Source organism: Parambassis ranga, chromosome 4, assembly GCF_900634625.1.
Source record: "Parambassis ranga chromosome 4, fParRan2.1, whole genome shotgun sequence".
Lineage (NCBI taxonomy): Eukaryota > Metazoa > Chordata > Actinopteri > Ambassidae > Parambassis > Parambassis ranga.
In genome coordinates this window covers 2,953,921-3,242,278 of record NC_041025.1, presented here as the reverse complement: position 1 = coordinate 3,242,278, position 288,358 = coordinate 2,953,921, and the positions used below count along the sequence as shown (strand labels likewise).

The 288,358-nt window shown below is 40.0% G+C and overlaps 1 protein-coding gene across 7 annotated transcripts; it reads right to left on the bottom strand.

Annotated features, from left to right (window-relative positions):
* Positions 1-56,289: 56,289 nt before the first annotated feature.
* Positions 56,290-268,371, bottom strand: nlgn1 (neuroligin 1). 7 transcript variants are annotated; one of them, XM_028403401.1, is made up of 13 exons: positions 267,836-267,960; positions 267,608-267,614; positions 264,800-264,824; positions 228,312-228,331; positions 217,061-217,064; positions 196,119-196,271; positions 64,381-64,566; positions 62,670-62,936; positions 62,216-62,577; positions 60,728-60,888; positions 58,334-58,490; positions 57,210-57,287; positions 56,290-56,892 (listed from the first exon to the last, which is right to left on the bottom strand). In XM_028403401.1, the coding sequence occupies exons 1-13, from the start codon at positions 267,943-267,945 to the stop codon at positions 56,290-56,292; spliced, it is 2,133 nt and encodes a 710-aa protein (XP_028259202.1). In that variant the 5' UTR covers positions 267,946-267,960. The 7 variants fall into 7 exon arrangements, with proteins under 7 accessions (XP_028259202.1, XP_028259200.1, XP_028259201.1 ...); XM_028403399.1 differs by lacking the exons at positions 217,061-217,064; positions 228,312-228,331; positions 264,800-264,824; positions 267,608-267,614 and adding exons at positions 204,231-204,290; positions 235,847-235,859; positions 263,006-263,019; positions 263,504-263,530 and having other exon boundaries at positions 267,840-267,960; XM_028403400.1 differs by lacking the exons at positions 217,061-217,064; positions 228,312-228,331; positions 264,800-264,824; positions 267,608-267,614 and adding exons at positions 239,509-239,524; positions 254,960-254,988; positions 265,060-265,064.
* Between the last annotated feature and the right edge of the window lie 19,987 nt (positions 268,372-288,358).

The window sequence follows — 288,358 nt, the reverse complement described above, 5'->3', positions numbered from 1 at the left end:
ATATAAAGATAAAGATAAATCTGCAAACATGTCAACAATTCTGTGTGTTTCTGTCAGTACTGGGTGCTGTGTGTACATTAATGAGGAAAAAATGAACTTAAATGATTTTAGCAAATGCAATATAACAGAGAGTGAAACATTTAAGGGGGTCTGAACACTTTCTGTACCCAGTGTACAATTTTTGACAGGCTGCCACACAGCCATGGAATGGCGTTGAGGCCATGAAAAATAGGATGGGGTTAAAGTCATTTTTGAACCTCCAGGATAGTTACCTACCAACATGTGCTCTCCTGATACTGTAAATGAGTGTAAACTAGAAGCAGGTCACTTCTGTCATGTGGCAGTTTACATTTCTTCAACTTACACATGCAATGAATGCGATAAAAAAATATTTCAACACCTAGACTTAGGAGGAAGTTTCTGATAGAGGCTTAAATACTGGTTTGATCTACTCCTTTTTACTGTACTGACAGCAGACAAACAATCCTATAACACTTTGCCACCACTCACCCTTAACACCCTAGAAACCATGGAAAGCCATTTAGTCATGATTAAATAAACCAATAAATACATGAATAAATAAAAACAGAAATAAATACTATTTGGCAATAAATAAATAAGCACATATTTATTTATTGCTTTATTTCCAGTCCTAATATACAAATGAGTGGGCAGGGCTTTTTTGTTGCAGCCACCTTGTTGTCCAAGTCCAACAGCAGCATTAGCTAACCAGCTGTGATGGTTTTGACCAACTACCAGGTTAAAAAGAATAAGCGGGAACGACTGTGTACTTCTAAGCTCTGTCTCTTAAGCGCCAAGTGGTTTGTTAGCTAACAGAGCGAAAACAAAACTGCTCCTGTTAGCTGTAATGCTACTGTTGGTAGTGATTACTGTGTCCGTCGCGGCTACCTTTACTTTGTCTTGCCCTCTAAGAAGAGGCGGTGAGCCAACCGCCCCCTAATTGTGGCACCAGCCCATCATGAGTGAATAAATAAGGAAATGAATAAATAAATAAATAAACATGGAAATATAAATAAGCATGTATTTTTTTCAAGCGGCAACCTTCGGGGCTCAAAGTGGAAGCCCATGCGGAAGTGTCAAAACTTGTAATTCACGCTGCAACAGCTGGGGGTTGGCTCCAAAAGAGAGTAATTTCCCATAGACTCCCATGTTAAAATGGCCGATTTCACAGCAGAAAAGAACATGTTTACGGCCTGGTACAAAAAATCGCTGTGGTCTCAGATGATAGGTTGTCTTCTAGTGTCAGTTGTAGGGGGGGTGAATTTTTTTACAACTCACTCGTTTCAATTGTATTCGGACTTAAAATTACGCCTAATTATGGGCGTTGCCGCTTGAGTGACAGACAGTTGACGTATCACAGCGTGAGTTTCCTGCTTCCACGATCGCCCGCCCCCCTAAACCCCGCTCGTGCCCCCCCTCTTTGTCCATATTCGGAGTTTTAGTTGACGTGACGCTGCCAACATGGCGGCGGTCATCACGTCCCGGAACCTCCCACTGAGACTCAAAACGGCTCTTCAGAAACAAACGGGTGACGTCACGGAGGCTCTGTCCATAGTTTTTACTGTCAATGATTTTTTTACTGCCAGCTTTCGATAAGAAATAACTCAAACAAAACATAAAGATCCAAAATGCTGCACACCCCCTTGTCTCTGCACCAGCTAACAGAAAGGACACATGAATCAGAAGAGTCAAGGTCATGAAAAAATGAAAATATAAATGCCAGCTAATGTGGGCAGCAACAACAAAATGCTGGTTCACGGTTATAACCCCATCACATCCTGTTACATAAACACACATATGCATAGAGTATAGGTCACAGATATGCACACTGATTCAAAGTAAGTTTGCAGAATTCATATGCTGTCAACACATGCAAATGTTTCCAAACAGGGGCTATAATGAATGAATGTGATCTAATATGGTTTGACAACATAAAAAAAAATATATATATTCTAAACTAGTTGGTCTCCACAGTGTTAATAAATGTACAGTGGAACATCTATAATTAACATGGATTTTACAGTGTGTAAAGACGCTGGACAACTACATACTGACGAAGAACACATGCCATCTGTCACATTCAAGAAAACAGAAGGGAGCCTAAATTTAAATTCAGTCTAAACAGCTTCAATGTGTTTGAATGACATGAATATTAAACTCTCATAATTTTAAATCCAGTGCCAACAATCACTGCCAATGTACGGGGTCGCAAGATTACATTTAAAAAAAAAAACATTTTCACTATTATAAAGAAATATGACGTCACATCAATGTGTCAAGTGTAACTGTAACTAAAAAGCCTCCTGGGCATCAAGTTTAATTCAACCAAGACCACATCCACACAGGAGGGCCAAACAGTGAGGTGCATGGGGGAATGGTTTGACACTCCCATCTGACTCGAGCCTAATGGGGCGGCAGGGTCATGCTGTTTAATGGCAGTTAGCTAGCTGAGTGACAGCGCAGCACCAGGCCAGGGGCTCAGCTGTCACGGATCGCAGGTGTGCTGCTGAGTTATGTGTCATTGTTGGATGCGATAAGGTCGACGAGAGACTAGGTAGAAAAGGGAGAAATTGATAGAAAAGGATAAAGGGGGAAAAAAAAAAAAAAAAGAGGAGGGAGAGAGACAGAAGAGAGCACAGAGTGTTGAGGATAACGTGGACAAATACAAGTAAAACCCCAAGAACTAGGAGGACCATGGGTAAGTGAAAAAAGGCGAGTATGACAAAGTGACACTGGCAGCCTGCATACTGTTGATCCCACCTGCATGACTTGCCCTTGTGTGCAATTTAAGTGGAAAATGTCAGCGGCAATTATAATGCAAAGGTAACCTTTTGTGGGGGAGATTATTGCATTGATATGGTGCGGCTTGTCATACATGGCAACAAAGAATGCCTTCTTGACAATTCTCAGTAATTGTGAGGGAAATCACTTTGCCTAGGCAACCTGTCCTCTACACATTACACAGAAAGGCCTTCAGCATCAGGGAGCCTGTAGTTGGTACAACGATAAAACTACACTAATGCACTTGTTTTTCTTCATCATGCCGCCTCTGGTGGACGAACTATGCAACTTCAACACCCATCATTTTGCTTATGTAAAACTTTATATTTATCACGGTAATACAGCTGATACCGATAGATAGGCAAACAGCTCATATCAGATGATAAACTGGCCTGGCCAATATTAGGTTGAGCTCTAGTATTCATTATACCTATATTCATTCCCCCACAACATCACACAGATGGGTGGAGGGATGATGATCTCCCATAATGCAACAAAACATCTCTTTTTTCATGATGGCAGTCCACTAGCATTTGTCGCTTCTAGGTCCCACTTGAACTCCGTGACAGGACATTGACTTTCTGTGCCATATCCACGCTTACATTAAGCTCAAACACCCTCTAGTATTAAAAGCTGTGGAATGTCCCACATTATGCAACATGCAACATTAACCTCACATCGACAACAAAAAAACCCTTAGTTTGATGGAGGGCAATAATAAAATTTGATATACCTGCTGTTAACATTCACTATACTAGTATGTGTAAATGTGACAAATCTCATTATATGTCCACACTGTGTCAAGAAATGTATCTACTCTTATAGCTCCTTTATTCCAGATAGTGCTGTGCCACACAGTCAAACTGTTGCCTTAAGCAAAGACATCATCTCACTGCTATAAGAAACACTGTATGATCAGTGGTAAATGGTTCTCTATGGCAAAGTCTGCCCCTTGAGCTCCATTAATCAGAGGTCGGTGGGGGTTTCAAAGGTCCAGCTTAAATCTGATGGTGACAGTGTTTAGAGCACCTGAAAGCATTACTAAGACACAGAAACCATTTAAAACTGTAGGCACTGTAGAATGAATTTTGTGCTGCACTGTAGAATTTGTAACCCTTTGTGTCTTACAGGTGTTTTTTACTCAATGTTTTTTACTTATTGCTTTCACAATAGGCTTTTATAACTTTGAATGGTCTTTCAATTCTGAGTCAAAATTCATACTAAAGAGTTTGTTGTCTCTACAACAATTAATGGTAAGTCATTATTGGGAATTTCTCCCCCAGCTGGAGCTGTTAATAAATATGCAAGAAATCAAAAGAAAATATCAGCCAAAACACTGAAATTCATATGCCGTAATCACCAGCTACTGTCTATTGTGAAAGATGAAAGCTTCACACAACTCATGTCCTACTTGGAATGACACTGCACTCTGCCAGAGTTTAAATATATCACTGGAGTATGCATGCTGCATTTATGCCAGTTCATACACTGGCATCAAACAGAGCAATCTGTCATCTGCCCCAAATATCCTGATTAGCACCCTTAGTCAACAAAATATAGAAGTAAGACAGTCGTCAAAGACTTCAATGTGCAACTAATATAAAATATGTGGCCGTCAGTAAGTTGCCAAGGAGCAATCTAAAACCCATCGAGGTCATGTGTTAAGATGAAAATATAAGGGGGAAAAAATGTCATTATGAATCAGACAAGACATTAGTTATGTAGACACAGAGTGCCTTTGAAACATATGGATGCTGGTCACTGCATTGATAAGAAGCACTAAGACTAAAGTGCAGGATCAGGTCATAAAACGCCCTCTCAGAGCACACACATGTAGCACTTCATCAAAAACAAGCATAAAATTAGATCAATCCATATGCTGAATATCAATTCATATTCTTCCCTAGCTCATTAGCAAAAATTCCCCCCATGTTTTTCAGAACTTATCTAACATCAGTTTATTCTATTTATTTCTGCATAGAGATCACTGATGACAGGGCAAACAAACCCAGAGACCATGTAAAAAGTCTAAAAGCTATTTAAAGGTATTTTCTAATCGTATGTATTCAGTGTGCAGTATAGGCTGAAGTGTTCTTTAAAGTCAAATAACAGGCCATGATTGCTTGTGTGTGTAGCCTAAGTGGTGCGCTGGAGCAAGTAATGGGAGACAGTGATTGGAGAAATAGATGACTCCTCAAAAGTCACCTTGAGTGAATAGAACTCATCACTCACATGCCACACAAACACACACACACACACAAGCATCTAAGTGCAAACTGACCAAGGTCTTTGTCAACACTAAGGACACAGAGCATGTTGTACTGTACTGACATTCATCAGCCATGTCTTCTGCCAAGTCTGCCTGCAGCATTGCTACAGATGACACTACTGGCAATGACGTAGCGTGTGCTGCAGCTTCAGCTCTAACTTACGGGATATGCGATCCACACATTTTTTAGGCAATTTACTGTAGGTGTTAGCATCAGAAAGGGTGCGATTTTACAAATTCACATTATTTGTGATCACACTGCATGGCATGTGTTTCCAATTATTCCTGTCCATTAGGCACACATTATGGATTTATTTAACAAAAAAAATCTTTAAAGCAGCTCTGTGTTTTCAGAAAATGGTGAGTATGTGTAAATGAACAGTGCTTCGCCTCCCAACATGCAGCCTTCTTCAATCAATTTAATTTACCAAAATGGGGCTTTGAGCCACTTCTTAGAATACACATAGCACTTCCACAAATGTGCATGCTTTTTAAAGACTTGAGTTCTTGTTGTCAAACTTTTAAGTACACTTATGTTGCAGTCCAGAGTTCCTGGGCAGGGACACCTAGTGGAGCTGCTGTCTGCAGCCGCAACAGTCTTTTAAATAAAGTTGCACAACGATTTGTAACAATTACATTAGTGTTTATTTAGCAATTTTACTTTTTGATGTCGAGTTGCCACTGCATTTTTGCAGAATAACCTTATGCACACCGATAGATCTCACAACAGCCCATCCCAGCTTGTACAAAGCAGCACTCGGAGTATGTGCAAGACTTGGTGACAGTCACACTGAGACAACATCCTGCTGCATAGACATGAACAACACAGTGTCTTTTTCTGTTAGTTACAAAGATACAAACCCGAGCTTTGTATCATGCAGCACAGTTTGCAGAACAAGTGATCAAGGACACAAATGACCATGAAGAACATGTTCTTTAGGGTGCCCCTTATTCTTTGACCCACATCTACTACATCTTGTCCAAACCATATTACCTCTGAGAACTAATCAGCTTTTCAAAGTTTCAAAGCTAAAATTTAACCCTATGCTGCTTCAATAAAACCTTCAACAGTTAAAGAATGCGTTTGTGTTGACAACTCATAGTTACTAAGTTTGGACTACAGAAAGTCCTCGACTTGCTACTATGTGGCAAATAACCTCTATAAACCACATTAAGGCCATAGCAGAACTTCCTAGCAACCTTTCCTAACAACAGCTTGAACTTCTCCCTTTCAAAAATGAAGCAACTATGCCGTTCTGCTTATACTCAGCACCAGGGTTTAGTTCTAAGTTATTCATCCTCATTGCCTAATGGAAGGTCTGCCACAGACAGCACAACAGGTGTCCCACTCAAACACACACAGTTTTTGTATAAGAAACCTGCTGGCTGCGGTCCACCGATTCCTCAGTGAGCGACATGCATCATTAACTGCTTTTAAATGCAGAGGCGTCCTGCCTTTAGGATCTTCTAACAGGCTGCCTGTCTCCCCCTTCTTGCAACATCCCACCCACTACACACACACTCTTTAAAGTGTTACTAAAGAGGCTTAACAGCCCATTCCAAAAAGCCTGCATGGGGCATTTGTACTCCATAAAAAAAAACGCTACAAGCTACAAATGGTACTTCACCGAGTGCCCTTATGGAGCATACACCAGTTGCTGTACTGAGACGGGTAAGGGCAGCAGCAGGTGAGTAAAGTGTTTTCTCTACAGCACACTTGTTTTCTGATAATTGTTCAAAAAAGATGTGAGAACTGTTACAAGTGGCTAAAATCACAGGGTCTAGTAACTGCTTATGCAGGGTTTCATACAGTATATATGCATACCCTCAAGTGTTAAACAAGAGTTGAGGACATGGGTATGTACAGAAGTGGTGTGTAGTGTCCAGAGCTTTCCTTTGAAGCGGCTGCATTCAGGCTGATGGAAGGTAATCCTTAATGAAAAAGACGCCTCGCGTGGTGATTTTAGACATCAAAACAAGCGTTTGGCTGAATCAGCATGGCTAAGGGAGCTGTGAGCTGATGGATCTTTGTAGGATGTCATTAAAACATCACACGATAACGCACGGCTGACAATCGAGTTTTAAAGCGGCAGCGTTTGATGTCAGTACGGTGCTGCAGCATGGTGAGAGCGAGTGGGATATATTTATAGGTCTGAGTAAATATAGTGAGGCATATACAGTCGTACCTCGCTTGCCTTGCATGTGTGTAGATTGTACTGTTGGTGCCATGTAGCTGAGTGAAAGCTCTGTAACGGCACTGGAATTCAGTCCAAACGATTTAGCGCACTTAAAGTGTTTAGAAGACTGTTAGATACCGTTATTAACGACAAAACAGGCGATATTGTAAGACACATCCTAAAATGGCTTCACAATTCACAGCAATGGATTGCACAGTAAAATTATTTGCTGCGATCAAAAAGACTTAGGTGATTATTTGTTATTTCGTAAACCAACAAAATGTAAAGTCTGTGCTTGGATTGTAAATATAAAATTTTATATTTGCGCAATCAATCTATGAGACGGTGCGTTTATTTTAACGAAATATTCTGCCATATTCCGTAATATTCCGCGAAACATTTTTACAATCCATGTATTAAAATAAGTCACGAGAGCTTAAATTACATTTATGCTTTTGGTCATAATGATGGTAAATTGTTATTATTCACATATAAGAGAAATACGCAGCGTGTAAATAAAATAAACTATAAACGAAATAATAAGCGCCACCATAAAACATTGCAAATAAAATATCCAAATTCACTACAAAGCACGACAAAACAAAGCAACATCTCCTTTTAAAATCAAAAGAGAAAATATTCACAGCAAACATACGCGATCGAAAAGGTGTAGTGTGTCTTTAATTCCTTGCCTTTGTGGTGGCAGCAGCAATAGTGAGGGCATCCCAGGCGAACCACAAAGCCAAGGGTTAAAGACGATACCACGCTGACTCTCCCTAAAAGACATGCCACGCCATTTTACCAGCTCTTTATTTCCCCGTCATAGCAAACCAGCTCCAACTTCCTGCTTGCTCAAATGCCATTCAAGGACAAGGATGAGAGAAGCGGGGGAAAAAAAAACAAAAAAAAACAGGAGGAATCAGTGTTTCAGCAACATTAAGGGAAGGTCATTGTCTGCGAGCTTACCCTGGGAGAGAAGCAGAGGGCCTGAACCTGCCAGAACCTATCCGCGGCAACCGGGAGCTGGACCTGCAAGAGACCAGAACAACAAAGACAGTTTGTGACAAAGCTGAGGCGCCGCAGTTCGAGAGGAGTGAAATCAAATGTGACATTTTTCATTTATTTGTAAATGCCTCCTTGGCGGCACACTCACTCGAAACGACAGTTGGGCTCTTACCAAGTTAAAGGGAGCTGATGGTAGAATAGAGGGATCCTGACAGAGGTTGTAATGAGATGCCGCATTAGGGCCGCTCTCTCATCCACTCTCCCCTCTCTCGCCCAGGAGCACGCCCTTCACTTCCAATCTACCACCCCGACCATTTGGAAACGGTTAACCCTATGAAAAACTACACTAACCCTCTTTGGGTGCTCTGATAAAACATTCTTTGTGGGTTTATTTTGTCAGAGATGCCTTTGATGCTACAAATGCCTTGAGCAGAAGGATTTTAGAGCATTTAGAGCCTTGGAAAGGTTATTCACGATATACATCACCTGGCCAAAAAAATATGAACAGCAGCACTGTCTGTGCATTTTCCCAAGTCCTGGAGTTGGGTATAAGTGCATAGATCTACCTTTTCTTCATATTTAAATGGGGGTCAAGCTCTACAGAAAAAAAAAAATTGTATTTTTTTTCCCCAAGATTAAACCAATCTTTTTTGACCTTCTCAATTGTAACAAAAAGATAATCATCTTCTAAAATGTTTAGGTTGTTTTATCTGTAGACTCTTTCTCCATTAATTGTGACATGCAAATGTAACCAGACATGTTTGTTTGTATTACTCCAAACCAACAGCAGATCTGATATGTAATGTGATCTTAAAATCGGCTGACTATGTTCCTGTTTCCAGACTAACAGTTCCAAACTTCCATTCATTGACTAATTGTTGAAGCTTCTGAGCATATAATAAGGATTTAGATGGTATTCTTGTGCTTGTTGGCTGCCTGTTGTGGCAACATGGCAGTAGTATGGCAGTTTGGTGAAGAAAAACCTGTCTGTCCTGACCTCACCATGCCTTAGACTTTACAAATGCAGAAAAATGGAGACCAGCAAACATATATGGTCACACTATTGTCCACATAATGTTTACACAGAGCTTTTAAAATAAATAAATAAGTTTACTGTCATGTAAAGTACAAACTGAGTTGATCCACTACTACACCTCCATCATCTCCGATTAGAAGTAACTAGAAAAATACAGACTGGACTACTAGAGGCTGGATGTGAACACACTAGTACTAGCATTACTGTATGCTGCAAAAAAAAAAAAAACTTATTGAGTCCTGCTGAATGGTCAAGAACCTTTAGTATCATTTCAGTGAGGACAAAGATGCAGTCGTCTCTATGCTCCTACATTTGTGCATTTTCCAAGTTCCAAAATGATTGTGCAGGTATAATTTCTATATTACAAATGAACCCAGTTAATGCTGACACTGCTTTCTGACTTGTAGGCGTGAGGTTAGATCAAGCAGCAGCTGCCAGAGAGGGCTGAGAAATGAAACCTATGTAGAAGTGCCAAAGCTGCAGGTCCCTGTGCTGGCTCCAAAAGTGAGTCAGTCATAGTAAACCGCTTGGTTAGAATGTACATCTAACTTTTTAAAACAGCAAAAATAAACATCCTTACTGCCTTGGACAGAACACATTTTTTGTTGGTAGTAACTGGGGAGGCTATACGAATGCCAAAAAGGTGATGGCCAGAGTCACCATAAGGGACTTAAAACAGCTCTGTATATACCCATACTCATACCCAAACTCAGTAGGCATATACTATCTAGTACAACGTGATATTGCCAGCATTCAACTTCTGCAAATATCCCTGCAACACAATACAGAGAGGTCAGAGGCAAGATGTCATAGAAGTTCGTCATATCCTGGGGGTGGAATGTCATTTTGAGCTACATTTATGACAGCTGTTCGAAAATAGTTTCATCTCCTATATGTGATTTAAATCTGATTACTTTTCCCTCTTCTCAAAAACATGTTTACATGCACATCATATTTGGATTAATGTATATTGTGTTAAGGCAATGCACTGAATGAGCCGTTTACATGTACTGCAGCTAAAGGAATATTCTGATTAAAATGCTGACCCGCATATTTTAAATATACCAGTTGTGTACATTAGTGGTGCTAGCAGTGTCATAATGTAGGTAGTTCGAAGAATGGGAAAACACCGTAGTGAGATTAAGGCGTTAACACCCTGTAATAATACAACTACTCTACATCCTATTCTTGAGTACACTCAGAATATGACCTCATTCAGGCTATTCAGTATGGCTGTGTATGTTAAGGTCAGTGACATTGATGATGCCTCTTTTTGAACATGTGGGTTAAAAACCAGCTTCAACTACAGCTAAACTTAAACTACTGCTGGCACCTTGACGCAAGATGTGTTTTAATCTTGCAGTTCAACTGAGGGATCACAGTACTTCAATAAATGATTACAAATGCAGCTTAGAGTCAGATTGGAAGACATACGTTTTTTTTGGCCTCTGTACATCACCACTTTGACTTTGAGATAAAATGTTCAAGATGTGAGCAAAGTCAGACTTTCTTTTCTTTTGTGCAAGCACCATTGCGTTAACCAGTCAGCAACTATAGTCAATTTTTACACACACACTTTTTTGATGGTTCATCTACTATGGAAAAAATGACTGACAAGCAGTTGCATGGCCCAGTGTAGCGTGTTCCCTCATTACTCCATGATTAACCAAGCAGATAAAAGTGGTTTTGAGTGTTACAGCTAAAATATAGTCTATGCCAGTGAAGAGGCAATCATTAGACCATCAAAGACAATACAACAGTCTAGAACATTTTTAAAAGCAAGGAATAGCACTGGCCTGGCCTGGACTGGCAAGCCCAGCAACAGCAAAAGGCCTGGAAGACCATGGACAAGACATCTAAGACAACTAAAGTAGATGTCTAAAATATCCAGCTAAGTCACACTTAGCACACACAGGAGGAGGGTGTCATTGCCAATGTGTACAGTCAGTGATGGCTTTATGAATGTAAATACAGAGGCTTCACAACAAGGTGCAAACCACCGATCATAGTCAAAAAGACAAAGGCCAGAATAGACTATGGCAGACAACAGCTACAAATAAGAGTCTTTGGACTGATGAAACCAAGATGAACTTACCACAATGATGGCAAGAGACAAGTATGAAGAAAGAGGAACAGTATATGATCCATAGCACGTAGAGAAGATTGAAACAGCCTTGTTTCAATCTTCTCTACGTATGATGACCTAGATGACTGAGAATCTTCATCAACATCCATAGCACGGTACATCTTCAGACATTGTCAGACATAGTGAAGGCAGTGTTATGGCATGGGCATGTATGTCTGCCAAAGTAACAGGGTCACTGTTGTTTGTTGATGGTGGTATTGATGATAAGCAATTTCCCCCTGGGATCAAAAAAATAAATAAAGTATTTCTGATTCTGAAAACCAGGAGTGTATAGATCTATATACTCTGCTCAGACTCAGCCAAATGCCACAAAACATGCAACTACGTGGCTTCATATTGCAGGTGGACAATGAACAAAAACATGCAACAACAACTACCAAAGAGTTTCTAAAGGCAAAAAACTGGAACAGTCCTTACTGTCTAAGTCAGTCACCTGATCTCAGCCCAATAGACCTGCTGTTCACTTCATTAAAGAATGCAGGCCGCACCCCTTGATTTAAAGCATAATTGCTTGACTTACTCACATCTTTAGTTTTGTTTGTTAGTGTGTGTGTGTGTGTGTTTTTATTTCAAATTTTAAGTAGGGGTCAAAAGCCAAACCTGTCATTGTTCCGATATTTATGAATCCATCTAAGTTATACATACCAAAAATATAAAATCCATTATCACTAAAACTGATTGGAGTACCATTAAAAGTAATGATTGAGTCATAATTGCCCCTCCAAAAACTGGGTCAAGCCAGAACGAGGTCTCAGCAGAGGAGCTTGCAAGGAAAATGAACTACTACCCTGTACAAGGATGTGTACTGCCCTCTAAACTGTCCTCACAGATTGAGAGTGTGTGCTATATATTGGGCAGTGAGTTATGTACTTCATTAAGCTGGAGTAATTTCCCTCCTAGATATCACGTCGCCTTCAAGCCTCTCAGTAATCCATCCCAGCAGCCATCAGCTAAATTTAGCTCTGCTGAGCACAATGCCACACCTTGTCATAACAATGTAGGTAAAGGTGTCTGGCTGAGGCCACCCAGTACAAGGCGTCATTAAAATAGCAAAGGATTCTTGCCTATATTTAAGTAGTGTTACTGCCATGGATAAAATCTGTGGATTTTCAGTGGCAGCTAATTCATCATCCTTACTTATTTAACTTATTCCTTAATAATTCTACTGCAGTAATTAGATTCATCATCAGCATGAGTCCAAGTCTCAGCAGGATAATCCACACCAGAAGATATGCTGTGTAAATTTAAATTATATTAGGCCTTCACTGAACAGCAGAAAAGTTCATTTAACATAATTTAATTATGTAAAGACACAGTGTTGATGTGTTAGTGTTAATTTTATACATAATGACAATCAGGGCTTTGACTTCTCCAGGGTGTAAAAAGTGTAGGCACCATGTTTTAGTTTCCATGATTGTTAGTTTGGTTGGTAGTATTCCACATTCTGTTTTTGTATGTCTAGGGTTATTTCTATAATTTTGGTTTATTCATTGTTTATTTTGCCTTTGACTTTGTTGAATTTCCTGTTCACTTCCTTCTGTTTGATCCCTCCTTTGTCTGTATGCATCTGTGGGCATCTTCCCTGTGATTTTCCCATGTCATTGTTAAAGCATTTTGCCACTGTTCATTCGCTTTGTTCCAGATGTGTTTCTGTACCTTTTATTTGTACATTGTTATATTAAGTTGCTCTTTTAGCTTTTGTTAGTTTTCACTTTTTGGATTTTTATGTAGCTCACCTTCTGTTGGCCAAGTATTTTCTGCTTGTCTGGTTCCTACAACCACAACATCAGTTGACTTGTGTCTAGGGCTGGGCGGTATACAGGGTCGCACCGAGAACCGGTGTTTGTTTATGTCATCAGTGGCGGTTTTGGGCACGGGGGAACCGGGCAGTTGCTCGGGGCGGCATCACACAGGGAGCAGCACGAGCAGTTGGAAAAGAAAAAAATATCTGCATAATCATAAGTGGTTTTTATATTATATTATCAATCATATCAATGTTCGGAGAATTGGCAAATTAGCGCCCCCTGCAGCTGCAGGCGCCCCTGCTTGCTGAGAAAGTGCCGTACACAGAAGCTGTGAGAGGAGGGGAGGGGGCGCAGGGGACAGTTCACCTCTGGGTCTCCCAAATGGAACAGACAAGGAGTGAAGGAGGATGATCACTCTGTCCTGTCCGTCACTGCGTGTTTGTGTATAGTAACGGCTCTTACCGTTAATACAAGATCATCAAACAACACACGAGTTTCTGGGTAATGTCAACAAACCGTACAGACAACAGTGCTTCAACAATAATGCAGTAATCTGGCTCGTTGGTTAGCTAATTACCTACTGTCTGCTAACATAAGTCTGTCCATCGCTCAGAGGGGGTCTTGCCCGGGGAGTAATTCAATGTAGAACCGCCACTGTGTGTTACGATATGAATTTTTCCATATACCGGCAACACCGGTTTAAATAGTCTAAAATTTCTGGAACTCAGCTTGGTGGTAAATTGTTTCACAGGGGACATTTTTCATTGCTGCACTGCTGCAAACGCATGAAGCAGAGCACAGGTATTAGTAGAGTTGCTGGTGAAAATGGACAGGGGAAGTTCTGAACCGCAAATGTGTGTGTCTCTCACATCAGCGCTCATTGTGCGCACACACAAGCAGGTTTTGAAGATGTGATGAACAGTGGCAGAAGTGTGCTTCTTCATATGTGACTCAAGGCAGCTGAGCAAATACTTTTGGTAATATAGTGTACATGTTTACCTGAACTGCTGCCTCTGCCATTGATTAGGAGTGAAACAGCTTCAAAACCTGTATGTGTGTGCACACACTACGTGCACTGCAGTGAGAGAGGAGTTGTACACATGATTTTTAAAACAATAAAAATAATTGTTCATTAACTGACGTTAATGAGGTAAATAACGTCCGTAACAAGGAAAAAACATCAAATCGTGTTACTTAATATTAATAACCCCAGCCCTATTGTATTACACATACCGTATTTTCTGGACTATAACCCCAGATTTACACCAGACGTGAAAGCGTAGTGTAACTGCAGCGCCAACCGCTGTGAAACGCTTCCATTACAGCGAGTGATACGCGTCAGTTCTATTGCGGATATGCGTCGCGCCCAACGCGCGTCTATCTGCAACTACATCGAGCAGACAGGAAGTCAAGCACCAGAATAAAAAAGTTTCCGGTGGATTTTCAAAATAAAACGCTGTCAGACTGAACTCTCACTGATTTAACATCGCTACCGGCAGAGAAACAGCCACAGCCATGTACGAGGAGAGATTCCCTTTGAAAAGTAGAGAACGGCATTTTATATGATAGAACATGCAGCAGCTGTTCTCAGAGTAGAAGGTGAGCAGCTGCCCTGTGTGTTGAGGGAGTAAACTAAGTTTTCAGTAACTGCTCTGCCCAGCCTGACACATAGAGAGGACATTAATCATCAGATAAACAGGCAGATTACTACGTGAATTTTGTGAATCTCATGATAGTGTGGAGGCAGCACTACGCTTCTGAAATGCTCCTGGTGTAAACTGATGCGGCCCTGCAGCCGCTCCACTTAAGAGCAATTCAAGAGGCAACGTTAAGCAAAAAAAGTGATTTACACTGGCCCGCTGTTGTGACTTATAGTCCGGTGCAACTTATCTATGGTTTTTTCTTCTTCATCACGCATTTTTTTGGCTGGTGCCACATATACTTCAGTGTGACCTATAGTCCGGAAAATACTGCTAGTTTAATCTGCCATCTGCAGTTTCCAAAATTCCCTTCCTTTATTTGTAGTAGGGGCTTACAAAAGTATTCTTCAGAAAAACCTTCAGCAGAGATGAGGACTCCAGTCTGTGACTTAGATGAAGTCACACTTTAGTCGCACATAGTGTAGTTTAAGATTTGGCTACATCTTCAAAAAAGGTATTTTTTTTACTTTTAGCATATTTTACCAGGTGCATTAACATTAAGTAAATTCACATTTTTGTCCAGTTTTCTTTTATATCTTGTCAATAGAACAACAGCCAATAGAACAAGCAAAGGCTGTATTCTATTGGTTTTGGCATGCCAAGTGTAGGTGACCGCAACCTGCAGTAACCCAATTCAGTGTTGTGACATGACCATGGCAAGCATCCCATTATTAGAAAAACAATAAAAGAAAACATCTTGATTAAGATGTGCTTTAACTGTGAGTTACCAAACATGTCATTGTACCTTAATAATACTCTGCACTGACAGTTTTCTCCCAGCTCCTGTAACCTCCAGACCTGGCAGGCAGCAAACAATTTTCAAAATGGCAGTACACTATGTAATGTGGCAGCCAGCGTTGGCTCACAGATGACCTGGTTTTGTCTCACATTTCAATACAGTACACTACAAAGTATACACAATGAGACACAGACTAAGCACATGTGGAGTGTGTCTGTAAAAGGAGGAATATAAACTTCTCACTCTCTTTGTTATGTAGTGAAAGGGAAGTACCAGCTAACCAATTTTCAAAATGGCAACTGAGCTTCATTTAAGACCACAATACATTACACATCTACAAAAGTGTTCTTTTTATACTATGATAACATACTGTTATTTGTAGACATATTCATATCTGATATTTACTGCTTTAATTTAATACTGGTACTGTGTACACAATTAAATACATTTTGAACACAGTACCACTTCTAAATGAAGCTGAAACATAACTACCATAGCAAAAAAAAAAAAAAAAAGATATAATGTAGCATAAGAATTAGCATTTAAACTTACATTCACTGTTGGTGCGTCTATTGAAATGAGTGATGAGATAATCCTCTGAAAGGTACGAGGTTGTAAAATATCTGTAGTTTAGTGGACACTGGTGACTCTGTCGCAGCCACTGAATACCCAGCGTGCACTGCAGCCGGTGTTTTCACTTGGAGCCTAATTGTCCTTCTTCCTCAGGACTGTGTGGCTGAGCGCAGCCTGTCCTTGATTGACAGGTGCTTGCACCTGCTGCTGTCCTAACACTGTGCCAATGCACAGCATATACTGATGAACAGGACTGAAAGCATTAAGCCAGCCTTACTGTATCACATTACTGTTTTCAGTTACTGTGAGCTTTTATTTAGCTACTCAAACATGTCTTGAGGAAAGGAAATCAATATGGACAGTAATTTTTTTTCCATAACTCCACAGGTGACACAGACTTTCGGGGGAAAAAAATCATGCTACGCCTATTTTTGATTTTTGCAACCTCACCATACCAAACCATACTACTCTGACAGTAGAAACCCAGCATGTAATTAATGTAGCCGTCAATTTGGTAAAAGACAGCTTCCTTAGCTGCATTGAGAACTGCAGTTTTGTTTTTTGTTTTGTTTTTAAGGAATCTTCTTATTCAAACTGTTTATTTCGGGTAATGTTTTCAGTTAGATAAGAACAATTCATCATATGAGGTGTGCTCACCGACCATTGTGAAGTCCAACAACAACAACACTATATTTTTTTATAGGTTCAAACTTGTAAACCCAGACCTAACCTAATAACTGGCTTCAGGAAGTGGTTAAATGTTTTTTTTTCCTTGTATTACAATAAAACAAATGCAATCTGCAAAATCTATCCATGAAAATCTGCAAAGGTCGCCTATAAAAAATAACACAATACTGACTCCAGTCATCCATATGTTGACATGAATTATCACTGAGTGTCATGTATGTGCCCTTAATATTCCAACATGTGATACTCATTGCTTGCAAATATCAAAGGTCATTGATATTTGAACTCTTCAACTTTAAGCATTAACTGGTCGAGAGTTCCGGTGGGGAAGAGACAAGATGGCTGCATAAGCTTGAGCTCCCGATAGCAAGTTAGAATTTGGGCCCCTAAATTCACTAAGTGTCGAGCAATTCATAGTCTTTTTGATCTGGTATGAGTAGGGGAGTAAAAACTAGAAGTCAAACGAAACGTGGCACACAAGAAGACAAGAAATCACGGGAGATGGAGGACACGCGTGCTAAAGACAACCCTGAGGGAAACATGTGCTCGGTGCTTCAAAGTATAAGCAAGGAAATACGCGACTTTAGGACTGAACACAAAATGGATTTACACACTCTCAAAGAAGAACTTAAGGAAGATATGAAGAAAGAACTCAAAGAGCTCAAGCAGGACATCTACCAAAAACTATCTGCTAACTCCGCTCGGATCCAGGCTAATGAGACCAGGCTAAATGAAGCAGAAGAACGGATCAACGAGACTGAGTTGGCTAACATGGCTATGAAGGAGGCGCTCATTAAGTCCATGGAAAGACAGAAGACAATGCAGGTAAAGTTAACAGACATGGAGGGGCGGTCTAGGCGAAATAACATACGCATCTATGGTGTACCAGAAGGGAAAGAAGGAAACTCCGTGTCTGACTTTGTGGAGCAACTTCTAAAAAGTGAACTCGCACTGACAGCGGACATTAACCTGCAGATTCAGCGCGCTCACAGGGCTTTAGCTCGTAAACCAGAGCCAAACCAGCCACCCAGATCTATAGTGGTAAACTTTCTGGAGTTTAATACCAAAGAGGCGGTATTGAAAAAAGCCTGGGGAAAGAAAATAATGATTGAAGGGAGACGCCTGTCATTTGATCATGATTACGCTGCAGAGGTTGTTCAGAAGCGCAAGGCGTACACGGGGATAAAGAGGGTCCTGAAAGAGAAAGGAATACGTTTCCAGACCCCGCTGGACAGGATGCGCATCCACTGGGACACGGGGACACGTACTTATGAGAGCGCACGAGACGCAGCTCAGGAGTTAAGGAAGAGAGGCTACACAGTGGAAACGCCAGGCGGCTCGGTGGATACGAGCTGGGAGATGGAGCAGCTTCTTCAAGCCCCTACATGGCAGAGAGCCGAGGAGAGGAGCACAGGAGATGCCGCGCGCCGCGCGAAGGAAAGGTTGCAGGAGTTCGAGCGAACCCCCTCTAACTAACCCCCTGTCACGTATGTAAAACTTGGTTGGCCCGTCAACAAAACCAGCTGTAAGAAGTTAATGTTTGAATGACTGGTTTATCATCTCTGCCCGTGATGCGAGCCTTTAACTACCCGCGTGTCACTCCTAGAACTATTTTAAATAGATTTTAGTGCTGAGGGATATCCTTTTTTAGGAGAAGGTTTGGCAGGGAACTTATTTTATTTATTTGTACTCGTATTTATTTATATTTTTTTCTTCTTACTATTATTAACATTATTATTATTATCATTATATTTTTCTTTACGCTGGTATAAGGGGCCAAACATAGGTAAGATCAATGCTAAAGACTTCATTTGGAATACAACATACTTGCTATCAGATGACGTTGGACTGCTAGGATGTGTGAAATGGCGTGTTTCACCTCTAGTGTGGGGCCCTCCTGGAGGAGGATTTCCCCTCTGCCTACCAACGGGGACTTAGGGTGGCAACGAATCACCCTAACTTGGGAACTACCTGTTTTTTCTGTTTTTTTTCTGTCTTTGTTCATTCTTGTTAGCACATGTTGTCCAGATGTTCAGATCTGTGCAGTTTTAAGTTGTCTGGAGGTTGAAGAATGTAAACTAAAAATGGATCCTTTAAATGCCATTTAATAGCATAAAATTGGTGTCACTCAATGTGAATGGGATGAATAACCCCGTTAAGAGGAGCAAGGTCCTGGCTAAATTGAAAAAAGAAAAGGCTCAAGTATTGTTTTTACAAGAAACTCACTTATCTCAACTAGAACATGAAAAGCTGAAACGCTTTGGTTATAGGAATACATTTTACAGCAGTTACAAACCGAGTCAGAAGAGGGGAGTGGCAATCCTTATCGCAAATGCAGTTCAATTTGAATGTTTAAAAGAGGTTAGGGACAATGAAGGGAGGTATATACTAATGAAAGGAAAGCTAGAAAACAGAATGGTCACGATGGTCAATGTTTATGCTCCTCCGGAGAGCACTAAACGTTTTTTCAAAACTCTGTTTGACACTATTGCCCTAGAATCTGAAGGTATTTTGATATGTGGAGGGGATTACAATGTGGTCATGAATCATAACTTGGATACAACAAGCTCCAAAAGAAGCAAAAAGCATCTGACCAAGTTTATTAATACAACAACCAGGGAAATGGGACTAATAGATGTGTGGAGAGAGCTTCACCCACTAGAAAGGGACTACACACACTATTCAGTACCTCACTCTGTCTACTCTAGAATTGACTACTTTTTAATTAATACAAGTGAAATCCACAGGGTCACAGAATGTAAAATTGGAGCGGCAGATGTATCTGACCACAGTGGGATCAACTTAACAATACACTTGAATAATAGAAAAATAAATACTGTATGGAGGCTAAATATAGGCATCTTGAACAATAAGGCACATGTGGAACAGATCAGAGGAGAAATGAAAAGATATATGGCAGAGAATGATAATGGGGAAGTAAACCCAGCGATTCTGTGGGATGGCATGAAGGCAGTCATTCGGGGGAAGTTAATAGCCTTGACAGCATCACAAAAAAAGGCCAGACTATCTGCTTACAAACACAAAGTAATACAACTGCAAGAACTGGAAATGACACATAAAAATACAGAAAATCGCTCTGTATTACAGCAAATACAGAAGGTAAGGGAAGAAATAAATGAGATACTCCGGACGGATATAGAAAAGCGGGCGAGATTTGTAAAACAAACATATTATGAATCAGGCCCAAAAGCAACTAGGCTTTTAGCTAGACGCCTGCGGAAACAACAGGCTGCTAATACAATTCATAAGATAAGAAACCCTCAAACAAACCAACTAGCACATGACCCAGAGGAAATACAAAGAATATTTGAAAAATACTACAAGCAACTTTATTCTAAACCATTATCAGCTGATGAAAAGACAATAAGGGGCTTTCTTGATAAACTTGACCTGCCATCTATTGGTACGATACAGAATGGTACTATTACGTCACAATTCACATGTACGGAGTTAGAAGCTGCAATCAGTAGATTGAAGACTGGCAAATCACCAGGTAGCGATGGGTACCCTTCGGAATGGTATAAGGCTTTCCAGAAGGAGCTAACACCTTTGCTTCTGTCCTGTTTTAATTGGACTCTTAGGGAGGGAGGGGCTCCTCCATCATGGAAGGAAGCAATTATTACCGTTATACCTAAAGAAGGCAAAGATAAGGAAGACTGCAAAAATTACAGACCAATTTCCCTTTTAAATGTTGACTACAAACTATTTACATCAATTATTTGCAAGAGACTTGAAGCCCTAATACCAGATTTGATTGATGAGGACCAGACTGGCTTCATTAAAGGACGCCAAACTCATGATAATATTAGGAGAACACTCCATATTCTAGATAGTGCCCAAAAAAGTGGTATAAGTACAATTCTGGTTAGTTTGGATGCAGAAAAAGCATTTGATAGTGTTAGTTGGTTATTCTTGTGCGAGGTATTAAAGAGATTTGGCTTCAATGAAAAGGTTATTCAGTGTATTAAAACTATTTATCATGAGCCCACAGCTAGAATTAGAGTTAACGGAAGCCTGACCAATGCGATTCACTTGGAGAGGGGGACAAGACAAGGTTGTTGTCTGTCTCCCACTCTTTTCGCTTTGTATGTCGAGCCTTTAGCACAGGCAATAAGGCAGAGTGAGGAGCTGCAGGGTGTCACCGTGGGGGGGACTGAACATATCATCGGTCTATTTGCGGATGACGTCATTATTTTTCTTGAACAACCAGATGTGTGTTTTCCTTACCTAATGTCTCTTCTAGAAAAGTTTGAATATTACTCGGGATATAAATTGAACATATCAAAAACACAAATTCTCTCTTTGAATTATTCTCCATCCCAGCGAATAAAAGAAGCATATAATTTGAAATGGAACTCTAAAACAATGAAGTATCTTGGTGTAACTCTAAGTAAAACACTCCCTGACATGTTTGAAAACAATTATAGTGAGATTGAGAAACGCATCCAAAAAGATATTGATAGATGGTCCACCCTTCCATTAGATCTCAGTGATAGAATACAGACAGTTAAAATGAATATTTTACCCAAATTGTTATATTTATTTCAAGCTCTTCCAATTAATATCCCACAAAACAAATTTATTGCTTGGGACAAGATGATTTCTAGATTCATTTGGAGCAGTAAAAAACCAAGAATAAAATATACAACACTTCAATTACCTAAGAACAAGGGGGGACTGGCATTGCCTAACCTCACAGAATATTTTTACGCAGCTCAACTTAGATATTTGGCCTGTTGGTGTAGACCTGACTACAAGTCTAAATGGAAAGACATGGAAAGGGAAATACAATGCAACCAAGTCCAGATATTGGTGGGGGATAAACATTTGATAGCTGCTTTGAAATATGATATGGATCCAATAGTAGCGTTTACACTTGAAATATGGGGTACTGTAGTGAGGAAATACAAACTTAAGAGAGACATATGCATTCTGAAGTGGTTCGCGTATGATTCAAAGTTTATGCCAGGGATATATGATCCAGCATTCAAAGAATGGGCCACAAAAGGTATGACAGCATTGTGCACAGTTTCGGAGGATGGAGAGTTTCTAAGTTTCCAAGATATAAAGACAAGGTACAGCCTTGAAAATAAAGACTTCTATCGATACTTGCAGTTGAGAAACTATTACATGAAAGAGATCAGGTCAAATGAAACTATAAATAAGGTGATTAAAGTTATAATTGACTCATATAAGCAGAGGGGGTCTCGGCCCACCTCTGCTTTCTATCAAGCTTTGAGGGAAAGCAGGAAAGAAACAACACTTTATATCAAAGCAAAATGGGAGGCAGAATTAAAAATCCAATTTAACGAGGAGGAGTGGTACCACATGTGTGAGACACAGTCTACATCAACAAATTCATTAATATGGAGAGAGTTCTGCTGGAAAAATCTAACTCGTTATTTCATCACACCAAAGATAAAATCTAGGCAACTGGCTATACAGCAAGGCTGTTGGAGACTATGTGGAAGTAAGGAGGCGGATCACGCACACATCTTCTGGACTTGCACAAAAATTGCAATATACTGGCAAGACATTAACACAGTTGTTAAAAACATCTTGGGATATGAGATTCCAAATACTTGCCAAGTAATGTATCTTGGAAATATTGACAAGGTTGTAATGAAAGAAGATCTGTACCTGACTAAAGTACTGCTCGCAGCAAGTAAGAAAGGCATCACAAGAAACTGGCTCAATGTGAACACTCCAAAACAGGTGCAGTGGTTGGAAATTATCCAGGAAATCTGTGTTATGGAAAAACTGACATACTTGTTGAGACTTAAAGAGAGTGTATTTGAAAAGCGCTGGGAGAAATGGAATATTTATATGAGATCGGACACCAATTGATCAAACCTGACTGCTACAGTGGACTAAAAGGTAAACCACCTCCAGACAACTTATCAATGTTACTATTGTTACTGTATTTTTATTTTTTTTTTTTTCTTTTCTTTCTTTCCCTCTTGTTTATTGTAATGTACCAAACACTTGTGAAAACGCAATAAAAATTTAAGTTAAAAAAAAAAAAAAAAAAGCATTAACTGGTCACTCAATCAGCTGACTGTAAAATCTACATTACACTCCCCTCCCCGTAAAGTGGCTGTCCATCAAGATCTTAGTACTTCTAGGCAATGTGCCAATTAGGACATTAGCATATTATCCTCCACTGAAATTACACCTATGTCAACATCCGAAAGAAGCATTTATTTGACAAAACACTAACAGGTAGAACTAGACCAGCTGTCTCAGTCACAGCAGTCAAAGCAGCAGACAGCTGGAGTAAGTGGACAAATGAAGAGACATGCACACAACGTGCCTTTGCCATTACAAATTAAATACATATTTGTACATTGAAGCTGCAACTTGAGACATTACTGGAGCTTGACATCATGAGATTATGGATGAAGTGAAAGATGCTTTACAAAATGTTGCCTCAGGCTTGGTCACACCATGCTATTAATGCATGAGAGAAATTGCCCCAGTGCTGCAAGAAAAGACTCTTAAAACCTGTGTTAGCATTTTAGCCCCTCCACAACCCTTGCCCAGAAAGATTTTTTTTGGAATATTTTTTTTTTTTTTTTTGGTTAATGCCCGAAATAAAGTCTATGGTTAACACAAGCTGAAAGTGAATGCTCCTTTGTCTTATAAAGTTAACAGTCGCTAACAAGAGAGTATATGAGACTACAAAGGGTGCTACTCTCAAACATTACAGCATCAAGCAGTTCAAGCAAATGACGTTACACTGATGCTAAATTCCTGCGACTGCAGTGCTTTTTCGCTTATACCTTCTTTTTTACTTCTGGTGATTATGTTTTATTTGCATTCATTTGTTAAGATTACCATAAACTGTCTTTGTCATGGAGCCGATTTCCTGCAACAATCCAAAGTCGATGAAAAACCCTTTTTACCGAGGGAATCAGTGTGGTGGTAATGCCCAGCTTTGGCCTTCAAAAACACACATTCAAAACAAAGAAGCTAGCAGGAAATTTTAAAGCAGTAGCAATCCAGCATTATATGATAGCTACGCTAATGGTAGCATGCGCTACACAAAAGTAAAAATTTCACATCAGATTATATAAGCTTACTACCTTAAACTCGGGGATCTCAGCAGCTGAGCAGCAGCGTGGCTCTTCAGTCTGTGAAACTGATAACCTCACTCAGCAGCCAAAACGGGAGGCAGAGAGCTGCATGCAGGGTCAGTCCCGTATTACACCTGATGTCATCTTTAATGTGCCAAACATTGGAGTCATCTCCACAGTAGAAGTCTACCACTTTATACCAGCATGAAAAACTGATTTTAATATTTTAAATTTACCACCTTACATCTCTTCCTTTTTTACGTCACTGTGGGCTGAAATAAGATAAATAGATAGATAGATAAACTAAAACAGAAATTACTGTGATCATTTTTAAACTAGGAAAAGCATTAGAACATGTTTTTTTAAGTGGCTCTAAGTGTTGCCATTTTTTCAACAGTTTTAACAAACACTGCCTGTTTCACACAACTATGTACATCAGTCCTATAAAGATATACAGATATCACTATGGGCCGTAGTCATAGCTATTATCTAAACTGTCACACCACCCTTTCTACCTCTTTAAAGCAGTAGTTTTTCTTTTGCAGACAAACCTGTGCAGGGCACAGGCACAGGTGAAGAACTACCACACTACAATTTTTTTATACTGCTATATTTTTCAATTGTTTTATGGATAGCAAATGCAGAATAAATGTTACATTGTTTGCTCATTTTTTTTATAATGTTTTGTGCAAGACAGCAGTTCACAGACCATTTAAAAATACCAAATCTGGCATTCACTGCCATTTCCAATATCTCTTCCTAGTATTGGTAATCATTCTGCTATCAAGCTCGGTTGGAGAAAATTTGTTTTTATTCATTTTTTTCAAGATAGCTAAATGACAGCATACCTGCTGAATCTGCAGATCTGTTGGAACTGTTAGTAGTGCAGGAGACAATAATGTATGGATACTAGATGGAAAATATTGATTTAATAAATAGTTTTTTGTCACACTTGTTTATTTGCTATGTCACTGTTACTCCTCTATAAAATGTACACGCTGCATGCCTGTGCATTACAAACACTGTCAACAGTAAATGCCGCTTGAATTACAAACTCATGCCTCATCAAGCTGAATTACATCAGGATGCTATTTCCGTCTTTAGATCTTGCACACCTACCCTTTACTGAAGCTTACATTACGGCATCCCAGCTCAATTAAGCTTTCACCTTAATTATCGTGCCGGTTCATCTTCACTTAGGAAAACGTAGGTTCAATTTCCCAGCAGGCTTAACTAAGAGGGAGTGACCTTGTCTGACATAATGTTAAATGGACCTGCAATAATGTTTTTGTGGGCATGTAAGAGGGGAAAAAGGGCTGGCTGTTAAAAGTCCACCATTTTCACATTTCTCCATGTCATTGATGCCTGACAGGCTGTAATTTTCATTCTCTCAGTCCAGCGGAGCCTACTGAGCTGGAGATTATGGAGATGACGGTTTGGATTTTTAAGAGCCCTCTTCATCCCGTTTTAAATCTCTATAACGTCTGGACATAAATAAAAACAGATGCCTTTTATAAAACAAGCAGGCAGGGGAGCCGAATAACACTGTGCTTGAGTGATCCCACATTTATTACTGTCGCCATCCAGAGAACATTTCCTCTAGTCAATGTCAATCTACATGTCGATGGAAACCCTGTTTGACTAATGGCTCCAGCAGAGCCTGGGTTGAAAATGTGGAGTAGAACATTAATTTTCTAATTTCCCTGTCACTGTCAATTTTGTCATTCATTCTGTCAATAATACTGTATTGTTCGTGTGCAAAGGCCATTTAAGATTTTGCCCGTGTTAACTGATTATCGGCAAAAGAACAAACGCTGTTAATGTGGAAGAAAGCTTTAATTAAAACTCCACAATCAGCTAATCGGTACTGGAGCCTCAGATTACTTTTGTTTGGCGGAGGTGTGTGTGACCTGCTCTTCTTGGATAATGGGGGAGGGTCAAACTGTAGAAGCGTGTAAGTAATCACGCCTGCATTAAATGAAGCACAGGGTTTGAATCATTTCCTTGTCTCTTCGGATGAGGATCTCTTCAACTCAAGACAAAGTCAAAGAGTTTTCACCGACCTCCTCCAGGCAAGGTTACATCATTACTGTCTCACCAGTACTAAAAGAGCTGACTTTCAGCTCACAGGCTACAAACTAGAGCCATCATTTTTGTTGCTGGCCAAGCCCTTTCTCTGAGCATTCTTACCCACAAGTCTAGGTTGTATTGTAAATGCAGGTGGCATCACGTAGTCAGCATTACATTTTTTGTCAACATACTCTAAAGGAAACAGCAAAATCTATGTTGAGTGGATACCAAGAGGTAAACAAGAATAAACAAGTACAAATACATCTACAACAATATAATGTCTACAAGTAGTTAGGTGGTAGGCACTGATGAAGTCTTGATGTAACTTTACTGTCATTGCAGAATAGTCCAGGAAATTATCTTTTTTAACAGAAAGTAGGAATGCCCCGATCAAGTTTTGTTGCCCTCAAGCCAGAGTCATTTGATTTTAATTATCTGCCTACAAAGGCGCATGGCAGGTCACTCATTGCACTCATTTGTGCCATCTTGGTTGTGCAAGTGTGTGTGTGCCATTTGCACTGACTGCTTATCGCAGCCGCATCAACTGCACCTTTCCACGGGTACCATACTTCGACAAACTGCCTGAAACCCTTTGCCTTATAAATTACTTCCCTCTCGTGTCATTAAGGGCAAAAATGTCCACTTCCCAAAAAACTGCTATGTGGCCCCTTAATAGGAAGACAATGTCTCCTATGTTCTTCAATTTGAGATTGATACCCCTGCTCTACACTGTTCAAAGTGACAATTTGGTCACAATAGGGATCTAGCCTCATCAAATAAATGACATTGGTGAAAGCCAGTGCTTTATCTCTTGTATAAACTGAGAACCAGCATTTGTCCAAAATGTTGGTTTACATGTTGTCCAAACATATGAAATCAGTCTAAGAGGGTATATCAAGTAGGACAAAAATGGAGGAATTGGCTAAACAGATCAAAGCTATTTGGTATTAAAGCACTTTAACATGGAGGTCTAACTTGCTGTACCTAATCCTATTAACTTAACAATTCCTCAAAGCTGTTTGTGGTAGCCTGCTAATATAGGACCTGAAGTAGAGCTGCGGTTTATACGCTGTGTACCTGCACACTACAGCTCTCTTGTTGTTCTGAAAGAATAAAGCAACACAGGAAAAGGGCTATCTCTTTCTCATTTAGGGTCATGACTTCAATGTAAATCATAGGCCCTTTAATTGCCATGACAAGCTACTTCCTTCCACAATCAATAACACCAACATCTCTCATTAATTTAGAAGAGTTAGAATATTTATGCTTTCCTGAAATATAGAATAGCAATCCATTAAAAAATTGACTATTCTAAGATAGCAGCCCGGTTAATGGGACCATCCAAACTGTAACCATAAATTAGGCAAGCAGCAAAACAGAATCTAAATGACTTGTGTATACTACATCCAATAAGCCAATAATTTCTGCCCACTGTTCCCTTTGTCTTATTGATACACTACATTGGTCCATAAACAGGATAAAGGTCAGGGTGTTACATTTGGCATTGACTGGCTTTTTACACTAATGGACATCAATGGAGCCAGTGTTCCTCTTTAAATGGCAAAACAATTTAATGATCTGTAATAAAAACTATAACGATCATAACAAAGGGGAGAGTCTGCTGTAATGAGAGCTGTCCACATACTGAAGAAAGGAGAAAAACTGCATATAATGATTCACTGCTCTACAAATGAAGAAAAGGTTTTAATCAGGGCACGTTAACCTGCTGTCTGAACTGTGGGCCACTCCATATTTATCCAAAAACTGCAGCATCACAGTAAACGCACAGGCATAAAACATGAAATAAATGATTTATATGACCTCTAAAATTTGGGCTTTGACCTGGGTGCCAGCAATGATGGCCAGTAGCATTACTACCGTAGTTGAATTAAGTTTCTGTAGTGGGATTATACTTCAGGATAAAAGTTTGCACTCATTTCTATTGGGACTAGGGTTGGGCGGTATCCAAATTTTGATACCCTCCACATTTTACCCCGGTATACGTAAATACCGTGCGCTGCCGTGCAATCTTTTTCAGTAATATATTTTTTATTGAAGCTGTTAAAAACGCATATAGCGAACTGACTTTTTTTAAATTTCATGCTGGCAGCACACCGCGTTATTAAACTGGTATGAGCCAGTCCCGATGCGTTTTGGTTTTTACAATTGTATCATGTTAAGAGCGCAGCCCTGTGCAGTATTTATATTAAAAGTTACACATGATAATACTTGTCCGGTAAACTGAAAACCAGCCGGTCATGTTTTCCGCTGCCAAGTTTTTCTACTGGAAACAATAAAAATTATAAATGTAGGCTCAGATGGCGGCACCAAACTGTTGGCTTGTGCCTACACAGTTCAGAAACTTAGTATTTATAAGAGAATATCTACAGAGTAAATATGGATAAACAGATACATTGGATAAATGTATGTTTTAAATGGAAATTATAACATCAACCCTTATCAATGTGCAGGTGTGAGAAAGTCCTAGCCTATTTCGCAATGTGAGCAGAGCTCAATGGTCACAAAGATAGGAGCCTGGGTGCCTTCTCTTTTCACGATGGCTAGGTGTGGACTCTCCCAGAAGCAATATGCAATGCTGGGCAGCTGTTCTACTAAGCTCAGTGTATGCAGTGATGTAAGGTTAAGCAGTCCTAACACCAGCTGGTGTGCTGAGGTTGTAGGCAGATGTACAACCTATTGAATCTTCAGTTGTCGGTTGACGTGGGAAAACAAAACTTGTCCTAACAAATATATAATATATATATTTTAAAAACATAAAAGACACTTAAAGAGGTAGAGCTGTAATCGTGCCTTAAAAGTTAGGCCCGACCCAGCCCGAGTCTGACATTTTGATTGACAGCAAACCTGTTTACAGCCCAACATTATTCAAATGTGCGTACACACACAGCTCTATTGTGTCAATGACATGCATGTGTAACATGTTTTAACATAACTTATTCATGAAGTTGGAACACAGAAATAAAATAAGTCCTCTGTAACATCTCATCTAATCAAAACTCATTTCATCACGCAACCCAGAGCGCAAGCCCGAGCCCGGCAAAGCCACAGAGTGAATGAGTGCAAACTGTGCATACCGGAATGGAGTGCAGATTCAAAACTGAATCTAAACTGTTACTTTGATGGTGGCCTTTCTGAAGAATGTTCATTATCAGGATTGTGAGTTTATGACCTTTTTCAAAATCACATTGTCTCTTTTGAAGTAGGTGGAATGTAGCAGTGGAAGTATGCTAGATTTTTGAGTAGCATGGTGGTAGCATCACTGTCCTTCATTAAAAAGGCTTACAGTACAAAAGAGGACACAAGTGTTCACATTAAGAACCTGAAATTCAATGCTGCTATTCAACAGTAGCAATACATTATTGTATTAAAGGTAGGGTAGGAGATTTCATTCTGATGCACTTTTTGTTAAATTAGTGTAACTTCTCTTTACAATCCGATAACAACCGATTAATTTGGCAGTTTCGCTTTAAAACGAAGAATATTAAACATCTGTGGAAGCTATAAAACGCTAAAAACATCAGCCAATCCTATGAGGCGCCCCTGCACATATAGTTGGCTGGTTGTCACTCTCTTCCTGCTCTGTGCGCACCAGAGAGGTACGTGCATGATGGCCGAAGTCACAGACTGGTTGGGAGGCGTGGCTTCGGGTGAGCTCCAAGAGAACAGGGCGTGTGTTTACTTTCAAAATCTGGCTGACTCTCACTGAGTTTTCAAAATCTCCTACCCTACCTTTAAAATGTTACACTAGCAGCATCATAGAGGGCAAGAAAATACATGATCTCAAGTTTATCCAACTGGTTAATTCAGTACCTGCAGATTTCAAAGTGTAGCTGGAAGTTTTTCATTTACCAGGCTGCAGCTGCTACAGTGATTACATGAAAGTAGACTTTGTTCGATCATTATTTCCCTCACACTAAAACAGACCTAAAAAGTATGACCGGTGACCCAGCTTAGCATTTGTGTTCTGGAATTTATTTAATAATTACTGTGTGGGAGAAAGACACGCTCCACACGCTTTTGTCCCTCTCTGCTGCACAGCTGCTAATCAATACTGCAGCAACACCTCACGTGTGTGAATAGGCTTTCTCTAAATGCTGCAGCTGCAATGCTCAATACAGGGACATACTGTCTAGCAGTAGAAAAACTAATCTAAAGTTGACAAATGAATGACAAAATAAGATGCCTGTAAATTATTAGTTGGATTTGTCATACAAAATAGATTTCACCTTGTGTGTTCCAGAAGTTACTACATATAATACATAACCCAATGCGTGGCGGGCTGCAGACACAAACGAAAAGAAAACGAACTCCACCTTTATGTCCGGTGCCGTTTCTGCCGGCAGCAGCGGCGCGCCTTCTAAGCCTGTGTGTGTGTGCGCACGACATGTGTCGCAGTGGAAGGGCCGTGTGTATACGAATGTACTATAATGCTACGAGCACGTACGCGCCCACCTCTCTGAACATTACCTGCTCGTTATACTCAGGTTCGCTGCTGTTTCTGCCGTCAGCAGCTCTGAGGACTGACTGTTGAATAATATTTAAAAGAATTACATTAGTTTTCTTTTTAACCTATTTGAAATAAAACTTTATTTTGTTCTGTAATTGTTATTTAAATTTTCATGTTTATTGAAAACTAATACTGAGTGCACGTTATCATTGTTTTGTTGTTTGCCTTTAAAATCTACTGATAATTTTTGAGAAGTGACTACCTTAAGGCTACCTTAAGTCATTTACACGGAAACATGCAAATTAGTGTCAATGTAAAAACAAATCGTGATAAAATCGAGATCGTGATTTTATCATTAAATTAATAATTAAATTATTAAATTTTTGCCATATCGCCCACCCCTACTTTAAAGTTGTCATTAGATGTGCAGGTGTATATTTAACCTATAGCAGCTCCAGAAAGTGTATGGTTGAATCCTGCTTCCTGCACACACTCTGCAAAAACCCTGATGACCGACTCCACCCACCGTTACAACACCACGTCACTCTCTTACTAGCACCAAGGTGCCACCACATATTGCTACCTGGTCTGTGGGAAACACTGAATCTCATTTCCTCACTACTATCTCTAACAGTTGCACATGTCAATTAGCAACCGAGTAGCAACAACAAACATTTTAAAATAGTGGCAGCCGATGCAACACAACTGAAATTATCAAAGTCTGACAGCATGTCACCATGACAAGGGTGGAAGGAAGAGTTTGCTAGGCTTGGGAGCTTAAAAAAGCAGCTGTTGGGTTATATAAAGTCTATAGTACATATTCAGGTTCGCTCCTGTATATCTTTGTATATCTTTATCTGATCTGTGGGGTCACTTCAGTGAGATAGTTAGCTTGTTATTTAGCTATCCAGCTATCCTGCAACATCCTCCCTGTCAGATCAGCCTCTGCAGCCAGAATGTCTGCAGAGAAAGCTTCACAGAGACCATGTGGAGAGGCTGACTTCCATACGTTTGAACTGAAAGCTGCGACTGACTGACATATAGCCTTATATAATTCAAACTTGGCAAAGACACTGCAGACATGGCATGTACGGTTGGACTTAAGACACACCATGTTGATAAAGATTATCAGTCGGTGACCGATAATTACGGTCACATTACGGTGACAGCGCATTATCTCACCGACACCTGGGAGATGAAGGCAGCCTGCCACTACAGGTAAATATTATTTAATAATTTCCATGCTGTTAAAAAGGGTTAAACTTCGTGCCTTCGTCTTTAACATATTTGTAAAATAAACTAAACTTGCATTCACTCTGAACTCAAACATGAACGGCAGTCTGGCTGTGATTTTATCCGTAGGTGCCGATGATGACACAGCAGACAGAGAAGTGGACAAAAAAACAGAAGAACACCATGAATAAAAAAACTCAACTCGAAAGTGATTTTGACGAACTGTTTGGACCTCATTACACCAGTAAAAACGTAAGGACTGACAGCACCTGTCCAGAGGAGGTAGAGAAATATTACCAGGTAACCTGCATCTCCACAACCAGCAACCCTCTGCAGTGGTGGGCGCGCAAGGAGAAGCTTTTCCTCCGTCTCGCAAAGCTGGCCAGAACCTACCTGGCTATCCCAGCTACCAGCACCCGAAGTGAGAGAGTTTTCTCCTTGGCTGGGAACACGATTACCCGTCAGAGAGCAACTTTACACCCAGCTCAGGTGGATGCCCTTGTTTTCTTGAAAAAAATAAAGAGATTATTAAAGAGGAGGACTTTGACATGCGCAAATAACTGTTTGTAGCTCACTGGAAAATGTTTTTTTTTCTTACACTTTCCTTATGGCGTTGCACTGTGGTGAGTAGGCTAAGTTTTACATTTTTGTTTACAACATAATCTATATTTTCTGTTAACCTGACGATTTTGTAATGTATGTGTTATTTCAATAATTACATCTGTAAACTTAATGTAACCTGTGGACATTTATGTTTATTGGTATCAATTTTTTATCCGTTGTTGATCTTGTATTTCAAACAGTCTGAGGCACATTCAGAGGTTTTGAACCACCACAATGACCACCACTGGCAGCATCGGTGGCGCATAGATTTAAAAAAAAAAAACTTCTTGCGAATATTCGACTATTCGTCGACTTTTGGTAAGAATTTGCTGAATATTAAAATTCAGTATTCGTGAATGCCCTACTTGCTATACTGTTTTTTTGTTTTTTATAATCAAAAGCAAGTGAAGTCCTCCTTCCCTCTAGTGAATAAAGCTTTTTAGAGAGCTTGTTAATTCAGTTTACATGCTGAATCTCCACTTTTTTTTACAGGCTGAGCCAGCTATAATTTGAGGAAAAAGCTGAGGCCTTAGAGGTATAGGACAAGAAATACAATAATATCCAAAAAAAAAAACAAGCACTGGCACAGAAAGACTCTATACAGCACCATGGTGGCCACTTGGGTCAGTAGGAAAAAGTATATCATATTTCATATAGTACACACTATAATCGATGAAAGACTGAATAATCTTTCTCTCTGTAGAACATTGAACTCTAAATAGTTTGAAATGGATTTATAAGTCTTTCCAGATTGTTTTTTTGGGGCATTTGCTTATGTACAGATTTTGAACATGACTGCAAAAAAAGGTTTTGAGCTGTGACACTATTGAACTAACTTGCTGCTAAGTGAATGAGGTTGTTGAAAGCAGTGAGAAATAAACAAGGGGCATTAGCTTAGAGCCACTGTACTAAACGAAACAAGACTATTTTGAGGCTTTAATGTCACGGTCTATCTAAGAGCTACAATGAAATTACACAGGGATCATGGTATAACACCACTATGAACGCCGCATCTTCAGGTCACCTCTGTTAGTTTCCAAAGTGCAAAATGGGCCATAACTACTGCAGAGTGGTCAATTTGATGCCATGACTACCTTTACCAATAGCAAAGCAGTGTCACAAAATGGCTCACCTTTCATTCACCGTATCTTTCAAAGAGCAATGTGCCACTGTCTGATAGAAGAAAAACAATGTGTACAACAAAAATGTCCCCATCCTTCAGATGTGGGTGGACTACTGAGTCCTATCCAGAGCTTTTGTGCTATGCCACTGCATCTAAGCCCCACACCAGAGGGAAAAACAATCCATCTCTCTCCATTGCCTTTGTATGACATGAAAGTGCCTGCTCATTATTTTGATGTACTAGGAAAAGAGACTGAAAAATGTCTAAAAGCTGCTGTGCGTTGGGTGACAATGCCAACAGGACACAGATCCCACGACAAAGTTTTTATAAGTTGCTGAAATATAACACTGAGGCTGCACTGACAACATAAAAATGCTAAACAATGGATGTGCATGTCCTGCAACACAGGGTGCCAGTCCTGCACACTTTACATCCCACCTTCCGAAACATTTAGGAGTTCGGGGCCATAACTTAATATGGTTCTTCTTGTATTTTGCGAAACGAGATAAAAATGATTAGAATCAGTAAACTGCTTAAAGCTCAATGTGCACTACTTACTCGGAATTTACACCAGAAGTGTTACAGAAGCCCTGCAGAGCGGCACATTTTTATTGCATCTCTGGAGCGACATCAATCCCCACCAGATGTGTTTTTCTGAAGTGTTTCTGAAGCTTTTTTGAAGCGTAGTGTATCCTGCAGGATCCACAAACTGATGTAGTAATCTGCCTGTTCACCGGACGGTTAGTGTCCTCTCTGCATGTATCAGGCTGGATAACAGAGCACGTTACTGAAACCTCTGTTTACTCCATCAACACACATACACACAAAGCACCTACGTGTCTAGTGTAAATACTCTGTGTGTGGAAAATAGAAGCGTATCACTGCAGTTTCCGGGTGATTCCGTAACACTTCCTGTGTAAATCTGGGGGTCACTGTTTGTCTGAGTACAGTATGTCGTAAAAACTAGTTGTGGTACAATGAACAGAAAGATAACTGGTTAAAAATGATTTGAAGAATTAGAAGTGGTTGCTATGCCATGCTAAAACAGGGTTTGCACCTTGGGTATGGCGATTCACAATTTGCATTTTTTGCAACTTTGCTTTCATTAAAAGGGTTGAACGGTTGAAAATAATACCAGTGCATTACTTGTAGACTGGAAAATAACGGCAAATGTTTACTGAAATTACACACCAAGACTTTCAGCTGTTTGGAGGGAGAGGCTGCGTAGACATAGTGCGGCACAGTGGTGGAGGCTCTCAGGTGATTGTTGATCAAATTATGAATATTATGTCATGTCATAATTATGTCATCAACTACGGCATTGGCCAGACATTAAAAACACTCAAAACTATGAGTGCAAAGAAACGGAATTAGTGATAAAGTAAGCTCTAAAAAATTCTATAAATTTGGATCAAAAATAAAAAGAACTTTATGGTGAAAAATAAGTTAAGAAGAGATTGGCATGGAGCCACACAGTTAATGAAAATAGAGGAAGCGCAGGACAAAAAAACAAATTAAGAAGAAAACTAAGAATAAAGAAAATGCGCTGTTAAATTTTACTGGTGATAAAAACTTAATAGGCAACCCATGGAACCAATGCCCCTGAGACTTTTATCGATTACCTGGTTAATCTGTAGCTCGAGGAAACAAAAAGGTCTAAACATTCTGTTGCTGGTGGTAAGAGCGTCACAAGTGTTAATTATCATTATAAATCATACAGTGTAGAAAACTGTTAAAAAACTATCGACTCCCTTCTCCACATCTTCTCATCATCGCCTGTGTTTCACCCGACCTGCACTAACCCACATCTATCACAAGTCTGTTTCAATTCAATAATTTCATTGGAAAGATTTAGAGAGCATTTGTTTGCGGCAGGAGGCACCAACTCCTCATTTTCATTCCACTTCTCACTCTGCGGGTCGCTTCAGAGCAAGCTATCCGGTTTTCTGTTGTGATTGACAGCTCCCAGACACCTTGCAATGACTCCTCTGCCTCTGTCATGTTCCGTCTCTTTCTCTGACTTCTCTCCTCTTCCCTTTGATGCTCTTTGTCTTTCTAGCATACATGTATGCCTTTCCTTAACCTCCCCAGGGACCTGGCTATCCCTTAGCCCTTAGAAACTAAAGTGAGTGCACGCAATAAAAAGCTGGCTGGATGGGAAAATAAATATATAATATCTGTTTCTCTTTATTCTTCCTCCTCCTTCAGGTTTGCTGCAAAGGCATCAGAGACACACAGCTGAAGCACCCCGCTGATTGACAGCTCCAAAGCCTATTATGTCAACTTTTCGTAAGCCATCACATCTTGTGACCTTCTGTCTTGAGACAGAAATGTACTGAAAGCATCAGGCGTCCACATTTTCAAAAGCACCGACTGTTTATGAGTGGCCAAGAGCCTTGAAGCTTTGCTTGGACATTGGTTTAATTCAAAAGTGTTAAAACTGAAGTGTGTCTATGTTTGTATGGGATCTGACTATCTCTGTTCTGCTGTTCAAGTTTGATACATGAAATAATTGCTTAATCAAAAGAGACGAGCACAAGCAGCATAGTGAAAAAGTTAGCGCCACGTCTTTGTTTTGCAACATTTTATAAAGTACTGCTGAACAAAATCCAATGCACCACTCTGTTTAGATTGTGATGACAATTAACGTGGTGATTGAATCCATCTGAATAGTTTTAGACTGTGAAAGCAAAGACGGGGAAATTAATTGAAAATCCTGCAGCTTCTTATTGATATATGCCAAGTGGGTACATTTAAAATGATTTAAACTCAATCTAAATATCAAAGAACAATAATAAACATGTTACAACTATTATTATTTTTTATTTTGATATGTGAGAAAATGAATTAACATGTTTTCATCTTCATTAAGTTTTATGCTCACTCTGAGCTTTGCCTCAGAAACACTACTGAGAATACTCCACTACTGAGCATCCTCCCCGACCTGATCTGGCCCGTCAAAGTTTGCGGATCAACAATGGTGAAAAAATTGCAGCATGCCCAGGTTAAAGCTATTTGGCCAAGCTTAGCTAGCATGCTCCGTTATCATTCACAAAACAGCAACTCATCTCCGATCTGGTCGCTAAATTCTGGCCTTAATCTTGCATGTTAATGTGCTCATTTTGAATCCAAAATCAAAAGCTTATCAGTTCAGTGGAGCTATATACAATTGGCCGGGTAAACTTGGCTAGCTTGCGCACAAATGCTATTCCACTGTGATCTTCTACTACCTTAATTTTTTAGAAGTAATACAGTGAAGGGAGAAGGGTAGGAACCTCAAAACCACACTTTAGTTTACTTGTTTTGCTTTGTTTGGGGTGAAAAAATTCTGTATCATTTAAAACAGGGACAATCAATATTTCAGCAGATTGAGATTTGACATTTATTAATGTCATAAAAAAGTCCTGAACTTCATCTCCTGCAGGGAAAGAATGCGGGTTTACGCCACCAAAACAAACATTTTTTCGCATCTACAATTTTTTTTCCCTGTGTATAAACTGAATTAGATGATAAACTGCAGAATGACTGCAGTGACTATGCAGCAATAAACTGCTACTTTTTGCCTCATGCATCAGCCTCAGTGCCACATCGTCTCTCAACTCTATCATGCATTTCTGCGACACTCCTTTCAGCTGCTTTCCTGATCACATCTTTTTACTCTCCTCCATGAGGACTTCCTCTCCCTTTCTGTCTTTCTGCATCCCAGCCATCGTTACCATCTTCTCCCTTCGCCTTTCCCTCTTGGGTGACCTGTGAGTCAGAGCTGAAAAAGATATTGTGTACCTTTTCAATCCGGTCCTTTGGGAGGATGTGTGTGATGCTGACACCGGATGACGGACGATGATGCCTGGACACCCCGCACCTGAGAAGCGATGGGGCACCATCTGGATAAAGCACGATGATAGTATAAATGCTCAGTCCTTTAAACATACAATCACATCACTTGTACTTGAATTAAAATAAAGATTTAAATCCCACCATATGGTTTACTGCCTTTTGTTTATTTTGAAGTTAAACCAAACCCACCTTAATGTTAGTTAGTCCTGCATCCTAACATTAAACTACACACACACATTTATTTCCTCATACTTACGTTTGGTTAAGAATATTTTGTAGTATATTCTGGCAACAGTGAGCTTTTCATACACTGACTTTTTAAGCCTGGGCAAGACTCTAACAAAAGGCACACATGGTGACTTTCAGACATTCAATTTCCTGCACTGTGCAGTTACAAGAACCTACAAATAATCAAAACAAGTTACTTTAACTTTAGGCATGGTGACCGGTCACACCTGTAGCAATACCAGTACCCAACAGTACAACTTTTCATTACTTTACAGTATTGAAAAACAAAATTAAATGTCAAATTCTGTGTTAAACATTACACATCATAGATAGAAGCCATACTCTTCAAACCCAAGCTTATCCAGCAGGTTAGTTATTTACCTTTCATTTCAATGAAACGTGGATCTTTTACTTTACGTTTTATCACCCATTCACCTGACTGCATGTAGCAACTACTACAGTGAACATATGATTTGTCTCTTCCGACTGTGCTGGACTGTTAGTATAATTTGTGACTTCTCTTACCATTATATTTTAGAATTTATTTGTTTATTATTTAGGGGTGGGACGGTTCAGGAAAAAAAATCAGAACCGTTCGGTACACGTGTTTCGGTTGAGGGCGCGTTTTCTGTTCGGTTCTGGACATGCGCATCAAGTAATACAGAGAGGCGTTTTTACCACAGCATGGAGACGAGTGTTGGCAACTTGGCGTCTCTCTCGCCACATTTGGCGGCTTTCCAAACCCTTTATTTTACTGACGTGAAATCATTCTGCAGTCAGGCTACTGTCCTCGACAAGCAGCGACCGTGAGCTCCTCCCCCGCATCAACGCACTCACAGCCGATCACTCTCACTGTAGCTTCACGCAGCAGGTTCAGCTGCAGCAGAGCAGACACCCACACCACTCTGCGTCCAATCGTGCGCAAAGCTGCCGAACGTCCCGTCAGTACTTAAAGAGCGGGATGTAAATAGCATATTTCAATGGCATGTGTATTTTATGCTCATCTGGTATTTCCAGAGTGTTAAAAGTAGAAAAAACCTCAATAATGTGAACCGAACCGAACCGAAAACCGTGACCTCAGAACCGTGATACAAACCGAACCCCTATTATTATTACAATTTGGGAGAATGACCACACCAGCCTCAACCCGCTCACTACCCTCTGTTCTCTTTCTCTGCTCCACACAGCCACTAATCAATAAAACAGTAACATCTCACAGGAGTGGATAACTTTTTAATTAATTTTAATTAATTAATTTTAATTTGTTAACTCTGTTGCTGAGTGTTTGCTCCCTTTATTAAGATAATTATGAAAAAAAAAATTCTAAGTGAACCGTTTAAGGGTTGAGTTTAGAACCAAAACTGCATGGTGGCCTGGAAAGGTTTAAAGTTTACCAGGTTTATCTAATGTGAAATAAACTATAAAATGTTTTTTTCCTTTTCAATTTAACTGTTTCTACCCTATTTTTGAACCTTGTTCATGCAACCATACTTTGCACAATTGAGCATGTGTATATCCAATTCTTTACACCTCAAAAAAACACAAAATGTTAGCTGCAAAGACACACACCTACTTCTTTTAACTTGTGACGGCCCTAAACAGAAACTCTATCCAACAAAAAACATGGCTCATGCTGAATTAGCATGCTTTATTATTATTAGCATAGCAAAAGTCACAGCTAGATGTACTGCTACCAAGTATGTACCGTGGATCATGTTACAACTCCACTGTCACTGCACCAGCACACTGAAGGCAATGTACAGTATCACTGATATTATTTCATTATTACCATTTACAAACATTTGATTCACCCCTAGCCTAGGCACCTTCCACCCACTTCAGTTCCCCTCACACCCAATGGCCAATGTCTAGATTTGCATAGAGTTCTGCCGGTATCAGAAAGTGCCAATATGGGCACAGCCTGAGACTACACTGAGCTTCAAAACCACTCCTCAGAAAATCTATGAGGGACAGAGGGTTTGTCCATCTTTATGCAGTCTATTAACTTGACTCACTCGAACTCAAAAATGTCAAATGTCTTTATACTTAATTTGATTGTCCCCACTGGGACAGTGGGAAAATCACCTGTTATAGAGAGGGTGAGGAGGGAAGATGAAGGCAATATTATGTTTTAAAAACGTAAGAATACATGGCCGGACAATCTCTCCAGGGAGACAATGATAATAATGCAGACTCCAGACCAAGAATATTGATATATACCTGACTGCACACACTTTGATAAAATGTAAGCAGCAGATAAAGATCTTGCTATATGTATTCAGGTTTGATTACTTAGCCTTGGTCAGTTAAACTACTTTTGGGCACTTGAACTTTCTTGTTGAACCTTTTTGTGGATTTCAATTAAAAACACCTTCTAAACTGTTCTGCCAGATGATGAATGAAAATGATGATCTGCCTCTGAAAAGGCTGACTTGTCATAAATGTTGAATATATATGGAGCAGCGGGTTAAAAAAATGACCTTGGTGCTGCAGAACCAGAGAAGAGTCAGGAAACATTAAAAACAGTAAAATAAGGCAGTGAAACTTAGAACAGCCACAATTCTTAGGCATGCTGCCTTCTACATTTGTTGCAGCTGATCAGAGACATGAGGTACAGCCTGACTGAATGGCCAATTTGGATCACTACAGGCTGTGATCCAAAGAGTTTGGGTAATAATACAAATGCTTTCAATTAGGGTTGGGCGGTATCCAAATTTTGACACCGTCAAACGGCCTCCACATTTTACCCCGGTGTACGTGAATAAACTGAACTAAACTGAAGATTCAACCACACAAGGCATCAAATGTGTATGTGTGTAAATGTGTTTAATATTTGATCCTTATCTTCTATAGAAGTACATTGCATTTTTTTTATTGACGGTATTAAAAATGATACCGTCGCTACCTGTGCACCTTAATACCGCCCAACCCTACTTTCGATAAATAATCTACCAATGTTATGTTAGTTCTGCTAAGAAAGCCTGCCCTGTCACAGGAGCATGCACAGCTAAAGCAGGACTAATGCAAAGAGCTGATAGTGGCATTAGATTTCTCCAGCTGTATATTAATCGAGATAACCTTCAAGGTACTGCCTCCTCTGCTTCAGATAAAATGTAAATTCCAAATGGTGCAAACAGGCCATCCGATTTGTGCTTCTCCAAAAATGAGGTAAGGATATGGATGGAGATGTGTTTTATTACCCTTCTTTCCCCGAAAACAATTTGTTAAAATCTGACTGAAGGTAGGGTAGGAGATTTTAAAAGTCAGTGAGTCAGCTCACCCCGAAGCCACGCCTCCCAATCACATGGACGCGCATTACCTGAAGACGAGCTGCGGTCTGTTACTTCGGCCATCATGCACGTGCTCTGCGCGTACCTCTCTGGTGCGCGCAGAGCAGGAAGAGAGCAGCCAATCAGACAACACTCCACGCAGGGTAGTCCCAGAGGATTGGCTGATGTTTTTAGTGTTTTATAGCTTCCACACAGGATTAATATTCTTCGTTTTAATGCAAAACTGCCGAACTAATTGGTTGCTATCGGATTGTAAAGAGGAGTTACACTAATTTAACAAAAAGTGCATCAGAATAAAAATCTCCTACCTGTAAGTAACTTAAAACGTTCATAGTGTATAAATACATTGTGAACCGTTTAAATTAATAATTAAAATATACACACACAGAGGGGCCTAATTCAAAATAATTACATTAAAAGCTGAGTACTCACACAGAAGAGTGAACATCCAAGTGTAAATCAATTTACCTCCAGGCTGCAGCGCAGCTAACCGATGCTGCTAAAGTCCCTTAACATCGATGAACGTCACTTCTGAAGATCTACATTCGTCCATGGCTGTCAGAGAAGAGCGTTGCCAGACTTTTTCCCGGTCCAGTTTGTTGCTCCGGTTTGCCTTCGGCGGCTAGCTAACCCTGTTAGCATGAGGGCTACTACTAAGCGTACAACTTTCACCACCGTCCTTTGGGCAGACATGCGCACACACACACACGTATCTGTTCTGTAGTCCGACACACAACAGCGTGTAAAAATGGCTTTATCCACATTCACATCTTTCTTCTCTGTCAGGTTCCTCTAAACTTCACGTAGATGCACATGCGGCTCTGCTCGCTCACCTTCACCTTGCTCGACCACCTGCTCCCGCCCCCGAACCAATCACAATACAGGAAGGGTGACATGACGCCATGAAAAGCCAATCATTGCTAATAAAATCGTGCCAAGTTAGATGCGCTCTTAAACGCCTGCCCACTCGGTGCATTACAAACAAGGTTGTATTAAACAGCCAACAGGAATTGTATTGACCATAAATTTGGGAGGAATGGACAGAAGATAAACGTTATTAAAGGATGTATGTGTATGTGGGGCACGGTAACCTGTCCCAAGGCTGTTTATTCTCATATATTGCTGCAAATAATATATTCCCACACAATATAATAAACTCCACAGGTATGAGCTGATTGTGCATTAAAAAAGATCCCTCCCTGCATCATTCAGGTTGCTGCCAGTATAGACATGCCATGCAGCTTCTAACAGCCTACTGTTGTTGGTGCAGAGCCTGGCTGTCAGATTTGTTAAATTAGCTTTACTATGGACAGTTCCAACTTTCTTCACTTCCAGTGAGACAACGGGAACAGGCCTGCTGCCAGATCTCATTAAGCTCAAAGATATTCAGACGGACAGGCTGGGAGAAGCATCAGATCCTCTCAGATTTAATTTGTTTAGTTCAATCACGGCATGCTGATCGCTTGTAGACATAGGATGAAACGCATGAGAAATGCTTCATTCGTTTGTGTTGACAGCAACTCGCTCTTAACTCCAACAATATGGGTCTGCGGTTGTACAGCAGGGTGAGATCAGATAAAATAAAATAAAAGGAAATGTGATAATGGATCTCAGTTAGCCTGCATTTAAATATGTTAATAATCGCTGGGCATTTTCCTGTTATAACTAAAGATAGTCTCAGCGATGATGTTACCTGCATAATAGGCCCAATTTTCAGATTTCAAGTAGTATCTGAAACGCACTGAACAGCTGTTATTTGTAATCCAAAAATGTTTGATCATTAAACTTGCAAACAGAGCTCCGATCAAGTCTATTGTGTGTGTGTGTTTTTCTTCTCCTTTGTCTGTAAAAGAAGCTCTTTGAGGAAAAAAAAGGCTGGGCCTTGAACAAGAGAGAGACAGTACGTTGATTATAATTGCCTTACCTGAGGGTAGCATCCAGTGGACCAAACTCAAACGATGCAGAAATGCTGCAAATCCCAATTAAATTGAACACAGACTATGAACAAAGCTTTTTTTGCTGCATGTGTTGTCAGGAACAGAACAAAAGAGTGATTAAAAGCGCTTGTTAAGGGGGAAAGTGTGACTTGCCTGCCTCAAAGCAGAGCAAATTTTGGATATCTAATAAGTGGCTTGGGAATTTCAGTTAATCATGTCACAGTTTTAATCTTCCCGTCTGAAATAATACAGCAGAAATTAGTTTGCCGTAATGTAGTTCAGCTAACTTTACTGCCTTGTTGATTGGCGGGAGGTCTGGAAATTGTGACCAGACACAGCCTAAAGACTCACAGCAATCATAAAGCAGCATCATTTAAGCAGCTTTTAAATACAGAGCAGAGATAGAATACTAGAACAGGCCAGCTGACGAGACAAAGAAAGTAATATCTGATTCAGATGCATTCTGGCCACGTTAATTTGTACATAAAGGTCAGTTGACTTGTAACTATACAAACTACAAACAACAGGCAGACTCTATGGAGTCTTTAGAAGTTGCTGCACACAGAAAAAGGACGAAACCGTATTTTCTGCACCATAAGGCGCACCGTATTATAAGGGGCATGCTAAAATATATGGTCTACAAAACAAAGGAAACAAAACAGTGAGTTGAGTTGAACCTTATTCTACTATTTAACAATACTCTCACATTTTTTTTATCATTATGGTGGCGTAACTCGCCCGGCGCTGCCTCCCAGTTTTTGTAAAGGTGTGTTCACCGTCTCTGGCTTTACTTTGAAAGCCCTGTTTACACCAGTGTCCAGCAGTTGGAGTCATTATTTTTTCAGAGTAGCGGTGAGATAGGTGCGCATGGAGTCGCAGATCAACAGGTACGGTGGGTGATGCGTGGAAAAAAAACCCCAAAAAAACCTCTACGTCCCTTTGTCAGCGGGAACAGACGATTTTAGAGAAAATTTAAGGCTCTTAGGTGTGCCTTATAGTGCGGAATATTACGCATATATATATGGTATATTAAAGCCATATATTAGAAGCTTTGTCTCCCCCTTCTGGCAGTGAGAGAATTAATGACAAATGTGCTTCTGAGGGTCAGTGTGCCAAGGCATGCAACCAAACTTGGATTATGTATAAGCCACTTACCAACTTAACTTGGGTTTTTGATGAAACAGAAAAACTGCTGACAGTAAAAACTATGGAGAGAGCTTGCGTGACACCACCTGTTTTCTTCTGAAGAGCCGTTTTGAGGCTCGTGGGAGGCTCCGGGACACTCTGCCATGTTGGCAGCGTCACAGTCCACCAAAACTCCAACCACCTGTCACTCAAAGTGGCAACACCTATAATTATGCATAATTTTAAATCTGAATATAATTAAAACGAGTGAGTTATAAAAAATGCACCCCCCCCATACAGTTGACACTAGAAGAGAACTTATCATTTGAGACCAGAGTGTTTTTTTTTGTACTAGGCTGTAAACATGTTCATTTCTGCTGTGAAGTCGGCTATTTTAACGTGGGAGTCTATGGGAAAACACTTCCGCATGGGCTTCAAGTCTGAGCCCCGAAGGTTGCTGCTTGAGAAAATCACTAGGTAGCTTAGCTTGCTAAGACATATTAGAGAGATAGAAGAGAGGTGAATGTGGGTAGACATGACATCTGTTCAGTTATTTTTTTTAAATTACATTTCATTTTATTTTAATTTCTTTTTTCTTTATTTTCTTTCTTTTTCTTATTTTATCCAAAGGCTCTACAATACTGCACTGTTGGAAATTAAAAGTTAGCATGCAGCATGCTGGGGAATAACCATTGTTATCTTTGAAAGGAAAAAGTGAACTGCTATTTCTCACTATTGACCATTACTACTAGTATTTCGGCAGGCCATGACTGGTCCACTGAAAAAAAAGCCTTATATTACCACCCACCCATACACATTGTTTACTTTTTCCACACGTCATCTTCAGCTTTACACAATCAAGTGATGTTCAGCACTATAGGTGCAACATGATGTAACTGTCCTATTTGTGAAACACTGCTTAGCTACAGAGCAATTACCCCAACTGTTTGCAACAATGGCCCTGGGACAGCGGCGGCACAGCTAGATCAAACAGTTGTGCTAAATTGAAGAGCGGGTTATCAGACCAGGCAGGAGTGTTTGATGTGCAGAGATGAGATGCATTATTATGGTAAATAAGCCACCCCTTATCAAGCTATTCCTACAGGGCCCTCCAGCTGAGCGGCCCACAGTGTTGAGTGCCCTTGGTCAGACAAATACATGTATGCACGCACACACACACACACACACATACACATGCATGGTAGCTGCAACAGAGAGCATAAACACATGCTCTGTTGATCCTTTACACTTTACTCCAAACAGCCGCCTGCTCTCCAAATGTCAGTCAGTCTCTGGCATAATTTGTTTCTAATCATTGGCAAAGAGCGGGAAAATGTCAGCGTTTTCCAAGGAGGATGAATTCCGATTGATTTCCAATTAGTACTAAAACAAAATGCCAGTCGTTCTTTTTTTATGTGTGTGTGTGTGTGTGAGTACTTGTTAAGATCAGAGGACGCATAAAGCAGTGCTGCAACCCCAAGGTACAAAAAACAGACCCTAAGGTCCTTCAGCAAAGAACCACTTCTCTGAGTTTTTACAGCAACATGGTTAATGTGTAGCACTCAACTCATCACTGCTGGAAATATAATATTAAAATATTATCATAAAATATTGAACAATACAGAATGATATAGGGACCTTCATTTGCATTACAGGAAGCAACATGTAAACAAAATAAGAACATAGACATTAAAGATTAAAAGAGTGTTATGTGAAATTAGAGCAATACAATATAATGAATAAATCAAGGAGCAAATTAGACTCTTTATTTATGCGTTATTGTTGATCTCAATCTTGCATAATGATGATGTACATCAGTAACACAGAGAAAGATTGCTCTGTTTTACCGAATACTGTCTGTTGACTTCATCCTTCTCTCACATCACTGTGGATACAAATTTGGTCCAGTCTTTCCAGATTGATGTGCAGCAACAGTTGCTTCTCTAACACCATTGTTTATGTCTTTCCCTCTTGTCATTGTGTTAGCACACGCCTGAACCAAACTGCCAAAACGTCTACTTTTATAAAGGTCTGTACACCTGCTGATGATCAAGTCAGGACTGATCATCAGCAGCACCTGCTGCAGCTCAATCTTTAATTAATAATCTTACAGATTTCCCTTATCATTTACAGTCTTCACACATGTATAATGTCATCATGGGTAGAAAGTCCCAAACAAAGAAACACCTTGTTGTGTTTGACGTTCTTTTTTCTTTGTTTTGTTGTTGTAAATCCAATGCTGCGTCTTCTAAAACTTCACACAGTATTCTGCGCCAGGTATGTGTTCATATCTGGATACAAACAGGAGCCTGACTGACAGTAGAAAATTGGTTGCTTCCAAATTGCATCAGAGTTTTCTTTGCAAGGAATCAACCTGACCTTCTTCAGGTTATGACATACAACATGTGTATGTCTCTGCAAATTGCAGTGTTGCATTATTTTGTTGTGTTTCTCCCTTTGAATATGCTGCAGGTGTGTGTGTGTGCCAAGCTCTTGCAGCCAAATTCAGAGTGAGCCCTGGACTAAATCTATCTGTAAGTAATATTTTAACAATAACATCTCTCTCTTTTCACTGTTCATAATTTAAATGTCACGAGCTGGCTCAAAAGCATTGAGTTACATGTAAAAAAAAGGCTAGGAAGCAATTTTAAAAAAACATAACACGAAAGAAGAGTAAATACACACTGAGATGTAAAAATCTGTAAAATATTTAGTGACCGTGAACAAGGTGGTGTTACGCAAAATAGTGAATAGTTTGCAAAATACCCCCACCCCCCCCAAGAAAAAAAAAAACAATTTAAACCGAACCAAACTCTCATGAAAGAGTGTATGACACAGTGTTCTGACAGGAGAAGCACCATTAACATAAAGGGTCCACATACTAGGGTGGTCTCATTTAAGAGCCTTTGCTCCTCCTGTTCCTCCTTGCACAAAGGAGGAGGTAGCGGTTCCTGTTGCTGGGCTGTTGCCCTCCTACGGCCCCCTCCATGTCTCCTGGTGTACTGGCCTGTCTCCTGGTATCTCCTCCATGCTCTGGACACTGTGCTGACAGACACAGCAAACCTTCTCGCCACAGCTCTCATTGATGTACCATCCTGGATGAGCTGCACTACCTGAGCAGCTTGTGTGGGTTGTAGACACCGCCTCATGCTACCTCTAGGGCTGAGAGCACTGACAAAATGCAAAAGTGATCAAACATCAGGCAGAAAGGATGAGAGCAGAGAAATGGTCTGTGGTCTGCACCTGCAGAACCTCTCCTTTATAGGGCTGTCTTGATAACTGCCTCTCATTTCCACCTGTTGTCTGTTCCATTTGCACAACAGCAGCTGAAACTGATTCACAATCAGTGTTGATCCTAACTGGACAGGCTGATCTCACAGAAGTATGACTGACTTCTAAATAAAAATCCAACAACATGTTTTTATAGCTAAATGTGTTTAAAATGTAAGTTTGTTGTAACCCTTACTTCTACTAACCAACCAAGTGTCCATCCATCCATCCAGCAGTCTAAGCAGGGAAACCCAGACCCCTCTCTCCCTGGCCACCTCCTTCAGCTCCCCTGGAGCATCCTCCCAGGGCATGCAAACCAGATGTTAAACCACTTCAACCGGCCCCTTTCAACATGGAGTAGCAGCGACTCTACAATGACTTCCTCACGTACGACCGAGCTTCTGAACCAGTCTCTAAGGAAGAGACCAGCCCCTCCTGCAGAGGAATTTCAGCCGCTTGTATTTGTGATATCATTCTTCCGGTCACTACCCATAGCTCATGGCCATAGATTAGGGTCGAAACTTAGACTGACCTATAAGAGTCTTGCCATTTGGCTCAGCTTTGTCTGAGCAGATTGACCTGTCAAGTCAATATTCCGCTCCCTTTTTTCCGTCGCTTGTGAACAAGACCCCAATAAACCTAAAACCTCTACTTGATTCACAGGAGGAGCTCAGGTATCAGGAGTTCTGGAGTTCTTGTGGGTCCATCACCCAGAGGAGGGGGCATAGGTGCATAGCATTTTGGGTGGCTGCCAAAGGTGGGGTCCCTGTTATTCCTACCCCCCGGCAAAAATTGGTTCTTAGGGCAAGGAATGTATCTAACCAAGAGTCCTAGTCTTTAATCTAATTTAAATGTAAACCTAACCACGTTTTTCTAAATAAACTATTACAATTTGTATTTATGTGTATAGCCAACCAAATTCTACACATAAATGTAATCACATTTTTATATCAGAACAATTTTATATATAGAGTCAAAGCTGAAACGAGTGACAAGACCCCTTATGGAGAAAAATGACCCATCACCTGTAGGTACCTCTGCCCCTTTTTACTGACCATGCAGTGCCCTTCAGATGACCTTTGGTGACTTTTTTATAGGCAAGTACCACCAGACCCAGTGAATGTCCTACCAGTGAGGTCATATATGAGATGCTGACCATTCCTCCATCATGTGATAAGAATGGTGAGAGAGCAGCATAATGCAAAATGCAACACAATTCAGTTTTCCTGAAACGATACGAAATGCATGTGAAAAGAACAGCAGAAAACGTAAATATTATTTTCGAGCCGTATGTTTCTTTTTTTAGTGTGTAGCCTCCCCGTAAACAGCAAGGTGTAATTTGACAGCCATTTTTTTTTGCCCCCTCTTAATATGCATGCTGCTGACGACAAACGTTGTTCAGCTCTCAGTCACAGAAAACAAATTTAATCTAGCCACCACTAAATTGCCGGGGTAATTACTTGTTTGTGAGACTTGACGTGTTCTTCTCCGATTAAATTAGTCAACTTAGCAACAGCCACAGATATAAATAAAGACTCGGGAGAGGAAAGAAAAAAAAAACATATCAGCATATTAAAATCATTTATTGTGCTCCAGAAGAGTAATTACTATTTAACCAGAAAGAAAGACAAGTGACAAATAATCTACAATACAAATACCAGACCTGCTCGCATAGTCCCCCAACCCCACCCCCAAACCCCTTTTGTTTCAAGGAACAAATCCACCTGTAGTTTCCAGACTGCTCGCGAAAAAAAAAAAAAAAACCTCTCATGAATCTGAGGTTTGGTTGTTGATGTTTCTGCTGCGATTTTTGAGGTCAGAAAAATGGCACGTTGCGTTACATTCATTCGCAGTGCTCATACCTCCCTCTTCCCGTACAACACAGGCTGACCGTCGATCGGGACAGATTTACATGGGAACAAAAGTGAAGCATCCCACCCTCCCCACCCTCTCCTATAGAACAGGGTTTCAGTCCCAAGAACTGTGTGGATTTATTATTCATCCTGCTTAGACTGGCTCTTGAAAAAAACATACTGGTGTCAAAAGAAACGAATGAAAGAATGCTACCTGGATCATTTCTCCTCCTCGAGTGAGTGACGGACATACATTTGTATGAAAAGAGGGTGACGCTGGATGGGAGTCATTCTGTACTCTGGGACGGGCTATTATCTGCTGTTCAAGATGTGTTCTAAATGAGTACCATTACAAACCGAATTCAAGTCTTATTCAGGACAAGCCAGGCGTCATATGACACACACACACACACACACACAACGGTATTAAAAAACGAAATTGAAATCAGGTACAGTATTGAAGTAAACACTACATCAGTTATTAACAATGGATGCATGCTGTACCCGGTCAATGTCAACATGACCACAAAATCTTGAGGAAATAGTTCATGACACAGAGACAGAAAAGTTTTTTTATGGTACACTGATCTTTAACAAAATGTATATCCAGAAAAGATCCCTGTAAAACTACCACGGCATATAAACAGTATAAAAGCTGCCATTAAATTTGAGCTTCTTTTCATATTTTATTTGCTCATTTAACTACCCAGTCTGGTTTTATTGGCATTAGTTCTTAGTTTAAAAGGCCTAATGTTTCCTCTGTCAGTGTGGGACTGGCTCTGCTTTTAAAAGAATTTCAGCCTGCAGTGGAGAGGTGTAGTGCCTCGTGAGGGTGTAAAATGCTGAACCTTTTTTTTTTTTTTTTTTTTCAAAATTGAAAACCATAACAACTTTATCTAGATTTTGCAATTTACTCTAGCAAGATTTTTTTTTTCAAAATGGTAGACTTCTGGTTAGTTTTCTGAGTATACCTATGAGACTTTTTTCCTCATCTCAATAAGATATGTGTGTATTGAATTTCATGTAGATCAAACAGGGAACCATTTTTTATACTAGGTGGCGCTGCTGACGTGTTTGGCCATGCCCATTTTTGGCAACAGTCAGATATGATAAAATTTTCATGGGGTTGAATTTTGGGTTGAGTTTTGGGACGAGTTTGCTGAGTTTTTGAACATATTCAGGGCCATTTTTTAGGAATAATAATAACCTTTTCGCAAATTAGGAATGGCAACACCTCTGATCTGCTTTCACTTTTTAATTTTCTGTCTAACATAAGGTCAGCCCTTTAACATCTGAAGAATAGTGAGATGAAGCTCTGCACTTACAGCAGCCCATTCTCTGCAGGAGAAGAGAAAACGATACTACCAGGCCACTGAGTGATCAATCTGGTGCCCATCTAGGTGTTGATGTGTGCGACTTGTTGCCATGGTAGCTAAAAATAGTGGAGAGAGATTAAACACAAGTGAATTGAGAGTAAAATCAAGGAATGCTTGATGGATGGATTGTTGGTGCACACCACACATCTGACCAACGCATTGTCCTATTGTGTATACAGGGTTAAACTATCCCTCAGTCACACACCACTCATAAACTGTTGTTAGCCCTAGTCTGTTAAAATCCTAGCCCTTACAGGAAGAAGTGTGAACTACACTAGCATTAAACGTTCTGCATGGAGTTTATAACCACTAGAGGTGCTGCTGAGTTACTTCAGGATGATATATTTTCCAGCCTCTTGTGACGACAAACATGAGCATGCACAAGATAAAGAGCATTGAGGATTATAGACAGTTAGGATCTAACTAATGCAAACAAAGAAGAAAAAACATGATAATATACATAAAATAAATCTTTGCCAATGTTTCATGAGGTAGCAAATGAGGTGAGTAAATGAATCTTTATTATAGAGCTGACATGTATGCACTGACTTATTGACACAAAGCTAATGAATGCTAACAGTAAAAATGTCAGTCCACAGGCTCAAAAGGGTTCAAGTGTAACCTCACCACTGGTTTTAAGGATATAACTCAGATAACTGAACACTTATACTAGATGTCCATACGTCCAAATACCCAATAGAGCTGACTCAACTCAGCCCATCACTATGAAGTGACCACCCACCCGATAAGACCGAACATTCTTTTCTTTGTTTTATTTAATTCCATGTAGCTGCACTTTCCTTTTTTCCACTATCAGTTTTAAAGATGCTATAATGTAGCATAGCATGCATATTAATGAGTGTGTTAAGAGGGCTACTGCGCTGTAACTTTGCTAATCTGTTATGCCATTAATCAAATCACACGCTATCTGTCAGGCGCTTCAGTCTCATTATGACTGTGTCTCCTCTCTCTGTGGTCAGTGAGACTCCCCCCCCCTCACATTATCTTCATCATGAGAGATGCAGCAGCTAGCCAGCACTTCAATCAGTCATGCTAAGGTCTTTGCTTTAGCTGACTCCTAATTTGTGCAGCTAGCTGGAGATTTAATCTATCTTGCAACACTTCTTCTCTTTTTTTCTTTCCTTGTGGAACTTTTTGGTGATACACTGCCATTAGCGCTCTATATCTGTACAGCCAGCACTTTCTTTTTTCGAAGATGTGAAGGTCACCACTTGCTTTTATTTTTCAAAAGTTGCTGTTTTCTTCACTAATGACACTATTTCAGTTTGCTTTTCCACACTCACTTGTTAAAAATGTTAAATCTATTTAATGCATTTTCTCACTTATATAACACTCCATGAGTCACTGCTACTTCTCCTCTCCAACAACTTTTTTTTTTTTTTTTTTTTTTATTCAGGCCTTCTATACCCACGAGCAATCCAGCTCCGGCTGCTCGCTCTGTATTTACATGTAGTCCCACACAGGTTAAATCTTTTTAGCACCTGTCTCCATACGTTAAGTTCACCACACTTACTCCCTATTTGCATTTATAATCTTAAAATATGTCAGGTGCTGACCAGCACTTCTGTCACTCTCCTTGTGCCTCTGTTTGCCACCTATCATCAATCAGACAACTGCACGGCGAGTTATTAATTATGATTCATCCTCAGCTGTCAGCTGCTTAGCATGGCCCTATATTTGCTTGACTATTTACCCATCAGTGCAATTATATGTTTAATTCAGTGGGTGGCCCTTGCTCTGCCTCGTTGTCATTACTCTGGAGAGCAGTGCTCGAATTTGGTGTGTGCTAACAATGGACTATCTGAGTCCCTTTCATGAATACATGCAGTTGCTTTTTTTGGAAGTAGCAGTGCAGTGATTTATTCATAAACAGCAACATCAGATGAGAAAAAAAAGACCTGACAGTTTACTATTAGTTTAATGTACTGTGCTGTGATTTTACCTGGAGATCATGGGTGCCTTGTAACGCATTATGACAAAAAAAAATGATGCTCAGAATGATTGTCGGAGGATGAATCCAAATGAAATGCTATGGTTAAATTGTGATGGAACATCATGCAAGAAGAATTACAATGTTGGATCCCAACAAATTAACATCCCAACATGTTTCATCTCATTATGAATCACAACTTTATGAATGAATGAGTGACTGAACCCAAGATGGAGATGTACTCCTGCAGGACTGCAACATCATCAATGACATGCTAGTCCTGCTCCTCAGGTGGTCCTGTGATACTGAGTGTGAAGCTGAAATCTTGAGTTTAAGAACAAGATTTCTGCTGATATGCACCATGTTGTGTCTAATTGTAGAGAACGCCAAGTCACTTCTTATTAAGGTGGGTAATTCAATTTTTGTAATGCTATTTGGTTCCATGCGCCTCTATGGGTTTACATCAAAATGAGAGGAAGTAAAATAAAAAAAGACATTCTGGTCTGTTGTATATCAGATTTTACTCTGACTTGTATGTTTTATTAAAGTCCTAATCATTTTGCCTTGAGTGGAGATAGATTTTAGCTTTAATATAAATACTTATCAGAATTTTGGATTTTTGCCAATATGTCTTTTAAAGCCATAAGACAATACTGATGATATGTTTATTATGGTTAGAGTTTGAGCAAGGATCTCTCCCATCTTATGAAATATATTTCATATATTATCATATGATTATAACTTATCATTATATGTTCTTCTTAGTGGGTTTTAGACGTCTGGAACAGAGGGCCTCCCCCTGGCAACACCCCTTAATTTATGTGCTTACTTTGCTCCCTTCCTAGATGCCTGGGATCACAATTCACCTCATTTGATTTTACATAAACTTAATATTTGAATGGTGATTGCCTAATATTGATATTTGTCATAACTTCAGCTTGTGCCAAATTAAATATCTGACTAAAAGAGGGGGGAAAATTAGAATTCTCCCCAAACTACTGTAACGTAATGTAATATTTTTTTTTACATTTAAGCCTTCCCTGAAGTATATCCATCCATATGTCTTCTGAACCCACATTGTCCTGTGTGTACAGGGTCACAGGGAGCTGGAGCCTATCCCAGCTATCTATGGGTGAGAGGTGGGGTTCACCCTGGACAGGTCACGAGTCCATCACATGGCAACATATACAGACAAACAAGCATTCACACTCATGCTTACACCGATACGGGCAATTTAGAGTGACCAATTAACCTAACCTAACCTAAATTAACCTTAACAAGTATGTGTTTAGAATGTGGGAGGAAGCCGGAGTACGTGGAGAAAACGCACAGAAAGGCTCCAGCCAGAATCGAACCAGGAACCTTCTTGCTGTGAGGACAGCCCATGCTGGTATCTAATGCACTCTCTTAACATTATACAGATCCAACAAGCTATAGGACACATTTTCCCCAAGATTCAGAATTTCACAATTGTCTTTTTGTCTTTTCTTTTTTTTTTTGTTTTTAACGGAGGAAGGTATTAAAAGAGGTGGTTTATAATGATGATGTATGATAATAGCCTTAGTCTTTCATTTCTGTAAATCCCAGATCAATCCCTGGCTCTTCGTTCCATCCAGAGAAACAATCAGGAGCAAACAGACATAATTAGTTTATTCAATTTAAATCTGAACAGCAACACTAGACAGAGAAGATTCTACCCCCACCGTCCGCCATCCAGCTCCTGCAGTGTTATATGGGGTAACAGTAGTCTGCACTCATTATTTTGAATGACTGCACAGCGCCTGTGAGTGAGCCAAAAGGGGCAGGATGTATTCTCACACTACAGAGGCCTCCACACATCTACACTTTCACTTTTAGCGAAGGGAAAACAGGGAGACAAGCGTTTTAGCTTACCAAGTGGCGTGCAGATTTATATATCTGAGCACAATAAGGCTTGGCATCAGGGGCATTCCTCCTCTTTGTCTGTTCTGAAGATCACCACTTTTTTCCCCTCCAGTGACTCCAGTGACTACAACCTTTTTAGGCTTGCATTGCCGCGTGACTCTACACATGGTGGCGCCGCTAACATCGTTAGCAAGTGAGGCTCCGCTGACCCCAAAGATGTCAGGCGGACAGCCTTGCAGGAGACGGTCAACTGAAGGCGACGGCGACGGTTTGGTTGCTAAACAGGGCCAGCTGTCGGCTCGGGATAAAATATGAGACAGAAGGGCAAATGAAACGGAAAGGAGAAAGGTTCCGAATCTGAGCTAAGGAAGGGTGTAAGCATACAACGTGCCTCCTGATGATGAAAACAAGATGATGCATCATGGGTATTGACCTGTGCTGATCCTACCCCTTCCGGCCGTGAATTTCCATATCCAATGTGGCAGGTCTGTGCTTGGCCTTTGCCTAGAAAATCTACATAACCCAGAGACTCCATAACGTATCCATAGCGTCCACCCTCTATTTTTCCATACCAGTCCACACACCTCCCAGGTAAAAGTAAAAGTAAAATGGGCAATGGAATAAAAACAGTGCTAAAAACAGTGCAGGTAATTACTTCTATACGGTATAGTGGTCCAATAGGTAGAATAGCAAAGAACATTGATCTCAACTGAAGGTACAATGAGTTTGATTGATACAGTGTAATGTGATTTAACCACTATCAAAAAGTAGTACCAACACACAGAGTACAAAACTAGTCCTTATATGCCCATCTCCACTCAAGCTATATTATGTTATGCAAGAAAGTGTTACCACATCCCCAGCCCGCAGCATCCACAACCCGGTACTGCATTTCCCATGGTCCTGTGAGGTGTCGTGTTTTCCTGTAATCCAATCAGGAAACATCGTCTGAAATTTCTCCAACGCAAGGGAGAGGGGTGAAAATTATTCTTAATAATGACATAATCAGCAGAGCAGCCATCAAGCAGATAAATTGTCATGCGCATCGTGCTAAAATATCCAATTATCCTCTTTGTCCCCCCCAGCTCTCTGTGTTGAAGTTGGAACTGCCAGAAAAGCCAGTGGGTGGATCCTCTCTGCCTCCCCACTGGTTCAGGTCCTATATACCGGCAGGTTTGCAGTAATGGACGGCCCCCCTTCCTGATGAGAAGAGGGCTTAAACAGCCTTGGTGCTTAGTGTACAGATCTAGATATGTAAATAGGTTCTATACAATAAAATTGTTCCCAATCCTCAAAAATAAATGGATGAAAAGTATTTGAGATTTGTTGTTTTTTTTTTCCTCAAAATGGTTCTGTTGTGCATACAGGGTTTCTTTTTCCTCCGAGGTTCAGTCCTTCCTCTTTTTCACAATTGTTTTTTTGCCTTATCTTACACAGCCTCCATTTATGATGTTAAGACATGCCTAAATTGGTTTGCACGGCATCTTCTTTGTGCCCCACAAACAGAGTAATCTGCAGTGTGATGCCAAAGGAAAACAATATGTTTTCTTTCTTTTACAAAGTGCTCCCCTCTTCTCACCTCAAAGGCGTGTCTGATGCTCTGTTCTGCTTCCAGATAACACTGTCAAGCAGTCATTTGTCAAAAGATCCCGAAGGCCATATCTGTCGCTAGAAAGAAAAAGTACTGTACTTTGTTTTGCTGCAATATCAGAACAAAAATAATAATGAAAAAACATCCTCCTCTTTGTTTTAGCTTGTGAGGTTGTTTTTTCCTTATATGTATTTTTTCTTCTTGTCTTTTATTTTTGTACAAAAACATAATTATTCTTTTTTTTTTTTTTTTCCACTGGTCCAAACCTTCCGAAACCCATGACTATATCCCCTCAGGTATTAACAGGGTGTCGTACGATCCCAGTGTAATTCCATGGCAACTCCAGGCTGGCGTTTCAGCTCCTGACATATCTGTGTTTGTCAGCAAGTCGGCCCTAAGTGTCTGCTGCAGCAGCGGCGTTGGCTTTGTGCCCCAGCCGTCAGAGTCTCTGCCTGCATGAGTGCATCTGCTTGGCTATACCCGAGTGGTGGAGTGTGAGTGCGGGTGTGGGTGGGGCAAGGTGTTATTCTGCCCGCTGCTAGGGAAGGTGTTGAAAGAATGGAGCGAGGTAAGCCCTCCCATGGTGCTGGGGATCATGGTTATGGTGTTCGGCGTCATAAGCGGGATGTCGTCCGGCGAGCGCCTCATGGCCAGAGTGTAGTCCGGCGGGCAGGCAGTCCTCAGCACCACATCGTGCGGGTGCAGGGAATCGCCCACTCCCCTGCAGTCCCGGTCCAGGTCCGAATGCTGCTTCATCTGCAGGGACATGATCTCCTCCTCCTGAGTGTGGGCCAGGTCGTTTGCAGCGCTCCGCTGGGGGCTGCAGCGCCTGTGGACGTCGTGCCGGCGTTTATCCTTTTTGTAGTAAAGTGCGGCAAAGGCCAGGATGTTTAGAAAAAGCAGGGAGGCTCCCACAGCAATGGTGACTGATAGCTCAGTGGAATAGTCGCGCTGGTCCACCAGGTGCGGTTGGTTGTGGCTGTCCTGGGTCTCAGTGGGGAACGGGGTAGGGTTTGGACGCTTGGTCACCAGAACTTTGGTCTTTGGTGTGCGGTTTGTAACCTCTGGTGGTGGGATCTGTAGATAGGAAAGACACATAGGTAAAACCAGTGCAACAATATCAATGAAGCAAAGGTATTTTGTTTAGACCCAGGCAGCAAACTCTGGATGTGACAAGACTTGACTGAACAAGCTAAATTTGTATGTACAACCTCATAAGTAAGTGGTCACAGGCAGCTCTATCGGTTGAGTTTGGTAGAAAATACTTGAGTGTTTGTGTTTAAGAGGTGACAGAGATGACTGATAAAAAAGGCTGATGTGTACTTTCCCTTTAAATTTTGTTTACTGTGAAAGTTATGTGGACAGAATATACATACAAGTACTTTAGTACCAACCTTGGTGGTGGTAGGGATGAGTTGTGTAACCTCATTGAGGCTGTGTAGATGAGGGACCAGCTCCAACCACAAGTTGACCTGGGTAGAGGACAGACAATATTCAAATTTAACAAGAGCAACAAAACGTATCTTATCTCTCAGTTTTATTTACATAGCACTGAACAGTGGAACTGATGGGCCAGATCAGGGCACTTTGCATATTGAAACCCAACAATGTTCATTTGGTTTTTACTTGATGACAGCAGGAGGGAACAAAGCCACAACAACAACAACTTTTAGGAAAGAAGCAATCTCGCGTTCAGGGTGGTGTCTGCCTCCACCAGCTGAGGTTAGGGAAGGGAAAAGATGAGCATTGAGATAAGAAATAAGCTGTCATGATATGACATGAGGATCTCTTTAGATTATCTGGGTTCACTGAGCCTTACATCAGTGATCCTGGATTACTGCTATCACAAAGTTACAACCAGCTCAGTTGGCTCCTTATCCAGCTATGAGCCCAATCACATGACAGATGTTATACAGGGCCAATCACATGCAGCACTAACAGATCGGGATATTAGGTAAATAAATTATAAATAAATTATTTACTGACTGAAACACAATGACTATGATTTACAGTAGATACTAACATTTGCTGAAATCATCTGATTGGCAGCATCTCCTGCTTCTGAACAACAAAACTACTTTACTATTGATTGGGACAGACCCAGGACATGCTGGATGGATTATAACTATATTATGCTTTATTCTCAGTTTAGGCTGCTGCCCCTGCGACCAGACCCCAGGTAACATGGTCTGGACTACTGAATGTATGTTAGGTCATTAATTTAGGTATTTACCCTTGATTCAATTTTGCTTGACATTAAACACCAGTTTTGCTGTGAGGATAAGGTACATGTTTGTTTTTCTAAGGAGAAGGTCAGAGATTTTTAAATTCCAAGTTGCCTTAAATGCAACATGACTCATGTCATTTCAATGTTAGGAAAGCTGTTTGAGTATTTAGTATTGAACTGAAGCATCAGGTGTGGTTGGTTGTGGCTGTCCTGGGTCTCAGTGGGGAACGGGGTAGGGTTAGGATGCTTGTTCACCAGAACTTTGGTGCAGTCAGTGAAATCGGACAGTACCTTGTTGGCACGGTAATGCTCTTTGACCCGAGGCTTCAGGCCAATGTGCAGGTAAAGCTGATCTTTCTGGTTGTAGCGTGTCCATGCCACTTCCTCAAAACGGTTGGGCTTGGTGTGGATGAACTTGGTGTCCTGGGGGACAGGCTGGTTGGGGTCTCTGTGAAAAAAAGGTTAAGAAAATGGTTATGGAATATAGAAGCTTTGCCTCTATTGTTGTTTACAGGAAGGGATACACTGAAGGTGGTCTGGATCTTATGTGACGCCACTGTCTGCTTAATAAAATTTTAATTTTGACCTAAGTGTAGCATCTGCCTCGGGCTAATCAGTATAATTATGAAAATACTGGAATGCAGTGATGAAATGCAGCCCCTAGGTTTCATCAAATTTTAATCAACAGTGTCTGAGATATCACACCTGATAAAATCCAAAAAAGGTCAAAAGGGGTATTATTGCTCGCAGATGATTGGATTTCTAAAGCTTCTGATTGGATGAAAAGGTCTTAAGATAGCTAATAACTAAGTTTTACTAATGTGAAGTTTTATTTTAATGCTTTAAAAAAAAAATTGCATGTCACAGTTTTTAAATTATGGATGTCTCCTAGGAAGTGAACCCATTATATATAATTTATACATGAAAAGAAAGCTTCCAGGCAAGAAAAATGTTTGGGTAAAGATGCAGTTCAACCATGCTGATAATCCCCATAAAACATATGCTTCAGTGGTTGCTATAGAGAACTTAGCAGCAGCTTTGTTTTAATGTTATGTGCGTTCTATTTTTAGTAAAGGTTAGACTTTAGTCATAATAACAAGATGCACTTTAAGTAGAGGTCAGCAACCATTCTTTATATATACAGATAAACTTAAAGAACACATTTACTATCCTGCGCTAAATTATCAAGCCATGTGGGCTGTGGAGCCCCATTCAGACCCATTGAGCGCCCCATTGTCTGAGAGCAGCACCACAGAGCCGACCAGACCTCATCAGGAACACTCTTAACCATTTAAATCAGTGGCATAAATCTCCCAGGTACCCGGCATTCCACGTCAATTTGGGATTATATATGTAGATCATTAGTGCCTTTCTGTTACCCCCTCAGGGCCACTGGGCAGTGCACAGGGAAAAAATAAGAAAAGACAATGCGCTCCCGAAAATCAATTACGGCCATGACTATGTGCTGGAAGGCAACATGAGGCAGGAGAAGGGGGAAAAAGGTTTTTAATTTAGTCGCATGGAGGCTGTTTCTCTGCAGGCTATGGCCATTAATTAATAATATATCTGAAGATACAGCATGTATCTGCAAAGAATACCAATTACATTATAAAGTCCATAAAACCAAATAGCACAATTTTCTACTCCCAGTCATCAAATGTTGGTTAGTACTTAGGAAACACAATCAAGCAGGGGTTAATTTGCCTTAGATCCCGCCAAATAGGATGCACGTGGTTTTAACACGTATAACTAATAATCCTTGCCTCTGATGCTGAGAAATAAAGCATTTGGTTTTGAAAATGTCTTTGTTTTAATGCGTTGTTGTTGCACTTCCTGTTTTTAAGCCCCTTGACACTTGAATTCTGGTTAAAGTCTGGGGAATGAGGCCTGGATTTAAACTGATGTGTCACGTTCACACATTAAGCTCACAGCAGGCAGCTGTCCATGCGAGACACACTGCGGCTGCTTCAGCAAAGTGTGCAGTATCAGAGGAGGAGAGGAGGACACGCCTGGAATACCGGACATTTTTTGTGTTCATTTTGAATCTACACGTATCATCTGGCACCTGCGTAACACACGGTTACTGCTGGGAATCATGTTGTAAGGAGGTACACAAGGCACTGAGCAACTAACAGGTCTAACACCAGGAAGAGGGACATCTCGGTATCTGAGTGCATGTCAGAATTGAGAGTAATGTTTCCAACAAAACCAGAGACAAGTCCTGCTAAAGTTGGAAGTCTTATCTTGAGGGCAAATGAGGATGATTTGTCTCTGCTTGCACCCGACAAAATCTTGGTCAATGTAATGTTAAATGCTTTATTTGGGTCACTGACCAGTGAAAACTGGTCCATTTTGTCTGTTAGTTGAAAAGAATCCCATTTGCATTTGGAGCCAATCAAACCCCTGCACTGTTATAAATGTGTAGCTGTTAATTATGAGAGTTCTGGCATTTGCCTCTGTTCCTCCTCTCAAAAGAACTATTGTAGCATTCTGGCTGACAGCTAATCCTACTGAAATGGAAAAAAATACACAATTTTGACAATGGAATTTTTGACAATGGAACAATAGCATCTTTTTTTTCTAATTACTGTGATGTGGCTACATCACAATGGTTCTGTCCAGCTCTGTTTGGGACAACAAGTAAAAACTAAGCTCAACTGGCCCTTATCTGTAGCATCCTCATACCCAGTCTTAGCAAAGTTGGTCCAGTAGGTCATGACCACGGCGCTGAGCATCACATCATTCTTGGAGAAATTGCAGGGAAACAGCTCTGTTGGTCCAATCATTGGGAGGCCGAACACATATGGAATCTCATCTCCATGTGCTGCATCTGCCCATGGTGGAACCTAAACAAGCATCAGATCACATCAGTGTGATTATTTACATGTGACAGGTGAAATTACTAAGGATTACATGTGCACAATAGTGAGAGATGATACATATTGTGTACGGACAGACAGAAGATGGGAAGGTGGTTTTTTTGAGAAAGAATATGTGCATTATTAAGTATATCACAGAGAGATACAAGATGAGAAATAAGGGGGATGTTGCTGACAGAAGAAAATTGCTATAAATATTGAGTGCATTTTCAAGCTACAGTGAAATAAAAAATAATAAGTGTAAAAGGATTTTAATCACCATTCCTTATTTTCTTTTTGGACTTAATAATTAGTTTAGTGTCATAGTAACAAACGAAATCTTGAGAGTACAGCTAAGAACAAAGCTTTCAAAAAAAGTAGGTCAAATGGCAGAAAATTCACATCACCGTGAGTTATTTTCACTTCAAATAACACTTTATAAATGTACATTGACAATTGGTCCAGAGAAAAACAGGCCCAGGATCAATAGAGGACCTCTGTGCACACACAGGATCTGAGCATGTCATTTAAACTCCATTTAACATAAGTTGTTTAATATGATACAGTGTTTAAGTTAGCCACTTTCTGTTTATGAAAAATGTCAATATATAAAAAAAACTGTTAGAATGAAATAATGACATCTGCAAAAAAAAATCTTCTTCACATACTTGACTGGTGATTAATAGATTTTTTCAAATTATTCCAAATTTTTCAAATTATGGACAACAAAATTTTACTAAGTATAAGCCATAACCTAATAAATCCAATGCAGGTCAAAAACTGCAGGTCCTTGAACAGCTACTTTTGTGTACAGGATACATTTTTATATCGCTAATAATCAAGGTTTTTAATTCTGATCAATTAGACTAGGTCTGGTAGACACTGTCCACCTAGGTTCCCTTTTACATTTTACAGCTTTGCCTGTAGTTGGATTAACCAGGTGTTGGATGGAGTTAGAGGCCTCCAACACAGAGACAACCAGAGCCACCACCTCTAAACTGCTCTTCAGAAAACCAAAAGTGTGGTTGATGTCACATGTTCATTCATTTTTATCAACATAAATCCGATTTGACAGAGACATTCAAAACTCCATCCAATCAGAGAGTTCCTCTGCCTTTATCTCTGCTTCTTTCATGTGCTGTGCATTAATATTGAGCGGTTACTATGCTACACTATGATTTATTTTACAGTTTTTCTAATGTTGTAAAATCTCTGGTCGGCTACTATCAGTTGTAAAGTGGCCGACTACTTGTTTTTACCTTTATCTGATTAAAATGCACAATGTGTACCATCACCCTGAAGTCCAGCTGCTCACCTGCTCTGTCTGACAGTGGTGGTAGAAGGCGTAGAAGTAGGTTGGTGATCCAAAACTGGAGTGCAGGTCTGCTGTAGCCACAGCCGGTGCCACCCACTGGTGATCTGTGAAAAGGGCCAGCAGAGTCTTCCTGCGTGTCTCCGGGTTGTGCCTGTCGGCCCAGTCAGTGTACATAAACTTAATAGTCTCCCGCAGGATGTCTTTGCCTTCCGGGTAGCCATAGAGGTCATCCACAAAGCTGGACACAGCGTAGTCAAAGTCATTAGCCTGGACGCCATTTTCGTTGTCCACAATAAGCTCCACGAATTTAAGACCCTCGCCCTGGTTGACTCCCAGCATTATATCATAGTTGAGGAACTCGCCTGAAAAGAGATGGCACAGATTGATGAATTACACGTTCAGGATAAGAACATTATCGGATGTTTGCTGGTACTAAAGTAAAATCAATTGATACCTTGCTCCATCAGGATCTGGGGGTCATCAGGTATAACATCTCCATCAATAACAGGGCCAAAGGCAATGTGGTAGCGTGCTGGCTGGATGTCTTGATCTACAAGCTCCTTGTAATGTTTCTTCTGCAGACACACCACCAGCTCCACTGTGTCCTCCAGGTTGCAGCCCACCTTACGGGCCAGCATACGGGCGTACTTGGCAGGCTGAAAACTGACGGCCCAGCTAGACAGAGCTGTGCCGCTCTGAGCGATGGCTCTCTGGAACAGGCCTGGAGACACAAACAGCAGAGGGGCCATGAGGAAGAAAGCAGGCGAATGTTTGGGGCCCTCTAAAGGCCAATTTGCATTGACAACAATAAACCCTTTTAAAGAAAGTGCTTCAGATAAAGAGGGTGCAAAAAACACCAGCTGTTTCAGAAGGAGAGTGTGTTAAAGAGTTCTGCTGAACATTATTGTGAGTTGAATGTAACAGAATCTTCAGTATACACACTTTAGCTGTGGCTCGAGGCATTTTGGTTTGGTTGTGTACATCCATACTCCTGCCCTCTTCTGTTTTCTGCTTCAACGTTGTTCAGTCCAGATTTGATACCCGTATAAGATTTTCATGCTTAATTCTGTACTACATGGTCATCGGGGAGCTGGAGCCTAACCTAGCTGTCAATGGGTGAGAGGTGGGGTACACTCTACACAGGTTGCCAGTCTATCGCCTTAGGCTGGTAGTTTGATTGTGGCCTTATCCTCTGTGTTTCCTTCCACATGTGTTTGTCTTTGTACTACAGCATCTAATGTTCCAGCCATTTTTAAGTGTGTTTTTTTTTACCTTCTTCATCATATGACAAATTATCAGATACCTCTGTATAATGTTGTTAGTACAGATTGTTCTGCATACTCAGCCTTATTAGGGATTTAAAATGTTTGGTCCAGGAACAACACAAGATGGTGGATGAACAGATTTTTGCCAAAAAAGCATTTGCTAGTCATGACAATTAGTCACACAAATAATGTTTAACAGGATAAAATGGGTGTTTTGATTTTGGATGTTATATCCACAGATTACTCTGTGTCTCACTATATATATATACATATATCTTTAACTGATTATTGTTTTTGTTTTAATAACAGTAGAGTTATCGTTGTTAAACATTTGGTCATGTGAAACTCATCTTGCAGGAAACAGCTGCCCCAAGTGACCTCAATATGTTTGATATAATCTGAATATATATTTCGACATAGAAAAAGTTATGCAATTTTTAGAATTACATCAATGGCTCATATTTAAGTATGTATACTGGTGTTTTTGTGTTAAAAACACATCATCTGAGTGAAGTCTCCTGTGGGGTATGCAGTTTTGACTACAAACAAGATTATAACCCATCTAAACCGCCTTTAATTACTCAGGGTGTGCATTCAACGAAGTATAATTGCAGCACTTTATTTCACCTTCTGGAAACAGTACTGTTTCAAGCCATTATTGTACCTTAACGCTGTAGTTATACAGGAGAAAGGCACCATAGAAGACACAAAGTCATACATTAGGACGCACAGCCAAAACAATTTATATATAAAAAACAGCATCCCTGGTCTATTTTAGGTTTCCGCAGCACCTGCCCACACAGTCACACACTGCTGCACACTGCATACACACTTAAATATACATAAAGATCCCAGGTGAATTCCCGTGACTACCTTTGGTGGAGTTGCTCCACCGGTTGCCCTCAGAGTAGTGAGACAGCGTGAGCAGGTTCACGCAGGAAGCCCCGGCGCCCGAGCCGAACACAGTGATACGTAACGGGTCGCCGCCAAAGGCTGCAATGTTCTCACTGGTCCAACGCAGAGCCTGGATCTGATCCAACAAACCATAATTTCCTTTGGCTGCCTGGTCTCCGGTACTCAGGAACCCTGCACAACAGGAAAAAAAAAATAGATGTTAGTTTATGGTATTTTCTTTGCTATTATCAGGACCTAAACAGTTTAGGATACATTGCAAGAGAGGATAAAATGGTTCAACAAAAATAAACAGTGTATTCCAGTGAGACTTTGTTTTCAGAAATGGGAAATGTATGCCTTTATTCAACAAGAATCCAAAATAAAGTAATTGCCTGAACCTGAAAGTCCACTAAAAAGCAGGAATGCACCATTTGTACCTCAAACAACCTGTACTAAATAATAAAATGTTCACACAAGCAACATTCTGTAAAACACACATTTCTGCCTTTCTCAGTGCAGCTAGGAAAACATGACTTATTTCACAAGGACGAAGGCATGATTGCATTACAAAGAAATACAGTTGAAGTATGTGATTATTCTAGGCAGTATTTTTGCATTCAATCATTATGACAGCATCAGACAGATAAGTAACGCTCCCTTAAAAACCCAAAGGATTTCGAGCAGAGAAGTTACAGTTTGTAAAGCAGTTTTGAGGAACTTTTTATTTTTCTCTCTCTTCCATGAATAGCTTTACAGTTAATGATCAAACAAGATAAAAAGTGAAGACCATCAGGGACACAACTATTTTTTTTTCCTTTTCATTTATTTTCTTTTTGATCTCCTTAATACATAGAGAATAAACAAAAAATGTACTTTTAGATAATCAGGGCAGAACTGCAAGTGGATAACAAGGCTGTGTTTTTTTTTCATTGTGTAAAGAAAACATGCACGCTATTTGATATTTTGGTGCAAATACAGCCAACAGTTATTACCCTGTAGAGCCACTTAGTGCTAAATATACTAACTTATTTGATATATATTTTATATATATATTTTAGAGAGACATGTACTGTATGTTAAAATCCAGTCATAAAAAACTACCGGTATTTGCCAGAGTCAGCTTATTTTTTTTCCCCCCACACCAAAGAATCAATGTCCATCCCTCTCCCTCTATGTGCTTTATAGTGAAATACATTAATTATGTCTGTAATTTTGGTCTTATATTTGTGTAGATTATAGAAAGTAACCAAGCTAAAGTGGAAGAAAGCAACAAGCAGAAATCAAATAATTCCGCAGGTTTGCACAAAAAAAATTAAAAAAAAAAAGCACCATCCATTTTTGGGGGGGTCCAATCAAACCCCTCTGATACTGCTGGCCAGTGAGGCTAAAGAGCCAACACTAGTGAGGTATGAATGTACTGACGAGTGAAGGACCTTCAAGTATACCCACAGGAGGGCTTCGGTCTTTTAGAGCAATTGTGTCCAGCCCCCAACCGTCTCCTACTTCCTTTTGATTTCCATGCTAAAAGCTCCATTACCTGCTGCAAGCACCAAGGGATCCCTTTGCACCCACAAACCCCCAACCCCCGACCCCTCACATATTTCCTGCACTGTCCTCTTTCATGTTCTCATTCTCCCCAACTGTCCCACTTGGTGGGCTAAATGAAATGCTTATTACCCAGTGTCAGTCAGCACCACACTGCTCAGTTCCACTGGGATGCATAGGAGCGCCATGAGTAATGCCTTTGAGGCGGTACATGCTGCTGAATGGAATGACGATCACTGATTCATGAAGTAACATTGTGTGATTTCGGTCACATCTTTAAAATGAAACCAGTATTATAGACCGATATTTTCAAAATAAGAGCCAGGTTCTAAACACTGTCATTGTTTGGTCATGACAGGGCGTCACATATGGACACACGGTCAGTGTCACATCAGGCAGTGATTCATATCTTATAGAAGGGGTGGGATGTGTTACCAAGGTAACCAAGACCCCCCCCCCCCAATTGGGTTTAAATAGTGGTCAAGTCTTGTTAGTAAAAGCTATATAATTACATTACATTGTATATACCTTTCTATACAGACATTACACTATGTTGCATTATGAATCGTAAACTTTTATGGCATACACAATAATTTGCATTAATGTGGCTGTTAATGGGATGTTTTTTATGCACGGTACATAGCACATGCATAATTGCAATAACTATAATGGATATATTATGTTTCGTTTGCTAGTACAGTCTCTTCTAAATACTTACATTATGACTGTAAATATCTGTTTTATATGTGGCTGAGTAATAAGGAATCAGTTAATGAATATGATGGCACACGCATGCACACAAAAAGTTGATTTAAAAAATGTCATGACTTCACACATACACTCATGCTTCACACATATGCACTAGTGAAAGCCTGTAAGCAAATCACTGCACCAGCCCAATATAGTACATTTGCATCCACACACACACACGCACCCCGAGCTGACTGTTTAATTGAGTTCATTCCTTTTTCTTATTTCCCTTCCACTGGCTTATTTATTTATTTGTGTATGTTCTTTATCAAAGCCTAATCTGGTGGAAGCAACAGCAGTCATCTACAAGAAAGATTTTAATTGATTCAATTTAACTGCAGTGCAGGGATGGGCTGGCAATCACAAAGAGCGAGGCAGGAAGAATGATTAGTATACGCCAGCAGCAGTGATAGGGCAAGCAGAGTGTAGGGCTCTACCTTCCTGTCAGACACATGCACATAAGCACACATACATACACACACACACACACCACCTACTATAATGCAGAAATGTAAGCCAAAAAAGAAAGAAAGCTGAACTGCATCAGATTTCAGACTGATCACTCAGATTTCCTGCATTTGACAGAAATGACATGATATTGAAACCAAAGTAAAGCTTATTTTTATTTTGTATCTCTTACATTATACTGTCCTCCATTGGAGACAACATTTTGTGAGATGATTTTGAGAAATAAATATGTTAAAAAATGAAAGTTTATGAACTGCTTAAAGTGCTACAGGAAAAAAAAAATCCAAAAAGACAATGTCCAGGACTATTATGTGTTACTTAATTTGACTTATTAATCTATAATTCATTTTCTAGCAAAAACACCTTCAATTTAATCTGCAAAATTATTGAGACAAAAAATAATTTTGTGAAGTCCTTAAAATTCTGCAGGAAATAAGACAACAATACAAACAAAGAAGACTCAAAGAAATCCATTCATCACTTACATACACACCCCTTGAATACACTCTAGACACATTCCCTTTCCTCAGTATTGCACATACAGCACAGTGATCCTTTAATGCATGAGTCTTTGGTCACATGTTGTTACTCTGTTTTTCCTCCTATCACATGATGTCCGACATGCTTCGTTTTCCTTTACAATCAAGATATACACCACCAGTCTATGTGCAAGGTTCAGGTATAAAGGCTCCCGTCCGTGATCAGTGACACTGTGATTCAGCAGCTCGGCCTCTAAGCTCTCCTGGGATGACAATATTGAGGTGAATTCTGATCCAGGAATCCAGCTTTTATCCCCACTATCTCTGTTGAAGCAGAGAGGGAAGGCTAGACGAAGAGAAAGGTGGGATTTTTTTTTTTTCTCTGCACACATCTACTTTTCACAGTCATGGTCTGTATACTATAATCCTCTCTCTGTTCTCTCTCTTTCACTATCTGTCCTTTTTGACTCGGGGAAAGGCAGAAAAGACATGACAAAGAAGGGCAGAGGAAGGAGGAAAAAGGGGAAAACACTGTCACTGAAGCATGTAAACTCTAGCAGCAGATGTGGCTTATTACAGTCGGTGAAATCAAAGGAAAATACCAAAATGGAAAGGAGGGAGGAAATAGCAAAGTTTTACAATGTAGAGAGATTAACAAGCATGCAGAGAATGAGGGGAGAGACAAAAGAATGAAGAGGAAGAAGAAATAAGACAAAAGAGGCAGAATGAGAGGAGAAAAATATGGCCTGTTGTCTCCAGTGATGACAGATTTATGGATTTGTGTCTCAGACATTGTGTAAAATTACCAGCTTTGAATTTTAATACATAAGGGTAAATAATAGTTAGCATCATTTGATCTAATTATCTTCTAGCTCCAAATTCTAAAATCTCAGCCATGGAGACAGTGGACAGCCTGAAATACCTCTGTGCTTTCACCTCTCTGATAAATTGACATGGCTGGACAACACCAGGAAGGCTCAGCAACGCCTGTGCTTCCTGAGAAAACCTAAAGAGGGCGGGGCTGAGCACTAACACACTGGTGCTGTCAGCATGCTGTCTGTGATAAAACTGTGTGCATGTTCATAAAACAGCCACTGCTCCCTCACAGAGCACCGATTGGTCCGAACCACCTGTGGTTTGTTGCAAACAAATAGCTTCAAGACTAGCTAGATGGATTTCTTGCAAGAATTCAGCCAGTTCAATGAAAAACATTAAGATTGCAAAACAATATATTGCATGATCCCATTTTGTCTTGTTGCTAATGCAGAAATATGGATTACAGAAAAAACCTATATGTAGTTTCATAATTCCAAATCCTATATCCCCTTTGTGCTCAGACATCCACCTCATCCTACACACCGCTCCTTTCATAAAACACACTGTAGTCACACCATGACCTCGCCTCATCACACTGCTTCACTCTGTGTCTGTCTACCTTAAAACAAATGGTGCAACAGCACCTCCAAATATTTACAGTGCCTCAGCAACACTCCATCTATATCATGCTCTCCCTCCCTGCACAACAACAATGGCGACGACGATGACAGCGAGGACGGCGGCGCGCTGAGGGGCGGCCGGCTGGGGAATATGCTGATGAGGCACAAAGCATTTCTCACTGGAAATAATGAATACAAAACTACGGGATATTCAGTCATTCAACCTTTATTTAGACAGCTCTGGGGACAAACGCAGAGCGGGCTCTCGTTTTCAGCTGTGCCCTGTTTGTGTGGTGACAGTTAAAAGTGTGCTTCAGCAGGCAAAAATGGACACCAGCATTTAACACCTAACAAAAATAGAGTGCATTATCATATGAATGCATTAAATGTGCAGTTGCAGAATAAAAAAAAAAGATGACATGTAGCAATGTAGACTCTTACAGTTAGCATCAGTAAAAGCCTTTTATGTGCAAATGTGTGTATCGTGTCCCATCACTGATATATTTTAGAAATAAAGAACATGTTCCTGCATATTTCACAGTGTCATAAATGGCTTGTGAAAAAGCACTGGTGACAAGGATAAGCAATCCGCTGTGTTCGCTGTAATCGGGGTTTGTATATTGATCCATATACTCTGGTAAGACTATATGAGCAGTTGATCTCCAGACTCTTCCAAAACAATATCTGGCAGCTGATTGGATGAACTACCTGTCCATATCTCACTGTCTACCTCAAGCTGATTTCAACCAATCAGATAAAAGGACATATGATGCAGTATAATGCAGCTGTCTTTAAACCACCCCTCTTAATCCAGCCAACACAAGATGTTCAATATATAAAGAAAGATAAAAACTATCCACACTACAGAAGCAACAGTAAGAGCAAAGTTCTATGGACAACAAAGGTGCCTTTTCACAATGCTAACAATTACCCATTTTGAGTTTGAGACCTCTGTTTTCTGGCGCCTTTGCAAGATAATATGTGCATATAAAGGTTCTTTTAAAGTGCCAAACACTGTAGCCACACATAATGCCTGTGCAACCACAGAACATGAAGTTGTGTGGACCACTGTTAGATCATTTGAAATGATCTGACCTTTTTCCAATGGTAAGCTAACCTATGACTCCTGGCCTGAACTATACAGTGCAGTGGTGCACTGGCTGTATCAAAGGAAGCAAGGTATCAGGAGAGTTAATGTGCTTAATAATGGTTAGTGTATTTCATGTAAATAATATTACACAAAATACAACAAAGTTATAATGTTTGGTGTTGGTAGAAAAAAATCATGTTTAAAATACCCAGAGAGTTCTTACACACAACTATAAGAGAGAAATGTCTTAAGTTATATTACCTTTGTAATCCAATTCAGTTTCAAGGGCAGCTGTGTATGTGTACACGTGTGTGTGTGTGTGTGTGTGTCTGGATTTGCATTTAAAAGGGACAACTTATCTTCACTAAGTAAAGTGACAGCACACAAGCTGAAGGTCCATATAAATAATAAAACCAGAGAGAGAGAAAGTGATAGCACACCAACAGAGGCAGTACTTATCAAACCTATGACATCATCACTCAAACTATGTTATTGTCTGTGCAGTTTAGAAAATGCAGTAATAGGAATAAATGTGTAAGAGACAATCTAATGTTATTGTTGCCTCAAACACACACACACACACACACAACAGTTGCCGGTTAACGCAGCACGTAACAGGCTGTAAGTCAGAGGTGTCTATTACTGTAAATATTTTATGGTAAACCTCTTCATTCAGCGTCCATCCATCACTTTCCATCTTCCCGTGTTAATCCGCCATCTCCGTTTCCACGTCTATCAAACCCCTCCTCTCTATTACCTCCTCCGCCTTCACTTCTCCCTCCTCCTTGTACAAATCAAATTACACTGTCAACTTCAAAAATGAAATGAGCCGCCGTTCATATTTCTTGTTCTGCACAAACACAAACATGTGTTAATTTGTGTCGCTGCCCTAACAGATTTGCCTGCAGGACAAGCTCTAGTATAGATTACCTCCTTCTGCCGAGTTGAAGGGAGTGAAGGAGTGAGGGTGGTGGAGGGGGAGGGATGTGGATGTGATTAAATTGTTACTCAAGCTATTCTAGCTTTGTGGAGGGAATGCATAATAGCTTATAATTAAGAAAATTAAAGAAAAAGAAAAAGACCTTGACAGAACACAGAGAAAACGGTACTGGAATATCATTAAATAACACATGAAATGATCAATCAGACTTGCTAAAAGATGAAACAATGATAACTACATTTAAATAAAAATAAGCAAAGTAGGTTTAACTATTGAGACGACATACTGTAACTATAACAGAGATTTACCCTGCAGGTCACATTTAGATCTATTGTGCCTTCTAGGATCAGATCAGCACCACGTGTAGATACAATCTCTACACTATAATGGAAGATGCACCCCCAACCATTGGACCCAGCAAAAGGCTGCAGGTACGATTCAGAGTAGCTCAACAACATTAGAGTAGCTCAACAAGACAAATAGAGCACATAGAGCAGCATCGCCTCCTTTCACCCAGGGCGTGTAACTCATTTGCATATTGAATAGATTGGGACAATCAAGATAAGAAGAACTCATTAAGAGCAGGAGCAAACGCAACAAGCCATAGATCAGGTGTCGACACAAGGTGTTATGAATCAGTCTGCCCTCACCTAAAAAAAAAAACAAGCTGCTACTTCTAGGCCTTCGAGAGGCCCGCTGTGTTTGTGGGTCTGGTGAACCACCTGTAGTGCACGTCAAATGTGTTGTTAGAGGTTACCATGGTGGTGAGAGATTGGAATGTTTTGCTGCATAAGGCACCAAACCACAATCTTTTTTCTAAACCTAAGCAATTTTTAAAGTACTAAAACAAAAGTGCAGCAACGTTCACCACAGGTCAAGAAACACGTCAATGAAAGGCTTGTGTCCCCGTGTCCACAAACACTTGATCAATTGGTATCCCTGTGGTACTGAAAAGCCAATTTTCTCTGGCCCATGAAAAAAAAAAAAAAGAATACAGGGTATGACTGGCAAGTTTGTCGTTTTTCAGGGTGTACTTACAGTAAGCTGGATTTATGGCCCTCTCTGAACCACACACACACATACACACACACACACCTTTGAGATGTCAGATAGCTGGCGCCTCTTGTCACCCATTCACACCTACTTCACACCACACTTCATGTCTAGAGGTGAGAAGGGAGCAATGGACTTGGACTGACAGCACTGCACACCACAAACTTTACTGCTTTAAAAAAATAAAATAAACAATGAATGATACAGTTATTATGACATCATCAGCCTCATCAGCTCAATGTAAATTGAAGCCGGAACGCAGGTCAATAAATAAACCAAATAAATGAAATAATCTGATTACATTTTTTTCTTTGATTATTTTTTTCCTATCAGTAAAATGTGCCTCTAAGCTGCTGCCACTAAATATAAACAGTAGTCATATTTAACCATTATAAATATCATACAAAGAAACCAGTCAGCATGTCTGCTTCCCAGGTGGACGTGGATTAAAACACTGCTTTAACAGCACATACGGTATGTTTAATCGGATACGATCCCTGTGAGATGTTCTACCTGCAGTGAAGAGTACTCGTTTATGATATGAGCAGCTTAGCAGTTTAGCAAAAAGCTAAACAGTTTCACCTTGATACTTTGAAATCTGTCGGGCAGAAAGAAAGCCTCGGCCTCATGTGTTGTTTGGATATTTATTACTTTCAGAATTGAAATTATGACTGTAGGATGAGACAAATGTGAGTAACACTGTAAAAATCATTATTGTGCATGTTATGTATAAATAGCAGCTATCTGCACTTTCTTACAGCCTTCAAATTTCTTTATGTTATAATTTGCATCAAACATGCACTACTCTACAGCAAACACACTGTGATCGCACTACATATGTGTAGAAGTGTTAATAATAGGTATACATTGTGAGCTCGTACTACAACATGTAGCATCATAGCTGAATTATACACTATTTTTTGAACGACAGTGTAACATAAGACTGAAGAAAAGAGTAATAAAAATAACATTGGTAAATTTGTCTTCTCTTTTTTTATAATAATAGCTGCTAGTAAATGAAAAAGTGGAGCAGTGAGACGAAAGACACAGAGCTCAGCAGGATAAGAAGAAGTGAGGCTGGGCTGCTTTACCATACTAGGATGAAAAAGGGGAGGAGAGCTGCACATTTCCACAGGCTAAAGAACAGTCTGTGTGTGTGTGTGTTTGTTTATGCATGCATGCATGTGTTGAGTCCTGATGTGAATGGGTAAGCAGCTTCCTTTCTTAGCACAGGAACATTATTAGCATACAGGGAAGAAGTGCATCCCAGACAGTGAGGGATGAAAACAAAAAAAAGGGGGGGGGGGGACTAAACAGACAGATAGGAGAGACATTTTAGTGGGCGAGAATGAGGAGGGTGAGAGTAGATGACAATGTGAGAAAAGAGTGTGGGAGGTGCAGAGAGGAAAGATGGGGAGGGAGAAGGAGTGAAGTAAGAGGGCACTCAGAATGGAAGGTGGTATTTCAGAATAACATAAACCCTGCATAGGAAGTGAAGTCAGAGATAGCTCTGACACACACGCACGGTCCTGGTGGACAGATAATAAAATAAAGATGGGGGGGGGGCACAAAGATAGACAGAGGGAATTAAAAAGTAATGCAGCTGCTCAAAGGGGTCAAAAGGCTTCTCTGGTGAAATAAAAAGATAGAAAGCATTAGCAGCATGTACTCCATTGGTGTGCTGAGGTGATGTGTGTCTAACATGGCATTCATTTTGTAGTTAGACCAAATCAGTGAATCAATGACAAACTAGAGTGAAGCTTCATTAATGGAAAAGAATGATGTTGGCTACACGGCGCCATTCTGACGTTTCCAAACATTACCTAGATTGTCAGGTCAATTTAGCGCATAGCAACCGAAATCCCATTTATTTTTTATTTTGCCTAACTTTTGCACATCATGGTTAGGGTTATGTGTAGCACTGAAATACCAAAATAGTAACAAATGACTTTGCTTGAGACAAAACTGCCATGTCTTCACCTGTGTATGCCCCTATACTGTACCCTCTACCCCTCTAATGAACTGCTGTGTGTTTGATTTAAAACAACCATATCAACCAGCTGGACTATATATGAAAGTATACAAAATGGGACAGATGACTGTGCTAGCTTACGCTGCCTAAAAATGTGGACTACTACCAGCATTACTTAACATGACTACCCTACAAACTCCATATAGGTCAGACTTTAACAGCTTGTTGCTTAAAATCTTGAGGCGAGGTGGCTTATAGATATGCATGTCTCTTATAAGAGCAGCATAAGCCGCTTAGTGCTTTTATAGTGGAGGCTCTAAGGTGGATTCAAAGCCATGGAGCTGTGCATCAGCAGCCCATCTGCACTGCTGCCACAGCAGAAAAGAAGAGGGAGACATGTTATCCACGTTATCTTATAGAAGCTGAATGAGAAACCCCGGGACAAGGCAGGAAAAGGGTCAAGTGAGACTAAAATTACCCTCTGCGGTTTCTGCCCGCACAAGCCTAGAGATGTCACTGCAATTCATTTGCATTCTTTTAGTGTGAAGAGCTGCTGAATCTGAACCAGAAGACGACAGCGAGGTGTAGCAATATGCAGTGGTAGACAGTAAGCGCATCAGCCCTTGTAGCAGAGGAGGCCTCTGTGCTAGGACCTGGTCACAACTGTATGAAAACATAACCTTGAAATATGGTTTGAAGGTTGCAGAGGCTGCTTCATACATCATTGCTATCACTATAGAGAGCTGCAGTTGATAATTTAAGTACATTTCACACTGATTTTGTGTCGACGGACACTGAAACTTACAGCACATGCGAGTTCTTGTTGTGGAATGTGTCGCTATGGTGATGACAGTGCGGCTAAAGCCTAGCTTGTCAATCAATGGTTCGATTTGTAGAGATGGACAGTGGGAAGGCAGACATCCTCATGTGATGGGGCTGTATCAAACACCAAATACATGTATACAACATGTCACTATGAAAGTGAAACTTTTATATGAAACAAAAACATTATTTTTTTACAGTTTAAATAAACTACAGTTTATTTGCCACTACAAATACTGACCTTGCAGCCCACAATGCTACAATATTACACATAATCAATGTTTTTTTTTTTTGCTGCACATTCTGATCCTGTGTCAGGATGTCAAATATTGAAAATAGGCTGTCCTTTAAGTGTATCAAAAGCCACCTCACCATTCCATGTAAAGGTAGGTGTTGTTTTCTTCTCTTCAGGTTTCTCACTGTACTGCTTTCAACTTTATGCAAATGATTAACAGTGACATGGGGGGGGGTGTCTTCCTGTGTCTTCCTTTTTTCTCTACACATCTCACCTCTTCCCTCTAAGCAATTATATTTTATTGCCATGAAAGTAAAGAACAATATCGCCCGAAGCAACAGAGCAAAAGATCAACATTTTACATGAAATCCTTTTCTCTTGTCATATTAAAGTCTCTCTCTCTCTCTCGCTCACTCTCTCTCTCAGTCTGTTACTGTTTCCTCCCTAATGAGGGCCCCGGCCACCCAGGAGGTGATGTTGCTGTGTGTGCTGCCCGCTGCCTCCAGTCATAAACAGGCTGGCTTGAAATGTCAGCCCACCTCTTGCACTATCTCTGCATGCCACACACACACACACAGGCAGATATAACGCTCACCTCAAAGGTAGCTATACTGTCATGCACAATGCTACCTGATCACGACTTCCTTTTCCATCCTCCCGTTAGCTCTCTCTCTCTCTCTCTCTCTCTCTCTCTCTCTATAGAAGCTCATGTGCAGCATCCACCCTCAGTGGACAAACAAAATCATCCAACACACACAAGCTCGTCACCCCACAGTATCTCTGCTTCTACAGTATATACCTGCAGACCATCACACACACATCAGTCCCAGTCGCCTGATTGGTGGCTGGAGAAAAGGTTACTTGCCCAGATGGAACACTCTGCTCTTTTCTCTCTTCTTCTTTTTTGTCAATTTGTGTGAGGCTGAGTAAAGGTTAGGATTGCTGAGGCACTTCTCTGTGGCTGTTTTGTCATTCTTTGGCCTTTAGTACTTCTGACTTTACTGGTACTTCTCCAGTGAGAGTCTACTCAGAGTTGTGCTAAAGGCTGCAGGGGAAAGGAAATACAAACCTCATGTACCTAAATGTGAGTAAACACCAAGACAAGTGACCAGCCTGCTGCCTTTTAATGATATAACTAGACAAAAAGTTGCTACAACTGGAAGTTGAAGTCTTTTTAAGTAATGTAAATTCACAGTCCAAGAGAATGTGGAAAGGGTTAAAAAAAACAAAAAGCTGGGGAGTGGGGAAGCTAGCCTGCATTCAGCAGAGCTTTACATGTAAAAATGATTATACCAATAGCAATAAATGGTGTATTTACATTTGTACCCGACTTAAAAAATGAGGGACGAACTAGCTTAGTCAGAAACAGCAGGCATTATTAATAAAATACTAGTAAGTAAAGTATATTTACTGGTACTATTGATCAGTTTAGATACAGAAAATTGACTTCATAAGGTCAAGTGGGAATTTGTTTACTTCACTTTAGAGAAATTTGACTTTCAATACAAAATTGATTCAGTGCATTTTGTCTGCAACAGCTCTGCAGCTGGAGTAAATGGATCATTGTCATGTTAGAGAGAGAGGAGCTACACAGGGCTGTGGCTGTAGTCTGTTTGCTCTTTATATTGATCCATCGGCCAGAAAAGACTAAGCAACACACTTCAATAATAGATAAAGACAAATACAGAAACCACATAATAAATCTGTTTGCTGATGACATTATGATTTATCTAAATAAAACAAATTGAATGCAGCTTAAAAAACGTTCAAGAAATGTACTTTACTTCAGTAAATGTACTAAAACAATTTAAAAACATAATGTTGCTCATTATGAACAATGCAACTGTAATTAATTCAGATTCCTGCTCTCATTAGCATTCTAAAAGACTGTTTCTGTTTAAGCAGAAAAATACAATTGTGCATTTAGTATCATAAATACAGGAACAATGGATAAAAGCAAGGTTGTTTGCTGACTTTGGCTAAGCCTATAGCTGTTTTTTTAAAAATGGATTTAAATATTTAAAAATATTAACATACATTTGGACTATTGCTAACGCACAATTATTCTCAGTGCATCCTTTTTTATGAGTTAAAGGTTTACATCTTTTAATAATGATAACCCAAGCTGTTGGTCTTCAAAGTCTTTACATCCTACCCACTTTTCTCTGTATATGTATTTACATCAGATAAATAAAATCCCCCCTGAAAGGCGAGCCTTATATTCAGTCGGCTACAAAGGATTATCTGCCTCATACATGGACACATGGATGTGTGATGGAGGCAAATGTAAAAGGATGTATTAAAGCAACATAAAAAAATGGACACATCTTTATGGTTTTGGCTCATTGTTTATTTGAGCCAAAGCATTCCCACCATTTCATCTGATGCGTGGACACCTGTATTTGTCCAGATTAGAAAAAAATATGGCCCGTGCCAGAATAAGGGATTTAGTGGTCCTGCTGCAGTGCCACAGTAAACGTCAGACATGCAAAAGTCAATGTTTGTCCAGAAGGAGGATGATCAGAAATGTGATTCCAGTAATCTACTTAGTATTTGTTTACAAGAGTGTCATAGCCAAATGCTGTTGATCCTCAGTCAGATTCTATGAAAAATCCTTTACTGAATTCTTTATTCGGTGTGGGAACACAACACAATGACTTTCCATGGGAAGTCATGGTAAAGCATTTTAGTCACAAAACATGATGCGGAGTCACGCCTCAGCAGAACGCAGCCAAGTTTCTGCAACAAACAGGTGACTCGTGCCACCAATGAGGAAACTGTAATCAAACAACTACACAGACAGGAGAAAAAAACACTGCTTATCGTCTGCTGTCATAGATTATATGAACAAATTAATAATCTAAAGATGGAGACAACATGTTTTTAACATTTCAGCTTTATAATGGGTAAAGCTTTTACTTAATATTAATTTATTATTTTGGGTTAAAACATAGTTCAAGCATGTTTCTTCTGCAACAAGCTTCTTTACCCTTTTATCAGAATGAGTCTCATCCTGATCTGCACGTGCAATTACACATATGACCACAGAGGGCGCATATCTGCATGCAGTGTGTTTTTAAGTGCAGAAGCCACACAATCAAATAATGTTTGATATAAAGTGTGTATCATTGTATCATTGTTCACACAATCCCACAAAGTCAGACAGTCCAATCAGATTTCTACATATCCACAACTACCTTCAACACTGCCAGAGTTGGCACCAGTGAGCAGCCCCACTGTTAGCAGCTACTGATTCAAAAAGCACCAACCAATGAGGGCCAAGAGAACAAAGAAGAAGAAAAACAAAAGAACAAAACACAACAAAACAACACCATGGATTTACAGTTTAAATTTGAACTTGCATAGTCAGAGACAGGATAAGAGACAAAAAAACCAGTGTCATTGTTGAGGAGCTTTGAGACACATAGATAGGATCCCAGACACCAGACAGTTCCAGAGGGAGAGACGGGGGAAGAAGAAGAAGAAAAAAAAACCCAAACGCACACACATACTGCCAGCCCCTGCCAGGTTCTTCAGTCGATCTGTTCTCATTCTTGGTGTCCAGCAGAGACTTTGACTTGGCTGTCTTTTCCTCAGCTTTCCATTTGAGTTAAAGCCTCCATACTGAGCTGACTGAAACAGATAGACTCTCACAACACACAAACATGCTAACAAATCCTAACAGATGAAAACCAAAAATAAAATCAAACCATCAAGTGAGTGTACACGAAGACAGACAAACAAATAAAAAACACAAAGTCCTTCAGATGTGTGCAAACAAACCAAGAATTCATTCTCGAAGTGTGAAGGAGACGCTTTGATTAGTGAAGGCCGTCACATCCAGACTGTCTTGGCGTACCTCTGCTGAAAGGATTTCTTCTGATTAAAAACCATTTGTCTCCAGGAGAGACAGCAGAATTGACATAAAGAGAAGAAAGTCCATCTGGAGTGGTCTGAAACACTCTGTACTGCAGGAGACTAAAAGTGAAATCTATGACAGAGCGAACACTTGAGTGAGGCGGCCATGTTTTGGTGCCATTTTTATTCTTCTCTGCCACCCACAGACCTTTGCTCTCTGTAATCAAAATGTCATTTCGTGGCCCAACCTCTCTCCTCTCTCTGCTGTAGTCTGACGCTCTTGCTCATATCTAGATATCGATCCGTTCCTCCTCATCACACCACTGGGCAACTCATAATCCACTTCATTATTCCATCTACCACACATACACACACACATGCACCCCACAGGGAGTTGAGCAAACACGCAGGCATCCATGCAGGTACACAGCGCCGAGGCACACCCAAACACAAGTGCTAGATAATTTTTCAATTAAACCTCAAACTCCCACAGACTACCCACCATGCACTGCAGCTGCCAACCGGGAGCCTCATTTATCAAAGCGTGCAAGTTCTAAATACACAAGAGCTGCACGTTTCCACAACAAAGTCGGCATAAATCAAACACATGTACGCACACCTGTATGCAGCGAGCTATGATAGATCCCACCTGTCTGCACGCAAGCAAGACTATTTACAAAAAAAAGGAACAGCGCTGATGGTAGGCATCCATTTAATAGCTTCCAAGTGTAATGCAGGAAAAACTATGGACAGTGAAAGAAAGGTATTGCTAAATGGGACTGAGCTAAACCACATAATATATGACTTGCTCATCCACAACAGAAACACATTAAAGTGCCTGGTTAAATACTGCAGTGGAAAATACATCAGAGAGATCTATAGTGGCAAAAATAAAGTTGGGGACAGACAGATGCTTGGAAGCAAATAGAACAACGCATCTGACTGATGTGGAAGTAATGTAATTTCATCTTTACAAATAAAGTGGAAATGTAGGGCAATCCTGTAGTAAAGTCTTGGGTTTTGAGTTTGGCTTATAATATTGCTACTGTCCAAAAAGTACACAACTTTCCTTGCTCTCTCTCTCTCTCCTCATAACATTTCAGGGCAACTGGATTTGTTAGGACTTGGAGTTTCTTTAAGGCATTTTGCTGTCAGGATGATGTTCCGCTGCTCCTTCAAGGAGCTTCATCAGTTCTTAACAATACAGGTTTTTCATTTAAGACTACTTTCAAGCCTGTACAGTATTCTATCTGCCCATTTGTCTCACCCACTTAACCTTGACAGAGCCAAGGGTAAATATCCCAGCTGTGAGATTTCAGCATTCTTTGATGAGAAAAAGAATTAAGTATGAGTGGCAGGAGGTTCAGTTGCACAAGCATTAGTAATGTTATTGATAAGGTTATTGATAAGGTCACACATGCAGAGGGATGGGCAGGATGTGAATTTGCAATCTCCAAATAAAAGAGAACACACAAATACAGCTATAAAACTGAAGCAGTTGCAGCATAGAGTATTAGCAGAAGTGATGATTTTGTTTCCAATGTCACATTTTATATTCAGTCTACAGTTATCTGACTGTCTTTCTGGTTTTAGCAGCAATTTGTAAACAAGGAAGTGACCCCCTGTGTGTTCTGGGCGTTAAAGGCTTACTAACAATCAGCTACAATTGCATATACTGTCAGGCTGTGTGTTTGTTTTGCATCCACCACAGTACAAAGTAAAACATATTTTGGATGAAAACAAAGAAGTATCTAGAATTAAAGGGTATAAAAACATGATATCAGTAATTATGTTCCTTCCTACTAATTAAGCAAAGTTTGACAGCACAGTAAATAGTTAACCTGCCACTCAACATATAGCATCAATCACCAACTTAAAAGAAGACGAAAGCTCTTCTCCCGGATGTTGATGAGCTTATCATGCATCTAACAGTTCATCTGCTGCTGCAAAACAACAAGAGCAGAACCAGCACCATATTCACATATTAATTAAGCATGGCCCATCTCATCCTCAACCGTCAACAGAGGCATCTTTTATTCATCTGTCATATGGCTGGCATGTCTGCAAACAGATGCGCACACAACAAAACTCCACACACAAACAGGCCTGTTGGGGGGAAAACACAGTACTTAATGAAAACATTCACAAAGTGCAACAGTGCTTTCAGCTGGTGGCTTTTTGTCTTTTTTCTTTACATTGTTTTCAAGGTCGAAAAGAAGAAAGGTAAATGACTGTTGGTTATGTTTCTTCCACCATCTTAACAGACACATGATGCGTCCTTGCAACACAGGGTGACACTTTGCACAAGTGTTCTCAATTCACCTTTTTTTTTAATCTGATAGGATCTCGTTCCCGCCGCCTGCTGTGCCACTCCCCGTTAAGCTGTCTTTGATTTTTTTTTTTTTTTATCCCTCATCTCAAGCGGGCGGCAATTGACTTTTAAAGATTCCTGCTGAAATCCCCTCTTCCACATTAAACACAGGTGTCAGAGCATCTTTGGTGCCAGGTGGTTGCCATGGTTACAGTTTCTGATTCTAGTGTATTATGCAAAAAAATATCCCTGTGTATTGTTAGGTTTCACCCTCAGATTTGCTATCCATTACAACATTAAAAATAAACACACGGCACGACAAGTGTTTATTTATAGCCACTTCAGGTAGGTGAGCAGCTGCTCGGCGAACCAGGTGAAGGAGGAAAATCCCCTCACAGCGCACACACAGGAGTGATTTCTCAGCCTCAGACATCTGCTATGAAATAATAAAAACGTATTGACGGGGCTGCAGTCTGCAAAGATCCCGTGTCATATCCTTAGAGGCAGCTCACTCTGACCGGCTGATATCTGATTTTTAATTCAAGGCCAATATTGGCAAATCCATATATAAGCCAAACACAAGGCCACACACACAAACATACATGCACATACACACACAGATGGGGAGCAGATTTTGTTGTTTTGTCTGAGAAAGAAGGAGCTGTGAGACTCCACATGGAACTGTCAATGAAAACGAACTCAAAGATGAGGACTCGCTGTCGGATTCCCTATGCATGCTGGGAAAGAAAGATTGGAGTGCGGAGAGAAAGCAAAAGGGGGAGGACACTACAAATGAAAGCAAGACAGAAAGAGAGAGAGAGAGAGAGAGAGAGAGAGAGAGGGTGGAAGGATGAAAAAAAAAGGAGCGATGGAAGGAGACACATGGAGGGGAAGAGGCAGTGTGGCGTCTTTGGGGACTCGCTGTCAAACCTCTCTAGGAATGTGAGCGGAAAGAAAAGCAGCACACACACACACACACACACACACACACAAGACACCAACAGCAGGTCCGCACAGATTGACGTCTATTGAAGTCTTTGCACAAACATCACTAAGCAGTACTCCCATAAGGCTTTGCTTCAGCTCAGACATCACCTTATCAAGAAGGAAATGCTGAACATCCACTGAAGTGATGGGCAGAGAGCGCTCAATATCAAAGCAGCAGGCGGCTGGCACACAGGCGCACACACACGCGACACCTGGCCTGCAAACAGGTGCTTTTTTTTCTATAACTAAAATATGTACACACAATTTTGCAACTGCTTATAATGGAAATGTGTGTGTTTCTTAGGGCTTTCTTCAACAGGCAAAGCACTTGAGGTCAAATTGTCCTCTCTCAAACTGTACAAATAAACACTTGTGTTTCACAGCTGTAATCTTAGGTTGCTTTACACTGGGATTTCAAACTTAACAAGGATTGTGGCAGCTGGAGGAGCAAAGAACTGTGGCTTTTCAGGCACATTTGTTGTAATAGAGAGGCTATATTTTTGAGATGATGGAGCTCCGAGGCTCTGACGGTTTAAAGCCCCTACCCCACCATTTTTTTTGCCTGTGTGGTGTGTTGTTCAGTGTTCAGGGGATTCTGACAGAATCAGCCTTACTGACCTTCCTCGTGATACGTTACATTGGGTCAGGTGGGGTTGAGGTACTAAATTATTCTTACCCCTGAGCAAAACAGCCTTATAACTGCCTTTTACTGCATGGTCTACCTGGCCTGCACCATTGTAGGAGCCTTAGAAACACTCCCTTCAGGACCATTCAAGGTCAACATCACAGCTACTTTAGCTATAGTTAAACTAACCAGAAATTAAGGGAAGTAGAGGTGTAAGGAAACAAGCTACTTCTTATTTAAGGCAGCAGGGAAAAACTGACCTTGGGTGAGTCTGGAGACACAAACTGACTGGCTGATTAAGGGGGCAAGTGTTGTACATGATGGCACCACCAACGCTCCAGCCATACTTCCTGTAGTTGTCTCCTTACATACATCCTCCTTGTCACAAAGAGGAAGCTCTGTGAAATGCTGTAATGCCCTCCTTTAGCATCTGGACTCTCCTGACAAAGTGCTTTAGAGAGAGACGCCTCTTGTCCTCTGAGACACTAGACAGCCCTTGCGTGTGACAGAAATTGGAGCCTTGCGTTCTTTATTGAACAAATTTTGTGTCTGTGATGAAGCTGCGTTTCTATCTCTCAGTGAACAAAGCTTGGCGTATTGATCCCCTCATGGAGTGCTCACTTTTTTGTCAGCCTCGTTCGTGCTTTGGATACGACTGATAGAGTTTCCACAAAGTGTTTGACAGTGCTGTGTACTGACCTCTTCAGTCTTGACTCGATTTGAAGCTGAGAAAGCTCCTCTTTGTTTAGAGTAGCAGTCTGATGACTGACAATTTCACTTAGGCCTGATGCTATGTCTCACGCTATCACAATGCTACTTAGGCAGTCATTTCTTTTAGACGGGAACTCAAGGCACAGCCATATTTGCCTCTGATGAGTTGATAAAATCCACCTGAGAGTCATCTGATTGTCGACTATTGTGCAAAGCATTTTTGAAATATGAAAGATTTTTGATGAGCTTTCTGAATCCACACACAGGTAATTAATGAATGTTAGGTTAGTGTATTTTTTGTTGCATCCTTTATTTTCCCCCAGATGAGGTTTATTGGATAGAATATGTTTAGTGCTCACAGTTCTGAGACAGGAAATAAAAGCTAATATGCAGAAAATCACTCAGAGTGCTCTCATGGCCATCTTTAACATTTTCAGGAGCATAACAACACTAATACTTGACAGGCACACACACACACACATATATACACAGACTGATGTGCCAGCTGCTAGCAGAGCTATTAGCCTAACACTTAGACACACACCATGTCTTTCACAAGCCATGAATGACAGATACTGCTGTGTGTCCGTGTGTGTGTGTGTGTGCATGTGTGTTTGTGTGTGTGGACACTGATGAAACCAACAACCACCATAAACCCATGGTTTCAATAACACATTTTCCTGAAACAGCACACAAGGGGCTCTTCAACAACCCACAGCATCTCAGTGAAAGGGAGCTGTGTGTCTGTGTCTCTGTGTAAGTGTGTGTGTGTGTGTGTGTGTGTGTGTTGCTTATAGCCACTGAGGGGGCCATAACAGTCTCAGTGCCAAAGCACTACGAGTAAACTGTGTAGGAGTGTAGCCAAACAAGCACAAGCGCATGCGCGTGTGCGCACACACACACACACACACACATAATCTTTAGATATATGACCTCAGGGTTGGCTATGAAAGGCTAGCCTGTGTGATGTACAGGCCAAGGCTCAGGTCATAGATCTAACAGATACAATGGACTGGACCTTGGCGTGCATGCACACACATTTTCTGGCTGGGGCTAAGGACCATCCGATGACAGCTGATGATCTCCCTCACACACACACACTGATCACTTTACATTTGTACACCATGTCAGTCACTTGACATGCTGTTGTGTTGTACTGTGGTGTAACCGTCTGTAACTTGTGTACAACTGGTTGTTTTTGCAGTGTTCTGCAGCATCATTGGGTCCTCTTGCTCCAGGCAAGCCATCTGCTGGAGCCGACATGTGATAACCAGGCTGATAATCCACTCCTCAGCCGCTCTCTATACTTTGAAAAGCACACTTCAGACGGTGCAGGCAGCTGCTGGAAACCACTGTTTCTTGTTGCGTTACATGAGATTGTGGTCTCTGTTATTCTTTAAGAATACATGCTTTGAGGGAGCAAATACAGGTCTTTTATTTCCTTTAGCCGAAGAGAAGCAGACATTTATTTGAAATACGATTTCTTATAGGTGTAGAATATTCTATCGCATTCTACTAAATAAATGCATTTTTCTAAAATGCTACTGTTTGCATTACAAATCCTGCATATCAGTGGTAATAGCACAATCATTGCTATAAATAAGACAGACTTCAAACACAACTTTGTGCAGTATGGCACAGTTCTGAAGTAATAAAACCTAACATAAGGCAATAAAAGTTGGATTTTGTTTCATTTTTGATTGAAGAAAACAACATAATACCAAAAATGTGAGCTCCACATACTGAAAATAATTAACTTTTTATCATGCGAATACTGCTTACAACCGGGTGACTCATGTCTTGTCTTCCTATTTGCTCTGAAAAGTGTTTTTGTTTCCTGTTGCTTTATTTTAAGCTAATTCACACTGAGTTATGATGAAATGATGTTATGATGAAATGGAACCATGCATCCGCCCCACGTGGTGCATTCGATGATCATTGGATACGATATGAATTGGGGTTAATGCTGTTAGTTTTTTCTGTTTACACATTGATTCTAATGTAGTATCTCAGATCTGCATGATGTATGACAAAATCATCCCAGTTTAATAGCTTTTTTTTTTTTAACACTGTCTATTTCAGGAAATTAATTGTTTAGATGGACATGCACTGCACTAGCTAACAGTCACTCAATGTCCCTTTTTCCCCCTCTGTCTCTCTCTCTCTCTCTCTCTTTCCTAATTGAATTTCATCCTTTGTTTGATTCTCAGTTGGCAGAATGCAATCTTCACTTAATGATGTGCTGGGTAGTGCAATTAAAAGAGTCTCTGGATGCTTTTTATTGTTAGCACTGGCCACACGTAGGTTACTGTGTGTGGGCAAGTATGCGAGAATGTGTGTGTGTGTCTGTGTTTCCGTGTAGTGTAGGACCAATAGGGATGTATGCATTATTGTTCTCAGGGCAGCTAAGTAATAGGAATTGCAGCTTAATTGATCATGTCAGTTAACGTGCGGGTTTTGGTCTCATAGTAACACCAAACATCAATACAAGGCAGTTTCCTTTCCACCACTCTGTGAGTGTGTGTGTGTGTGTCCTTTTCATTAACCTCAGACGTGCCAGTCTAATGTTTGAATGTTAAATGTTAAGGATACATGGGTGAGCATTCTTTTAGCGTGCAACTAGTTTTTAATTGAATGGCAACTGATTAACAAAGCTCCATGACACCAGAAGGATCATTAATGTAATAGACACCCCTATCTGAATAACACTTGTCATTATGGCATGCTGAATGTTTCAACTGTAACGCCACATAGGCCGCAGACCCATGAGGGTGACGGACAAGAGGCTAAACTGCTCGATCAGGAGGGCAGTCACCCACTGACTCCACGACACACATTTACACTGGCTTACCCTGTTTATCAGGCAGATAAAACTATGATGTACCAGCAGACACACACACACACACACATCTGGAGACAACTCACACACACACACGCCAGATGACAGAAAGTGTCAACCATCCTGCTGATCTGATGCAAAAGCAATCCCGCTGATGGACATAATCCCTTTTAGAGAGAGTGAGAGGGAGGGAGAGACGTAACACTAGATGACAGCGAACTTGCCTCAACATGGGGGGGCGCGACCACAGAAGCCACAGTTGAGGGAATACAGTACCGCAGCCATGACAATAAATGATGGCTTTAATGAAAAATGGATGCAGTGTTATTGGCCTGGAAAGTACTGTACTGTTCATGCACATGGAGGGCTGAGTGGGAAAGTCCCAGCGGTGGAAGCAGATACTGCTAACCATCTACAGCTGGGCATGTTTACATCAGCGCCGGAATAGGGAATAACAGTATACGGTGTGTGTTTGTTTATAGATTGTTGTTGTTCAGTCGGGGCATCTCTGTTGTTTGCAGCACGGAAACATGATTTTATGATTTGTTCGACACTCTAACCTGTCTGATTGAGTGTGCGTATGCTTCATTTGTGCTGCCTTTTAAAAATCTTTTTAGGTCACTGATTGCTGATTGAGATGATTCAGCCTTGCAGGTACATGTAGCTGTCTAATACAATGGTGCTGTAGTAAATCTGTGATCTCAAAAAGCTCTGTGAATTTAACTGTATGATCAGAATGGAGGCTGGTGTTTTTGTCTGCTCCATTTATTTCAATGAGGGTAACAGGTAACATCTTTGTGCGAAATCTAATGCAGTTTAACAGTTCAACAGTTTCTAATAAACAGACTTACTTGGTTAGCGAAAGGCATTAAAACTACAGTTAGAGAGAAAATTATTGTATTTAAATAGTTAATTGTTTTTCCCTGTTTAAAATATAGCCTGTTCTTCTTTGGTGAATCTCTTCTGTCTACTACTGGTTGTACTGACAGCTGTAACAGGATCACTTTTAACTAAAAAATGTAAAAACTGAAGGATTCAAAGTATGTTCTGAAAGGTTGTAACTTCTGTACCTACATACCTACGTAGTCACACTTTAAATGAAGCCATGTCCTTTTCTGATTATGAAACAGTTTTGTGACAATGTATTGTTCAATAACCTTCCTATTCAAAACGTTTTGCAGTATCAAAGTAATTCAGTAGTCATTGCCTCCAACAGTAACCAACAGAATAACACATTTTCAGTTGAATATGAAAAACAGACATAATAAACTGATCCATGACTTTTGACTTCCTGTCTGTCATTATCTTACTGTACCAAAGTAAAAATCGATGTTTGAATAAATTCAATTTGAGTTGGTTTGTCCTTAAACCTAAACAAACTGGAAGATAAAACATAGCAACAAAAGAAAGGGATGGTGGTGCACAGACCCTTGAGTAAATATGACTGTATTTCAAATCGTTTAAGCCACAAGTAACTTCTAATGAATAGCAAAGTGCCAAACCTCATGAATAAGACAGTCACATACACTTATAGTTGTATAGCTTAATCTAACTTAATGAAAGGACTCTGGCTGGATAGTGAACGGACATGGATCTTAGTTCATTTTGTATTGTGTATTAGTGTTAAAGCTCCAAACAGTGTCAGTTAATGATGTGTTGAATCTGATTGATGAGCAGACATTGTGTCCAAGCCTCTTATGCTCAGCACCAACTAAAAATGTATAGTGCAGTTCAAGGCCATTTAAAAGTCCCTGTTTTGAAAGTTGTTAACTGTTTTGTATATGCAATATTTAAATGTAGGCAACTCAGCTTCTACCAGTGGAGCCATCTACAACTTATCTATGATCCCAGTAATAATAGAAAGTGAGAAACAGCAGGAAGGGAGAAGGAACAACAACAGCAACATGAACCCTTTCAGGAGATAACATGAAATTGAATGGGAGACTGCAGCGCTGCTCCTTTTCCCAATGAAATGTTCTTGATGTGTCTTCTGTGTGTGTATATATATATATATATATATATACGTTTGTGTGTGTGGGTGTGTACCTTCAGATGAAAGGTTAATTGGGTGGCTGCTGTTGTCCCAGAGACAGAGACAACAGGATTTTTAATAGCTGTGACATTCCTCCCTGCTCCCCTGCACACTCCAAGCAATGGTGCCAGAGCGTGCGGCGTGTGGGTGGATGTGAGGGGAGCAAACGGAAGGTGTGATGTCCCTTGTATAAAGTCCACTTTTCACTTGGAGAGAAAGAGTGAAAGAAGAGTGAAAGAAGAAAAGTTCGAGGATTTCGCAGGCTGGTTTCTCTGTGCGGAAGTGCTGCAGTTCATTCATGAGATCATATATGTTATTACTACATCTTATATGGTTCTGTATGGTAATGGCTTGCTGATTTATGCTCCATCTCAATAGGACGGAGTGGAGTGGAATTACATTTGTGGTCCTCGCAGCATTGAAAATAACATTTATAAACTTCAACAGCAGCATTTCTTTACATGAATTAGTGTCCCTGTGGATTATGTAGACTGGCCAGAATATTGATCTACTATTTACTGAATCTCCATAGGCTCAAAACTCTCACATATCACACAACCTGGGCACATCCACACACATATAGTCCTATCAATTCTGATGTCGGATCCTATTACTGTGTATTAAAAGTGCGACCGAGAAGATGGAAACCTGCAGATCAAAGCACCTAAATGAGGTTAAATTTACATATATGGATTAAAAGTTTATAGTCACAAAAAAAACAACTATTGTATGTCATCACACAGTTGTTGCTGTTATTCACTATGCTACAGCTGTTTTTGGCTGATTTTCCTGTTTCTTCTAGGGATCGTGAAGTTTGTATCCAGCACACTCCTGCCGCCCATGTGTGGCCTAAAACATTACTGTAGATGACATGTCAGTGCAACCAGTAGTAACCGCACTGCACCACTCCACTCACCAGTTTAGTGGCCACAAAAGTCAGGCATCAATCTTTAAGGTCCACAACAAGCATGCCAAAAATACGACATTTTACACAGGAGGCAGCAAGGTAGACATTTTTAACTGACCTCTTTTTTTAAACGATACAACTGCTTTAAAATCTTTATAAATATAAATATAAACAGTTTTTATATCTATGTTTATTTCATACATCAGGGTATACAGGCCTGGAGGGCATAGGTCATGGATGGATGAAAGGATACTGGAGCATTATTTATATCTGTGTGAGATCACAAGATCAATGACATGCATTTACATTACAGTACAATACAATGCTAGCAAGACAGAGAAAAAAATGGTTATAAAGTTTTTGTATTCTATGCAAACAGGATAGCAGACTAAGTCTCAGACTAAGCCAGAGGAACAGCATCAGTCAAATACAAAGCCACTATTGGTGAGACAGATATCCCACATCGGAGAGCAGAGCTCTCACACTGGAAGAAAGTGTGGAGCGGTATTCAATATTTCAACACACACACACACACACACACACACACTCTCATGCAAACACACATGTCTCATGAGGACCAAGGTGATGTGAGTGCAGGTGTGGTGAGCCATCAGCTCACTGAGTGCGCAAGAAGATAGCCAGATATAGATGCAGACACACACACACACACACACACACACACACACATGAAAGTTGCATTGGTGTGAACAGACAAGAGAAGGCTCCTAGCTAAAATAAGTCTGTGCTCATCTAATAATGATGCCGCCTGAAAAAAAATCAAGTCTGATAGAGGCTTTCATCACCACCACATTTATAATGTACACTGAGGGAGAGAGAGGCAGAGTGACAAAGGGGGCACTGATAAAAGTCTGTTTGTATGGTTTCTACTGTATTCTTCCATATCCTGCTCAAACACGCATTCCCTCTTAAAGACTGAGACGCACAGATATACGTCCTTTCATCTGCTTACATCATGATCAGAGGTTTCTACCTGCCTGCATTCATTCTACAACACCTGAGGGATCCACCAGTTCATGGCTTTAAAAGGAACTGAAATGCGGAATAGTTTCAAAGGAGTGTGACGAGTGCAAGATGAGGCCAAGTATCTTAAACTTTTCTTCAGTTGCCTACATAGGTTTTCCACTCAGAGAATGTAAAGAAGTATGATGATTCTATGAAACATGTGTTCACACATTTAACAGATACATAGGTTTTCATGTGGAGTCACAAGTATAAAGTCCTTTTTGCTCCGTTTTGGACTCCACCACTATAAAGCTACAAGAAGACTACACTGAGTAGTCCACAAACTGACCAATAGTCCAACATGCAGAACATTTGGATGAGAGGTAAAGCTTTAGCTCTAAAGCATTACTGGACAGACTGTGGAATGGTGGTTGAATTACCCTGCTTCGTCTTCCTTTGGTTGTTCCATCAACGTTTGCCACAGCGAATCATCTGTTTTGACTTACCTCAATTTCCTCCTCCAAACCCTCTCACTCTGGCCTCTTTGACTTTGTCCCCATAACAGCCAATCCTCTGATGTCCTTTTTTCTTTCTAAACTTGTCAATCCTTATCACTCCTAAAGAGAACCTTAACCATAGCTGCTCTCACCACCCTTACTGCCCTAAAATTCAAAGACAAAGATACAAGCTGAGCTTTCTGTTATTGTATCTTGTAATGTTGCTCTGTGATGGACTGGTGACCTGTCCATAGTGTACCCCGACTCTCACCGACTGCTTTGTCCCCAGGACAGTTCAGATTATGGATGTATGGATATATATATACACACAAACACACATATTTTTGTCATATCTTATATATATATATATAAGATATATATATATACACATATCTGTTTCCTGTATATATATATATATATATATATATATATATATATATATATATATATATATATATATATATACAGGAAACAGATATGTGTACATGTGTATATATATATATATATATATATATATACACATGTACACATATCTGTTTCCTGTCTGCATGTATTTAGAAAAATAAATATATACATATATATAGATAATTTCAAAATATTAGATCCTGCACTCCTGCACTATACAACAAACACAAGTCTTTGTATTTATATTCTTCTGCCCTTAATGCAAAGAGGTATCATGGATAAGAAGAACAATTTTTAACACTGTGTGCTCATAATGAAATACCACTTAGACAAAGCAAGTGCTGCTAATGGCTTCCATCTGCTTTTGGTTGTGTGTTGTGAGCTGCAAATGCTCCTTGGAAAAATATTTGAATTTAAAAATCTTTACTAATAAATTCCTTCTGTAAAAAAATAATATAAACAAATTTGCAGTGCAATGAATTTACTAGCATCCTCCTGGCTAATAAACAGTGAGATCCTCCACTTAGCCACTTAGCTCAATCGACACTTTATTTTTCTGTTTATTATTTATATTATCGACTCAGAAAAATCTGTGCCTGTTTTAGTGTGTTAAAAAAAGCTCTCAGATGGGTCTGTGTATACAAGAGGCAAGAAACCTGCAGGTCCATGACTGCTCACGCTATGATCAAACATACACCCACCTCACACTCACAAACACAAACACACACCTGGCCTCTGGCAGAGAGATGCCATGTGCAAGTCCTTCCAGGTCACTACACTTTTTGTTTTTTTTATTGTTGTATTCTACCTCTCTCCTCCTGTTTCTCCATCTTCTACCTGGCCTTTTTTCCCACCTCATTTCCCACCTCCAACCATTGACATATGGCTCAATTAAAATAAATAACCATCAGCAGTTTATAAGAATATATAAATAAATAATCTACAGCCAGTCTTTCTAAAAACAAAAAAACCTTGTATAACTGCTCAGTTCCTTGCCTTTATACATCCGTCTCTGCTCCGTTTGTATAAGCTTAAGGCATCGATCACCTCAACACACCATAACCATTGTGACAACTCTGCATCACAGCGGTCAGCAGCCCTACCATAGAGGACAGGCCCAGATATAACACACACACACTCTGGATTGGGTTATTGTGTTTTATATGTAATCTGTCACCTTCTGTCACGGCACGTCTCTGCTGTCAAGTCCCACTTCCTTTAAAAAACAGCTTCACTCTAATAGATGGAGACTTTCCTGATCATAGTCAGTCAGCTCTGTTAAATTCCTGATTCTGCTTTTATTAAATGTTACCCCCCTCCTCGTAGAGTGTAAAAAGCATCTGAAACAGCATCACACCATCTGCCACATCACACCAAACTCTGAAAAAGTACTGAAAAAAACAGTAATGACAATAACTCCGCATGAAATCCAATCAAAAGGCGGCAGCAACATGAGTACCTACTATAATCACACACAGAGAACCTGTGTGATCAAATAAAAAATAATGAAACTGTTGCGGCACACACACACACAGAGTGATAACAGCTGACAGGAGGTAGACACACACACAGTAACTGCTGTCTTTCCTCTTTAACTGCTCTCTCCGTATGACATTGATGATTTTGCTTAACAAGGTCACAGCGGCTTCGATATGGAGCGTCTGGTTATTTACACCACATACGATGACTCTCTAATGTCAACTCTACAGAAGCCCATTCTTGTTCTTCCAGCTTTGTTTTCTATGTTTTCTTTCAGCTGCTGCCACAGAAAGGGTTAAAAACATCCACTCACTCTTTTCTACTATAGAGACAGTCGTTGTGTTTGTCACTGTTAATAATGTACATTTATCACCATCTGTGCAACCATACACTTATTCATCTGCTCCACTTCCTTTTCATGATTGAATACATATTGATCCTTGACATCTATTCTTATTTTGTCCATTATCGTCAATTTGCAGCATGTTATAAGTAGGGTTAATACAATCAGTAATAATAATGGATTTAAACCTAACACTCATCTATGGGTCACATTATAGTCACTATGGACTCATTTTTCACTGCAATATAAAACCTGCACCTCTATGATGGAGCTCCACATTCTATACATGTCAAACTACTGGCATTTCATAACCTCTTACACACACTTCAGTTCACTTTTTCTACAGACTGTGGAAGAACAGAGATCAGCCAAAAACAGGTTTTTTTCTTTGGTAATTTCAAGATTAAACATTTCTATTGTTGAGCTTTAACATGCTATTGACTGTAGCTTTGCTTTTATTCTGTGTTTTGAAAATGGTAGAGTAAAGGTGGAGGACAAAACTGCAGATAAAGCAGAAACTATAACAGACAAAAAAGAACTTTATCTAAATAAATCTCCCCACAAGGTTATCAAAAAGGGAGGCAAATAAGCCAACAGAAGTTGACACATATATCAAAATAAAGAAAAAAAAGCAAATATATAAATAAATCCCTTTTCAATGGAAAACAGAAAAAAAACACAAGATTAACACAACAAGAAAAGAAACCTCATACAAGGTCCTTCCAAAATCGAGGATTGTTACACAATGTTTGGTGGTATGGTGGTACTACAAAAACCATTTTGGCAAGCAACTGTCACTATCACACACTTCCACACACAAACAACACAACCACACACATGGCAGGAGTTCTTCGCTATTGCCAAGTTCATTTTTGGAGAGTTAGGCATCAAAACTGCTTGGTCAGGTTTCTGTAAGAATTATGATTTAGCTTTAAACAGATTCTTTAACTCATTTCACAAAGCAAAAGTGTCCCATTTCTGTTACCATAGTGACAACAGCTGCCTCAATAACCACAGGAGGGGTATCAGAAAACATCAAGCTCTTGACGTGGTGCTGGTGGGGAACACAACGTTGAGCTTTACATTTGTCTTCATCAAGTAGTGAAGTACTCTTCAGCTGCAAGGCTCGGCATTTACGCCTGTGCTGGAAAACACACAAACAATATTGTAGCGTCCTCCACCCTCCACCCGCCGCCCTCCGTCTCTGAACGCTACAGTAGGATTTCTAGTGTAGACTCAGTTGCGGAAGTTAGCCAGCAAGTCTTACCTGAGGGAGTATTAGTTCCCAAATAAATGGGTTTAATTGCCATGACAACACAATGCAGCGGCACTGAATCCTTCTTTTCTATCATACTGCAGTGAGTCCATCATTCACCAAAGGCAAGACACTTAGCCTCAGTTTGACTTCACAAACAGCCACTGCTACGCCTTTAGAGAAGACACGGTTTCCAGATAGCAGTAAGACCAAAGGCATTATCACACACAGACACTCACACAAACCCAGAGCTGTCTTGTTAAGGCCATTCCTGTAAACACCATTTTGCCTGGCAAGCCACCAGGAGGTATTTCTTTGTGAACGCAGCTTATTTAGAGTTCAAGGAGGAGGTAGCGAAGGGAGAAGGAGCTGGAAAGCAAGATGAATACGAGCCAAATAAAGACAACTGAATGAAAGGGCACTGCAGAAAAAAAAAGAGCGCAGTGAGGACGAGGACGAGGAGGAGCAGGAGGAGGAGGAAGAGCAAAAAGAGACGCAGGCATTCCAGATAAAGAGGTTTAATTGACTGTCACAGAGCCTTGTGGTTGTGCTGCAGCTACTAATAGCCAGCTAGAGGCTGCTGAGGCTAGCGGACACACAGAGAAGCCGGACTCTCCTCTCATTATCACTGCCACCCTCAAGCTTTTGCTCTCATTTCCTCTCCGTCTCCCACACAGCCTGCGTTCCAGCTCCATTTGGGCTTATTCAGTTCAACTGGCCGCGTTTTATTGGCACGAATGTTAGAAGAATCCAATCGTCTAACAATCCTGTAATGAATAGAGATCATAAAAATAGAGATCACACAATAATAAAGCGTGTTTGCACATTCTACAAGGCCCTTTACCAGTGGCTCTGTTTTGAAGTGAATTGCATTATGGAGCTTCCCTTCATTTGCCTCTCTCTCTCTCTGTGTGTGTGTGTAAAGCTGTCAATTTTTGCTTCAATTTACTGAGCTTTATTGGAACATATGTTCGATGAAAGGGAACGCCAAAGCATCAAAATTCAATTAAATAAAAATAACAGAGAAATTAATTACGACCAAAATATGCTGATATTGTGTGTTTTTGTGTTGAGTTAGATTTCTTAAAGGCTCGGAATAAATTCATCTTCTTCTCCGCCGGCTCCTTTCTCACCTTGTCTCTAATCCTGACTCCCCCCCTCCGGTCTTACCCATCACCCACCTCTCTGTCTCTCTCTTGTCCCTCCCGCCCTGTACACTCTAATAGGCTATTGATTTTCCATCTGCTCATGAAGCAGCCTCTACTTTTACCGTTCACTCATGATATTAGCTGTCCATTAACAGCAGCGGGCAGCCCTGCTTGCACATCAGCACCTTGGTTCACACATCTCCTCACACACACAGAGGTCATCTGTGTTTTATCTGACCTAACCACCACATTAGCTTTTTTTTGGCATTTATATGTAATTTAATCATTCAAATAACATAATATATCCAAGCAAAAACACTTAACCTACAGCTGGAAATGTAGCTAATGAGTATTAGTACTTGTACAGTTTCATCTTTTGCCTCTTTTGCTTTATGATTTATTGTTGATTCAGCCATAAAACAAATAAACACAGACTGTTGACTGTTATATTTAACGCTGTGGCATCATGTAAAATATTACTCATATGCAAAATAATGAGTTAGTGACACTAAAACATTGATAAGAATCATCAGATGATGGTTTCATCATATGTGGTTTTTCACTAGCATCATTACTGGCTGTCACTCACTGATTTTTTTTTTTTTTTACTGCCGATCATTCTGTTATTTTATGGATCCAGCTGTATCTGCTGACAAAAATATGGCAATAACCGTCCAGTCTGGTCACTTTTATCTTGTTTATAATCACATAATAAATAAAATTCCGCTGTAGTCAGCTTTATTATTCTGTGTCAGGTAATGATCTGAAATGCAGTGGGTCTATCTGAGCCGAAGGATCTACTTTAAATTTAAATATTAGATTTCCGTGACCATATCTGTACAGCTGTCAGGGGCAGTGGAGATGCGCCGTGGCAGTGTGTATACGACCCCTCATGGGAGACACAATGTAGGTGACAGTAGGATGTCTGGAGGAGGTTAATGATGTGTTGTGTTGGAGGTTTGTACAGTCAGAGGTTGTCTGTCACTCTGTCTTGTCTTGTCATTATCTCTTGAGGTTTGAGCATGACTGACAGTTCCTGCTGTGTGTCTCACTTTTTTAACCTGTCCTCTTGTTTAATTTTGTTCTCTTGCTTTTCCTTTAATGCCCAGCTGTCAATGTTTCTTTTCACATACTGTAGACTCCTCGCAGTAGAAGCTGTTTTACAGTGATTCAGTCTACGAAAGCCTTTCAATCTCGTCGAACTTGGTGCATCTGTGTTGTATTTGCCCCTCTGCCAGTCCGTGCAAGTGAACAGTTGCTTTGATTTTGATATGATCCCTGTAATTAGATGATCCAAAAATAGGAGATTGGTCCCTGTAATTAGATGTTCCTAAAATAGGAGATTTGTCCGATTTCCTGCCATGTCGCTCTACCAAATTGTCATCTCTGTTTCTATCCCAGTTGTCTCATCTCCCTGTGCTACTGCTACCTGCTGGCTGCCTCTAATCTCTCTATACCCACGTTAAAAAAAATCACACAATCCAAAACACACAAAAGCACCTCATTTGTGATCCTGTGCGTTTCTGGATTCCAAATGTGCACCTCCAAGAGAGCCTGCAGAGAGATCTGAAAAAAAACTTTTATGTTCACATTCACATTCTTTGTGCCAGTTGTAGCTCCAAACACCTTCACATAACCTAACCTAACTAAATAAAGTGAAAAAGCTATGAGAAACGACTGCTGCAGTACATGATTACTGTCTGAAACTGTATCTTAAAATAACATAAAAAATACAATAAGTTGGTAAGTTGGTGAAACTATTGCATTATTCAATACTGTATTTTGAAGAGATATTTGCCAACTTAAAAAATCATGATATATTTACTGACATTTCTGTAAACAGTGCTGCATTTTTCACATGAAATGAATCTGTTTAAAAGGCTTCAAGAGTGTTAAAAAACTAACAAATTCAAAAGATCTTCTTCTGGTTCTGTTGTTAACTGACTCAATATTGCAGAAATCATTTTTAATGGTCTATGAATACATCCCTTGCAACAATAATATGACCAAATCTAAGCTCAAACCACCATGTTCGACATATTTCAATGAAATATTTGCTAGAAAAAAAATCCACCCGTCCTTACAAGCCACAACCGATTTACTTATGAACCGCCATTGTGACTGTGATAGATGTGAGTTTGTAGGCTTACAGCGATGACTTAAGAGGAGAAAAACTGGCTTGAAGAGACACAATTAGTGGCAACTGTGGGCACTTGGAAATATATTGTACTTGTACCATATCAGTATATCCTTAGACTGATTCCAGTTTTTTGGAATTTTCATATATTTTCAGAAATTTTTTACACTTCATATTTGTATGTTTATGTATGCTTTTTCCATAAATGTGCAGCACTTTATATTGCAGTAGGAAAATGAGGCCACACTGGCTAAATATGTGACAAGAGTGAAAAACAACTGCTTGGAGTAGAGGGTTGTTCTCAGTGGTTATTCAAAGTAGACAGATGTTGATGGCTGTTAACTGTATTTGCCAGTTGCTCATCTTGTTTGCAAAAGGGGACACAACTGCTTCTTTCACATCACTTGATCTGCTTTATCAAATGAAGTTACAATTTACGAGCTTTTAATGGGCAATGCCCCGATCATAAACTTTTAAACATTTGACTTTACAGGATGAAGAGCACCTGAATGCACCATTAGCTGACTTTGTGAGCCATGTCTGAGAGGGGATCCAGATGTTTAGACGTTGACTTTAATATCGACACACAACAAGGTGAGACTATACCATTGTGCAGAAATCTAAAAAGTTCAGGTTGAAATTGAGAATTAGGATTAATGTGATTAATTTTCTTGGCTTGAGTAGGAACCTAATCAATGTAAGGTCTTTAAAAGTAGTAAGCCACAAGAGTGTGCGAGAACGAATATGTGTGAGAGATGAAATTGCGTTGGCCTTTACGGAGCCGAGTTAATTGTCTGATTGGGCCGTTCCATTCCCTCCTGGACGGCTGTAATTTGCGGATCCCCTGGCGTATGTGAGGCTGCCGCAACACATACTTGACCTTCTCAAATAAGGAGGCCGGATAGGAGGGCGAGAGAGAGAGAGCGAGAGCGAGAGCGAGAGAGAGAGAGAGAGAGAGAGAGAGAGAGAGAGATGTCTGCACAGGGACACACATGTCTCCACGCTGAGTGTGTGCGCTGACAATTTGTTTAATGCTAAGGTGGACAGCTGGGCCGACAGCTCTCTCTTTGGAGAGCTAAAAGCCTCTTTAATTTAGAGAGTTGGAGTGAGAGAAAGAAGGCAAACACAGAACGAGTGAGAACGCAAAAAAAAGTGCCAGGCAGTCCAGTGAGGATAGGAAATGAGACAGATGTTAGTTTTCACTTCTAAGTCCTAATAAATAAATAAATACAAAGAAAAAAACTACATGGATGACACATTAGTAGCAGATTACGGTCAGAATTCCCCTCCGACTCATGCTGTCAGCCAATCATATCAGCATTTTTGGTGTGAGCTAAATTTGGAACTGAGATAAAATAGCGTGAGTGTGTGTGTGTGCACAAACTGTATCTATATCTTTCCATCCTCCAGTACACTCGCTGAGCTAAAAGCTTTTTGACGACACCTGCACTAACATCACCTGAGCCTCGATAAGGTAGGGGTGTGGGTGTGGGTGTGTGTGTGTGTGTGTGTGTGTGTGTGTGTGTGTGTGTGTGTGTGTGTCGTAAAATATTAAACATCACTGCACGATTTCTTCTGCTTGAGAACTATGTAGGCCACCTTTCTCACCTTGACTGCTTTAAAACCCTCGCTTCAGCTTTAGTTGGCTGCAGAGATGCAGAAGTACAGTGAAAGAAGAGCCGAAAAGTAAAAGAGTTAGATGTTGAAATGTTGAAAGTCTTATTAAGAAAATTGTTAGCTCTACAAGCTCCACTTGCATCACACTAACTGGCTACACACCATTAGCAAACACAAATTGCTATGAATTTATTTGCTGTGCTGCAGACAGGCGGCTGTGACCATTTGTATCCAGTGGCTGTGCAGCAGTGGTTCAGTTTGACACGTGTTTTAACCGTTCATGTTCATGAAGTGCTTGAGAAACCCTGGCTTCTATGTAGGTGTTGACAAAGAGTAGCAGAATAAAGAGAATAGGCATTAACTTCCAAAACCTGTATGTAAGTTACCTACAGAACACTGTGGTATGTGCTCCATCTGGGACCATTCCTTTTCTAGTTCCCTGAAGACAGCCCCTCATCATGGACCATACATTTGGTTGATTTGGTCACAGGACCACACATCTGCCAATGTGGCTCCATGACACATCAGAAACTTTACTTTAAAATCACACATTAGAACTACTTGTTATAGGTTCAGACATTAAAAGTATTGTTGTCCCTTCTCAGTATTTTCATAGATTTAGGATTTTTAATCAATTAATCAAAGCACTGTTAACCTGTGGATACATGTGCACAGCTGCAGGAGCTGTGACATGTCAGCATGTACAACATCAACATCCATCCTTATTAGGTCATGGGGGCAGCAGCCTAAACGGTGAAACCCAGACCTCCCTCTCACTTGCCAAGGCATATAATCCCTCCAGAGAGTGCTTGGTCTTCCAAAGGCTTTCTCGTGGTTGGACCTGCTTGGAAGACCTAACCAGGGAGGTGCCCACATTGCATCCTAACCAGGTGCCTGAACTTTTTTTCAACTGGCTTCTCCCAACATGGAGGAGCAATACCTATATAACTATACTCTGAGCTCCTTCTGGATGACTAAACCTCTCACCCTATTTCTAAGAGTCCAGCCACCCTGCAGAGGAACATCATTTCAGCTGCTTGTATTAATGATCTCATTTTTTTGGTCACCACCCACAGCTTGTGACCAGTATGAGGCTAGGGACATGGAAGACATGTTCTCTACCAGCAGAACATCTTGACCTATAAGGATACCTTTGACCTTTGTTGCCATGGTTACAATAATACATGTAATAAAGAGGAGATTACTATTAAATAAATCTATCACTTAACTTAATGTCACGTAATTTGTACAACATTTAAATTATCACAGCAGATGCTGAAATGAACATGGTTGCTGGTTTGACACCTAGAGCCTGAAAAATTGTTCCATGATGTTTTTTTTTTATAAAAAAGCTCATAAAAGAAAACAGCATTTATTATAATGTGGTTTCATCATGCGTGCTAAATGTTTGATATCCACATCAGTCCACAGACAGGTTGACGTGCAGCATAAAACATTTCCCTCACAACGATAAAACCCTGTGCCTTTCTGTTCCCTCTCCTCCTCACATCTTTTTTCTCCCCCCCTCACGCTCTCTTCCATCTGCAAACTTAAACACCATCAAATATGTCTTTGAAGAAAAGTTCTGTCAAATAACTTCTGAGAGTTTTCATTCAGAGGAGCAACTTGTGAAATTTCACAGCCTCAGACTTCAGTGGGTGGCCATTACAGCGTGCAATTCTAATATGCTGCATGTAATGCACATTTTGTAAAGATGTATTCAGAACATGTCAACATGTGTGTAACTTTGTATTTATGTATGTGCATATCCTTGTGACTTTAAACTGCCTGCATGCGTGTGTGTGTGTGTGGGAGGGGCAGGCATGCATATGTGGGCCTGTTTGTTGGTGCAATGACTGCAACATGAACTTCAGAATTATTCATCATATTCCTCTGAAGACACCACAGGGAACCAAAAATAAGACTATTTATACCACTGAGACACCATGCACTGCTTCACCCCCTCTGCATTTTAACTTGATGTGGACCGACTTAAAAAAAATTATCTGCAATGTAAAAAGTACACCAGAAACAGCGTTTCCACCTTCTTGTTTCTTGCAGCTAAAGATCCAAAAACCCTCAGCAGCTTTGTGTTATGACAGCATCTGCAGTGGTAAGCATGGTAGAAGTCCTCCGTCCTGTATCAGTGCTGCAATTAGTTCTGCAGTGCTGACTGGAGAGATTTCTGTTTGCAACGCTGCCAACAAGAAATGAATTAAATATTCTGTTACCCAAAAAAAAAAAAAAAAAAACACATCGCAAATGACTGAAAGCTAAACCAGCCTTTGCCTCTGAATGCAAAATTGACTAGAAATTAAATAATTTAAAAGATTTGCATATTAAGATGACGTTCGTTCATAACAGAAATGAAAAACTGCAAAGCTGAAGGCCATCACAATCAGTCAAATCAACATCACCCCCCCCACACACACACACACCCAACCTTGGTGATGGGATGCTAGAGGATAGAAAAAATTCAAGGGGAAAACAAACCTTCATTTGCTAACATCTGGGACTTTGTCCTCTGTTTTTAAAAGAGCACACCTCAATAAAAGTTACAAATAAATCACTCTTAAAAGAGAAAACCTTTGTTTTCCTCTATTACATGGTTGTTGTAAACCAGCCTTGAGGCAGAAGGGTGTAAAGGAGGATAAAACCTTTACCCATGAGGCTGTGGTTTATTTCCCCATCCAGCTCTTGCTTTCTTTTATGTTATTTTTAGTGGCCCGTTTTGAATGTCTCTTTACTATTGTGTTCAGTCAAGCTAAGGTTTAGACATTAAAACTACCTGCTTAGGTTCAGGTAATGATCTTGGTTTAGGTTACAACAGACTTCTTCCCTGTTTTCAGGCCTGAGTCCTGTTCTAGTTGGTTGCTTCACGGCCTTGGAAAACGAACCCTACTCCAACATTATTTGTGGTGGTAAAATCATTTCACAAAAATAAAATAATTAAAAAAATAAAACGTCCTTTTGTGTTGATGGGCAAAATACTAACACTAACACTACACTACACTAACAGTGTATCATAGTCGGATTGAAGAAGTTTAGATTTTTGTAATGCAGTGCAAATCCATGTGTGCAAATAGTCTGTAGGTAAATCCTTATTAGTTTGTTATAAACCTCTTACTTTCAACACATGCTGAGGATGTGACTTCTGTGAATGTGTGCACATTTTTTTGTCTGTGATCTGACTTTAAATAGGCATCTGTTGGAGTATCCCTTTAGCCCCTCTGTAGTAGCAGTCAGCCAAAAGTCCAGCATCACACACTCATCTTAAACCTTGCTCTTTTCCCCCTCCAACAGCAGTAAGCCACTCTATGAGGCCAGAGGGAGTCAATTTCTCCAACCAGCAGTGCATCTAAATTTCTCGGCTGGTTGTAGCTTCCTCCTGGTGGTGGTGGCTCTCTCCGATATCTGTTAGCAGAATCCAGTCTTGTAACCCCTCCAGCTATCTGCTTGCTGCCTTGTTATGGGGCTCCTTTCAGCCCTGCTAATCCTTCACTTTCAGACTAATCCCACTCCTTGGTTGCAGCTCCTGCTCTCTCCTCTCGTTCTCTCCTTTCGATCAGTAAAGCTTGTTTACCCCATCTCAGAAGTATCTATATCTCTTAGTGTATTTTAACGTAAGCACCTGTGCCGCTCTTTCACAGTGAGTCTCCCTCTCTGGCTGTAACAGGTCCTCTCACCTGGCGCCATTGTGTTTTAATGACTGTAGTTTTTTGACTGAAGTTTTTCTTGAGAATCAAGCTTTTCATTATGATGTTGGCAATGATTCTATACTAGTTATGACAATGATAAAACGCATAGCGGTATCACTCCGCCTGTGTCAAATGATCAGGGTGTCAGTACAATACAAACTATATTATATATATATATATATATATATATATATATATATATATATATATATTATAAACTTTATCACGAGTTTTCAATGTTATTGTTAGTCTGAAAGTCTTCAGTGGTGTTTTAAACTGCCAGAATAAACAACATTTAGAAGAGCTGGCAAACAGCTGTCCTGGATTTTTTTTCTTGCCATTATTTTAAGATTACAAAATATATTTTCTCATGATTCCAATTTTATCTTGGTTCTTGTAATGAGTTGTCTGTTTTCACAAAAATAAAAACAAGGCAATTTCCTCGTATTTTAATGTGTAAACCTTGACTTTTACAAGTACCTATTAGCTATTATAATATAGAGCTGAGGCTGAAATTGGACAGCCATTTCTAAGTTGTTCATATTTCTCCTGAGTAAAAAAAAAAGATCCTGTTATTACAAGAAAACGCTCAAAAAAGAAACAAGATAAATGAATGTATCACAAAAAATGCATGTTATGTTGTGATAATGGAATAATTAACTGTACTCTCTCTCTGTTCTGTAAAATCAGAAAGTAAAAAGTAAACTGTCATTTCTCAACCTAACCAAGTGATTTGTTTGTGTGTAAACTTTACCAAATACAAGCCAAAAGTGACAGAAAAAAGCAGGACATATAGTAACGTATCCGACGTCTAAGGACAAAAACCTAGGTCCATAAACATCTCCTGAACCCGGGTCTCCTAACCTGCCTGCTCTGCCTCCTTTTTGTTTAGATGAGATTGGTGTGTGGAACAATACTGTTCTTTTATTTCTCATCTCTGTGCTTCGACATCAGTACATAAATGTTTTGCGAGTGCTTGTGGGGAATAAAATGAGACATTTTGATCATTTGATCATCTACACAAGCACACATTAATATGTATGATAGTATTAATTGCTTTTATTATTCATGTTTTATTGGACACTTCAAAGTGTGTGCAGGTTCAGAAGCTTTTGCACACACTAATGAACATACATGCTGGATGACTACAAATGTTTGACATGGAGCTAGCCTTATGGTTGATGGCTTTGAAACACACACGAGCTAAAACAGGGTTCACTTCTTTGATTTAAACAAAAAAAGGCTGTTTTTCCTTCTTCTCTGGGTTTACTCTCTGCGGTAGAGCCACTATTGAAGATCATTTGGGCAAAGCAAGGGGAGGTTATTGCTTTTTTCAGCCCTCTGATGTTGCTTCAGTCCTTTGGTGGCATGTAAGGGAGGGCAAAGGAGCTATTAGACAGACATCCCACCCATGTCTGGACTGAGAAGGCACTCAGATGGCTGTCTAAAGGCTAAAAGCTCTGTATGTTGATGCACTCTGCTCACAGTTACTCTGCTGGGTGGGTTGACACAGTGAGTGGAAGTGGTTACAGAGGAGGCAGGAGCTGTCACTGCATGGTAAAACCTAATCTACAGATAAAAAAAAAGAAGCCACTGTTTGCTCTATGTGTGCAGCCGTGGAGCTGCAGCAATTTCCCCATGCTGAAAATTTATTGCTGTAAAAATGACTATTAGAGTGTGTTAGTAGACCTGTACGAGACATGGGATCTCTTTATTACTTTTTCACTCCTCCAAATATTCATTTTCAGCTCAGCGAAAAGCTCCACAAAACCATCCAATTCATTATACAGAAAGAGACCACATGCAGCAAAGTCCTCTCTTCAGAAACATAAAACAGTCTCTATGATGTATCAACACCATAGTCGATTCACTGCAAGGGCATAGGTTTGCATATGGACATGTCACAACCAATATTTTGGGAAGACAAAATAGTCCTTACAAACATTTAGCATTTATTTTTGTGACAAAAATTTGAATTTGTTATGAAACCAATAGTATAATTTTAGTAGTCACATTTTGTTTTTCGAAGTGCCCAGAATTGTTGGTGTGGTGTTTATGTAGCTTACAGGATAAACCAACCCTGGTGGATATTAGCAACAGGCTGATAAACAGGTGATAATATTACCCATGCAATTCATAATTCATAACTTATTTGGAACCAGTATTAACTCACTCATGCTGTAATTTCTGCTGTTTTGTAAGTAGCCTAGGGCAAACACATTTGCATAATATAAGGTATATCCTTACCAATGTTAAAACAGGTTTATGAATATTTGATTATATAGGAAAATCAGAAATCCAGTATGATGATTGGAGTTGGTATTGTCCTTGTCCTTGGTTTACGGATAGAAATCAGTTCCCTTAGATAATACAGAAAGCAGCACTGTAACCCCTGGACACGACACATGGTTACGCTTACACTGGACAGCCAGAACATATGAGTAAAGGAATCCTTAAAATTCCTTTCTTACAATGTATGTTTGCATTTCCTTATATAAATGACTCTGAGGAATATAGGCCATCTTACTTAAAATACATCACCACTGTCCTATGAGGTGTCAGCATTAGTATAAAACCTGTGCTGCATCGGTGTCATTATGGATAACCAGCATATTTTTTTTTTTGGGGGCAACAGTGGTGCAGTGGGATAGCAGGGTTGTCCAATAACCGGAAGGTTGGTGGTTTGATCCCAACTCCTCCCTAGTCACTGTTGTTTGTTCTTGGGCAAGACACTTCACCCTAGCCTGTGGCGCGCCTTGCTAGTCATTGTATGACACTGCTTGTGCAGCAGCCGTAACGAATTTCCCTCTGGGGATTAATACAGTATCTAAAATAAAAAAAAAAAAAAAAAAAAAAAATAAAATATGGGGACATCATTACCAGGACAAATATGTACTAGGTGGTCCTGATCTCAGATAGTCTTTCAGACAGATCTATATTTGTCTGGGAGACAGACTGACCTATGTGGGCAGACAAACCATATAAATGTGTTTTGCATTGGAAGACCTACAGAACTTAGCAACAGAGTGAGTGTTAACATGTCTTGTCAACTATGTTCTCTTCAATCAAGCTGTTAGCTCAATAAATGTTTCTACATAAGACTTCCTCAGTTCTTCCCCCAAATTATGGACACATGGCTTGTCATTGATGGAGTGGACTTTGACCCAGAAGTCTTAGGTTAATGTGCACCCTAACACAGTTGTTGTAAATTTGTTGTCACTTTCGATTTTACTTGGTCTTGTTTCACATGGATAGGCATGTATTCATGAGGTTTAGGTAAAGATCATGATTTAGGTTGAAAAATGCAAATTCATACCATTAAATACCTCTTGCAAGGAAAAATATTGCAGACATTTTCAACTACCATGGTAAAAAGTCCCACCTCTGGCAACACACATGCAGCGGCAGCGGCTATTTCCAAGGTCTAATGTATTAACCTTATATTTCTGGTGATGATGACCTGCCAATAGCAGTGTTAATATTTTAAATATTCATCTTGCAGAGCCAATAACGATAACACAAAACTAGATATGATATATCAGAGATCCAGAAAGGAGCCACAAAAAGTCTAAAGGCAACCCTACAAACCTACAAGAAATGACAAGGCAGATTTATGAAGACATAAGGCAGCATTATGAATCCTACAAGCAGGAAAACGACACGCAACAGATTGAGGAGGCGAGAAAAAATTCCAACACCTTTGAAATATATTTACCACAAGTATTGAAAATCCATCTTGCTTCTGCCTACTGTGTCACAAAATTTAGAGTATGAGAACACTTTGGATTGATGAATGGCCATCATCTGCCATCAGCAAAGGGTAACACATGAGGTAATGGTGGACGGGCTGCACAGTGTGTGATGATACCATCAGAGGCGACTGCTCGTCCTGCCTGCAGGGAGGGGCACTGGCAAGAACAAACCGCCTTGTCAAAACCGTGATTCGCTGTCTCTCTCTGTACAGTCATGAGATTAAGGTTAAGCTGTGCCAAAAACCACTGTCAAAACAGGATCAGTGTGTGTGTCTGTGTTTGTGTGTTTGTGTGTGTGTGTGCTGCCATAACAGGGTTATTTCTCCACAGACAGCTCTGGGCAGTTGTGAGACCTATTCCTCTTCGAGCCATCCTGCTGAAATCGATTCACCTTTTGCCTCATAAACACACACGCTGACACATGCACAATTGCACTCAAACACACTGATCCTCACACGCAAACACAAAGAGGAAAAACCTCACATCTGGTGTCTTGGCAGAAGCACTTTTTTGTGAGAAGTTGGAGTGACATCAATTGCACTCAGATAAAAATGGATTTGGCCCCGGCTGTTGGCTCGGGAATGCATTCTGATGCCGCAGCAGAGGAAGATTTATCAGGAGTCAAATCAGATGCCTCACTTTCACACCCAAACACATCTCACACACAGAGAGGCGGCAAACGGAACTCATGCATAGAATTACACTGTGCTCACTGCCGCATTCGTTTCATTTTGCTCTCTTCAAAGCACCTCATTACTTCTGGAAGGTTTGAGGGTATTAAGAAATAACGGGAGAGTTGGTCTTGTCTAGTTGAGTGGATAATGCTGAGAATCCTTGGTGAGGTTCGATTTACAGGCCAAAGCCTGTCCATTCTTTTTCTTCTTCTTTTAACTCTTCTCCACATTCCAGGTATTAAGCATTATATATGTCTACAGTCTTAATTTACTGAGGGGATCACTGGTGCATGTCATTCTAGGAAATTTACTAAATGTAACCTTGTTGAATTTCACTGCTTTGTTCCATCTAGGAAATAAAGCTTTTTTTTTTTTTTTTCCAAACAAACAACAAAGTCAAGGCAATTCAATTGAAACCTCTACAACAGGCTTCTGTGGCAGATCAGACTGGCTAAAAACACTATGCACTGAGTTATTGAGTTATTATTTATTAACCTTAAAGGTTAAGGTGTCTCTGTATGTATACAGGTACAGACACAAGTGAATAAAAGATTCTAAGTGACAATTTGCTGCTGAAAAGATGTATGTCTGCAATTTCCCCCTGGGATTAATAAAGTATTTCTGATTCTGAAATTTGTGCTACAGGATCAGTATGAATTCAATGCCAAGAATTCCCTAGATTTGTTACTCTCTTAAGCCGGGCATACACTGTGCATTTTTTGGTCCGATTTTTACCCGAATTTTGAGTCGTATGGTTTTTTGGGGGGGTCGGGCCAAATTTCTGGAGGAGGAGCTGAGGCAGACGGGTAAATACATGCAGCATGTGCTGTGTTGGAACTGGCCTGTCACTCAGAGTGATCATAGCCAAAGTATGCATCACTTTTTGTATCAAGCTGTAAACATGTTTATTCCTGCTGTATAGTTGGCCATTTAAACATGGGATTCTATGGGGATTAACCTGCTTTTAAAGCCAGCCCTAGAGGCTGCAGGGTGAATTGCAGGTGCTTGGTTACCATATAAAAACAGTGCACATAGAGGTGAACACCTACAGTAGTACAGCAGCAGCACATGTTGCTCTATCAACACCTACACACATCACAGTGTGTAAGTCAGTGTGTTCTCAGACGTTTATCCTTGGCAGACCCAGTTTAAGGTTTAAACCTTTAGGGTACGGATATTTTTTGCAAAATGGGAACACTTTGGCTGGTCCACACCTCGGGCAGGTTGGACCTGGATAATGTCTGATATGTTTGCAATTGGAAGATGGCAGAGACTCAGAGGGGAAAAATGCTTGGATAGCACACAACAGCAGCTGTAACGTATATAAATGAAACAGTGGAGTGGAATAGATATGAGGAATATTAGCTAGTCACTTTATACCTCTCCTATACCTCTAACCAAACAACTTAATGACCGGCCTCGAGTGAATCCAAGAGTTGGCGAAGTCAGGCCTCATGATCACCCAGAAGTCTGCTCTCTAACTGGCCTATAGTGAATGCAAAGCTCCATTAGTCAGAAGCGAATGGTGGAGTTTAGTTGGCTGGGGATCAGGAGTCTTCACCATCCAGATATCCAGCTGATATCTGTTATTTGAACAGTGTGTCTGGCATCCTTTTTTATGCGCCAGTGGACCCGTTGTTGGGCAGCGATTCAGACACTGCTTTGCCCTGCTGTGGAACACTTACAACTTTGATCCTTAATTGACACAAAATCCGTTACAGCAGGCTACAGCAGAGAACACAGGGAAAAGGGGACGGGAGGGGCGGGTTTTTTTTTTCAGGGCTTTTGGGATTTAGGGCCAGCAGATACATTGGAGAGAAAGTCTCTACAAATAATGTGGTAATGAACACAAAGCTGTAAGACCTTTGTTTGTGTCTTACAATATGACCAGCAGTCAATTATCTTATCAAACAGCTGTACAAGTAAGCAAAGAGACAACAAATGAACACATTTTTTTGAATTCCATGACATTCTTAATAATGTTCACTGTACTGCTACCAGGCACAGGAGAGGACATGAGTTTTGAAATAACGGATTTGGTTTTAATTTGTGCCACAATCAATGACCTGAAACCTTCGACTTCAAGAAGCTTAACTGTAACTATAGGAGTCGCCCAACATATATCTCTTGCAAAATAGTCTCAGAGAGGTTTTTCAGAAACGTATGGAGGTGACATGTCAATGAGATATGAAAGGATTCTCAGTTATCTGCGAGCATTTCGCCTTCAAGTGTTCTTTTGAAGGATGAGCACATAAATGCCTCATATATCACAGCATAGAGAGTAAGGACACAAGAAGGATACACAAAGACAGATCTGTGGATGATGATTCCATTTCTGTTGGAAACCAGGTCCAAGAAACATCTACCATGAAGTACGATGATGTAAATATTTAATGCCCTGACAGGTGGAATACCATTGTTAATTTCTTATAGACTTTACTACGATATAATAGAAAAAGGAGGTCAGAGAGAAAGTGGAGAAGGACAGAATAAAGAAAAATACCAGGAGTAGCCTGAAGTACTGTGATGGTAGGGGTATATTTTTGGAGCTGAAAAGACAGTTGGGGCTGGGGGACATGGAGGAAACACTCAGAGAGAACAGGAGAAAAAGGTAAACCAAAGAGTCCAGATCTCAAGCCAAGCCTAATTACCTTTACCTCAGAGAGAACAGCAGGGAGGAATGCATTCCCTCCATGATGACTGGATGGAGGGAAAATGACTCTCTGGAGAAGAATGACAGAACAAAACCCCAATCTGTCCAAAAAGAGGTACATTTGTGTGTGCTTATTTTCCACATAGACACACACACACACACATGCTACTAGTGATTGTCAGGTTTAGATAGGGGTACTATCTATACCAATGCTCTCCATTCATATATTCTGCAGGACAACCATCAAAATGATCATGGTGGAAAGAAAGAATAATTAAACAGGAGAAGGAGGATTATAAACTGCAGGATTGTGAACATCGGAGCAGAGAGAGAGTTACTGAAAGACAAGTGCTGCAGAGGTTATGATAAAAAAGAGTAAATAAGTGGAAAAGAAAAAAGTGGAGAGCTGGCAGGGTATTAAATATAAAGAGTGCTTTTTGATCTGCTGCCTCTATTGGCAGGATGTGAAAACTACCATCTATACAGCATTCTAAGTTTAGCCTTATCAAAGCTGAGGCTATGGAACTATGGAAAGGTTGAAATAAATCTGCAGGGATTAAGCTATACAGCTGTGGTATTTTATGACAAACAGAGGCACTTATATAATTTCAGTGCTATGTGTAACTAAATACTACCGCTTTCCATGATGTACTAATTTTACATAAAGTAGAATGAGCATGAGCTTTTCAAAGGCCATGGCGGGACAAAACAAAGGTAAGCTGGGACAAATTTGGCCCTGGGCCCCAAACTGAGCAACCCTGGACTGGAAGGCTTCAGGCTCCCTACAATCACAAACTGTCTGCGGTCAAGTTCTATAAGTTATTAGAATATTTTTTTTAATAACAAATACAAAACGTGTTATTATTATTACATATAAAAGGCAGAAAAGATATTCACCTTTATCTTCATTTTTAAAATAGTTTTTCTGTCCTGTCTTTTTCTTTTTTTTTCCTGATTGCCTTTCTCGTCCTTCCTTCTTCTTTTCTCTTTATATATAATATATATTTCTTTTACATGGTGCATTGGAAAACATCCATACATATTCTGGATAGGGGAATAATATTTTCACATATGAATATCAATTGAATGCAGATTTGCATGGATTCACCTAATTCAATGTGCTAATTCAAAGAAAAGAGGGACTACTCAACTGTGAGAGATCGCTGGTAAGCACAGATGAGTTGCGTTGCCTTCCCGAGTGAGGAAATAACGAGATGACTGTTAGTATGTATGTGTAATCTGGCCCCAAAAATCTTATCTGTGGTGATGTGTGAGCTACATATACTTAGAACTTTGACCTTACCATTATATGTTGAGAGTGTTGCTAAACAGCAATTTGTGTATTCTAATCCTAAGAGGGAACAAATGCTCCTGCAACAGCTGTCAACAGGGAATATATTTTATGTCAAGTGCCTTTCGATGAAGAGAGGCCAGAGGCTGTGTTTTAAGTAATGCAATCTGCATCAAGCTGAGAGGTACCTGCTGCTCCACAGGGTCACACATAATCACAAAGTGATTTGGGCTTCTTCTGTGCAAATATAATATTACCTCCTGCTAGTCAAATACACAGGCCAAGGCTCTCAAGTGCTTGCATCAAAGCACAGTTAGTGAAAAATGATTTGAACCACTGCTAATTTTGTAAGTTTGACCACTAAAAAACTAAATCCTGAAAAAAGCTATAAATAATTCTCATTTTCATGAATCAAATACGTATTTGATCTCCTATCAATCAGCCAGATTTCTGTTTCATACAGGTAAGGAGCTGACACTGGGAGCCCTCTCAGCTCCTTACCTGTATAAAAGGCACCCGTCCACAGAAGCAATCAATCAATCCAGATTCCAAACTCTTCACCATGACCAAGACCAAAGAGCTTTCTAAGGATCAGGGACAAGACTGTGGACCTACACAAGGCTGGAATGGACTACAAGACCATCTCCAAGCAGCTGGCTGAGAAGGTGACAACAGTTGGTGCCATTATTCACAAATGGAAGGAACTTGTAATGACTGCCAGTCTCCCTCGGCCTGGAGTAGAGACCTCGTGGAGTTTCAGCTGTCAAATCTTTGGTGAGAACCTCCTTCCCTCAGCCAGAGCATTGGAAACGAGTCATGGCTGGGTATTCCAGCATGACAATGATCCAAAACACACGGCCAAAGCAAAAAAGGATTGATCAACAAGAATCGTATTAAGGTCTTGGAGTGGCCTAGTCAGTCTCCAGACCTTAATCTAATAGAAAATCTGTGGAGGGAGCTGAAGTTTGGAGTTGCCAAACATCAGCCATGAAGCATTAATGACTTGGAGAGGATCTGCAAAGAGCAGAGGGAGAAAATCCCCCCTGAGATGTGTGCAAACCTTGTGGCCAACTACAAAAAACATCTGACCTCTGTGACTGCCAACAAAGGTTTTATCACCAAGTACTAAAGCACGTTTTTTTGAAGGGATCAAATACTTATTTTATTCATGAAAATGAGAATTATTTTTTTTTTTGTTTGTTATTGTTCTGTCTCTCACTGTTCAAATAAACGTACCATGGCAGAACTGCTACTGCCTTTCTGCATTTCTACTTGAGATTTTGAGTCAGACAGCTGATTACCATGAAACTAGTGTCTATGATTGAACCCTAATTGGAGCTGTATTATGTTGCCAAATATGTTCTCCTCTCCATATTTTAGAAGTTTATTATTCATATTATCCTGTCAATATTTTGCAAGAAACCCTCTGAGATCTGAGACACAACTGATACTACTGACAAACCTACTACTCTACCAAAACCAACAACACCCTCACCACCATTTATTCACCATCCGGACCATAAAACACACCGATAAGTTTGAAATTACTTAAAAAAAAAAAAAACTGAATTAATATAAGACAATTCATCACCTGAAGAAAGTCACAACCATTTCATTTTACAGGTCTCAAATCACCCGAAATAAAACTGTTTAGCAATAAAAAAAATGTGAAGAACTAAAAAAAATGTGTCCCTCAGTGCAACTTTTTTACACCAGTCATGTGTCTTTTTTGGCCTGTCCTGCAGGCCTTCTACAGTCGATTTCCAGAATAGAGTGAAAAAGGTAGTTTTTGTAAGTTGTAAAAAGCTGTGAAAATTAAACTCATGGAAAAAGTTTAGACATATAGATTCCTGTTATTTTTGTAAAATCAATAATCAATCTTCTTTTATGTTTCAGCTCACTCTAATGCTAGCCTTGATTGCGTTCTTTCAACAGATGTGCAGGGCTGTATGCTTGAGTGAAGTCTACAGGGAATAAAAAATATGGGTGAAAATGCCCGCCATTGTGGTTTTATGGCTTGAAATTATGGATGGATGGAACATTTATTGTTGTTTTTCTGTTGCAGGAAAGTACTTCTTTTTTGCAGTGTGTCAAAAAAAATCTGTCTTTGTACAGCTGGGACGTTCAGAGTTAGATACTGCTGTACTTCTCTTACTACAAGTGCTACAAGCTCCTCTTTAAGAATAGCATAGCAGCATTTATTTTTCTATCACTGATGCTGCTCTGTGGGAGTAGATGCACAATGCTGATAGCAGAGCTGTTACACTGCTGCTGTATTTCATCTTAAGATTAAAATATGTCCTTGATAATGCTGGTTGGAGTGGAGGGCTAGTGTATGTAAAGCACTTTAAGTCCATCTTAATCTTACTCCAGCAGCTACAGGGAGCTCATATACAGACAGATGCACAATCACAAATGGATTCTTCCTTCAGTGTTATCTGATGGCTTGGGACCATAAAGCACAACTCTGCCACTCAGGTAGGAGTACACACACACACACACACACACACACACAAATACGCACAATCACCTGATCAGGTAGACTCAAAGAGGAGTGTTTGTAGTTATGATGGATTCTTCTGTCATAATATTTTCATCTTGCTCTCCCTCCCTTCCTGTTTCCTTCCATCTCTTTCATTTCATCTCCCTTCCCCTCTATTTCCTCACTCCAGCCTTCCTGTTTTGAGGGTCACTGCTACACACACAACAGGCACACGTACATTTCTTTCATACTGACAAAATCCAATTTATGACACGTTTGTGTGTGTGTGTATTTCAGAGTGGATGTGCACATGCTTTCATAATATATATGCACATGACTATGCAAGCATGTAGTATGTATGCGTGGGAGGTTATTCTTTAGGGTATATCTGCATGTGTGAAGAGATGAAGTCAGGCTTTCTATCTGAAGGTTCCTGGTGGAAAGCAATAAAAGCTGTCGCAGCGAGAGGCCTCTGCAATGAGATTTCCAGGATAGTTGTAAATGTTCAATCACTTTTCCTCTTTTCTCTATGCCTCTATCTGCCTATGGCCAATTGAGTGGAGAGAGAGACATAGAAAAAGAAAAGGGGGCTGGTGAGAGAGAGGGAGGGAGGGAAGCAAAAGAAATCAGTTCAATTAATGGAATGGATGGAGAGTGAAGCAAAGATAAATGTAGAGAAGGAGTTGCAGGAGAGTCAGTGATAGAGAGAAGTGCTGCACACACAGCAAGGACATCTTGGTGTTTAACACCACTCCTAACCCTGGACAGATGGCCCTGAGCTGGGAACAGAGAGGAGTGACCGGAATGTGAATGTGTCTGACTTGAATGAGCGAATGTGTGTGTGTGTGAGCGTACAGTGTGGGTGGTAGAATTAATAGTGCAATTATATTATAATTATGTTATGCCTTAACATCAGGAGGGCGAAAGACAATTACCTTTCTATTACTGTGGTTACAATTCATGGAATCATTCCTTCCTATCAATTGCTGTTAATGTCCTAACGTGCTACTTTCTACAATGATGGAGCCTGTACTGGTCATAGCAGTACATGCTGGGAGGACACATTTAAACAGGAGGCAACTTGCTAGTTGTTAGTCCTCTTCGGAGTGAATGAGAAAAAGCAGCTTGGATGATTATTTACACCTTTAATAGCTCCATACTAACATGCTGTATTTATTGTTTTAACACATCCTGGCACATGAAGGGAACATTTGATAGATGGTCATATTTATACCGAATGATCAAAATGACATGCGGCTGACATACAAGTGAACAATGACCTCCAGTTCATGACCTCTAACGAACATCTTGGTAAAAAGTAGACATTAAGATTACTTGGTTCGGATTAGGAAAAGGGGTTGTGTTCAAACTCAGTTACAGTTATACAGGCATGTCTCTCCATCATTGTTCTCCACTATAGAATGACACATTTGTCCAACATACATTTACCACATATACAACACGTCTCCGTTTATGCTAACAAAACACATGATCATATTGCCTGATGCCACCCGATCATGAGACTGTAAAGGTTTGTGTTGGGGATGGTGGGGGGGGTGAGTTTCATCATTGGAGTTAGGCATTAAAAATTACTGAATCTTCTAGAAATCCCTGACATTTTAAGGGATTTTAAGGGAAACGAATCACTTCGACGGTCTGCATTTTTAGCTACTACTGTGACGACTTTCTTCTGGATGTCTGTACTTCAGCATTCTATGGTGGTATGCAGTTTAGAGCTAAAAAATACTGATCGCCTACTCTTACTGCTTGTGCGCCCAGTACTTCTAATAAAAACTGGATCTAATTGTGCTAAAGTTCAGAACTTTTCAACGTAGCCAATAAAATAAAAACCACATCTTTTTGATGAGACTTCCTGGAGGATCCAGCTGTGTGTATATACACACACTGGTTTTCCTTTAGTGTCCTGCCTGCATGGACGTAAGGCAGCTTTGGATTGAGCTATCCGTCTGTCTTGCGAGACAGAGACAGCCTCCCCTGCATCATTCCTAGTAAGCGGCAGACTCAATCACAATAAAAGCCTGCTGCGCTGGCACTACGCACTCACAGCGACTGCTCAGGGGAGATCCATGTGATGGGGAGGATGAGGATGGAGAGGAAGAGCCGCGAGGGGTGGGGAAGGCTGCCTTTGGGTTTCTCTCTCTCTCTCTCTCTCTCTCTCTCCACACCTCTTCTGTCTCTCTCTCAGGATAATGAATCAGGGATAGAGAGTGGGGTTTCACAGAGAGTGGCCAATGCATAAATAACGCCTGCAGAATAGAGGCCCTATTATAGTGCGGCTGCATGAATCCAGGTTTCTCTCTTACACACACGCACACACCTCTAGCACAGAATAGATGGTGTGGTACCATAACAAGGTCTGCACAGTCATAAAAAGCTTTCAGACAAATGGCAATCTGTCCTTTATCATAAATTAGGTGACATGTACGGGCAGAGAGAGATCTGTTTATGTGAGTTAGGCAGCTACTGTATATAACAAACACAGAGTCCCCACAACTGATGCAGCATTATCACATTACATATCCCAGTGGACACTTGTGTAATTGCACGGCAACAAAATGTTACAAACAAAATGTCTTGCAGAGAAATCTTCTCTCATAAAACGTTCATTAAAAGTCTTGATTTTTGGTTTTGCTGTCCTTTCCTCTTTTGTTTTCTTCATTATCTTCCTATAAAGTCGCCACATCGCAGCTCTTTTTGATCGATCTACGCAACACCATCCTCTAACATTGCAGCTGCAGGGAACACAACAAAACACCTCGTTCTATATTTTCTTTTTAAGTTCCATGTATCCTTTTACGGAGCTTAATCAGCTCATGAAAAAAGATCAAATACTTTAAAAGACAGAGGAAACACGCGCTGCAGTCAAACAGATCGTGAAAGATTAAAAAAACATGCGTTTATCTCATCCATCTCTTCGTGTCAGCCTTGCCTTATGTCTCACAGAGTCTCTATTTTGAAGCACACAGGGAATCTCTTCTGAGACTTAATTATTTAAAAGGACAAATACAAGCACACAATTGTGTGTGTGTTTAAAGTAAATACTGGAAACACTTTAAAATGAAGTATAGAAGAGACACTAAAAGCTTTAATTATGATTGTGCTAATCAATCTGAGAAATTTTAGAAAGTTGCATGCACTATCCGCTTTATTTTAGAATAAACTGCACAGTGGTTATGTACAGTAGTGGAATACTTCTGCTGATATCTCCACCTGCCTCTGAACATTTTCTTTCATAAGTGGCTCCTAACTGATTGCTGAACGTTTTCCCAAGGCCACTTGATTTTTCTTTCCAGTGTGGTAAGAGTAAAGAAAAATGTGCTCTGAATGCAATGAGTCTCTGCTGCAGCTGGTAATATGCTGACAAGGAGGAGTTTCATATCGGAAATACATCTCTCTCTTTCTGTCTTTGTCTATTTCCCACAGAGTTTTTCTTCTCCTCTGAGGCTTGTGCTGAACAAGCTGCTACAACTGAAGCTAATAGATAAGCAGTGTGTGTTACATGCGAGTGTGACACGGGTCAAAAGCCCTTCATCAATGCATGGATCTGAGAACATGTTGCGTGGGGTTTGTGCAGTATTGTAAGTGATCGGGAGCCTGCTTATGATTGTGTAAAAAAAGAATTGCATTCACCTAAAAGAACAACTTCAACATTCAACTCCCATCGGCTCTGTGCAGACAAAACGCCAAGCCAGCAGGCCAACGGACCACGTCTGATCATTGCCCAGCCACACATGCATACGCACACACACAAACACACACAAATGCCCCGAAGGCAATGCAACAACAGCCGTTGCCCTGCGGCATGGGACACTCGCGTGTGTGTGTTTGTTTGTTTGTCTGTGTGTGTGTGGAACTGAACCAAAATGCAACAGAACAGGGTATCAGAGCCCAGCGGATCAGTGTATTCCCAAATACATTCAATCACAACCACACACACACACACACACACACACAAGCAGCTCTGACTAATCCACTGTCAACAACACAGACCAGCCACAACTGATACCATCCAATTGCAGAGAAGCCAGTGATACGAGTGCTGCAGTTCTGACTGTGGAAACATGCACCATCTATAGGCAGGCAGAGGAATAACAGGAGGCTGAGATAGACAAAAAGCATTGTGAAATCAAAAAAACTGAATAATGTATGAATGTAATTCAGCCTGTGGCTTTTTAAAACATTTTTTATGAATTATTTTTTAAAAATTAGAAGTATAAACAGACTTGAACATGACGGTATTAATCCAATGTGCTGACTAATTTAAATCTGGATTAAGAAGTGCTTTGATCAGGACACAGGGATTCAGTCTAGAACAGTTTAAAATGTAAAAATCACATGTATTTTAAATGGCAATTTTCATAAAAATTGAAAAACACCCTTCGTCTTTGAAATAAAGTATCCACACAGTATGATTTGTTCAGCCTGAGTTGTTCTGCTGCATTATGGGACGCTATGTAGAATTCCACAAACTCCTGTTTTGGCAATTAGAACAGAGGAGGTGGTAGGAGTTTGTGTAATGAGGCTGGTTTAAGACTTAAACCCACTGATGATGCTGGAAGCTTAAATCTATAGCTGACACATAATTAGACTGGGTAATATAAACAGATAAATATCTCCCCTGCCTGTCAAAGTGAAGCCCCAGCAAACACAGTGAATATGTGGGAGGGTGTTTGGAGTGAGGGAGGGAGGGAGGGTGTTTGGAGGGAGGCTTATTTGACCACCTGACCACCGTTCCCATACCACACCGGGTGAACAAAACTAATGAAAAACAAACCTGAAGCAGTTCTGTCTGCTGCTGCAGATACATCCAGTGGATCAAAGAGAAATAATAAATCCCCCTGGTAAAAAACATGTTATAGAACATGTTCAGTTTTTAGCCAATGTGAAGGAGAGAATACACACAACTCTAAGGTGCAAATATATTTGACAAAAATAACTGTCTTCAAAATGTAAAATGAGTTTTCAGAGCTTTTTTTTACCTCTTATTTTCTTAACGGGGACATGTTATAATATGGCCCCACTCTTATGTAATCCATACCCATATGTTAGCATCACTGTAAAAAAAAAATATTATATAATGTAAAGGAAGCAGCAGTCTTGTGTGTCACTGCTGGTAAACAGACTAGGGCAGCACAGGAGTGAGCTAATAGTCCAACTGTCTTAATTATATTAATATTTACATGTGACTAATTTAACCTATGTATAATTTAAGTTTTGAGGCAGTAATGTAAGGTAAAAGGCTCTCGTGCTTTTACAGTCTATAGAGTACAGATGCTGCTGCATCAGCCTGACACAGGCAACAGTGCATGCTGTCAATAACGTGTCTCAAAAGTGGGTGAAATAATACTCAGAAGAAAGATCAGATCTCAGTCTCAATTAATGGAACTGAGCTTAGAACAAATTTTCTAAAATTTAGAAAATTATCTCTTTTTTTCTTATTATCTTCTGGATAATCATCTTTTTTATGATGATTTACTGTCTTTTATAATTTTCTCATGAATTACCTAGGAAATCATTTTAATTTGGAAAAAAACAGCACAGTTTTTCCTGAATTTTAATAATGATTATCTTGTTTAATATCCATCTTTTGTTTTTCTCCAGTGAATGCAATGTTTCTGCGGCATATGACTGAATAACATCTAATCCCTGATCCCATTAAGGCTACAGAAAGACATCCACCTTTAACCTGCAGTCCTCCCTGCTTCTTCGGCTGTTTGGTATAAAAGACTGTCAATATTAGGCTGTGACTGATATCCTTCCCCGGTAATTATCATCCTAAGTCATTAATAATGAGATGTAAAATTTCTGAAATGACAAAAAAACAACTGCTTATTTTCTGATCAGCTGATTAACCGCAAAAAAACAATTAAATGCATATTACACACATGATAACTATGTGATTATAAGTAGAATCAATTTCCCTCTGCTCCCTGTGGGTATCTAATCAACCAATTCACTATATTATCCTCCTCAGGCTCAACCTTCTTTATTTGCAGTCAACTTGAATTATACCCTCAAGGCTGAGTGAGTACTATAGACCCAAGCACCTAATACATCTTTATTCCACAGGGCCCCGGGCTTCTCCTCCGCAGCCACGTTCCTTGCATTTGTCCAGCCAAGGCCAGTACTGTATAGCCTGGCTGAAGCTGGAGAGGCGCGTGAAGCCGGGTAAGGTGAAGGTGAGTCAAACTGGCAAGGCAGTCTGGAGCCAAGCTGATAATTCTGTTAGCTTACACAGCTATAAGGAAAAGCGACGCAGCGTTCTGCATGCACCAGAGCAATCTCCTGAGACACAGACAAAGAGTGGGAGAGAGTGGGGGAGAGATAAAGGGGAGAGGGAATGGAAACATGAGGGAGACAGAATAAAATAAAGAGAGAAGGAGATAAAAGGCCTTTCTGTATTCACTTGAGCCATTGCCTGATAGCTAAGACAATATACGGGAGGGCAAAGGGAAGGAGGACAAAAGAAAAAGGTCTCACACCAGATTTCCTTCAACAGTACTCCACACAAACACACCGAAGGGGCTGCGCACTATAGTCTAACTGGAATAATGGGTCACTGCAGCGCTTTGACCTTGCATCACACACCAAGGTTAAACAGCAGAGCTAGTCAGTAAATGAAAACGGGCAAGAAGAGAAGCAGGAATCTCTAAATCTCTATTAAAGCCGTTCACTTTGGCTCCTATTAGCTTTCCCATTCAGTGATAACCAAACAGGCTTTGAGGAGGCTATTGTAAGCACTTGTAGCCTCAAAAGCCTTCAAGGACCCACTGTACAGAAAAACTCATTGAAATGCATGAGGTTAAAATGTTATCAACGATGTCTGAAATGAAAACACGGAAATATGAATAAGAATCTCAGCATGTATTAAAAGTAAGTACTCCAACAGCTCCATGTTGTTTGTGGCAATGCTGAAGCTTTTTTTCCCCCACACCTGGTATTCAAGTGACTTTTCTTTAAAGCTTTTACTTGAGCATGTGTAAAGATATTGTCATCAGAATGTTTCCACCCATCTTGCCGCAATAAGAGACAATGCACGTTGAGTACAGTTTAGTGTTTCCAGGTATAACCAAGAAAAAAAAGCTTAGATAGATTTTGAGACAGTGGGCCCCTGGGAGCAAACACATCAAACGGACACCTCTCATACACACCGGGGGAGAAAGTAAGAAACCATCAAAGCAAATGTGTTACACATTCAGCCTGCCTAATGCACTATCCTTCACTAATACCAATATAATATACAATAATACAGAGTACAACATGATTACCAGGATGTGCTTGAGAAAGGGGGAATCACAAATAATGACCCTTATCACATGGCAACGCAGGGTGGAGTGTCCTTCACCTCACATTACCATGCAGCGGGGGGTCTGTTTTGTGTTGACTTGCTTGATTATCAGATATTCTGCAATAGCAGGCAGGAGGGATGGACTTCTCATAAGGAGCCATTGCTTGACACCTGATTGGATGAAAGAGGCTTCAATGTGTTTACTCTTACTGAGGAGTATAAAACTTATCTTCATATGTGTGACCCTGGTCAACTGGATCAGGTTAGCACAGATAATATGTTAATGCACACAGTAAGATACCGTAGTTTATTGGAACATAATTTATGCCTTTTTCATATTCAACAGAATATTGCAGCTAAAAACAACAAGGAGTGAAGAAAAACAAGCAGGAAGCTGTGGGTGGCGAATGTAATCTCAATAAGTCTGATTTAATAGGCAAAAGGTGGTTAGTCATAGTTTGGCTTTGGAGGAGAAAAGAAAATGAGTGAGTATGCTGACAAAAGAAAAAAAGAATAAAAAAAAAAGCTGTTGTGTGAATGAGAAGCTTGACATTATCAGCCTCCCTGGAGAAGCACAGCCATTTGCAGATAAATTAAGGCCCTCAGTTTAAAGTTAATTGGATCAACTGGCAGCGCACCTTTGCAGTCAGCGGGGGTCACCTGGGATTATTCATATCCAGGTAATTATGTATTGCGAGGATGTCTTTTGTCAGCCTGCTATCTACGACTTGAACTCAGCACAACATGCTAGTAGGTTAAACTGGCCTCCAGCAGTGGGGCACACAGACTCCGAATAAGGTGAAATATAACAGTGTTTTAAGGGGCCAGTGATGAAGCACTGTAATTTTAGGGAAAAGATACAGGATCTGATTTAATTTGTGCCTCGTGAAGCATTTAAAACAATATCCATCCACTGTAAAAACGGATACCAAAACACATTTCCCATATGCTCTTTTCACCAAATTACAGTAATTCTATTTTTTCCCCTCTTTCTGAGAGTTACATCATCTGCTAACCCCCATACACACACACACACACACACACACCTTGTTACGCCTCACCTACACACACACACTATCCTGCCGTGGGAGACTGTGGCTTCTGTCCCGGTGAATAAAAACCCCATTATTCAGCTAATTAATAACTTAATTAAAGCTCGCTGGCACGTCAGCCCTGCTTGATTACATCATTATTAGGAGTAATTGGGGATTTCTTTAATGGCACCTTGAGAGAAAAGAGAGAGAGAGAGAGAGAGAGAGAGAGAGAGAGAAAGTGAATTAGAGAGATGGAGATGTTCCTGCAGCGATGAAGCGCCCGCCTTTCCTCATACACTCAGATGCTTTAGGAAACAGCAGAATTCAACCAAACACCCTGAGCTATCACTGAAGCCTTCTGTGCATAATTTTGCTGTCGATGAGTCGTCAATAAATCAGCTGGCAGCTGGCTCATCCACTGCTTTTTTTTTACATTGCGGTTAGTTTGTATTAATGCTGTGACACTGCAATGAAGATCCTTTCAACTTTTCAACTCTTATTACCAGACGTGGAAAAAAAAGCCTACACTCCATTCCACTCACAACATTTTAATGAAATGTTTTTCTTCATACAATCTCTGTGCAATGAAAAAAGGATATCAAGGTTAGAGTAAGGCAAATAAAACCAGTCATGATGGAGGTGAATCAACAGGTGAATGTTAACCTTAACCGCTGCCTCTCTTGTCAATGAGAGACCTTAGATCTCATTGACCTTTGGTCTCATTGACAGCATAATATAATGTCAATGAGACCAAAGTTCCAAAGAGTCAAGTGGTAGAAGTGATTTTATTCATTGCAGCTTTTTAAGTATCCACCCCAGTCACACAGACAGCTATGGGCTGTGATAACAAATTCACACAAATCCAGCTAACCAGGCTTACTTTCATGGTTCAGTCCAATCAGTGCCTTTTAGGGAAGTACTGATATTAATGCCAACAGTTACTAAGATGCTAAACCTGCTAATTGCTACTAACACAGAGTTAAAAATTAAAATGATGATGACAAGAGGAAAAATCAGTAACACCTTTAATTCTTGTTTTAAATGCCCGTGCACAGCTCAACCGTCCCCTCCCAGCCACTCTTCCATAAACAGTATATCAGCTGTTATCTGAGCATTATTCAATCCACCAGACTATTATGCCCCATCTGAGAATGTCCCCTTTATCTGTGCCTACAAAGACCAGGGACAGGAGGACACTAATGAAATTAGTCCAGACAAACCCCCTTCCATTCTCTTTGTGCCTCATTAGAGCCTGATGTCCGTTCACTGTGAACCATCCAGCAGCTCGCTGCCCGGCCCTCAACGATCAGCCATTAAAAGCCTGGAAAATTCACCTTTGTCAGTCTGGTCAGCTGCTGGATGAACAGAGAGGGGAGGTAAACAGAAACAGATGGAATCACAGGCCTGGATTCTTGTTTTCTTCGGTACCATTTGTACCCAATGTAAATAATATGGATTACTTTATAATACAATAATCCAAAAGAGTGCTCTGTTGTAATGTAACACACTGCCAAGATTGCGACAGAGCCTCTTCTACTCAGAAAAATGTTTTAATGTATCTGTTTATTATCAGCACATTTCAAAACAGAGTTGACTCAAAACACGATCGATATCAGGATTAAATTGAGACACTTAGATCATGTCCTGTCGAACACAATCAAACAAATTTGCAGACTAATTCATCCATTTTAGGTGTTCACTGACTCAAGTTAAGTCATACATAAAATCTCATTCCCAATAGTGGTTCAATCGAAATGAACACGTAGCTACGCGCCCTGCTGTGGTCATCTGAATAGGTGCATGGATGGCTAAGAAAATGGCAGAGAAGCTTGTTGCACATAGAAATAAGAAAGAAAATAAATGACCTGGCCTCACATCTCCTGTGACACCGGGCGCTCCGGCACTCCCTTTAGGAATCAAGTATAGAAATCAGCATTATTCTGTCCTGCAATTTAAATCTTGCGGTTTAAGGCAAGTCCATTGACAAACCCACTCTAAAGTCATGTTGTAAGGACTTCATAAGCAAATTGCAGCCAATTTGTGAGTCACTCACATGAGACAAACTTAAATTGACTTCAATATACTGCTCTGTAAGACATGCACCACACCAGATCAGACCTTTCAATCACAGTGTGGAAAGTTCAATACAATTCAATGCAATCAAAGGGATATTGATACATGGAAATGGCACAGCACTATTTCAGAGTCCTGTTGTTACCCTCACAGCAATTAACCATTTCTCACCCCCTTCCATTATGTCAGACACACATCTATGTGGGAAATAAGACACATTCTTTCCTTTGTTTTCTTCTTCTACCAAAATAAAAATGCACACAAGGGAAAGAGATGGAAAATAAAAGCGAGCATGTGGTAGGGTAGATACTAAACTTGTCTGTGCTTGTGTAAATGACTAGCTGTGCAATAACAAATGTGCTTAGACCATCTGAGGGGACTGGAGTGTTTGTGCAAAAGAGCTGTTCTTAAGTGGTTTTTATTGTTTTCTCTTTTTCCTCTAAATACCTTTTGTTTTTTTTTTATGCTTTAGTAGATGAAGTATAATAGCCGAGAAACAAGGCTGGGCATTTCATTTATAGAGCACATTTAAACAGATGTTCAATATAACCTGCAAGAAATTAAGAAGCCGCCATCTTCGTCCAAAATTGCTGATACCACTTTTAAATCCTTATTTATTTAATGTTATACTCTCTGGCACAGCGGGAGTAGATTGACTCTAAGCTTGTTTAGAGACACAATTTTCAACTTAATCTGCATACACAGAGGCAATGCGAGAAACAAACAACAACATTACCCACATTATCTCATTACTATCTCAACCGCATGCAGCATTTCTTTTTTCACCAGGGAAGCAAATAGATGGTGAAGAAATTTTAAATTAACCCGATGTATTGTCGTGGATTGTCACAGATTATTGGTTGTCAGATTTTGGGAAAATGTGTGTGCATGGGGCAGCTTATTCAGAGCTCGAAAGGAGCTACGCTATAATGCTATCGACTGATCTGGGTTGAATTATGAAGGATACTAGCGTCCATGTCCACATGTTACTTATTTTTGTTTTACCTCCTACTGTTATAGTGTTCCCTTTGAAAACATGTGACAATTGCTCTCTTGGGGCGAACCTACCGTAGAATAAAACCCTATGAGTCCCAACTCCACAGGGAGATGGAGTTTGTATTATCATCACACTGAGAGGCAGCTCACTCTATACTCAAAAGAAAAAAGAGACAGAAGTGAAGTTATCTGTCAATTCGCCTGCGCTCAAAACAAGGACTCATACTGTCACCTTACAGCAGCGCTGAGGAATCTGCATAAGTTTCGGTGTCCACAAGTTAAAAGATACATCACACTTAATATAACAGAATGAAGAAGAGAAATCTTTCAGGTAGACATATTGTTGCAGCCTTCAAAATGATCTGTCAGGCTGCTGAACAGTCAGTTTAACTCTGTGTCATCTGTTAAGAAGTTATTTTTGATGCTTTTAGTCGTAAAGCCCCTCACAGATCCTCCTGCAGACTTTAACTCTACCTAGCAGAGACAGCGAGCGCTCTGTTGAGCTCACAAGGTTCATCCGCAAATCAGATAACGTAGCCAGGAGTGCAGTCCCTGTGCAGGAGGCTGTTAGTGCTCATGGTAACCACTCACTGTCTCCTCCATTTGAACCCAATAAAAAAGGAAGTTTCACATGCTTTAAAGTGTTTACTGTTTTATAGAATATGGAACATAGTGTAATTATAGATGTCATGCATGTGGCAGGTCCGTCATTTGGTTAGCAGTGTGTTAATCATCCAATCAGTCAGCTGTCACTGTGGCCTTTAGTCTATTGTTCAGTATGTCAAGAGTTTTGAACCAGAGCAGGCTGGACACCCTGACAGCCAGGCTGTCAACATTTAGCTTAAAGCTTTACAGGAACAATGACTAAAGAGCGTCAAACTGCAGAGCACCCACATCAAGGGAAAAAAAGACATGTCAGTTTGGAGATGAAGTCAGAATGAAACAAACTGAGAGGAAAATGATTTGAGAGGTGTCAGGAATTCAGGAGGATCATGTGACTGAGACCCCTTAACACTGGGGAAATCAATCTGGCTAGAGCGGGATTTGGGCTGAGTCTGAACAACGCCAATCTGGATATATCCGAATTGAACTCTCGGAGGTGGATCTAGCTCAGGTCTGAACACAAATGCGGCTAGAGAATCCAGCTAAGGACATCATACTTCCGGGTTCATGGGACAGTGTCCGTGTCGCGTACAAAAGCCGTATGATTCAATCCCACTCTAGCTGGATTGACTTTCTCCAGAGTGAACTGGCCTTATTGCGGCTTACAAAGTGCTGCAGAACTGTGTGCATTTTAACACCTATGGTTGATATATGAGTTGCATCAAAACACCTAATTGGTTAATCCTATGACCATGGTGTGTTTGATTTCTATTTAGGCTACAAAACTATAAAAGCAGCATTCATTTTTCAATAAAACACGGAGCACTTTTTCTCCAATAATCCAAATACCAATGTAACAGTTTGGCGTTTTGTCAAGGGAAGCATTTGAAGCCAACTTCCTGCGTCATCAATGCAGCTCTCTGTTAGTCCTTTTAAAAAAAAAACTCCTTTGTCTGTTTACATTTATTGATCTAAAACCAGCTATGTTTGTGTTTTTTATTTGATAAGTTCTGGTGCTGAAACCTCACTGCTCACCTTTCTTTAACTTGGCCAAATTTCTCTCATTTCCTTTTCCAACCCCGTTCAGTCATTGACTGCATATCCGCATCTCTCTGAGTCCACCCCATATGTATTATTTATTTTTTCTTGTTTGGTACAGAGTTCAGACACCCATTTCTAGGGGTTGCATTTCAAAACTACTCAGCCAATCAATACCAAGAATCAAAACAAAGTTGAATATCAGCTCAACACAACCCTTGGACACTATAGCCTTCTGTATAATCACAACATGTACATGCTATATATATATATATATATATATATATATATATATATATATTGTGATTATATTGTGATGCTCTCTTTAGGACAGATGCTGCTTACAAATGCACCATTGTATTTATACATGATTTTATGTTACAGCAGATGAAATGTCTCACAATGTGAATCAGTGCTCCAAGGTTAAAAGCAATATAAAGTGGAATGCAGCAATGGTGCCAGCTGCTGCTTATGAACAATAACATTACCACCAGTTTTATTCAAGAATCCTTTACCTCCAAGACCAGCTGTCTCTCTGATTGTTGTCTTATTCAAAAACAAAAGGTTAAATATGCCTTTTTACTGCATGTGCCCATCTAACAGCCTGTCTGTCCCACTGCCTCTCTCACTTTTTTTTGCTACATGTTAACATCACATCAGTGCTGGATGGGCAACCCGCCAGACGCTGGCTAATCACAAACTGCCTGTGAGTTTAGTATCACTCAAGCAATCCTGCTTAAACAAAGGCTGCAAATCATCTGACCGGTTCTGTAGATAAATGAACATTTTAGCGTTTCCTTTAATTGGCTTTATTGCAGTCATAAATCAAAGAGAGAGACACAAATGCTCCCTGATATGTCAGCGGATAGAGTCGTCACGCGTGGAGAAACAGATGGAAGCTGTTGCTGTAATTTCTGTTTTAGATCAAAACAACATGAACGCCAACGTTCCTGTTCCGATGCCGTCCGGCAGAAGGCTGAGGCAAATAAGCACTTCTGTGATGACTGCATGCCTCTTCACATACAGACAGCGGTCATCTCTCCACCAGCACACAGCTGCCTGCTGGCACAGATCAAGCACACACAAATTTAATCAGCTGCACATGAAGGCAAACCAATCTTCAGGAAACTGGGTGATTATATATTTTATTATCACTCTACAGCTGGCATTTTGTCTTTTATTTTTTCTTTCAGTTATTATTATTTTTTTTAATTTCACAAATGTCAGTTGAAGTTGTGGCCACACCACATTACACTAAGGAGAATAAATATCATTACAGTTCTCATTCCTTTGTTATAAAATGTGGAAATTAAACTCTGCCTCTCCTGCCTGAGGATTGACTGCACCCAACAATTCCTGAGGGGTCTGCAAACCCCACTTTGAGAAGCAGTGGTCCATATACATCCTCTCTCTCTCTTCTACAGAGCACAGAGAAACAGCTCTGGCCTACATTTTACAGCTCATTAACTATACGAAGACTAGCTGCACAAAATATACAGACAGAGAGCATGACTGTGTTGTCTCCAGGCTCATCCCTGAGAGCCAACGTGTGGGGAAGTTAGTGTGTGTATGCATGCATATACGTAGAAGAGACGTGAGGAGTAACCAAGATGTACCGTGGAGGTCAAAGAAGTGGGTTTGGTATGAGAAGCTTATGGATGAGATAGATTTTCCCAACTCACATACAGAGTGTGAGCACTTTGAATCATGACATACTGTTACTGATAAAGATATTTTACTTTTTGAAATCCCACCTCCTCGGTGCATGAACTCAGAGCCTGCTGCTAGCAAAACAGCATTTACTTTATTATATAAATGCTGCAACTGTTACCTCAGTTCCCATTTGATTATTAAGCAATGGCTGCCTTAATAGATAGATAGATAGATAGATAGATAGATAGATAGATAGATAGATAGATAGATAGATAGATAGATAGATAGATAGATAGATAGATAGATAGATAGATAGATAGATAGATAGATTATTATCACTGTGGTGGTTAAAGTAATAAACCAATAAACACATCTCAGTCATTACGCAATGTATGGCTCACTGTGGGGACATTAGCCTGTTCTGGATGCCATCTGTAATCACTACCAGATGTCCTTTTTTGATATGATCACTGCTGTGGTTGTGTAAAGCAATGGAAAGATGAACACGGAGTTTCTAAATATTTTGTAACGTATGCCTCACTTAGCATTAGCACTGCTTTTCAGGCTACTGAACTAAATATAAGATGATTAGCTCTAATTTACTGTCTAATTACAGTGTATCGGAAGGAAAACTTTTATTTTGTTTCACAGATTGTTAAGGAGTTAACTTACATGGTTTCACTTTCTTGTCACGCACATATCAGAAGCTTTAAGTTTGTTTTTCACAATTGTTACACAAGCGATATAATTATTTTGGGTCATAGTGCCATCAAATGTAACATAAAGATTCCAGATTTATGATCCAAAGATGCAGATATGCATACATATTCACATTCATGTGCTAAATAAGGGTTGAGAATCATTCAGATGGATGTCATACCTTCCAGCTGGCTACACACAAGAGAGTACACTTCTTTTCTCCCCTCCACCTCCTCTCTGGCTGTCGTTGAACTGTCATTAGCTGATTAATGTTTCCCTGCTGAGAGTGTTAATTGACGTAATCTATTCTCCATTAGTGCCGGCCCCTCAGAAGACAGAGGCAATGTGTTCTTTCACCCCTCATTTCACCCAAGGTGGTGTTGCCCTTCACCTCGGAGCTAATGGTAGGCTAAACCAAGTCAAGGTGCAAAAGGGAGGGCATGGGTTAAGTTCTGCTGTTGTCTGCCGTGTCAGCATTGATCAGCATCCCTGTGAAGTTGTACAAAAGTGTAACTTCAACATCTATATTAAGGCAAACTCAGCAGGATGACACACATAATGGGAGAAACATTATTATGCCAATTTAAGTCCAAATATTAAAACAAAAAGTATTAAGAATTAACCCCTTATACAGTAGACACTAGAAAGTAACTTATCAATAAAAACCAGGATTGTTTTTGGCTGTAAACATTTTTATTTCTGCTGTAAAGTTGGCCTTTTACAATGGGAGTCTATGGGGATTGACTCGCTGTGTTAACTGCAACTTTTCAACTTCTGCATTGGCTTTCACATGTGAGCCCGGGAGGTGGCTGCTTAATCCTGATAGAAGTTGGATTTCAGCTTTGGTACTCTGACATTACTCAAGTTGCCAAATGATCTACACATCTACACTCCATGACCTATACAGGACTTTAATATGTCAGTGGACTCAGAGGACTCAACTTGATTCACGGTCTCTATAGGAAGGGAGTTAAATGGTCGACCTGGATCAGTGCCCAAGGCAGGCAAAACCAGCAACCAAGCCCAGGCAAAACCAGCCAATGTATACATTCCCTGCAAAGGGAACACTGACAACACATAACTTCTGATTTCCTTTTGTAAAAACATATGCAGCTCTACCTAAAATCTTTTCAAAACACTTTTATTTTCCATTTCAATCATAAGAAAGAAGAAGAAAATAAACATAAGATAGGAGCAGCAATCCAATCTGCTGTTGGGTTACTGTAGTTTCACAGACCAAATAGTTTTGGTGTGCAAAAATTTCAGATGTAGGAGGCAACTTTGATGTTTTCTGACTTGGTAAGGTCCTGAATCAAACTGTGCTGTGATAGTTGAAATGTGAAAACATGTCCAAATCTTTTCCTTTCTTCTTTTAAGACTTTAAAAACAACAAACCAAAGGGCAGCTGAGGTCTTGTTAAAAATCTGATGAAAGTCAGAGCTAAAGATAAGCTAAGAGTCAAGGAAATCAACATGTTGTTGTTGTTGTAAAGTCATAAAAACCAAGCACAGACAGGTTGACTTCTTGGTGTATATTTAGACTGAAGAGAGAAGACAGACAGAGAGAAAGTAAAAGAGCAAGAAGAGATCAGGAGAGAGAGAGAGAGAGAGAGAGAGAGAGAGAAAGTAAAATGAAGTTAAGGAGGGTGGAAGGGATTGATTTTCTCTGACATTTCCCACTGAAAAAAGTTCTGAACTCGTCACAGAGACTTGAATAAAAAGCAGAAGAAGAAAGAAAGCATATCTAATACATACACTGGCTCCCCCATCCGTTTCTTAGCAACAGTCTGCACCCGAGGCGAGAACGATGAGCTATGGAGATGGAGTGATGGAAAGAAAGATAGCTGCAGAGGAGAGACAGATAGGAAAAGAGAGATACTGGAGTGTGCACCCTACTGAGTGTTTGGTCTAGGCTTTTGGTACATATTGATTTCAGCTGATATCCACACTTAATCCTTCAGGATAAACACACCCACTTGCACAGCATTATGGATTTCCTGAGGAAACACAATTTTTTAAACCTCACATTTACCTTACACCAAGTTTTACATAATTGTTTACTCTGTGTCAACATGCAAAAACCACTGAGGGTCTTCAGACGACACCGAAGACCAATTCACTACGAGTTAAAATGATTAAACCTGCACTCGTCTCTACTGTCTACTGCCAACAGAAAGAAACATTTTCAATGTTTGCTCCATTTAAGGCTGGAGCTGATCCCCAGTAGCATCCACTTACATTATTCAATTGCCTCTTTATGTCATAGTATTAAATGTTGACTATCCCTGGGTACAAATTACTTACGCAGTTTTGGGTATGGGTATATTGAATAGTGGTTATATAAACAAATCCATCTAAATTATTTTCCATTTTCTCATAATTGTATTGGCACCTTCTCCCAAAACAGCTTGAGGAACACTAATATAGGCCTTTAGTATACTCCAGGGAATAATGATACAGGTAGCTCTTGCCCAGGTAAACATTATATTAGCTACATCACCTTTGATATTTCCTGACACTTGACTAGGTTAAAAAAAAAAAACACTAATTGGTTAGGTTCTAAAAAATGGTGATAGTCTAAGTCTTGGTTACCATGGTAACAAATTCGACCCCTTCGATAGTATGATTCAAAAAGCTTCCACTAAAGTCTATTGGACTGAAATGTGGCTATAATTATTCATGCAGTAGATGTTACCATATTCCATATCAGATCCAGCTACCAATAAATAAAACATATAATATATAATAATATTCAATCTGATGTATGCAACAAGTGTCATTTGCAAAGTGCAGCATTGGTCAGATCTGTAAGTACTGTGTCAGTAGTGTGTCTGTGTGGTCATCAGCATAAAAATGAATATTTGACCTTGACGCCAGGCATGGCAGCTACCAGATGGCCGGTGGTGACCCATTGACTACAGCTGCCACATGCAGGGTGCAATCCACACACACACTCACACACTCACACACTGACTGTCCATGCACACAGAATAGACCCATTAGGAGGTGCTGTTGATTCAGGTCTTTTTATCAATAGGAACCTGTAATGAGCTGGAGCTGGGATAACTAACCTCACATGCCATATATGTGCATGTAGTCTCCCTGAAACCCCAGCTTTAAAATAATCATGGCAGGAGTGGAACCATCAGCCTGAGCCTGGACAGTTTGTCTGTTCCTACAAACTGAGCGAAGTGAAATTTATTAGGGAAAATTCGATGCTTTTTAGATAAAAGCTGCAGCAGGGATGTACAATATATCTCAGTACTTGCTTTTTTTTCCTTCCGTTTTTCTGTGTGTGTGTTTGTGTGTGTGTGTGAGAGAGAGAGAGAGTCTATTTAGGACAGTGATGGCAGCTAAAGATAGAAGCTGAGTTTGAGAGGCACGGATAGGAAACATGGGCTGTTTCAGAAAGATCTAATGTATGATCTGAGCTTGAATCAAAGCAGAGAATAACACAGATTATAAATAAGCAATGATTCTCTCTCTTTCTCTAACATCTCTGCCTTGTTTAGATCTCCCTCACCTTTCACTTCTACCTCTCTATCTACTTTTAGATGTCCTCATGCATTGTCACTTCCTCACTCTCTTCTCTCAAATGGATCTTTTTTTTCTTCTTCTTCTTCTTCGTCACCACATTACCCACAACATGTTTTGTAAAACAAGGTCATACTCAAGAATACATGCGACATTGTTGTATTTCACACCTGCATGTCCTTCGTCCCTCGTTTATCCCTTCTCTACCTTCTTCTTATTGCATGCCCATTGCAGAACTTCCTCATTTCCTCCAAGATGCCATGAGTACCACATCCCAGTATACACTGTTCTTATGTTACATTGTCAGATGTAGTAACAGCTACACTGAATGCCAACAGGTATATGATGTGGTAATGTGAAAATTAGGTTCATGACAAAGTTCATTAGCATTAGCATCAGCTTCTCTTATCCTGTGCTCAATGTATGTAAAGCTGGGGTCCAAGGACTCCAGCTTTACATACATCTTTATGCAGGAAGAGATAAAGAGGGATTTCTCTGCCACCTCTTTACATCATGTGAAAGCACATGTTGTATTATAATCGAGCCGATCTCTGATAAAGCTTTTCTCATTCATATATCTTTCTGTTGTTAGACAATGGTTAGTTGGTATTGAAATGCAGGTAAAGCTCATGTAAACAGTAGTTCCTAGCCATTTCTAAGCTGCATGACTAAAATTATAATTTTTTTTGTAACAGACTTTGTCTGACAACAGACGAGTTAATGACTGAATTCACCTTCAACGCTTTCATGTGTCAGACTTCCTCCCTGCTTGATCTGGTTGGTGCAGAGTGGTGCAGCTTGTTCATAACTGTGCACCAAAATAGACTAATTTGTCTATCTGAAAATACATTAATATAGATGAATAATTTAATTTGTTGATTGTCTATTATTGGAGTCGATGAACTTGTGATTCTCATCTCCTAAAGCACATGTGACACAGCTACAGGAAATGGCTCAGTCTCCCATAGGGTCTTATGTAAGCAGTACTTATCACAAAGATGTAAACAAATTATTCATGAGGCAGAATTTTAATTAACTGTGGGTGACAGTGGGGCCACATGTGCCATTTGCTGTAGGTGCTCATGAGCAATGAAAGTTTTGTGTTATTTCGGACTGTTAATGGTTAATGAATAAAATACGTCATATGTAAAACATGTTTTTATTTACCACATTTGTTTGCGTATCTAAGCCAGTGGGTTGACAATTGTAGGAATAATAATGTATAAAATGGAAATAATACTTTATATAATACAGTGGTTGTGAAGGTGCAGCACTAAGTCTATTTCACAGACAGTGCTAACCTGCATGTCTGTCAAGCTGTCAGTTAGCAGGATGAGAACTGAAGTGCTTCTGCAAACATGGTGATTCTTCTTGTGCGGCCAAACCACAAATCAGTGTTGATATTCAGATAAAATGTGCATAAGTAAGCACAGAGAGCCTGTTCATGCATGCGGTCCTCATGGCAGAGCAATTTAACAGAGCAAAGTAAATCCGAAGAAAACAGTAACAAAAACAGTCATCCACACACTAGTTCTGCTGCATGCAATGGAAATCAACTGGAAGGAGATTCTGGCAAGAAGTGCCTTTAACTAGTCACTATGGAAACTCTGCAGGACATGGCTTGGCCCCTCAGCTATGTTTGTTTAACTGGTTTGTTCAATGTTTAATGTATAAAATGAGCAAGAAATTATTATTCTTATTCTTATTTGTTATTATAGAATAAACTACACACATCAGATTATAGATAAAATAAGATTACATGGATCAGATTATTTAAAGATAAATCAGATCAGATAGATTTGTTCAGATAAGAGATGATTACAGTAAATAAAAATAAAATCAATAGAGAGTTTTGATACAGGGTGTGATCACTGGCTTGCTCATTGTTTCATGAACATTATTTGAAAGTCGAGGTATTATTGTCTCATGACTTTTTGATATCATCTGTACAATATCGCAATAAATATCATACCGTGGAGTTGTTATCGTGATATTATCGTATCGTGAGATTTTGATATTGTTACATCCCTATTAGTAATACTGTTACAGACTGCCATGCTTGTATTGTCTTTGTTCAAAGTTCTTGGTGAGGTTTGATATTCAGCTCAGCTTTCAGATGTTTTGAAGGTACACATTAAATAATAATAAAATTTACTTTTAGATGCTGCATCACTTTTATGAGTTGATGGCAAATCACATGGATGACATTAATGATGTAAATCCATCAATAACAATGATAGATGGATTCATACTCTGTGCATTATTACTTCATAACGGTTGCTGCGGTCACCTTCTTGCTAGTTTGGCAGGTGTTAACTGCAGGGGTGTATGTGTATGTGTGTGTGTATATTTTTGGTAGCAGTAGGCAAAAAAAAGTTGAACTCTGTCCATGTGATCTGAATTTGGCATTGGTCTTGTGGTTCACTTTAACAGCTCCCCGTGGTGATTCTTTGATAAAGCTTTGTACGTCGCAGTTCTTCAGTGTTTTATCTCAAGCCTTACTGCAGAATTGTACCGTGTCTCTATGGCGATAAACCACTTTAGAGGCTCGGGCAGGCCCAATATTTTATCTCGGCGCCATCACAGAAGGCAGGTGGAACTGATTGAAAAGAAATTATGAAAGAGGAGTGAAAAAAAGGAGGCACACAGCATCTGCAGAGCCTGGCTGAGGACATTGGAGAGAAGATTGAATACAGGTTATCAAATCTGAACCCAAAATAAATCTCTTTCATCAAGCTCTTCGTCTCATTCTTTCTCTCATGCTTTTCTCTGAGCTGCCTGTATACTCTGTATAACCAGATCAAACCTGAGTGAACCGCTGACTCAGTCAAGCCTCCAAACCCAGAATTATCACTTCCACTAAATCCTAAATTTGAGAAGCCATTCTTTTGGAATCTTTTGTAACTTTGAAACATTCTGCATTGATGCATCAGGTAATTTAATCTGAATTCCAGGAGTCCAAGACTGCATATAGCCAATATACACATTCATGAATTGCAATGGCAGGTTTGGCTCTTAAATAATTAAAACACAAAATCAGATGTGAAAGGTGAGTGCCAATCACCAAACATCCATTTCTCTCTTCAACAAACCATCCAATTCCTCACTATGTTATAATATATAGCATATTTATAGGCCTTCTTACCATAAATAAAGCTCAGCCGTTACAGTAATTCACTTTTAATGTTAAATGTTACAGATGATTTATGGACAGAGCTGAAAGCTGAGACCTTTTTATCTTATATACTATACTATATTGTTTGTTATTTTGGTTCTCTCTATCTAAGAGAGATGCATGCAAAACCTGCTTTTGTTTGCTTATTGTTCAGTAACTTAGTGCTGTTTAATTTAAAGAAACATCAACCTTTGCTTTTGTTGCATTAGTGCTATATGCTTTTATTCAATTGCGCACATCTATTTATCTTTAATGATAAGATTTAATTATTATAAGACCTTTTCTTTACTTTATTAGTCTCATTATAACAAGCAAGTGCTACATAGATTTCTTTGATTGTGTGGAGACCTTTTATGATAAAACAAACAAACAAACAAAAAGGTTTTAAATGCTCAGAACTACATTCATGTTAAGAAAAATGAGCTCACTTTCAGCATTCTGAGCTATAAACTGTGAGACCACACAATGTTCTCACTGAGTTGTTTGTATTACACAGTGGTACTCTGCAAGATTCAACCATCTGCATGCATGAAAAGCCCGATCACCGAACATCTGGCAGTTTCATATGCAAAGTAGCACAGTGGAAGCAGCACCTTTCATCAGTATTCTTTGGACAGTGTGTTATAAGTGGCAGACAGGTCATGGCAGGTCTCTGTGGGCTGTCTGAAATGAGACGTGTCCAGCCCAGCACAATTAACGCACACGTGCACGCACGCTCGGACACACAGGCGGATGCCGCCGTACTGTATGGACAGGGGGACATGTGGGTGCACGCAGATGTAGGGTGGAGCAGTGGCATAGCTACTTGGGTAATTGCAGTGTGCTCTGACAGCTATCTTAATGAGATAACGAGAGAAGGCGGGTGAGTCAGTGCGACCCTCCTCCTCCTCCTCCTCCTCAGAGCCAGGGACAGAAGAAGAGGACCTGACCTCAAAACAAGCAAGAAGACAAGAAGAGAAAATGGCTGGAGGTTAAAGAGGGAGGAAAGATAAGAGACGACAGACAGTAATATGAGGAAAAGATTTGAAGGAAGAAAAGTGTGTAGAGGGAAGAGCACTATTTGGTTAGGGTGAGAGAAGAGGTTACATATGGACAGAAAAGAGTGAAGGGCATATTTGATCTGCAGAAAGAGTGTCACTGATTGGACGGCAGACAGATGTTTGCTGGACGAATACAAACTGCAACAAAAAAAAAGGAGTATTTTTCTGTAAACCACAGGAGCAAGGTATAGCAGCATATTCAAGCCTCTGTCGATGACAGCTGTGACTTGTTGGACAAAGCTGAGCAGCAGGTAGCAGCATTAGCTTAAAGCCTAGGAGCTACTATATTTGAAATGAAAGACAGGAAAACGAGGAATTCTCTACGGTGCACTGCAGCTTTAAATCAGTAGCTGTGATTTGTTTATGTTTGCCTGAAAAGCCAACAGCTGGCTGAGAGACCAACAATTGCAGAACATTCAACCTTGGCTAATGCCACAAAGTCCCAATAGATAAAAGGAACGTCAACCAGGGGTATCCTGGCTAGGCCGCAGAGGTGCAGGTTCGATTCCAGCCTGAACCCTTTGCTGCATGTTGTCCCCTCTTTCTGTACCCCATCACAAAAAATGTAAACAATAAAGCACAGACTCAAATGTTTGGCCACAAATAATAAATAAATATAGAATAACCCTCTGAGTCCCAACCTTTTTTCTCATGTGGCTTTTCATAGTTGTGTCAAAAGGTACAGACATTTATTACTCATGTGGAAGTATAGATACAGGAGTTTAAAAATACTTTGGTAAAAAAAGTTTAAGCTTAGGTTTAGCTTAGGTTAAGTGATGCATTCAAGTACAATCAGTTACCTCAAAGACCGTTGATCCTCCCAGTTTACAAAAATGGCCAGCTTTTCTAAGACAAACTTGTTGGAGGGTTTCAAGGTTTTAAAGTTCTGAGGGTGAAGCACTCAGTAAAAAAATAATCCCTGCATGGTAATCTGAGAGAACCTATCACTTATAAATAAATAATCAAAAGGAATAATGTTAAACAAGATGAGGGTTTCCTGTGGGCTTTCAAATACAGTGTTGTGGCTAATCCTGCATATTTCACGTAGTATTTCATGAATGTCACGCTGCGGTATTTCCGTGTTTGTATCTGTATCTCTGACTCTCTTTAACAGCACTAACACCCCCAACAACACAATCTCATCTCCGATTTTCTCTTTTTTTGTGCTAAAATGCTTGTACTTCCTAATCCAGCCCCCAGGTGTTTTTTTTTTCTTTTTTTTTCCAGGATGATACTAATGTGGAGCGAAACAGCTCTGTTCTAGGACTCACTGTTCTTTTAGGGCACACACACACACACACACACACACACACACAGAGACACACACATGTGGATAAACACACTTTCAGAGGGGATGCCAGATGGCCACATCTGTGACCAACTGCCATCTCATACAGTCCAGGTGTTGAGGTGCTCCACTGTGTGTAAGTGTGTGTGTCATTGTGTTTTTTTTTTTTTTTTTTAACACAATAAAATCTCACTAACCCCCTCCCCCTCCTTTACTGGATTGGAAAGCCACTCTCAGATTAGAGAACGTCTATGACCTTTTGTGTACAATCTGTACACTAAAGCGTGGATTACAGTGGTCTACTGTCGCGCTGTATGCTATTGTTGCTTCAGTTAAATGGGTCACTGGTAAAAACGCATGACTTCACATCGCAGACTCTATTCCACTGACTGAGGGCAAAGCGTTATGTGAGTAGCATCACCACAGTTGTGCAATTACAACACAACATAGAGGGGGAAAGTACATGTAAATCGGAATATAAGCTTTTTTAAGACTTTTTCTTGGATTAATGTCTGTCAGTCGGGCATTTTTCGGTCAAAATTTGATTAATTTTTGAAGATTTTAGCCGCATCGCCCACCCCTACTTGTAATAGCTTTGCGTTCAAAGTCTCTTTTTGTTAATTTTTTATGTATTGTTCCTTTTTTTTCTTCTCCTTGAAGTAAAAAAAAAAAAGTCTCTGCTGGGACCTTTTTTTTTCTAGGTAACTTTTTCCTATAAAGATCTAAATTCTCTTAGATCCATTAAATCAAAACCTTCTTTCACTCTATACAGTCAATTTAAGAGCCTGCTGTAAAGAAATCTTTAAAGTCAAAGACACAACGCTTACTGGAATTCTTTTCATGTGGGGATGTTCTCTAATTTCTATATTCCTCAGTCCTTCTTAAATAGCCATCATTACAGTTACAGCATGAAATTTTTTGGCGAGATTATAGTCTATAATGAAGTGGTATTTTATGCAGTAAAAGAATCTACTGCATCACTCACTTCTGAGAACTGTCTGGAACTTTCTATTATGAATCTTATTTTGTCTGCAAACCAGGTCCTCAAAATGATGCAATAAATTTGAATTTAGATTTCTTGCAACAAGAAGATTTGAAATATTAGCATATTAGCTGGTGGCCTCCACACACACACACACACACACACACACACAGTGTAGTGTGGTATGTCCTGTCAGGTTTCCTGGATGTGATGGTGAAACTGATGGTGATTTATAGCATAGCGCAGGACGGCAGCCGTGGATGGATGTGGCACACGCGCCGTTTTAATATATCAAACGCGTACCACACGCGCACACATATCGTTGCAATATATCACACGTGTATTGTTTTAATTCATCACAGCTGAGCGACCTATATATGGCGACTAAAAGCACTGTGAGAAAAAGCGAAAAGAGGAGGAGTAACTATAAAGCAGAGAAGGCAGGAATGGAGGACAGTGTAATAGATGGCGGGAGGGTAAATAAGGATGCATGCTGTGAAGTACAATATGGTACCAGACAATAAAATCATAGATCAGACAACAAAATCTCCAAAACCACTAATCTGCATAATGAGCTTGATGAATATGAGCTTATCATTGCCCATTAAGCTCTCACTCCAATGTGCTTCTAATCAGCTGAAGAACAAAAATATTTAAGCTGAATATTTTTAGTACTTATCATCTCAATGCTGCAACCATCTGACTTTTTTTTAAAGTTGATATTCACGCACCATGGCTTTAACCAGTTAACATCAAGCCCTACACCACATGTGTTTTATTGCAGGACAGGAGTATCCTCCACAAAGAAGGGTCTTTTTCCGTCTTAACCCTTTCCATCCCAAGCCTATTTTTAAGGCCTCAGCTTGAAAATGGTATGCCCAAAAAACACACATACAAACAACAACAGCAACTAAAAGATGTCCAGCAATGGAAACATAAACAAATGCATGCTAAATGACCTGTTAGTTTCTGCAGTGGAAAAATGCCTAATAAGAACACTTATGCTGAAAATCCTTTTCCTGATTCCAGTGATTCGATTGTGATTAAATCATAAATCAATCAAGATAAATCAAATCCAATGAAAATCCAAAATAAAGAACTGCATCCAGAAGAATCAAGTGAGAAACCACAAAGAAAAAAAGTGTTTTGATGAATCATGCGGTCCCACAGAAAAAAACAACAATAGCAACACTCCTCCGTGTCACCAAAACTGAGCTATTAACAAATTTTTTTCATCTCTCTATCGATCTGCGAAAAATAACTCTCCTCTCTGCCTCTATCTTTCTTCTGCTGTCTCTCCTCCTCTCTTTCTGCAGACACAGTACAGATCTGTGCTTTCATTACACAGCTTTATTTTTCATCGCTGAGCTGAAATTGTATCTTGCTGTTTGCCATCATTCGGCTTTATTACCAAAGCAGCCAGACAGTGTCAACAGGCTGCCCCCCTCTCTGATCCTGTGCTCTGTTGGTTGTTAGCCCGTCATGTTACGGATGCTTGTAGACTTGGGGAGTTCCCGTTAATTATAACAGTTATTAAATCAAAATAGTGCAAGTAGACCTTGAAAATAAAGCTAAACTAGCAGCCTGTGGTAATAATATTATAAGTCTTTTAGGATTTGATGTCTGTCAGTTGTTTTGGCAGGCGAAACCCCCTCAAGCTGTGCTAACCAGTCGAACTATGAATCTGCCAAAATTGTATGATCTGAAATTAGGCCCGGTTGTGACCTTGTTTCTGTGATCTGTCACTTATTTTTATTTACTCCTAAATGTAGTTTTGACCTGCATCTTCATCCCTTGCTACTACTAGTAGCAACCCACTTAACAGCGAAATCTTCCAATGTGAACACATGTAACATGTCATTTGCTGATATAATTATTATATATTATTAATTATTTTCATTATTTGAACAACCCAAAATTCTTAAAATGTATATTAAAACATTAGAATAAATATATATAAAATATAAATGTATATATATATATATATATACACACACACATATAATAGGCTTTTGTAACATACATTATCCCATGTCACACAGACAGACACATAATGATCTTTGTCACAGCTAGAGTCATCTGATAGAAGACGAAGGACAGATCCATCTTTCAGGCGAGGATATAACAATCTCTCTGCTCATCAAAAAAGCTACTGCCCAATATCCTGGCTCAATGGGGTGCCGGATGTGCGCGCCTACACACACACAAACACACACACACGTAAAAACACATGTCTGCAGCCTTGCCTTGGGGCTGGATAATAAGCATAGTGTCTGAGATCTAATCAGAATGTCAGCTACAGCAGAATCTTTGATAACTGTAATAAGTGCAGAAACTCAAAGAAAAAGTATACTTTTTTTACTATTTTCACTATTTTCTTGGTTCAGAAGGTTGAAGCAAGGCATCTGGACTTGTAGAGTTTTCGCTGCTCTTCAACAGCAGGTGCTGGTCCATGTGTGTGAGTTTCCTGTACACTTCCACATTGAGGCTCCTGTCCTCCTCAATGTGTACTGTGCAGTGCAAAAAGGCCAGATTGTTGTCCCTAGTGTCGTCCCGAATGAACTTGATGTTATTGTCCACTGCGTTGATGTGTTCTGTGAACCGTTCCACTTAATGGGTCTTGATTTTGACCCAAGTGTCATCCACATATCTAAACCAGTGGGTGGGGGTGGTTCCAGGAAAGGAACTCAGGGCTCTTCTCTCCACTTCTTCCATGTAGAGGTTGGCCACAATAGGAGACACCGGTGATCCCATCGCACAGCTGTGCTTCTGTCTGTAAAAGTTCCCATTATACTGGAAAGAAGTGGTGGTCTGGCAGAGGTCCAGCAGGTCACAGATGTGGTCTGGAGTGAGGTTGGTTCTTTCCTTGAGTGTGCTGTCTTGTGGGAGGCATCTCCTTACCATTTCTGTGGCTTCTGAAGTGGGGATGCAGGTGAACAAGGAGGTGACGTCAATGAGACCATGGTGTCTTCTGGGTCCACATTGTGACTGAGTGTGACGATGGGACTCCTTTGTGTATCTTGGGGAGTCCATTCAGCCATGGAGTGGCCTCCCCAGGATAAAGCCAGAAGTAGCGTTGCAGTTGATCATTTGGTTCTTCTATAGTTTCAGAAGATAGCTGACACTCTTTTTCTTGTAATTGCTAGTAGGATCTCTCTTCAGTGTTTCTTTTCTCAGTGTATTCACAGGTGTTAAATCACATCTCACATTGGGATGAATTCAATTTATTTGCGGTTTAATCTTTAAAAAATGTACAGCAGAAAAAAAAAAATAATCTAGTCTTTTCTTTGTGTTATAGTGATATAAATATGAAGGCAAATTGAGATGAGTTAGCAAAATGAGTTCCAAAAACTGTAGTACCTCAAACGGCCACTTGAGTGTAAGTTTAAAAGTCCTTTCCATTATATAAACTACTCATTGCTGCTCATGAACTGCACCTCTGTTTGATATTGACATAACCCAGAAACTGCTGTCGAATGACCGGAGAATGAGATGAAGGAGGTTTATTTGTTATTCAGCTCAACTACTGCATTATAATACTTTGAGATCCCTTTTTTCATTTGTCATTGTGCAAATTTCACTGCAGATACTTATGAGAGGAAAAAATCCAGTATGCTGCCACTGAAGCTATTAACATACATACATGCATCACAATAAAATGTAAAGACATTTTACTTCCATATTTGAGTTTATATCTGACAGACTTGTCAATTTAGTTAGAATGAATGGATGTAAATGTTCCTTTTACTGAAAACAGACTTATCAGAAATAGGATTGCTCTTGTACAGAATCACAGGAGTGCTGCAGTAAATGAGAAAAATGAAGTGTTATTATTATTACCTTCTTTTATCTGCCTACCTGTTCCTGTTTGCGCTGCACAATCAGTTAGAAGCTGAGAGGTTCTGACCGGAGCAAGAGGTTTATTTACGATGAACTGTCTAGACAGTATGTTGCTGAAAAGCTCCACTGCCCTCAAGGTGGACTTTCTGTCTTGAATGTGTTGACTTTGTACAGAAAATATGGCTTACTGTATATTTTCTGCTCAAAGGCTGCTGTCTGGTAATGATTGTTTTATGACACGTTGTTTATAACTAAAAGACACTTTTCTCCTGTGCATTATTCTGTCTGTGACCCTGTTTATTGGCAGCTCCTGCTCCCTCGCTGCATGTTTCAGTCTCCTGTCTGTCAGTAGGACCACCATGGCTGTTACATTTAAGGCCCCCGGCCACTCTGTTTCATTATTTTCTCTCCTCAGTGATCTCTCCTCCTACACATTCTGTATCTTTCATTCTATCCTCCTCTCAGCTGATGTTATATCTCTGTTGGTGTTTATTACTGCATTTTCTTGGTCTGTACACACTTTTCTTCACAATGACTGTTTTATTCCTTTTATAATTTCATATTTTTCTAGTGTGTGGTTATTTGATGATCTATTTAGACATTTTTATTTCTATGATTCGACGAACCAACCAATCTTTAAATCTCTACTTTCCATCAAACAGATAGGATGTACAACACACCCACCACATATGACTCATAGTTTTGCTGATGAAACATATGGATGTACGCCCAACATCATATCAAGGGACCAATAAAGCCACAAAAGTCCAACTACAGAGGTGGGTGGGGGACATTGGAAAGGTTCTGTTCTGCCATTCTATTTTTCTGATTGTGATAATAACTAGCTCATGTCACCATGTATAAAACTACCTGATGGTCCTCTGTGTCGCCCGCAGCATGCAGCTTTCTGAACTCTAACTGTAATGCTTTATATAACACTGACGCTATTCACCTGATTTAAAAAAGTAAATATCTGGAAGGAAGCAATTCATGATACTGCCATCATGTCCTCTTCTTTTCAGAACAAAAGCGTTGTAATGTTGTTTACCTTCGGCCACCTCACACTTCTCAAATAAATGTGTGTATTGAAAAAAGTAAATAAATGCAAATAAATACTGCAAGCAATTATGCTGATGTGAAAATGTCATTTTCCTTTTGAAAAAACACGAGCACTGCAGTGATTCGAGAACTGCCAGTCATGGTCGGAATATATATTTCTTTTGGGTGCAGTAATGTAATAATGACATTATTTTTCATCAAAAATGCACTAGATTGTATCTGCTTTCTTGTCTCTGTCTTCTCCTATTGTGCACGGACGGCTGCTCTGCTTTTGCATTCTGAATGCTGATAACAGATAGAGGAGAGTCTTTGTCACAGTGACCCCGGCTGTCGTCACGCTGCAACCTTCATTGCCATAGACTGATAAGCCCCACAGACTCCCCTCGTACCACATACACATACACACCATGAGTTGTCACAGAGCCAATTTAGACCAATCAGCCTTTCTGCCTGCAGCAGTATGTAGACAAAGCCAGTTGTCTCTCAGATATGAGCCATACAGCTAAATAGAAACCAAATTAATTCCTAATGCTTCCTCTTACTCCTCCTAACAGACCCTTACCTTACTATACTATGTCTGCATGTTCATATACTCCCTGGTAAATGTTTGCTAAGTGTGTGTGTGTGCTGAATGAAATGCCATAGCTGCCTCTGAGCTGTGAAGTTACACAGCTCTCTGCTAATTGGTTGAACGTTGCGAGAACTTGACAAATAAAGCTGCCGTTCTTGCCTCTTTTCTCCCCTCCACAGATGTTTAAATGAAAATGGACGCTTAGAGTTTGCACCACACTGGCTGAAAAACAAAACAAAGTAGGAAATACTCAGAAAGGAGATGCACTGCTTATGAAAGGAGGAGGAAGTTAAAAAGATGGTGTTCAGCTGCAATGCTGCTTCTGGATTTGTCAGCTAGATGGATAATAGGACTATGCTGGGCTTCATGTAACAAAGATGACAAAGCCAGCATAACAATCTCCCTATCTGTCTGTGTCTCTGCCACTCTACCCAACAGCTTTCTCACTAACTCTCTATATTTGTCTGTAAAGATGCTGCAGCAATGCTAAAAAGGTGGAGAGGGATGAAGTGGCTCCTTTTGATAAGTGAAATGATAGCTGAAGTGACCATAGCAATCAGAGTAATAGAGATTTGTTTTATTATGATTTCCCTCTCTGGGGTTACATTTCAAAATATGTTGTTCTTTAGGAGGTCTGGTGAGCTAAAGAACATCAGGACATTTGTACTATTTACTTATATGAGGTATACTCCTGAGCCATCTTCAAGATCTCAAAGAGAAATTGGAAAGACAATCAACACCAGTTGCAATGTGAGGGGCAGATGATGATGGCAGATGATTGGATAAACCATCTACCAGTCACTGTCCACTTATTGTCCAACCACACCGATCAATTTAAGGAAGGAGGAAACGCAACAAGCCGCTGAGGGACTTCAAAACCTAGCAAGGAGCCTTTAGCAGTGTAAGCTCTACTATGTATAGATTGGAGTGGCATAAAAGCAAATATTGGCTACACAGCTGTCAGATCAGACCACACAGCCAGCCTTCACTCTCTACCTGCATCAGTGCCTTAGTTGCCCATGACCATGTCGCTGGTTCACCTCTTTTTTTCCCTTTCCACCACTTTTGATAGGCACCCCACAGAGCTGCATTTTCTGTGCCACTCTGACCTAGTCGTCTAGCCTTGAGAATACGATCCTATCACAGTCACTAAAACCCTTCCTTTTCCCCATTTTTCCTACTTTTAACTTCAACTTTGAGGACAAAGGGTCCTGAAGATATATTTGAAAGAACAGCTAGGACCAGAGAGAGAGCATTGAGAGCCACCATCCAGGTACACAGCCATTGCAATAACAGCTGCACTGAGGCTCATGTGTGATAGTTGGGAAACTGTAGACAGTTTCCCAACTATCACACATGAGCCTCAGTGCATATATATATATATAATTACCTAACCTGCACTAGAGAGTGGGAGGCGAGTGATCCAGCCTGCCAGTATGCAAGAAGGTTAGTGAACACAGAGACATGGGAGAAAGTCAATCAACTCAAAACAGCAACATTCACAATTACAGTATGCGGTTTAACCTTCAATGTATCCATCTTAGAATTTAGTCATCTGATGACTTATACCAAATGTAAACTTGAATGTATCCTGCAGGCAGAAACACAGCTCCAAATCAATTTTAACGTTTCTCCGTCTGCACTGTTAATGAGATTTACAACCAAATCTGTCATGTGTTACAGGGTAATAATCTGTCACTTCGCCCACGTCTCCAAAAAAAAAAGGAGGTTTAAACTCCAGCCTGCTCTCCAGCATATGCCACAGTTTGTTGGCAGGATCAGATACAGACAGGGCCCACAGCGGTGGAGCTGCAGCCTGCTGCCACCAATTCAAAACACAGAACATCAACAACTCTGTGGAAGGAGATCTCAGTGTGAAAGCACCATGAGTCTATGTCTCTCTGCCACTCCAGGGTCTGGTTCTGTCACTCTGTTTGGCTCTGCTCATCTCTCTTCTTCACTGTCTTCCTCTCAGTGCTTCTCTCAATCACCTGGCCTCAGAGACACATGCAACCATTAGAAGAAAGTATGTTTTCATGTCACAGGACAGACAAAGACACAGGGCATTCATGTAGTCTTGCTGGTCTGCTCCGTAGTGATACCATGTAAATAGCTGGCCCCTCAGTGAACCGGTGAGAGTGCCTCATAGGTCCTGCACGCGCGCGCACACACACACACATACACACACAGCTCTCGATTCATTCTTCTTCTTCTTCTTCTTCTTCGATTCATGTTCTACTTCCTTCAGTGTTTCTGACTTTTAGCGGTAATGAAAATGAGTCAGAAATAGCTGTCCTACTTTCTCCTCAAACCCTCTAATAACACTAAAATACCTCATCACACGGGTTATTCCCACAATTCAGGGTGACAGACAGTGTCATAGTTTAAAGGCTAAAAACAGTTAAGAGGAGTGTTGAAGATAAGTGACTACTACATGTTTTAGTGTTTTAATACAGGAATGTTAACCTGCTTTGTACGTACGATCTCCTAGCATTTTAGCAGGTTAGGACATGCAACCTTTGCACATGTTTACGTACATACATATGTATTGCTCATATTTCTGTAGAGGTGCAGGTCTGTGCCAACTAAATATGAACCTGTTGTTCCAAGTGGTTTGTTGTTGATCCATCAGGAAACAGTGTGAAAAGAATACCTGGCGGGGGAGTGAATGATTTGATGATGCATGTTTTACCTGTGATCACAAGGAAACTGGAACCAATCAGATCAAATGCTGCTGTGTAAGTAAGATATGTTCATAAAAGGCGGACAGTGGCCAACATCTGGTAACAACTGCCAGCAGTATGAACAGAACTCAGCTTAAAATTCACCAGGCGCCAAAAATCTGAATCAGAATCAGGAATCTTTTATTAATCCCTGGGGGAAATTGCTCTTTGGCATTCAGTATTTAGAATTGTATTGTTTTTAATTTAAGAAATTTCTAGAAGGCCACTGTGTGTGCTAAAATTTACATCACAATGTTAAACTTGGTCTCATTGTGTCTCATGTTGTTTGTAGTACTTCACACAGATCCTGTTACCTCTCTGTAAACAGCTTCATCATTTAAACAGTGTCACCAGTGAGAAAACATTCTTCCTATTGTAATAAATCAAGCGAAAAACTCTCAGATGCTCTTCATTCTCAGAGAAGAGTGGACTACTTCCGCCAAAAACGTCTCTGAAGTGTTTTATTTTATTTGCGGGCTCTTAAGTATTGTGTCTCGCTCCATTATGTAAGAACTTTAATCTCAAGTGGAAGCTCTGGATGGTGTGCCACTCAGCACCTCCCCTGGCAGCTCTGTAAACTCACATTTTTGTATCTTTGGAAATCACAAGGTGAAGAGTGGTCAAGTAATACTTTAACTGGGACAAACAACTAGGGGAAACAAGGATGAGGAGGCGTTTTAGAATAAATAAACAAGAGGAGAACACCAGGCGTGAAGTTGTACTTTCATGCAACAAAATCCAAGAATATGAGACTTTTTCTACTTCTACTACATTGCAATGTAAAATAAAAAAAAAGAAAAGAAAAAGAAAATCATTTCAAAGCAGAGGCACTCATGGAGGAACAGAATCTTCTCCATCAAAAATAAAACAAAAAGGCAAAGCTTCTGAGAGGGAGAGCTCTTTCTGTAAGGACATGGAATTGCCCCTGCACAAGAAAACCTGGAGACAATGGTCAGTGAAGCCTGTCTACATAAATCACAGAAGAGCTGCACGAGGCCTGCAAGAAGCAGAGACCTCTTGATGTACTGTACAGGCACCTGGAATCTAAAGGTTTTGAGAAGAAGGCTGCAGGGCAGGAAGCCTTTCACAAACAGATTCTGCTATAATGCCGCTATGCAAACCCCATCTTGATATTTGCCCATTCATAAAGGATAATTTCAGGTTAAAATTTACATCATGTCACTGCTCACTTTAAGCATGCTGAAAAGCTGTGGCATGCAGCACAGCAAAATCTGAAAAATAATACAACAAAGTCAGAATATGTGGCAGGTTGGATGCATCATAGTTTATTCTCATCTATTCAGAAAATGTCATTTTTGACTTTTGTTTGCAGCTCAACCACTATTGTGAGGAGTCCCACGGCTAAATGCGCAGCACACAGATACGACCACAGGCGGGTACTAGATACATATACATACTGATCACTTCAATGGCCTGGATATGACGACCTCTTTTTCTTGCTGGGGAGGGGCAGGACAGAATGAGATTGCCTGTTTAATTAATTGGTGAGAATGCATAACCTAAATGTCCAAACAAATTACAGACGGATAGAGGTTTGCAATGTTTTATAATTTTGACTTTCAAAATCTGTCTTTTGACAGGCTGCATGTCCCAGATCCCTGAATTCACCTGCTAATGAGGGATTTAACAGGAATTATCAGGGTTTTCCTTCAAACTTGCACCAATGGCAATATCATTGTGCCCTTGGGCCTGGCACAGTCTCTGCAAAGTCCTCTCTCTCTCTCTCTCTCTCTCTCTCTCTAAACTCTGAGTTCCATATGCGGCCATTAGAATGCATCAACATGCCTTGGTTCTGGTAATCAGCCAATCTGGGAATTAAATGAGCACAGCGAAAGGCGAGGGAAACATTGTTTCAGCGCAGCATGGCCGGACAAATACAATCAGCCACATATTGGAACGCACCATGAACGCACAAACACACACACGTGACACATACGTGTATAAGCTATCACAGTTCCATAGCTCTAATTGGGAGTGTTTCTCAAACCACCCTGCCTACGGCACTGAACTGCCCATCATCCCAAATCAGTCAGAAAGTGTTAGGGTCTCTGTTAGGTCTATATACAGTGTAAGCAAGTGTGTGTAAATGTGTGTGTGTAACATGAAGGGAGTATCTGTATGTTCCTATAGCAGCTGGCAAAGCCTCATTTAGACAAACTGGCTCTTCAAACAGAGGATGAATAATTCTCTTTGAGCCTCCTCCCTTTTTCTCCTCCTTCTCCTCTCTCCCTGCTCCTGCTTACCCCTCTCTTTCTCCTCTGCCCCCCCCCCCCACCCCCACAGAATCTCTAGAGTATTTTTTTTTTAAATAAGAATTTTTTAGGAGAGAAGCAGCAGCCTTGAGATGCTCTTCCTCCAGGCTGAGATGGATTTATGATGTGCTGTCAACTTCCAGAGAGAGAGAGAGAGAACGGGAGAGAGAATAAGAAAGCACAGTAAACATGTTTTCCTCCTTCCCACCATAATTTGAAGAGGGTGGAGGGTAGAAAGACACAACACAGCTGGGTGCTTTTTTTCATAATCCTTTGCATTGAAAAATCAAAACATGAAAATGTTTCTCACGCAAAGAAAAGGTGAGGCCTGGTCAAAGCTATTTCCTACACTGCTTTTGGGAAGTTAAAAATATAATTCAAAGTGTTTAATGATGTACAATGCACTGTGTGTGTGTGTGCACTAAACATTACTGCACATAGAGACACTGTGAATTTTCAAGGCTTTTGAAACCAACAGCATTTATAGACTATAGCTGCGCGCATCGGTTTTTAACAAAGCACAAACAAGGCTGCAAAATGAAGCACTTAACTGCCCAGAACCGCAGCTCCTCAAGTGGCTTCAAAAGTGGCTAAATCCTCATAAATCTCTCACAAAACAACATATATAGCTACTAAAGAGCACACTGTTCAAACTATAAAGATGAACAATGCATTAGGACTCGCTTCTGCTGTGCAGAAAATAAACCAATTGCTCCAGTCGAACACTGCCATCTTGGTCTGGTGCTGCCTCAACACTAACAAATCTAACAAATGCACAAATGAAACTGCTTAAAAAGATAAGAACCCAAGCTATGATTGTTTCCAAAACCTAACCTATTAGTTTTGGCTTAAACCTAACCACTTATTAAACATTACTACTCATTAACTGTCATTCTTGTTTGCAATTTCTTATATTGTGAAGCACTTTGAAACTGTGCGTTTATAAAAGTGCTATATAAATAAAGTTATTGTTGTTGTTGTTGTTGTTGTTGTTGTTGTTGTTGTTGTTGTTGTTGTTGTTGTTGTTGTTGTTGTTGTTGTTGTTGTTATTATTATTATTATTATTATTATTATTATTATTATTATTATTATTATTATTGTTATTATTATTATTATTCCGCACAAACTCATGGCCCTGCATGGGACTCAAACTCCACCCTGCTAGATGGATGGTTAACCACCATCCTCCCTGTCTGTGGATCCTTGACTACCTTAGCTTTGACAGCAATACATTTTTAATTTTTTTTTTTATTTAAATTTTTACATTCATTCTACAGAAGCTGTGTGTATACCTGGATTATTGTCCTTGGGCACCAAGAAACAATAGTGACCTGTTGGAAGTTTCCTTTCTAGACTCTTCAAGTAAGATAACCAGCAGCCATTCAACAAATGTGTATGCAGTCAAAAGCAGAAGATGAAGACACAAAATAAATCCAAACCACTCTTTATTAGCCTCTCTCAGCCTGTTACATGTGTCCTACCTACTCACAGCTGACAACTGCACCTTACTGCCTGAGGAACCTATAACGTACACGACTGAGTCTCTATAAATACAGCTTCATTTCATGTTTCTTTCTTCTAGAAGATCACCCCCTGCAGATCCAACACTGACTTCCTGTTTCTTTTCTTACCGCTGTTACTGTTTAGCCTGACACTTCAAAGCCCCATAATACACCCTCAGTATCCTGTACCATGGGAGTTGTTTCTGACAGCGACTGTCGTGGTAACAAAGACAATGACACAACAGTAGATGACATTTCACAATGATGTTATAATTGCCAACATATCAAAAATAACCGATAATAATTCCATCTGTTCTCTTTCCCCCACATGATAAGCGCTGTACATATGGGCTTGCAGCCAATGCACACATGTCCTCCACTTACAGAGGATGGCGGGCATCTGTTGACGGCGATCAAATCTGATGCCTCACACTTATATCCCTCACGTTATCTGGCTGACTAAATGCATTGTGTTTGGGGGAACACAATCCACTCTGTGCTGTATGTTTACAAAGGAGGTGGACAAAATTAGAGTATGATGAGCTTCAGTGAGTCACAAAAATTACCAGCGGGCAGCACAAACTGGCCACTACACAATGTTGACACAAGTGTGGCAAAAACTAATGAATGCCCACAACATCTGCTGTTTTATACATATTTATACAAACACTGATTCGGAATATTTTTCACATTTTCTGCACACCTTTTGACACTTAGAACTGTGTTTGCTGCAAATATTGAACCTGTACATACTGTATATAATGCATGTTGCAGTATATACATCCATACTACTTACTACAGGGTCAAAATCACTCTAACAGTGTGTCTCTGTTGGCAAAGGGAGGCAACTGATTGTTCTTCTTTTCAGCTGCAACAGGTCAGTGACCACATGTACGTCTGCTCAAACATCAAGTAGATCCAGAACGTCCTCTGAAGATCTTTTGTGATTTGGAACACATGCTTCCTTTGACACATTTAGCCAACTTATATTAACTAAATAAGATATCATGAGAGCCCTGTGCTATAGATATTTAGCTATTTTAAACTTGCATTATTACAGGCAAACACGTTTTCACTTCTCTGAGTATCAAGTGTAGGTCAGGCAAAAATGTTTGGAGTTTTTGTCATGTGACTGTTGGTCGCTCTTGACTCAATCATGGCTTCATTGATGCTTAGTTTAAAGTGATTTTGTTTTTAATTGGGATGTGTGATATAAATGTGTGTTTTTTTTTTCTTACTTCAGATTTGGTTTACTTTCCAATAGAACCCTACATCACGCATGATGCGTTCAAGTACCATCATCACCTCTTTTACAGTCTCTCAAAATAGCACGCCAGTAAAGTTTATTTTCTTTATAACCTTTGTTTTTCAGGAGCATGCCCCTCTAGTACTCAAGCACAGCAGAAAATAAATCTTGAGGCAATCTGATTTACATGTGAACCGAAATGAATCTCTTTTTTCCCCCCTTACCCTTATTTATCATGATAAAAGCTGGATTTGCTGCTAAATGCTTGGCTAAATTACTTATTAAAGCAACACTTTTCCCAGACCTCTTCTTTTCAGGCTGTCTCTCATGCAGACAGGAGAAAACTGCAAGTTCCTTCAACCAAGCTGGAAAAAAAGAGAAGAAAAAGAGGAGAAAAACACCACTCCAGCATCCCATGATTTGCCCAGAAAACTGGTTCCTATAGCAACGGAGGCGATGATAAATTAGCCGTTGGCGCTAAGGATTCCGCTCACACACAGGTCCTGCCTCACTCTCACACTTTCTCCTCTGTCCCTCCATCTACATTTTTTCCTCTTTTTCTCTCCATACAGAAATAGTTACTCACAAACAACACTGCTACAGAAAGGAAGATAACACATTGTAATGTAAAAATTGGTTTGTTCCATTTTACCACATGAAAAACACATACAATTGCATTTACACTGAACCATGACACACTGCGGCATGTGGTTACAAATTATCCAGACAAGAGCGAGGACATATGGGTCAATGCAGTAACCACAACTCTGCTTGGCCACCATTCTCCCATTTGGCTTCTGGGTTGTGTTTCAACAAAAGCAGTGTTTTGGAGCGCAGCTAGCCATCCACAGGAGCAGCTCCCCCAAACTTGTAAACCCTCCAGCTAATTTAATTAAAGCTTTTATGCCCGCAAGGCTTTCCCAGTATTAGCCAACTAAAAGAACAATTACGCTATTGTGTCGGGTGTAGTCCTGGCATACACACAGCGGACACATGCAAACACACACACAAACACACAGTCCAAGCTATGACCTCTTCTGGCTCACAACCAGCCCAAGTTCAAGACCTTTCCTTGAAACTGTGTGTGTTAATTACTAGGTAAAATCCTCCGGCTATGCCACACTTTTGCAGGGGCTTGTCTGCTACAAAGTCTCCCACAAGGGAAGTAAACACAAATGTTCAGTGTGTAAGATTAAATAAAAATAAAATATTTTTGTCTGCATTAGTAAGGAACTAGGCTATATGATGTTTGGAAAGTCACACCTGGGAGACTGAATATGACCAAACAGGGACACTGGAATGAAGGATGATGTCATATATTTTTATTCCTGCAATAAAAATAGAAAGACAGGTAATCTCTGAAGGCTGTGGGTTTGTTTTTACTGTACAACCATAAAATTATAAAGACCACATTCTTACTGTCAGCTCATATTATTCTAATAATAGCACAGTGTTGTCCCTTTTTTCTATTTTCACTTCATTCAAATGTGTACAAAATTGTTGTTGTTGAAATCACAGTTTCACAAGTGGCCACTTGAGGCTGGTTCCAAGAGTTAATCCCAGACCTCTATACTGACAGCATGAGCATATTTACTGCCTGGTACATAAAAAGTCTTTGGTCTAGATCATTAGGTTTCTGCTTACATGACTACCTGACCACCTCAGCTCGACCTGTGCTTGAATTTTTTTGCCTGTTTTTAGACTCCAGTCAGACTGTCCTTGGCCTTTGTAAAAAAGGTCAGAGAGAGACAATACTTGTCAGGTGATTGGATACATCAAAACTAACCATCATTAACTATCAACTCTACTACTGCCAGTGTATTGAAAAAATTGAAACCTTCTACCTCCAGATTTTCCCTATTTCCTGTTCCTGTCCTAAGAACCAATACCTTTATATGCAGCTACAACATGCTCAGAGCAACCAGTACTTCCTACATACTGCAGATGGCTGTGTAGCTTAATACAAGTCAAAATAGTTGCCATTGTACTCTTGTGATCTCATGTGTCTATGTAAAGTCATGTTTATGTTTAGTAAACCAAGCGCCTAGCTGTTTTTATATCATAGACCCACTTCACATTGAGCTCATTATTATTTCTATAGCAGTTTGACAGGTAACAACATGAAGGGGCCAGTGTGTTTAGTCTTGACTGCTGCAGACTTCAGCTGGATTGGACCAACAGGTCAGCCTCAATTGGCATCAAACTTTGAGCAACACACACAACAAGAAGAATTGGTGGCATCAAAAATATTATACTAGAACAAATATTAATAATTTACAGTGCAGATATTTCTTTTTGTATGTTCTACACCATTTGCACATGTTTTTTCATTTGTCCTTATGGGCCACCATAATTGTATTATTGTGGAAGGTAACAAATGAATTAAATAAAAAAAAAAAAAAAACTTTGGAAGTATTCCTGAAATAACAAAAGAATACCCCGAAGACACATCAATTGTAAAACAAGCTGACAGAAGGAAGCGGCATGTTTGATAGATTCATTTGATTGTTTCTTTTATTGCCAGAGCAGTATGTGTCTGTGTGTATCACAGCTCAGAAAGCTAGCTGTAATAATATTGATTTGAACAGCTTTTGTCTGCAAATGTTTTGTGTTTAATGTGAAATATGTTATGAATATATACAGTTTAAACTGACAGCTGACAGGGATCAGTCAGAGAAAATCTGATGGAGTCCAAATCCAACGACAAATAATTAGAGGAACATCCAGCAAGCTGGACCGGCGGCTCACAGGAGGAGTTGAGTCTTCACTGACTACTTCTGGCTGCAGCTACTCTCCTGGCATCAGCGACTGACAGTGTGTTACACTTCACGATCACCTTGAGGTCATTGTTTGACTGCTGCGTTCAGGATGCTTACAGCGTGTCGGAGCATCACCTCAATTAGCATATAAAGTATGAGGGAGATCTCCCTGTGTTTTCTCACTCATCTGCCTCTCTCCTAATGTTTCTCCTGCCGTCTCTTTCTGGGTCTGTGCCTCCATTTTTCTTAGGACCTGTGTGTGAGTGTGAGAAAGGATAGAGAGGAACCAAAAGAGAGACCAAAAGCAGGTACAGGACAGCAAGTGAAGAGACACAGAAGATAATGGTCAACTAATGCAAGTAAAAATAGGCACTTAGCGCACTTCCATGTTAGCACCAAGCAGCAACCTCCAAGGATGAGACATGAACCAAATGTCAAAGTGCTGCTCCAAAACACAGTCAAACCCCTTAGACCCCTTTGTGATGTCCAACTATAGGATAAAGTAATTCAAAAATGTCCAGCTGCACTGTCCTCTCTGTCGCTAGATGTAATCCATTACTCCCCAACACTACTCCTATGACACCTATGACAATCAAACACATGTGACCATTATATTGGTTGAGATTTAAGTCAATAAAAACAGGAGCTTCAAGTCATATAACATGAAAGTCCCCCAAGTATTTGAAATCTGTTTGGCTCAATGTCACTTGCAGTGTATAAAAAGGTTTAGTGCCTTGCTTCAGGGCACTACCTGACAGTCCCCACTGTGAGGGAGTGCAGAGTTTTCTCTTTCACCTACATTGTCCAGGATTTGCATCCGACCCAGCCATTCAAATCAATGAGCTGCCAGTCACATCCATTACACTCCCCCTCCTTCCTCTGTGCTGCTATTGTTACAGCAGAGTGGAAATGGCAGGGTAAAATGAAGTGGGTTCATATTTGGGGCATAATTTTTCAATGATGTTGCTTTCCTCTTGTTTTATTGAAAACAGTAGCAGGTGCGAATTGAGCAGACGCCTGCCAAGGTTATCAATTTCATAATAGTTATTAGTCCCCAAACTCCTCTGCTGGGCCTTTCAATCAACAAAGAGTCCATTACACTGATGTCTGGGCTGTCAACACACATAAACGCACACATCCCCAACGCTGATTTCAGCTTCCAGCAACTGGTGTCTGCTGCCACATTAAGTGGCGCTCCATAAAGCCCAAATCTGTCCATTCATCCTCTGCTCCTTCTGCATGACAACAACAATAACTTGGCCATTTTAAATGCACAATTTCATACAAGTGCTCTTGGGCAGGCGGGCTGATGGCACACTCTGCTCCACTTGCTCAAGCGTTTACATGTGCAATTTGTCAGAGCAATCTGAGGATCTCTTGACTGTGTCTGTCTCTATGTGTTTGTGCATGTTATGCAAGATGGGCGTTCTCCTTCAGAAAGTGTTTGCTGCTCTCTCTTGAGATAAAGTTCTGCAGACAAGAATGGTGTGGGTTTAGAAAAAAAGTACTCCATGTATCACTGACAAATCTGGAAAAAAATACTTTATACTTAAATTCATTTTTATGGGATTGGAATTCTGCTTATTTACATGGATGCATTTGATATGTTCAGGCCTACAGGGGGCATTAAAAAAAAACACAGTTAGCTAAACAATCTTAGTGCTTTGTGGTGGAACTAAAAAATACAATGTGTGTTTGACATATACTTTTGCTGGTACACTTCAGTGTGCACTATTGTGTGGTGTGTTTCAAATATGGCAGAATTTACATTAGCAATGGCTAATCTTCCAAGATAATGCTAGATGCAGGAGGAGGGAATCATTAGAGATGGCTAAAATAACCAATATGTCCTCATGATAAATGGCTGCATTGGTTGATAACAGATCCACCAGATAGCTGAAACCTAATGATTTGTTCTAATTGAACACATGGACATACCACACCACATTACATTTAAGCATAATATATGATAAAATGCATGAGGTCATCTATCATTGTACCGATACAGCTGCAAAAGTCTGAGTTAGGTGGTAGACTGGGAATGGTTGGGGCACATTGCAGCGTATTTACAAAGTCTGAAGTTCTAGTCCCCCTGACACTGTGAGCTGTTTTGTTTTCAGCTGTCATGTTTAGTCTTCACGAGCAGTTTAGAGTGGTTGGATATTGCATAAAAAACTACTGGTTAAAGTTAGGTTTAAAAAAAAATGTAAGAAGTTTTATAAGGATGATCAACACGTATAAACATTAACACATTTTACAAGAAAAACTGTTACATGGTAGCCATTTTCCAGTCAGGTGAACTAAATAACTTTTGCATTTTCTTCATGCTGCAGCATTCTAAAAACTGTGCATCCCATCAATGCACACACCCCGGCTGCCATTTATGATGTGATGCAGAAAAGTTCTATTAAACAGTGAACTGTTAAAGGTGAAATGCTATTACCCCACAAAGTGGAACAAACACCTGATCTTAAAACCCTCACAGAAGTCATAAATCTAACGATTCTTCAAGCTTGTCAGTTTCTGCATGGTAAAGACTGTTGACTTTTGTCTTTCCCTGGCACCTGGAGCTTAAACCCTTTTCTGCAGGTGTTGCACCAAGAGGGAGGCATTTAGTTCATGATCAGCACACTCCTGCTGTGTCTCCTGCTGAGCTTTGGGCAATGCTGGAAGAGGTGTTTATACACTGCTAGCTGTTAGTGGATGGGTTGGCCCCCAAAGCCATCCTGAAGTGACCCCCCTGCTTCAACTCCCCCACCATCCACCCCCACCCTTGGCACCACTGGGTACAGAAAACATGCCCGGGGGGGAAGCACAGAGTGCATGGCCAGATGGAGAGTCAGGGGAAGAGCTTAAGCTTTAGCTCCGGTTGGTAACAGTGCATACACTCACAGTCATCATTACTTCCAGTATTTCCTTTATCAAAAACAATGTGGATTTAAGCTCAAAGAAAAGTAGCGATGACTACAAGACAATACTACTAATGTATTTTGTGCAAATCAAATACATCTGCATTACCATTTGCATAAAACAGCAATTAGCTCATGATTAAACTGAATGCCACAACTAACGTACTGCATCACTCACTTCTCTCTCTAGTCAGTGCTTCTCAGCGAAGGAAGAAGAAAAAAAAAACACCTGATATTATTCCTGAATGAAAATGAGCTTTTTGATTAAATTTCTGATCTGCTATGTGCGACTGGCTGTCAACTCACTACCGGAGGTGGGAGTTCATCCTGTTACAAGAGACAAGACAAGACACGAGAAGGACAAACAGCTGCCTCGGCACACCAAGCTTTCGCTACATCACATATATTCTGAATGTAAAAAAATCATCCTAAAGCAGGCAGAATAGAGTTTGTGAAGGGTCAACGCAAACAGTGTGCAAAGTAATAATGAGAAACGCAAGTGCTGTGGGGGCGAGAACAAGACACATAAGAGGAGGATGAGGAAGATTGAGCGATAGACTTTGACATGAGTGAGTAGGAGTTTTTGAAATGGGCACAACCAGAAAAATGACATTGCTGAACTAATTACTTTGGGGGAAGATTATGAAAAAAAAAACGAGTGGTTTTTTAAGCATACAAAAGCAATGGAGTATTTTCCCCCCACAATCAGCAGCTTATACTTGGCCACAGGGCTAATGTACATTGGTACAATATATACTAAAAGTACAGAAATGGAGTTAGGTGGGTGGTGGCTACATATGAAACATGTGGTCATGAAAAAAACACCCTGTTTGGTCAATAATACATCAGTTAGATACGACACATAGTTATGGAACATATGATCATATTGCTGGACCTCATCTGAAAATGGGATGGATAAAGGGGCAAGAGCCTGAGTACAGAGATGGGCCCGATTTTGACAGCTTTGCCCTAAGTTTATTTTCGAGAGGGCTACAAAGGAATAAACTGCGTATTGAACCGAAAACAAACAAAAGAATGAACGTATCCAGGCTACAGGCTATCTGGATTCAAGCCTACTCTAGCTGGATTGACTTTCTCCAGTGTGAACAGGGCAATAGAGATGTGGGAGAGAAATACACACATGTCTTGTGACTGAAATATAAACCTCATGTTTTCCTGGTGAGGACGCGATGTATGACTTTCATTCAGTAGGATGGAGTTTGCTACCCCTTTGGGACTGCCTTCTTTTTTTAGATGCTTGATGATCTGTGAAAGTTACTCTACTCAGGTGTATTTGAAGCATTAAAACAAATTGGTTAGGTTGAGAAAAAAAGTTAAGAGACATGAACATGTTTTAAGTGTGTTATTACAACACAAACATGACTATTATTGCCAGGCTGTGCCCTGAGGATTCCTGCAGACTGCATGTGTTGGGCTTTGTTGAGGAGTAACTCACTTGACAGAAATTGACTGTAACATAAGTCATATTTAATTTCTAGACCGCATTGCCTTCTAAACCTCATTACTGCTGAAGAAATCACATTATTGTAATGCGTTACACTCAGCACTGGTGTGTCAAATGTGTGCAGTTTCAGCTTGGATTACATGTAATGCAGATAAAGCACAGAACACTGTGTGTGAATGTGACTCTGCACAGGCTGATTGAGCAGAATCTCCACTACACTACACTTGCTGGGCCCTCAGATACAGCATTTACACACCATCATGGAGCAGTGAACCTCTCTCCTGACACCGTGACAAATGAAATTGTTTTAGGTGGGTTAGCAGCTCCTTAAGCTGGGGTGAGGAAGCTTTCACTACAGGAGATCAGAAGGAAATCAGAATTTTAATAAAAAGGCCAATATGGGGTGGATAAAAGCAATACTTTTCACAGAGACAAAGTGTTGACAGAGAGACAGAAATACAAAAGGAAAGAGTACAATCTATCTAAAGACTAGCCAGAGGAGAAAACAGCGTGAGGAGCTGCAAGCAATGTGATTTGTTAGATATAATGACATTTTTGTCATGCAGGGGGAACCCACAGGAAAATCCCTAACACACCTCAGACATGACACACTGAAATCCACATGTCCAGTCCTACAGCACACAGGCAGACTGAAGAACCTGATGGGCGTTGGATGCTGCGTGGGTGTAAGTTTGATATAATATTGGCCTTGGCAGATGATGCAAAGGGAACATTTCTGACAATATCCGTTATGGCTACCATGTGATATTAATACTAAAAGAAGAAAGGGAATGAATGCCTAAAGAATAAGGCACAAAGGCAACTGCAAAGTTCATGATGTGTCTCACAGCCAGGGGACCTGTGTGGCTCGGCACAGGCGTCTCTTACTCCATCATCTGCATCACTACCACTGTCAAAAGAAGGAGATCATAAATATATAATATTAACTCTATGAACCCCATGTAATATCAGAGAGTTTTTCTTTTTATACTCCTGTCATATCTTTTAGTCAAGTGTGTGGGCTGATTGTTCACTGCAATATGAAGTCCTGCACCTCTATGGAAACAGCACAATCACAGCTCCACACGGCTCTAGACATAAAAACTGTGAAAAAAAAATATTGGATTAGTGATGTTACAAAAATTGTAATCCTAACCCAATATAAACAGGTTATGTATGTAGATGTGTTGTATATGTATCCTATTTGCATTTTTATACCTGGTATACATTACTCTATTGTGCTTTTCAGATGTAGAAATCCTGCAGTGACTTAGCTGCACTGTGTGCATGTTTGAATGAAAATGAATGTTACCTTTACACCTCTTACTTTTTTTTTTTACTCTGTCTTTGAGTCTATTGCTCACAAGACCCCTGCCCCCCTTTTCTCCACCTTTCTGAGCTCATAGGAAACATTAATAATTAAAACCTTGGTCTTCATTTCAAATATTAGAAAAAGGAAATGGGCTTTTTCAAAGATGAATCCCCTCCTCCAAAAAAAAGAAAAGAAGAAAAAGGTCAGACACTTCCACTAACAAAGAGAAAAGCCAATCACCTTGTCAAATCTGCACTTCACATCTCTTTCCCTTTGTGAAGCAGGATCATTTCTATTGTAGCTACTCTACATAATGAATCTTACACATCACTTTGATGCGTTATGCCTTTGTTACCTGCAATTTCTCTTATTTGTTGTACACCATGTTATTGTTTTATTGTCTGCTGTCTGCTGTAATGGCTCTATTTCCCCACAGGGTTCATTAAGGTTTGATCTAATCTAATCTAAATGTGATAAGACCTTGTCTTATAAATCTATTTGTACACTCTGCAACCTCACACATTACATTATGTCAATGCAGTATAATGTTTACAAAGTTCCTGTGAAGCTATTTAAAATACGTAGTTCTGTCTGCCAGAAAAAAATCAGAGGAAAATTAACCCCTTCTTGTCTCCATTCATCCTCAAATAAGTCCTCCCCTGTATTTCCAGCACAGCAACATCCTGATCCACTTTTTTCCTTTCACTATATACAAAAGAGGACTGTTTATTACCCAACTCCTCTAATCGAGTTCTGCTGTGTAAAAATCATTAGTAGAAAGGCCTTTCATGGCGTAATTATTATTGATTTGACAACAAGCTGTTTCAGCCATCAGAATATGCTGATAGCAGTGGCAACCAACGACTGCAAGTTATTAGCATTGTTTTTTAAAAAGAGATGCCGATACAAGCGATTGAAGGATGATGAGCGAGCACGGGCCACTTTTCAAGGCTAATGTAGGGAGAAAAGATGAGGGAAAGATAATTATTTTCAGGATATTAACCTGCTCATAAATGTAAATGTGCTTTCAGATGTGGTATATACTTTTAAGGGCTTGTGCTGTCGGAATATGTGGTGACAATCATGAAAGCTAAAAGAGTGGACTCAATATATCCCACACTGCATCACAAAAATCAGCATACCTCAGATGATCACAAGAATTGTGGACCATCATGCACTGCCCTCATTATTTATTTAGCTGTTCAATCTGTGCACAGAGAAAATCCTTTTTGCAGATGAGCTAACTATTTATACCTATAATCTTAGGGAACAAGGCCCACATCACCTATGGACAAACAGCAAGGAGCACATATGTCAGTGGTTTCAAACCTTTTCTCTCTGAACTCCCACTACTTGCATCAAAGGAAAGGAGAGCACCTCCAGCCACCAAGTGATTGCAGTAGCAAAAATGAATTACTTGGTTCTTTTTCTTCATACTCTGGTAGTTATATTCATATGTTTACTTATAGAAAGCATCGCCAAACCTCTTTTCATTTCTGGTGACATCCTAGTGGGGTGTCTGGGGATGATTCACCCAGGCCATGTTATGTCCAAGAGTTTAAATCAAAGGAACTCTTGGACATTTTTCCACTCTCTCAAGTGGCTTGGTTCAGTTGCCTTGATTTAAACTCTTGAACGTCCTAGTGGGGTTTTAGACAACTTAGTTGGGAACCAGGGACAAATAAGAAGGTTAAAGTAGAACTTTCAGTTTTCAGTAGTCTGACAGACTAGATTGACACTGCTTAACTGTTGGGAATAGACACCCATAAGACCATGACTTCTTGTAACCATAATACAAAGAAGACAGGAGACGTTACTATGGTAATCAAGACCTGAACATGATGTTTTCTATGTTTAAGGAAGTAAAATTTATTTAATGCCTAATGACCGATAGCTGTGCAACCTTTGGCATATCACTACAACCGCCCTTCTACACTTGTCCCCTATTGTTCCAAAACCAGAGTCCAGGTTTCTATTCAGCATATATCCTTGTCACCTTTGCTTGTGTGAACTAGAACTGCCAGAGTTCACTTACACACTCAATGTCTCTGTGTCCTAACCTGTGAATTGTGACCTTCTACAGACACCTACTGGGACATCTTGCTACCCAAAATAAACCTCTGCACTTTGTTTACTCACATGTAGTGGTGATTGGTCTGTGATTACCTCAGATGACTCATAGCAAGCGTTTTCCTCTGTGTTTGCTGCGTAAGCCTTTTAATCTCTGCCACCGTGCACTCGTATGAGGTGAGGGAGACTGCTCTGTGATAGGAACCAAGAGCTGAGCTGGTTCATCTGAATGTGACGGAACAAAATGAGTCATTCCCCTCAAAACAAGGAAAAAGGTTAATAACATGTACTAATGAAGTAACCTCTTTCACTCCAATTAAATTACATACTTCTTTACTCCAAATAACACAAACAAATTGCTGATAACATCGTTTCTGCATTGTAATTAACCAAAACATGGGGATGATGTGTCTGTGGTGTGCCTCCATTTAATTAATCAAGCACATAAGTGTGTAATATCTGCTGCCCTTGAATTAACCTAAACAAGAGACTTGATATGATGTGGGTGCATCTTTTTGATACCCTCCGGTGTTTGTTAATTGACAGTTAGGGAAAGCCACTATGGGAGGTCATACTGGTAAGTCTAACATAATGATTCTGTACAGGGTGTGTGTGTGTGTGTGTGTAAGAGAGAGAGAGAGAGAGAGAGAGAGAGAGAGAGAGAGAGATCCACTAAGGAGTTGAATTATGTCCTTCTCTGGTGGGGCCCATGGGACAGGGTGGTTAATGATGAGACACATTTTTTTCATTTGAGAATGAGATCAACAATTGGATTTAACATCTTACTGTCTACATGCTTATTATCATACTGTAAAGAAAGAACAACACGGCAATCCTACACATTATATTTCCACAATGCACTTGTTCTGTATTACATCCAGACAATTTTATTTTCTCTTCTGTAATCACTGCAGAGGATTTTGCCTCTTTCTTTCACTTTCTCTTTCATCATCTCCTTCTCCTCTCTCTCTCTCTCTCTCTCTCTCTTCCATCTGGGTCTTATTTGTTCAGCTGCCAAACACCACCACCCCCCCTTTTAGCCTGAGCAGCTGAATTTCAAAAAACCGCCTTGAAATGTCACCTCCTAATGAACAGCTTTTTTTTGTGTTTTGTTGTTATTGTTTGTTTTTCTTTGGTCCATGAAACAAGAATAAGCACCATCTCTCTGCAGAAATTGTCCATGGATTTGCTTGTTGCAATTTTTTTTTTTTTTTAATGCAGGCCAAATTCCCCATGAAGAATCTACTGCCAGCTAACTGCCCCAGAGTGCAGATTATCCAACATTATAATGGGTTGATAACCCTGTAAATACTATATCTTTTCCACTGTGTGTGTGTGTGTGTGTGTGTGTGTGTGTGTAAGTGCCTATATCAGTCACAATAATAATAACTCTCAGCCCTGCTACGATAACCCTAATCTGACACAGGAAGTAATTCCTTGTCTTCCTCCAACAACAGTGGGATTTGCCGCTGTGGCTGCAGGCTGATAGTGTCATGGGGGAAGAATAAGGGGCTTCTGCCCCCTCAGTGCAGGGATTATGTAAAGACAATGTGCCTCTGTGTATTGGCTTTCTCTTTATCTGCCATATTAAATTATACTACACAGATATGTATTGTAATTGTTTAATGGATTTGTAATTGTACAATTACAAGGTGTAAAATGTGCACAGAAAAAAAAGAGAAAGAGCTGTGCTGTATAGTGATGACTCTCTGCTGCAGGTTTTATCCCTCACTCTCTCTGAACCAGAACATTGATCTTATTATCTAGAAAATCTCACACTGCTTTCACATTCAAATTGAATTACATTTACATACATATTTCTTTGGATTTCCATTTTGTTATTTTTTAAATAGATGTTTACTCCTAAAGCCTTGCGTGGAACACATTTGTACAGAAATATGCAGTCCTGAGCTGCACATATTGTGTTGATGCAAACATGACATCATCGCCCTGTCGAGTTATAAAGTCGATCCTGTAAATATTTGGTTTATGTGGATTTCCCTATACCTCTGTGGATGTCTTTTCACATGCACATGTAAGTGTTGATTAAGCCAATGTAGCTCATGTAAATTAACATTAAAGCTGTAAATGAGCATGAAAAATTACAGTTTGTGCATGTGTTGGATTTTCTGTTGTGGTCTTATTTTGAAAGTCTAATTTCACTTCCTGTCTTTGTATTTTTCTTGTCTGTCCTGCCCTAATTAAACTTTATTTCCAGTTAGTTCTGGATATTTATAGTCTGTCCTTGTTTGTTTCTACTTTTCAGCTTATTTCTGTAGGTTTTAGGTTGAAAGGTAGCGCTTGTATGTTATAATGTTGCACATTATAATGTGGAGAATTCTGACCATGTCTTGCATCTCGCTCTGAATGAACGTATATATACATTACAGGTTTTGTGTATATAGTGTGCTTTTATTTTGCTAATTTCAGTTAGCAGACATGATTAATACTGCTGCCTGTTCCACCTGTTTGTCTTCTTTCTTAAGAACTGACGGTCACTGAGGGCTGTTCTGACAGCATGAGGAATGCTTGAGGAACCACAATGTTTTGTCATGTGTCACTCTTTGTGCAGGGTAATCCAGAGAGAGAGTGGGAGTGAGCAGAGCAGGCTGGAGAGGGAGGCATCGGTACAACATGGGAACAGTATGTTGAGGTAAATCTAACACCATCTGTGTATTACATAACTATGGAAGCAGCTTGAAAATATCACCCTCATTACACTGTAGCCTGAAATAAGGTGAGGCTGTGGTAGTACTGCATATGTGATTACCTTATTTCTTCTACTGACTTAAATGTCAACGTCCTATTTTTATCTCCAGCTCTACTTCAGCCTTTTACTGACCAACATCTCTTTGAGCTGCATCTACATCACTCCTTAGCTTCCTCGATGCAGATAAGAGAAGATATTTGCTTTTAGGCTTATCTAGGTTCTCTTTTTATTTACCACATTAATTCACCAAGTATGATTAGATTTGATTTAATTATGTGGAATTGTGTGTCATTACTTTATAGCATTAAAGTAAATGAACAATAAATCATCAATGGAAACCTGGCTTCTCTAGGATTTAAAGTGTGATTTTGCATTTAAGCCTTCCTGCAAATATTTGTGATGATTATAGCAGCAGACGAAAACATGAACATTTGCATTCATGGTTGTATTTACTAGGATCTCTCCCCTTCACAGCCAGTTCCACAAACCTTATCATACCAACTGTTAATTTAAAAAAAGGACTTACTACTTGACATGTTCAAATATATTGGCAGAATTGCTAATAACAGCTTGGACTTTTAGGTTTTTTAGAGCAAAATGGACAACAGTCATTCACTGGTATACCTACACTGGATACTATTTTGGAACTTGTTGCTTTGCCTACATTATATGTTTTGTTTCTTTGATTGGTTAAAGGTAGGATAGGAGATTTCATTCTCATGCACTTTTTGTTAAATTAGTGTAACTTCTCTTTACAATCCGATAGCAACTGATTAGTTTGGCAGTTTCGAGTATGTGCATGATGGCCGAAGTCACAGACCACAGCTCGTCTTCAGGTAATGCGCGTCCATATGATTAGGGGTGAGCTCCGAGAGAAAGGGGTATGTATTTACTTTCGAAATCTGGCTGACTCTCACTGAGTTTTCAAAATCTCCTACCCTACCTTTAACTATTGGATACTCAATTGGATCCAGCCGCTTTTGTACAGGGTAGAAAAAGAATCAAGAAGGCTGCCCAGGCTAGTGTTGCATTCCTTTACCCAGAATTCCACTTTATGTCAATATATTTTCAAATAAATATATGTAGTGAGTCATTTTAACTGTTTTTTTGTAGAATCATTGTGTCACTGTGAGTTTTACCTTTATGATGTCATCCGTAAATTGTTTAGGTATGGCTTAAAATGATATTTGTAAGGTCACACAGCTATCTAGGAGGTCACTCTATGAAACTGTTTGGAAAGGACACGCATTTCAAAAGAATACTCAGCAGGTGACTAGATAAACTGTGAGTCACTATTATTATAAAAAAGCAACATAAGAGGAAAGTGACTTGCTTTCCACTGCACATAAGCTTCCTGTATTTCTTTAGAAGATGCTGATTGGACAGAACCATCCTGCGAGCAGGGGGTTTGTCATAAGGCACGATGTATTTGTGTTAGTTTGTGACCTCATGAATCTTATTAGACTCCAGCTGCCTCATAAGAAGCAAAAGACTATGCCTGTGCCACATTTAAGGAAATTAAAAGGGCAAATGTAAAAACATAGGGTTAATTAATTAATCTAATATTATATCAATCATTTCATATTTGCAACTGATGCTATTTCAGTGAATCCACAAACCTTATGCTATTATACATGCTGGAAACAACTAAACGTCTGTTTGACTTTGATAATATGCTGAAATGTAGTTTCAGTGTTGCAGGTGATTACTGCAAACCCCCCATTATGTTTCAATTCAACGACAATTGGCAGTTCTTACAATATATTTTGACACAACTCTGCTGCCAATATGTGATTTAGGTTTTTTGAGGTGTAATAAAAAGGAGGACAGTATCCTCTGGAGAGAGCTCTGTTCTGTTTGTTGGCATCCAGTCTTGATCCTGGCAGTCAAACATGTTCTTTCTTTCATCATGTCACACACTCTGCTTCTCCATTTCTGTGTATGGTTTTTTTCTTTCTTTTTCTTGCTCTGTCATTTACAGTATGCTTACTTTGGCACATATAAGTGCAAACACATGCCTAGCCTAGAGGCACACAGAGGAAATCCACACACAATCTACACATGCAGGAGTAAAAACGCATGCACACGCATACACACACACACACATATGCTAGTGCTTCAGGGGGCCTGTGTTGGTCAAGGAAGACAGCCATGACTTTGCCAAAGGGAGTGAGGACAGTAGAGCAGAGGGTGTGGGTTGGGGGTGTGGGGTGTGGGTGGAGTGGGGGGGGGGGGGGGGGGGGGGGCTAAGGGGGCGGAAGTCACTAAGATTAATGATCTGAAACTCTCTGTTTCTCCTGAGTGTGTGTGTGTGTGTGTGCGGCCCCTATGGTGGAGACATTATGCAGAGGAAAGCTCTATCTCTGAAGGATGGGCTCGTTTAACGGTGAGAGGCTATTTCCACTGTGACTCGCACTGGGGTGTGAGGTTTGGCTGTTTGGCTGGATCTCGCTCTCTCACTCAGACAGTATACACACACACACACACATACACACACACTGTGACACAGCAAGTAGAGCTCCTGGTGCAATGTGGGGTGTCACAAAAAGTCAGCTTTTACCAGAACCCCCAACTGAGTGACATATTAACCTGGTACCCTCCCTCTCTTAATCTCTCTGACACACACACACACACACTTACTTTAGTCAGTCATTACCCACAGCATGTAAACCAAGGCAGGATGCCAGCATGATGAGATTATGAGGGAGCTTGGCTGAGGATTCTACTCTTATACACACATATAAATGCATACACAGGGGCATGACAAAGCAGGTGGGCTGCATAATCAATGCAGAGTAGGCACAAATTACATGAATTAAAGATTGATTGACATTTAACATGTGCTCGCTCTTCAGGCTTGTATGTATCTGTTTCCTAAGTTTTTATTTTTATGGTTTGTATGGTAGTCGTGGGTGGGCTTAGCCTCAAGAAGCGGTGTTCTGCTGCTAAGGTCACTAATTGAACTCCGTGAAACAGCTGGGAAACTCTGTGGGTTGGGTGGCAGGAGCCACAGCAGAGAAATGGGTGCCTTTTAGCGTGGGGCTCGATGTGACCTCGCGGAGGAGATTTTTCTCTCTGCCGCTTTTATGTGAGGATTCATACAGCTGCATGAGTGGGAAGTGTGGTGAAAAATCTCAGTCAGTAAAAGAAAGAGCACACCATCATTGAAAGCCAGAGAGTAATAGAAATAATTTAGTCTCATCTTGAAAGCTATGGTTTTATAGACTCTTAGAATCTGAGTGTGAAGCCGGAATCTTTATCTCTAAATGGTAAGTCAGTGGCCATTTTAAGACAAGATACAAAAACAGGCATTGGAGAGGTGAATTTTCCATGGTTTAGGTGCATGACCACTCCTCTGAAACTGGACATTGGATTGGAGTGAAGTGATTGGGATGTGTGGTTGGTTGTAGGAGGTCAGGGAGAGCCTATGCAGTCAACAGTAAAATCAGTCTGAAAGGCAATGAAGGTGCTCTCGTTCGTTCCCGTCTCTGCACCAAAAGCATTTCCTGCTCAGGTGCTTGTTCCTTGCTCATTCAATCCTTGATCATTGAAAACTAAAAAAATACAAACTATTCTAAATCTATACTAGATTTTCTACACAGAATTTATAGAACTGGTGTAGCATCCAGGGGAACCTTCAGTGATTTCAGTCTGGATGATGATTGAAACAGCTGTTGGTAAGGTATCTGGCCTCCCTTCTATGACTGTGTGGAATGAAGTACGTATCACATGGATAGTTTAGAGTGGGAGTTGTCACTGTAGTAGCGAAAAATGGCTAGAATTGGACTACTGTGGTGAAAGGGTCTGACAATACGAGCTTTTCATAGCTAAACATGAGCCCAGATCTGGATTATCAACTCTCTATAATAAGACTTGCTTTAACTTATCATCTTAGTCCGACAGTCACCATCAAATAGAAACAGAAGTGGTACACCATCTAGCAAAGCAAGTCAATGCCATACCATATGATTAGGCCAGCACTACATCCTACCTACATCATACGTCACTTTATCCAGTTAGGATTTTATTATCCTCCTCCCAAACATGGCATCCTGCTTAATATTACATTTTTCATTGTGCACATAAATCAGGTCTAAAATACATCAAACAGCATCACAAACTCTAACCTGCTTGTCACTGTGTGCAGCAGAAAAGTGAATAATCTTTTATGTGTGAATTAAGACCAACAAGTTAGCACTCACAAGAAAAAAGAAAGAAGAAGAAAAAATCACATATAAGAACATCAAGAAAAGGGAATAGGAGGCAGTAGATAGAGGTGGAGGGAAAAGGTAGAGACTAGTGTGTTCCAGCAAATGAAATCCATCTCCATAAAAATCCAATCCTCTTACTCTGCAATATGCTCCAAATGGATGGATTGACATAAAGGGTCGCAACCCTGACCGTAACCCTAGCAACCATTTGAGTTCCCATCCTCACAGTGTCCTGCTCATATCTCCTCTGTCGCTCATATCTTCTCCTTTTTACTGTTCTCACCTCTCCCCCATTTCTATAAACCTGCAGTTCACTCCCGTGTGCTGGCCTTATGGTATATATTAAAAGATATACAGGCCTCGACCTCTGGCCCTTGTTAAAGAATAGAGGTCCGCCTCATGCAAACTAAAGAGGGAAGGGATCACAGTAAATAAGTCGAACAGGAACTACGAATGCACAGAAAAATACCACATGCACGACTTTTGTACTCTTAAGGTAAATGGCTCCCTCTTGACTTTGTGAGACGGGCTTTCTGTGTTCCAACGCTGTGTGCTTAAAACTCTTCACCGTAATTGTTTCAGTCTGAGGGTTCATGAGATGCACGTACTTGAAACTTCATCGTTAGCATCATCAACGCTCAAAGAATTTTCAATATGTGGATAAATGTCATTTATAAATGACCCGCTATTAGAAATCAGAATGAAGAACTGAGATTTAAGAGGAAATAACTATTTAAATTGAATACATCTTTTCAGCACAGCTTCCATTTAAAAGCAACAGACGGTCACCTTGAAGTAAAAAAACATGTCCTCTAGACCAACATGACAGTAGAGCCATAAAGCAAGGTTAATACAGAATCACTACATGACCACAGATAAATGATGTAACCATGAATAAAGCTTTACAGTATACAATCTATGTCGTGATAAGACTTTTGGACAGACTGCCAGATTAGTCTTACACTGGCCATTCTATCTTCTATCTGTAGCTTTATAAACATAAATACAACAATTTGCAACATTGTGTTAGCAGATTAGCAATAGTGCCACCGCAGCTTGCCCCTTGTTAGCTAAGTGGCCACGCCATGTGTGCCATGTTACATAAGCTCAAAAAAGGTCAGGAAATGGGAGAAATTAACCACAATACAATGACATCGCTAAACATTACCAAGATATTGCATTATATTTCATGTATTAAGCTACAGTTGTACAAAATGTGTTTACTTCACCAGTAAGCAGATAAATTAGTACACAGTTTGTGCCTTAAACAACATATGGGGTTGTTTTATTATTGACAGAATGCTCTGTAGTGCACAGAAGGACAGCTCTGCCCTACTTTCTGTATGTATTTTTTTTTAAATTGTTAGATAAATTTGATTTTTTTTAAACAAACGCAAATATATACTATGTATTATCACATGATAAATTGAATAACCATCAAAGTCAACAAACCCTGATGACAGAATAACAACTGTAGCATGTCACTATCAGAGTGAGTTATAGTTTCATTTCAGGGTTTTATCTGAAAATGTGAGAGAAACAGATAAAACATTCCTGAGTGTCTATGAGCCATGCAGATTCAGAACAGTTGTCAACAAAAGTGTGGAGAAAGGAAGACAATGCCTCCTCTATTTCTATCCAGCAGGAAAAAAAAACAACTGAAAGACTCTCAAATCCCCTAAACCACAACCACTTCAAAGATAAAAGTCCTTCTCATTTTTTACTTTTTTTTTTCTTATGGCTTGCAAAAGATATTAGTCAAGTCAGTCAGGCAGACAGAATAGCAACCGTTTCCCAACTGCACTGTGCAGAGTGTGCGGTGGGAATACTTTTTTTTTAATAAATATTATTACTCTATTATTATTTCCACCCTGACATGCTTTGTGCTGTTCTATTTTAGCCTCTTCAAATACTGAGAGACTCCATTCTATAGAAATCAACCAACCAAGCAACGCTCCCCTGGCACCGAGAATTATGCAGCAAGTTACTGGAGCGATGTTTCTACTATTCTCTGCCGTAGGTATTACACAGGCGCTCACACACACTGGGAAAATCATATGCTAAAACACACACACACAGGGGGCATGGCTCGTTTGTGCTATTAGTGGCATTAGGACTCTGAATGGAAAGGGGACAGAACAATGGATGTTTACAATCAAACTGATGCTTCATCACAGAAAGTAACTTGAATTTTCAGGCAGTACTTGAAGGCACCATATGTGATGTAGAGACTGAAATCATGACACTTCATCCAAACCATTGTTATTTTACCACATGGTAAAATAAAGCAAGATATTCAAGCAAGAACTAGGAAACCATAACACTTTTGCAAAAACCAAAGCTGCAAATCTACAGTTGAAACCATGTTGAATCAATGCTGTAAAAATGTAACTATGACATATGGAGGACCTGTGGGCACTGGGAACATGTTGTATATATTCCAATTAATTTACATTCTTATTTAACCATAAATCAAAGAAAAATAACTATTTTTATGATTTATATTTTTATAACCTTTTAGCTATGATTGTGCTATTTTTATATTATGAGCCTACAGCAGGGGTCGGCAAGTAATTTTGGCCACAGGCCAGAATTTTCCCCAAGCCACTAGGCGGCGGGCCAGAGTCTGGATTATTGCCACTTCAGAGCTCCAAACAGCTGGCTTCCACTCAGGTAAATGGTTAATGGGAGAGATCTACAATTGGTCCTATAATAAAAATAAACAATATGAGTGCATCTGTTTGAATAATTTCATGGCTTTTTATTAATGAACTCTGTATTAACCCTATTTTAATAATGGTTATAAATGCCTTTTGTGTGTAACCCTCTTGTAGTCCGACCAAATGAAAATCTCTCCTCCCTGGCTAAGGCAGTATCGCCCTCTTTGGATGATGCCGGATTTGAGATGCAGCTCATAGATTTCCACACAACATCTCTGGTGAAAGACGCAGTCAAATCCGCAGGAACTTTTAGGTCGCGTGTTCAAGCGGCGTACCGGACAGTACTGGCCATGTATGTGCTGTTAATGTTCCCCTCCACATACACATGCGAGTCGGCCTTCTCCTCTATGAATCAAAACATATAAAAGGAATCGCCTGAGAAAAATGAAAACCTGAGTGAGAAAACTGGCAAATATCCAGTGTTATAACTAAATTAGTTTGAAATGTTTTTCCTTATGTCTTTCCTTATGTGTCTCGTTATAGGGGGATGCATTATCTACCACCCTTGTCTTTACGTGTCCGACTGCCCGATCTGTTCCAATCATCTGTTTTTCAGTCATGTTATAGAAAAAAAATAAAGAGGATGAAGTTATCAACGCCCTGGTATTCTTTGAACAGTACCATAATGCGATCAGAATAATTTTGTGTATTTCCGTGGGCCAACAGTGGCCCTGTTGCGAGTCAAAAACAGCAACCTACTTTTATCTGTTGATTGTAGAGCATATCTTGATTCATAGAAAGGAAATGCTTCCAAATGTAAAGCATCTTAATTGCATTTCAGCCTTGTATCAAAGAGTTAATGAAGGCAGGATGGTTTAACAATCGTGTGTACGCCGATGAAAAATGACCGCAGGGTCTTGTCTTAAAGACTACAGCGGGCCACAATAACTCACTGGAATAGGTTCAAGTGCACATCAATCATTCGGCCATCCAATCAAAGAAGTACAGATGGTGGGGCTCACCACCAGCACAGTTGTGATTGGGTTAGAAGGGACACAGCATGGAGTCTGTTGGTGCATTATCGGCTTCAATCACTGTAATGCACCATGCTCACGCAATGGCCTCTGGGTGTGTGCATGTGTTGTCCATATATCATCACTATCCTACTACGCCGGACCCCGCTGACCAACACGCTCTCTATCTCACCACACATCCTGGCACCGAAGGCACAGACAAACAGGCAGCCGCCATAGCACAATACGCGTGAAATAGCTCACACAGACTATTTCAGAGCATGAATGCACCCCAAAGTAGTCTATCATGGAGCGTGAGAAAAAGGAAACAGGATTAGAGCAGTGGTTGGCTGGGGCAGAGACCTGCGGCACAGACGCAATGCTCCATCACGGCCTACAAGAACGTATAGGGACAGTGAGACAGCAAGAGGAGAGAAGAGATGAAAAGTGGGATTCTCTCCCATCTTATTTCTGCTCCACTCACTGCTCTTTATCGAACCCTTGACTTAGATGAATCCAGTTATGGTGTGACGTAAACCTGGTATATCAGAGAGACATAGAGAACACGGAGACGATGGTGACAGGGGCAGTGATGTAGAGAGACTGATTATTTCATTAATTCAAGGTGCTGTTAAAGTATTTCAATTAAGTTTCATTGTTTACCTTCTCTTTGTTCTCTTTATCTCTTTGGATCACTTTGACTCTCAGATTGGAAAACAGCCCCTATCGCAATATAATAACCTGCCAGAAAAGAAGCAAGTACTGCCATCACATTGTATTTGTCGCTGCCAGTAGAGTACTCCAATTGAAATCTATTGGGCTATCCTTCACACATCCTTCTGCTTCACATATGTGACACTTGACATCGCCCTATGCACACATAAAGACTGGCATCTTCTGGACTGTATAGCGGGATCACGTTTCACATTTCATTGTCTTTATAATCATTTACTTTGTTATTTAATTATGCAGAAACTCTGTTACTGGTGGTGGTTTTTTCCAGTATGTGGAAAGTCAGTGTCTGTAGAGATACTCAGTGGGTTAAGGACTTCCACATACTTAAGTGGATCTTGACAAAATGACAGAGCTCTCACACACTGGGCAAAGTAAAAGACCCACATAAAATGTGTGTCGATGCTTTTTCGTTGTTTTAGTGCCTAAATTTACTCTGAAAGTTAAGTGTCAAAAACACCATTTTCCTTATATTAATGAAGGCAAAACCTTCTGCGCCAGCTGGTACTGAGGGCTGTATATTCAAAACTGAGGAACTGCTTACTGTAAAAGTAAGTCATAGGGATAATTAGTGTTGCACACCTTTACAAATTAGTAATTAAGGCTTAGTTTTGAGATCTGAATAGTTGTTATAGCAGACATGTACTTACAGTAAAAGTAATTTTACCTTTTTCAACTTTGTGAGTTATTTCTGAGCAAAAATAAAATATTTTCTAACAGCAAATATCTTCCTTATTATCGTCCTACATAAATTAAAAATGCATCTATATATTATACTTGTAACAGTTGTTGCACATCTTCACTTTTTCAGTGTACCTGCTGCACATTACCTTGCCTTTCATCTGAATGGTCAGTAACACAACACTGTAGCGAAAACTTGGCAAAACAGGCACATAAGCGGTTAGCGGCAACATGCTGTGAAATCATAATGGCAAAAATAATTAGCATGCACAATTACACAGTGTAATGGGAGGCTCAAGCACAAAGCTAAACCAGGGGGAGAGACAGAAAGGGAGTGTGGCATAGAGATTTACACGTTTTCACAATATAGACACTACGATTATGTGTCTGTAAAGGCAGGAAGTGGGTCACAGGAGGTTTATCTGTTCGCCAATGTGAGGGTTATCTCTGCTGTGGTGGTTTAAAAGGAGCTTATATTAGCTGTAATTGGTTATTGGAGGACAAAGAATAGTTCATCAAAGGATTTATGATTACTTTTTTAAGTGGCGGGATTAGGAGGATATATGGCCGGGTTTCCTGTGCGACAAACCTCCTTGGGACTGATTCTATGGTTTGTCCCTGCAGGAGCCCCCTGAGCTTCAGTCAAGCCTTCTAGGAGATTAAGCTCACCTGGTCTCTCAGTAAACAGATGACCCTTTCAATAAAACATGAGGCACTGATATGTGTAAGAATGGACCTTATTTACTGTATGCAATCTGACAGTCGTACCAATACCATTGTCATCCTATCATCCAGCACTAGTGTGAAATGTACTCCTTGATGGGAAGTAATGTATGCTTCTCTAAATAGGTAGTCATTTCTATGAGTGCTACAGAACGTTTTGTCCATGAGTGTAGATTATACTTTTTTCCTGTAAGAGCAATTTAACAGTCACTTATGTGTCAGGGAAGTGATTGAGGAAATCAGAAGTAGGAAGAAACAGAGTAGGTCAAGTAAAGCAGCTTCCATCCATGTCCTGTTCCATTTAGACTGATTTACTCGGAGCAAGAGGGTCTGCAATTATTGCTTGAGCAATCTCTTCAACTCAAGAGCACAATTAGAGCCGAATCACACACCTCCTTCTCTTCTTCTGCAGCTGTAGACCAGCTCAGTGGTGAAGTGGAAGCTGTGTGCAGGGTAAACCCAAGTAGCCAAAGAGCAAACCCCCCTTGGAGCGCAGCATTACTAACCATTCTTTGTGTTTGGCGTGTCGTTTCATGCCACTAGAGTTTCCAACGATTTGCACTGACATGCCATTGTGGCAGCAGAAGGGCGTGGTTTTAGAATGTGTAAGATGTCATGTATGCATGTGATCTAAAGCCTTAGCTTAACCAGTAGCTTCTATATAAAACAAAACATCCCGGCGTAAAGCCATGGGTGGAATTTTGCAGGGGTATACCAACACCACCATCCTCAGCCTGCCACCCTATGTGGACTATTCTTGTTTTATCGTTCCATGATTGACATATTGACATGACAGAATGTCATTAAAAGTCACATGTTAAATCATATACTGTAGGTAGGACTATGCTGTATAACAGAGCTCTAAGTCGAGGTGTTTTTGGAAGGTACAGTGAAGACATTTCACATTAGATTTTAAAGGAGAATCTGGTAAAGAGTGTAAATCTAACCCAAATGTTTTTCAAATTACTACCCAGAAAATCATCAAGTTTTCCATGCACTGCCACCTTTTCCCTTTTCAAAATGTAACTTTGGAAGTGAAGTGTGTGTATAATATGAGAACAAAAGAAGTAAAGCAGCAGAAAAAACTACTCCTCATATCAGAGGTTTGAAACTTTGCATGTCTGCATCTGCTGAAGCATCGCTAAGCGAGCAATTCAGTCAGTTTGTCAGTGACCTTGTCGACTAGTAAACATGCTGCTTCATGCAACCAAACCTCTGGATGGCTGCCAGATGTACACACTGTACAGGCTGAGGATGCAGAGAGAGGAGAGAGGAATTGATCTTGAGTAACAATGGATGAATGAGTCTGAATGCATTGTTTTTTATATATGAATGATGCCAATCTAGTACGGAATGTTAGCTTTATAATCCTTATTAATCCTAAATTGCATAACAAATGCATTGCTCTGTGTAAGACTACATACAGATTTGCATTGCATGCTGTCTGTGTGTGCGTTCAAATCCACGTGTGCGCAGCCCATGTGCGTGCATGTGAGCCATATATCCTATAAGCCTAACTAGATGCAAGCAGAAGGGCCAGTATAATCCAATAGATGCCCCTGTAAATAGGATAGACAACTATATAGATTAGCTAGAAGGAGTTATAACTCTGGCTCTAATCAGATAAAAAGAGAGATGGAATGGAGATGAGGAGGAGGCAAAGGATAACAGAAGAGAGGGTGGAGTGATATATAAAAGGAAGCAGAGGAGGGTATAAAAAAGTTAAGGCTAATGGACGATTTTGAAATGAGAGCAGAGAGCAGAGAGAGAGAGAGAGGGCTTCATTAAGTGTTTCCACTCAGTCTGCCTCTGCTTGGCCACTTCACCTGTAAACTAAATAAAAAGCCCTGTTGTGTGCACATTTAAGTGTGTCCCTGTGTGTGTGTGTGTGTGAGGGGGTTATTTGAGGGTCAGGAAGGGAAAAAAAAAACAAAAAACAAGTCATGTAGAAGGAATCGGGCAACCTCTCATCTACACTTAGCTCCACCTCAGCATTTTTCTTTTTAATGTAACTTGATGTGTATTCAAGCTTTAAACACAAAAATCCCCTTTAGAATTAAGATCATTCCTTCACCTGTCACTCCTCCCTCCCTCTGCATCACCCCCTCTACCCCACCCCTTTCCCTGTCAGCAGTGATGGATGTTGCCTGCGCTGCAGACTGAAAAGGGAATAGACTGTTCTCTCTGTGCGTTTCACAGCAATCTGGAGCTGTCAATAGACACGCACACACATATATATACACAACTGTGTGAAGCTGTCATGTCTCTATCAAACAACCTGCCTCATGCATCAAAGACAGAGACAAAAACACCCAGAGAACACACAAACAGTAACAGCGACTAAAACTTTGTGCAAGCTATAGAAAAGTTGCGTTCGGTGTGTTGAGTTGTTTTCGGGAAAAAAATTCACATCCCACTTAACTATGTGTTTTTTGCATTTCTAAATGCCACTGGACATCCTCAGCTTTGTAACTGACCCCGACCTTTCACCGTAAGGCAGAGGAGGGCACAGAAAGGGAAATACTGTCCAAAGAAAGCACACATCATTAGTATCGACACCCCCCCCCCCCCCACACACACACACACTGACTCAAGTCCCAGTAGCATTTGTGTGTTTGTGTACAGACACATGTAGAAATATTACTTTAACTTTTAACCTCAAACTGTTCTTTTCCTGCTCTCCTGCTCTCACAAACACAGACATTTATGTAAAGTAAAAAAGGATTCAACGATGACTTCTGTCATCTGCTAATGAAACATGCCACAAAAAACCCTTCAAATACTCTGCTACTGGAGGAGTTGTGCTGATCTCAGTATGTACAGAATGTTATTTGATGTCACTACTAGATCTAAAAGCAACAAAGTACTTACAGCTTTCCTGGAAAGTTCAATGTGCATTATCATCTGTCGGCAAGGATCAAAAGTTTGCTTATCTATGGAACAAGCCTGTACTGGACTAACACTCCAACAAGTGCCAGTCAGAAAGTATTCACTGCTCCCATCACTGACAAATAAAGTAATATCCTGCTTGTACTCCAATCCTACACCAACATTACTGATTAACTAGCCCGTCTGAGTAAACAAAGCATACATCAGATTGAATTTGTCCCACTCTCTGATCTGTCTTGGCTGCCAAAAGAATAAACAAACACTGTGATCACAAGTAGTACAAGAATGCTCAGACTGCTGCTTAACCAGTTTGGCATGTATATGAAGATATATCAAATGTGATTTCTGCAAGGACAACATAGAGAGAGGGTTTGAAGAGACAGTGGAACTTTTCCAAATATGGCCAAATGAAACATTACACCGCACAGATATTATTCTGACCTGGACTTCCTCTCAGTGATCCAGTGAGTCAGTGCTATCTATAAATGGCACACAGGAATTAAAGCAACATGTGTTCACAGCGAGAAAAGATCGGCTGGTTCGTTTCATATGGTTTCTATGATTATCAACCTGTCCGTCAAAGAAAATTAGTAACTGCAGCAAAGCTCCCAGACTGGCTGAGCAAAATGTGGGGTATTATGACTAATATAATAATATATAATGTGATGATCAGGTACATTATTTTATCCAGTATTTATTTTGTAGTTGCATCTCAAAAATACATTGACATAAAACATGTCTCAACTAAGACGCCGTAAATGTCTCACTTCTAACCTGAAATGTGGATGTGCACCTCACATCATTTGTTTAAGGAGCGTACTCCATAATTTTGTGTGTCGTAAGCAACAGACTGTAGTCCACGTGCAAACATGTGTGGTTCTCATACACATACAGAAAATGGTATGAGAAGCATAATTTCCCTCTGCTCCTAATCCACCCTTTGCCCTTCCCTCCCTCGCTCCTGTGTCTCTCTCTCCTTACTTGTGTCTCTTAGGCACCTAGCATGGCCGCGACACCCGAGATGTGAAATTGAAAAGCCAGTGAGCTGTTTAAATATCCCATTTATTGTCACTCGCTAATGAAAACAATCTTTCACTGTTAAATTTGAATAGGTGGAATTGCAATCAAAATACATAAACCGCAAGAGCATGTCAAGTGTGAGATGATACAGGAGATGGAGCGATAGAGTTGTTGAGTTTGGGGTGGACAGTTAGAAGAAGAAGAAAGTGCTGAAAATAATTACCCAGTCAAGGAAGTCCTATGGCAAAACACAGTTAAAAAGATGTTCCTGCTCCGCCTACTGCTTTTAGAAAATTCCTTCATTGATAGCAGCAGCTGTGACAAAATGGTGGCAGTGTGCCACAGATGGTTCAGAGTAGATGAAACACTGTGCCGACAGTGGTGCGGTGGCCTCGGAAGTATTGATTCGAACACAGCGCGATCATGCTAGAAGCAGAGATTGCACTATGATACTGCTGCCCGCACTGTATCAACCTCATAAGATTCAGGCCTCTTGGTAAAAGATCAATAGCTGTGGCCAGATAAGGTTGCAAGAGGTCTGCAGCCTGGGGGGAAAACAATTCCATGTTTAGTGACACAGATACAAGGAGATAAATAAATAAATAAAAACACAGAGAAAGGTGCTTTTTGTTTGTGCCAGTTGGGATCTGACCTTATGGCAATAAAACCGCAAAACTCAAACTGAAGATTAGTAATGTTGAAGAACAGTCCAAAATGCTTTAATTTTCCACGGGCAACGTGATCTAAGTAATTAATTTTACTCCCCGTTTTCCCCCTCTCTTAATCTGTCAATAGAAGGACGGATTTTCAAAACTTCCGTCATTCAACTTGAATGTTTAGAGATATTTAAGTGAGGTTAGACTGTGTGAGCTGTTTTGCTATGGTTTGCAGTGTTACTGAAGTGGTGCTTGAGGTTCGCTTCTTTAAGTTTTGGTGGGTGTCAACCAGTCTACAGTGAAATGTTTAACTAAGGTATTAAGGCTTGTGCAGTTTAATTTTTTATGCACATTTAAAGCTGTCTTGTGTTTAGTTAGTAGCCCCAGTGTAAAGTCTTTTGCTGCTTTTTTAGTGTAAGTGTAAGTGTGCTCACAAGTGTTTAACATGAAGCTTCATTTTCATGATTGGTTTTTGTGCCTTTGTTGTGTGTTACATTGCAGGGAGTTCAGTGCACAGCCATTTCTGTAAAAAATAAAAAAATCATTTTGCTGTGTTTTGTCAGGATTGAACACAGCCAGCTCTGCACCCTCTTCTTCTGCACTGTCTCCTCTCCTCCTCATATAAGTAGCCTTGAAAGTCTGGCATTCGCTATGAAGTCTGAGCATTCAAAAATACAGAGTTTGTAGTTTCAGTAGCAGCTCCAGAGACCTGTCCTGGTAAATAAAGAGGGAGCTCTGGGAGTGTGCAGCGTGGAGAGGAAAAAGGGTAGACTCTGTTCCTTTATGATGTCTATGAGCGATGTTGAAACTTGAACACCCTTGTGTGGATGCTGTGACAGTGCCAATGACAGTCCCTTAGATGACATCAGGCCACAGAGTAGCACGTTGGGTAAACCATTATTATCTCTCTCTCTCTCTCTCTCTCTCTCTCACCAGCTCTGTTGTTCTCTCATCCCCTTCCTCTCCAAACCAGTGATATCAGAAAAGCACTCCATAACCAGGCTCAAGCTGCTAAATCAATTTCCTCCAAGCCAGCCCAATCACAATCACTTGAATGTGATTGCAGCTCTCACAGCAAGACAGCACGGTGCCAAAACGTCTTCCGTCCCCTACACCCCCCCACCTTACTGTCACTGCTGACTATGGGGCCTGTAATACTGACGCCTATAGAAAACACTCTTCTGTCACTCGTTCTGTTTGTAGGTTATCCCTGGACCTTCTCTGCATAATGCATGACACCTACTAATAAGAGATCAGCACTTGTGGTTTTATCTTTCAGACTGCTTTGGACAGTGTCAAGTAAGTTAATGATCTCCTAAGTGACAAAAAAGGTTATTTCAGGCAGAATATAGATGAAACCTGTCTGACTGGATATTTGCTGCAATGACTTTTGTATTTATGTTATTTGATTTTATATATTTATTTGTCAGCAGGTTGCCATCCTGTATGTTTTAAAGCCCCAAAACATAGATTTGTAGAATAACGTGGGTTAATAACATTATGACCACCTGCCGACCTTCAATGGTCTCCACACCTTCAAATGCAACACACTGCCCCGCACTGTGTGTTCTGACACTTGTCATCATCATCATCTTGCGATCACAACTTGGTCCTTGTCCAAGTCACTCAGATCCTTCAGCTGCCCATTTTTTTCTGCTTCTGACCTCAACTTTGAAGACAAAATGTTTACCCACCATTTAATATATCCACACACTGCCCGGTGCCATGGTAACCACACAATTGGTGTTGTTCACTTCATTTGCCAGAATGTTACGACTGATCAGTGGCTGTTGTTGCACAGGAATGAAGCCAATGCATAGGCTAACAGCTGAGCACGAAAACGTGCACTATACTGCAATATATTGTTCCTACTAACTGCAAACCTCTTAACCCTGATCATACAATACTGCAGTCTTCACATGAGCAGTATTGTGAACATACACCAGAGCAAATAGATTTGAACAGTGTTTGGATGGTGGCTCCTCTCCTTGCATTTTATTTTACATAAACTATAGGCGCTATTTTTAAGACAAATACCCGTTTATTTCTGTGTTTTCGCTTGCCTGAGATGTGAGGCTGACAAGAAGGCGTGTGTGGTTAACAGACAGTTAGTGAGTCGGTTATCTTCCAGCAACACCCTGTCTATGTGAAAGACTCTGTATGTGAATCGCTCATTAAAGCACAGCAGTGGGTACTGATAAAGAGAATTGGATTACTGTGATTAATACCATGTGTCACTCGTAATGTCTTTAACAGTATGAATCACACAGCCCTATATACACATGTCTAAGTATACACATAAACACACTCACTTATATTCAGCAAATTTTGTATAGTTCGTTTCAAACTGACGTTATGACAGAAGTTGATGTAAAAGGTCATCGCACACTATATTTTTTTTTTTTCTCAACACTTAACACACTCGTCACACAATCATACCCAGTGTCTCTCATGCACACACATATGCTCACTGTATACTGTCACCCTCGGTGATTAGTCACAGTTGGGTTACCCTCAGGGCTCTACAAGGAACCAGTCACCATGTGAGAATTCTAAACATAGAAGAGCTCTGTGGATGAGTGTGCAGATGTTTGTGTGTGTGTGTGTGGTTTATATGGATGTTTGAGGCTATTTGGCAAATCCCAAGTAGTTGTGCAGTGTGTGCAGAGACCCCAAATTGAGAGAGAAGGGGATGTAATAAGAGAGCCAAACACATACACACAGTGAGACACATGACAATAACCTGTGTATCCAATAAACCTGTGTGTGTGTATGTGTATGTGCGTGTGTGCACGCAAGCTTTGTGGGACAGACTGCTGGCTGAGGCTCTGTCTGGCCCTCAGGCATAACAGATGTTGCTCTATTGCCCAGAACGGCACACACACCACACATCCAGCCCACTGTACACATGGTTATATGCTTAAAAATAAACTTATTTGTGTTAGCCACAAGAAGAATGTAAGCTGTAGGATGATGTAAACCTGCCTTGTCTTATTTTTATGTGCATCTCCTCACACATATGGTAACCTTTAGTGCTTTGTGTAGGAAATAGATCAGGGATTACTTACTCAGGGATCAGGGATTAGACTGGTTATTGGTATTAACGTTTAATGGCAAATCATTTTGTTCCATTCTTCATTGGATAATATGAACAGAATTTGAAACCTTTCATACAGCTCTGTGAGGGTTTCAACACTGAGGTTATACACTGAAAGCGGAGGTCAGCAAGGCCTATCAGCTGGGTCAGCAGCGGTTAAAGAGTAAGCGTCAAAAAAATGTATGATGGGGAAAAGGTCTCCCTGGGGCAGTAAATGAAATGCTCCCCTGCTTTAATTTATCCATCAGTGAAACCACCTTGTGCACACACAAACAACTTGTCAACACTGCGACCAGTTCACAGCTCCCATGGGGTCTGTTATAAGCCTGCAAGGCCAGCGCTTATGGATCACCACTCTCACTAATACGGCACAACACAATCTAATTGGTATCTTATATACCAAGGAGGGTTTTTTTTCTGGTTCCTGCTTATTTCTGGATGTGTACATATAGTTTGATTTGTATCCATCAAACAGCACCACCAGACTGTCCGATCAGATTCACAGTGCAGCAAATACAGCCATAAAGAATTATCTTCAGTGACAAGAAGAACAAGTCGTCCTGCTATAGTTGGTATATGGCTCCCCTGAGCCCCCAATCTCAACATGGTGTCAAAGCTAGGATTTAATGAAGAGACAGAAGCAATTGAGGCAGTATGAACTAAATCCTCAGGAAAAAAAATGGAGGCAAGTCCTCCACAAAACACAAAGCTTACTACTATACTTCAATTATTTTCTCATATTTCTTTTTTTAAATGCACTTTAATTCACATAAATGTAAAATAACATAATTTTATTAATAACATTCACTGTAAAATATAAAACTACACATGTGGCATCATCAAAGGGAAAATTGTTCACTTTGTCATCTGTCACACTTAAAATATATAAAAATACACACTAGAAAAGCGACCTTGATTATGAAAAATGTTAAATTTAACCCTCAGCTTCCCCCACCTCCCTCCTTGTTTTTGCAGTTGTTATTGCGGTGAAAATTACTTAAAACCAAACCACCCTAATTGAACCGTACCAAATGGGAGACAGACACTCACGGATCATTTGCATTCTAAAAAACTAATCAAGAGAGACACTTCAAATTGGAATGACAGCCACACAGTGAGCGGCAGACACAGGCAGAGAGAGAAAAAGAGAGATAGTGTGAAAAAAGTGGTGTGTGTGTGTGTGTGTGTGTGTGTGTGTGTGTGTGTGTGAGAGAGAGAAGAGCTGATTAATACAAAGTGTATAATGAAGATAGATGTTGGTGTAAACACAAGTAGCTGAGGCCCTGCAGTGCCATCGTGTTGGAGAGGGAAATAGAATTATTAATAATTATGCATATTAATATTGATGATTAAGTGGTTGATATTAATGGTTACTTCTCTAATTAGCATCAGCAGGATGCAATATGCGGTGGATTAATTTTACACATGCAAATCAAGCTGCGAGTCTGCAGTGATGACACTGCACCTTACTCTATAATTTAGCCAGTGTGTTTACTGGCACCAACAGTCACAAGGCAGTGTTTGCTCAACAACTTTTAGGCCCCCCCCCCCCCCCACCCCCCCCCCCCCCCCACCCCCACCCTCATTCTGTTAGATGGCAAAAACAGGATGCACTGAATACAAAGTCATAGCAAACCAGACGCACATATTCTCCCACTACAAGTATTCACAAAAAAAAAGAAAAGCGCACTGTTTTCTTTTATTGCAGGTATTGATACCTCGTGTTCAGAGCGGCGACTCGAATCGAACCGTGTCAATACTGTGTGAGTGTATAAAGCGCTGACTGTTAGCTTTTTAAAAAATACTTCTTATGCCAATAAATAATTCAGTGGAATTCAAATGAATTAAAACAAAAAAGAAACCGAACAGCAGTGCATGAGGGAGATGAAAAGGAACAACAGGATCTTCCTCCTCTCCTCCACCTCCTCGTTCTCTTTTATCTTCCATATTGTTCTGTTGCTTCCATCGGGGAAAAAACAAATGAATACACGGCAAGTGGTGAGAGCGGCAGCAGGGAGAAAAGAGAAGGTTGACCTTTGAGAGGATTATGGGATTTGTTTTAGAACAAAGCGAGGAGGCAATATGGCAGATGGATTCTGTAAAATAGACTATTTAGCAGTGAAACGCCAAAATTGCAAAGAGAACAAGAGTGGCAGACAAAAAAAAAAAAACATAAAAAGAGAGGAGAGGATGTCTGTGTTAATGTAAAGGTTTGTGAATGGAAGCCCGGGGGGTGATGCACTCATAACATCAGAGCAATCATTGAAGGGAGGTGAGAGCTGAGAGGTGCCATTTGATGGACTGCACATTTATTGCTTCAACTTATCAATAGACTGGCTGTGTGGGGCCTCAGTCTACTAAGTTTTGTAGAGTAAATTTTCCATCACATTCCATCTTATCGTGTAGGGACACTTGGGCCGATTCTCTTTCTGTTTTTTTTTGGCTTGAGGTTGGAATGCCACTGGGCACAGTTGTGTTGCTGTCTTTTGTTTTGTCCTCAACACAACATCAGGTCAACTGGGAGGAGCTGAGGCAGTTCTGTCTGTCCGGACCATAGACTTACGGCAGTTTCTTGAGACTTTGACATCACACTCATGAGTTAATGACTGACTGTATGGTGAATTTAGCTTAAAGGATTTTTTTTTCTTATTAATTTGAGTCCAGTCCAGTTTTATTTTAAAAATGAATTGGATTCCCTCATTGTTCTCGTGCATGACTTCAACCCTACATGTTCTGGTTGGTGCAGATTGACGTGTCTTGGACACGTATCTTTTACAGGGCAGAGTGGAGGGTTGCTTCTGGGATGTGTCTAAAACAGGCTTCGACGCATCTGGTGCGATCACACACATTAATTGAAGCACCACCGATGAACTAAAGCGATCAGACCTTCCACCCAGGAAAGGAGAGTTTGATTCTTATTCTCTCATGCTCGCCATTTGTTTCTAACTTCTCCTTCTTAACTTCTTCTTCGTTTTTGCCAAGTGCTGCAGAAATAGGCAATAAAACAACTTGGCAAGGTTCACAGTTTTGGTCAACAAATGTAAATAAATAAAGTAAATATCTTCTGTTTTTCAAGGAGCTTATTTTTTATTTGTTTCCAAATAAATAAAAATGTCCACACTGGAGTCCACATCAAACTCATGGGTAGATGTTAATATGATTCGCCTCTTTGGTCTTTTATTCAAAGGTTTTAGTCACAACAATTTACTGTTATTTGCAAGGATTTGCTGTGTTTTTGCCGTCAGCTATTACATTGATTTACATATCAGTAGTTTGGTCCCATATAAGATTAATGCTGCACACATGTCAGCACAGAAGAGACTCTCTCAGACCGAAGTAAACATGAAAAAAATGAGGATACAAGGTGAGAGTGCAGAAAAGCTTTCAGATGCTAAATGACAGTAAATAGCCAATATTCCTCCGCCACTTACTAGCCAAAAACTCTTTCACTCTTTTCCAAAACCTGAATGGCACAAAAACACACTTCTACACTCAACAAAAACATACACCATGGTTCAACTAAAATGGGATTCTGGATGGAAGTAGCTCGGGTGCAACAGCATCAACCAGTGATTTGGCACTGGTTGATGCTGTTGCACCCGAACCTGTAACTGACTTTGGCAGTGCAGCTTTATTTTTAAAAGCTATAATCATTTTGATATTTTGAAATGTAAACTAATTGTTGCAGCTCAGTGAAAACTGAAAAAGGTCCTAAATCAATCCCAAGGGTGCAGAACATAAACTGTGTTCCTGTGATATTACCTCACACTGAGTCCATTATCCACCAACAGCAACCAAACCAAAAACACAAAGCCTGTAGAGTATAAATTAAATACATTATAATTACATGTGTGACATTCACATAAATGACTGGCCAGTATCTCGATATTTAACAAACAATCAGTCTAAGCCATACACAGCTTATCTCTTTTTCACTCTAACACCCCCTTGTGCTGCTCCCCCCTTTCTGTCCCTTTCCTGGCTGCCTTGCGTCTCAGCAAGATGCTCCTATCTGACCTCTAAAAATATGGCCACGGCAGATTTGTGGCTCGTGCTGATAACCAATCAGATGGCTTTTGTCGTGCAGGGCGGACAACCCCCATTGAGCCCTAAATCATATTTTCTCTTCATCGTTCCCCCCCTTTCGGTCTCTCTGTCTTCTTTATTGCTTGTTGATGATGGTTTTATTTGGTGCCGGGAAATAATATGGTGAGTTTCCCAGTGGGCTGTACAGAGGCTGAGAAACTCCACTGATCAAAAACCAGGCATACATCAGTGAACAGAATGGGATAGAATGAGGCACTTATCTAAAATTAGGACTTAAAAAAAAAAGGTCATCAGACAGATAAACAGCTGATCAGAGATGAGATTGGTCCACCCCTCTACATGTGTAGTTTGCAGGGATCAAAACTGTTACACACCACACGCTTTGATGCTGCTGCTGCTGCACGTGTCCATCTTCTGGACTAGCCCCATTACACACACACACACTTCAGCTCAAGCATGCATTCACACAGAAGCCACAGCCAACACTTTGATCAATAAATAACACTGTCACAAGGGATTCTGTGCACACACACACACACAGGCATCTACACATTGCGTCTGCAATGAGGTGTCTAGTAATAGCTCAATGTGTAGGAGGGATGTAATCTCTGTTTGTTTTCCAACCCATCTTTTCCTCTGCCCCCCCGCTTCTAGCCATCTCCGGCTAATCAGCTGCAGTCTAACCTCTGCAGCAATCAGCTGGCCTCTGTGACCCCTGCCAGCCCAACAGCAGTATTAATACAAGACTGCAATTGAGACAACCACATCACTGACCTAAATGCAAACCCAATCTGCCACAAGAAGCCAACTTTGTGAACCACTCATATTGATCATCTAATCAAATCCAAATGTATTGGTATGGCAGTGAGCCTAAAATAAAATAAATTTAATAAATGCCTCTGTGGTTTACCTCTTTACAAAGCTGCCAGTGCCTATATGTCCAAAAATAAAAAAAAGTAAAAAAGTAATCACCAAGCAATAAGACTGGCAATCTCTCTTGACTGCACTCTTGCCCAATGCATGTTGGCCCCTACTGCTGCAAAGGTGCAGAGAACACTTTTTACGAAGAGTCTCTTTTCAAATAGGTTTGAATGGATTGTTGTCCCATGTTATTTCAAATGCAGGTTAATATAAGGACTTGTGGGTTGTTTTATGAATGTCAGAAAAAGTAATATCCATAAGACATTATCAACAGCTCACATTATTATTTTCATTGTAAGACACATTATTTTGATTATTTATCTGATGAGGAAACGGAAGCAGGCAAGCATGCAAATGCAAAGAAAATCAACGAGAAAGACACAAGGTCTAGTGTAGTCTGAAAACTCATACAGGTTACTTCAAAATAAGGCAAACAATTACATTACATACAATTCAGTTTTAGATATAGGTCTCATTATTATTAAACGTGGCAAGCTGAGAGCTGTATGAGTTTTCAGACATTACAAGACCAATTCTAGCAATTAGATAAGCAGAAGTAAAATTATCAATTGTTTTAAGCACATTCTGCAGTTCAGTTAGTAAAAGTTAGTAATAGTTTAGTAGAATTAGTTTTTTATTTTTTTTAGTAGAAACTATTCTGTGTTAGTATATTCGGTGTTAGTATTTTTAGTATAGTTAATATCAAGATTGAAAGGCCAGGCAATGAAGAAGAGCTTTATTGAACAAAACAGAGGAATTAGTTAGGGTGTCATTTGTGCTCTGGATGGATTGCATGCACATGCAAGAATACAGTGTGGCTACTGGTTTCATCAAGAACAAAGGATGGGTTTATACTTCAACATATTTTTTGTAAATAGAATTGTAGAGTGTTCCCTTTGTGTCCTTAACGCACTGTAGGGAAATGTACTCGGAATCATGTGTCTAGAGGTTTTTGAGACATGTGCATGGTCCAATAAATAACTACATACATGTACTAGCTATCAAAACACTGCCGCATGGATAGCATAAATGAAGAAGGCCGACGTAGTCTTCTTTATTTTTGGAAGTATCAATGTTGACTTTAACTGTCATCATCAAACAAGTTCAAATAGTTCCTCTAGTTACTGGAATTTGGATACAATAGTGTGTCAGATTACTAGTGTGTACTCCAACAACTGCACATCATGTTGTACATGTGTCCCCAAATCTTGCATATATATGATATGCAAGCTGATCAACACTGCGTCTTCAAATGACTGAATGAAACCAGCAACAACTGATTGACCAATTTTCCTCCTTGTGTCTGCACACAATGGTCATTCTTGAATCAGAGACATGCGTACTATTGTGTGCATGACGGTGGGTTTGTGGCAAGGTGCAAGAGTTGTGGCTACAGACGGCTGGCGAGGTGAAGCATGCCCAGATGGCCGTCTGTTGTCCCAGCTCCGGCCAGATTAATCCAATCCCCGACGCATCGGCAGAGCTGCTGTAAACCCTGCGTAGCCAAACTCTCTGTTGCCAGATCACCATTAGCATAGCATAGCTTCCATTAGCATTGCTGCCCACTCTCTGAATGTATCATTATGCCAACATTATTGAGCCAAATGAGCAGCACAAAAAAACAAATGAAGCAATGGCAGACAGAAAGAACCCCACAACAAGGAGACTATACTGCGGCACATTTCCAGGTCCTTGTGGTTTGACTTGTTGCTCACTTGATCCAATTGAAACATGCTATTGTAAGCACACACAATAGATGTGTATCTCCGCTGCTATTTGCCACATCCCTGCTGTCTTTAGCCATGTTTAATTCCCATTAAACACAGAGAGCACTGCAGCTTATCTCACAGACTGACTATTAACACAAGATTGAAACAGCATTAGACCATTAAAAGACAGAAATTACCATGATAAACTGGCTGATTACAACTTATAGTATGTAATGGAATTTAATATAAGCTCTCGTCTAATCATATGACAAAAAAAAACAGCTGTAATTAAATTATAATATCAAATACAGGGACAGATTGACTGGAGCAGACTGAATTCAAATCAAAGGCAATATCTGGTTAGATTTCACACAGAATGATTGGAAAGTTATGGTTTTTGATTATCATATCACTGTTTTTGGTCGGGATTTGATTGCACTGCAACCTCTTACAATGAATAGCTCACGTGTGAATTTCATTATGGCAATTCAACATGTCCAAACATCGTCACACTGTCTATTTTGGAAGCAATACATAAATACATAAATTGCACAAATCTTGAATTCTGTCTTCTGAGCGGTGATAGGATTTCAGTAGAGGTCATAGGACAGTGGAAGAGAGAAATATTATAGTAGATGGTAGTTGGTGCAGCTTATCCACTGATCAAAGCTATTGCTACCCTTCAATAGCAGAGGAAATAACATCCAAGCAGCTTAGCACTAGTCTGTTAATGAGCCTACGTTTGAACACACAAACACAGACTGTAGAGCCAGTGGTAGAGCTTGGTAGAGATTCACATTCGTGTTATTCTATTCAGAGAAACAGAACACAATGCAACCTGTTATGATGGCCATGTAGCAGATAGGCTTCAAAAGGAGGAGACATGAAACAGCGGTAGGTGTACAGACCAAAAAAAGCATTTATTTTAACATGCACAGATCACACCTCAGTGGCTTCACCCACAAGCTGGGGACCACAGGCAGCATGTGGTCCTGACAGCAAGCCCCGTTGTTCTAAAATGGCAGCCTTACATAGCTGCCATCACACCTGGAGTCCACTCAGATCACCAAAAAGGGGTGATCTCCTTCTCCCTCTATCTAAAACAACACAACCAACACGCTTCTAGAGGTTTTGCCCGTTACACCTGGACCAAAAGGTGAGTGCTCAAACACATACCTATTTATTCTAACATTTCTAAAATCAAACCAACACACAGTAAAATCATTTTTTAATATATACAGGCATGGCCTATATCCTGAGCTCCCCAGGCAGCACAGCAAACCCCTAGCAAAAGTTCCATCAAATCAATATAACATTAGGCTGCTTGTTTCTTTGTGTTTTCGTATTTTATTATCACCACCAATTATATCCTGCTAATTCATGCAATCAATATCATGCAATTAAATCATGCTCCCCACATGGATTACACTGAACAAAAAGCCAGCTAATTATGCTACAGACACCGCTTGCAGTACTGAAGAGGCCCTTCATTACACAACCAAGGGTCATTTTACACACTAAACAATGTTTGAATATGTAATTTTACCATGTATAAAACGACATGACTGCAGCCACATGTTCCTACTCAAATGTTAATCCGCCTCAGTTCTAGGCGAGGTTAGCAAGTTCACTCATTCAAGTAACGCTAACAGTATACCGGCATCATGATTGAGGAGCATTATAAGCATGCAGTGCAACACCTTCACTCTTCAGCCTCATCCTCAGACTCTGAAAGCCATCAGTCCTCTCTGTCCCAGCTGTGTGCAATGAATCCTGGGATATGAAGGATCCATAATCCCAATAGTTTCTTTGCTTTGTTAGTCAGCAAGTCAGTTGTTTATGCCTACGTATGGATTGAGATCACCCGTGCAAATAAGAAACAGGATGCTAACTGCAGTTCTCTTAATGTCTAAGTTTTTCTAATTGGGTGAAAATAAGTTCTTGTAAGTTAATTATAGAATTATTATAATTATTATCTAGTACCTTTACTAATTTAAATGGTGGCTTGTGAGATGAGACTCTGTGTGTGCCCACAAATGGAAGTTGCAGTCTTTAGTGTCTGTATCATCAGGTTAAGAGAAAGCTTGGGACAAGTGGGACAAGGGGAAAGTGCACTAATAGGAATTCCAATGGTCGGATGGAGAGTAATCATTGCACGCTGATGAATACTCCAGTGAAGCACTTTGTTTAAGGGTGAGATGCTGTTCCATGAGATTCTGAACAAGCTGTGTCAGGGCTACTAGCAAGAAAGGACACAAGAGGAGGAGGAGAGGGAAAAGGAGAGATCGCACAGCAGCACAGAAAGAGTAATGAACCTAAATCATTGGGGTATTTGTTTCAGGGAGAAAGAAATTAATAAGCATAGAAATAATAGTCCTCAACACTTAGCCAGCAGGACAAAAAAACTAACAGAAAGAGAAAGGCCAATTACTGTGGTGGCTGAAAAAAAAGAAGATATATGAGAGGAGGGGAGGAAAAGGGGAGTAATATTTGGGAAGGGTAAACATTAGAGATAATTCCTGTGTGAGAGGAAATGCTCCTCAAACAAACACACGCAGGCCTAATTCAGATACAGTTAAAGCCATGCTAGCTGATGTATGTGGGGCTCTCAGTGTGTGTGGTAACAAGTCTTTGTATCTTTATTTTCTGCTTGCCTAAGAATCATAGTGACAATAAAAGAGTGTATAAATTAATTATTAGTCATCCAATTCGGTTAAATCAACAGCTTCTAAACCACCTGCACTCTGCTTGCATTCCCGGCAGCATCTTTTCTCAAGTCAGGACTTTTTCCCCAATGTGATTCCAGCGATGAAAGCAAAACAGCGATAGAGGAGCGGTGCCGTGCAGAGAAATGGATATTTTACTGGCCAGGTATATCTTAAAACAATCAGAGGCTTGATGAATTGGCTGAATGGCTGATGTATGGCTTGAATGGAAGGGGTATTTGGAGAAGGTTTGAGTCAGGGAAATGCACCTCATCAATCAGCATGATTAAAGGTTTTGGCTGGGCTGAAACAAACTCAACACTGTGAGGGCCTGGCCTTAAAGGCACAGCCTGCAACAAACCAGGCCCTGTGGTGATGTTGATACCACGTACTGGGGCTTGCGGTGAACACTGTCTGCAAGGACGCTAGTAATGTGGACGTCGGATTCTGTACCGCTATCTGTGATGTATAAGTTAAACTTGTATCAAATTATTATTTGTTTTCTAGTCAATTGTTTTATTTAATTTGATAATTTTTTGTGATTTTTAGGGTCTCTGTATTTCCTGGATAGGGATTATTATTTAATACATTTTCCTAACCTTCAGGATAGTAACGTTTCCTCCTTGAATGTTACTTATGGAGTACTTACTGTAGATTCTTAGCTAAAACAAAACCTAGCTGTTATCATAAACCACAGAGGACAGTGTTGACATGAACAATAAATACTTGCCGCTTTATATACTGACACTCTGACAGCACTATACCATGTGTTTCATTAACACCCAATCTAACACAGTGGAAACTTCTTATTCATTAAACACACACACACTGACAGAGGCATACTATATACGTGCCCCATGGCCAAATCCATTGTAGCCAAGGCCTTTAACAATAAATACAGCTTTGAGTCAGCAGCTCTACATATTTAAAGCCACTAATGGCTTCCTGCAAAGTGCTCACTCCTGCACACAAACACACTAAGCCGAGGAGAAAAATCGCTGGTGCGAGAGCAGGGAGTTCTGTCAGCAGAGCAGCATCTATATGTGAACAGGTGCTGCTGGCTGGGTAAGGTCAACCACATACTTTAGGCCAACTGGCTGGGTACAGAAAAAATAATTATAAGTATGAGAGACAGTTTAAAGTTAATTATGATGAAAGGTGTTTTTTTTTTGGACAATTTTTCCCCTAACAATAGCTAATCAAACTAAAGTTCCAATTGAGTTGTGCAAAATCTTGTATAACATGGGGGAGGCCCTACAAAATCCACACCTCACCTATGTCCACAAAATGCCTGGATGTTATGAGCCCTACACTCCATCACAAATACATATACACAACACCTCATGCGAAAGGTAATGCCGCACGCTGCTGTCCATGGCCGAGAGGGTAAACACACAGCGTCTAATCTGAGAGCAAACAGCAGTGTCTCATGTTAACCAGCAGGGACACGGTTTTCTTTAACACAAGTGGCCTGCAGCAGTTAAGAGCTTGCACATCAGAAAGAGCAGAGAGAAACACAGGAGGAGGGGGGGGTGTTGCAATGTCCACAGTAATTTAAAGTTGGAAAGGCGACTGATCTGCTCTTTGTCTTTCTGTTATGTTCGTCAACTATGCATCTCAAACATACAGCATAATGAAAAGATTGACTTACAACTGGATTTTTAATCATCCTGCTTTCAATTTGTTTGATTACAAACTTAAACCTCTTTATTTTCTCTTTTTGCATGGTCTAATAAAAGTGTCAAAACTGGGCACTGGATTCACACCTCACCTAGTAATAGTACTACAAAAGAGGTTAGTGGCTGGAAGGTTGGCAGTGTTGGACTGTGGTTGCAGAGGTATGCCGTGTGTGCACATGTTTGTCCAGATGAGTGGAACAGCCCCCAGCCCCTTTATAAGCACTCCATTTAAAATCTACTTTTGTGGCTTTATCACAGCTTGAAGGTTGCAGATAATTTTTGTTGAAATAGAATCTAAGACAGGCAACAGATAAATATAAGTTGTGTGAACGATCAGGGAGAACACAGACATGACGTAGACCACCTGCAGACAACATCAATGTTCTGAATCACACATGTATCTAAAACTAACTGTATTTTAGTTGAGTGAAAAGTGGATATTGGCTTGTACCTGTATTCTGCTGTAGCTTAAACAGAAAAGGTGAAAACCTCAGTATCAAAAAAATCTCATTTAGCACATGAACAGGAATAGAGGCAGTGCACCTTTGTTTCCATCATGTGTTGCAATATATACATGCCCTCTAGGTATGGCAGTGACATCCATACAGGAGGGAAAAAAAGGATTTAGGAATTAGGCTGATGAGAAGAGATAAGATAGAGGAGGCAGAAAACTGAGATAAGGATGAAAACAGAAGGGATGGAAAATCAGAGAAGGTGCTGCCGCCACAGATTAAAGGCAACTAAAGGAGGATGGTAACACATCCCAGGCTAGCCAGGTCTGCACAACATGCAAGGCCTCAAACAAACAGGACAATGTGTACCAACGCCAGTGTCAGACCTCAAAATCCAGGGTTTGGAAATGTCATAATCAAGAAAGCCATGAGAGCAGATGGTATGAACACTGGCACAGGTACTAGTTTAAAACTGTTTTAACTCACACAACTGCAGAGTAACAATACAAAAATAACAAGACATAAGCTCATCACCAAGAAAGGAGGCGACAATGAAAAGTAAATGAGCCTAAAACTGAGCTGAGAGTTCAAACATTGAACCAACATGGGTCAAAGGGTAGCGATGCATCCACTGCAATTTTTTTGTCTTATTCTGATTTTTTCTTTCCTTAATGTGACCTGCTGATATCAATCTTTGCTCATTTTCTTTGTCTAAAATTAGTGGTAGTGGATGGTAGCAGTGGAATATTCTGCTTTTCTAAAATAGTTGTTAAACATGTGTTTTCTTATTAGCAGGAAGCAAGCAGTAAAAAGTGTTCTGCCACTTCCTCCTGGCCTCACTGCTGTTCACCGTATGTGTCAGAGAGGCTGCAGCTCCACATGACACCATAACCCCACACAGAACATGAGCATCATTTTCTTTCCATTCATGAGTGTAAAGAGCTGTGATAAAACCTTTGTCTTATGATGGTAGTAAATCTCTTCAGTTAATGCACTAGTTCAGCAGGGGTTGGGCTTAGCAGAACTGTGGGGAACCAAAAATATGTGAGACTGACTGGCTGGCCTCTGCTCTGGGCTGAGCATGCTGAAAAAAAATCATCTGATTCTGGTCCCTGACCGCTCAATCAGTACACCTCCAAGAATAAAGGAAAGAAGCTGATTCAACAGAGAAGACCAGGAAGAAAGAACAAAGCATCAACAGCTGTTTATCATACTATAAAGCAGAATCCTTACCTAGGACACCCAGCCGGTAGTTGACAGTCATGACAATCACATTCCCATAGCTGGCCAGGATGCTGCCGTCAAACATATTCCCAGTTCCTTCCATGTAGGAGCCCCCGTGGATGAAAACCATCACTGGCTTGGGGCTTCCACTCTCCCTAATGTCTGGAGGAGAGGAGGGGGGGAGGAAGAAGAGAGGAGGTGGAACAGGCAGAAGGACTGATTAGATGACAGATTGAAGGTGACAGTCGGAGATGCAATTTCAATACTTTTAGGGGCTTTAGCCACCTTTTTAATTTATTTATTTATTTTTTCCTGAGTAATCTTGGCAAACTGGCTCTTTAACATAGTAGACCTTTGGGCAGTTTTTCGGCATCAAACCATGTTTTTTCCCCAAACATGAAGGCAATGACATATCTGTAGTGATTGGAAAATGCTGGTTTATTTATTTATAAACCTATTTTAAATTTCATATAGCTGTTAATGAAACAGGATATTTAAAGTGATGAGTTTTAATTTTCCTCCAGGTAATGGACTGTCAACATACAAGAGTGGCAATCTGAACTGTCACACCATCTTCAGCTGAAACTTGAAGCAATTAATCTGGGAGAAAAATCTAATAAAACTGCATGTAGGGTTTGACAATTTTATGAAGGCATTGCTTTATTGAAACACATTTGGATTCAGGTAAGGACTAGGAGAGCTGTTTGTATTGACTTAGTATAATATAATATAAGTGTATTATGAACAAAAGATTCCTTTTTTAATAATTTAATTATGTTATTATGAAGTTTTGGCTTATTTTAATGAGAAATGAGCTGCCACTAAAAGGTGTTATAACAAAGAAGGAGGTGCTCCTTCATGTTTTGTTGCAGATGTCATATATGAGGCCAAGGTCAAAAGAACGGGGCCTGCTGTTAGCAGCGCGATTAGCTGCATGCAAATGTGTTACATCTGCTTGATGAGAGAAAAATGGGGGGTTGGGGTGGGGGGTGCATTGCAAAGCTCGAGCCCTCAACGCTGTTCATAAACAAAACATAAAAAAAAGAAAAAACAGGATGAGTTGGAGAGATCTAACAACATGCTGCAACCCACGTTCAAAACAAAGTTTCACTTTCATCTTCTGTTTCCCAGAGATGAAGCTTTTCATCTGGCTTCCTAACTATCTCCATCAGAACATGGAGCAGCACACGTCGTTTATCCCACTGATGTGTTTTTTTTTTTTTGTTTTTTTTAAACCAGTGAGGGACACAAGGGTCCAGGGAGAGACTCTTAAAGTCTATGGGGAATTAAAACATTAACCAAGCAAGGAAATAGGACAAAAAAAAAGTTACCTCTGAGACAAGAGAGTAGAAAGAGCTTCTACTGGGGAAGGGCGCATGGGAGGCAGGAACGTGATTTTGTGTGTGGAAGTTTTTCCTACGCCGTGTTTAAAGAGCTCCAAATCAAAGGGGGAGAAAATTCAATTGTGTAAAGAGCTCAAGGAAAACTTGAATAAATTGCTGCTGCGGTGAAGGTGTACCTGTCATCGTAATGACACTTTGTTTTGTTTTTTTTTTTTTACAGATTTTTTGAACCATTTCAGGGACTGATAGCAGTAAAATCTCTTTACAGCACACTGATAAACTGTATAGTAACTAATGATGATGCACACCTATAATCACTTTTTTTCAGCATTATAGCATATAGCATTATAACATATGAATTATTCAGCATAATTCCTTGTATGTGGAAAAAAATGACCTCTTCTGATTCTGATTCAGACTGATGTGTCAGACAGCCTCTCCTTTTATTTTCAATTTAACGTATGTATTTTGGACAGCTGCTGAAATTGTTTCGTTCCTCACAGAGAATGAACCTTATAAACTCAAATGACAAGAGGAAATGGGGTAAAAGAAAACAAACATCAAGCAGGAAATTAAAATGAGCCACATTTTGGTCAATTGCTGTCTCCTTGTGTGTGTGTGTGTGTGTGTGTGTGTGTGTGTGTGTGTGTGAGCACTATGTTTGTCCTTTCTGCACAGAGCCCATTACATCACTTCTCTCATTCTCTGTCCTTTGCAGTGTGTTTTTTCCTTCATAGTTGTTCTGCTTGCCGTGTCGCAGCAGGCTCTGGCCGTGATGTAGCGGCAGATCATAACTCTCTTCTGGAATGCTTCCAGAAACTCCTGACAAAAAAGGTCAGAGGATTATAACTAGTGTGTCTGTAGCCCGTGGTGCAGGTATGTGCGTAGCCTAACAAAAGGCAAGGAGACAAATATTAACAAGGAATGGTGACTGTTACACGCTATTTATAACGTTAAGAATAATGATGTTGAAATGACAGCAGTGATGATAACTGACAGCGCTGATGAGTGACAGTAGTGAGGATGATGTAAATGACGGTAATGATAATATCCATGACAGTGATTATAATAATGAAATCAACCATAGTAATTTGGATAATGATGTTGATGACAATGTCAGCCATGATAGTCACGATAATGGTAATGGTGTTGATAATGGTGGTCATGGGTAATGGTGGTGTGAAGTGGAATAGGTGATTTTAGTGAAAAGAATGGCAACATGGAACAATAATGATGATGGCGGGCTGCTATATTCATGACTGAAATATGGAAGTAATGATATTTAGAGCTCAACTGTTATTTGACTTTTTGGTACCTATGCTACTAAATTTACCACCAAATTTATGGAGCAAAAAAATCTGATATTGATGCACTGATACATATAAATCCAGGAATCTTTATGTATAAATCTATGTGTGGGTGTGTGGAGATGTGTGTGGGTGATTCTTCTCAACCATCTGATCTACTTCACACTTGCCATGTGTGTTGCTGGGCACCCAAGCAATTAAAAGAGAGAGATCGAATGTTTGTTTTTCATATTCTGATTTAAAAAAAAAAGTAGTTTATTGTTACTCTTACACTGCGGTGCTCTCTGTTTTCAGTGAGCTGGGGCCAGCTGGGGGTGTTAACAGCAGGTTTGTAGCAGTTGGAGGGAGCAAACAGAGCTATTATTGGGTCAACACTAAACTGTGTGTGTATATTCTGTTTAGCAATGTGGACAAAGCAGCCAGGTCTGTATTAGTCAGACTCCTGACACATGAAGTTTCTCAGTGTAGGCATTTAGCTTTTAAAATAAAAGTTATTTTTGTTTTCAAATATTCTGCTGATGCTGTGTCTTAACACATGTTATTGAAGGGTCTCATGATGTTGTGTTCGAACATATGCTGCGAGAGATAAATATTGTGTTGCAGCGCAGGGTGTTAATGATGTATCAACATTAAATGTGAAAGGGTCCCATAACATTGTGTCCCATTCAGGGAAAGGGCTGCTGTGCGCTTATATATCATCATATGCATTAGCCTCTCCACTAGTTTCTTGACTACTCTGGTAACAAGTCCCACCCCAACTGAAATGCCTAATGTGTTATCATACTCACATGACCTCGAGAGGCCAGCAGGGGCATGTATTATGTAAGTGGTGGCAGCAAAAACAATGCTCATGTTGGGATGATTAATTATGACAACGGCCATGACCATGGTTAGCATGGTGGATGTGGTAGTGATACATTACTTTGTGATGATGCTTAAGGCAAGTGTTGTCCAGGAATCCGTAGAAGTGGAGATGATGTAGATGAATCTAACGAGTTTGTGAAGAACCAGTTATCATGACATCCAATAAGCTAATTACATAGAATAGTTTTCAAGGCAATATGTTGGCGATACTAACAAAAAGATGAGATGGTTGAGAATAATATTCATTTACATTACTGAAGTATTGCCTTTTTACTTCTTAAAGTCAACCTTGTATTCTTGAAAAAGGCTGTGATATGGTACTCTCTTTCCTTTATAGCATGTGTATATGTGCTCTCAAGTATTCAGTGGAAATATGAATTAATTTCTGCTGCAGTGAGATATGGCACGGTTTGTTATAGCTGCCTCTTTTTGTTCTGGGCTGAAGGTCAGCGGTAATGAGGTGAGGTTAGGATAAAATTGCCTTGGCAATGTTTGAACATTTGATGGATTTACCTGAAGTTTACCTGGATTTACAGACTAAAACAAGTCCCAGTGTATACCGAACACGCTGTACCTTGAGGTTTTTAAGTCTATGCTCGTTCTAAGCATGGATTCCTGGCATCCTCCGTTGGCTGCAAATGCATGAATCCGAGCCAAAGAAAAATCCTCTGAACCCCACTCTCTCTCTCTCCCTTCATTCCCCCAACCTATCAATTAATCCTCATTCAGCTGATTGGAAATTTCATCACTTCCCATCAGCATCTTCAATGAAGTGGGTTAATGTATTGGAGGTTATTACTGGAAGAGCCAAGGTTTCTCATGATTATTGTAATATTATTGATCCTCTGTTTTAAGTAAATGTTTTTTTTGTGGAATGTGTGTGGAAACAGGCAGGACCGTCCTTGGAGTGTTTTCACAGTAAGCAGCCAGATGAAAGCTTGCTTGAAGATGACTGAAAATGAGATGCAATCTGGTAGCAATCGGACCGTTCAATCGTCCGTCGGGTGAGGACGGAAGAGAGTGAGTTTGTTTTGAGAGGATAGGTGCCATGCCAGCATGGAAGTTTATCATTGCTTCCTCGTGGATGAGATTATGATCAAAGAGAGTCAGGTGCTTTAGATTTCTCAGAGCAAACCCCGAGAGATGCCCCCGGGCTGTAGCAACAACTTCAGTATCCTCTACCTGCGCCTGTGTAGAGAACTTATCAAACCAGCAACACAGACACAAGGAGCAGGGTTTTTTTGTGTTTTTTCAGCGTTTTGCTGCAGGGAATGACGCCGTGGGGATTCTAAGCAAAAGCAACAGGAAACAAAATGAGGCCCAGTGGTGAACACTGATTCAAACGCATCCAGATGAAATCCAACTGTGGGATCAGTGCAAGTCTGCTGATGTCACTCATTAAGTGTATTATCCACCAGCATGATGACGGTGACATGCATGTTACATATAGATTTTTAATGAATTGCAATTTGCACTGTAATAACATATGCACCTAATCAAATGGAACAGATAATAATAAGATTATTAATATTTTTGATAGGCAGTTTTTGCTGTGACTTTAATATTTAGGGGCTTTTAAGCTACAGCGACAGAAATTGACATGCGCTGTTCAAACTACCGTAGCTCTGTCATTGCGTGTGTGCCGGGGTGGAAGTTTTGTGGAGCGGAGAGTTGATGTAAAATAGTTTCATTTTAATTTTTGTAATCTCAAAGTCTTGTTGCTGTCCATTTATAGTTGTTTATAGAGAAAATTGATGAAAATCCAAATCCGTTTTTTACTTTTCTTGTTATTACACACTGTTCTGAGCATTTATAACATAATAGCAAATATGTGCCAGCTTTTGAAAGATATATTTCATCTGTCAAGAAAAACAGGTAAATTAATACAAAGAACATTTTCTGACAGAATCATCAAAAAAAGAAGGCAGACTGTTATGATTATAGTAGTGAAAGGGTTAAACTATGGTCTCCCTGTTTTAGCAAAGAGAGTAACTACGCAAAGACTGTCAGCACATGCACACTATCTGACAGGTGTGGGGGATCATCTCTGATGGGTCAGAGGATATGGTAGAGTGAGAGAAATGCATACTGGCACAGCCAAGTATTGGCGTGTTTATGAGGACACCCCCTTACGCTTTCTATCTATTTTCATAGTAAATGGGAATTCATATTTCTTAGGTACTGTAATAAAATACTTTATATAGGGGGTCCCGTAAGATATTACTTTCTGCCCTTAACCACTGCGGCAAAATTTGCTGTAAAAAAAATAAAAACGGGCGCTTCTTACAAATCCTCAGCTCTGGGTACTTTTCCTGTTTACATCTCTATTCCCAGCACAAAAAGGATTACAAACACCAGCTTTACAGAGTATAAAGAGATTGTAAAATGCAAGATTTGCCTTGAGGGAGGGGTTTGGGAGGGTCCTCAATGAGTCTGCATCTACAAGTCAACGAGAAGTCAAAAGGTTAAGAGCCACAAAAACCATGTGGGAATGGTGGGCTGGGGTCCTGGCAGATCAGAGTGACTTACAGTGTGTGTGTGTGTGTGTGTGTGGTACATGTGTGAGTTCCCCAGCATATTTTCCTCTATATTAAACTGGATTAGTTGTCTGCCCTGCATCCTTTATCGAGATAATACTTGAGGCTTGCTGGGATTTTATTGAATAGATCTGTGTGAGCTGTGCGACTCTCTCTAATCTTATTGGTGTGTGTGTGTGTGTATCTGTATATGCATGTGAGCTCCAGAAAAACAGCGTGATGGCACAGATCAAAGGGATCCGGACGGTTGTGAGTCTTATTTGGATGTAATTGCTGTTTACTTCGTCACATTATACAGTAGAGGTGCCTTATTAAGACTTTCTGCCTGTCATTAAAATTGCACTCGAGCAGTCTTAAGGGGGATATGACTATCTCTGGGTTTTATCAAGGACATTTTATTCCTTATATGACTTTTCAAAGGGCTTCTTTTTATGGCAATTAAAGAGTGGGTTCCTCTTTTTTTGTTGTATTGTTGAGATTAATGGGTTTCAAGCATGCTGTCAGAGCTTTTAAACAGCATTTCATTTAAATATCAATTGCAAGATTTCCTTCCTACGGTCCATGTTACACATCCCCTGGATCCCTTTAGTATTCTTCTCTGTCAGGGATCATATAGGATGCAGCTGTAGTAGTAAGTAGGGAATGTTAATTTAGTTCCATTACATTTTATCTAAGTTTCTAGCATTTGTGTGCAGAAGAGCTATCTCAGTGCTGCTGTGATTTACTTCCAGACATTAATGAGACTGACTGAATCAGGCCATGGCTGTCTTGAATGCTATATGTGGTTATATAGTGTTCTGCAAAGTACCAGTACATTGCAGCAGTGTTAGCATCTGTGATGACCTTAATTACACAGAAGTTTTTAGTTTTTATTTTTTTTAAATAGCAGGTGTAAGAATATGAAATTTTACAAAAAGATTTATATACAATGTACATATGTTATCAGCTTATGTAATGCAATTTGTTGAACATCACCAGGAAAATGTGGTATAGCGCATGGAGAATATGTTATTTATGATTCATTGTAGTCATAAAAATGGCAGAGAATCTGTTTATATGTTGGTCAGTTTTGTCTTGTAGGATATGGTAAATATTATAAATGAGGTCCAATAGTGTAAAAGTCTACTTTTAAGAGGATAACTTTGTTTTTATTTGTTACCTATATCATTTATATGCAATGGAAATAAGTAAATGCACCATTCTTTTAGTTGGTTGGATGAAGAAAAACAGATCACCTACAGAGGAACTTTTGTATGTGCCAACGTCTTGCTAACATGATTAATATTTATGCTCTCTTACCTTTTGCAGTACTGTTTCCCAGAAGATTTAATGCCACCAATGAGTGTGCAGCTTTGTCTCTCAGAGAGGCTTCTATGGTATTGATAGAAGCAACATGAGAGGGCCACTTCAATTACCAAGTGGAAGTATTTGTGTACCATTTAATTGTGTTAAACTCCAGAAAGTCCAAAAAGTGTTGGAATCAACCTTGAAGAAGAAAATCATGCCAAGAGAGGTAATGACCCACATGTATTTTCATTCATTTATTTGTTTTTTTTTAGACTCATCACTTTTAATAAGGTCATGGTTTGATGCCCAAAAATGTGAAGGGATCTATTTATTAAAAAGCCAGGTAGCCAGGGGTTAATCTTTTGAACATGATCAGATCTCATAAAGGAGGCGAATTAAAAGAAAAAAAAAACATGCAAAAATGTGTTAAGAGCTGGCTGAGGGGTTAATAAGTTTACATTATCTGTTGGTGGGATGCAACATAGAAAAGTAAAGAAAAGTTAAAGGAAAGAGCAAATCCAAGCAGAGAATCTATGTTTACAAGTATTAATATCAAAGAATGGTGGAAGACATGTAAACTTTAGACATCAAGCTGAAAAGGACAAAACACATCCAGCCCAAAAAGAGAGTTTTACGAGTAAAGAGCAAAAAGAAAATGTCCATCACTTTTCAAAAAAAGGACAAGAAATGTAAGAAAATCAAAGAAGATAAAAATTGGAGGAGGAAGGGTAAGTTTGGTTTCCCTTGTCATGCAAATCAGATTGGCATTGGGGGAAAAAATACCTTCGTCGTCCGTGCGGTCACTATCACCTAAATCATCAGTGTGTTTCTTTGTTAGGGGACCTATAGGACCAAGAAGGAGAAGATGGAGGAAAACAGGGTGATCAAGAACACACACAGCTTTCAAAAGATGCTCTCAAAAGATAAGAAAGTTTCTCAACAATATGGTTTTTATAGCCCCTCCCTGTGTTTTTTTTTTCCTTTGAAAAATTCTCACACTGACAAAGAGACATCACCACAATGTCCACTTCACACGTTCACAGCTGGATTTTTTTCTTTTACTGTACATGAGTTCATTTAAGAAAATGCAAGAAAAGAGGGGCTTTTAAAAAAAAGAGGCAAAAAAATATTAGCTCTCTGTTAAAAATGAAGACTTAACTGGAGATAAGCCTCTTAGGATCAAAAGACTTAAACCTCTTTTTAAACAAGCATAAATTATACATATCAGAGACATCATGTTAACAGTAAGTGATCAGTGGAGCAGAGGAACAAAAATAAGAGACTGTAAAAGAAGCAGCATGTTTAAAGGCAAAGCACTCAATAGAAGCATGTGACAAACTCCCCTTATTGTATTTTTAAGGTGTTAAACTGTGTGCAGGCTGAAACACACACCGTCACCAGTATCAGACAAATTGCCATACAAGGCATCAGAGGAATTTATTAGCAAATATTTTGATTTTTGTTTAGTATTTTTTCAATTATGATTGAACCTGGATTCATATTTATCCAGTTTATTTGACTTTGTTTGCCAATATGACCACAAAATCTAGTATAGTGGTAACAATGACATGTTTACATTCTGTAATAATCCATATTTTACCAAAAACAAACAAATAAATGACATAAATTGTCCATTAGTATTGATCATTTTTGTTGGTTTATGTTTTAAGGCAGCTAGCTTGGATTAAAGAAAAACTAGCATGGCTGATGAAACGACATTAAGTTCCCTTGTCTGTTCATTCCATATAAGAAGTGTCAAACCACTCTCCATCTTTATGCTAAGCTAATCTTCTTTTGAATTGTACACAGAGGAGAGCATTTCTTGAAAACTTCTCAGTTCAACTTCAGCATCCGTGTTGCATTTAAGTACCCTCTATCTAACGGACGGGAGCAGTTACATGCTTCTACATTAAAAACAGTTGGTCATTTTAAGTTTCTTGTATGTTCAGACACATATATACATGCTACACACACACACACACACACACACACACACACACAGTGGGCAAAAAACACACATGCAAAAGTCAAAAATGTATGTGCATGACACACAGAAACGTGGAATAGCATATTGAGAGAGCTTCAGTCTTCACACACACATTAACATCCGCAACATGCGATGCCACCAGGCTCCAAACGACAGAAAGAAGACACTGTTTGAGTTAAACCCATGTTAAGCACCAAACAGTCAGAAATTCTCCAAATCTACCTCACTACAACTGAACAAATATTACAACTGACAAGCTCATTTTAAATAGACAAAATTCAATAAAAAACAATGGCTGTGTAGACTTGAACATCTGTTTATGGAACAGAGATGGGAGCTGAATGCCTGAAAGGGTTTAAGAGAGTTCTCGTCAGTAGCTCATGATGATGAGTAATAACTCCTTCAATCATTCAGCGGTCACGATGGTGGTTTATCTTTGGGTCAACGATTTCTTTCCAATGACTATTTTAAAAGACATAAAAAAGAGAGCTGGCGTCCTGCATATCCTCCTATTCTACAGCAGTCTTCCTGCCCTCTTTTGTGAATTTGTCAAGCAATTTGATAAGCGGGAGCTGACTCGTGCTTTCTCTGTGCTGAATAAGCACCGAGACACCAGAATCTTTCAAAATGTGAAGACGTCGAAGAAACACGGAGCAACCGCTGTCTGGGGACGTGTCACCTGATTATGGAGTGTACTGCGCAGAGATCACTGTCAAAATAATACAAAGAGGCTATGGGAGATGCACGTTAGCTTTTAGCATTTAATACACTTGATGGAAGGCTCTGAGCTAATGCTAAAACTTATTTTATTGCTTTTTATTAACCTCTTCACTCTCATGTCTTTTCAAATGTAAATGTCTCTAGTGAGTATTGCATTAGTATAATATACAGTATAAATAGTATAAAATGTGTCACTATTAAATACATATATGTATAAATCTTTAATTGAGATGTAAGATAAAAACCTGCCAGTTAGCAAACTATGGAGTGTTATCAGATTTTACCCTTAGCGTCAAATACCCACAAGTTAACAAGCCCAGTGCATTTTGGGTGTTGAAGTTTCATCATCTTTTGGCAAACAAAAGCAAAAACAAGACATGCAGCCCTACGTGTGTGTTTTCTCTGGCCTCATTCATCAACACTAGTTACACGATTAACTATTATTTGGACAAATAAATAAATAAATATAACTGAAGTAAGCAAATTCAATGTAGGTGATGTGGCTGCTGTTGCAGTAGCATCCTTTTTGACTGAGGGTTAGTGGGGTTCAGAGCCGACAAGACAGCTGCATGACAGTTCCTATCACACCCACACACACACTCGCTCAGACAGAGAGAGAGAGAGACATCATGCAGCAATCAAGTGTCAATTCTAAACTGCCCACTGACAAGAAGGCCCTGACACTGACCTCTCCTAGCCTACCTGTGGACCTGTGGTATGTGTGTGACGCACAGACACTGCTGAGGCCTCAGCTGGCATCTGTTCTGATCAATGATTAGAACAATGACTTTTTTTTAACTCTTCACAGTGTCTCCTGGATATATTTTTAAACCTATCTTTGCTGAATCCTTTTACAGCATGCAAAGTTAACCCATTAACATGCAGTTTCTTTGACTGATCTGATGGACAGATTGGCTCCATAGTGCTTTATAGCAGTGAGGTAGACTCTGTATGGAAATAGCTTAATTGCTTTAACAGGTACAATTACTGCCATGAGTAGGAGTAAAAAGCGCCTGTTACTTACATCATTCTTCTATGGTTATTTGGGGGGAAAGTGGAGTGATGAGGAAAGCCCATACTTTCAAACTAAAATGCACTCAAACATGCTGATTCATTAGCAATACTGAGGATGACAACTTTTTGTGACCCTGACAGGTCATGTTTGTTGTGGTATCAACCTGTTTTTTTAGGGAAGATATTGTAGCAAAGCTCTCAGATATCTGATGTCTGTCATGGCACTGATTATTGGTTGCCAGGTTTCGTGTGTGGGTTGATCCTAATTCATTATGAATGCACGTTAGAAGGACAGAATCAAGGGAAGTAGCATGAAGTGTCAACAGAGAGCGCTCAGGAGGCGGTCGAGGAAATGGATGCTGCAGGTTTTGAGCTGCCTTACTTGTTATGGTTTTCCTATAATCAATGAAGTGGCACGGGCTCCAACATCAATCACCTGCAGACTGAAGTTGGAAGTAGTTCTAAGCTTTAAAGGTATGCTTACACACTTATTGTACACTCTGGAAGCCAACACGAGTTAGGTAGACCATGACATTTACAACTTAAACCTAAAAAACTATACAATATCCCTTTATGCTGCCATTTCTATCCATCATAGAGAACATATATTACATTTTGTCTGTCAGGTTGTTTAGTATATAATCTACACTCGGTCTTCTTTAGTTTTCCTGCAGTTTTTTCTGTGTCCGTCTCTCTCCTCTATCCTCATATCTCCCTCTCTCCAGCAACAGCATTGATTGGAGACTGATGAAGAGGAGTTTCACGCTCTCTGACACTGCAACAATCCATGACTCAAAGAGCCAGCTGGGAAGCCAGGATGATACACACACACACACACACTCACACTCAACCCTGAGGCTTTCCCCTCTCCTGGATGAGGTAATTATTGCGAGGAGAGTCCATACATCGATCGCACATTCTGCACAAGGTCTATTCATACATACATATTGCTCTCTGTATGCATCAGTCAAAGCCGGCACTGACATAGAAACACACCGGCTTAATCAATCACCGATGCACATTAAAAAAAAAAGGGAATCTAACAGAGTGCATGGCTCAATGAGCCAAATAGGTAATCTACTACTGACCTTGGATAAAATCCCTACAGGCTGTAAACTATAAATACAGAATCCATTCCCCAAGGTAAAACTGGGAGTCTAATGCACTTCAGCAAAGCCTCTGATGAGAAGAATTAAGCAGTGTAAGCGTGGCTTTATGGTGAGGCTCAGGCTGAAAACATTTGTCTTAGCCATTGTTTAACCACTAAAAATATGAATACAATGCACCGTACAAGTTGTGTAGATGATGATTGTCCATTGTACCATCAGGATTCTGCAACATGGTAGTAAGTTTAAAAAGATGTAAAGGAGTCCTACATCAGATGGTGCTCCAGAAAGTCTGGCTTTTGTCTGCTGTGGGAACGGCATCGACTCCCAGGTCAAATGTACAGAGGTGCATTACTGAATTGCATAAAAAAAAAAAGACCTGTGTTGGACCAGGCTGGGACATGCCAAGGATGAACATCAAGTACTACACGATCCAAAGCAAATGTCTGCTCTTCAGTGTCAAAATATATCCAATTAAATGATATTAAAACCTCTGTGTAAAGTTAGAGATTTACACAGCTAACACTATATGTAGCGTAACACAAAAATTGGTTAGCAAGGATGTAAAAACTCACAATAATGCACTTTTTTGTGCAATCCCAACACAAGTCTCCACAGTGGAAAAGACGACCCACCAGTAATGTAGCTCTTAGCGTAAGTTCAATCAGGAAGACTCTGTTTCCCATCATTCACCATTTATCCCTACCCACTTCCTAATCTCTCTCCTTCTATCCCTCACTCCTCTGCTCCCCCTCTCTTCCACTATCTTAGTCAGGTGCTTAATAGAAAGCACCTCCCTCACCAATCAGCTGTCGCTTTCCATCCCTCTCAGCTTAGCATGAAATTTAAATGTCTCCATCTCCTCTCCAGCTGTCTTCTGATCGAACCCGGCAACCCTCCTCCACCCCAAGCTCCACCAGATCCACGCCAGTTCAGGCCTCCTACCTCCTGCCCTCTAGGACGCCAATGCACATTCAAACTTTGTACACAATAAATGTTTCTCATTCAGTTCGCTGAGTCTCTCATGACTGAAATGTCTTTGAGAGGACGGGACTGTTAAAAGCCCCATAAGACACAAAAATGCTTTCATGCTTTCTAACTTTTTCATTAGCCTTAGCATTTTGCGATTTAAGATAGTATACCTGCATTTAAAAAAATAATGAACAAAGAATGCCACCTTTCCATGGAGAGACAGACATAGGATGGGTACGTACGCTGTAATCCTATATAAGTTTTGGTGATGATTCATGTCGTTGCCTTTACTCCTCATCAAAAGTGAAACTTCTGTGCAGGTAGACAAAACAAAAGGGGGATGTTGGAAAAAGTTTGCATCTAACCTAGTTTTTTACCTAGAGACCCAGCTGAGAAGAGCTTGCTGTTTTGTAAAAACATCTGACAACTGTGGGCGAACTTTTAGATATTGTTCGGGAACATGACAAGCACTTCTTATGGAACACAGCGCCGCCTAACAGAGGTGGTGTGGGTGGATAGATGGCTGGGCATGCAAAACATCACTCAGCGTGGCATTTCTTTCAACCTTCGATAACATCTTTCTGTTATCTTGATCAAGTGGTGTCAGGCTAACAGATGTAAATTGCCACTTCAACGTTTTAATTATCCCGTAACTTGATTTCTTTCATATCAGTTTGCTGTGTGTAAATGTACGCTGCCAAACAAACTCTCATTCCAGCTGCGTTTCACGTTTAGATTCAACATTTGTCGATCCAAGGCTTTTGAAATTGATACTTTACATCTAAGAGCAAAACGACAGGCTCCCGTGAAGCTATCCATCAAAACAGCTGCAACACAGATCTGAATAAAGCTGCCATTTATCTAGATGACTGTGACACATAATGCGTACGAGGTGTCGAGGAAATGACTAAAATATGTCATGTAAATGGGAAAATGTGTTCCAACATAGAAAATCCTGAGATTAGACAATCCTAAAGGGAAGTCTGTGCATGGGCTGCTGGTGGTGGTGGGGGGAGATGATGAATTAATATTCCACATCATCATCAGGCTCTATCAGAACTGAGAATTATTTCATGAGTTTCACCCCCACCAGCAGAGGGGTACTAAATGGGAACTGATGTTTTATAAATCTGCATAGCAGCATCTGATTTTGTACCTGCGAAGGATCATAACGGCAGTAACGTGAAGGGGAAAGAAGAAGAAGAAGACGAATACATCATTGTTGCAATGCTGGAGTCTGTACATGTTTGTGTGCCATGTGTACCTGTGGCTAACACCTGCACTAAGGCCATGTCTCAAAGAGATGATAATCAGTGGGGAAATAAAAGGAAATACTAAACACTCTCTTACAGAGTGGTATTATAGCCACTCAAGACCATATGATACAAATACATATAGAATAACCTTGATTATACATCTAGCAACCTTTACATAGTACTGACTATTTTTTTTAAATATCCTTGACTTTCACAATGAAACTATATTTAACCCTCTGGACCCCAGATCCCTCTAGTGGTTTCAAATAGAGGCTATTTCTCTTCGAAACATGTGTAGAACTGATGAAACCTCCAGTGGTCCATTATGTGTCTGTACTATCAAAATTACATCTCAATTTTAAAAATGTGCCCAATATAAACAATTCCTGGGAAGAAAAAAAAACATTTTGGCTGATAAGCTTTCTGATTGGTGGAAACAGTAACTATAACAATAGTATGTAAATGATCATTTCTATATGATGATTTACATCACCACCACCACCACCACCTGTATTCAATAACCTTATATTGTGTCTTCACACTTTTTCAGTGCTCTTCGAATGTGTAGTGAGAATTTTTAGACCCCAGCGTGCTCTTAATGTATCCCACAATGCATCATGAATATTCTGAATAAACACACCGATTTCTGACAAAATATTGTTGCATCATTCATTGCGATCATTCTCAACAGAATTCCATCATTCAAACAACTCTAGTTCAAAGTGTCACTTAATGGCGGACAAAAAAAAACCCTCAAGTTTAAATCAGGCTCGGGCAGATTATGTTAGGGTAGGGCTGAATATTTTGGGACTGTTTTAAGCTCTAACCTCCTACATTATTGTAACCAGTACAACTAGCTCTAACCCTGACCCAAAGCCAACCATATCCCATTTAATAAACATTTACATTATGGGGTCATGCTTAGTATTAGAAAATAGACTTTATTCCTGTCAAAGCAGAAAAATATACATTCAAACAAACAGAGAAAATCTAATCTATAAAAAAAGGCCATGGTGTTTTTTTGTATTTTTTGCTCTCTACATGCAAGTATTCCACGGTTGCTACATCCAGTGCTGAGAAGACAGGTCCGACTGTGCGAGACTGAGGTGATGCAATGGAGAACTAAAAGCTTTCACACCCACTCTAATGTCCCCCTCACCTTGTCTTGTACCCACGCTGCATTTCAGTTCTTTTTAGTTTTCCTCCCGCCGCTTATTTCATCTACTCACATTTCCTCCTCTGCTGCTAATAATTTTATTCTGCACTCTCTCTCTTTCCACTGCTCTGCTGACGAAACAAACACCCACGCTGTCAATGTCAGTGAGTCAATTCAAAGCAGTGAAAAGTCTGGGAGGGGAGGGGGGCGTGAGCAAAGACATGTGACTGGTGTGCAAACGAACAAGACAGTAAAGAAAAAAAGTGTGAAGATAAATGTCAGGAACTCTTAGCCTTCACGCATCTAATCCATCTGCTGAGAATACACACCGCATTTGGGTAAATATGCTCAAAACTACAGGTATAGGACAAGTTTTACCCTTCCTCTGACTTCAAGAAAAGGCTGGGAGCACAAATGTTGGCAAATGTCTGCTATTAGTCAAATGTCCTTCACAGTGGGAAGTTTGGGAGTATTTGGTCAAGCTTTAGTCAAACATTAAAGCAGCAGATGAAACAGAAGGGGTGTCTTTTTTCTGCAGGAATTCAAGGGCAATTCTACATGTGGACTTTATGAATTTATGCACAGAAAAATACAGCAAGCAGAGACAGGCAAAGCTGGGTCCTCAGTAACACATGAACAGCACGCACATCATGTCAATAACTCAAGTGTTTGTTACATTAAAGATTCAATTCTGGCATTCACCAAAGTGAGTTTTGTTCTCACATCAACATTAAATGACCTAATGAGTTAGTTCACCTAATGACTTTTAAATATTTTTTTATTCATTGAATAAGTAGCTGTTTCTTAGGTCAAGGATACTTTCCCTTGGTAGAGCTTGGAGCTTAGTATTTATTGAAAACACAATGCCATCTAATCAGTGTGCATGTGTACATGGTTTGGACATGGTGGAATAACGTCAGTGCCATTGCCATTCTACAATGTACATTCTACAATGTAAATTCTACAATGTCCATTCTTTTTTTTACTTGGCCCTAGGTGACGAAAAATTCAACTTAAAGAAAAGTTGGAAGTTAGAGTAGACAGTATTATCTGGCTGACGATAAGCTGTTTGCCATATCTGCTCTCTACCTAGACAATATGAAGATTTCTCACAAGGTAACGGAAAGTAAGTAGTAGTAGTAGTAAGTTACTGTTGAATCTGTCTTCGCTTCGCTTCCTTTTGTGTTTTAACAGGTTGTTAAACACCTATTTTACATAGGCCATAGCCGTTACGTAACCTCATCTGGAAAAAAGCTCACTGACCTAACAGACTCACTTCTATAGTGTTTCTTTTAACCCTTTGCATCCTAAGCCTATTTTAAGGCCTCAGCCAAACCTGTTTTGTGCATTACATGCTTAAGTCAGATGCATGTCCTGCCAAGACTGTTATATGATGTTATGAAAACATTTCTAATTCTTTTTGTAATGCCCAATCCATGGCTGGATTAATACGACTCAAATCCAAGTCCACTACTAGATAGGAGAATGAACCCAGGTCAAAATGGTTCAGTCTTCAGTGACTGACTATCAGTGATGGGAATAACAGTGTTATAAACAACACTATATATAAACAAACGGATTAACGCTTCCAACGTTACAACGCTGTTACTGTTACTGACAATAAATTGCAGTGTTACTATTGAGCTCACTATGCTAAGGTACAATAACCATTACTTCTCCTTCGTGGTAATAAAAAGCAAGAACGTGTATGTGACATGTACGTTATGTCCAGGGACGTTTGTTTCCACGTCAGTTACAAGCAATTCAAATCTCATGAAGACCTCTCATCGTCACAGCTTCAACAAATTAGACACTGTTGATTGCAGCTCAAACCCAGGTGATAACTCTGCTAACAAAGGAGACGGAGCCGCCACATCCAAGCAGATCCCGCTGATATTTCTGCTCCTCAAAATCCTGTGACAGACAGAACTAAACAGAGACTGTATGTTTATGTAGGTATGTTCAGTTACTTTTGGGAGAAGTAACTATAACTAGTTACTTTTTTTAAAGTAATGTGCCCAGCACTGCTGACTAGTCTTACCAAATACATCTCAAGATGTGTCAGAGCAGAACGTCTCACATCCAAAGGGACAAGTGTGTTTCCCCCCTCTCGTTGTTAACCGACTCATTTTGACCAACACTGTCAGCTAATAGGCCAGTGGCCAATCCATTTATCAGGGAGTCAAGCTGTTTCTGAACCAAGCCTTCTCTCCTCACGCAGTGAGACTTGTCAGCTCTGCTCTGTGTTCACCCACTGCTCTGTGAAATATGGCATGACAGGAACTGCAGAGGTTTTAAACCCGAGTTTGTGACCCTACTTACACAAGAAAGAAATATGGATTTTGACTTCAGGCTTTGAGGCAGGACTCAGCAGAAAAGATGTTTGTGTAATGCTGCATAAGAAATGGCTCCAGTGATAGAATGCACTATAATTTATGGGTGATTTAAAGTTTGTTTTTTTTTGCAATATGTGTATTATAGCATTTTTCATGAAACGCTTCAGTTCATCTTCAAATACAGAATTATGTGTTCCTTTTCCTGACTGACATTTCTGGTACCACTTCCAGCTGTGAAGTGAAAATCTCAGGGATTATCACACTATCAAAGCAAATCAAAAGTGCACTGTAATCCTGGTTCAGCTATGAAACGCCAACGCTGCCTCTCCGGCTTCAGCTGTTGACCTGTGAACCTCTATCTGCTCTATTTTTATCATATGAAGTGGGCAGTCACAAAAACACACACATATTCACAAAGAACAGCAATCAATTAAAATAATTTTTGATCACTTTCACTTCCTGCTTAGGCAACATGTTACACACATGACATTAAAGGTGACATGGGATGGATTTAGGAGATACATGTCTCTTGGCCTGCTGAGCCTCCACGACAGCCAAAAGCCTCATTTCAGCATCTTGCAAACTGTGTTTTCCCCTCTGCATGTACATGACATAAAGGAGACCTTAAAAAAGGAAGCCCTGGGTTTCATGGTGACAAAACCAATTAGTATAAAAAGCCACGTACATACAGCTGCATGGGAATGAATCCCAGCTCATTTTCAGCTGTCATAGCTTTCTCTCTTTCTTTTTCTTGTCTGTAGCTACAGTATAACATCACTGAAATATGTATCAAAACATTTAAAGGGGCAGACCATCCTGCTTGTTATGGGTGAGTTAGTTTTGAAGCCCAAAAACTGATACCCGTATGTTAGACCAGTATTTGATTTAAAGGTTCAATGCCTAATTAAGGTGCAGCACTGTACTATATAGTGTGTTAAATAACTCTGAGACACAGAGGCACTTTCATCAAGGTGCACTGTGTTATAATTACCTGTGTGCACAAAAACAAACTCTGGAGTCAATCCACTACCCATTCAACGTTAAACCAGAGACTGTACAAGATGGAAGCCATAACAGCTTCCCAAAAGTGAGGTCAAAAACACCTGGAGCCCCCTGGTGGCTGGTTGCAATGTAGATCATTAAACCCACCTCCTCTGTGTTAGAAGATGGGACATAGACCCAAGAACTAAAAAGTACTCCTCAAATCATTTATTCCAAGAGATGGTTTATGGCTTGTTTACGCTGATCTGTGATCAAGTGTTTAGTTTTTTTTTTTTCATATTTAGTTATCGTTGGCTAAAAAAACAAGGAAGTCACGCTGCAGTCTGTAGCCAATGAAGCAATGCAGCTATGTGGATCAGTGTTTAGGCTCAAAAGATGCCATTTTTTTCTTCCAAATGGCAGTACCCTTAGAGAGATATTTTCAAACTTCACTGTGCAGAACTCTATTTCCTTTGCCATGATATGAAGTGAGCCAGATTAGCGGAGAACCAAACTCATATGCCAAGCTCGAATTCTGTGAAAACAAATCAACAGCATTCTCCAAACTCCCAGAGAGGTATAATATGAGGTTTGGTCTGTCATGAGCTGGAAAAGCATGCTAACCTTAACATTATACATGATGTACAGTAGCCGTCACGTCTTAGCACTCATTTTTTGGTCTTTATTACCTCTATTATTTAAAATAATATTAAAAAGTATGTCCCCTCATAGAATCCTATCCTATCTCCTAAACATGAAAGCCTGTGTTCACATCCTGTCTGTGGACGTAATACACTGTTAAATGCAAATAACCAACAAGAGAAATATCTCAAATGTGTGTGTCTTACATGTGAGGGGTGATTATGTAACATACTATATGAATGTATAATTTCATCATCACATTCAGTACAGAGAGTGCAACTCACAAATAGAAGCAGCATGGACACCTCCATGAATATTAAATGTCACTAAATGTCACACAGTTGACTTTTAAACATCTTAAGGTATGAGACTCTGTGTGTGTGTGTGTGTGTGATCACTATATGTCTCTGGAGGCTGCATCTGCTGTGGAGGCAATAACATCAATGGGAAGTGTGTGGTGAGGAGCTCATTAGCTACAAAAGAATTCTACGATATGGTGGGAAAAAGACATGCTGTTGAATTATTTACACAACCAGACTGTACAGTAGTGACCTGAGCATCTCAATGAAGTGAAGTACAGCCAGGTGTTTGCGTCATTATAGGACTAGTGTGTAGATTTTAGTGGCACCTAGTGGTGAGGTTTTTGCTCGAATTAGTTGGTTGTTTTTAATATATAGCGTGCATATTTGATGCAAGCATCATGACTGTCTACAGATATTTTACAGATCCATGATAACATATAATAATTCCGTTCATAAAAAGTGCAATTAGGTAAAAACACACCATTTCTGCAATTGTATATTGTTTCTCTTTCATTGATAAAAATGACACTAAAGATTTCAGTTCCTTTTTTTTTTCAAAAATATACAGCATATATATGTATATACGGTGTAAGGTCTGATTTACACCTCTTGATCTAATTGTTCTGCCTCGTCTTAAAGTTGCATCTCTAAAATTAGCCTCATGTAGAAAAGGTCAAGTGTGTCTAATTAGCTCTGTGAGGGTGATGTAACTCTAACTCAACAACATGACTCCATGGTGCTAATTGCCTCTGGCAAATAAAGAGATGCCATATTGACAACTGGAGAGTTAAGGAGACATGCCACTATTGGCAACACAGTCTGAGACAGAGCTCTCTACATTTTCCAATTATTGACTGAGAATATCCTTCATCCCTGAATCTTACTGCTTATACATCATTACCAGCAGCGATCAATCACTGATTATTAAATGAAATGTCCATTAAGGCTGAGGGGTATTTCCATACCGGGCAGAGTGCCAGGAAGTAATGCTGGAGGCACCAGAGGGAGCAATGCTGAGACTGAAGAGAGGCTCAGTCAGGCCATGTTCTATGGTGGTTCTATGGTTCTATGGTGTTCGATGGAAAAAGCTTCTTTGACTTAACCAACATGTGAAGCACAGACATAAACAGACCGCACACACCTTCCTCTACACACATACTTCATTTGAGCCTTTCTGTCCCAATCTCATTTACTCATTCGTGCGTCCTCTAATTCAATCTCCCCATGACACATTCATCAGAATACACCAAGAAACACATTTTTCATGACTTAAAGCCCTGGATTAAAAAGTTTCATCTTTTTACATGCCTGTCACTTACTGACTATGGCCACAACAAATGTTCTGATAAGCTGTAGTTCCAGAGTTCCAGTGGAGCAGTGGATGATAGATAGCTGAACCGTCTCCTCCTTTATCTCCCATTTTGGTTAAATCCCATTATGTGGGACACCAACACCAACACCACACGTCTTTACGAATAAACAACACAAAGAGTGAATTTTCACTATTCCTAATATGTTATTTGACCATAGGAGAGTGGGCTAAAGGTCACCAAGACACTTCAAGATTCTCCTATACTGAGCTTCAAAAGGTTCTTGAAAAGAATAATATATCTTTATTCAGAGTCTACAGTCCTTTTCACAACATTAAACACATTTTAAATGGCTAAGGTCCCATCAACAACAAACTTCGTTGTTGGATGTTGTCACTTCTGAGAGTGACAACATCCATTCAAGCACAGAAGGGCCGCAGGTACATAGATGCCAAATTATATCATAATATTGATCGACCTCACCTTATGCTGCAAGATATCTCACATGGTGGTATTATAAGATACTTTTTTTGTGCATAAACAAATTAATTTTACATGCGCCATCTTTCTACTGTGATGCATATTTGAAAACATACAGGCTTTGTATTTATTCTTATATAACACTTGACTCTGAGACGCTTTTATGTGTACCTTTTTGTGTGAGTGCATATTCAGGGGGATTAGGGCTGGGATTGCTGTCACCTAAAACAACAAGATTTGAAGACTTCCTCTTCTCGTCTGACATCTTGGTCAAACCTGTGTCTTGGCTCTCCCTTGTCTAACTTGGTTTTCTTCTCTCGCTGACTTTTTGCTTCTTTGCTGCTTCCCTCTGGAGTGTCTGTCTGCGGTGGGCGTGTTTGTCTTTTTCTGCTCCGGCGTGTTTGTGACCGGATTTCTCGTCAACAAGTTTTCTAAAGGTACGTTTCTGACACTGCTGAGTTTCTGAACACGGCTCAGAGCTAGTGCGTGTGTGTCCATGGTTTCGACTGTGCATAGCATCAGACTGTCGAACAATTTGACGATAAAGTCCACATCCATACTGAGACCTACAACTGACCCCTAGCTAAAGACAATAATTTACATTGCCAATGAAACACAGTATATATACACACATGTGTATGTAGAAACCTCTACATGCTTTGAAGTTTGTGATGATGTTTTTCTGCAAATGAGGCTATGTATAGATCCGTGTGTGTGAAACGGAACTCCATTCCATTCAGCTTCAGCTTGATCTCTGCTCCGCTGGGAGATCTCCAGCTGACGTGAAAAGGGAGGGGAGCGCCAGAGAGACTGCGGCCCAGAACAGGGCCCCCCTCGCTGGGGGAGAGGCACGTTCAAAGGGCTCGCTTGGCCCCGATGGTACCGGCAAACACAGCTCATTTGCCACTGCAATTCTATTTTCACATCATTTCAATTTCAAAGAGCCTTCTGGCTGCATTAGCATTTGGCTAGGATAAAAGAACAGTTAGTGAAGGGGTGGAAGGGTAGAAAAAGAAGGGAAAGGGTGAAGGAAGAGCAAGCAGAGCAATACGTCTGCACTTTATGTACTGATCCTGCCATGGATTTTTTTTTAAGGCATTTCTAAAATTAGAAGCAGAAGCTTATAGCCACTGCATCGGCTACCCATCGTATGCTTTATCCTCTGGTGTCTCTGTGTGGCTTCAGTCCGTCAGTCAGTCCGTCTACAATTCAGGAATTTTTTTTCTGCTAGTTCGCATGTTTACTTTTACTGTGGCTACAGTAATAACAGGTATCTTATTAGACATTTAGACAAGTCATCTACAGTACCAAAAAAATAATAATAGGGAATTTATCATGCTTATAAAATTAGGTCAAGTGATTTTCTGCAATATGAAATAGAAATATGATCATTTGATGTCATGAAGCTAATATCTAATAAAATGTATATGTATTGACATAAGCATCTAACTTGAAATACTTATCACATAGTGGTATATAGATGTGGTTATTTCATTACAGTATAGCATACTTATTTAAATGTAGGCAAAAAAAAAAGTATCGTTCTGATAAGATTTTAAAAATAGAAGAGATTCCCTTCCATGCTGCAATGTGATGTTATCACACTGTCAGGGACTGGATTCGTTCACTCCTTGTCATCATCTGGTTTGGATGCATCTATATATCTCCCCTGTCTCTGCCATCCCCTCTTCCCTCCTTGCTCCCTCTCTCTCTCTCTCTCTCTCTCATTGCACCAGTGAAGCAGATGCCTTTGATGCCATGCTACAAATCACACATTTAGCTTTTCATCAATATTTCATCTATCCATCCTTGGCTCTGCTCTTTTCTAGCTCTCTAAATCAGCACTGGCTGTGGAGGGAATGATGAGGATTTTGGAAGTCATTTTCCTCACACTGGAAAGGAAAACCTTAGGAGGCTGAGGGTCCAACTTTGTTGAAACCTGTAGTCCCAAAAAAGAAATTCAAATGAGAAACTCTTGAACCAACAACTAGTCCACCATCTAGCATAGTGCCTGCTTACTTCAGTAACTGAAATATATCAAAGCACTGATTGTCCAGTGACAGACACTGGTGCAGCACATGCTCAACACAGATGCACAAGGCACTGAAATCTGTCAGTGACGTTTGATATTTTTTCATCCCATTTACTTTAAACTACCAAACACTGCAAGTAAGGTTGATTGTCACTGAGAAACAACACAATGCATTACAGGTTGTTTTAGTATAGGTAGCATAAAGATCGAGCCACAAGCATCGGAGGCAGGTGTTAACCTCACTCCAGACTTTTTTTAAGCTATGTATTTGTTAGTAAAAGATCATGGTTTTGGTTAAAAAAAACACCCTCACACAACTTGTTATGAGTGAAAATTTTCCCATCTTTAACAAATGCTTCAACCATTTTCTTAGCACCAAGTTAGACTTTTCATCCAGTTACTCATTAAAGAACACGAGGGCACACTTAAACACCAGTCACTTCATTTAAATGAAGCCAGCTAATACTGATTGTTGGATGGATGGAGGATGGAAGCAACAGTATGGTAGGTTTTGTTTTTATACTGAAGAGATATTCCAACAGCGTGGCAAGAACACACAGGGTAACTTAAACCAATCTGATCAATGAATCCAAGTAGCAGTACAATATCTGCCATATGCTGATTAAACCATGCCACTATCTATTTTATAGTCACCTGTCCTTACTCCCTTGATATGTAAGTTGGTCATTTCAAACACATACACACACGCCATCGGACAGATTCCTAAAACCCCAAAACCGTACTCATCCTTACCTAAAACTATCTCTAACATTTGCACTACTGTCTCCTATTTTTAACTGTTGGCTTAATGTGATGCTACCGAAATTTTGATGACTTACCCGACTTAAAATAACAGCAGAAAACAACAGGCAGAGAGAACAGAGGAGGCTGAAAGTGACCAGACTGTATTTCATAGACTTTCCATGAGAATTGTTGACAACCACAAAGCTGCAGATTGAGTTAATTTACCTAATTGACTGCATGCGAGTCAATAATGTAAAGCAAAACCAACACTTGCAAATCATTTTCTGCTCTAATTTATCCTTCCATGAGAGGGTCAGCGAGCACGCATGCCATTAAATCCCTTTAAATTGGACTGGTAAAAAATTAATGATCCCAGTGAATGTATGGCTGTAAGAGAGTGCTGAAGGGAACAACAAAGAACAGTAAGATGTAAATACAAATAAGGCTTAAGGACATATTGGTCTGACTTATTGTAGTAACTGAACTTATTAAAGTGGAAAACTCCCAAGTAAAAAAGTGTGTAATCCACAAGCATTACAAAAGGCAGAAGTGAAGTACTGCCGTATTCATTGTAACACCACATTTATCTACTCATCACGTAGCAGAAACAAAGCAGAAACACATCCTTTTCTGTCTCACTTGTTCTTGTTGTTAAATCAGGGCAGGTTGGGAGAGGAGGGATGGGGATAATGAGGCAGACAGGAATGGAAATGAGATATCTTTACAAAAGATAAAGTCAAAGAGAGGGAGATATTTTCTTGTTTTGACAAAAGGCATAAAGAACCAAAAAAAAACACACACACACAGGGTATTGTTTTAAGTTTGGATGCTTTTTATTATCTGCACCGTCACAGTTTGGGGGATTGAATGTTGATTTATTATTCTATGCTCTGTTAGTTGTTTAGTCAAGCGACTGCTCACCATCTCTCCTTTGATATTTATGTTACAGCAGGAGACTGGCAGTTAGAATTGGGATATTTGGGAGGATAAAGTTGGCGTTCAGCTTTGACAACCTGCGTGACATGGTTGTGTAAGCACCTGAGACAAATGTTTTTACTCACATCGGTGACCATTTTAACTTTAAGGTCACCCTTATATGTTTTAGACACATTACTATGCAGATCAATTATATCCACCCTCTGGAATCCTGAATGGTATCCCAATAACAATACTAGTAAAACGTAGTGGCTACTGAATGTAACTCTTGTTTTATGTATACATGGATTTATGATGAAATGAGGATGAATGCCAGAGGTGATTTTGCTGTGGCTGTAAACACTGGAATTATGGTGAACCGTAGGAAATTCTCCCAAAAGGGCCGTCTTTAAGGGCAATATTTGTGGTAGAATAATTTTTTTTAATTTTTTATTTTAGATACTGTATTAATCCCCAGAGGGGAATTCGTTACGGCTGCTGCACAAGCAGTGTCATACAATGACTAGCATGGCGCGCCACAGGCTAGGGTGAAGTGTCTTGCCCAAGAACACACAACAGTGACTAGGGAGGAGTTGGGATTGAACCACCAACCTTCCGGTTATTGGACAACCCTGCTATCCCTGCTATCCCACTGCGCCAAAAGTACCTACTGCTTTCCGACTATTGTTTCACCATCTACCGGCACACTTGCACATACAGATTGTCTTTATATTACAATAGATTTACTAAAACCACTGACTAGAAACACTCAAATCCTGGTCATGCCATTGGGATGAGGAGCACAGAGCTAGCAGTTAGCTGAATGTCCATCCAATGTGAAAAATATAAAGGTGTGTCCAGCTTCATGAAAAATGGAGGAGGCTGGAAATTATGTCATACTGAGATGTGTTAATATTTGTTCTGTTCCAATTCTCTCAATTCTCTTTCATTTCCATGTCAGACTGTTTTTGATATAATATAATATAATAAAAAGGTAAAACAATACACTATAAGAAGCACAGATAAAAGAGAGACTGAAACGTAAAAAAAAAACCAATGTGTTAATTATTTACTGTCCTGTTAATCATTTTTTGAAGTCATTAGTTAGAGATTTGTTTAATGCCACATTAATGCACAAAAGTCACAACAGTCCCTCCCTTCTGAATAGACAATATGTAACAGCCAGCGCCATTGATGCATTCACATGGAAAAATGTGGGAAACATGGCTAAAATGGTAAAGAGCTGCAGTGTAATCGACTGCACAAACAGACTGAGAGCGAAATCAGGCAGAAGTTTTTACAGACTGCTGAAGGGTAAAGGGAAGACTATAGAGAGGGATGTGTGAGGCGGCACGACGGGTTTGTGGTCCAAGTTAAAACACATTCATGTTGCCCCTACATTTGCAGTGATGTGTGTGTGTGTAAAAAAATACTGCATTTACATTGATAATAATGCTTACACCACAGGAAAAACATGTGTTATGATTCAATTGACACAAACCACAAGATATAATCAACACAGCAGGTACAATCAAGGCCTCTGTCAGACCACCGGCTAACCAATCAACCACCAACAGATGCATTCCTAAAAACCAACAATCCCATAAAATGTGTCTTTGTGCAAGCAAAGATGCAAACTATAGTCATCAAATGTTTCTATGTAAACAACAGGACAAAGAGGAGTCTAAAAAGCACTTTTACCAACTGGCACCACTCCTTTGTGTTGATTTTTAATGACATGACATTAGAAACCCTTAGAACCCTTAGAGACCCTTAGAAATAAAATGTCCAACATTTTGTTTCTCTTGTGTTACCAACTATATCAAATGCACTGATTTTAAATGTCAGGGGGGAAAATAAATCTTTAAAAGACTAAAAACCACGAATATACTCCAAATATTATATGTGGAGATTTTGATATGCACATTAAACCCAGTCCATTTGCATAAAGGCACCATAGCTTCAACTTTTGCATTGACACTGATGGACAACCTTCCAAAGACACCTTTACCTCATGAGATGTGTTCAAAGCTAGGCTTTGTTCAGAAAACTGTCCCACACCCAATTAGCTGTTGGTTAAGTGTGAAGCACCTGTGAAATGAATCTAAGTGTTCGTGGTTCTGCTTATTATTCAGTCAGTAATTTTAGTGTGCAGCCATAATTCCTCTGTGTAATTATAGGTGCACTGGCTGAATGACAAATCTAGCTCATCTATCTTCAGACACGCACCAAAGGCTTGGCAGCCCGGCACTGTTTCCTCTACGTTCCTTCAGACGGGACCAAAGTGTGTCAGGAAATGAGATATTTCAGCTGCTGCTGCTGCTAATGTGTCTTACATGTATTTCCTTACATGCCAAGCATTTGCCCCTCAAGAGATTAATATATATCTCAGGAGGAGGCGCTTGGACCATCATGAGACACTAATCTCTGATTAGAAATCGTTCTAATGAACTTCCCTTACAGATAGGTTAGAAGCCCCCTAAAGGAGGTTTCATACACATTCCTTTATCACCACATTTAGATGCTTCAGTCAGCATATCAAATCGCTAATGCACATTCCTCATTCCTGGCCACAAAAGCTCACTTTCACTTTAGGGGGAAAACTCCTTGCATGGGCAGTGTTGGGAAGAATACTTTTAAAAAGTATTCAGTTACAGAATACAGATTACATGCCCTAAAACGTAATTTGCAATGTATTCCATTATATTACTCAGTCAGAGTAACGTATTCTGAATACTTGGATTACTCACACATTGAATTACATTTTAAGTGATTGAATGCAGCGATCAGTCCCTGTTTACTGCAAAGGACGCTATAAAATATTCGATAAAATCTGTCTAGATTGTTCCAGCTGACTGTATCACATCAATGTTATTCTATTTAGAAAAAACTGAAAAAAAGACGTTATGATGACAGAATAATATATATTTTAAACAATGCAACCAAAGGTCCTTTTACACACACAGAAACAGTGTTTAAATATGTGCATCAAACATACCCATGTATAAAACTACCTGACTGCAAGCGACACATTTGTACTTAAATGTTAATCAGCCTCTGTTTTAGACGGAGTTAGCTAGCAGCTAGTAGTAGTACCAGCATCATGAGGAGCATTAAGCACGCAGCGCTTCATCCTCATCCTCAGACTCTGACCCATCAGTCCGGCTGCTCTGTCCTCCCCATCCCCCGCAGCTGCAGCTTTCTGTCCAGTTTGCCGACATGAACCAAAAACTTTAGCTTTGCTCAAAGATGTTGTATTGATGGTAGGAGCTCTCACTCCAATGACTATTCACTGTCATACACATGTATATGACCACACAATGAGACAAGCGATCAGGAGAGTCAAACATCTGCCATAAATAAGATCTTTGTTGTAAGAAGACAATTTTTTGTAACTTTATTCTGATTACCACCTCAATAAAGTGTAACTGTAACGGAATACAGTTACTCATATTTTGTATTCTAAATACTTAACGTCAGTACATGTAATCCGTTACTCCCCAACACTGTGGGAAGAAAATGTTGCAGTGCTCCTTCTGAAGCTCAATCCTCCTTGTGCAATTCAGTCAATAGCATCACCAGTGTGGTCTGGCTAATTGATCTCTTCCTTCCTTTAAAACTGCCCAGAGGCTTAACGAGCACACTTAAAGCAACAAACCGAAATCAATCAAGTAGAACTTCCAATAGGTAATATGATTCAAGACGCCAGGAAAACAAATTTACTGGATTAATCCCACTGGTTCATTACAAGACGAGTATGTTTATTCATAATCTCAATTCAGTCACTAACCGTGGTTAATAATATTTAAATAATAATGATACAAAAATCTTCAGAGCTCTCTGCAGCCCTTATCAACAGATGAAGATTACACAGTTTAAGATTTTCATTTTAAATTAATGGAAATAAATAAAAATGAAATCTGTTATGTGATAGGATCAACAAACAACACATAATTTGTTTGCCAGTGTGCGTAAATAAATACATAAATAAATAAAAGTAAATTAAAATAAAATAAAATAATTATTGGCTGTACCCAAGGTAAAACAAAGAAGAGCATTACTCCACTAGAATCAATTACTATGTAAACAAAACCAATATTGCATTTCAGTACAGAACACCATGCTGCAAATACAGAGTGTCAACTCAATAAGTCATGGCCCCTCACCTCATCTGGCCTAGGCCTCTCTATCTTTTCTTCTCCTTCTTCCTCCTCCTATCAGCCGGTTAGATACTACCAAACCGTAGCATAGCAAATCAGAGGAGCGAGAGAATCTCTTCATTCTATGCACATCTCATTGTGATGCTGCAGATGTTACATGAACACAGTTCATTAAATTACCACTAAATGCATATCTGCTCCTTTTGTTAATTGATTGAAACACCTCCTCACCTGCTCAGAAGAGATAAAGGAGAGATGTATATATAGGAAGACACGCTGCTCTAAGATACCCAAAAGCCGTATAAAAGTGGTCCTCAGTCCACCCACTGTCATTAACAAACACCTGACGCACTTCTTTTTTGCGCTCTGCATGAAAATGCAGCAGATTAATGTGGCAAATTATGTCCTCGGGCTGCTGAAGAGCCTTGAGCAAATACTGATTGTCAGATCAGATTGATCATTTGGTTGGCAGGCCACTTCAAGCTCTGATTTTAAAAATGCAAACCATAATGAGATGACGCTCTATTCTCCTGCGTAGCACAAGAGAAAACAGATTGAAGATGAAATTATTGATTCAAAGTCACTTCATTCCCCTGCTTGCTCTGCTTTGTTCTAAAACCTGTTATGTTAATTGTTCTGATTTTATTTAGTTCAGCTACAACAAGCTTGGTACAAGCTCAGTGATGGAAAATTTTCCTTCATGTAAGAAGCTTCCAACTTAGTCTAAACAGTATAAATATAAAATGTACTAATGTCTTGCTTCATTAGTCTCGAATCTCTAATCGATTAAAACTAGTACGTTAAATATCATCCTGTAGTGAAGTATCAACAAAAGAGCATTAAAAAACTACAACAAATCCCCTAACTCCCCTCTATAGTGCCCAGATCTATCAGACATACTGTGACATACAAATGATCGTAAGTGAAAATATAAATAGCACGAGTGACACAAAACGGTAAAATAACTATGACACTGATCTCTCCCACCGGTTTCACATACAGGCAGTTTGGCGTTTGTCTTGCCTCTTTACCAATATGTATTCTGAACGCTCCCTGGATGTACAAACTCAGGTGAGACAGATAAAAAAGATATTTGGCACAGCAAGGTGTGTGAGAAAAGTGACGGAGAGCACTGATCAAAAAAGCAGGGCGGAGGAGGAAGAGAAAAAAAAATGAGGCGATGAAGGTGAGGGAGTGAAAAACGACAAGGTGAGGACATGGTAGAGCGAAGCGAGGAGGATTATAGGGGAAAGTACTGAGAGACAAAGTGGCGTTACAGCACACAATAGCAGTGCTTCACTTAATAGAAAGCTCTGCTGGCTGTGTCTGTCTCTTTGTTTGTTTTTTAGTTGACAGGAAAAGGGTGACTTTTGAGAAATGGGCAGGCTTCGAAATGAAAAGATCTCGTCCACATCCTGAAAAACAGGTAGGCAAAATACCCAGAAAAACCCAATTAGTAAATAAAGATGAACTGCAAACGACTACAGTCGATGAACGACTTTCTTTCTTATTTACTTTCTTTTTTACAATTACCTAGCGAAAAGCATACAGTGGTAATTTGCAAACTATTTAAAAAAATGTATTAGGTACGTTGTCGAGTAGAGAAAGCGGGTTGATTCAGGTTGGTCCAGGTTACAGGGTACATAATACTACATTATTAAGTGAAGCCATTGCTGATTGCTCATCAAGTTGACAGTCATGCTGAAAAAGAGGATGAAGACTACTTTCTTCAGAGTGCACCAGCACTCCATGGAGGTGAACAGTTGGGAAACACAATACTGAACTGAAATGCAAAGAATGTAAACTGGTGACAAAAACTCAAGAAGCGGATATAATTAAAAATGACTTTACATTTGAAGAGTGGTTATTAGGATATAATCAATATAATAAAATAATCAATAATATTTAGTCACTGATCTTTACTATGTATTTTCCCCCAATTTTACAAAGCAATTGGAAGGACTGTATTAATAACATGATATTCCATGTTTCAATGTGTATTTACACATGTGCAATAGGTCTCATATAACATTTTCTTTGCTGTGCATCATCAAAAATGCATCACCGTGATCTCTCCCAAGAGAATCTAGTACAGTTCATGTACCTTCTATTCCAGGTCCACTGGATTGGCTAAGAATGGTGATGAGCTGCTAATCTCACTTTGTAGAATACCACCATGGTACATCCCTTTATAATAAGTGTTTATCTTAACAAAGCCATCATCATACTAGAAGGCACCGTAATTTTTATTGTGTTAATTTAATAATTCACTGCAGTAAATTCAAGATAGTAGTTAGTAGTTCATCAATAGATTAGTTATTGGCATCTTGCAGTGTTTTTACTTAAAGTACTAATGGAAATTAAAAACAACATATGTGTTAGCGAGCTACTGTGATTTTTATTATTCTACACAACCTGCAGTGAGTTTAACAAATCATTTGATTACAGATACATGGCAGTCTCAATTTTGGACATTTGTCTTAATAGTGGTAAATCGCTAGTTGGACGTGTAGTATAGAGTGTATCGGGGGTTTTTATGCTCTTCCTGTCTCTGTAATGTCTGGGTTCAGCAATTTATAAAGAGTTACTTCAGGGTTCTTTATTCTGTTGGGAATGCACACATCAGCATTTTTCATTTTTATGCTAGCAGATCCAAATGACAGGCACCTTCATGTGCTTTGAAGTCAATGAAGAATGATGAATTGTTTTCCTATAAAAAGTGCAAAAAAGAAAAAAATCACACTACTAGGCAGATAGGTGGGTCTGAGCATCTTTGGCGGAATGGCCACAGTTCTTCTGTGTGTTTAGTCTGATCAGTCTGTCCCAGACTGAGAGCATGTTGGGATCAGGTTCATGTAGGTGTCATTCCATCTGTTGCAGTTCTTTGTGCCTGTTGTCTAACCTGAATATGAATTTGACATTTGAATATGACAAAAAAGAAACCTTTGATAATTAAAATTGATTAATATTCAAGAAAATCTCCCTTCTGAAATAGGTGTGAATCTGTTCTGAGTTACAGCCTTGTGTGACTTATTTTTCGTCAGTCACGATTAACAACTACTTCTCTTCATCTCCCTCACTTCTGTAGTTTGAAATATATTTTCTCACCCACCATGTGTGCTCCCTCCCTCGCTTTCTCCATTCATTCCTCTGTCTATTTTTTTGATGACCTGAGAGGCAGTGGCCAATGAAAGACAAAAGGTAAAATGGATATGGATTTTTCTCACTCAGCCAACCATCCCTTAGATGATTAAGTAGTTCATCAGGCAGAAATATAGAATTCTTCCCAGCGTGCTCATCGACCTGTCCTATAGATACATTAAAACGTCAGCAGGAAATCGTTGCAGAATGCACCGCACTACAGATGGACTGCGAGCCTCTTCTACTCCATTGATCTCTGTTGCGTCTTTGTGTGCCGAGTATCGCAACCCCGAGAGTCGAGAGCCTTGCTTAACACACAGGAACTGTCACAGCCGAAATACACATGACTGATGGTTTCAACACGCTGTTAAGAGGGACAGTTTCACTGCAGTGTGAAGTGGCTATTAAAGCAAATTAAAAATAAGATAACTCTTCTTGATCACCAGAAGTAGCTGAATACACAAAACATGTATTAACAGTAAATAACTAAAATGCATTAATGTAACTAAAAATATATATATAATAGTAAATAAAATGGATTTTTGTCAAATGTTGTTTACAATGGAAATTTCCCATCATGTAGTTTACTGTACAATACTGCAAGCTTGCACTAGTAGCCTGAAAGCAACACATAGGGTTAACTGATCTATACAATTGTCTCATTTGTCTACAAACTAAATCTCATTCTGTCACATGAATGTGCCTGCACAGTAGCTTTGGTGCGGGTCTCAGCGGTTGCAGTGGTTCCAGGTAGAAACATCTGCATCCCACTTTGTTCTGTGCCCGGAATGATAAATAATCTCAGTCCAGCTTTGGGACCTCTGAATGATTCAGAAGGCCCAGAGACGAAACCCCCATCCACCCACAGATGCTAACAGTTCCAACGCTCCTCCTGCTTCTAGCCTACATAACCACTGCACTATCATCACTCTAGATACCAGCCTAATGGATTTCACTGTCCTTAGCTTTCACACCCTACTCTGTATATAAGGCACATGTGACCAAATTCACACGGTGGAAATAACTCATTCTGCCAGAAGTGATGTGGTACAACTGGGACTTTTGTGCAATTTAAACTAAATTTTAAGTGTAACTTAAACACACCCGGTCTCTTTTGTTGTTCCAGGTCTTTCCTTGTTCTCATTTGAGGACAGAGACACAAAACTCGGCCAACCAAAGCCTCCGGTAAGACTACCTCATTAGCTACAATGCTAACTGAGAGCATTTACTTAACAGTCTGCCCGCCAACTTCACAAGAAACAACAGTAACAAAGCGACGCAGCACTGAGCTGCTAACAAATGGGAGGCCAGTTACCTCCACATATAAAATCTTTACCATCTACGGATATTGCAGTTTTCTTGTAATGTAATTATTAATCAGTATTTTACTTGAAGAGGCTGAATCATTTACCCCAGCAGTGAGTATCCATTCAAACTGAACAAATTATTCATTCTACCTGTAAGTCTTCTACACACAGTCCAATAGTGTGCTGCCATCTGGGCATCTGCCACCCCAAAAATAAATAAAAAAAGGTCTTTCCAAACACAAGCAACATTTGACAAACAAGCACATTGAGGTATGTACAAAGGCTCAGAGCATGAGGAAGTGAATGAAGATGTTTATAGGAAATAACACACTGTGTGACTGTCTCATCAACACATTTAATAAAAATCTATGACTGCAAATGTAAGAAAAAATGTCACCAAAAAACTAATTGCTAAGGGACCCCTGGCCCAGACATGTGTTGCATTTAACACTTATTGTATTACTATCTCTCCCTGCCTGTATTAATTAGAAGAGGTTAGGTATTGAGTGATGGCAAAAATAATACCTTTAAAAACATATTTTAGTTGTCCCTTGCAGACAACCTCAGTCTGTCAAGTATGTGTCAATATCCTGTTCCAATAGCAATGAATGAGGCTTGTAATTATTGTCAAACATTCCTCTGTGCTTTTCTGTAATGACCTTATTATTGTGAAGCCTAATCATTTTTTTGTTCCCCCTGTTGGTTGGATGTGAGTGGGTTTAACGTATTGCCATCTACTTTGACAATACTCTTAATTATTCAACAGCTGTGGTGATTAGGTTTTTCATATCAGTGTGTGAGAACCAACGTGACCATAGAGAAAGAAACGGAGAAGCTTTCATTTGAGACCTCTGAATGTGTTTGCTGAGATGGTGTACATACTGGGTCCCTGACAGATCTGAACAGCTCATTACTCTCTCTCTCACTCCAACACACACACACACACACACACACTGTCCTACAGGTAATTTTGCTGTTGCCATGGAAGCAATCTCTGAGCCCACGCTCTGGCTATCACCAGATCATATGCTCTACATGAACACTGTACAGTATGGATAACCAGCATTACTAGCCTCTGTTTCTCTCCTTTTAGAAACACATTTCTCAGTTACAACACTGACTCTATTATGAGGCTGCTACAAAGTTCACTTGTGTACACAATCCTTGTTCGTTTCCTCTCAGTGTGATCATCACATGGAATTAAAGAAGAGTTGGCACAAGCGAGACTGTTAGTCTGTTGAGAGTAACATTATTTTAAAAGCCTTAAAGCTACTTAAGGGAAAATTAAAGAGGACATGTATGTTAGGGAGTTAAGCTGGAGGTATAATGAGGTGACAGTAGTAGCATTAGCTAATCTCATGAGAAAATTGCTTCGCAATGTGCCAAACAAAAACAATAGCATGTTTCAAAGCAAATTTGTAAATACGAATTTAGACTGCAGTTCAATTGTTTAAGCAAGTAGTGACAACTAAGTCAGTGGTTATTTAGACAACTAAGTCAGTGGTTATTTAGTCCAGCTTTCAAGGGGACTTGAAAGCTGGATTCAGGGTGAAGGGGTACTGTGCTTCCTATCCCCACACTATCCTACCTCATAACGTGAACTTTTGTGCCTGTATTGGTTCAATCATGATATCAGGCAATATGATCATATGTTTTGTTAGCACAAACATAAGCATGGGTCATATATGTGGGGTTGAAATATCAACCAAATGTGGTGGGAGCTTCAGTTGTGACACCGCAGAAGCAGAGGAGCAACCTCTGGAGCATAGAAAAAATGTACAGATGACACTATAGAAGGACACTAACGCCATATTTTGTACTGACAACTCATTTGTTTTCACTTTACATTTTTATATAAGTGTGTTTGACATTGAATAAGCTAAAATGACATTATTATTATTATACAATAACTCAGCCTGGCAGCCATTTTGGTGCCCACATTTAAGACACTGCATTGGTAAAACCTGCTTGTCCATCCCTTTATACTCTCTCTGCTGTGCAACAGTTTAGCTTGGTCTCTCTTTTAGCTCAACAGGCCTACAGAGGATTGCTCTGGTGAATAAGTGTTGCCTAACACTCCTTGACCTCTCCTCAGACAGAAAGGCTGGATCTCGGGCAACCTAATTTAAGGCTTCCTCCCTGTGGAACTGAAGGGCAATGTCAAATTTAGTGAATGTCTGCACTCTCTCCCATCTCATCTCCATTCTGTCTACAGTGGCATAATAATCAGCTAAATGAACAAAGGCAGAAACGGCAGATTGGCTGATGGTAATAGCCTTATTATGTCAACCTTTAACAGTGTTGCCTTTATTCACTCACTTTGTTAGACTGACAATTTTATCAGTGTAATTATAGGCAGGATGCCCTCTCATCTTTCAACTGTGTCCTAATGTTCTCCAAGTGCCAAATCCATTGTCAGGTAATGTGTATATTTAGTCATGAACTCTCTGGGTCTGGTGGCACACTTATTGTAAGTTTCAGAGGAATACAGCCTATAAAGCTGTTTATTCATGTGTTATATGTATAGTGATCACTGCTAGATGTGTTATCTCTGTTCTCAGCCTTAATGTAAGTCCAGAGTAGAATGTGTATTCCTACAGCCTCACTCTGTGAGGCCTACAATGCAACAGTAACATGCTTACAAATAAGACTTTAGTGTAGACTGCCTAGCTACACCAACATGCACCTACTATTGCATCACTATTAGGACCACTAGATGTTTTAGCTATCTGATTCTAAGCAGGCTGTACAGTAGCTCAAGAGGCGCGTTGAGAGGTGAGAAGCTTGCAGGCTGAGTGAGAGTGTGTGCCTGAGCTTGAGATAAAGTCAAACTACCAACAAGGTGAGAAATAAGAATAATCTTTTTTTTCCTCCCACACTTATAGTTATACACTGTTTTGAGTGTACATCACATTTTCAATTAAAATCAAACGCAAATCTTCTGAAAGATGAGCAAATACAGTTTGACATATCTACAACTCACAACTTGGGATTTGCAAGTTCCCGACATAAATCTCACATGCACCGGCTCTCTGCCTGCGGTGACCCCGTATATCGCCAATGCTAAGAGGATGCTAAAAGATTCACCATATCACTACAGTACACACACTGATGATAATATTTTAGAGGTAAGGTTTAAACCAGTAAACAAATCTGTCCACGATGCCCACAGCTGTCTGAAAGTAGAGCCTAATGCTGGCCTTATTGAGGCTAATACATCAGAGCACGCTCAGAGAGATCGTTCAGCTAAACAGAAGCGACAGAAAGGACTAAGAGAAAACTCTGAACTTCCTAAATCAGATTCCTCAGATTCCTAAATCTTCACTGTAGCCCTCTCTCTCGAAACATATCTCTCTTCTCTGTCTATTTTTAGCATCTTATCTTACTCTCATCTCAGACTTGCACGCTTCTCATACCTCTCCCATCACACCTTAAGCCTTCCAAGCCGCCCGGATTTATAGCACAACTCTCTTTTCTCCAGCTCCTAATCTAAACCTTTAATAAAGCACTAAGCACTGTATTATGCTTCATCCGCGCTATTAAGAATTCTCTCTAAGCGTCTTGTGATATCCAGCTTCTCATTTTTATCAGAAATGTTCACTATGGCAAGGCAGAGTGACAACGTACGGGGTTGAAGATACAAAATTGTTTTATGACTACAATGGTTTTAACACTGTGTCAGCACGAACCTTAAGCAGAAGATACTTCCGTGTATGGCAGCAGACGTATGCTACACAGACTAACCAGTACTCAGAGTAATGTGAAGGGAAGGGACGAAGAAACAGTAATAAAAAAAAGGAGAAATGATAAAGGAAGTAGTGCATGATGGGAGCAATGAGAAAATGATGCAGACAAAAGGTGAGTGGGTAAAGAGGAGATGAAAATGAGACAGAAAAAAGTGAAAGAGAGGGAGAGCGAGCTATCATCTTTAAGTGACAAGGGCCCTTGTCTGATCCTTTCCACACACACGAACACACACGCACACACTCCTCCTTAGTGACTCAGTCACCACGGCAACAGAGCAGAGGGTAAATCGCCGCAGCAATTGCCCTAGGACGTGTCGTGCATGGGAATGCTGAGTCCCTGCTGCCACCACAGTGTGGTTCATACACACACACACGCACATGCACACATCAGTATGAGTGGCCATGAGCAACTCTCCTGAGTCTCCCAAAGGCGCACACCACACCACAGTTGCCGATGTCATAAACAACACTGACATACATGGCACACTGTTTTTACCTTAATATATAACTCAGAGGATATCATGTATAGCATTGGCTTAACTTAATGGTGTTTGCTTAATATTCATGCCACTCTCAGCCTGTCTACACTCAGAGGTCTTTTTTCATAACATTTTTCCATATTTACTGATTCCATTAGCTGGAAAGCAGCATTTTGTATTTAAACAGTAATTTGTCTTAAAAGCTCGACCCGACAGCTTGACACACTGAAGGAGGACAGTTTGAAGTTTGAAAAGTTTATAACCCGCAAATCCTTTAGGGTGACGCCAAATTAAATGTCTTCTTCCCTTGTATGTTGAAAGGATGGAGATGCTGAGTGAGAAATTATACAAGCTTAAGCCTGTCAGTGGGATAAATACCGACTTCATTAGTTTATATCAGGCGCACAATAACGTCAGAAAAAACATGCTAGATGTTTTTCAAATGTTTTCTTTCCATGCTGTTAGAAATGAAACGTGTTTGTGGAAATGGTATGATCCACATTGATTTAAGGTGTTTTCAGAAGAACAAGCCAACACCATAGAGCGTTTTCCCTTTTGTAATATTTAACAGATCGTCATAAAAAACACATAGTTATGTAAAAGGCCAAAACTGAACCCGTCCTAAAAAACAATATTTAATTGATAGTACATGGGGATGGTGAGGGTTACATGCAACGCAGAGAAGAACCATTTCTGCTGTGTGGTCACCATTTTTGTCTGCCATCACACTGACTTCTTGGCCCGAAGAACATGAAGAAATATAGCTTAATAACTTGCAGTTATGGTTGGGCATTAAAAATGAGATTCAGTGGTTCAGCATTTATATTAACACACAAATTCATAGTATTAAACCCCTTGTATAAGGAAAACCATTCCCTTCTAATATCACCATTATTGGTTACCATGGTGACGAGTTGCCCCTGTAAACAGCAAGAGAAGCTGCCAGAGAAGAACAGAAAGACTTTGTGTTTTTGACTGAAACTCTGTACAGTCTATTGTATAGTATTGTATAATTTTATATTAGCTCTTATATTAGTATTTTATACTGTATCTTACCTCTGCTGTTGCAACAGTGCAATTTCCTCATAGTGGGACAAAAAAAGGTTTTTCTAATCTTAATCCTAAATATCGACCTCATAATACATTTCTACTTGTGAGGACGGGCAGGTGATGTCCTAGTATGACTCATGTTTTGAACATTTAGTTCCATTACAGTGCAAAATGTGATGCGTAGGCTTGGGTGATGGATTCATGTGAAGGGTCTCACACCTTCACTCCCTGCAGCACAAAAGTGACAGCAGGTTTAAAAGGACAACACACCACCCATCCCCTCACCCCACTTCATCTCCTTACTCCTTACTGCAACTAGAAAGCCATGAAAGTTCTACTTTCAATCTGAAATCAGGTGATTAAAGTTCAGCGAGTATTTTATTTTTTTATTTTTGGTTGATCCACAGGACAGAAGTGGAGAAAATGTTGATTATATATAATATTTGAATATATTATGAACTGCATTCCATAACTATGACGATCTCCAGCATTTATAAACACTTATTGTCTGAAGTAACAGCTCTTGTCGAGTGACTGCTATTGTTGAGGTCAAGGTACTTCACGCATGTTCTCGCACTTTGTATAAGTATAAAGGTGATGCTACATTTCAACAAGCTCAAACTTTGGTCAAAGCGAATCTTCAGAAGCAAACTACAGAGATGTTAAAGTGAAAAGCAATACAGCGCGGTGTGGAGCAATACCACATGTTCCTTGAGAAACAAACAAAAAAGACTTTCAAAGCGAATGCAGATAAGAGAACTGTGGGCCTTGAGGGATTTGCCTTGACTCATAAACAGTATATCAGAGCCTGCGTTGATGACAAAAGAGGTGCAGAGATGTCTTTAGAACTGCACAGTTGCCTAAAAGAAATGCTACCTTTTACAATAAGCATAGCATAGATTTTTAATCACAAATTCCCAATATATGCAGTCAGTCACAGTCTAACACAATGCCCATGGAAGGGTTTCTGTCAGTGAGTGCATGGTATGTGTTTGTAATGTGTTTGTAAACCTCCTTTTCAGGTCCAACAGTATAGATGTAATAGATCACAAAGTAAAAACCTCAGAGCAGAACCAAGCAGCAATCAATTGCACCTCAAGCATGTGGAAAAAAATGTATTAGAGTGAAAGATATTACTCCATCATGCTTGCGGATGGCAATACAGAGATTTACACACAACCGTGCTGAAGCCTCACTACTCTAAACATGTGCTCACGCAACCAAACAGCACACAATTTCCACAAACTACACAGTAAAGAGCCACATTTGTTTTAAGCAGACACTTTTTTTAAAGGTCTAACAGATCTTAATTCAAATAACGTATGTATGCTACTTGTTTTTTTCCAGCAGTGCGTCACCATTTCTGTCCCAATGCTCTGCTCTAGAATAAATGCTGTTGACATTTCTTGTAGATTATAAAGATTAGACTCCTATATTGTTAAACACAGCAGTGCAAGGATGCCCACACACGGTGAAGAGATGGTTATATTGGGACTTGTCCTTGTTGTCACTACTTATTAAAACTCTGCTTATTCAGGTGGCCAAGAATCAATTAATTATCACTTAGTAGTCATTAATTTTACACAAACACTCCTCTAAGAAGGAAAACAATCATCGCTGTTAAGGCTTCATTAGCTAACTACTTTTCTAAGACACTGTTTAAGTTAAAAATGATGAGTCTAATGCATGAAGACCCTGTCAATTGCTACATTAATTATGTCGATTTGATGAGGCGAGGTGAAAAATGATGACAAAGACAGACATTCCTTTTCCCTAGATGGCTGCAGAGGCCTAATCAGCCAACAACAGGCAGATGTATAACACAACTTGGAATGAAAAAAAAACAACCAACCTTCTCTAATCCCATCAGTCCTCCTGTACTTTCTTGTGTTTTATATCATATTTCCCACTGATTCTTTCCCATGGCTGTACACTTTAGTTGTTGACATTTTACTTCTTTCTGTATTAAACCCTAAAGTTGTTTATTCAAGACCAAAGACCAAAGTCTTAACTTTGAGTCATTTCAAGTCCTTTTAACAACAGAGTAATGATATACTGAATTTAAATAATCGTGTATACTTTTTGAATTTGTCACAAATTTGATAAAACAAGGACGAATGAAGTCACAAAATGAGAAACACTGTGTAAAACGCAAAGGTGTGCTGACATTTAATTTCTATAGCACAATAATGAGTACCACAATATCAAGTTTAGTCTGTTATTTCAGGGCCCTGTTCTACAATGCATTTGTAACAGAGCAAAGGTTTGTCAGTCATTTGTACATGATAAGGCTGTAATATGAAAACTCACTGTGACATCTGTACAAGATCTAAGATAGAAAACAGTCAGTAAATCACTTACAATCATGCATAAAATGAATGAGTAAAAATTATTATTATAACAGTGAGTTAATTTTATTGTATACTGCTCATAAATTTAGACTGAATGCATGGATGCTTTGGCTAGAGACTGTACAGACAGTAGTCTGTATCCTCTGCATGCATCTGTCTGTGTGTCTACACGCAGCAAGATGTACCTTGTTTCCATCTGGCAGTAACATGTTAATTGGATGGCACACACAGCACATCCTTGACGCATTGTGAATATAAGCTGTAGCGATAAGCTAAAGTTAGCTGAGCATTAGCTTGCCAGCTCTAATTACCGTTCTTTGAAAAGTCAAATCCGTCTCGGTGTGTAATCTTCAACCAACATTTTACAATCATTTTTGCAAAAAAAGCACATTGTTGTTTGAGGATCCATAGCTCCTGGATTCATTTGACTGACTGCTGTGCTGACAGCTCACACACACACACAGGTAGACCTATATAGACGCGTGTGAGAGAGCAGCAAAGCACTGCGCTGAATGAAGGCGGTTACTCCACGAGAACAAAGAAACATGTTCCAGTGTGTGCGCTGCAGTGGCAGGCTGGGAAACAAACTTTGTTCACTTTTTCACATTCAGGTTTTGAGTAAAATATCAAGTCTTTTTAAGTCATAAGGCCCAAGTCTAAGTGAAGTTATAAGTCACTGGCATTCAAGTACATGTCGAGTCATGTGACTGAGTCCACTCCACACCTCTGTTTTTTTTTTTTTTTTTTTTCTCTCCAAAACAGGAAGAAAGGCTGCTGTGGTAGATTTAAACCTTAGTTGAAGTAAAGGAAAAACATGGATATATACAAAGACCCTTTGGACAGTTGGTTGCATTCGCAGAAAGTGATAGCAGGAATGTGACTACTGCTCTCATTAACTGTCCATGCTAACGAGTGGGGCTGCTGTGGCTCAGGTGGAGGAGTGGGTTGTCCTCTAATTGCAGGGTGACAGTTTAACAACCAGCTACTTGTCACCACACGAAGACCCACAAGTTGCTCCTGACGGATGGCGAATGCCTTTGCACAGCAACAGATGGTGTGTTTGCACACATGGGAAAAGGAGAAACTACAAAAAAATAGAAAAAACAAAAACAAAAAACAATAACCCTATCCCAATTGTCAGCTGGCAAAGGGTGGGGTTAACCCCTTGCCAGGTTGCCTTTCTATCACGGGGTTACTAACATTTATTCCCTTAACCTTTTTAAATGCAGCCAAACGCTTTTGTTTCCTAAATCTTCTCACGCAGTGACTGAAATTCAAAGTAAGGTGAAAAAATAGTCAATGGTGGATGGTGGGTGAAGTAGCGTTTTAGGGAGGACAGTAGAAACCTTTTCTATCCCCTGCAGATGGGAGGTGATTACAATAAAGAAAGGAAAAAAAGTAGCAGGTAATTTGGCTTCTTTTGACTGCAGGCAATCCTTTGGTATTTTCTAAGAGCATTAGACCGAAGCAGGGAGGAGAACGGATAAAGAAGGTAAAGGGTGTAGGCTCAGACTAATTGCCTAAGCGGTAGATCAATATCTGAGCTAAGAAGGAAAGACCTGCAGCTCAGTGACGAGACAGCCAATAGGTCCCTGGAGTTCAAATGTTGCCCTGGGTTCAGGTTTGTCATTCTTACTGAAGCAATGAATGAAGAGGAAATGTGGTAGATATCCATGATCAGGTGTTGTCGATAAATGCAATCAAACATCTCAGACTGGAAATAATGACGTGAAAGTAAGTAAAGATTACAAACTATGTTCTGATCCGACACCGCACAGGTTCTACTTTTAGGTTTAGGTTAATAAAAATGATCTTGGTTTAACATCCTTCTTCCTCCTGCCAGTAACTGCCTGACTGATTTACACACAAAGTACTATCTCCCTGACTCTGCTGTTTCAGCCCTCCTTTACCTGCTCACACACATTAAGTGTGCACATTTTACACCTGCCACACTTTTGTTTATTGAATAGCAGAGTGCAGTAAAACTACACATTGCAATTCTCATGGGACAAAGTGTGTGTGTGTGTGTGGGACAGATATCAAAGTGCCGTTAAGTGAAATAGTGCATGCATGCGGCCTCGCTTTTGCATTTCTCTGGTTTGATTTAAAAGGCATTCACTTCAAAGCAACACCTAGGTGTTCATACAAACAGTTAATTAGAAATTTACAGATGCACATCATTATCATAACAGAGGGCTCTTTGTGCAATCCCCATTGACCATGACAATTAAAGTCACAACTGACTGTATGTGTATAATTTTTACAGCAATTTACACAGCCTACTTTCAGAGTCAGGAAAATACTAAAAATGCTTATCTCCAGTTCTTTTACAGTGTCCCTCCATTGTGCAATCTAAATGAGGAGTAACATGTGGTGTGTGTGGGCTGATCCGTCCTCAGAAATGCACAAATTATACTCCAAAGCAAGCATAGCATGGAGCAGTTTTTGTACTGTGCAGTTATGATTTCGAGCAGTGTGGACTCCTCACAAAGAAATCAGATAGCAATTGTCAACCGCAACATACAGCGAGCATCATTATTTCCGTTTTTGTGTATTGACAATTATTCTTGTCAGAGGCTGGTGCTCAGCAATATAACGTGCCATCTGGAAAGCTACATTTCCAGTCTATATAGGGCAGGTCAGACTCTGTGCCCGACTTAAACGAAAAAAAAAAAAGAATGAAATCTCTGTAAAACCGGCTGCTCTGAAAGTCTCCCTCTGCTGAGGATATGGCTGGACGACGGTGGTGGTGGCGGCAGCAGCAGGGTGGCATGGGAGGTGTCCCTGCAGACTAATTGCCTAGAGCATGGCAGGGTGATAAAGCGACAGGCCCGAACAGAGTGGCGGCCACGGCAGTGAAAAGACCCTGCTCATAGCAACATCATAAAAGCTAATTACCGTCATACAAAGAGACGCCCCTACCATTGTGCCAATCCGAAAGGAGCAGAGAGAAAAACACGGAGTGAGAGAGGCAGAGACGAATAAGTGAAAGGACCTCCAGCAATAAAGACTTAACCAGTAACAATTAGTCTCCAGTGCCGCTAATGAGAAAGCTGAGATAAAACGTGGGGCTAAATTTAAACGTAAGGGGTTCCATAGCGCCTCTCCAGGGTTCAATGCACTGAGTCCTCCCAGCTTCAAAGGTAAGCTAGAGAGGGAAAGGCGGGGGCACGGATACCTCTCCTGTGTGGGTAATAAAGTCTTAAGCCTCGGTGGCCGGTGGCTCCGGAATGAGCTACCTGCTGCAGGGTTGAAGGGGGGTCCCCAGGGAGGCAGGCAGGAATGTGGTTAAATAGGCAAAACAAATGCCTAGCGGATCAGTTACATATAGCAGCACCCTGCAGATACCCTGCTGTACCATAGCGTAAAATACAGGCCCTGTTTTCATTGGCCTTCAAATAATTCCAAGCAACAAGACAGCTAGGTGCAACCTGCTTAGAAAGAGCCAAGCACTGAAACTGTTTTCTGTTTTGAAGTACTGCTGATTGGAGCCGACAGCGTCTGATTTTCCAAGCTAAACCAAAGAGCATATTTATAGAGATCCCACTTGGACTAATCCACAATTACATATTTAGTGTCATTGAGTGAAGCAGCAGTGTTCAGCGGGTACACATGAAGAACACAGCCTTCTCTGGTCCTGTAGCACCAATTCGATTTTTCTGTCATTCTTTTCCTCAGCTAAGCATAACTTTGGAACACAAACCCATTTATCACCTTACCCAGTGTTAGACATGTTACTTTAATAAAGCAACAAGTTATAGTTATGTCTTCCAAAAAGCAACTGAATTACATAATTCTTAAAGTACCAATCAGGGAAAGTAGGAAACTATTGCGTTACTCTTAACAAATGTTCAAATGTGTTAAAAATAAATCACTGTACACTAATCTACACTGTTTACATGTTGCTATGAGATGAAGTGAGACAAGGCTGCTATCAGATTCGGTGCATTATATGATCATTACAGGAACAATAAAACAATGGATGTTTTAGAACTTTAGATAACAACAGTGTGTTGTCCTCAACATACCTACATAAACATACAGTCTCTGTTTAGTTCTGTCTGTCACAGGACTTTGAGGAGCAGAAAAATCAGCTGGATCTGCTTGGATGTGTTGCCTTCTTCACCTTTGTTAGCAGAGTTATCACCTGGGTTTGGGCTGCTATCAACAGTGTCTAATTTGTTGAAGCTGTGATGATGAGAGGTCTTCATGAGATTTGAATTGCTTGGAACTGACGTGGAAACACATGCTGTTTCTGGACAAACTTTTTATCTTAATTAGGGAAAAGTATATTTGTTGTACCTTCAGTTTATAAAAAAGAAACTACCTTTGGATGCTCTGGACTCGCCATAGCAGCATGGGTGACTTCGTACCTGTATGTGGTTGTCTGAACACCTGACCCACTGTGATTGGTTTATAGAGGTATATAGAAGCCCTCTGAAAGTATACCCGTGTCCAGCAGTGAGCAAGCAGATTCTTTGATAGTGACATCCTGGAGAGACGGAAAGAAGCAGCAATTCCAGCAGGCCCTGGCTGTAATGAGGGGGCAATGAGGTTTGAAGCTGCTCATTACCAATACCTTAGAGCTGCATGGAAGCCAGCCTGACAGCCGCCAAGGCAGGGAGGGTCCCTGGGAAGACCACCACAGGTGGTAGAAACACTGGAAAGAACAAATGGAGGCCAGGAATAGATATCACCTCCAGGCTTTTAACTGACAGTAGCTTTTCTTCAACATCAGTTCCTGTATTTTTTTTTTTTTTGGCCTGAAGCTAATGGTTGGTTGAAATGAAAAAGAAAAAAAACAGAGAAGCAGCGTTTAGACCACTAATGAAATGCTCTTAAAAATAATTAGGCCATAATGAGATTCTTAAAGCCTTTGCTGTCACTATATGTTTAAATGTGGCACTTTATTGAGTGCGAACGCTGAAAGGATGGTGAGCCCCCCCGCAGCTTGAGCAGATTTTCGAGGCGGGAAGCCCTAAAACTAAAACTTGTGGAACATCACAAACTACTTTTAAACTCAGACTAATGAAACTCTGCAAGGTTAACAGTGACCTGCACAGTATATTTAACGTGAGGGAGGACTTCTACCGCAGAAAATTAATTTAGCAAAATATTACTGGACAACTGACTGGATGTATAAAACAACACAGGATTTAATTACGAGTTTTACAAACCGTTTTGATGGTGCCAAGGTCTCACATCATGGTTTTATTGAGTTCATTAGACTTACTGTATAGCTCTATCTACCCATATATTTTTAGTTTTTACTGTTATCTTCACGGGTGATATTACATCAAGCCTTGCACCCTAAAACACAACAGCCCCAACTTTCCTCGCCAACTTGTTTTTCGAACAATACTAAAGATAGCGACAGAGAGGTGCAGCTTGTCAGACGTTTTAAAAAAGGAACCAATTATTAATGAGACAAAACAAAAACATATTTCACCTCTTCACATTCTAAAATAGATCACTTTGTTAAAGAGAGCCATGTGAGACAGTAAAAAATGCTAACATCCAGGCAACAACTTTTTGTGTACTGCTCCTGTAGGAAGAGTCTACAAAGTCTACAAACACCTATGAAACTACAGGGACAGCTGGAGACTCCCATCTTTGCTCCAGGCTGAAAAACACATAATACCTGCTGCTAAACCCCTTCCACTGCAGTCTGAACTACTGACAACTGTGCTATGTTGTTGTTGTTTGTATATGTTTGTATATGTACCAACTTTCTTGCATTCAGTCTGTTGTTAGAACTCTCGGACTACTGATTTTTAGTGTTCTAAGTTTTTGGTGATACCTGGCTGGTTCTGGTCTGGCTCTGGTCTGGCACTGGTCTGGCTCTGTTTGCATGTCATCTGTCTACTCTATGTACTGATTGTATGTCACCAAACGTTGCTCTATTTTTAACCAAATACTGCTACTGCCTACACTGGACAAGTTCCAGTGACCGTTCAAACCTTTACGTATTGAATCTTGCAAAATAAAAAAAATGAAAAACTGATCAGCTGTTTAGATCTATATCTTAACTTGTTTATCTCATATTGTCTTCTTCTTTCATTTCTGCCCTAAATTTCTGACTAGACCTGAGGTCATTAACAATTGTCAAACACCTTACCCACACCGCCTACACACATTAACAGATATTTCCCTGTACCACAGGAGTGACGTTGCCACATCCGCAAACCACTGGGCTAATTGACTCTTGACTGAAAAATCACAGAATGAGATCTAACTAATTACCTGAGTGTGCAGTGATATTAAAGACAACTAGAACGCACACACACAGAGGTTCCACTGATATTTGTATTCAGAGTCATGAGAAGCTGGAGAGGTTGGGTGTAGCGACGGAGCGAGGCTGTCTGACATTCCACAACTTCTTAATTAACCATCACAGTACTGGTACGCATTGCTGACAGAGAGACAGGCCCTAAAGAGAAGCAACCAGGTGTGTGTGACCTGACTGAAAAATAATTGCCATCTTAGCTGTGTATTCACAGCTAAGAGTTTCATCACAAGTTTTGTTATCCTTTTATTTCCCTACATTTAATGGCATGATAAAAGCAGACATTTTCATTTACCAACCGTTCAGAGAAGCCTACAATACCCACCTGCACTACTACTGCTACTGTTAGCTTAGCTTAGCTAATGGAGTTCAGTCTATCCAATATAATGGTAGGGGAGACACTGTGATTACAGCATCTGAATTAACAGCTACTGTCAGGGCTTTTAGGCTGCAGGAGCCCTGACAGTAGGAATACCAGTAACACATTTTTATTTTTGCTTAACACTTCATGTTAAAACTGTGGACTAAATGTCTTTGTTAAACAGGAAGCATAGCCATCTCTAAAATGATGACATGTTTCTGACAATGTGTGAAGGAGCAAAAGACAAAGGGGGCAGGAGTCAACCATCTTCGCCTCAACACATCTATCCTTTACTGTGTCAGACCAAATATGGTAACAACGTCTCAGCTCACTTCCTACTTAGTCACACAGGCAAGTCAGCTAACACAAAACCCAGACCAATGCAAACGCATTTGTGTATATGTACTCTGCCTGGAGACATGCATGCATCCGTTTATAACCAGACTCCCCGAGGCTACGCTGCCCCCGACCAAGAGCCTTCACACAAGGGTGGTTTCCCTAGTCTGGCCCCCGTGAGAGCATGCATGACAGGGGGGGGCTACACAAGTCTGTGTGTATATATAAGTGTGTGTGTGTGTGTGTGTGTGTGTGTGTGTGTGTAGCAGATGGCGACAGCCTCTCAGGGTGCCTGTGCTTTAGCCATGCTGTTATCCCTGTGGATGAGAGTGAAGAGGAGTCTTTTCTTTGCTGCCTCTGACTAGAGTCTTCATATGAGTGCCTGGAACAAATGGATTAGAGAATAGTACCATCTGAGGCAGTAGCATGGCACCTCACTGCTGTGCCACACTGGACTCATCTCACGGTAATTCAAAGGAATCAGAGCTGTGAGAAAGCAACAGCTCACTATGGCTATATTAGGTCTTTACTGAACAAGAAGCCTGCCTCCACATATGGATGTTCTTGGTAGCTATATTGGCAGGAATAGAAAAGAAGGTTTATTAGCTCAGAATATTATGGACATTTTTTTAGTTATAAATATGCATTAGCGTATATATGTACAATGTTAAAGTACATCTGCATAATTTAAGATATATATGTGAACCCCTTTAATCACAAGCTGGCAAACATAATCAAACGATTAAAAGCTCATCGCAACCACTCTATTCTGCCTGTCTTAATCAAAAATACACACAAAATATATAGACTGCATCATCAACACCAACAACAAAAAAACTGCACTCCTTTGTGCAACTAAGAAACAAAGATGGATACACTTTGTGTGCCACATGGCAAAAATTCAACGTTTCTGCCTGATATGCAGGCTTAACAAGCAAAATTATAAATTATAAATTAGTTAATGCAATGCAAAGTTAACAATCTACAGCAGCCAGAAATCCAATTTTTCTGATTTTGTAAATTAATCTTAATTCATTATAATTTTTTTAAGCAAACATGTGGCTTTCTAACTATTATAGTGTACAAAGACAGGTTTCATTTCTCTGTGCTTGTAGGTATGATTTCCAGTTTATGGTTTGAAGAAACACAAACTGATAAATGAGACGGGAGCAAAGAAGTTGTAGGGGTTAATAAACAACAACAACATTTCTATTGATCAAATTCCTATGTAAAAAGGTAAATGTTTGTATCTCAAATATCATCCACATTAAACAGTACGAACAATATTAGTAGGTTTACATTATTACCCATGGAAGATGTATATTTCACTGCTTTATCTTGATCAAAACATGGCCAGGTCTCAATACACAAAACAGGACATCCATGTATGTCAGAGAGATTTAGAAAAGGAAATCTACTGTGCCATTTAAACAGCATATTCATATTCAGTTATTGATGCCATATTTTCCACTGTTGCCCTATTTTATTCTAAGCACTCTTCCTCCACCTAAAGTATGAGTGCAAAGTCAGGCCTGTGTTTATCAGGCATACATCGGCACAAAGGCATGTTTTTCAAAGACTGTTGAAAGTATGTTGTCCACTCAGGATGTCACAATACACATGCATCACACACCATGATATTTTAAAATAAGTACAATTATTGTGCATTATGTTAATTAGAGTACGATACCAACACAGAAAGGCCAAGGTGGAAGACACAACAATCAGTGTCTGACATTAAAACATGATGCATCATCAATCAGCGCACTGAAGCAAAATAACACCATACAGAAATGACTGCTATTGTGAGTGTCAGCGTTCAAACAGTCATTCGGCAAAATGAGAGGTTCTGTGGCCCCTCTGTCCACCTCTCCACCCTGTCCCTCCTCAAATCCCTCCATCTTCCGTCATCTGTCCCACCGGCAGCCTGTCCTTCTCAAGGTCCGCTCCGTCGTTAATCATCATTTCCCCTCTCAAGTTCGTTCTCACAGGAGCACACACACAAACACACACTGTGTTAATCACTCACTCCTAACACAGTGCCCTGACTATAATTATTCAAAGCTGTCTGATCTTTTATCATTGCTCTTGTTGTGTTTGGAGCAGATTGTCTCTAAAATCACTAAAAGCCCAGGCGTTGTCCATCATTACGTCTTATGGATTGAAGCGAGAGAGAGAGAGAGAGAGAATCATAAAGGAACATTTAATGCACTGACTTGCACAAAAGAAGTGAGAGACAGAATAGTTTGATCTATAACATCAAAAAACAAAACAAAAAAACAAATGGGTATTAAATATGCCTTTTCTACATTTTAGAAAAACACTACTTGAGTATGTTATTTGTTACATAATCATGTTTGTATATCCAGACAAGGCTTTGGGCCCAATTGTGGCTAATGTGCCACTAACACTTGATTGCATTGAATTGTGTTGCTAAGATTGTGCTGCACTGTGCTCTGTACTGCACAATAGACCTGATGAACATTCTTCCCAGGGTTGGTAATTCTGGAAAGTTAAGAAGGTTTAAAAGTGGCATCTCCTCATGGCTCAGTCCAAACCCAACCCCGCACCTTAGGGAAACTCAAAGCTATGCCCCCCCCAGACGTGCACGAGCACAGCCTCATCAACATAATATTCAACAATAGCTCATATCAAGCAATTTCCCCCTGGGATTAATACAGTGTTTCTGATTCTGATCCTGATGTCCCATTGTGTAGTAATAAAACACCTCATCCTGTCATAAGGATTGATTAAAAACGAATGTGACTACTGTTAGTACCCACAGCGGTCAAGGCAGATTGTTAGCATGACCCAGTTATACACCTACCATATAATTAGATATTACAATATGCACATAGGAAGGTATAACTTGACATACTTGGAGAGATAACAGCATTCTCCCAGCCACATGGATGAAATCATCTTTTTTCACAATGTCCATTTTAGCAGAGAGTCTATGGCCACATAGTCATCCAATAACTGGATAACCAACCTTGATTTCTGGGGTAGGTATCTGCTGAAAAGTGTGAAGATGTGTTGTGTAAAGAGGGCCTTGTCACTGTCAAAACTTTGTTCCATTGTTTGAACAGAACAACAGTTCGATAACGCACTCAAACACGTACTGTATACACAATGATTCTGGTCAATGAGTGGCAGTACAGGCATCAGATGTCTGTGAGTCAGAATGCACAACCAAGTGAAGAATTTCATCACTTCAAGGCTGCTTCTCAACTCAAGGAAGAAGTCTATGCTGACAGTTTAAAAAGGAAACGGTATTTCAGCTGAGTTCTACCTTAACTCTTCAAATACTCTCTTTCATGTTTGACATCCCCTTTGGAAAGCTCAGACAAGGCTTCAGCCAGTTGATGGGCTTTGATATGCTGATATCAGGTTGTATGAATATCAGGTAAAGACATCTTTGACTTTTCCTCCATGGGACAGAGCGTGCCGCTCTCTCTGTCATCCTTGGTTTCTGGTTATTTTCAGATGAGAACCATTCTTAAGAGGCATGACATTTCATCTCTAAATTGTTTTAACTATGTTTCTAAAAGTGAATTTGAAACTTTTGTTGCTTTGAAAAAAGTCAGTAACAGAGGATTTGTAAGAAATGTACTTCAGTTGGTAAGAAAGTGGCATGGTACATGTTTGTCAGGTTTATACAAAGTGTGATCAAATCTAGAGAACTACCTTGGAATGACTTCAACTACGAGCCACCATTTCAACAAGACGAAATTCAATAACAATTTCTCCATGTCATAGGAACATCCTAAAGATACAAACCAAACGATTACCGTATTTTCCAGACTATAAGTCGCACCAGCCAAAAAATGCATGGCACCAGCGGGCCAGCGTAAATCACTACGTTTTTAGCGTAACTTTGCCTCTTGAATTCTTTTTAACTTAAGTGGTGAGGCTGCAGGGCATTGAGAGTGAGACACACGCTTCTGTAAAAGGCAGACTACTGTGCACTATAGCTGTCCAGAATTAGCAACCTGTCGGCCTATCGGCTCAGCTGCAAGCACACGTTCCATGAACGTGCGCATCACCTATGCTCGGAATGCAAAGTGTGGACAAGCTGGAGGTGGAAGAGAACCGTCAGGAGAGGGACAGAACAGCTACCATTATGTTTGTAATGGGACATCAGGACACAAGGCTAACTAACTGTATATTTTTTTCACAGATAAGACGCACCTGGGTACAAGTCGCATACCCAGACAAAGGATGAAAAAAAGTGTGACTTATAGTCTTGAAAATACGGTATGTAGGCCCTCCTTTGGTCATGACATGCATGTAAAATCTGGTATCTGGGATAATAGCCATGGAAATGGTTGGAAAACTGGCAGATAGATGTTTTGCTATATTAAAAGAGGTCAATTTTGTATCAAAAATAACAAGCTTTACTAAGTAGGAATTAAACTGCAGTTGAAACAAAATAAAACATGAAGTCTACCACCCTTAGCTATGCAGAGAGTTGGAGCACTCAAGGCCTCAAGACCAAATCTGGTCTATAGCCAAACCGGTGCCCACAGGCTTATTCTGCTTTGAACTAGGGGTATTGTGTCTTTATCCATTCATGTATTCCTTATTTGGTCAGTCTTCCTATCCCTGGCTGTAGTACCTACCTCATCCTATTGACTGTGCCAAAACACCCACAGACCCCTCCAAATAGACCTTTTGCATCCAACATCCAATGCCTCTATTTAGACAAGCACCACATTGATTTAAATAACCCATTTCCTATGATTCCACCACATCGACATTCAGACCAAACCAAACATGATGCTCTGGCTCTGAAAACAAAAGCTTCTTGGCATATAACTAAAAGCACCTGCTCAGTTCATTTATTCATTTCTAAAAAAGCCAAACCCTTCTGTCTCACCTCACGAAGCACAAAACAAATGATTCAACCAAATTCTTTTTCAGTCTGTTTCAATTAATCCTACTTAGTCCCACTTGTTTCTCTTTGAGTTCTTCTAAGAATTGTTCTTAATTGCTCCCTACATCAGCCTTCCGTTTCCTATTTCAACATCTTCCGCCCTTTAATGAGTCCAAATCAGAAATGTGTGGTTACAAGAGAGGCTGATCAATGGCTGTGAGTTTGAGACTTTAGACAGAGCAGAAAGGAGAGGAAGAGCCGCTGCTGCTGCTGCGCTGCTGTGCTGCCACTCACATGCTTGGAACAAGAACAAGGACGTGAATTATGATCTTTGTCATCAGAAAATGATGATCATATGATATGCATCATATGTTAAATGAATTCATGGGATGTATCAATTTAATGGCGCACTCATTTCAGGAAAGTAATGACATGGAGACAATAAAATTGCTAAAAATTCGTATACGATAGTCATTTTTCACTTGACGTTTTGTCCTGTTATCTGTGCATTTCCTGGATTTCTGGGGTGTCTTCTACTCCAAAACATTAAAAGTGCATTATTTAAATTAAATAAAGTGCATTATATCCATATGAAATGACTAAATGACAGTACTGTAACAGGTGATTTCCTGTTGCCATCTCCACTAGCTGTACAATTCTCTTTGAAGCTGTGTCGTCATGTTCCATATAGTGTATTATGTTCTACTGTGAAAGAGTGCCATGCAGTGGCTGTGCTGAACAGGATGTGGCCTATTTTCTGTTTGTGAGGAGACAGAGAGAAGTAGGATTTCTAGCCAGATCCCATGTGACAGGCAGACATGACAGTGAGCCCAGCTGTGCTGCAGGGGGACACATTTTCTCTCACTTCTCGTGTCTATTTTTCTTTTTTTTTTTTTCCATCTACTCTGCCTCTCATTTTTATTTTTCTAACTCTTCTGAGTCTCGACCCATCTTCTGTTGCAAATAAAGACATCCTGCTGGGTTGTATTGTTCCATTAATGCTATGCCATTATGTTGGATAAACGAATTGTAGTTGCAGTTTAAGCTGGGAATCTATCAATTTCAGCAAGTCAATTGAGAGCTATGTTACGGTCACCTCTGGTCACTGAGTATCGGTGGTGAGGTTTTGGCACAGTATGGGCTGATGTGTCATGCCAGAGATCCTCAGGCTTCATTCTTCCTCACGTCAATGCCGCTGCATGCATTTTTCTGCAGTCGGTGTAATTTTATGTCGACTCTGCTCTGCTATGACTTTTATTGAACACACAACATAGCAAAAATGTGAGTGCAAGCCCGACATGTTCAATTGCTCTATGAGGACTCAATAAGTGTTTGGAAATGTATTTGCCGTGACCTTTCACCACATCTCAGCCTTTGAATACACCTTTTAGTGATTTTATTACAAACTTTAAGGAGCACTTAAGTGTTATTTTCTGTGGAAGTATTTAACTAGTTATGCAAAAATATGGCAAGCAGTGCACACATATGCAAAAGAAAACTCAAGTTGCTCTGAAGGCTTATAGCCAAAAAAGACTCACATTTAAAGGTATAACGTGTAATTATGCGTCCCTTTCTAGGAAGGGGTCACTGTTGTTTATGTTAAATAGACTGGAAACTACTTTCATAATGTGTTGTTCTATGATTATGCGTTTCTGTTTAATGACTCAAAGGGTAACTTAATCAGTGTAAAAGCAGAGTAAGGAACAGTTTTGCATATCAAACTACGAGTTTTGTATTGTCACACAATGTGGAAACTCAACTTACAGAGTGGAAGAAGAAAACAGAGCTGCAAGAAACAAGAGAGATAGAGTCAAACTAAATGGAAATTCAAAACTCTGTTACTGAGACTCATTTAGGTGAAAAGAGTGACCGACTCTAAACTCGGATGTATAGGCTGGCATTAGGTTCAAATCCTTCCCTGGAGAAAACTGCAGGATTGTTGCCTGGCTAGGGTTTGTTTGTAGCTTTCAGCTGAGCATAGATACTCCTCACATCAGGGAACACAGAGGAATGTAGCCTTGGGCTGGCTACACACTAGAGGATTTTTTTTTTTTTAAATCTGTTTGGCCCTACTGCAACATGTCTTGCATGAGACATTGTGTTGCTATAATTCCACGAGTGGGTCTTGTTTTTAGTTTTTTCATTCAGCCCTAATCAGGGCCTGAGCACCGAGAATTGGAGCGAAGCCCTTTTGGAATCCTTGGGATTATCATTCTTCCTTCCCCCCAAATGACTGCATTTTTTAGAGGCCCGGAACATGCTCAAAAACTCACTAAATATGGTACGCATTATGCATATACGAGTTTCGAAACGCACATGGAAAAAAACGACTTTATCTTTTTTTTTTTAGTGCCCACACAACGCGTAGAGCCTCTGGCCGGGTCATGAAAATTGGTGCACACGTGTCACCCCAAGATGCACAAACATGTCGTCTCTTTGATCCACCCTCCAAATCCAATAGTACGTCTGCCATTTTGAATTTTGTTTTGCGATTTCTGACCCTCCTACAAAACTTCAGACATCCAACATACTTCATCCAACTGATCTGAACTTCAGTGGTTCCATTCCAAAAACAGAAAGTTGCCTTTGGCAGAGCGCCACCTACAGGCTACATGAATTTTTTTAGCCTACTTTTGCCCAGTAGTGTGACATGCTTCATCTAATTGACTTAAAATGTATTGTGTCACTGTAAAAACTGACAGCCCCTTTAAGTTATATGGACTTACATTGTCTCTTTAACTCTACTTAGTAGAATTAGTTTTGGACACTGAACGTTTCTAAGACAATAAGGAGCACACAATCAAGATTCAGTACTGAAGTGTTATGATATAAACGGGGCATGGCTTCAAAATGTGACACTTCCACACAAAAAAGGAAGTTGCTATAACTTATGTGTTTACTGGACCACCAACTGGCTACACAAAATGTTTTGATGTCATAACTTCTTAAATCTGCCACTCTGTTTAGTTTTGTTTGGGATTATGAAAATCAGTACACAAGTGAAGTGTGTACCCAATTTTTGACCGTCCTACAAAACTTTTCACATCGTCACACAATAGCCACATTCCAAAACTCTTTCAAAAGTATGACAGATTGTTGATTTTGCTGTACCACCCACATACTTCATCCAATGTGGGCAAAACTTCACTGTAATGATGAGCTTCCAAGTCTGAACAAATTGTTATGCTACTGTTACAGTCATAGCACCTGCTGAATGCACATACTGAAAGCAGGAAATTTATCTTCCCCTGACTTCATCTTTATAATTACCCACATTCTTTAACATATTAAACACATGCTGCCGGCAGTAATGGTTATTAATAGTGGTGATAGTTATTTCTTTTAATATTCTCCCCTTCTCCTCCCTCAAGTATGTCATGGTTATTTTCTCCATGTCCACTCATTATCTCAATCTCTTTACTAATCAACACCATCCATTGTCTGTCGTCTATTTTAGCACATGATGACAGGCCCAGAATTGCCGACAGACAGCTGTCTGTCCATCAGCAGCTTTTCTCCTCCTGATGCCATACCATCACAGAACAACCTTGAGGCTCTTAGAATGGAGTGTCATCTTTTTCGACAATGAGTAAAAACTCGATGTTGGATTTTTGAACGACCTGAGTGCCTGAGCTTTGGGCCCTTGGCTTTATTACACTGGTGTAGCATGCACATGGCCTTGTCACTACTCTTGGAAAATGGATAAATAAAGATAACAAGAAGTACCTGTACAAGAGACTGAGTTTTATACCTCTAAGGTTTAACTCGGTGTGTTTTTCTAGGTTCAAAGCCAAGATCTAGCCTGAGCTTCATTTTAATCATAAACAAGTGCAAAGCAGAAGGCGTAGGGTGCATACACTCTGTGAGTGTCCCCGCATGCACCAGTTAATAAGGTTCATGTATGTGAAGCGTACCAAGCGCAGACATGAATGAGGTAGATGGTGGGTAATTACTACACAATCACAGTGACATTGCTGGTCATAATCAGGGGGAATGGATGGCAAATCTCCTCAAACAGTGATGCTTTTAAATCCATAATAATAATATGCTGTGTTAGTACATTCTGCTCTCCAAGTGCCTGTTTTACCCACAATAAACTTTCATTTCTAAATCTAAAAGCATGTAATGGATGGATTGAGTTTAAATCAACATTCATCCCTGTAATTTTTAATCACTTCTCCATAAATAACCAAATTCCCAGTACAGTTCTTTTGCAGCCTTTCCATGGGGCCACAAGTGGTGGGAGTTCATTATTTGTCTCTTGCTCACCGCTGATCTCTTCATGGCTGTTTTGCCACCCCTAGCCCTCTTCCTCACTCTCAGTGGAGTTAACGTGTTTGCCAATAGTCTGCACCTCCGCCTACGCCAAACCCCTCCACGCTACCACGTGTTATCCATCACCTTTTACCTGTCAGAATGGAACCACACACACACACATAAAGCACACCAACTCTCACTCATAAGCGTCTGTGTGGGCTTTCCAAACACAGTAGCTTAATGGTCAAATGGGCTTTAAATGAAAAATTTAAAAAAAAGCAGTCCAGTCAAAGAGTCACTGAACAAGCAGGAACAGAAGGCACACACACACACACACAGCCTATTTGTCTGGCTGCCAATATACTTAATGAAAGAAGTGATGAGTTATTGACAGCTGTTGTGTATCTAAAGCTGCTGAGGTGTCTATTGCTGTCTCCTGTGTGCTGACACTGACACACACACACACACACACACACGGCCTTGGAATTTAGATCTAATGTCCAATACAGCAGTCCAAGCAAAACTGGTGTCTCTCGCTTTGTGTGATTGGTAATGAGTGAATATTGAGTACATCATCTTTAAGCACATGAACATAATTTATCTTTGAGTGAGCGTGTGTGTGTGTGCGTGTACACCTGCATACACGCTTTGAAACTTCAACAAAGAACAATATGAGTTTAAATATGTTATGTGTGTAGTAGTATGTGTTGTAACGAGACACTGACCCAATGCAATATTGAGGCTAATTACTAGATTTACAAATAATGTATATAGACAATTAAATCCTACACACACACACACACAGAGTTATATAAGAGCCCATGAAGGATTTATGATTTACTCCACAAACCCCTGAAAAGGCACATAAAATTAACAAACATATCCCCTTCTGTGATCCTCTTCCCTCCCCCTCTCATCCTCCTCCTCCTCCTCCCCTCGTTTGGTGTGAAATTAAACATTAAAGCCCAGCAGCACATGAGTCAAGGTGCTTAATGATGTCGACTTCCTAATAAATTTCTCTGGAGAAAAAGATAAGTACAGAGAGACAGTTTTAGGGACGGAGAGGAGGCAAATTCAAAGTGTATTATAATTTTACAAAAGGGTTAAAAACTTGAATCACAGAGTGACTCTCAGAGGCAGTGGGTCACAGAAGAGAGAACAGCATTCTGGCTGAACCGCACAGCAAAACCCATGTTTGGATATAACAACGCTGAATGGTGCCCCTTTCTTTGACAAAGCTGCTGTACTCAGCATGTGAGTCGGTTTATGGAAGTCACATAAACTGCAACAACAGCTGATGATAAAACTTTTTTTTTTCTAAAAGTATGTCAGCACTTAGTAAAAATGGGGTTTTATTTATAATAGATATAATAGATTAAAACTAACATATAACATGTAATGTCTATTTTCTCTATGTATTGGCCTCATGTAATGTGGTGCTGCAATATAATGCAATAGGCTACAGTAAACCAATTATTGCTGGGATACTATCAGAAATCCTCAGCACTATTAAGAGCCAATGGAATAGGATCATACTTCCCTCAGATCCTGCATAATAAGGATTTAAGATAATACTCTGAAACAATGATAACATTATGAAGCAGCTCCATTGTATTCTACTGAACTGACCTTCACCCATGCCCAGTGCCAACTATTCACACTTTAGCACGACCAGGGATTCATCTCCCTCAAACCACACATCTAGGTCGAGCAGAGTATGACATAAGGTATGTATAATTAAAAGACACACATCAACACTTCCTGTGATGGTTTCAAATTAAAAATCCAGTAAATAGAGGTGTACAGGCTTTTTATGAAGTAATCCATCCACTAGTTCACAAGTGGTTTTAAAGCTTTGTGTGAGCTACGTAAATCCATATATGGCCAAAGGAAGCGGTGATCCAAGACCGCACCCATCTGTCAGTCAAAGCATTCCACCCAGGCAGAATTTAAAAAGGTGAAAGAAATGACTACAATATAAATATATATATTGTCAAACATTGGGAAATTGACTATCATTTTTTTCTATCCTGCTTATTTCTGTTGGACAAAAGTAGGGCATTTTACAAACAAATGCCAACAACTGCAGTTCCATGAATGGCCACTGTGAGTCAATACTCCCCTTTACAGGGCTATTATTGTGAAATATTTGCAGACACACATACACGAAGAGTACAATAGGAAAACTATTGTATTATCTAAATAATTTTATGCTTTGGTTAAGAATTACAAAAGTAAAAAACACACCTATTCTAATGAATGGAAATTGTAACAAAACAAAATGACAAACCATAAAAATCAAGTTAAAAAGACATTTCTGTATACAAATGAAACAGATAGAGACCACCACAGAGAAATAAAGAGACAAGGCTGGTTCATTGGCGAACACCTTTGGAGTGAATATGACTGCAGGCCTTAAAGTGATTTATGTAGTAGTGCAACAGCAAATTACATCTAATTACTTCTCATTGTGGCAATGAGGTGTTCTGTCATTCTTCTTTATTTGTTAGTGCAGCACATAAATATTACAGATGAGACACTAGGTGGCAATTTGGAATGGAGCTACCGGTAATGACTTTTCATAGTGCCTGAGTGTGAGAAAACAGGAAATAGAGAGGGAGGAAAGATAGGGAGTGACGAGGCTGTGGTGAAGATTCACACATTTAAAAAAAAAAGTCTTAAAATTAAAAATCATGATAATCACACAGTAGGAGCTGTGATGCTGTGTGAGTGGATGCTGCTGAGCCTCCTCCGGCGAAACTAATCTGTTTTCAAAGAGCTTATTTATATGGCAATGACACTAATGAAGGACATTTTGACAGCATTACAGCTCATTTATGTGCACTCACAACTAAAGGTTTTCCTTATATGAAACCGCTTCACTGTATAGACATCAACAACATGATCACACCTGTTTAGGTATAATCAGAGATAAGATTCTACCACACAGAAAAGATGATGAAAGCCCCATAAGGCAGTGCTAACGTATGTGTATTCGCTCACAAATCATTAGGAATCTCTGTAACACCCCCCACCACTCCCTGTCTCATTACCAAGCTAAGGTGACATTTTGGCTTCTGTGTCGAGCGTCCTGCACACCATCTGGCTGAGCATCACCTCATCTATTTACTTTTCCACATACATGCAATACACTGTATGTGCACCGACACAAAACACCTCCACCAGGAATTAATGTACACCTACACACCTGTCAATCCTGCGGTTGTCTGCCTCTGAGCAGTATCCATTAGACTGGACAGAGATACAGTGAGGCCAGAAATATACATACATTACTATGGATTTAAGCTGCATGCTGGGGCTTGCAACACAGATGTCATAAGTGGCAGCTCCGTGGCAGCTTTCTGTCACCACACTGTGGAGTAAGTTTAGCAAAAGCTTCGCTGTGCCAACAAGCCCTGTAAAGGACTGCGAGGCAGTGGTAGTCCGTATGTATCTATGGGAACAATGAACCTGGGCGTGAGGCCAGCATTACTGTGCACAACCTGCTCTATTCCTCCATACCCAATTTAACATCACAGCATAATTAAAGACAGTTGGCAGTCCCTAACAACAGATTTCATACTCCCCTGCACTACGCTACAGCACTTTGGAGAAGGCTTCAGGTTCACATGTAACACAAGGCAAACACAATATACAACATGAATCCACGCACAGAAATAAATGAACAAACAGATCAAGGGGATATTCAGGCATCTCAGCCACGTTCCTCAAGACATGAAGAATTACATAGATGTATGTCGAGCAGTGGACGTCTTCCTCCTTCCTGATTGCATGAATGTACACCAGGCTCTATATTTTTGTTGCTGCATAATCAGGCATTTAACATTTTCTTAGAGTTAATTAGCTTATGGTCTCACTACCATGAGATGTGAGAACATCTGCAGTGGTTTCAGTTCTGTTTTCAGCACTAAGTACACTTCAGTGCTTCTGAGATGATGCAAAACCTGCTTCTACATGCACTTGAACCAAAAACACTAAATCATTAGCATTCACAGTAGGCCGCTAAATAATTAACTGCTTCAAAGAAGAATGTTCAGTAAAAATATTCTCCTGCCTCCAAAAGTCTCTTGTTTAAATGATAGTGGCTCTGTCGCAGCAAATGAAGCATATTTCTGTTAAAGCGGCCAATACCCTAAAAATACAAAACATTATATTCATCCACTGTAGGATATTATGAATACTTAATGTAATATTCCCTGACAATTTCACTGAAGTTGCCTCAGAAGGTGAGCGCACCAGGTAGGCTGTAATTCCATAGTTTTATAATGCTAACTTATTGCCCTTTAGTGGTATTTGGTGAAAGACTCTTAGTGAAATTTAAATAAATTAAATGACATTGAAATGAATTGTGTTTATTGGCTGTGGGGTTGTTTTGTGTTGGTTCATCCACTACTGTCACTGAGGCTGGCCATTAGCAAAGCACATTATAATTGTTACAACGGAGGAAGAAACACTAGCTTGTAGAGTGCTCATGTGACAGCTAAGAGATGTGAGCTGCACCTAAGTCTGGTACTAAGAGCTCTAATCTTTTTGCAGCAGCATCACTTGCTAAAAAGCCCCTGTGGACACAAGTTGAAGCTAATAGTAAAGTAAAGAAAAGGAGATGCAATCCTCAGATTGTAGCATACCAAGAAGGACCATGGCGCTAAAGACACCGAACTAGACCTAACACACACACACACACATTACAAGTACCAGTCCTCCAGCCATCTGGCCTCTGCAACTCTCTGAGCACAGAAGCCCTATGACACCAACTAAGTGCTTATAGAGGTTTTCAGTGGTCACTGATTAACCATACTCCCATTTGGACATCTACAAGTTTGTACAAACAGTGTATATTCTAGTCCAGGGGTGCCCAATATGACGATCGCGATCGAGTAGGACTTGCTTGCTGTCAGCTAGTTTTATCACTTAAAACACAGTAAAAATAGGGATTGTTATTTTTTTGTGTTGCCTTTATTTATCATCCATTTAGCAGCCTCTCTCTGGTTATTGATTTGATTATTTTAACCTGTTTATATATAGGCTAGTGTTCATATCTAAAATTGAAATCAATTATATGCACACATGTATATACGTGGATTAGAGTAGATAGATCATTTTGACTTGGTCATAGTAAAAAGTAGCTCGCGAGCCAAGTGGCACCCCTGTTCTCGTCACTCCTTTAATTTACTGTTTTTTTTTTAAACCTGAACACAGCAAAAAGACACTGCTGACCTTATGAATATAATGACCAAAAAGAATATTCTACATGAAAAACAGTGCTATAATTCATTCAGTGTTTTTCATTCCCTTTCTCATATTGTTTGTGTAGAGAGGCTAACATCATTGCCTATGTTTAGTTTACAGCTGCCTCTCCATCATCACAGAGGCAAATGGCTCTGTGCATTACATAGTTGTACAGCCATTTTGGAAAGGGTCGCCATAAATAATGACTAGGAGTGAAATAGAAACTAAAGCAAGAGCTGTTACTTTTCACCACGCCGTGTCTACCTCTGTTGTTCACAATGCGCTGCCTGAAATATGCATGAGGCAAAATGTGTCCCCGCTACAGCCGTAGTGACGAGGCGATAAAGACGAGAGGGTCGGGGAAAAGAAAAAAAAAAAAAAAAGATTGATTTTTTGTGAGGTTGGAACACTGTTATGACATTTGTATCCCTGCTTCTTTGTGCGGCTATGACGGCTTATGTTGGCAGTGTGCCGAAGGTTCAAATGCCCTTCATCTAATGTTCAGGAAAGAAAAAAAAAAAGCAGCTTATTTATTTATTGTAATGCAGCTGTCATGAATATGTATGAGTAGCTATCAATGCTGTCACCTTCAGCAGCATGTATGTGTTTGTGTGTGTGTGGAGGTTTGAGAGTAGGTGGGTGGATGCTGATGAGGGTGTTACTATTTAAGAAAACAAAAGGTTGAAAAACTGTTTATACACCGAGTCAAGGTCACACTCTTCTTTTCTTTGGATGTGTAACTGACTGAGCAACAAGCACGCTCTTAAGAAAAGTTTTAACCAGTGACCTAGATATTAAAACTTGAACTCTGAATTTATACTGAGCGTCTTATTAAACATTTTTTTACATTGTAATAAATAATTAAATTCAAGCCAGAGATCATTTTTATGTGTCAAAATAATTTGGGGATATTAGAAATAAATATAGCATCACATAAAGATACATCAGCCTAAGGCAAACCTAAACGAGCCTGTTTAGCATACTAGCCACTATGCTAACAATGTCAACAGGCACTGATGTCTCAGGTAGGAGCTTTAGGATTGATACATGACTTTATATTGGTTCTGCTGCTATATTATACATAATCAACCCCTGAGGAAAAGCTATACAGGTAAACAGGTAAATGTTGCTTGGATGCAGTTGACTGAGTAAACAAGAGCACACACAACCTTTTAGAGAGTAAGTAATGCTGGCACATTAGTATTTTCTGGCAAAATATCTGGTTCTGCGTTCTGTTCTCGGCAGTGCTAAAACATTCTGCCAATTTACGATCTCTATTATTAGTCCACATCATACTTGAGTCTGCTTTAGATTGAGCTTCCTTTTCTCTATTATCAAGTATTCTAAATGTATTTATTTGATTTGCTTTGGTTGAATCTAAACTGTATTTGGAAAGCTTGTTATGATTAAATTACAAGTCTCCCTTGACAAAAACAGTAATTATACCTCACTGACCACAGGTCTGTGGCTGGTCTAGTGGTTGCTGTGCGTCTTTTGTGTGGTGACATGTTATTTGTGATTAGAATTAAAATTATATAAACACTGGAGAGGGAGAAAGGCTTCTGTTCACTTTTAGCCATTCACTTAAAAGCAAGGTGAAGTTTCGAGAATGTTCCATACCAGTGACTGACCTGCTTTGCATAAGTGCCTGACACAAACCCACAATCTTTTTATGACACCTATTCACATTCAACCTTGGTTGAACATGATGACCAACTCCACCAGCTTTATTGTTGACCTCAACAACTTTCAGTCTCCCACATGAGGATAAATGCTAGTGACTGCCTACTAGTCTGCTGGAGGTGAAGAGTAGCGCTTCTGCATGTGTTTGCATGTCCGTTATTCAGTCGGCTTTGCATGAAACTGAGAAATAAAGGACACTGCAGGTGGTCTGACTGAAGATTCTAGCATGCCACTGTGTGCATGGATGCAGGACGTCACTACATGGACTGGAAGTGGTTGGTTTTTAGCATGAATGGTAGTCCTATTGTTGAGTTTTGGATGTTTTGTGTGCTGTGTATTTGTGAGCAGGTGTTTTTTGGTTCCGCCTTCAGTGGGAGGCACCCTCCCTCCGGGATGATGGGGCGCGACTGGCGGCTGGCACACCTGGGTCTGATCTCCTATCGACTGCCTTTATATTCCTGTGTGGAGCTTCAGACCGACGCTGAATTGTCTACTGTGTTGGGTAACTTTCTTGCTGCTGTGAACCCCGTGTTGCAGTTAAACTTTCACGTGTTACTAGATGAACTTCATGTTTTGTATTCACTCTCCAGGAAGAATTCCTGTGTGCTGTTGCCTCGCCTACCAGATTTACGCCAGCCTCACCACCGCCACGCCACCACCAACCTGCCTCTGTTCCTCATCTTTTGTTCTGAGCAAACATACATTAAAACTCACCCTTTACCCTTTACCTTGCCCGAGTATGCTTTTGGATCCATTCACCACACCAACCCTAATATCTATGAGTAGTTCAATGGTAGTGCTTTAATCATGATTGTTGTTATGGTGACACCCAAAACATGATTGTTTCAACCTCAGCAAACAGAGATTACAGGTGATTTACACACGGAATTAAGAAGTCTTATGGATCAGTGGGAACAAAGATACATACTTTTCCAATATATGCTTCTCTTTCTTATATTTTTAGGCCCAGTTCAGAATCATGAATATTGGGACTGGGCTTTAAATGACAGGTCCACCACCTGCCCAGCAGCCAGCATGGATACTTAGCCATGTTTTTGACACAAAACTCTCTCAGACAAGACAGAACCTAAAATTCTCCTGACATATTTACACATACCCAGATCTACAGATCCATCTAGACAGGCACACAAACACACACAACATAAGAGGAAATAGCAGTGTGGAGAAGTTAAGTTGTGAGTGGAGGTGACAGAGCCCCTCAAGGGAAACCCAAACACAAGAAGGGCCATGCCTATTCTTGCCTTCTATTTCCTACGTTTGTCTTTGAGTATATGTGTGTCTGCACGCTCTCCGCCTCCCACAGGATCTTTCTTCAACGACTACAAAACTAGGACGGAGCCCGAGGAATAAGAGAAAAAAAAAAAAATAAAAAAGACACGAGCAGGAGAAAAGGACATAGGAGGAAAGTGAGATGGCGGAGGGTGAATAGGTCAGGATGGATAGAGAGACAGAGACAGGCACAAGGGATAAAGCCAACCTGTGCAGAGGGAGAAAAAGATGGATGGAGGGGAGAGAGAGAGAAAGACAAGCAGGAAGAACAAAGACATGTAGGAAAAAAGGGAGCCGCAACGGAAAAAAATGCTAAAAGATTCACCATCTGTGAAGTTGACAAGATTCACAACTCTAGTGGAGCTTCTATTGCAAACCCCTCTGGAGTGATGGCACATAGACAATTTCAGAATAATGCAACATGTTGAAATATTTCCAGAAATATTTGAGATATTAAACAGTGTGTAGACGCACTGGGAAATGGCCTAGTTTGAAGTTTAAATGGCCTAGTTTGGTTTATAAAAGCCTGATGCTTAATTCATCATAAAGTAAACATATAGAGAGTTTTTAACACCTTACAGGGAGTTCAGTTTTATTCCTTTTCCCAGCTGTTTAGGTGGGCAGCAGGTGAACAGCTGATTTCATGAAGCATTTACCACAGCATAGCACGCGCAGTAGTTTGCAGGGTAGAGATCTTTACAACTACAATCTGATAATATGAAATTATTGGTAGAGCAGGGGACAAAAGTAGTTGTGATTTCTGATGAAAAATGTGGTGATGTATTGGTTCATTTTATCTGACAAGCTTACTAGCCAGCAGTTTTGTGTCTTATGAAAATTAGACACATTGGACAATTGTGTATTCAAAATGTTTGTTTTTTTTCTGTTGTCATTGAGTACTTGGAAATTATCTAGAGATGCAACATGTTCTGGATATTTTTCCTATTTGGAACAATCAAAGTTATTAAGCCACGCGAACAGGGGTGTAATGAAATTCGAATCCAACTGCAGGACACAGCTCACATAATGCACCATTGTACTCTCAACTGAAATACGTGTGGGCAAAAAACAAAAATGGAACCAACAGAAAGAGAAAAGCTGCAGAATTTGAACAAGACATGCCTTTTCCCCCAGTAGACTAATCATTGTATGTTATTAACTACAATGCTTTGACGCCTAGTGCCAGATAAGGATGTAAAATTTCCACAAAACCTGAACACACAGCAGATTACAGACTGTGATGGCTCACCTGTCTGACCAATGGCACTGGTTTCACGCTTCTCTAAAGTAAACCTCTCCAAACCAAAGCTTCATATCTATAGTACAATATAGGTGTAGCTTCATATTTTTGTGAGTCAAGTAACTGTTGCCAAGACAGTTAATTAAGCCATCCACGTCAAGAGGATTCATTTAGAACCATCTAAAAATCTGAAGTTTTTTGCTCAGCAACATAATACATGTGTTAAATCTAAAATCTCATACCTTGCTGTGGGTAATACTGAGGGGTGTTTAAGACACTGACAAGACAACAGAGCAGCAAACTCTTACTACACGCTGCTAAACAGACTGCAAACTGTTAAAAGAAAAAAACAGCTCTCTGAGTAGTTATATATTTGCTGCCATTAATTAAAATGTGATAATTTGTATTTATTGTATTCTTTTCTTCTGTATCAGTGTGTTATTTTCTGTTTCTCACAATGTCTTTTGACAACCCACACAGCTGACTCAACTGTGGGTCTAAGTTGAGACTGAGATGAAAAAGATGAACAACCGAGCAGGAAAGAAAAACAGGCAAAATTATTCTGAATTACATAATCCTGTCAACTAGAAAGTGTGTTTTTTTTTCTTAATTTAAAAAGAATGCATTTTATCATTAAGAGTCCTACATAGCCAGAAACATCTGACTAATGCATCATGGGTTTTGCTGATTTTTACATATAAATTTAATTTGTTTCAATTTTTAAATTGAAATGTGAATGCGTCCTGCTGAGAATGACGAAGACCAACCGCGGCGCTGCTACCTCTGATCTCAACACAAAGACGACTGCCCCAGCATGTGATAACTTAATGACCACACTCCATCCCACAGACATCAAAAACACTACTTTTAACCACAGAAGACTTCTTTGAACCAGCGCGGCACAGGGCAGTACAATAGTCCTTATGAGGACAAAGAGATGAGTCCCACAGCAATTACACTCTGCCTCCCTCACTTTCACTGCTGCCCTATTGTCTGGCTCTGTGTGTCCTGCTCTCACTTTGTTTTTGTCCTTCTTACCATTATCACACTATGTCTGCCTTTTCCCGCAGCTGTTCATCACTACATTGCTTGCTTTCCTCCCTCCACTTCCCTTTTCTTTCTCTTCTTTGTTCACTGTAAGCTCTTATGATTCAGATGCAGGCTAGAGGTTAGCAAAATCCAAATATATTAAGAATTCTGGTTCAGGGCTTTATGAGATAAAAAAAAAATCCTCAATTGCAGAGATTCTGAGAAAATAAAATATGAAAAAAACAGCATATCTGATTATTTTAATTCGGTTTCACTGACATCACATTAGCTAGCAGCTAATAGCTAACTAGTTCACTCATTCAAAGTGATGCTAACAGTGTAGCATTATAAGATGACACCTTCACTCTTCATCCTCATCCTCAGACTCTGAAACTCATCAGTCTGGCTGCACCACCCTCTCTGTCGCAGCATGCAGTGACAGAAACAAACCTTAGTTTGGATCAAAAATGTTGTATTGACGGTAAGAGTTATATTTGGTCACAAGATGCTTTGAACGTGTTTCACAGTGCAAAGTAAGACCCACATTTTAGAGCCACGACTAAAGATATCTCCACGTTTCTCCTACGATGGTCGTCTTTCATCTGGGACAGACCAAAATTTCACAGTTTAAACTACATGGCATGAAATGGCTAATTCATTCAATCAAATTGAAGATCTGGGGCCAGGTCATATGTCTTTTTGCTGATGCATGTCACTTTAACAAAGACATAACACAGATGATTTCACTGATCACGACTCTACCACATTGACTGATAACGCATTTCTTGCTTTCCAACCCTGCTACAAAATTTGCCACTGTGGCTGCGGCACACATCTAGCCATGAAATTACCCAGTCACTCACCATGATTTGTCCAAAGCACACCATGCACCACTGACTACACTCCACACAAATGTCACTGATAATGACTGAAGTTCTGAAAGTATCCACAGAAATTGCTTCTCCCTCTTTAAGTGTAACCTCTGGCATCACTGCAGAACTCAGTATTCCCCCCAATGCTGTTTGAACCTGTGTGATCCTGTAGCCTAGTAGACATGCCTCCAGTAACTCAGTGGGAGCTGAACCAGCACACACTCAACACAATGCCTGAAGACCTCATAGACTCCTGTGCGGCAAGTTATGTTGTCTGGCTGTTAATATGCATTTGAATTTTCTTAGATGCCTCTGGCCATTCATCAGTAGCAATGTGCACTTTGATGTTCAAATCGTTCATTGTTCTGCAAGAGCTGTACAAAGCGATCCACCAACTAGGCTTCTTGCTATATACCTACATATTGGGCACACTTTTCTCCATGTTAACAGTGATTGCTTAAAGTAAATAGAGAGTCTGTATGGAGCACCAGAACTGGCACAATCAAAAAAGAATACATTAATGAATAAACAAATAAATATTAGTAGTAACAATATTATTAACTAAATCTCATTAAACCCAATAATTAGTACAAATTTAGTTTAAGTCATGGTCTTCATGCACACAGGTCACCACTGTGCAGAACTCAGGGCTCTGTTAAGTTGAAAGTTCCCTGACGTTTCCTAGAAAGAAATCTTTTTTTTTTTTTTTTGCTAAGAGTACACATGTCACACATGTACACATGAAAAAGCTTCTTCTGTAAGACAAGCCACATATCTGCCATGTTGCTTTATCTTTTTTCATCTTCTGTTCCCTAGGCCAAATCTCCCTTGATTGTAACACACACACAAAAACTACAAGAGATTGTCTAAGGTCTTGGTTTCCAAATTATGTTTTTCTGTGTTGTGTGACTAATGTGTAAGCTTCTATAATCTGTGTGTGTGCAACACATTTGCAGAGAGGAAAGGAATAAAAACATGTTTTCTTTTTTCTGTGTTGCAGGACTTAAAGGAATAAGGCACGCCCTGGTGCCAAGACAATGACATTAACACCCAGACCTTATCAAGGACACTGTCAGCATCTCTCTCTCTCTCTCTCACATACACACTCTCACACAAGCGTGCATACACAATGATGCGCTCACATCCAGGAAGGGAGCGGGCAGAGAGACAGAAGACATGGAGGGCATTATCTTGATGAAACAGAGCTTGATACAGTAGCGGGAGCCAACCTGAACACAGCTCTGCTTTCTTTTAATGGAGATTACATAGTCAAGGTCCAGCCTGAGCTCATCTTATTTAACACTGCTACATCACTGTTGAATGAGTGTGAGTGTGTGTGTGTGACTGTGTGTGTGTTTGTGACAGTGTGCCTCATCTAATAAGCTGCAATCTCACCACACATCAACCATCATTATTAGGCACCTTATGACCTCCAATCTGGCAGCCAATCGCACTTTCACTGACCAATGAGAGCACACATCAATAACAGGGAGTGTGGCGCAAAAAACACATACCTCAACCTCATCCCAGCATCACAAGGCCTACAAATTGCATGTCTGATTCAGGGTCCGTCATCTGCAGGGCCTTACAAAGTCTGACAAATATGAAAAGGTCTTTTCCCGCTCTGCTCGCTTATTCTTACTGAAATGCATTAGTCAGAAGAATACTGCTTCTGACATCTTGACTTTCCTACTTAGGGTTTTAAATTGGTCTTAAATTCACTTCCAGGTAGTGTTTAAAAGGTCCTGTCTCTTTAGCTTTCTAAAAAAGCTGCAGACATACCCTGAGTCAAGACCCGCATAATTTGTAGACCCTGATCTCCCAGCTGATCTCTTTCCTCCTCATGTCTTCCTGTGGCATTGTATAGGTTGCATTCAGATTGTACATACCTCCTTGTCTACATATTTTCTTGCCCGGTTTCCTGGCACATTCCTTGGATATTCTTTTGACTGTAAAGTGAATAGAAAACTAAAGAATAACATGGAGCCCCTGGACGCGCAATGCACACAGGAGCTGGCATGCACACACACTGATATACACACACACACAAAGCTGATTGACTGAGAAAGACTTAGAGAGGAAGGAAGGAAGGAAGGGGAGAAATAAAGACAGAGGGAGAAAGAATGAATCACACCAGCTCAATCAGAGCAGTATTCAGTCTATCATTCGGCCAGCCAGTCATTCAGCCAGTCAGCCAAATCAATCGCTGATGATCATGACAACGACTGTCTTGTTTAATGAACTGTAGCCATTGTGGCGGAGCACAATACACTATGATGAGCTACAGACATGGCAGAAGGAGAGGGGAATCAGAGGAGGACAAATAAAGCAGTGAGGAGAAAGAGGAGCTGCGGATGAGAGGAGAATCTGTTAGAGGAGAAATAAGGAGATGATGATGGTGGAGGAGAAAAGGTCACAAAGGATGGAAGATGAAGGAAACAGATTGAGCTAGATATGAATTGGAATGAAAACTTGCCTCAGTGGATGCCACACATGTTTTCTCTGTCATTCTCTTTCTCACACACACACACACACAGTGTCATGCACTTTAAACATGCACAAGGTCATGCTTTCCCTCTACTCACAGACATACATAGATGGAAATACAATCTATGACATCACACCCCAACAACACCACCCTCTCTCTACCATAAGGTTGTGGGTGTAATTCCCGCCTCCAGCTGCACCCACAACCATCCTACCCTGGACCTGCAGGCTAACTCACCATCCTCAGTGGGGACGTAGATGTTAAGATAGAGGCAGTCCTCGCTCTGGTCCTGGACGTATGTGGACACCACGTCAATGTTGTTGGTAAACCACACGGGCAGCATAACATCCGGGAGGCGGCCCTCCACGATGCTCTGAGGACACACAGGGGCGAAGTGTGTGGCGTTGCGGATGTCTGGCCAGGAGATCGGTGGCTCAGGCGGCTGAAAGCGGCGTTCGCCGGTGGGCGGGGAGGCGTACGGCACTCCTAAAAACTGTACGACAGGACCTAGGATCTCGTTGTTGAGTTCCTTCTTGATGCCACGCAGCTTGCCATAGCTGGTGGTGACCACTGGGTCATTCTCATCGAGTTTTTGAGCAAACACAGCAGCTGGGCATGCCTGCAGGAGCAGCAGTCCTAGCCACAGCAGAGTGGACACCCACCAGTTTAGGGAGCCGTCCAGTCCTACATCTCCCATCCTCCTGCTCCTGTTCGTGGCAGTCTGTAGTAGCCGACACCAAGTCCTGGAATGGTACCTCCACTGGGACATTGCTACTACTCCTGTGTGACCTTTTTTTTAAAAAAAAAATCTTTACTTTACTTGTCTTATGGTCTCACTTATGCCATGCAGATGCAAACACAAACACACAAAGACATTAAAACACATTCACACACAGGCAGAAGTGGGTGACTCTGTTGCAGTCGCTAATGATGACCCAGGCTATGTGACCAATCCAAACAGAATATAGCAGCCATGTGTGTCTCCAGTTGGATGAAGGGAAATCTGAGAAATATTCCTCACAGGATGTAAAATATTCCTCAGACAGGTCCTGTCAGTAGCCACTGCGATGGAGAAGTAAAGAGTAAAGATGTCATCTTTAGGAGCCACTTTTTTGAACGTAGACAAGCCAGTCAGTGATGAGGGTTTCCATCATTTATTGATAAGTGCACTGCTATGTGCGTGGTGCAGTGGTTTTTGGTGGAGTGTGTAGAGTTGAGTCCAAAGTCCTGCAACACACAAAGAGAAACAATAGTCAGTATTCACATAAAGAAAGAAAGTGCACATTTTAGTTTAATTAAAGTCAATAAATGATTGTGAAAAGTAAACACAACTGCCTGGTAAAAAGTATTGCATCAATATGACCAGAAGATGGCAGTAATGTGCATTAGCTGTTTGAATTAACAACAAAAGGTGAAGAAGAAGAAGAAGGTGTCGCTAAAGGTAGAAACGTATTGCTGTGAGATGAGGTGCTGTTCACAAGTCAACACTCGGGGACCAGACTTTAAGGCATCAAACGTGTACTTGTGCAACTAGTTGACTAATTATTCACATTTTGTCTTAAAATGTCCATCAAGCATTCCTTAGTTTTGGCCTCCGTGCACCCCTCATGACTGACATGGTCCCTAAAAGGAAGTTTCGAAACAGCATTGCACAAATCCAGCTGTAATAAATAACAACAAATAAGAGTTCAGTATTATGACATATGATTTAGTGCAGTCGAATGCCCATTTCACACATGCACTGTAGCGGTAACAATTCTTTGGACATCATCCGGGGGGATGAGCATGTGAGAATGCAAATGTCTGATTCAGTCAAGTACAGACATTCAGTAGACTTTGTCCTGCCAGCTCCCTGGCTACATCATGTCCAACTAAGCCAATGTGTGAATAGAGGAAGTAATTGTTTGGATAATTCATATTTATGAACTGATGATTTTGATTTTGGTTTCCTGTTTTGATTTTGTTTACATTCTTCTGTTGTTACTGCAGAAACATCCAGTTTGTGCCAAATCTGGACAACATCCAGAGAGGTGTGCTACACTCTCTGGCTTCATCTTGACACTCTTTAGTCTACAATGACATATAAATGTTCCATTTCTCAGATAAAAAATAATTCTCCAAAAAAAATAAGATAATCATCCAGGTCATAGTCATGTCCAAGAGTTTAAATCGAGGCAACTGGACTCAAGGATTGTTTTTTTTAAGATGTGGTGAAACAATCCTTGAGTCCAGTTGCCTCGGTTTAAACTCTTAGACAAAGTCAGAGCAGTTCAAATTCACCTCAAAAACTGGATATACTTTCAGCAGGAACTCTATATGCTGTGTGTGTGTGTGTTAGTGTGTTTATGTCAGATGTACAACATGAAGGCTTGTCTTGCCCAGTATGTTTTTTTTCCCCCCTTCACACTGCTTAGGAGTCAGTGTTCCACTTGGATGAGCTCACCTTCAGATTTCATACACTGAGGTAATCCTGTTTAGCTTTGCACACACTCTCTCTCTCTCTCACACACACACAATGCACACAGCAAATTGTCTATTTGGCTACTGAAAATGCACCGTTTTTACAGACACACAAACAAGCTGAGACGTCTTAAGAGAGATATGACATGATGGCACACACACACACTTGCTTTGGGCTAGAAACGGATTCACATTTCTGTCTGAATCAACACACACACACACAGAGAGAGAGAGAAAGAGAAGCAGAGAATTGAGTGGCAGACAGCAAGATGTGCATAAGTTAACAACAACAGAACTATAAGGAAAATAACAAGACAGGAGATGGAGATCAAACAGAAGAGCGCGTCACATGGTGATTAAGTTTACACACCCACTATCCGTGTGTGAGTGTTTGATCATAGATAATTTAGCATACTTCACAAGCGACCTGGAGTTAATTGGAATACATAAAGAAGTAAAGTTAGACCCTGAGACCCTAACAGAAACTAGCTTATGTATCAGTTCCATTTATGCAATAAACAAAGAAAAGATCTATATCTTCATAACCTTCATAAATATTTGTATTTAATTGAGAATCCCTGAAAGGCAGGTGTCTTATATTCATACATTAAGTTCCCAGTGAATAAACTTCACTGAACATGAAGAGGTATACTGTGTTGACTATTACTTTTTGTTCTTGCTGTTGAAAACCTTTCTGCAATGCCCACTGTGCATACAGTGCATTCCTGTTCTTGGATTAAAACTGAAAAATTGCTGCATTGCCCATCCCTGAGCCATATTCTTGCTGACTCATCAGCTGCAAAAGCTTGTGTTGCCATGACAACCTGCAAGTGTGAGTACTAATGTCGTCAGTTTTTTTAAAAGTCACTGTACTCCTATTGTCCAAACCCACATAAATCTGTATGTATGCATACGGTTACAGTACAGATAATATAACACCATGGACATCTTTGCAGTGGAAGGACAGTGGGCCTTCTTTTAAGCATGAACATTTAAACATGATAGAATATGACCCAATACCAAAGGGTTCAATCAAGGAAACTCCACTTGACTATAAATGGAGTGAGAGTCATTTGCTGTATTGTAAGTGTGGGTATACTCAGTATGATCATATGAGAACACACAATCTCAAACAGAGCCCTTCTTTTTCTTGCCTGATCTATTTGCGTACATCCAAAAATCTACCTGCTGTATTTACAAAGACCTAATTTTACTTGTAATGATCACATGTTCTATTTCTGACAGGGGAGTTATGGTTTTAATGAGGAACATGGCTGAGTAAATCTGAGTATTTTAAATTGCTCTAACTGCAAATAGACGAGAAGTTGCTTATTTTCTCGCTGTATTTAAGTTTTCAAAGACACCTGCAGTGCTGGTTATTATTATAAAGAATTATAAAGAGGAAAGCCTTAAGACAGGCTTATGCTACATGTTTCAATTTGTTTGTTTCAACAATCTCTAACAGAAATGATGTTTTTGTTGTTTTTTTTTAATCTCTTCACTAGTCATCCTCATTTATGCTGTAATTTCTGTTGCTGTGTGTGTTCAAATGGGTTGGAGTAGAGTTTCACACAACAATTTGGAATTATGTTTAACAAGAAAGCTGAAAGTGAATGGAGGTGCAAAGAGAAGGTTTACAAAAGATTTTTTTTATATCCTGGTGGAGAAAAAAAATCAATCTTTTCTTTTTCGAAAATCAACAGCTCTACAAGGTTTCCTACACACACACACACAAACACACACATGGAATAACACTGGTGAGCGCACACACACACAGAGGGTAGTGCTAAAGTGCCAGTCATTTAATTTCCTGTACTATGCCTCTTGTCTCAGGGTACATCTTTAATCATCTTGCAGAAACACACACACAACCTTTACATCTGCACGGGAAACTTAAAATAAAACAATTTTAATTTGTTATGGCATTAAGCACAGGAAATGTCATCAGATTTGGTCACAATAATAAACTAAAAATACCAACTGAAACCTCAGCTGAAGATTTCTTTTTTGTTGCATGTATGAGAGCTGTACATGATCTATATTCATTGTGTAAAAAAATCATGTTGGCAAATCATGTTGATGCCAGAGGATAAAATGCTTGGTCGGCCGCCTTTTTTAAGTCAGCAGTTTTTGTTATTTGTTCAGGGACACAGAAGAATTGCATACTAAACCCCTTTTACTTTTAGCAAACTGAAGCATGCTAAATGGTCCCTTTGGATCATGTCAAACGAGAGAACCAGTGGAACATACCCACATTTTCTGCATAATGATAGAAAATTATTACAGTTTCAAACATAAAAAAGGGCTGTTGTGCTTGAATAATGCCATTTTAATACGACAGCCATGCTTCGGATAGACAATAAAAATATATACTGTAGGTCTTGGGTGCTTCTCCAGCTTTTATTACAGCTGGCAAAGGATTTAGGCAATCACCAAAAGCCTCACAATTGATATTGGTCCCAAACACCACCGGTAGACAAAGCAAGTTTGAACGTTTGAGCTGAAAACACTTATCCCAGACAGCCTCTGTAGTCTATTTAGCCACTTGTTAATGACTACTGTTCTTAATTCGCAGTAAGATTCATGCATCTTGTGTAATAGAATGAAACATACAAATCTTAAACTTGTATAACCGCAGACCAAGAACACATTCAAAACAAATGCATTCCCTTCAAGGACAAGGGAACCCAGCATATTCCATCCAGGCTAGGTGTAGCTAATTAAGTCTTGAGTTTCCAGCCAATCAGAGATTGCAAGTAGGCTATGGAGGTCTGGTGACACAAGCAACACTGAGTTTTTAAAAAGTCTACATTTTACACTTCTTCTTTTAATCAAAAAAGAGACTATTAATATGACACTAAAGATAGATAGATGGTTTATATCTTTCACTTTAAACCCAGATATGTGACAGTTTGCATCTGCTGTTATTTCCTCTGAGGCCTCACGGGAGGCAGGCGGCAGTCAGTCGAGTAGCCACAACGTGGGAGCGAAGGTGAAGCATTAAGGGAGCAAACAATTTCAGTATCCCATCTGCCAATTTGGAAACAGGAGCAGAAAAAACCCATTTTTCCTACTGAAAACATCTGTTTAGTCAGACTAAGTAATCCCAGGCGCGGGGTCTCTCTCCAGCCGCATCACAAAGCAAGAATAGTGAACTCCAAGTGCATATCATAATGAAGCCGACAGTCATCTCCACCATTTCCATCCTCCATGGCTGACAAAAGCCCTCCATCCCCTCCTCCTAGCAACCATATTTCTACATAAACTGCCACTTGCTCACAGCAGCACACACAAAAACATGTACACAAATGGAAAACAGGGATCAGGCACTTGCAGGATAATAGCGGACAGACAATAGTGAGAGAGAATAAGGGTGCAGAAGAGCAAACTGTTTTCATTGATTGTTCCACTGTGTTGTTAATGAGTCCATAGAAGGAGCTTCAAGTGTTTTCACAGCAAGGCTGCAGAGAAAGTAATGACATGATGCTCTTTGTCGTTATGAGCACATGAAGCGCTGAAGGGCCGCAGAAACCAGTCGACAATTCAAGCGGTGGTCATTTGAGAAGCAAATGGGAAAATATCAAACTTCTTTCGACATCCACAGAGCAGTGCCACCAATCGTCTATCAAATCACATAACTGACTTGTTTTGTGTTGAAGCCTCATATTGCTGATCCACTTGGCACCACTGTTCCAAGATATCAAACTTGTCATGTTTCGAAGGTGAGAACTGCATTGGCAGCCACATAACCTTTCTGCTGTCACAAGACTGAATTTATTCTACAAAACATGAAGATGAGGTCAAACAACTATGAAAAAGTAACATTTCCATCATTTCTAATAAAAAACCAATAAGCTACTAATACACATGTTAATTAGCTATTTGGTCACAAGCCTAACATAGTAGTCGAAATATTTGTTATTCGACATTTAGATGTGTGTAAAACCAAGAAAGCAGTTCCTAGTCCAGCAGATATCCTTACTTATCCATCCTATTTTGGATGCAGAACTAGGGAGATTTTTCTGAACTGCTTACGGTTGATTTTTAACTATGGGCTAACTTTACTATTAACAACCCTTGATCTATTTAAAAGATGGATGATACCATGAAAAAGTAACATCATATAGCATGCAAGGATGTTTGCTCTACTTTACACACCTAGAGGGAAAATTTGGAAGGGCACTACAGTGAGGATGTATCATATAAGGCTGATGTCCAGCCTTGGCTCTGCAAAGTTCATTCTGCCTGGGTCCTTACCAGCACTCTTAAAATGGCCAAATGCTCAGCAGCAGAAACATATAGGCTGAAGCAATGACTATTTAAATCCCAACCAGTCTCACACAAACAACCTAAAAGAGGTTCCACTCTTTATTTAAATTAAAGCTACTAATATAACCCAGTCTCACAAAAATAAACAAACACATAATTACTGAACAGTGCCAGATGTAACAGGCTTAGAGAACAGATGTCTACTTTTTAAGAGGCTATTCTTTGGGCAGAGTTCAAATAATTTAACTATGTTTTGCTTTGCGATTCAACATAGCTATCGCATAGTAGTGATGTGCTCACTGTGAGTTTGTCACTAACAAAGCTGTACAAAGCAGATGTCTACCTAAAGAAAGAAAGAAAGACCACAAATGTGGAGCTTTACCTGTTAGTCTCCTATACCATCGAGAAAGCAAAGGCCCCACATTATCAGCCTAACCGTGTCCAACCTTGTAGTATCCAGCACACTAAGCTTGAGCAGACCACTTGCCAGAAGCTCCTAAAAATTCTATTACAGCAATTCTATAGACAGCAATATATCTATGCAGGAAAATACAGCTATTGGTATTGCTTCAGGAGCGGGATATGATGGAAAATAATGCATGCAATTTTATTTGGTAGAGGGATGAGATATTCAAATGTGTCTGACCTTGATGTTTTTGGAAATACGACTGCCTTAAAACAATGTGTGTGTGTGTTTATGCAATGCCACTACATGCTGCAATCTGCCCCATAGGTGTTAAACCCCGAGCAGCCAGCATTTGCCATCAATGCATCCACATGGAAAACAAGGCAATCGCCACTAAAACTGTAAAGAGCTGTTGTGCAACAGAGTGCACACAAAACATGACCGGAAACAATTCAAGCAAGAGGTTTTTTTTTTTTTTTTTTTTTTTTTTTTGACCGCTGAAGGCTATGAGGAGAGGAGAACAACATGAAGAGATTATTTCCAAACAGCTGAGTAACATCACACAGTGATCTAGATGATGTAATTCACCATCACAAATATCATTTTCATGTTTCATTGGCACAGGGGATATTGAATTTAAGAGTCTGCAGCGATCTTGCACCTCTCCTGCCAAAATTTAAATGCAACGTGCACATTTATAATCCCATCTAAAGTGCATGGATTAGTCAGCGCTGGAGGTGCAGCCTATCCACAGAGACACACTCCGCTCTGGTATCATGTGTGTGTGAAGCTTGCCACTAGCGCTTGCTGTCTCCTCTCTGCCCATCATCAGACCAACTTCACTGTCACTCTGTGTCTACATTTTTCTGTTTTACTCATCCTTATAATTACCCGGTAACTTCCATCTATAAAATGCAATATATTGTTTTATATAATGTGCTTTTCTTTGTTTGTTTTTTGCCATTTTTTTGGTTTTAGTTAATTAGATGTGCATCTGTGTATTAGCTTCCTGCAGAGTCTGTCCTTGTGTGTCGGCTTAACTCATGGCCTGCATGGCCAGAGACTGGTAGAGCTGCATCCTGACAGCATTTGTGTGCCAACTTTAACGTGACTGGTAGGCCAATGGTGTTGCATGTTTGCACATGCATTGCGCAGTGGGGCGGCTGTCTAAAGTAGACATGCTCTGGAGATACTGCGAGTTCTTCAGGTGAGCAGAGGCACAGCAGAAGAGCATGCAGGACAGGTAAAATAATTTGTGGCAGGAAAATATTCAATAAGAAACTTTAGTGATCTTTAAACTCAATGATCATTAGCCACATCTTACTGATAACTTCTAAGTTTGAGGGAGAAACAGGAGGACCAATCTGAGCCTTAAAGGCAGACTAAGAATGGGGATACCCATCTTTCCAAGCTACAGCCAGAAAAGCAGCAAACGCAAAAGAGGACTCATCCATTTTCTTTGAAAATATGTTTACTGAGATACAGCTGGTTTACATGTCTTTAATGTACGCTCTATGGCACAGAAAGTAAGCCACATGTCAGTGGGATGTATTTATTGCTGGCGGGGTGTTTATTAATCATTAAAAACCTAAGCAGATCAAATAGCATAGGCTTTAGCCCTTTATGAAATCTGGTTCACTGTTCCACCCCCCGCTGGCGTTAAAATTAAATTATACCATGAGTTTATCTATTAAAAAAAACATGACGCCTGTGTCACTGGTGCCTTCAAAAGTGTCCAAACTCAGCATATTAGAAAACTGAGGAAAATTATTCCAACTGTTTACAAAGCAGTTTTAATCATTTACTGAAACAAGCAGAGAGTTTTTGAACCAAAGTGGAAAAATACTAATTACTACACTGGTATCAGAAAATATGCGACTTGATCCAAAGGCTGAAATGAAACAAGTTCATTTTAATCTAAAGTGTTTGTGTTCATAAAGAAAATTAGCATTTCATGGTTGGCTTAATGACTCATTACAGAAGATAATTTAGCATTGTATGCTTTCAATACGAATACTTTCAAGGAGCAATTTGTAAAATTTGCACTAAAGTCACTTGTTTTTGTAAAATAGCCTTGCGATCCCTACGTTAATTTCACCAGTCCCTTAGAAACACACATTTGTGTTAAGAGTTTGCTGAATACTTACACCTGATTGGTCATTCATAAAAGCTCATCTGTTGCTATGATGACATTATAGCAAACACAGCCCAGCAGGACTTAATAAAATATTGGAGTCACAGACAAGGGATAATAAAAATCTATGCCAGTGCTGAGAAGTATAGAAACTAGTACATAGGTGAGCCTTGTTGCACAGTGCTGCATTTCTGTCATCACATAACAAGGCAGTCTTTTGCCTGTGCCATCTGTAGTCTTGTAGTTTGTCTGTGGAGCAAAAATTGGAAAGCCCAAAGCTGCTTAGTCTTTGATTTTACTTGAGCACAGACATTCGTCCCTTTCAACAAGCCACTGCTTCCTCCTATGTACTGAAGACCCTCCCTCTCCCATATCAGATTGGAAGCATAATTATGCCCACTTAGATGCACCTATGATGCAGCAGATCATTATACAGGTTGGATGTTGGAATATTTCTATTAGGGATGGGGCCGATCCGATATCAGGTTGAGATACCAACGTAATTCACGAATCGGAAATTTTAACCTGCAGAGATTTCCGATCCGTGAGCCATGTCTGTGCTTTAATGTTGTCTGCTGAAATTACTCCACACGGGATTCCCGGCAGACTGCTCTGTTAGTTGGCTGCAAAATGTGGAATGGATGTCCTGAACAGAGGCAAATCTCACTGAGATGCAGAGTAATGAGACACGCCCCCGTTCTGGAAATCCATTCCACAGTTTGCAGCTAGCTAGCAGGTGAGCATTGAGCAGCACTGTTGCTAACCAACAGAGGTGGTGGACTCCGACATCATCTTTCTACCACATACAATGCAGTGCTCCATCCATACCCAGGAGGTTTTCCTCCAAGTCACATGCTCACAGCAAGAACAATGGGCTGTCAACTGGTCCCACCACCATAGCCCCCCTATGAGCCCCCCTGGCTCATAGTTGTTAGCCAGTCATTAGACACACCAGGCACAGACAATCAGACCAACACAGAGACCCCCACTGAGGTCCTCCACCATATAAACCATGTTTCCCTACCAAACAGTTAGAACTGATGTAGCTGCTTGGAGGAGCAGAGCAAAACATCTTCAAGAAACATCTACATGTCCTGATGCCTTGCTTCAACCTTCTGAATTTTCATCACAACTATAGACAGTTCAGGGCTCTCAAGTCTCATGCATTGAGTGTAACACATGGATTTCACATGTTTACATGCTTACACATGGCATTTCTCACTCGGAGAAATGATTAACTTCGCCGCACATAAATTTATATAGACTATCCTATAAACGAGTCAAAGGCAGCCTACAATGCGCTGGTACAGCTGTCTGGAATTAGCGACCTATTGGCCAATCAGAAAATAGCATGTCTTGTTGCCAGGTAAGATCTGACTCTAATGAACGTGCAGCGGACATAACCTATGCTCTGAAATGCAAGTTGTAGAGGAGCTGGAAGTGGAAGAGTACCGTCAGGAGAGGGACAGAATAACCACCACTGTTCAAGGGGCCCATTTGGGGCTATATGTGTTTTTCTTTATTGTTGTCTTGGATTTAATAAATATCGTCAGTCAATTTGAAACTGTTACATTTTGTTTTCTCTTAGCAGAATTTCATGTTTTTCTGACTTCCTTTTCTGACCTTATAATAACCCTTAAGTTGCCCTTTGGACATACATGCATACATTTGTACATATTATACTTCCCTGAGATGAGTTCATAATAAAAATTGCAATTACAACAGGGCCTTTGCACCACTTGGTGCAAAGGCCCTGTTGTAATTGCAATTTTTATTATTAGGGCCTTTGCACCACTTGGTGCTCTGGCCCTAAAATAATATTAAAGCAAACAGAGTTCTGGAATCGGAATATTATCAGTATCGGCAGATACCCAAATTCATGTATGGGGATTCGGATCAGATGAATATTGTGGATTGTGCATCCCTAATTTCTATAATAAACAGGGAGACAGCTGAACAGGCTTGTGTTATTGTTGAGGTAACAGTTTGCCAGTGTGTGTAGATTCAGTTTCTGCATTTCTTTACATTCTGTTCATACTTTTAGTTTAACATTTAAACATTTTAGAACCATCAGTCTTACAATTGACATCTTCAGGCACTTAAAATGCTCACAAAAAAACATACATGTATGTGTCCGTCTGCCTTTTCCTATTTTGCTTCCATTTCTCACTCTCCACTTTGTGTTAATTTCCTAGTTGCTCCAGTTGACTGGTGATTGAATGCCACCGGGTGTTCCGAGCAAATTTCACACGTGGTCGAGACCGGGTAACCAACTGGAAAAGCCCTCTTCAATCTTCACCTCTCGTCTTCATTCCATTTCCTCACCGTCCTCCTCTCTCTATCCTCCGCTCACTCATACCTCTTCATTTTTTTCCCCTTCTTCCTCCCTCAGCGTAATTTCCTCCTCCACACCCAGCCCTCTCGTCTCGCTGATTAATATCTGTCCGTATGTATGAATGCTTGACCCTCTGTGGAGCTGTTAATGTGGATACTGGCACATTTTTCTCTTCTTGTAATGTACAAGTGAACGACTGTGTCTTCTAATGGTATTTTGTCACACTCTCATATTCCTATCTACTATAAAACACATAAACCTATGAATAGTAATCATTTTGCATCTTCGCATATTTTCATTGATTTTTTACTTAACATGAACACCTTTTTTGAAGTGTTTGGTATTACGCAGCCTACTTCCTCTCCTCATCTATATTCTGCTGTTTTCTCACTCATTTTTGTTGCTACCTTGCCCTAAAGGGATCGATAAAGTTTTTCTCTCATCTTCTTTGCACACTCTGAGCTCCTGCTCTTCAATCCACTCATCCCACCTTCTCTCTTTTTACACCGTTAATCATATCAGGCAGGCTTCACCTTTTTCCCCACTCATTTAGTGTTCCCTTCACCCTCAAACTTTCTCGTCTGTTTTTCCACTCTTCCTACCTTCATTTTTTCTTCCTCATTTCTCAAAATAAAAATGTATCGTCACTTTCTCTCACTCATCCTCCTTCCAGCTTTTTAATGTTCTCTTATTCCTTGTCTCTTTCGTTCCTATTGCTCTCAATTTCCTCTTGATCTCCTCTCCTAACCTCATCTCTTTACCTTCTCCGCTCCTCATCCTTCACTTCATCTCTCCCAATTTCACCTCCTGGCCGGGGCAGAAGTGCTGTAGCGGCGTAACAAATCCCCACTGAATCCCCTCAGTCTGAGTCGCTGTTCTAATGAGCTCAGATCAGCCACGGCAGCCTGCAGCCACACTGCTGCCATTTCACTGACGCTCAATGACAGCCATTAAAGTGACGTTTGTGTGAGTGTGTGTGTGTACTTGTATAACTTGTGTCATGGGGACATAAATCTGTTTAAACAGTCACATTGTGGGGACCTGTCTCTTCTGGGGACAAAGCAAATTCCACATTGTAAACCTTTCAATGTATTATGAAGACTCAGATTAATGTTAGGCTTAACTTAAGTCTAACAGCTGGACCTCAACGGAACATTGATTGACAGATACCATTTTTACCAATAAAAAACAAAGCATGACTATAATTTCACCTCTGGAGTCATTACAAACACTTCATGTCACATTTGGGGAGTGGTATGAGGCAGCCTGGCTGCACCAGGGAAACATCTGAAGCAGTCAAAGGCACCTAAACCAACCTGTGTATAAATACCTTGCACCTCCTTCTGCTTGTGTAAATATAGAACATGTAAAATGATGTGCACTGTTTTCATCACTATGGTAACCAAGAAAACAATGTCCAACAGGGGGGTCAGCTTAACAAGAACAAACTAAATGTCGTTATTTGAAAATGTTTGCAGATAATCCTGAAGAGTCAACAAGGTCTCAGTTATTGCATGATCCCAATAAATTAAAAAAGACACATATAAAGATAAAAGGGGGAGAAGAAGGAAACAGTCCAAGTGGTAGGCATTTATCTCTTCAGCTTTATCATAGCAGGGATTACGTATTGTAATTCATGCCAATTCACTGTTTTCATCTACATATCTTTATTTCAGTATCTGTGACTCATAAAAATGCATGCATGGTCAGCAGCAGTCATTTCCAAGCTAGTAAGCAGCAGATAAAATCATTATTTTACCAATTGTCAGAGAAAATAAAAACATTCAGTGGGTCACTGACACGAGCTGCACTGCAAGATTAGAATGTTTAAAAAGGGGTGATGGCAGAAAAGGTTACAAGCAACAAAGGGGAGTGGTGTTCAAGCCACAGAATTAGTTACAAACTAAATGAATAATGTTTACGTTCACAAAACTGGGAAAATGTCATCCAAACAATTGAACTGTCTGGTGAAGGTCAGACACTCCACTTTGGAGGTCAAACAGGGACTGATTAACCCAGAGCCTATCCAGAACACTGTGTACAACCTGTGTCCTGGTAAGAAAGTATCGTCTGATTAGTTGGATCTTTAATAATTTGCATCTTTATTGTATCACCTCTTCACATAAACCACAAAAAAGCCTGCAGAACACTGTACTGCAGCCAGCAAGTGCAGCAGTCATTGCTTCCTAGTTGCCATGAAGGCTGACATTTTTTTTTTCTTTTTAAGTCTTGCTGGTGCAAAAGGATTATTTTGGCCAAATCTTTTTATGTGGGGTGGATGTTTTGAAATGCCACACAACATTTAGCTTATATTTGGTCCTATTTTCTGTTGGCAATGCATTCAAGTAACACTTGAAAGTGGAAAGGACTGATGCATTTGAACAGAACATAACACAATATTGCAACCACAGTTCAACAAATCTCCAGATTCTGGATCAATCGATTTTTACAAATCCCCAAAATGCAGCTTCCCTTAACCCCATAGATGCCCAGCTACAACCAACAGACAAAATTAGTGACTGGCAAGTAAACGAGGAAAGAGCTGCGAGGACAAAACGGAGCTGTTCTAAATTCTTACTCACACTCTTCTTCTTCTCCAGTGTCATATTTTAAATAAGGCCGAGGTTCATCTGATTGATCCAAAATTAAAAGAAAATCTAAATTAAATACTGATGCAGTATTCAAATGCAACCCAGTGAAAACACTGACAGTCAACCAATATAATGCATTGAGAGATTGCCTTTAATAAAGTAGAGTTAGCATGTGTGAGCAGCCAGTAGGTGTAGTGATTATCTGAGAGGGCAGTCGGGGGAAAACTAAGGGCCAATCATTTCATCCTGGCTTGTCACCACACGGAACATAGTGTTATTTTAAAGAGAGGCAGAGAGAGGGAGAACAGATAGGGAGAGGAGGGGCATAAGGTTTCACAGGAGACTTATGGCTTAGTCAGTCATTCAGCTAAACACTCCATCAGCCTGTGCTTTAGTCAGTCTCATCCATATCCACCTTCTATTTCCCCATCATCCATCCATCCATCTCTCTCTTCTAGCCACTGTTGTGTGATAAATCCCCACAACATCACAACATTTTAGCTCCATCCCTCCATCCCTTTGTCTGTCCTATTTTAGGCATCTCATCTCACCTATGTCTGTGACACACACTCACACACACAGATCAGGGATTGTGGAAGGGATTTATTAAAGAGGTGCTTATGACTGTGTGAGGGATGTGCTTAGCTTGTAGGTCCACCCAGCTTCAACTTCTGACAGAACCAGGCAGAGAAAGATGTTGAACCCGCTGCTGTTTTAAGCACATGGTTCAAAGTACACTATGTGTCTCTTAATCACACTTCAGTGATGCAGATGTGATATTCTCCCTGTGCATGATGCTGTTGACTCATAGACATGTATTGAAAATGTATTCATCTGCTCTCTGCTACCTAGAGTGGACAGTATTTTTACATACACATTAAATGCTGGCACTAGATGGAAATCATCAAGAGCAGAGTCATCCATTATGAACACTGCCAGCTACTAATGGTTTCATTACTGACTGGATCACCCAAAATATTATGGACAAAAAAAAAAAAAATCAGGACTAACCCACATTTTCAAAAGGGCTTACGTGCACGTATGCCGACATTTTACCTGTGTTTCTGAATTAGAGGTCAACAAGAAAGCAGCACAAGAGCAAACCTAAATATCTACAACAAAGCAGGGTAAAAGGAATAGAAGAGGTAAAAGTAGACCAAAGCAAGAGACACACAAGTGGAATGCCCACCGTCCATGTTTTTGGATGGAGCAGGGCTTTCACTTAATGGACTCATACTGCCAAGATAGCCACAAAACACAATTTCTACCCCCATCTCTAGATGACATCAAAGACAGCTTGGCCATCAGATCTCATGTATAGATGCAGGATCACATTGTAAACATCACATATTCAAGAGAAATGAACAAGCTATGCATGTTAAAAGGTCACCGTACTCTGCCTCTCACTATTAACTCCATCAAGCCTGACTAAAGCTGGAAGAAGCCCTATCTTTACTTTGGCAATGGAACAACTAGGCCTGTCGCGATAAACAATAAATCAATAAATTGCACGATAACTTTAAATGGGCTCGATAAGTTTTTCGGTCGCAATAAATTACATTTGCACGCTCTTCCTCTCTTTCTCTCTCTCTCTCTCTCTCTCTATCCCTCTCCCTGCCAAAGAGACTGGATGACAAAAGGCGTCACTCCTGTGCGTCATAGTGTATAAAGTGTGCAAAGTCCGGCCGGCGAACTTTATATGGCCCGTGGCTTCTGTCTTAAAATGTGTCAAATTAACAGGGTTATTTTTTAACTCATTGTGTAACAATTACAGGATGTTCTGAGCAGACCGCTGTCAGCTCGCTGTCTGCGTCGCCACGGTGCGTCACAGAGCTGCAGGGCATGGACGCTGGTTACAGCAACACAGAGGGCTCTGAAGCTGCACAACACCGGTTCAACACTTTGACACAATTCACCATGAGATTAAACATGCTTATGTATACAACCTGCTATCAGAGAGAGTCTGCGTTGTACGCGGCCCGATGCGCAAACACACACGCAAACGTGTGCGCACACAAACACACATGCAGACACATATGCGCACATACAGGTGAGCCCACTCAGGTAGAGAGTGCGTGTTGTTTGGCACTGTTGCTGATGATGTGCTAGTTGGTTTGACTTAACTCCATTGACTATGCTCAGATAAGCCATGGTAATAGGCCTACCACTACACATAATAATATTAATATCAACATTAATATCATTAATAATAACAATAATAATAATGTTGAAGATTGGGGGCCTTTCCAGTGTTAAATGTTCTTTAGAAATTAAAGTTTATTGATCTTTGTAGGGTGTACTTGCATTATATGTCATTATTATATTAGTTGAACATGGTCTCAAAACGACAATATTATCGATTATTGCAATAATTTTTCTTGGCAATTAATCGCCCAGCAAAATTTGTTATCGTGACAGGCCTAGGAACTGCCGCTTCATTTGACCTGGAACACTGTTTTAATGTCAGCCATTTGCAAATTGAGACCATATCAAACTGAAGACACAATCAAGATAACAGGAGGACATTTTCATACTAGATTCAAAGATTGACTATCATTATCCAGATGGCCTTGTTAAAACTGGGGGGAAATGGGGTCAATATGAGGAGCAGATAATTTGTTTCAGTCAGTGGCAAACAAGTAAGAAAAATCATATTCTTTGTTGCACCTAACTTTTCCCACTCAGATTTAGTTGTAATGTAAAACCACTAGACTGGTTCTTTGTTAGGAGCCTATATGGCTTTATGGATATGTGTGCAGTTTTAATTGTGTAACTGGTTGGCAATGCATAAGTGTCATTTTCACTCATAAGTTAATGCAGGAGGTCACTTTTTTAGATCAATGTGTGTAACACAGACTCTACCACTCGTTAGGCCAGTCAATAAGAACCAGGCACAACTGTGTCGCATCTGCACAGCGGTCCTCTAACGGCACCAAAACTGTCGTCATAACACACAACTATTAGGCATGGCTGGGTCTATTTATAGCAGCCACACCATCGCAGTGGTGTCTCAGTCATCATTATAAAATGTATGAGGTGATTTACAACTCCGGATTAATTAAAAAGAATGTTACTGACTGTTACTGACGCACGATAGTATTTCAGAGAAAACACTGAAAAATAATAATCAACCTCAAAAATAAATATTGTTTTAGATGGTATATAACCTGTTTTATATGTCAACATTTATTTATTTTCTTTTTAGTTGTTTAGTTTGAGTTGATTTTATTTATTGCATATTTATGTGTGAAAGCAGGGTCAGAAGTTTAATCTGAGCCATAAAAAAAGAATCTACCTGTAGCTACCTTATATAAAAGTCTCACAAGAACTATGAATGTTCATCTTTGATAAATAAGTGCATCTGGAATTGCTTATTTATGTTTTTGGATGTTGTTTTGTGTGCACATGTGTCAGATGTGTTGGTTAAGGTGATATCTGTTATGATGCTTTAAGAAAAAGACAAAGAAATATTATTTTTTTTTAGTCTTGTAACTCAGACTGTGATGTTTTCCTTAACCTTACTGAGTAGCTTTAAGGCAAAAGTGAAGTGATAAAGCACTGAAATACACTAGTGAAGTTTTGGCAGCATTCAAAGCCACCAGCCACACTGCCAGATGTGTCATCCACCTAAAATATGACCACATGCTGTTTTTGAAGTGGATGAATAATGACCGATAGCACTGTTAATCTGATAGGATGCGTGGGGATTAAAACAACCAATGGACTCAGAAGCCCTATTTCATAGCTCTGAATACAGACTGTCCTAACAATGGAAAATGTTTCATAAATAAATATTAAAAATAAAATATTAACAATCTTTCACAAACATTCAAATACTAGTAGATTGTCGGTAATTGCCTAAAACTACAGACAAATATGTTTGTCGTATGGTAGTAGCAATACAAAAATGCTGTTGAGGAACTGTAACAACGTCTACCTGTTTCCTTCCTGTGGTTGTGATTAAACAGGGTTAATTATAGATAATTTTCCAACAATCGTCATTATATTTTGTTTATTACTTCAAATTATGCACCATCTTCCTCTTTAACAATTGGCATCAACAAGAAAATTAACGTGAAAAGAGTTTTTTGATTACCCTATTCTTGTATTTAATATACTATAATTATATAGGCAAAGTGAAACTGCTAGGCAGACAAAAAAATCCAGGAAATTGGTGTGATTCAATAAGTGCTGTTTTGAGTTTGTGTAGTATTTGCTATTATAATTTTACTGTTATGTTTCATCAAATGGAGAGAAACGACAAGACCAGCAACACATCAACAAAGACTGCCATCAGCCATAAAAAAGGTTTTTAATATTCTATTCTAAATATCTGTTTTTAGTGTTTTATGACCACTGTACAGCATTTTTGCAGCATTTTTGAGTATATTGAGTGCTCTATATATATATATATATATATATATATATATATATATATTACTAAATGAAGTTTAATGAAGTAATAAGTAAAATATTAATTTGATTTACTCTAAATAGATGGATCATAATAGATAATGCATGTAAAACAAATAAAATTAAGCTACATAATGAGACAATAAAACAATGGGACACATGTCCATACAGTATGTCACGTGTCATTTTGTTTTCAATTTTCTGACTGCTTCCCTGCTTGCTGACTGTTGGTCTGGAGGCAGCCCACTCGTAAAGGAGGCCTGCCTGTCTGACTGTTGTTCAGGCTGTTGACTGGGGAATGTAGCCTGTGTTCTGGCCTGTCAGTCTGGATCAGTGTGCTGCATGCCCATGGCTCCTACGAACAGAGTTAAACCCCAGCACTGAGCCTTGGGCACTTAACACACATAGCCCACGCAAGTACACACACACAAATACACACATGCTAGCCTTGGGAATAGTAAGGTATGTGAGTACCGGGAGGATGTGTCAGCTCACTTTTCCCCTATGTTCTGCTCCTCATCCTCCCATCTTTTTCCTTCCTTCCCACTCACAGTCAGAAAGTTTGCACATGCTCACTCTAGCTTGGTATAAATGTTATAACAAAAAAACAAGACAGAATCAATACATTTCTGAATAACATAATATTATAAGATTACACAGCTGTGACTATCCAGTACAAACACCTGCATTTTTATATCAACATCCTAATAATCACACATGAAGGATGAGTGCATTAAGCCCCAATCTGCCGGCACTACATTCAATTCCATCATCTAAATTGAGTTGAATCAATGCATGGATATTTTCTCAGTCGCACACTCAACCAGTAGGCGTCCATACTAAGCAGGCTGCAGTGAGTACTGTAGTGTGGATAATGTAGAAAGTGACCGGTGTTATCCGTGTGGGTGGCGGGAGAGCCAAGCTTCCCTGTTTGGTTTACCTGGCAGACATTTTGTGCCTGGTTGCCAGAAAGGGTCAGTGGGCTGGTGTGAAACTGGCTTCACTGGCCACTGGACTGGCTCAGCGTGAGATGTATCCCTTCAGAACAGAGACACAGGCAAGTGCTGAGGTGCCACACACACATTCAAGAGTCTGCACAATTTCCACCTAAACACACACTCTTAAACTTAGGGATGGTTGAATCATTATATCTCATTCATAACCTTCTCCAGTATCCATCTCATTTCTTACCACTCAACTCATCTGTATGTATTATACACAGTGAGAATTCAAGTTGACTTCAAAGACATAACTACCCAGTAAGTTTAAAGTTTATAACTGAAAAAATTGCCCCCAGAGATTCAGTATGGAGCCTTAAGAAGCCAGAAACTAGAGCTGCACTATATAGAGGCCTAGTTTTAATGGCTTTATGGTTAAGGGTGTCACTTTGCCTGAAAAGTGCAGGGGGTATAAGGGATTACTTTTTAGACTGGAGTGCAATGGAGGATGCAGTTAGTGTACATAATTATGATGGCTCAACACAGCTCAAAAGGCGAGGTAGGCTACAGTATAAAAACACTCAGTGTATCTCACCCAGTGACAATCACCACAGTGCTACTAAATATAACATGAATGTTAGCATTGTCAGCTAAACTAACTACCTACATTACTCTTTCATATGGGTTCAATAAGTAAGTGCAACAAATAACCATTATTGAGCTTTAATTAAGTTTTTTAAAAAATCATACATTTTCTGGCTTCTTTTTCAAATATTTAAACAAAAATGATTCTTTGAATAAGTGTTTTTTTAATTAATTTGGCATTTGTTAACTCTGATCACAAAGAACAAGTAGTAAAGAAAATTACTTTTTCCCCTTTTCTCTGTGATTTATTTCTTGTTCTACAATATTGCACTTTTGTTTATTGTTTGGCAAAATATTTACCAATGTGTGCCACTAATAAAAGATTCCTTTCTGCTCAGACTGATAATCCTGTTTTGAAAAATCTCATTTCAACCCAGAAACTAGATCTTTTCCAAGTCACAAGTAAATAATAATGGTGCGAGGGCTACATCTTCATAGTGAAAAGGTGAAAATTGTTCTCAGTAATCACTGAATTTTTAGTCTGCAGTTAGTATTCATACTCTGGTGTTTGTAATGTGATGTACTGCATCTGATTTGGGGATTTATCTGGGACAGTTGATAAGAG

Excerpts from the sequence above, each read along its gene's own strand:
- nlgn1 (XM_028403395.1), bottom strand. The coding sequence starts at position 268,371 with ATGTCCCAGTGGAGGTACCATTCCAGGACTTGGTGTCGGCTACTACAG. Across the intron at positions 64,567-196,118 it reads CTACCGGCTGGGTGTCCTAG|GGTTCCTGAGTACCGGAGAC; the intron begins GTAAGGATTCTG and ends CCTGTTGTGCAG. Across the intron at positions 57,288-58,333 it reads AGCATTACCGTGCCAACAAG|GTCAACTTGTGGTTGGAGCT; the intron begins GTACTGTCCGAT and ends TCCTCTACCCAG.